The 288,358-nt window shown below is 51.1% G+C and overlaps 1 protein-coding gene across 1 annotated transcript; it reads right to left on the reverse strand.

Moving 5' to 3' along the window:
* Positions 1-6,983: 6,983 nt before the first annotated feature.
* Positions 6,984-218,145, reverse strand: LOC138294057 (protein FAM118A-like). Its single transcript, XM_069233304.1, has 5 exons — positions 217,873-218,145; positions 215,551-215,772; positions 166,156-166,287; positions 24,190-24,475; positions 6,984-7,294 (listed from the first exon to the last, which is right to left on the reverse strand). Exons 1-5 carry the CDS (start codon positions 218,143-218,145, stop codon positions 6,984-6,986), a joined length of 1,224 nt encoding a protein of 407 aa, XP_069089405.1.
* Positions 218,146-288,358: the final 70,213 nt, after the last annotated feature.

A 288,358-nucleotide genomic window follows, 5' to 3' on the forward strand; every position in this document is an offset into this window, starting at 1 on the left:
ACTGACCCTTTGGGAGCCTTGTTGTTCCCTCTGACGGGAGCGCTGCATTGCTGTTGGCACTGACCCTTTGGGAGCCTTGTTGTTTGCTCTGACGGGAGCGCTGCGTTGCTGTGGGCACTGGCCCTTTCGGAGCCTTGTCGTTTGCTCTGACGGGAGCCCTGCGTTGCTGTCGGCACTGGCCCTTTGGGATCCTTGTTGTTTGCTCTGGCGGGAGCGCTGCGTTGCTGTGGGCAGTGGCCCTTTGGGATCCTTGTCGTTCGCTCTGACGGGAGCCCTGCGTTGCTGTGGCCACTGGCCCTTTGGGAGCCTTGTTGTTGCCTCTGATGGGAGCGCTGCATTGCTGTGGGCACTGGCCCTTTTGGACCCTTGTCATTCGCTCTGATGGGAGCGCTGCATTGCTGTCGGCACTGGCCCTTTGGGAGCCTTGTTTGCTCTGACGGTAGCGCTGCTTTGCTGTGGGCACTGGCCCTTTGGGAGCCTTGTTTGCTCTGACGGTAGCGCTGCTTTGCTGTGGGCACTGGCCCTTTGGGAGCCTTGTTGTTCGCTCTGATGGGAGCGCTGCGTTGCTATGGGCACTGACCCTTTGGGAGCCTTGTTTGCTCTGACGGGAGCGCTGCGTTGCTATGGGCACTGACCCTTTGGGAGCCTTGTTTGCTCTGAGTGGGAGCGCTGCGTTGCTGTGGGCACTGGCCCTTTGGGAGACTTGTCGTTTGCTCTGACGGGAGCACTGGTGTGGGCACTGACCTTTGGGAGACTTGTCGTTTGCTGTGACTGGGGCACTGCTGCGTTTTTATTTCTGTCCCTCAGACCTCGGGAGAGCGGGCTCACGATGGCAAAGAGCTTTTCTGTCCGCTAAAACGGGGCTGATAAGTGGGCAACAAGGTTGCCAGCTGAAGAGGAATTTTACTGGGGCATTGCTTTAAGCAGACAGTTGATGTAAGTATGATAGCAAGGCAAGCTGTGTTTTTTTTGCTTTTAATGAGCACTTTGCAAATTCTCTTCCTTTTATATTAACATTGGTTAAGATGACGTTTTCGCACCACAATGTGTTTCTCGTACTTGATGTTTAACACCAATTTGTGACCCGAAGAAACTTGCGGAGACTATTAAATACCATCCAAATGAGGCTTTGTGTGTTGGTGCAGCCTGCTGCCAAATGATGGATACACAAGTTAATGGAAAAGTGCTTATTTGTGTTTGAAAAGAATGCTATGGAGATAACTGCTGGAAGATGAGCGGGTTGAATCCATCAGCCCTTTAATACTTAATGTACAGAATCGAGAACGCTGTAAGATGCACTTCCCAGAATTGCAGCCCCTCGGACTCTCGCAGACTTTGTATGTATTTGTTCCTTCTTGTTCATGTAAACTTGTGCAAACAAAGTAGCTGCGTGAAGTGTTTGGCTTTTTTTTTTAGAAGTGTAGACTACGAAGGTTGTATTGATTCCACCTCTTGTCACTTTTGTCCAACGCCAGACACTCCCTGGCCTGTCACCTTTTTGTTTCAGGTTCTTTTTGCTTCTTTCCAGCTTTAGATCTTTTCTTTCTTGCACGAAGTCTGATGAGGTAAATAAGTGCTGCTCCCCCAATGTGAATGACCGTGGGAGCCACCTGTCACACCTCAAATTGAGCACTGCTTCTTCCTCGTTTCAGATGAGATTGTTCATGCCTGAGTAGTGCTTTATTTGTTCTCCATTTGTGACAGACTCAGTTTTTGGTGGTTCTCGTACAGCGTGGAGTCTTTCTCTTCTCCAGCAGCTCCCTAGTCTAATGTTACAGCATCGAAGGCAAGGTGTGAGCACTGCTGGTCACTCCTGTCCACCTCTTCAACATCCACTCTTCAGCTTAGGTCAGACCTTGTGGCTGCGCTGTTTCTTTCCCAGACACTCACTGTCCGGAGAGAAATGAACGCATCCAAGCTTTCTGGTCATCCACTTTGGACCTGTCCTTGTCCCCTCAACCACACCACCCACTCCCATCTAGCTCCTCCATCATCCCATTGTAAGGACCGCTGTCCACAGACACAACAAACGCACGCAGAGAAGACCATCCCACTCCGCTCTTGTCTGCTGTGGACTCCAACATCAACATCGCCTGGGTCACAAAGCGAAGGCTGCGCCTCCTAACACCTCTGATTGCTGTACGTAGTAATGAAATATGGAGGACGGCGCTGGTTTGCGTAAAACAATTTACAGCCGGCTAACGCCATTCCTACGCACCAGACAGGTGCCTTATTTAAGGATTGACGTTAGCCGGTGCTGCGGGCTGGTCAGAGTAAAAAAAAAATGCCTCTACCCAGGCAGCGCCGGCGTAGGGGAAAATGGGTGTTGTGCGTCAAAAAATGGTGCAAGTCAGGTTAGAGTAAAAAAATCATGGCTCTAACCCGACTTGCGCCATTTTTGGATGCACAACGCCCATTGAAATGACTCCTGTCTTAGCAAAGACAGGAGTCATGCCCCCTTGCCCAATGGCCCTTGGGCATGGCTATTGGGCACAGTGGCATGTAGGGGAGCCCAAGTTAGGACTCCCTATGCTGCTTTAAAAAAATAAAAAAATTATACTTACCTCTACATACCTGTACTTACCTGGGATGGGTCCCCCCATCCGTGGGTGTCCTCCAGGGGTGGCCGAGGGTGGCAGGGGGTGTCCCTGGGGGCAGGGAAGGGCACCTCTGGACTGCTCCCATGGTCACAGACCATGGAAGTGAGCCCACAGGCCCCTTAACGCCTGCCCTCACCCAGGCGTTTTTTGAGGCCTGCCCCCTCTTGTGCGTCAAAATGACGCAGGAATATAAATAAGGCGCACAGGCCTTAAAGTCAATTTTTGGACGGGAACGCTTACCTTGCATGTCATTAACGCAAGGCGGATTCCCGCATCCAGAAAATGGCGCACACGGAGGAATTTTGATGTTCGCGAGGTTGGGTGTCATAGTATAAATATGGTGTTAGGTTTGCGCTGAATTTGCAAATTCAGTGCAAACAGAGTATAAATATGCCCCTTAGTACCTTTGTTTGGTGTTGCATAAAGAGTGGGCCAAATAATGTTCACAAACAAGCCATGGAAATGTTCTTAAGATGTTAACTCGCAAATTTCTCCCTCTAACTGTGAGACTCCTTCCCCATGTCACGATTGATAATTCAGTATTTGTGTTGCTCTCAGTTAAACAAGATAAAAGTAAAAGTAGATATTATTTTACAGCCAAGGTCTAAGGAGATAAAGGCAGACTTTATTTTTCACTCTATGTAAAGAATAACCAAAAGCAAGGAGAATGCATTGTAACAGCTTGATCTTGGTTTTTCGGTCTAGCACGCAAGTTCTTTGACCTGTTGTAGGTCTTGTGGGCTTTTAACCACGACCATCTCGCGGCCATCACTTTCACTCGTTCCTGGGCTTGCCTTTCAAAAATCCTTTGTTTTCGTTGGTAAATGCTTTACGTTTGACCCTCCTTGCAGCAGTTTTGTTACCGCCTTGCAGACTGACCCTGTTACATGGATATTTGCACGATTGCAGATACGTTTAACTGCGAGCAAACTTCTTTTTCTTTTTGTGTCTCTCCTTCACGTTCATGCTCATGGCGGCCATGGCACTTTAAATCGGTTCACTTATGTCGACTGTTTTACTTTTCATTTTCAGTTTGTAGCAAGAAAAGTCCAGTTAGGAATTTACAACGCAAATTGCTCTAACTCGAGCAAATGCAAGACCCATTGCATTGCAAATGCTTGTTTTTTGATGCAGCAGTGGCGTTAGCAGTATACTACAATGCTCTATATTTCTAACCTGATGCATTGGGCCCAAATTTACTACATTTCACGGTGTCATTCTGCGACTTCACTGCGTCAAAATTTTACCGCCTGCTCAGAGCAGGGATCAACTTGATGCAGGGCTTTTCCCTATGGAAGGCTCCTCACATTGCTGAAGTTGTGTCAGTTTAACTATGCCACTCCAACAATGCATGAGTTTACTGCCACCAGATGCGGCAGACAGATTTCTGCCGCATCTGTGAAACTGTGCGCCAGGGAGCTCTGTAAAGTAAATACAGCGCATCCAAGGCTTTATTAGAGAACGTCCAGGAAGCACAAGAACTCTGAGGCATCGATGCCGACGCCTCAGATTTTTGTAAATGAGGCCCTCAATTTCCTATTTGACTTGGATGACCAGTTGCACAACAGCTTCTATTTCTTAAACAAGCAACGTGATATACAGCATCCAAATTAACTGTCCGTGAGCAGTGGAATCTGTCCATTAACATGCAAAATGAACTGGGTCAACCAAACAAGTTGCACTGATCTTTTGCATCACACTGCAGTTGCCCAACCTGAATAATGCAAAATTAAGCAGGTCATCAAAATCACTAAATACAAATCGACCTACAGTGCTAAGACCTGCTCTCGCCACAGTAAGGCCACAGGACATCTCTTCTTCACTGGATTCCGCCAACATCAATGATGTCCTTTTTCTGCCTCACAACATCGAGAGCTGATGTCTTTCCTTTGTTTAGTTCAGATAGAGAGCGTAGGTTCTTCCTCTGCTCCAGCAACATCGATAGCTCATGCCCTTCCTCTGCTCCAGTAACATTGAGAATGGAGGTTCTTCCTCTGCCCCAGCAACATCGAGAGCTGTCGTTCTTCCTCTGCTCCGTTCACATTGAGAGCTGATGATCTTCCTCTGTTCCATTCATATCAAGAGATAATGCCCTTCCTTTGTGCCGTTCAAATCGAGAGCGAGTATTCTTCATCTGCTCCAGCAACATTGAGAGCTCATGTCCTTCCTCTGCTCCGTTCAGATAGCGAGCAAACATTTTTCCTTTGCTCCAGTGATATGGAGAACTCATGTCCTTCCTCTGCTCCAGCAACATTAAGAACTGAGGTTCTTTCCCAGCCCCAGCAACACCGAAAGCTGACGTTCTTCCTCTGCTCCGTTCACATTGAGAGCTGACGTTCTTCTTCTGCTCCGTTCATATTGAGAAGTGATGATCTTCCTTTGCTCCATTCACATCGAGAGCTGATGTCCTTCCTCTGCTCCATTCACACTGAGGGCTGACGTTCTTCCTCTGCTTCGTTCACATTAAAAGATGATGATCTTCCTTTGCTCTGTTCACATTGAGAGCTGATGTCCTTCCTCTGCTCCATTCACATTGAGAGTATATGATCTTCCTCTGCTCCGTTCACATCGAGATCTGATGTCCTTCCTCTGCTCTGTTCACATCGAGAGCTGATGTCCTTCCTCTGCTACGTTCACATTGAGAGTTGATGATCTTCCTTTACTCCATTCACATCGAGAGCTGATGTCCTTCCTCTGCTCCATTCACACTGAGAGCTGATGTCCTTCCTCTGCTCCATTCACATTGAGAGGTGACGTTCTTCTTCTGCTCCGTTCACATTGAGAGATGATGATCTTCCTTTGCTCCATTCACATCGAGAGCTGATGTCCTTCCTCTGCTCTGTTCACATTTAGAGATTGCGTTCTTCTTTTGCTCCGTTCACATTGAGAGCTGACGTTCTTCCTCTGGTCCGTTCACATTGAGAGCTGGCGTTCTTCCTCTGCTCCGTTCACATTGAGAGGTGATGATCTTCCTTTGCTCCGTTCTCATCGAGAGCTGATGTCCTTCCTCTGCTCCATTCACACTGACAGCTGACGTTCTTCCTCTGCTCCGTTCACATTGAGAGATGATGATCTTCCTTTGCTCTGTTCACATCAAGAGCTCATGTCCTTCCTGTGCTCTGTTCACATTGGGAGTTTATGATCTTCCTCTGCTCTATTCACATCGAGAGCTGATGTCCTTCCTCTGCTCCGTTCACATCGAGAGCTGATGTCCTTCCTCTGCTACGTTCACATTGAGAGTTGATGATCTTCCTTTACTCCATTCACATTGAGAGCTGATGTCCTTCCTCTGCTCCGTTCACATTGAGAGCTGACGTTCTTCTTCTGCTCCGTTCACATCGAGAGATGATGATCTTCCTTTGCTCCATTTACATCGAGAGCTGATGTCCTTCCTCTGCTCTGTTCACGTTGAGAGCTGACGTTCTTCTTTTGTTCCGTTCACATTGAGAGCCGACGTTCTTCCTCTGGTCCATTCACATTGAGAGCTGACGTTCTTCCTCTGCTCCGTTCACATTGAGAGGTGATGATCTTCCTTTGCTCCATTCACATCGAGAGCTGATGTCCTTCCTCTACTCCGTTCACATTGAGAGATGATGATCTTCCTTTGCTCCGGTCACATCAAGAGCTGATGTCCTTCCTCTGCTCCGTTCACATTGAGAGTTTATGATCTTCCTCTGCTCTGTTCACATCGAGATCTGACGTTCTTCTTCTGCTCCGTTCACATCGAGAGATGATGATCTTCCTTTGCTCCATTCACATCGAGAGCTGATGTCCTTCCTCTGCTCTGTTCACATTGAGAGCTGACGTTCTTCTTTTGCTCTGTTCACATTGAGAGCTGACGTTCTTCCTCTGGTCTGTTCACATTGAGAGCTGACGTTCTTCCTCTGGTCCGTTGACATTGAAAGCTGACGTTCTTCCTCTGCTCTGTTCACATTGAGAGATGATGATCTTCCTCTGCTCCATTCATATCAAGAGATAATGCCCTTCCTTTGCGCCGTTCCAATCGAGAGCGAGCATTCTTCCTCTGCTCCAGCAACATTGAGAGCTCATGTCCTTCCTCTGCTCCGTTCAGATAGCGAGCAAACATTTTTCCTTTGCTCCAGTGACATGGAGAACTCATGTCCTTCCTCTGCTCCAGCAACATTAAGAACTGAGGTTCTTCCTCTGCCCCAGCAACACCGAAAGCTGACGTTCTTCCTCTGCTCCGTTCACATCGAGAGCTGACGTTCTTCTTCTGCTCCGTTCACATTGAGAGCTGACGTTCTTCTTTTGCTCTGTTCACATTAAGAATTGACGTTCTTCCTCTGGTCTGTTTACATTGAGAGCTGACGTTCTTCCTCTGGTCCGTTGACATTGAAAGCTGACGTTCTTCCTCTGCTCCGTTCACATTGAGAGGTGATGATCTTCCTCTGCTCCATTCATATCAAGAGATAATGCCCTTCCTTTGCGCCGTTCCAATCGAGAGCGAGCATTCTTCCTCTGCTCCAGCAACATTGAGATCTCATGTCCTTCCTCTGCTCCGTTCAGATAGCGAGCAAAAAATGTTCCTTTGCTCCAGTGACATGGAGAACTCATGTCCTTCCTCTGCTCCAGCAACATTAAGAAGTGAGGTTCTTCCTCTGCCCCAGCAACACCGAAAGCTGACGTTCTTCCTTTGCTCCATTCACATCGAGAGCTGATGTCCTTCCTCTGCTCTGTTCACATTGAGAGCTGACGTTCTTCTTTTGCTCTGTTCACATTAAGAATTGACGTTCTTCCTCTGGTCTGTTTACATTGAGAGCTGACGTTCTTCCTCTGGTCCGTTGACATTGAAAGCTGACGTTCTTCCTCTGCTCCGTTCACATTGAGAGGTGATGATCTTCCTCTGCTCCATTCATATCAAGAGATAATGCCCTTCCTTTGCGCCGTTCCAATCGAGAGCGAGCATTCTTCCTCTGCTCCAGCAACATTGAGATCTCATGTCCTTCCTCTGCTCCGTTCAGATAGCGAGCAAAAAAATTTCCTTTGCTCCAGTGACATGGAGAACTCATGTCCTTCCTCTGCTCCAGCAACATTAAGAAGTGAGGTTCTTCCTCTGCCCAGCAACACCGAAAGCTGACGTTCTTCCTCTGCTCCGTTCACATTAAGAGATGATGATCTTCCTTTGCTCTGTTCACATCGAGAGCTGATGTCCTTCCTCTGCTCCGTTCACATCGAGAGCTGATGTCCTTCCTCTGCTCTGTTCACATCGAGAGCTGATGTCCTTCCTCTGATACGTTCACATTGAGAGTTGATGATCTTCCTTTACTACATTCACATCGAAAGCTGATGTCCTTCCTCTGCTCCATTCACACTTAGAGCTGATGTCCTTCCTCTGCTCCGTTCACATTGAGAGTTTATGATCTTCCTCTGCTCTGTTCACATCGAGAGCTGACGTTCTTCTTCTGCTCCGTTCACATTGAGAGATGATGATCTTCCTTTGCTCCATTCACATTGAGAGCTGATGTCCTTCCTCTGCTCTGTTCACATTGAGAGCTGACGTTCTTCTTTTGCTCTGTTCACATTGAGAGCTGACGTTCTTCCTCTGCTCCGTTCACATTGAGAGCTGACGTTCTTCCTCTGCTCGGTTCACATTGAGAGGTGATGATCTTCCTCTGCTCCATTCATATCAAGAGATAATGCCCTTCCTTTGCGCCGTTCAAATTGAGAGCGAGCATTCTTCCTCTGCTCCAGCAACATTGAGAGCTCATGTCCTTCCTCTGCTCCGTTCAGATAGCGAGCAAACATTTTTCCTTTGCTCCAGTGACATGGAGAACTCATGTCCTTCCTCTGCTCCAGCAACATTAAGAACTGAGGTTCTTCCTCTGCCCCAGCAACACCGAAAGCTGACGTTCTTCCTCTGCTCCGTTCACATTGAGAGCTGACGTTCTTCCTCTGGTCCGTTCACATTGAGAGCTGGCGTTCTTCCTCTGCTCCGTTCACATTGAGAGGGGATGATCTTCCTTTGCTGCATTCTCATCGAGAGCTGATGTCCTTCCTCTGCTCCATTCACACTGGGAGTTAATGATCTTCCTCTGCTCTATTCACATGAAGAGCTGCTGTCCTTGCTCTGCTCCGTTCACATCGAGAGCTGATGTCCTTCCTGTGCTACGTTCACATTGAGAGTTGATGATCTTCCTTTACTCCATTCACATCGAGAGCTGATGTCCTTCCTCTGCTCCGTTCACATTGAGAGCTGACGTTCTTCTTCTGCTCCGTTCACATCGAGAGATGATGATCTTCCTTTGCTCCATTCACATCGAGAGCTGATGTCCTTCCTCTGCTCTGTTCACGTTGAGAGCTGACGTTATTCTTTTGCTCCGTTCACATTGAGAGCTGACGTTCTTCCTCTGGTCTGTTCACATTGAGAGCTGACATTCTTCCTCTGCTCCGTTCACATTGAGAGGTGATGATCTTCCTTTGCTCCATTCACATCGAGAGCTGATGTCCTTCCTCTGCTCCGTTCACATTGAGAGATGATGATCTTCCTTTGCTCCGTTCACATCGAGAGCTGATGTCCTTCCTCTGCTCCGTTCACATTGAGAGTTTATGATCTTCCTCTGCTCTGTTCACATCGAGAGCTGATGTCCTTCCTCTGCTCCGTTCACATCGAGAGCTGATGTCCTTCCTCTGCTCCGTTCACATTGAGAGTTGATGATCTTCCTTTACTCCATTAACATCGAGAGCTGATGTCCTTCCTCTGCTCCATTCACATTGAGAGCTGATATCCTTCCTCTGCTCCATTCACGTTGAGAGCTGATCTTCTTCTTCTGCTCCGTTCACATCGAGAGATGATGATCTTCCTTTGCTCCATTCACATCGAGAGCTGATGTCTTTCCTCTGCTCTGTTCACATTGAGAGCTGACGTTCTTCCTCTGCTCTGTTCACATTGAGAGCTGACGTTCTTTCTCTGCTCCGTCCACATTGAGAGCTAACGTTCTTCCTCCGGCCCGTTCACATTGAGAGCTGATGTTCTTCCTCTGGTCCGTTCACATTGAGAGCTGACGTTCTTCCTCTGCTCCGTTCACATTGAGAACTGACGTTTTTCCTCTGTTCCGTTCACATTGAGAGCTGACGTTCCTCCTCCGCTCCGTTCACACTGAGAGTTGATGATCTTCCTTTGCCCCGTTCACATCAGGAGCTGTGTTATCCAATCCAGCAGCTGCTGTTGTCTGTGCGGTTGATTTCGCAAGCCATCTCAGGAATCAGCCAGTCACCTAGACATAAACAATGTTCTGTGGTGTGAACCTCTGATTTCTGTAGAAAACCTGCGTCTACATCATCATCAGAACGAAACAAATGTGACTGGATTGCGCTGCAAGAAAGTAACTGTCTGTAGCTTTGTTTGTAGTTAAAGAAAGAGTTTTTTAATGGGGTACTTTACACCTTTTTGCCTTCTTCATATTGTTCTTTTTTGCATCAAGCCACAATAGACTGTAAATGAAACCATTCGTCTAGCTAACTCTTTATTCAACATTGAGCTTTATGAATAAAAAGCTCTAGTAGGCCTATTTTCATGTGCATCTATTACAGGTACAATGAGGTGGGGTTCTTTCACAAACCCCATCCCTTGAAAGTTTTGGAAGGAGGTGAGGTTGGCTTTAGCATTGCTTTTGCTAGAAGTGTGCCAACGCTCTCTAAGCAATGTCTGGATACCAAGAGAGGAAACATGCATTATCTTCCCTCTTTTGAAAAACCTAAATGTAGATCAAGCTGTACTTCCCTTTTGGGGTCAAGACCTTAGAGAAGTGTGACACTTTGCTGCTTTCAGACTTTCTGGAACATCCTATCCCCAAGCAGGTACAATCTGGCTGCTGCCCAGCCCACAGTACTGAATTGGCCTTGGTAGCAGTTTTAGATGACTTGAGGCTGTCAGCGGAAGGGCAGATCCGGTAGCTTTCCTTGGATCTGTTTGCAGCATTTGATTGGTGTTGCTTGAGCAGCTCTTCAATGGATTAGATACTATTTGAAGGACAAACACCAGGCTACCTCCTTTCACTTCCATGGTGCAAGGGAGCCAGGCATGTTTTATTAGGTGTAGGAAGGGACAACTTCCTGCACGTAAACATTCATTAATGGCCATTTCCTCCTTCCCTTCAATGTGTCCTGCAGAATGCAGCACACATATAAAGAGGCAAAAAGAGAAAGAAACTTATTTTTTCTCATTGCATCACTTTTACGCCACTGGGGTGGCATAGGAATCTGACGCATTCCCAGCCTTGTAAATCTGGGAATCCACGGGTTTCATGAGTGTTGCATGGGAGCACCCACAGCAACACCCATGGAACGCCCTTTTCACAGAGTTATGTAGGATCGCGAGCCATATTTACAAGGCCACGAAAAGGCACGCAAGGGGGCTTTACGTGGCCTTGTAGATATGTGCGGCCACATTGCGATGTGGAAACCTACCTTGCGTCAATGAGATGCAAGGTAGGTGTTCCCGTCCAGAAAACAAGGATATGGCCTTAGCACCATGTTTATCCCCCATGCTAAAATCTAGCACGGGTAGATAGAGGCCTTAGATAATGGCGCAAAGCTTGCTTAGAGCCATTATTTAACACCTGGGTATGGGCAGGTGTTAGGGGACCTTTGGGCCTTTTTCCATGGTCAGAGACAATGTAAAGAGCCCACAGATGCTCTTCCCTGGCCCCAGGGACACCCCCACCCACACCAGAGGGACACCACAGGATGGGGGACCCATCCCAGGTATGTCCCAGTAAGTATTTTTTTTCCCACTAGGAGGCCCTGACTTTGGGCGCCCTGCATGGCGCTGGCCCCAATGGGCATGGCCATTGGGGTGGTGGGCATGGCTCCTGTCCTTTCTAAGACAGGAGCCATGTCCATGGGGGTTGTGTGCCAGGAAATGGCGTTACACTGCTTGGAGGCATTTTTTGCCTCTAAAAAGTGAAGCACCATAATTCAGCGCTGTAGGAGGCTGGCCTGGCTTATAGTGGGTACCTTGTGGTACTTACACCCTGTGTCAGGTCCAGTTATCCCTTATTAGTAGAATAGAGGTGCTTCTAGCAGCTTAGGCTGATAGAAGGTAGCTATGGAAAAGCTTAGGCTGAACTAGGAGACATGCAAAGCTCCTACTATACCACTTATATCGTGTAGCACAATATCACAAGAAAACACAATACTCAGAGTTACTAAAAATAAAGGTACTTTATTTTTATGACAATATGCCACAAGTGTCTCAGTGAGTACCCTCAGTAAGAAGGTAAGTAATATACAGAAGTTATATGTACACAAACCCAAAACAGGTAAGTAATAGTAAGAAAAGTAATGCAAACAGTGTAGAATCACAATAGGATGCAATAGGTGAACATAGGTCTAGGGGCAACACAAACCATATACTCCAAAAGTGGATTGCGAATCACGAATGGACCCCAGACCTATGGGAGCTTGTAGAGGGTCGCTGGGACTGTAAGAAAACAGTCAGGGTGTCCAAGTTACCCCACCCCAAGACCCTGAAAAGTAGGAGTAAAGTACACCTACTACCCCAAAAGGACACAATAGTCATGATAGGGGGATTCTGCAAGAACCACAAACACCAGCAAAGCACTGAAGACGGATTCCTGGACCTGAGGACCTGCAAGGCAAGGGGACCAATTCCAAGAGTCGCGATAGTGTCCAGGGGGGGCAGGAGCCCAGGAAACCCCGGATGAAGGTGCAAGGAAGCTGCCTCTGGATGGAAGAAGCTTAGGATTCTGCAACAACAAAGAGAGCTAAGAACTTCTCCTTTGGATGGAAGATGTTCCACGGTGTGCTGAAGGTTGCAGAAGTATTCCCATGCAGAAATACCGCAACCAAGCCTTGCTAGCTGCAAGGGTTGTGGTAAAGGTTTTTGGGTGCTGCTGGGGACCAGGAAGGACCAGGATGTCACCCCTTGGAGGAGGAGACAGAGGGGGCGCTCAGCAACTCAGAGAGCCCCCACAAAAGCAGGCAGCACCAGCAGAAGTACCGGAGCAGGTACTTAGAAGATTTGTGAACCGGAGCTGGCTCAGAGTCACAAAGGAGGGTCTCACGACGTCGGAGTCCAACTCAGAGGGTTGAGCACTGCAGGATGGAGTGCTGGGGGCCAGGCTACGCTGTGCACGAAGGAATCCTTGGAGGAGTGCACAGAAGCCGGAGCAGCTGCAAATCACGCAGTTCACAGGTTTGCAGTCTGGCGTGGGGAGGCAAGGACTTACCTCCACCAAACTTGGACTGAAGGATCACTGGACTGTGGGAGTCACTTGGATAGAGTTCCTGTGTTCCAGGGACCATGCTCTTCAGGATGAGAGGGGACCCAGAGGACTGGTGATGCAGTCTTTTGGTGCCTGCATTAGCAGGGGGAAGATTCCGTTGACCCACGGGAGATTTCTTCTTGGCTTCCAGTTCAGGGTGAAGGCAGATGACCCCCAGAGCATGCACCACCAGGAAACAGTCGAGAAAGCCGGTAGGATTAGGTGCTACAATGTTGCTGGTAGTCGTCTTGCTACTTTGTTGTGGTTTTGCAGGCGTCCTGGAGCAGTCAGAGGTCAATCCTTGGCAGAAGTCAAAGAGGGAAGTGCAGAGGAACTCTGGTGAGCTCTTGCATTCGTTATCCGAAGAATACCCCAGAGGAGAGACCCTGAAAAGACAGAAAAGGAGGTTTGGCTACCAAGAAAGGAGGATTGGCTACCAAGAAAGGTAAGAGCCTATCAGAGGGGGCCTCTGACGTCACCTACTGGCACTGGCCACTCAGAGCAGTCCAGTGTGCCCCCAACACCTCTGTTTTTAAGATGGCAGAGGTCTGGGACACACTGGAGGAGCTCTGGGCACCTCCCCTGGGGGGTACTGGTCACGGGAGTGGTCACTCCCCTTTCCTTTGTCCAGTTTCGCGGCAGAGCAGGGCTAAACTGGCTTATGCAGGGATGGGCACCATCTGTGCACATCAAAGCATTTCCAGAGGCTAGGGGAGGCTACTCCTCCCCAGCCCTTCACACCTATTTCCAAAGGGAGAGGGTGTAACACCCTCTCTCAGAGGAAATCCTTTGTTCTGCCTTCCTGGGCCGGGACTGCCCAGACCCCAGGAGGGCAGAATCCTGTCTGAGGGGTTGGCAGCAGCAACAGCTGCAGTGGAAACTCCGGAAAGGCAGTTTGGCAGTACCCGGGTTCTGTGCTAGAGACCCGAGGGATCATGGAATTGTCCCCCAAATACGAGAATGGTATTGGGGTGACAATTCCATGATCCTAGACATGTTACATGGCCATGTTCGGAGTTACCATTGTGACGCTATACATAGGTAGTGACCTATGTATAGTGCACGCGTGTAATGGTGTCCCCGCACTTACAAATTCCGGGGAAATTGCCCTGAACGATGTGGGGGCACCTTGGCTAGTGCCAGGGTGCCCACACACTAAGTAACTTAGCACCCAACCTTCATCAGGTAAAGGTTAGACATATAGGTGACTTATACGTTACTTAAGTGCAGTGGTAAATGGCTGTGAAATAACGTGGACGTTATTTCACTCAGGCTGCAGTGGCAGGCCTGTGTAAGAATTGTCTGAGCTCCCTATGGGTGGCAAAAGAAATGCTGCAGCCCATAGGGATCTCCTGGAATCCCAATACCCTGGGTACCTGAGTACCATATACAATTTAGTCACTAGCCTGCAGTGACAAATTTAGAAAGCAGAGAGAGCATAACCACTGAGGTTCTGGTTAGCAGGGCCTCAGTGATACAGTTAGGCATCACACAGGGAACACATACAGCGCACATACTATGAGCACTGGGGCCCTACTTAACAACATACATACAGTGAAAAATGGGGGTAACATGCCAGGCAAGATGGTATTTTCCTACAGGCGCACAAGCTCCGGTTTCCCCTACGCCTCCCCCACAAGGACGCTAACAGGGCATTAGCGCCGGCTATTGCCATTCACTAAATATAGCCGGCACTAACGCAGTTTTGCGTGAAAAAGTATAAATATAGGCCTGAGTATGCTACACTGGCTTCCAGTGACTAAAAGGATTTTTAAAAATCTTTTTGTATAGTTCATGTGCTATTTGTTACTCTGGTCCTTATATTTGGTGAAAACATTTAAGATGTGCATTCCAAATAGAACCATTCACCCTATGGACGTGTTTCTCACAGTTTCCAAATTTCTCCATGCTTGCCAAGGAGGAAGGACTAGTTTGGCGGTAGCGGGAAGGCTGTGGAACAGCCTGCCTGTCACCCTGTGAAAGACAACTTTTCACTTGCATTTCAGAAAGGCTTTACATGTGTGTTTTACGTAGGTTTAGATTGATGTAGTAGTTGTTGTCTCTCTCAGCACCAGGACATCTTTTTGGTATTTGTGCGCTTATAAACTCATAACATAACATGACATATGAGTGGGGTAATGCTTGGTTGGGTCAGTGCTGTAATACAGAGCAATATGGTACCACATAAAGGGACTTATTTAGATGTTGGTGGTAATGGTCCTGATGTCAACTTTTCGACTCGAAACTCATCCGCCACCTTGATGGTCCGCACTCTGTATTTAGATGTTGGCTGTCCCATAAATGCAAGCACCTCCCGAGACCTTCCAACTCCGCCAAGAAATGTCACCTGCATCGACGGTGCCATTGGATATACTGGCTGACAGCGGGACCCCAGCTACACTTACCACCAAGCAGATTTGGATGTGCCTTACTGCTAAAGAAAAAGTGGCGGTCTAACCTCCACCTTTGAGTTGGCAGATCGGGGGAGAGGAGGGGTGAAAACTGACCTTTTTTCCACCTTCGTCCCCTATCTCGGACTGGACACTACTGGACAAGACCTGCCATCACTTCTGCCACTGACCCACGGAGTACACACGATCCCCCCGTCGACAGACTCAAAGCTAGGTACACCCCTTTGCCAGGGTATGTTGAGTGGGCACTGCACAGGAGGTGGGGACGACTGCAGGGATATACATGTCACAGTCATTTTTTTAAGTTACTGTCACATGCATATGTGGTGTATGCAATGGTGTCACACATGGTTGGGGACACACTGGCACAACATGCATATTGCACACATACACAACTGTCATTGTGGTGTCAGTATTCATTGCAAAAGTCATGCTGGGACCACAACGACAGTTCACTCACACTGGACAATGGTGCACATGTGTGTGCATTGCAAGGGGACCTGTACGGGTGGCTTTGTGCTATCTGTTGTGTATGTGAGTGTGTAGGTGTATGAGTGTGGATTGGCTGATTGAGGTGGAGGGAGCTAGAGTGGGTGGTGTGGTTGTGTATGTATGTGTGCCGCTTGCACGTGAGGCCGATGTAGTTGTGTATGTTATCTTGCCGTGTGGCACTGTCAGGTGCGTGTTGCCCACAGTTCCTTTAACACCCTCCAGGTCTGAGATACTGCCAGGGCCACTGGAATTACGCAGCAATGGGAGACCAGATTATGCGGCAGGGATTATTTAATTATGCAGCAAGGAAATGGAAATTATACAGCATAATGAGGTACCTCTTCTGATAGTATCAGTTCATTATTGTGTCACTTTTACACATATTAACACAACACTGTCTCTACACAGGTTTCACCTTAGTGGTACTAGTTTAACACCCAAACACAGCAACATGCACCTGAAAGGTGAACAGTCTAACTTTTCAAAGTGCCTTCCCCTGAACAACAATGCGTGTTGCTGCATTTTTATAAGTATATAAGATCCGTTTCAGCAGAAATAATTATTTTTGTTAAAGGGCCTGATGTCGGTCTTGACAGAGGGAATACTCCATCGCAAACCTGACGCCGTCCGCCTTATTACGATCTCTATAGGATATCATGGGATCGAAATACAGCGGACGGAATACCCGCCACATTTGTCATGGAGTATTCCCCTCCTCCAAGATCTAAATCAGGCCCAAAATCTGCAAATTATGCCGCATAAGACGGGTTACCTGGCACATGCAGCAAAGCAATACTAATGCGAAAACTACTGCAGCACGCATAACTCCAGTGGCCACGGATACCGAGGCCAGGGTTTTTCAGGTTAGTTACTGCAACCAAATCCAAACTACAGGTCACACTAGTCCTGCATTCATTTCCTGCTGTGCTACCCACTGAGGCTTAAACTGCTCTACGGTCAGGTGGACACCTTGCAATATGGACCCGGCAAGACTCTAATGCGCGTTTTAGGTTTTTTATGGTGAATTGCTTTGAAAGAGTATTTCTATCAATACTGAAACACATGGGTGGGTAAATAACAAACAGGGATCCTAAAACAAAGACCTGTTCACAAAGCCATGTTGGAGTACGCAAGGAGTACTCCTGTAGCACTCGCTTGCATACTCCAGGTGAACTGGCCCACTGCCTCTAAAATAGGAATAACAGTGGAATATTCGGGGAATATTCATATACAATTAGTACAAATAGAAAGGCCTGGGCCCTTTTTGCACTTTTAATTTGGATGTTTAATTACAGTTCGCTTTTAGGTGTTATTAATTATTTCAAATATTGTGAGGCCATAAGCATTGCATTTAATGCCCAAGTAATATTTTGCATGTCTTTTGTGCAATTTATAGATTATACTCAGTGTTTTTCAGTTTTAAATTCTAACCTTAACATCGGTTTAACTGTGTTTTTAAGTGGATTTGCAAGGTTCTTTTTATACATACTTTGATGTGTTATAACCAACACTAACCAGAATTTTACTTTAACCTTTGTCTTTTTCAGTTACTTTTTAAAAAATATATGCCATATCCAAGAGTTCCCCACGTCAGCCCCTTTCAGAGATCCAGCCTGAACTCTGCGTTACCTTTATCTGGGCACAGAGGGGAGGGGGGTCACCAACAGGGATCGACCCAGGCGCTGCTCCTAAAGTTCTGCTGATGGCCACCCCCTGCTACACACACTCTGACATGTGCTGTGGGGGGCTGAGTGGAGGGCCTGGACTGGGGCCAGGCCTTGCTCCCACCAGTGGTGTAGCCAGTGTTTGCGCCCCAGTGGCTGCAGTAATCAGGGCTCAGTGGGCCCCTCAGGCTTCTTGGCCCTGATGCCGTTGCCCCCTCTCCCACCCAGCAGCATGAAGACCACACGTGGCCATTTGAAAAGTGCAGAAGTAGGTCCCTAAATTTTATTTTCCTTCAATTTGTTGCAGCATTCCTGGGATTAGCGCAGTCACAGGGACAGTCTGTGCATCCAGCAAGGATTTGTGACTCCCACGATACAAATGAACATATTTTCATTTTTATTTTCTAATCAGGGAGAGCCCCTTCGGCGCCACCCCCACATGGGTTTAGGGTCACCTAGTCTTCCGCTGTGTCCCATTTTTCTCTTGATTATTCCCATTTGATGCACTGCTTTGGGTAGTGGAGGCCAAAACAGAATTTTTTGTGACGGCCAGCCAATCAGAACATTGTAGAGTTGTGAATCCAAAGCTGAATTTGCACATCCGCAATCCGTAAACCCTCCCTCATCCAGCGGTGAACCTTCATGTTTTTAAATCAATTCACAAATCGTCCGCGGAGGATCTGCAAACTAACAGTACAGGTATCTCTAAAATGTACCCTTTTTATACCCAACCCGAGAATCCTTCTGATTGTTAATTTCTCAAAAACTACTGAATGGATTTGTACCAAAGGAACAAAAAAGCACAAGTTTAGTAAAGTTCTACCTTCAAGCCAAATTTATTGCAATTCTTTTAGCAGTTTTTTTCCTGTATTGAGGAGTATTTGGGAATTGAAATGGGAAAAGGCAATTTTAGGGCAACCCACCCACCCCCCATTTTTTCTTGACACCTGCTTGACGACCGCATGAAACTTGCCCTGAAAGGCCCACAGTGGATGTACATAATACTGCAAAGTTTTGTGCAGATTTGTGGAACAGCACCACAATTAACTTTCTTTTGGAAACTCTGACCTAGCTATAACTACACTGGTGCTATCACCTGTACTTTTTACACAGTGGCAGTGGCCTCCGTGTAGTTATCATTAGGTCGGAGTTTCCATAGGATGATTGTTTGTGGTCCACTAATAATGTTGGTGCTGTATGACAAATCTTCACAAAACTATTAAAAAAAAGTTAGAAAAGTTAATCCACCTGGGCTCCTTCCTGAAAGGTTTCAGTGCAATCATTCAAGCAAGGGCCTGATAAAAAAAGGGGGGTGGGGGTCCCAAAACACCTTTACCGCATGCAGTTTTCTTAGGGAAAATTAGACAACGATAGAAAAAGAAAGGCTGAAAAGAATTACACCAAATTGAGAAGAAAGCTCGACCTTTATCCAGAAAGAGTTCATTTTGTGATTTGGTGTAAATCTGTTCAGACGTTTTAGAGAAAGTAAAATGAAACAATGTATAGATATCTGTTTCTGCGGGACTCCAGCGAGAGTATCGTAGGTCCGCGGGGGAAATAAAGTCGTCAGATTGACTAAGACATGAGACTCTGGGTAGATTGATTGATGTGATTGGCGGCCAGAATATGAAAGAAATATGTTGTGGCTGCCATTACAGGGCACTTGGACTTGGCCCCCGTGTCTTGCATCTGAATGTTAAATATTATGGTAGGGGTAGGGTATGGTATCCTGACCCCCTTTTAGTAATGGGAGGAGGGCTGCAAGAGGGACAATAAAAATTTAAATTAAATTCAACAGTTGGTCTCTCAGAACTCTTGTGAGAGTCCACGGGGTCCGCACTGGCTCCCAGGAGAGTCCTAAGATACTGAGTTAAAAAAAGGCACAGTAATGTGGCAAAATGTCTAAGCACACACTAAGCCCTGTACAGAAGTCATCATGGAGAGCCTACCCCTTTAAAACATCCAGGCTCCATTAGGTATTCAAGTCCCTACTATGCGCACGCCCTTCACCCTGCACCAGGCTATTTGCAGTTGGGCTATCTCCTCAGTGCAATCAATGAGGTGTGAGTTCACAAGCCCCACAACACACAGCCTACATTGTGTAGGCAAGCCTTCAAGCAGAGCCCACTCCCTTCAGACTCCCATGCCCCCTTAGGTAGCAAAGACCCTATTTTGCCGACTCTCACTAAGGTGGCACAGTGCCTACTGTGCACATCCAAAGCCCTCTACAGACAGCCCACTTGTTTTAGACACTCATGCCCCATTCACCATCCCAGCCCCTTCTATGCACACTTTTTGCACTGCGGGTAGGCAAGCTCCAGGCACAATCAATGAAATGTAAGTACCCAAGTCCCTACAAAAGACCGTCCACGCCTTGTAGAGAAGTCTTCAAGGAGACCCCATATGGTTCAGACACCAACTCCTCGTTCGGTGGCAAAGACCCTATTTTGCTCACCCTCGCTAAGCTGGCACAAGGCCTACCACACAAACACTAAGGGCCTGATTTAAGAAAAGTGGCTCTGCATCCAATGCAGTGCTACTTTTCTTGCACCCCTTAGCGCCCCCCCCCCAACGCCACCATGTGTGCGCCGTATTTAACATACGGTGCAGCATGGCTGTAGTTAGGGAACTAGTGTCAAAAAATGTTATGCTAGTTTGGCGCTTTGCAGGATTTGCAAATATTTTGATGCTAATCCTGCAAAACACATTGATGTCCATTGAAAACAATGGTGTGCCTACTTTCAATGCCTGCTGCTTAGATTTCATTGCCCCTATTTTTGACCCCCCTAATGGGGGAATGCCCCCCTTGCATACATTATGCCTGGCACACAGTGTCACAAACATATATATACTTGCAATCTAGCACCACATACTCACATTCATACACTCTCACACACACACTCAGACACATACACACACAAACACACACATGTAGAGACACAGTCACTTACACACATATATATACTACCACACACACACACAGACATATACACTCACATAGATATGCACACATACGGTGTTTCACTCTATTACTATATACACAAACATAGACAGATACATGACAAACAACATGACATTTTTCTATTTTTGAACCAGATGAGGTAGTTCTTGAAAGAACCTTTTTTTTTTATTTGAGATGAAATTAAACTGGAAAAAAGGGCATCACAACTTGGAGGTTATAACCCCAAAAATTACTTTGTGGGACATTTGTGTTCCCTTGCAAGTCTGTTGCATGCAGAAGTTGCATGATCTCCAACCACAACTACTGTTCTGCATGTCCTGTATAAGAAAACCTTTCAGGTGTATTCCGGAATGATCTCCTGGTCCTGGTCCACAATAGCTGCTAGCGCAGCATCTCCAGGAGCCACAGTTAGTGCTGTTGATGTCAACGGCTGTCCCTCATCTTGCTTCCTCTGTGTGTGACCCAAGTGTTGAGGGTTAATGGCTCGCATGTGATTCCACATGCCTGTGGTAACAGTAGCATGCAAATATTTTCCCGCCACTGTGCTGGAGAACGTTTTCTGGCTGATACTGCATAGCACTATCTTCTCTACCACTTTGTTCTCTCCTGATGGAACAGTAAAGCATTTCCACATAGGGGATTCTGTTTTCGGACAGTGAGCCTCCTCTTACTCCTCCTCTGCCACTTGGACAACTTTTTCTAACCCGATGCCAGTATCAACTTTTTTTCGGAATGACAAAAAAAATTGTCAAAAAAGAGGCATATTCAGCACACCAGCTGCAACAGCTCAGTGCTTCACCAAAGTGATTTTGAAAGGGTGGGCTCTACCTGTAAATGAAGGAAGGCAATGATTGTATCCAATTAAAAGTGCTCTATGGATGTGTCATCGGTCTGGTGGTACTCTCACAATGGTCCTGCTGGACATCAAAACGTGTAAAGAAGCCAAATTCTACACAGTAACACTCAAGGGATCTTCATGAACTGTTCAAGATAGAAAGCCTCAAGGCTCAATCTATAACAGTATGATGCTTGAAGGCTAGGCATAAGCTGTAAATCCCACTCGGAGTTCTTGCAGTGGCTTACCATTGGCTGAGGGACTCTCACAAGCATTTAGCGGTAGTACAGCGGTAACTTAAATAGACCCCCAAAAAAAGAAAAATTATTATCTAAATTACATTTTAAAACAACTAAATGACAAAATCTATGTAAAGAACAAAGAGAAACATAATAATATTGTTACTTTTTTAAAAAAGTACAACAAACAAGAAAATACAACACAGAACAAAGGATAAAGTTTGTTTTTATAGTTAGGTACAGTAATACCATCTAACTTAATGTTAAAAATATTTAAATTCACCGAAAAAAACAAAGGTTAAAGTGACATTATTGTTAGGTATAGGAAACACGTATTTTATTTTTTATTTTTTTGAAATTCACTGAAAAAACAAAGATTAAAGGAATGTTATAATTAGGTGAAGAATTCAGTCATAACCTGACAATTTAAATTTAAAAAATTTAAATTCGCCCATTGTAGTTCTGCAAACTAACTATAACAGGCACCCCCGCAAACCACTGCTGATGACCTCATGCATTACATCCTGATCACGATCTTTACTCAGAAAGAGTGCTTTTTGTCACTTGGTGTAAGTTTGTTCATTAGTTTTTGAGAAATTAAGGTTCAAAATGTGTGTACATTTCAGGTCGTGGAGTTACCACGGAGTCAACAGATCAAAGGATTAGCTGTAACTGGCAGCGTCAACATCAACAAAGATGTTGCAGCAGCCATTTTAGGGCTCAAGGACTCCGCCCCCTGTCCTGAAAAAAAAACCAACAGACGGGGGCAGGGAACGCTACCTACGGTCATGAAAACAAATGGTGGGGCCTGCTCTGTTTTAATTATAAATCTCTCCCACAGGTGTTATTGCATTTTTTATTACGTTTAAAAAGGGGAGAGGTGGGTTTGTGCCGCCTGCCAAGCCATTTTATGTATGGCCCAGGGCACCCCATTCACAGGGCCCTTCCTTATTTATGTTTGGGGAGGGGGGCAGGGGGTGATGCCTCTTTCCCCAAACCATCTCATGGCCTTGGGGGCTCTATCCCCTGAGGCCGGCAGCATAAGTGTCCCGGGACACTGTTGTTCCCTGGGTGCGAGAGTATGGGAAGGATGTATTTCAATTCTCTGCCTGCACAGGAGTAGGGAGCAAACTAGTGGAGCCGGCTGTCACTGGACTCACGAAGGGTGCTCGCAAGGGAGCCAGTGAGGCCACAGGGACTATGGGCTTTCCCTTGTGGTACCCAACGTTTCAGAAAAGTTGTGGGTGCCAGAAGTGGGGCTGGGTCACCCACTTAAAAAGAAAGTGTGTGACCAGCTCCACACTGCCCATACAATACGGACAACATGCAGGGACCTGTTGGGGGACCTGGAGCTCCCCGTGACCCGCAACAACAAAGTAAGCTGTGGGTGTCCTGGGAGGCACCAGGATACCAAAAAACTTAAAAAACAAAAAAAAGCAGGAAAGAATAATAAATGAGCGGCAGGAGCAGTGCATTTATTACTCACTGTTTTTGGCAGTGAGCGCCGCATAATGCCCTTCATGGGCTAATAAACATATATTATGGTTCATTGTGATGCCAAATCTGGACTGGGGCACCACCAGAATGTTATTTAAGTGTTGTGGGGGCTGCAGGGAGTACAACCCCCCCAGAAGAATATTTCAAATATTAAACCTATGTTTGCTGGGGTCTACATAACATGACCCAAGGAAAAGTTATTGATATTTTAAAACATTCCCAGAGCTGGAGCTTTTGCTCTGTAGCTTGCAAATGTAGTGAACAGACTGCTAAGAGACCAGAATACAACTTTTAGGGAAGATAACAGTTATCGATGAACAGAACACAGCCCATAGTAAAGATACATTTTCTATGCCCTTCCTAATCTTCGATAGCCTGGAAACACTCACCCACTAATGTCTGTACCACAACTGAATCAGGGTTCATAAACACTTGGAGGTGTGCTTAAGAGTGTTCTACTCAATTTATGCAATGGTGTTTCGGAGCACTGTGAATGCAGCACACATAGAAAGTCTCCTTGTTACACCTCTCCTGGGAAGGAGTACCTTTTTGTCTCATTCCCAGGTTTAAAGTTCTTGTAAATCTGGGAATGCATCAAAATCCATGAATGTTGTGTGGGAACACCCACATAACACCCATGAAATGCGTCCATGGTGCAGAGTAATTCAATGCAGCGATTTGCTCTGTGCTACATTACTCAAGATTTATGAAGCCACACAGGGCCACGCAAGGTGGCCTTGTGTGGCTTCATACATCACACTAAAGGTTTGGGTTACACATTGCATGGTGCAAGAGCAGCACAAACCAGGTCATAAACATTGCCCCAACTGTTTTGCTGTCAGTATTACCCTTTGTGCATATTTGCATTGAATGTTTGGTTGTTCCACTTATCACTGGAGAGGTCTCTGCCCCCTTGATGATTTTTCACCCACATTCCCTGCTACCCTGGAGCAGGATAGATGTTGTGGGGCTTCTTCCACAACCCTAGCATGAAGAAAGTGAGGAATTAAACTCTTCTGGTCCAGCCAGGAAGATAGATGAGTGGGATATGCACTTGGTAATGTGGGCATTCCCACAGTCTTTTAGACTTTTCTGCTTCCAAAGATGATGAAATGAGCTTTTCTGAGTGAGGGTGACAGTAAAACTATTAACTTCATTGCTTTCAAACTACATGCCTGGTTTGCTGTGTCCTATAAACATACTATACCTAAAACATACCAAGACACAAGTGCAGTAAGTTACCTGGTGTCTCTTCCTTGCAAATCAATGTAGACACATCTTGGAGATATTGTGGGAATTGAGCAAAGTCATCACCATATGTTATTAATTTTATTCCAAGCCAGAGCAGGTCTCTTTGTCGCCTATAAAACGTGTCATCATCTTTCTTGGCCACCAGCATGTAATGGTCGAAGTCGCACTTATTTTCATCAGAATAGCAGAAGAGGGTCTTGAATAAATGCCGACGAAGCGTCTCTCCACAGCCAAGAAACAGGAAGCTTTTCTTGCAGTACAGGTCCTGGAGAGTTTGCTGTTGAAATAAGACACATGCCTCAGAGGGATAAGCAGGGCATAAGACGTGTAAGTGGTTTACATCATTCACCAGCTTCTTAGCAGAGACATGCCCTGCAGACATCAGAATGCACATTCAAGCATCACATCAGCTGGCTGCCGGTTATAGAAGAATATCACAAGAAGCGGTGATGCAACTCAAACAACCTGTGGAAGCCCATCTTTGAGAACCTTTGGATATATTTTAACAGTTTTATTTATTGTTCTTTTGTTCTACACATGAACATTAAATTGAACGAATACCTTATATTTGGTTACTTACAATAAAGGAATGAGTCTACAAGGCAGGCACAGGTTTACATCAGGGTCATCCTCAGCAGTAGTGAATATAAAACAGTGTCCATGTGAGTAAGACTACTAGTTAAGTTAGACGTTTGGTCTAACTTTACCTTTGTGAATACCGAAAAGTAGTAAAGATAGATTTTTGGTTTAAGTTAGACTTTTGGTCTAAATTTACTTTTGTGAAGCAGGCCCATAGTGTGGAGCCCAGAAGTTCGTACCAGTTCAACAGCCAAAGTCTGTTGGCCTCCTCCCATATGGTCACGTTTCATCTAGGCTTTGAGTGCCTGCCATGTTGTGTCACATTTGTGAGACTTATCGTGTATGATAGCTGAAAGCTTCTCATTTGCTCCACCAAAAGCGTATTGGAAGAGTGATTGGTTGTTTCCACACCTGTGTGAGTATCATTCCAGCTGCCACCAGCAGATGTGATAGGAGTTGTGGTGAGTGGAAATATGCTATTGTCCCCTGGAGCACAGACGAGGACTACACCTAGCTCTAGTGATGTGTTTAATGTGCGAGAGTATTTCTTTTCAGTGTAGCTGAATATGCGGGCATGTCCACCACATGTAGAAGAATGTGCCACTTGCCACCACGTTTTTCCATCACAGTGCCGAGCTTCCATTCATTGTGTGTAGACATGTATGGATAGATACCACTGGGCTAACAGTTTATAGAGGCTTTCTTTATATTGAACACTTGAGGATTTCGTGCCCTCTGCCATATTTTTCCCCAGGTGGTTTCCGGAATCCTAGATCTGTCTCCCAGGCCTGGACATATTTGTGCTTAGGTTTAGTGTGTAGGTCTGAGAGTTTTCTGCAGGCATGTAATGCCTTTCAAAGTTGATTGTTTGCGCATAGGGATTCTAGGGGGGTTATGTCACAGCCTGCCAGTCTGTCGACCTGTGGTGACTAAGCCCAGTCTAGGATCTGGGATAGTCCGTAATTGTCTGAGTTGTCTAGTCCCCAATCTGTCTTGAGTTTGTGTCTGGTAAGGAGTGTCCCATCCTCAGATAGAGCTCTTGGCAATGGAGGATTGCGATCCCACCAGGGTTTGAGTCTGCCATCGTTAAGGCAGAGGGGTGGGAATCTGGGTTGTGTATTATGGGGGTAATTGGCGATAGGTGTGTGTTGTTGCCAGTATTCCAGTAATATAACTGGGTACGAACAAGTGGGGGAAGCATAGCCGCACTTGATGTGGGAGTCATGGAAGTAATAGGAGCATTATCAGTGAAAAGGCCTGTTCCATATGTATCCATCCCTTGTGGGCGTCCATGATATTCCATTCTACGGCTGTGCGTATCGGTGCAGTCTGGATGTAGGTTTTATTGTTTGGAAAGCCTAGTCCTCCCCTGGGGAAGGCTTTAGGAGAGAGGCCCTGGGAGCTCTCGAGGCATGATCTATTAGTGATGGTTGGAGATGCACCGGTAGTACCTGAACTGTATAAAGGAGTCAGGGGAACAAGTTCATCCTCACGCTATTAGTTTGGCCCATTCACGTAATCTTAAATCTTTCCCATCGGTAGAGGTCCTGACAGATGGTATGTAGCTGTGGGGGATATTGACACTGTACAGATGGATCGATTTTTGTGGAATATGGATGCCTAAGTATTTGATGTGGCCTGTGAACATTTTATGTGTCAGGAACTCCTCATCCTTTCTGACGTTACCCGCCACCCCCATGTCACTAGAGTTTGTGAAGTTTTACTTAAATGCAGATACCCTGGCAAACACCGCTTGTTAAGGGCGGGAAAGGATGGTCAAGAAACACAGGGTGTCATTCGCGTAAAGGCTCGTTTTGAATTCCCTGTTTGCGATAGTCAACCCTCAGATGTTGGGGTTGGTTTTAGTGCATTGTACTAGGTGTTCCATAGATAATACAAACACAAGCGGGACAAAGGACACCCTTGACGTGTCCCCACAGTAAGGGAGAGTTTTGAGGATAGCTGACTGTTTACCTTGAGCTGTATTGCTGTTTTTTTGTAGTTTGGCAGTAGCCAGTTCTTCATCTTTGGACCGAGTTGGACCCTTTCCAAAAGTTTAGAAATGAAGCTCTAGTTGACCCTGGCCAAGGCCTTCTCCGTGTCTAGCAAGAGAAGGACAATCACATGGCGGAATCATTCTGTCGCTATGATCAGGGAGACTGCCAGTCTGCTATTGCCTTTGGCGTGTCAGTGTTGAATGAAGCCGCATTGTTGCTGGGGATCAAGTTTGACCTAATAGTGTGGATTTGTTGCACTAGTACTAATTGTCAAAAGTTTGACGTCTGTATTTAGGAGGGTGATAGGTCCGTAGGAGGGGCAGGCCAGTGGATCTTTATCAGATTTTAAGAGTAATGTTAGTTGAGATTCTAGCAGAGTCTTCCTGGATTTAAGATGTGATTAAAGACCTCGACTAGGGGAGCAGCTAGATGGAGGTGTAGGCTTTGTAAAATGTGGATGGGGCGTGGTCTGGCACCAGGATGTTCTAGTCAGGTGGGCGCTTTATAGCTGCTTGGATTTCAGCAGGGGTAATATCAGTTTCAAGGGTGAGGCCTTCTTCCTCTGACACCTTACAGACATATTGCCAGACATGCACTTCTTGCATCTCTAAGGAGAGACCTGGCTCTGTGAACAAATCCTTGTAAAAAGTCTCAACAATGCCCATGATGTTCCTTGTGACCATGCGTGTTGTGCTGGAATCGGCGCAGACTGTCTGTATGAAGTTTCTGGTGCGTTTTTGTAACAGTTTGTATGCCAACAGCCTATCAGCCTTGTCTCCCTTCTCATAATAGGTTTGTTGAATATACACAGACTCTTGCATCACTAGTTCTAATTCCCCCTTACTTTCTGAGTGCTCTGTAAGTTCACTGGATTGAGTCTGACTTGTGGGCTTCTAAGCATTGTAGTTTCATGCCTAGTTCTCATTTATTTTGCTTTCCGATGTGCTCTAATTGTGCTGTGTGAGATATCAGTTCTCCTCGAACTATGTGTTTCTCCACAACCCAGACTGTGCTTCAGCTAACCTCCTCAGCACCGTCTTCCTACAAGTAGTGTGTGATCACTTCCTTGATTCAACTATCCAGTGAAGGAAGCTGGCCTGGTGTGTGGTCGGCACCTACGGTACTTACACCTGGTCCAGGTATCCCCTATTAGTGTAGTCAGTGTCTAGAAGCCAGACTCTCTAGAGGTAGCTGTGGCCAAGGCTTAACTAGGAGACGTGCAAAGCTCATGCAATGCCACTGTAGTCACACAGCACTCACACACATAAAAGAAAACACTCAGAGTTACAAAAATAAAGGTACTTTGGTTTAGTTACACCATACCAAAAAGTACTAGAAAGGCAACCCTCCAGTAGGAGGTAACACACTATGGCCCTCATTCTGACCTTGGCGGGCGGCGGAGGCCGCCCGCCAAAGTCCCGCCGTCAGGTTACCGTTCCGCGGTCGAAAGACCGCGGCGGTAATTCTGACTTTCCCGCTGGGCTGGCGGGCGGTCGCCTTCAGACCGCCAGCCAGCCCAGCGGGAAAGAGGCTTCCACGAGGAAGCCGGCTCGGAATCGAGCCGGCGGAGTGGAAGCTGTGCGACGGGTGCAGTTGCACCCGTCGCGTATTTCACTGTCTGCGCAGCAGACAGTGAAATACTTGTAGGGGCCCTCTTACGGGGGCCCCTGCAATGCCCATGCCAGTGGCATGGGCACTGCAGGGGCCCCCAGGGGCCCCGCGACCCCCCCCTACCGCCATCCGGATCTCGGCGGTCCGACCGCCGGGATCTGGATGGCGGTAGGGGGGGTCGGAATCCCCGCGGCGGTGCAGCAAGCTGCGCCGCCGCGGAGGATTCAATGGGGCCGCGGTACACTGGCGGGACCCCGCCAGTGGTGCCGGTCCGACCGCGGCTTTACCGCCGCGGTCGGAATCCCCATTGGAGCACCGCCGGCCTGTCGGCGGTGCTCCCGCGGTCCTCCGCCCTGGCGGTCAAAGACCGCCAGGGTCAGAATGACCACCTATATATATACACAAGTTACAGAAATAGGCATATAAAGTGATAGAAAACACCCACCTAGGTAAAGGGAATGTGTAGAGAGGAGCTGAGGGCAGTAGGAAACCCCAAAGGTAAGCACCACAGTACCCCCTTGCGACCAGAAGGACAGAAGTAAATTACTAGATTTTCCCCAAACCACCCAAAAGGAAGGAAATGAAGAAAATGCAACACCCAGGCAAGACTGCAAGAAACCAGTGGTGGATTCCTGAAGAGGAAGACCTGTGAAAGAAGGGGACCTATTCCAGAAGTCACAGAAGAGACTCGGGGGGGCAGGAGCCACTACCCACCCAGCTGTGGATGCAGGAGTTGTTCAACGGTAGGGTGAAGACGGTCAAGAATGCAGCCCTAGAGCAGGTGAAGATTTCCTGGAGGATGCAGTCGACGTCCCACACCGAATGGATGATTGCAGTCAGTCAGTGGTGTGGAAAAGCCACCGACAAGCCTTGGCAAAGGCAGAAGTTGCGGTGAAGCAAAAGTGGAGCTGCCGAGGACCAGCAAGGTCCAGGAGGACTCAACCTATGGGGGGGGGGGAGCAGAGATTCCAAAGAAGAAGCAGACCCCGCTAGGAGACCCACTGGACGAGGAACCAGGAGTCACAGAAGAGCCCACGCAGCACTACTGGAGAAGGGTCCCACGCCACAGGAGAAGCATGCAGAGGGCTGTGCATTGCAGGAAGGAGTGCTTGGGGCTGTAGCTACAAGAAGCCTGAAGTTCCTTTGGAGGAGATGCAAACAAGCCTTGGCAGCTGCAAGAGACGTGGTGCATGGGGGTACTGTCCTGTGTGGGAAGGCAAGAGCTTACCTCCACCAAAGTTGGACAGCTGGCAGAGAGGACCAAGAGTACTACTCCAGACCACACCGTGATGCAGGATCCACGCAGCTCAGGATGAGAGGAGATCCATGCAACCGGTCGTGCTGTTGGTGCCTGCGGATGCAGGGGAGAGACTCCTTCACTCCGAGGGAGATTCCTTCTTCCTTCTCATGCAGACTGAAGACTTGCCACACTCAGAGGATACACTCCAGTGAAATGTTGCAGAAGCTGGAAGGAGCCGTGGAAACAATGTTGTAAGCTGAGTCTTCATCGTGGATGCAGATTGTCGGTTCCTGGAGGGTTCAGTCGCAGTTCCAGTGGCTAGAAGTTGAAGTAGAGGTTGGAGAGGAGTCCTGCTGGAATCTTGCAAGCCGAATCTGAGGACCCACCCAAGAGGGAGACCCTAAATAGCACTGGAGGGGGGATTGGTCACCTAGCTATGTGACCACCTATCAGGAGGGGGCTCTGATGTCACCTGCCTGACCTAGCCAGCCACTCAGATACTCCCAGATGCCTCTGCCCACCTTGGATTCAAGATGGCAGAATGCAGGGACCCTCTGGAGGAGCTCTGGGCATCACCTCTGGGGTGGTGATGGACAGGGAAGTGGTCACTCTGCTTTCCACAGTCCAGTTTTGCACCAGAGCAAGGACTGGAGGTCCCTGAACCAGTGTAGACTGTTTATTGCACGGAGGGAACCAAATGTGCCCTTCAAAGCATACTAGTGGCTAGGGGAAGCTACTCCTCCCAAGCCATGTATCATCTATTTCCAAAGGAAGAGGGTATTAACCCCCCATCCCTAAGGACATCTTTTGTTCTGCCTTTCTGGGCATGAGCTCTTCAAGCAGAAGGAGGGCAGAAACCTGTCTGAGGGGGGCAGCATTTTGGGCTGCCCAGAAAACCCCAGAAGACTGGAAGGAGCAATGCTGGGGGCCCTCTAAGAAGCCCCCAGAGTGCAGGGAATCATACTTTCAATACTGGCAACAGTATTGGGGTATGATTCTGACATGTTTGATACCAAACATGCCTAGGTTCGGAGTTACTATTATGTAGCTATACATAGGTAGAGACCTTTGTCCAGTACACACATAAAATGGAGTCCCCGCACTCTTGAAGTCCATGACAATGGAACTGGAGTTTGTTGGGGCATTAGCAGAGGTGCCCTTACTCACAGGTACTTGCACTCAGCTCTCTGGGATTTGGGGTTACTTACAATGACTTGGTGCAGCGACCTGTGGTGAAAAAGGGTACACGCACCCTTTTATGCAGGCTGCAATGGCAGTCCTGCAGAACACTTTGCATGGGCTCCCCATGAGTGGCATAATACATGCTGCAGCCCATGGGGATCCCCTTGCACCCCAAAGCCCTGAGTGCCTGGGTACCATATACTAGGGACTTCCAAGGGGCAACAGAATGTCAAATGTGGAGGGAAAAAGGTTAAAGTAACCATGTTTGAAGGGAGAGAGCATATTCACTGGGGTCCTAGTTAGCAGGTTCCCAGTGAACACAGTCAAACACACTTACAACAGGCAGAAAATGGGGATTACCATACCAAGAAATCGGGTACTTTCCTACACCAGGGTTGAGGATTAGGGTGGTCTTCATTTCATGCACACTACTGCGTTGTCTGACAGAAATTTAGGGTCACTATCTGTGGTATTAATTGATGGTAATAGTGCTCTGTTCTGGGAATAAGGAAGAAGTCTATTCTTGTGCATGATCAGTGAATGTGTGAGTAAAAAGTGTAATATTTTTCTTCCTGATGTTGGTAGCACCAGATTTCAAGCAGGTCAACATCTAATAGGCTCTGAAGGAGAAAGGGTGGGGATTTGTGTCAGCTACATCATAGTGGTGACTGATCTTCAGTTCTATCTAATATAGATGTGAAGTCTTCCCCTAAGAACACATGTCCCTTGGAAATGTGTCTATTTTAGACATAAAGGGGGTCATTCTGACCTTGGCGGTCTTTTCGCAAGACCGCTGAGTTACCGCCGCGGTGAAGACTGTCGACCGCGGCGGTATGCCGCTGTGCGCATTCCGACCGCTGGGAGCGTTCCGCCGGAAAACCGCCAGCAGCCACACTGGCGGTCGGCGGGAAAGTGGAGACTGGTCAACCTCCACCGCCACACCAGCAGAACACCGCCCACAGAATTACGACCCACATTTCTGTGTGGCGGTCTTCTGTTGGCGGTCTTCTGTTGGCGGTCACCTCCCCATGGCTCCTGTCGCCTCCCGGAGGACCAACGCACAAGGTAAGTTGATCGTCCGTGAGGGGAGGGGGTGGGGGGGTGTTGTGTGATGTGTGCGTGCATGGGGGTGTGCGTGTGAGTGTGTAGAGGGGGTGTGTGAGTGCGTGCATGCGGGCGGGGAGTGCTGCTGTGCCTATGGGCAATGTATGTAGTTCGGCGGGTGCGCATGTCGGCATGTATGTGTGCGGGTATGTGTCCCCGTTGTGTATGTGTGTGTGTGTAGGGGGTGTGTATATGTGCATGTTGGGGGTGTGTGCATGTCGGGGTGCGTGTATGTGCATGTCGGGGTGGGGGTGGGGAGGGGGTTCGTACCACCTATGGGGGGTGGCAGGGGGGTGGAGGGTGTGGGGGGAGGACTCGGGGGGCAGTGGGGGAGACCCCTATCAGTGCCAGGGAAGGAATTCCCTGGCCCTGATAGTGCCTACCGCCATGGTTCGCATGGCGGTTCCCGACCGCCAGAAACCGCGGCGGTAAGCAGGGTCATGATACCGTTGGCGGTCTTGGGTCGACCGCCGGACCGGAGTGCGCAGACTCCAGCCCGTCAGTCATGACCGCCGTGGCTGTCGGAGTGGGGAAGTGGCGGTCGATCGCGGCGGTGACCGCCGCGGTCAGAATGCCATTTTTTTGACCGCCGGTCTGTTCGCGGTCCGACCGCCGCCTCTCCGCCGACCGCCAAGGTCAGAATGAGGGCCAAAGTCTTTCCCATCATTTGATGCCTAGATGACAAGGAGGGAGACAATTCTTGCCCTTAGCTTTCTCTGTAGCCCTATGTAGCAAACGGATTTCGCTGGCTGTTGGATATTAATTCAAATTGTAGGCCTCATTGTAGGAAAGTACCATCTTGCCTGGCATGTTACCCCCATTTTTCACTGTATATATGTTGTTTTAGTTGTATGTGTCACTGGGACCCTGGTAACCCAGGGCCCCAGTGCTCATAAGTGTGCCTGAATGTGTTACCTGTGTAGTGACTAACTGTCTCACTGAGGCTCTGCTAATCAGAACCTCAGTGGTTATGCTCTCTCATTTCTTTCCAAATTGTCACTAACAGGCTAGTGACCAATTTTACCAATTTACACTGGCTTACTGGAACACCCTTATAATTCCCTAGTATATGGTACTGAGGTACCCAGGGTATTGGGGTTCCAGGAGATCCCTATGGGCTGCAGCATTTCTTTTGCAACCCATAGGGTGCTCTGACAATTCTTACACAGGCCTGCCACTGCAGCCTGAGTGAAATAACGTCCATGTTATTTCACAGCCATTTTACACTGCACTTAAGTAACTTATAAGTCACCTATATGTCTAACCTTTACCTGGTAAAGGTTAGGTGCAAAGTTACTTAGTGTGAGGGCACCCTGGCACTAGCCAAGGTGCCCCCACATTGTTCAGGGCCAATTCCCCGGACTTTGTGGGTGCGGGGACACCATTACACGCGTGCACTACATATAGGTCACTACCTATATGTAGCTTCACAATGGTAACTCCGAATATGGCCATGTAACATGTCTATGATCATGGAATTGCCCCCTCTATACCATCCTGGCATAGTTGGCACAATCCCATGATCCCAGTGGTCTGTAGCACAGACCCTGGTACTGCCAAACTGCCCTTCCTGGGGTTTCACTGCAGCTGCTGCTGCTGCCAACCCCTCAGACAGGCAGCTGCCCTCCTGGGGTCCAGCCAGGCCTGGCCCAGGATGGCAGAACAAAGGACTTCCTCTGAGAGAGGGTGTTACACCCTCTCCCTTTGGAAAATGGTGTGAAGGCAGGGGAGGAGTAGCCTCCCCCAGCCTCTGGAAATGCTTTCTTGGGCACAGATGTGCCCAATTCTGCATAAACCAGTCTACACCGGTTCAGGGGACCCCTTAGCCCTGCTCTGGCGCGAAACTGGACAAAGGAAAGGGGAGTGACCACTCCCCTGACCTGCACCTCCCCTGGGAGGTGTCCAGAGCTCCTCCAGTGTGCTCCAGACCTCTGCCATCTTGGAAACAGAGGTGCTGCTGGCACACTGGACTGCTCTGAGTGGCCAGTGCCACCAGGTGACGTCAGAGACTCCTTGTGATAGGCTCCTTCAGGTGTTGCTAGCCTATCCTCTCTCCTAAGTAGCCAAACCCTCTTTCCTGGCTATTTAGGGTCTCTGTCTCTGGGGAAACTTTATATAACGAATGCAAGAGCTCATCCGAGTTCCTCTGCATCTCTCTCTTCATCTTCTGCCAAGGAATCGACTGCTGACCGCGCTGGAAGCCTGCAAAACTGCAACATAGTAGCAAAGACGACTACTGCAACTCTGTAACGCTGATCCTGCCGCCTTCTCGACTGTTTTCCTGGTGGTGCATGCTGTGGGGGTAGTCTGCCTCCTCTCTGCACTAGAAGCTCCGAAGAAATCTCCAGTGGGTCGACGGAATCTTCCCCCTGCAACCGCAGGCACCAAAAAGCTGCATTACCGGTCCCTTGGGTCTCCTCTCAGCACGACGAGCGAGGTCCCTCGAATCCAGCAACTCTGTCCAAGTGGCCCCCACAGTCCAGTGACTCTTCAGTCCAAGTTTGGTGGAGGTAAGTCCTTGCCTCACCTCGCTAGACTGCATTGCTGGGACCCGCGACTTTTGCAGCTACTCCGGCCTCCGTGCACTTCCGGCGGAAATCCTTTGTGCACAGTCCAGCCTGGGTCCACGGCACTCTAACCTGCATTGCACGACCTCCTAAGTTGTTCTCCGGCGACGTGGGACTTCTTTGTGCGACTTCGGGTGAGCACCGTTTCACGCATCCTCGTAGTGCCTGTTTCTGGCACTTCTCCGGGTGCTACCTGCTGCTAAGAGGGTTCCTTGTCTTGCTCGACGTCCCCTCTACCTCCTGGTCCAATTTGCGACCTTCTGGTCCCTCCTGGGCCACAGCAGCATCCAAAAACGCTAATCACACGATTTGCAGCTAGCAAGGTTTGTTGGCGTTCTTTCGGCGGGAAAACACTTCTGCACGACTCTACAAGGCAAGTGGAATCCGTCCTCCAAAGGAAAAGTCTCTAGCCCTTTGCGTTCCTACAGAAACCGCAGCTTCTTCTGTCCAGTAGAAGCTTCTTTGCACCCGCAGCTGGCATTTCCTGGGCATCTGCCCATCTCCGACTTGCTTGTGACTTTTGGACTTGGTCCCCTTGTTTCACAGGTACCCCAAATTGGAAATCCACAGTTGTTGCATTGTTGGTTTGTGTCTTTCCTGCATTATTCCTCTAACACGACTTCTTTGTCCTTAGGGGAACTTTAGTGCACTTTGCACTCACTTTTCTGGGTCTTGGGGAGGGTTATTTTTCTAACTCTCACTATTTTCTAATAGTCCCAGCGACCCTCTACAAGGTCACATAGGTTTGGGGTCCATTCGTGGTTCGCATTCCACTTTTGGAGTATATGGTTTGTGTTGCCCCTATCCCTATGTTTCCCCATTGCATCCTATTGTAACTATACATTGTTTGCACTGTTTTCTAAGACTATACTGCATATTTTTGCTATTGTGTATATATATCTTATGTATATTTCCTATCCTTTCACTGAGGGTACACTCTAAGATACTTTGGCATATTGTCATAAAAATAAAGTACCTTTATTTTTAGTATAACTGTGTATTGTGTTTTCTTATGATATTGTGCATATGACACTAAGTGGTACTGTAGTAGCTTCACACGTCTCCTAATTCAACCTAAGCTGCTCTGCTAAGCTACCATTATCTATCAGCCTATGCTGCTAGACACCCTATACACTAATAAGGGATAACTGGGCCTGGTGCAAGGTGCAAGTAACCCTTGGTACTCACTACAAGCCAGTCCAGCCTCCTACACTCATCTACAGAAGATTGTCACCCATCATCATCAACACAAGCTTTATTCGATCAGTAGATCATCAAAGCAATATACAATAAATAAATAACATCATAAAAATATAAAAATACAGTCCCAATTTCAAACCATATTAACAATAGGAAAAAGCGGCACCCCCACTGCACCGTCCAAAAGGATCTCATCCAATAATTTTTAAAATACATTGCTGATATTAAAAGTTACGTATACGCCAGACTGCCAGTAAATACTTGCTAACAGCATATATTAGGACCTTAGAACAGTGACTTTTTAAAATCCTCTGGGCTAGAGCACATTCCCTTGTTCCCATTTCCCGGCAAATACTACAGATCCACTAGGGCCTAGGAGATGAACATGCGGGACAAAAAAACATAAAATGTTCAACTGTTTCAGGAGTTGTACCACACGCTGGACATATATCAGTTGTTGCTTTTACACCCCATCTAGACATCAAGGTCTTCAACGGCAGGGTCCCAAAGCGGAATCTAGCATATAAGCTTTTGCCTAAAATATTGGGTATAATATCTAGATATAGTTCGAACTGTGGGTACCATTTGAGGTCAATAAAAAGGTTGGTTAGGCAACCATGGGATCTACGGCTAATGGAATAGTTCCATACGTGAGACCAATATACACGCTTCAACACTTTGGTGTGGGCTTTCTCAAGATTATGGGGATTCTCTCAAAAGTCTACCAGACCCAGGTTGTTAAACCAACTAGATACGTACTTGACCCAGGGGATAGAGGCTGAATTAGGACACTTTAGCAGATCTAGAAGTGAGGTCTTATAAACATCCAGTTCAGGGACAGTCCATAGCCTTACCCAAAATAAAAGAGGTCTTAAAATAATTAGGTCGGCTATCCGTTTCAAGCCCAGATCTAAAAACAGTGGGATCAATGGAGTGCTATGGGGGCAAGCACATAGAGCCCTCGCAAAGCTGTTCTCTCCAATGGTTATCCTGTTACAGTCAGAAAAGCCCCATACCTCCGCGCCGTAGACAGCGGCTCCCTGCGTCCTAGCAACATAGATCTTGATTGCTGGGAGACAGTTTTTGTCGTCGTACCCCTATAAAACCGCAGGATGGATGCTGCATTATGCTGCAAAAGACCAGCACTTTTGTTAACCTGTTCTGCCCAGTGCAAGTTATCAGTAAGCCTTACACCCAACTAATCAATGGAGCTGACCTTGTCCAAGGGATCACCATCTAAGCTAATGGTGCATTTCTTCCGCAATCCAGAGCGAAGTGCCATCAGTTTTGTTTTCTTGTGGTTCAACTCCAAGCCATAATCCAGGAAAAATAGATTGAATCTGTCTATGAGAATTTGTAAGCCCATAGGGGATTTGGATATAAGAAGAGAATCATCTGCAAAAAGGAGGATTGGAATTTTCTGAGCGCTCAGGGTAGGGGCATCATTCTGGCATGCCATCAACATCTGTACCACCTTATTAATAAAAATCGAGAATAAAAATGGTGCCAGCACACAACCCTGACGAACGCCCCTATTTATGGGGATTTTATCTGTCAGTTCGCCTTGGTTGCCCCATCTCACTTGCGCATATGTATCTTCATGCAGTCGCTTCAGGAGTTGAATTATGTTAGCAGGTCTCCCTATTCTATATAGCACTTCCCATAGCTTCTCTCTTGGAACCAGGTCAAAGGGTGATCTCAGATCGACGAAAGCAACATATAGAGGTTGTTTTGCAAAAGCTGTATATTTCCAATACAGCACGGCCAGCCTAAAGACCTGATCCACTGTACTAATTCTAGATCAAAACCCTGCCTGGAGGAGAGAGAGAATCTGATGTTCCGTGGCCCAGCTCATTAATCTGCCTAGGAGTTGTTTTGCATACATTTTTTGCAGATTGTCTATAAAACTAATCGGCCTACAATTTGCTGGGAGATTTGCATTGCCCTTTTTGTAAATCGGGATAATTTCAGCACCCTTCCATGTCATGGGGATCTTCCCCCCTTCAGAAAATTTATTGGAAGGTGTATTGATGTACCAGGTCCATATTGCTGGCTCGGATCTATAGAGATCCCCTGGAATTGTGTCTGGTACTGGTGCTTTCCCAGGTTTTAACAAACGGACCGCCTCAGCAGTTTCTTCTATAGAGAAACAGATGTGGCCCTCGGGATCCTGTGGACCCCCTCCTATAGAGGCGAGAGCATAGTCCGCGTCTGGGAAAGGGGGAGGGTCTAGAGCCTCATCATGATTGACTAGGGCCACAGGGATGTCACTTTTATCATAGAGGCTTGTAAAGTGCACCACCCATCTTTCGGGTTGTATGTGGTTCTTTAGGCTAGTCCTACCCCCTTTCTCTCTCTTGGACAGCAATTCCCAGAACAACTTGTTATTGTTGGATTCTGTAGCATCCAACAGCTCCTGCCAGATTGAGTCTTCCCAAGATCTTTTAGCTCGTACTGTGGACTCCTTATATGTGCGTCTGGCTTGTTGTATGTCCCCGGGAATCCCTTTCATAATAGCTTTTTTAACCCTGTCTTAGCCCTGCAACATGGTTCGTCAAACCATGAATTGTTTGCCGAAGTCCCTCTTTGCTGTCGTGCCCCAACCTTCCTGTAAAAAATACTTTGCAGTTTGACAACCATGTTTTCATGTATGCGGAGAAATGGAATGTCCTTAAAATCATGGTCTTGGTAGAAGGCCAGGTTATCTATAAAAGATAAATAGATCTCACGTAACAGGTAAGGGTTCGATATCACCTTCGGCCACCTGACCTTCATGGATAGATTGTTCATAGTAGGAGTGGGAACCATAGTAAGTGGATTATTCAAGGTTCTACCAAAGACATCCCCAGAGATGGAGAGTATCAAGGGAAATGATCGCTCTCACATCTGAAATCCACCTTCATATCTCTCAACAGGGCCACAGTCTTACATCAACTAAGAAATAATCAATTACGCATGTAGTTATGCCTCGTTTAAATGTAGGTGCAGTGTCCAGATCAGAGGGCATACGACCATTGCAGGCCCTAAGGCCATGCTTCAAGCAAAGGGAAGCCAGCTGGGCCGCTGCACGGGAACGCGGACAAAAACGATCGCAGTTCAGCTGTGCAATCCCCCATATTTGATCCTCCTCCTCTGTTAGGCCACTAAGTAGCATAGATGGTTCAAAGGTGCAATTTACATCCCCAGCTATTATCAAATAAGATGTTGATTGTAAAGAATCTAAAAAGTCGAGAAGCTGGGTTACCCATCTTTTTTGTTGCATGTGTAGCATGAAATTAGGACAGGAACCAGTAACAATCCAGCCATTGTACATCTTTGCTCAGCAAGTGGGTCTCTTGTAATAAGGCGATGTCAACCTCTTTTGTGTGGAGCCCTTGTAATAATGCCTGTTGCTTTCTTGGGGAATTGAGGGCTTGTGTATTTAGAGTGATTATAGTTAACTGGGGAATCTATAAATTATGTGATTTTCAGGCTTTGATTTCCGAGTTGGGATTGAACCATGATTATGCTGGGGGTGTGGGGATGGTGGATAAGACCCAATGTGTCCCGTCAGGGTTGGTAAATCTGTATAGGGTCCCGATCATAGCTTCTCTGTGTCTTGAGATGAGCAGCAGATAAAACAACACATAACAATAACAGTGAACACACTTATGCCCAAACAGAAGCATAAAACAATTTACAATAATAACTACTACTATGGTGATGACCATTGTCCATATGGTGTTGTGTGGGGTTAGCTCAGAGAGTGAGCGTGGCACCCCATCAGTAATTTTAAAGATAGTCTGTAGCCCTCAGAGCTGATGAGTTGGGCTGTTGAATACCGGCTTGAACTGTTGGTGGAAGGGCCGCCTTGCAGAGTCCATCTGTCGTGGACAGAGTGCTCTATAAAAGTCCTTTTATCATCCTCAGATGTTGCCAGACACCCCTCTCTATCCTCCTGATGTTTCAGGGGTCTGTGTTCTTTGCAAGCTGTGCACGGGGCTGCAGGAGCAGGTTACTGGTCGTGCATACAGAGAGAGCACGATGCAAGCGCTGAGCTCTGGTCTGCAGGAGCAGCTTACTGGCGGTGCATGCAGAGAGAGTGATGCAAGTGCTGTCCACCGGGCTACAGGAGCAGGTTACTGGAGGTGCATGCAGAGAGAGAGATGCAAGTGCTGTGCACCGGGCTGCAGGAGCGGGTTACTGGTGGTGCATGCAGAGAGAGCGATGCAAGTGCTGTGCACCGGGCTGCAGGAGCTGGATACTGGTGGTGCATACAGAGAGAGCGATGCAAGTGCTGTGCACTGGGCTGCAGCAGCAGGGTACTGGCAGTGCATACAGAGAGAGTGATGTAAGTGCTGTGCACTGGCCAGCGGGAGCAGGTTACTGGCAGTGCATACAGAGAGAGTGATGCAAGTGCTGTGCACCGGGCTGCAGGAGCAGGTTACTGGCGGTACATGCAGAGAGACTGATGCAAGTGCTGTACACCGGCCTACAGGAGCAGGTTACTGGCGGTGCATGCAGAAAGGGTGATGCAAGTGCTGTGCACCGGGCTGCAGGATCAGGTTACTAGTGGTGCATGCAGAGAGAGTGATGCAAGCGCTGAGCTCTGGTCTGCAGGAGCAGGGTACTGGCAGTGCATACAGAGAGAGTGATGCAAGTGCTGTGCATGGGGCTGCAGGAGCAGGTTACTGGCAGTGCATACAGAGAGAGCACGATGCAAGCGCTGAGCTCTGGTCTGCAGGAGCAGCTTACTGGCGGTGCATGCAGAGAGAGTGATGCAAGTGCTGTCCACCAGGCTGCAGGAGCAGGGTAATGGCAGTGCATACAGAGAGAGTGATGTAAGTGCTGTGCACTGGCCAGCGGGAGCAGGTTACTGGCAGTGCATACAGAGAGAGTGATGCAAGTGCTGTGCACCGGGCTGAAGGAGCAGGTTACTGGCGTACATGCAGAGAGAGTGATGCAAGTGCTGTGCACTGGGCTGCAGGAGCGGGTTACTGACGGTGCATGCAGAGAGTGATGCAAGTGCTGTGCACTGCCCAGCGGGAGCAGGTTACTGGCGGTGCATGCAGAAAGGGTGATGCAAGTGCTGTGCACCGGGCTGCAGGAGCAGAATACTAGCGGTGCATGCAGAGAGAGTGATGCAAGTGCTGTGCACTGGCCAGCGGGAGCAGGTTACTGGTGGTGCATGACGAGAGAGAGGGATGCAATTGCTGTGCACCGGGTTGCAGGAACAGGTTACTGGCGGTACATACAGAGAGAGCGTGATGCAAGCTCTGGGCGCCGGCCTGCAGGAGCAGGGTACTGATTGTGCAGGCATAGAGAGAGTGATGCAAGTGCTGTGCATGGGGCTGCAGGAGCAGGGTACTGGCGGTGTATACAGAGAGAGTGATGCAAGTGCTGTGCACGGGGCTGCAGGAGCAGGTTACTGGCAGTGGATGCAGAGAGAGTGATGCAAGTGCTGTCCACCTGGCTGCAGGAGCAGGTTACTGGTGGTGCATGCAGAGAGAGTGATGCAAGTGCCTGTGCACCGATCTGCAGGAGTAGGTTACTGGCGGTGCGTGCAGAAAGAGTGATGCAAGTGCTGCCTACGGGCAGCAGGAGCAGGTTACTGGCAGTGCATGCAGAGAGAGTGATGCAAGTGCTGTGCACTGGCCTGCAGGAGTAGGTTACTGGCGGTGCATGCAGAGAGAGTGCTGGAAGTGTTGTGCACCAGGCTGCAGAAGCGGTTACTGACGGTGCATGCAGACAGAGTGATGCAAACACTGTGCATTGGCCTGCAGAAGCAGGTTACTGGGGGTGCTTGCAGAGAGAGTGATGCAAGTGCTGTGCACCGGGCTGAAGGAGCAGGTTACTGGCATACATGCAGAGAGAGTGATACAAGTGCTGTGCACCGGGCTGCAGGTGCGGGTTGCTGGCGCTGCATGCAGAGAGAGTGATGCAAATGGTGTGCACTGGCCAGCGGGAGCGGTTTACTGGCGGTGCATGTAGAGAGAGTGATGCAAGTGCTGTGCACCGGGCTGCAGGGGCAGGTTAGTGACGGTGCATGCGAAGAGAGTGATGGAAGTGCTGTGCACCGGGCTGCATGAGCGGGTTACTGGCAGTGCATGCAGAGAGAGTGATGCAAGTGCTCTGCACTGGCCAGCGGGAGCAGGTTACTGGTGGTGCATGCAGAAAGAGTGATGCAAGTGCTGTGTACCGGGCTGCAGGAGCAGATTACTGGTGGTGCATGCAGAGAGAGTTATGCAAGTGCTGCGCACTGGCCAGTGGGAGCAGCTTACTGGCGGTGCATGCAGAGAGAGTGATGCAAGTGCTGTCCACCGGGCTACAGGAGTAGGTTACTGGCGGTGCATGCAGAGAGAGCGATGCAAGTGCTTTGCACCAGGCTGCAGGTGCGGGTTACTGGTGGTGCATGCAGAGAGAGCGATGCAACTGCTGTGCACTGGGCTGCAGGAGCAGGTTACTGGTGGTGCATGCAGAAACAGTGATGCAAGTGCTGTGCACCGGGCTGCAGGAGCAGATTACTGGCGGTGCATGCAGAGAGAGTGATGCAAGTGATGTGCACCGGTCTGCAGGAGTAGGTTACTGGTGGTGCATGCAGAGAGAGTGATGTAAGTGCTGCGCACTGGCCAGCGATAGCAGGTTACTGGCAGTGCATACAGAAAGGGTGATGCAAGTGCTGTGCACTGCCCAGCGGGAGCAGGTTACTGGCGGTGCATGCAGAGAGAGTGATGCAATTGCTGTGCACCGGGCTGCAGGAGCAGGTTACTGGCGGTGCATACAGAGAGAGCGTGATGCAAGCTCTGGGCGCTGGCCTGCAGGAGCAGGGTACTGATTGTGCAGGCATAGAGAGAGTGATGCAAGTGCTGTGCACGGGGCTGCAAGAGCAGGGTACTCGCGGTGTATACGGAGAGACTGATGCAAGTGCTGTGCACGGGGCTGCAGGAGCAGCTTACTGGCGGTGCATGCAGAGACAGTGATGTAAGTGCTGTGCACTGGGCTGCAGGAGCAGGTTACAGGTGGTGCATGCAGAGAGAGGGATGCAAGTGCCTATGCACCGGTCTGCAGGAGTAGGTTACTGGCGGTGCGTGTAGAAAGAGTGATGATAGTGCTGTCTACGGGGCAGCAGGAGCAGGTTACTGGCAGTGCATGCAGAGAGAGTGATGCAAGTGCTGTGCACTGGCCTGCAGGAGTAGGTTACTGGCAGTGCATGCAGAGAGAGTGCTGGAAGTGTTGTGCACCGGGCTACAGAAGCGGTTACTGGCGGTGCATGCAGACAGAGTGATGCAAACACTGTGCATTGGCCTGCAGAAGCAGGTTACTGGGGGTGCATTCAGAGAGAGTGATGTAAGCGCTGTGCACTGGCCTGCAGAAGCAGGTTACTGGGGGTACTTGCAGAAAGCGTGATACAAGTGCTGTGCACTGGCCAGCGGGAGCGGTTTACTGGCGGTGCATGTAGAGAGAGTGATGCAAGTGCTGTGCACCGGGCTGCAGGAGCAGGTTAGTGACGGTGCATGCAGAGAGAGTGATGCAAGTGATGTGCACCGGGTTGCAGGAGCGGGTTTCTGGTGGTGCATGCAGAGAGAGTGATGCAAGTGCTGCGCACTGGCCAGCGGGAGCAGGTTACTGGTGGTGCATGCAGAGAGAGTAATGCAATTGCTGTGCACCGGGCTGCAGGAGCAGGTTACTGGTGGTGCATACAGAGAAAGCGTGATGCAAGCTCTGGGCGCTGGCCTGCAGGAGCAGGGCACTGGCAGTACAGGCAGAGAGAGAGTGATGCAAGTGCTGTGCACACAGCTGCAGGAGCAGGTTACTGTTGGTGCAAACAGAGAGAGTGATGCAAGTGCTGTGCACTGGCATGCAGGAGCAGGGTACTGCCAGTGCATACAAAGAGAGTGATGCAATTGCTGTGCATGGGGCTGCATCAGCAGGTTACTGGCGGTGCATGCAGAGAGAGTGATGCAAGTACAGTGCACGGGGCTGCAGGAGCAGTTTACTGGCGGTGCATGCCGAGAGAGTGATACAACTGCTGTCTACCGGGCTGCAGGAGCAGGTTACTGGTGGTGGATGCAGAGATCGTGATGCAAGTGCTGTGCACCGGTCTGCAGGAGCTGGTTACTGGCGGTGCATGCAGAGAGAGTGATGCAAGTGCTATCCACGGGGCTGCAGGAGCAGGTTACTGGCGGTGCATGCAGAAAGAGTGACGCAAGTGCTGTGCACTGGCCTGCAGGAGTAGGTTACTGGCGGTGCATGAAGAGAGAGTGATGCAAGTGTTGTGCACCGGGCTGCAGAAGCAGTTGCTGGCGGTGCATGCAGAGAGAGTGATGCAAACACTGTTCACCGGGCTGCATGAGCTGGTTACTGGTGGTGCATTCAGAGAGAGTGATGTAAGCGCTGTGCACTGGCCTGCAGATGCAGGTTACTGGCGGTGCATCCAGAGAGAGTGATGCAAGTGCTTGTAGAGAGAGTGATGCAAGTGCTGTGCACAGGGCTGCAGGAGCAGGTTACTGGCTGTGCATGCAGAGAGCGTGATGCTAGTGCTGTGCACCGGGCTACAAGAGCAGGTTACTGGGGGTGCAAACAGAGAGGGTGATGCAAGTGCTGTGCACTGGCCTGCAGGAGCAGGGTACTGCCAGTGCATACAAAGAGAATGATGCAAGTGCTGTGCATGGGGCTGCATCAGCAGGTTACTGGCAGTGCATGCAGAAAAAGTGATGCAAGTGCAGTGAACGGGGCTGCCCGAGCAGTTTACTGGTGGTTCATGCAGAGAGAGTGATGCAACTGCTGTCCACCAGGCTGCAGGAGCAGGTTACTGACGGTGCATGCAGAGAGAGTGATGCAAGTGCTGTCCACGGGGCTGAAGGAGCAGGTTACTGGCGGTGCATGCAGAGAGAGTGATGCAAGTGCTGTGCACTGGCCTGTAGGAGTAGGTTACTGGCGGTGCATGAAGAGAGAGTGATGCAAGTGTTCTGCACTGGGGTGTAGAAGCAGTTACTGGCGGTGCATGCAGAGAGAGTGATGCAAACACTGTGCACCTGGCTGCAGGAGCAGGTTACTGGTGGTGCATTCAGAGAGAGTGATGGAAGCGCTGTGCACTGGCCTGCAGGAGTAGGTAAACTGGTGGTGCATGCAGAGAGAGTGATGCAAGCGCTGTGCACTGGCCTGCAGGAGCAGGGTACTGGCGGTGCATGCAGAGAGAGTGATGTAAGCGCTGAGCTCTGGTCTGCAGGAGCAGGTTACTGGCAGTGCAGGCAGAGAGAGAATGATGCAAGTGCTGTGCACAGGCCTACAGGAGCAGGTTAATGGTGGTGCAAACAGAGAGAGTGATGCAAAAGCTGTGCACTGGCCTGCAGTAGCAGGGTACTGCCAGTGCATGCAGAGAGAGTGATGAAAGTGCTGTGCACTGGGCTGCAGGAGCAGCTTACTGGTGGTGCATGAAGAGAGAGTGATGCAAGCGCTGTGCACTGCCTTCAGGAGCAGGTTACTGGCGGTGCATAGAGAGAGAGTGATGCAAGTGCTGTGCACTGGCCTGCAGGAGCTGGGTACTGGCAGTGCATGCAGAGAGAGTAATGCAAGTGCTGTGCACGGGGCTGCAGCAGCAGGTTAGTGACGGTGCATGCAGAGAGAGTGATGCAAGTGATGTGCACCGGGCTGCAGGAGTAGGTTACTGATGGTGCATGAAGAGAAAGTGATGCAAGTGTTGTGCACCGGGCTGCAGAAGCAGTTACTGGCGGTGCATGCAGAGAGAGTGACGCAAGTGCTGTGCACTGGCCTGCAGGAGTAGGTTACTGGCGGTGCATGAAGAGAGAGTGATGCAAGTGTTGTGCACCGGGCTGCAGAAGCAGTTGCTGGCTGTGCATGCAGAGAGAGTGATGCAAACACTGTTCACCGGGCTGCATGAGCTGGTTACTGGTAGTGCATTCAGAGAGAGTGATGTAAGCGCTGTGCACTGGCCTGCAGAAGCAGGTTACTGGCGGTGCATCCAGAGAGAGTGATGCAAGTGCTTGCAGAGAGAGTGATGCAAGTGCTGTGCACAGGGCTGCAGGAGCAGGTTACTGGCTGTGCATGCAGAGAGCGTGATGCAAGTGCTGTGCACCGGGCTACAAGAGCAGGTTACTGGTGGTGCACACAGAGAGGGTGATGCAAGTGCTGTGCACTGGCCTGCAGGAGCAGGGTGCTGCCAGTGCATACAAAGAGAATGATGCAAGTGCTGTGCATGGGGCTACATCAGCAGGTTACTGGCAGTGCATGCAGAAAAAGTGATGCAAGTGCAGTGAACGGGGCTGCACGAGCAGTTTACTGGTGGTTCATGTAGAGAGAGTGATGCAACTGCTGTCCACCGGGCTGCAGGAGCAGGTTACTGGTGGTGGATGCAGAGAGAGTGATGCAAGTGCTGTGCACCGGTCTGCAGGAGCTGGTTACTGACGGTGCATGCAGAGAGAGTGATGCAAGTGCTGTCCACGGGGCTGAAGGAGCAGGTTACTGGCGGTGCATGCAGAGAGAGTGATGCAAGTGCTGTGCACTGGCCTGTAGGAGTAGGTTACTGGCGGTGCATGAAGAGAGAGTGATGCAAGTGTTCTGCACTGGGGTGTAGAAGCAGTTACTGGCGGTGCATGCAGAGAGAGTGATGCAAACACTGTGCACCTGGCTGCAGGAGCAGGTTACTGGCGGTGCATGAAGAGAGAGTGATGCAAGTGTTGTGCACCGGGCTGCAGAAGGAGTTGCTGGCGGTGCATACAGAGAGAGTGATGCAAGTGCTGTCCACGGGGCTGAAGGAGCAGGTTACTGGCGGTGCATTCAGAGAGAGTGATGGAAGCGCTGTGCACTGGCCTGCAGGAGTAGGTAAACTGGTGGTGCATGCAGAGAGAGTGATGCAAGCGCTGTGCACTGGCCTGCAGGAGCAGGGTACTGGCGGTGCATGCAGAGAGAGTGATGCAAGTGCTGTGCACTGCCCAGCGGGAGCAGGTTACTGGTGGTGCATGCAGAGAGAGTGATGCAATTGCTGTGCACCGGTCTGCAGGAGCAGGTTACTGGCGGTGCATAGAGAGAGAGCGTGATGCAAGCTCTGGGCGCTGGCCTGCAGGAGAAGGGTACTGATTGTGCAGGCATAGAGAGAGTGATGCAAGTGCTGTGCACGGGGCTGCAAGAGCAGGGTACTGGCGGTGTATACGGAGAGAGTGATGCAAGTGCTGTGCATGGGGCTGCATCAGCAGGTTACTGGCAGTGCATGCAGAAAAAGTGATGCAAGTGCAGTGAACGAGGCTGCAGGAGCAGTTTACTGGTGGTTCATGCAGAGAGAGTGATGCAGCTGCTGTCCACCGGGCTGCAGGAGCAGGTTACTGGTGGTGGATGCAGAGAGAGTGATGTAAGTGCTGTGCACCGGTCTGCAGGAGCTGGTTACTGACGGTGCATGCAGAGAGAGTGATGCAAGTGCTGTCCACGGGGCTGAAGGAGCAGGTTACTGGCGGTGCATGCAGAGAGAGTGATGCAAATGCTGTGCACTGGCCTACAGGAGCAGGTTACTGGTGGTGCATGAAGAGAGAGGGATGCAAGTGTTCTGCACTGGGGTGTAGAAGCAGTTACTGGCAGTGCATTCAGAGAGAGTGATGGAAGCTCTGTGCACCGGCCTGCAGGAGTAGGTAACTGGTGGTGCATGCAGAGAGAGTGATGCAAGCGCTGTGCACTGGCCTGCAGGAGCATGGTACTGGCGGTGCATGCAGAGAGAGTGATGCAAGCGCTGAGCTCTGGTCTGCAGGAGCAGGTTATTGGCAGTGCAGGCAGAGAGAGAATGATGCAAGTGCTGTGCAGAGGCCTACAGGAGCAGGTTACTGGTGGTGCAAACAGAGAGAGTGATGCAAAAGCTGTGCACTGGCCTGCAGGAGCAGGGTACTGCCAGTGCATGCAGAGAGAGTGATGCAGGTGCTGTGCACCGGGCTGCAGGAGCAGCTTACTGGCGGTGCATGCAGAGAGAGTGATGCAAGCGCTGTGCACTGCCTTCAGGAGCAGGTTACTGGCGATGCATAGAGAGAGAGTGATGCAAGCACTGTGCACTGGCCTGCAGGAGCTGGGTACTGGCAGTGCATGCAGAGAGAGTAATGCAAGTGCTGTGCACGGGGCTGCAGCAGCAGGTTAGTGACGGTGCATGCAGAGAGAGTGATGCAAGTAATGTGCACCGGGCTGCAGTAGCAGGTTACTGGTGATGCATGCCGAGAGAGTGATGCAAATGCTGTGCACTGGCCTGCAGGAGCAGATTAGTGACGGTGCATGCAGAGAGAGTGATGCAAGCGCTGTGCACTGGCCTGCAGGAGCTGGGTACTGGCAGTGCATGCAGGGAGAGTAATGTAAGCGCTGAGCTCTGGTGTGCAGGAGCAGGGTACTGGCAGTGCATACAGAGAGAGTGATGCAAGTGCTGGGCACTGGGCTGCAGGAGCGGGTTACTGGTGGTGCATGCAGAGAGTGTGATGCAAGCGCTGTGCACTGCCTCAGAAGCAGGTTACTGGCGGTGCATGCAGAGAGAGAGTGATACAAGTGCTGTGCACCGGGCTGCAGGAGCAGGTTACTGGTGGTGCATACAGAGAGAGTGATGCAAGTGCTGTGTACGAGGCTGCAGGAGCATGTTACTGGTGGTGCATACAGAGAGAGCGTGATGCAAGCGCTGAGCTCTGGTCTGCAGGAGCAGGGTACTGGCAGTGCATACAGAGAGAGTGATGCAAGTGCTGTGCACTGGGCTGCAGGAGCGGGTTACTGGTGGTGCATGCAGAGAGGGTGATGCAAGTGCTTTGCACGGGGCTGCAGGAGCAGGTTACTGGCGGTGCATGCAGAGAGAGTAATGCAAGTGCTGTGCACCGGGCTGCAGAAGCAGGTTACAGGTGGTGCATGCAGAGAGAGTGATGCAAGTGCTGTGCACGGGGCTGCAGGAGCAGGGTACTGCCAGTGCATACAGAGAGAGTGATGTAAGTGCTGTGCACTGGCCAGCGGGAGCAGGTTACTGGCAGTGCATACAGAGAGAGTGATGCAAGTGCTGTGCACCGGGCTGCAGAAGCAGGTTACTAGCGGTACATGCAGACAGAGTGATGCAAGTGCTGTGCACAGGCCTAAAGGAGCAGGTTACTGGTGGTGCAAACAGAGAGAGTGATGCAAAAGCTGTGCACTGGCCTGCAGGAGCAGGGTACTGCCTGTGCATGCAGACAGAGTGATGCAAGTGCTGTGCAACGGGCTGCAGGAGCAGCTTACTGGCGGTGCATGCAGAGAGAGTGATGCAAGCGCTGTTCACTGCCTTCAGGAGCAGGTTACTGGCGGTGCATAGAGAGAGAGTGATGCAAGCACTGTGCACTGCCTTCAGAAGCAGGTTACTGGCGGTGCATGCAGAGAGAGAGTGATACAAGTGCTGTGCACCGGGCTGCAGGAGCAGGTTACTGGCGGTGCATACAGAGAGAGTGATGCAAGTGCTGTGTACGAGGCTGCAGGAGCATGTTACTGGTGGTGCATACAGAGAGAGTGTGATGCAAGCGCTGAGCTCTGGTCTGCAGGAGCAGGGTACTGGCAGTGCATACAGAGAGAGTGATACAAGTGCTGTGCACTGGGCTGCAAGAGCGGGTTACTGGTGGTGCATGCAGAGAGGGTGATGCAAGTGCTGTGCATGGGGCTGCAGGAGCAGGTTACTGGCGGTGCATGCAGAGAGAGTAATGCAAGTGCTGTGCACCGGGCTGCAGAAGCAGGTTACAGGTGGTGCATGCAGAGAGAGTGATGCAAGTGCTGTGCACGGGGCTGAAGGAGCAGGTTACAGGTGGTGCATGCAGAGAGAGTGATGTAAGTGCTGTGCACCGGCCTGCAGGAGCAGGTTACTGGCGGTGCATGCAGAGAGAGTGATGCAAGTGATGTGCACCGGGGTGCAGGAGCAGGTTACTGGCGGCATACAGAGAGAGTGATGCAAGTGCTGTGCACAAGGCTGCAGGAGCATGTTACTGGTGGTGCATACAGAGAGAGTGTGATGCAAGCGCTGAGCTCTGGTCTGCAAGAGCAGGGTACTGGCAGTGCATACAGAGAGAGTGATGCAAGTGCTGTGCACTGGGCTGCAGGAGCGGGTTACTGGTGGTGCAGCAGAGAGAGTGATGCAAGTGCTGTGCACGGGGCTGCAGGAGCAGGTTACTGGCGGTGCATCCAGAGAGAGTAATGCAAGTGCTGTGCACCGGGCTGCAGGAGCAGGTTACAGGTGGTGCATGCAGAGAGAGTGATGCAAGTGCTGTGCACAGGCCTAAAGGAGCAGGTTACTGGTGGTGCAAACAGAGAGAGTGATGCAAAAGCTGTGCACTGGCCTGCAGGAGCAGGGTACTGCCTGTGCATGCAGACAGAGTGATGCAAGTGCTGTGCACCGGGCTGCAGGAGCAGCTTACTGACGGTGCATGCAGAGAGAGTGATGCAAGCGCTATTCACTGCCTTCAGGAGCAGGTTACTGGCGGTGCATAGAGAAAGAGTGATGCAAGCACTGTGCACTGCCTTCAGAAGCAGGTTACTGGCGGTGCATGCAGAGAGAGAGTGATACAAGTGCTGTGCACCGGGCTGCAGGAGCAGGTTACTGGCGGTGCATACAGAGAGAGTGATGCAAGTGCTGTGTACGAGGCTGCAGGAGCATGTTACTGGTGGTGCATACAGAGAGAGTGTGATGCAAGCGCTGAGCTCTGGTCTGCAGGAGCAGGGTACTGGCAGTGCATACAGAGAGAGTGATACAAGTGCTGTGCACTGGGCTGCAAGAGCGGGTTACTGGTGGTGCATGCAGAGAGGGTGATGCAAGTGCTGTGCATGGGGCTGAAGGAGCAGGTTACTGGCAGTGCATGCAGAGAGAGTAATGCAAGTGCTGTGCACCGGGCTGCAGAAGCAGGTTACAGGTGGTGCATGCAGAGAGAGTGATGCAAGTGCTGTGCACGGGGCTGAAGGAGCAGGTTACAGGTGGTGCATGCAGAGAGAGTGATGTAAGTGCTGTGCACCGGCCTGCAGGAGCAGGTTACTGGTGGTGCATGCAGAGAGAGTGATGCAAGTGATGTGCACCGGGGTGCAGGAGCAGGTTACTGGCGGTGCATACAGAGAGAGTGATGCAAATGCTGTGCACGAGGCTGCAGGAGCATGTTACTGGTGGTGCATACAGAGAGAGTGTGATGCAAGCGCTGAGCTCTGGTCTGCAAGAGCAGGGTACTGGCAGTGCATACAGAGAGAGTGATGCAAGTGCTGTGCACTGGGCTGCAGGAGCGGGTTACTGGTGGTGCATGCAGAGAGAGTGATGCAAGTGCTGTGCACGGGGCTGCAGGAGCAGGTTACTGGCGGTGCATCCAGAGAGAGTAATGCAAGTGCTGTGCACCGGGCTGCAGGAGCAGGTTACAGGTGGTACATGCAGAGAGAGTGATGCAAGTGCTGTGCACGGGGCTGAAGGAGCAGGTTACAGGTGGTGCATGCAGAGAGAGTGATGCAAGTGCTGTGCACCGGCCTGCAGGAGCAGGTTACTGGCGGTACATGCAGAGAGAGTGATGCAAGCTCTGAGCTTTCGTCTGCAAGAGCAGGGTACTGGCAGTGCAGGCAGAGAGAGTGATGCAAGTGCTGTGCACCGGGCTGCAGGAGCAGGTTACTGGCAGTGCATGCAGCGTGAATGATGCAAGTGCTGTATACTGCCCAGCGGGAGCAGGTTAATGGCGTGCATGCAGAAAGGGTGATGCAAGTGCTGTGCACCGGGCTGCAGGAGCTGATTACTGGTGGTGCATGCAGAGAGAGTGATGCAAGTGATGCGCACTGGCCAGCGGGAGCAGGTTACTGGTGGTGCATGCAGAGAGAATAATGTAATTGCTGTGCACCGGGCTGCAGGAGCAGGGTACTAGCAGTGCATGTAGAGAGAGTGTTGCAAGTGCTGTGAACGGGGCTGCAGTAGCAGGTTACTGGTAGTGCATACAGAGAGAGCACGATGCAAGCGCTGAGCTCTGGTCTGCAGGAGCAGCTTACTGGCGGTGCATGCAGAGAGAGTGATGCAAGTGCTGTCCACCGGGCTACAGGAGCAGGTTACTGGCGGTGCATGCAGAGCGAGCGATGCAAGTGCTGTGCACCGGGCTGCAGGTGCGGGTTACTCTTGGTGCATGCAGAGAGAGCGATGCAACTGCTGTGCACCGGGCTGCAGGAGCAGGTTACTGGTGGTGCATGCAGAAACAGTGATGCAAGTGCTGTGCTCCGGGCTGCAGGATCAGATTACTGGCGGTGCATGCAGAGAGAGTGATGCAAGTGCCTGTGCACCGGTCTGTAGGAGTAGATTACTGGTGGTGCATGCAGAGAGAGTGATGCAAGTGCCTGTGCACTGGTCTGCAGGAGTAGGTTACTGGTGGTGCATGCAGAAACATTGATGCAAGTGATGTGCACCGGGCTGCAGGAGCGGATTGCTGGCGGTGCATGCAGAGAGAGTGATGCAAGTGCTGTGCACGGGGCTGCAGGAGCAGGTTACTGGCGGTGCATCCAGAGAGAGTAATGCAAGTGCTGTGCACCGGGCTGCAGGAGCAGGTTACAGGTGGTACATGCAGAGAGAGTGATGCAAGTGCTGTGCACGGGGCTGAAGGAGCAGGTTACAGGTGGTGCATGCAGAGAGAGTGATGCAAGTGCTGTGCACCGGCCTGCAGGAGCAGGTTACTGGCGGTACATGCAGAGAGAGTGATGCAAGCTCTGAGCTTTCGTCTGCAAGAGCAGGGTACTGGCAGTGCAGGCAGAGAGAGTGATGCAAGTGCTGTGCACCGGGCTGCAGGAGCAGGTTACTGGCAGTGCATGCAGCGTGAATGATGCAAGTGCTGTATACTGCCCAGCGGGAGCAGGTTAATGGCGTGCATGCAGAAAGGGTGATGCAAGTGCTGTGCACCGGGCTGCAGGAGCTGATTACTGGTGGTGCATGCAGAGAGAGTGATGCAAGTGATGCGCACTGGCCAGCGGGAGCAGGTTACTGGTGGTGCATGCAGAGAGAATAATGTAATTGCTGTGCACCGGGCTGCAGGAGCAGGGTACTAGCAGTGCATGTAGAGAGAGTGTTGCAAGTGCTGTGAACGGGGCTGCAGTAGCAGGTTACTGGTAGTGCATACAGAGAGAGCACGATGCAAGCGCTGAGCTCTGGTCTGCAGGAGCAGCTTACTGGCGGTGCATGCAGAGAGAGTGATGCAAGTGCTGTCCACCGGGCTACAGGAGCAGGTTACTGGCGGTGCATGCAGAGCGAGCGATGCAAGTGCTGTGCACCGGGCTGCAGGTGCGGGTTACTCTTGGTGCATGCAGAGAGAGCGATGCAACTGCTGTGCACCGGGCTGCAGGAGCAGGTTACTGGTGGTGCATGCAGAAACAGTGATGCAAGTGCTGTGCTCCGGGCTGCAGGATCAGATTACTGGCGGTGCATGCAGAGAGAGTGATGCAAGTGCCTGTGCACCGGTCTGTAGGAGTAGATTACTGGTGGTGCATGCAGAGAGAGTGATGCAAGTGCCTGTGCACTGGTCTGCAGGAGTAGGTTACTGGTGGTGCATGCAGAAACATTGATGCAAGTGATGTGCACCGGGCTGCAGGAGCGGATTGCTGGCGGTGCATGCAGAGAGAGTGATGCAAGTGCTGTGCACTGCCCAGCGGGAGCAGGTTACTGGCGGTGCATGCAGAAAGGGTGATGCAAGTGCTGTGCACCAGGCTGCAGGAGCAGAATACTGGTGGTGCATGCAGAGAGAGTGATGCAATTGCTGTGCACCGAACTGCAGGAGCAGGTTACTGGCGGTGCATACAGAGAGAGCGTGAGGCAAGCTCTGGGCGCTGGCCTGCAGGAGCAGGATACTGATTGTGCAGGCATAGAGAGAGTGATGCAAGTACTGTGCACAGGGCTGCAAGAGCAGGGTACTGGCGGTGTATACGGAGAGAGTGATGCTAGTGCTGTGCACGGGGCTGCTGGAGTAGGTTACTGGCGGTGCATGCAGAGACAGTGATGTAAGTGCTGTGCACCGGGCTGCAGGAGCAGGTTACAGGTGGTGCATGCAGAGAGAGTGATGCAAGTGCTGTGCACAGGGCTGCAGGAGCCGGTTACTGGCAGTACATGCAGAGAGAGTGATGCAAGTGCTGTCCACCTGGCTGCAGGAGCAGGTGACTGGTGGTGCATGCAGAGAGAGTGATGCAAGTGCCTGTGCACCGGTCTGCAGGAGTAGGTTACTGGCGGTGCGTGCAGAAAGAGTGATGCAAGTGCTGTGCACGGGGCTGCAGGAGCAGGTTACTGTTGGTGCAAACAGAGAGAGTGATGCAAGTGCTGTGCACTGGCATGCAGGAGCAGGGTACTGCCAGTGCATACAAAGAGAGTGATGCAAGTGCTGTGCATGGGGCTGCATCAGCAGGTTACTGGCGGTGGATGCGGAGATCGTGATGCAAGTACTGTGCACCGGTCTGCAGGAGCTGGTTACTGGCGGTGCATGCAGAGAGAGTGATGCAAGTGCTATCCACAGGGCTGCAGGAGCAGGTTACTGGCGGTGCATGCAGAGAGAGTGACGCAAGTGCTATGCACTGGCCTGCAGGAGTAGGTTACTGGCGGTGCATGAAGAGAGAGTGATGCAAGTGTTGTGCACCGGGCTGCAGAAGCAGTTGCTGGCGGTGCATGCAGAGAGAGTGATGCAAACACTGTTCACGGGGCTGCATGAGCTGGTTACTGGTGGTGCATTCAGAGAGAGTGATGTAAGCGCTGTGCACTGGCCTGCAGGAGCAGGTTACTGGCGGTGCATGCAGAGAGAGTGATGCAAGTGCTGTGCACAGGGCTGCAGGAGCAGGTTACTGGCTGTGCATGCAGAGAGCGTGATGCAAGTGCTGTGCACCGGGCTACAAGAGCAGGTTACTGGGGGTGCAAACACAGAGAGTGATGCAAGTGCTGTGCAGTGGCCTGCAGGAGCAGGGTAATGCCAGTGCATACAAAGAGAATGATGCAAGTGCTGTGCATGGGGCTGCATCAGCAGGTTACTGGCAGTGCAAGCAGAAAAAGTGATGCAAGTGCAGTGAACGGGGCTGCAGCAGCAGTTTACTGGTGGTTCATGCAGAAAGAGTGATTTAACTGCTGTCTACTGGGCTGCAGGAGCAGGTTACTGACGGTGCATGCAGAGAGAGTGATGCAAGTGCTGTCCACGGGGCTGAAGGAGCAGGTTACTGGCGGTGCATGCAGAGAGAGTGATGCAAGTGCTGTGCACTGGCCTGTAGGAGTAGGTTACTGGCGGTGCATGAAGAGAGAGTGATGCAAGTGTTCTGCACTGGGGTGTAGAAGCAGTTACTGGCGGTGCATGCAGAGAGAGTGATGCAAACACTGTGCACCGGGCTGCAGGAGCAGGTTACTGGTGGTGCATTCAGAGAGAGTGATGGAAGCGCTGTGCACCGGCCTGCAGAAGTAGGTAACTGGTGGTGCATGCAGAGAGAGTAATGCAAGCGCTGTGCACTGGCCTGCAGGAGCAGGGTACTGGCGGTGCATGCAGAGAGAGTGATGCAAGCGCTGAGCTCTGGTCTGCAGGAGCAGGTTACTGGCAGTGCAGGCAGAGAGAGAATGATGCAAGTGCTGTGCACAGGCCTACAGGAGCAGGTTACTGGTGGTGCAAACAGAGAGAGTGATGTAAAAGCTGTGCACTGGCCTGCAAGAGCAGGGTACTGCCAGTGCATGCAGAGAGAGTGATGCAAGTGCTGTGCACCGGGTTGCAGGAGCAGCTTACTGGCGGTGCATGCAGAGAGAGTGATGCAAGCGCTGTGCACTGCCTTCAGGAGCAGGTTACTGGCGGTGCATAGAGAGAGAGTGATGCACGCGCTGTGCACTGGCCTGCAGGAGCTGAGTACTGGCAGTGCATGCAGAGAGAGTAATGCAAGTGCTGTGCACGGGGCTGCAGCAGCAGGTTAGTGACGGTGCATGCATAGAGAGTGATGCAAGTGATGTGCACCGGGCTTCAGGAGCGGGTTACTGGCGGTGCATGCCGAGAGAGTGATGCAAATGCTGTGCACTGGTCTGCAGGAGCAGGTTAGTGACGGTGCATGCAGAGAGAGTGATGCAAGCTCTGTGCACTGGCCTGCAGGAGCTGGGTACTGGCACCGCATGCAGGGAGAGTAATGCAAGCGCTGAGCTCTGGTCTGCAGGAGCAGGGTACTGGCAGTGCATACAGAGAGAGTGATGCAAGTGCTGTGCACTGGGCTGCAGGAGCGGGTTACTGGTGGTGCATGCAGAGAGAGTGATGCAAGCGCTGTGCACTGCCTTCAGAAGCAGGTCACTGGCGGTGCATGCAGAGAGAGAGTGATACAAGTGCTGTGCACCGGGCTGCCGGAGCAGGTTACTGGCGGTGCATACAGAGAGAGTGATGCAAGTGCTGTGCACGAGGCTGCAGGAGCATGTTACTGGCGGTGCATACAGAGAGAGCGTGATGCAATCGCTGAGTTCTGGTCTGTAGGAGCAGGGTACTGGCAGTGCATACAGAGAGAGTGATGCAAGTGCTGTGCACTGGGCTGCAGGAGCGGGTTACTGGTGGTGCATGCAGAGAGGGTGATGCAAGTGCTGTGCACGGGGCTGCAGGAGCAGGTTACTGGCGGTGCATGCAGAGAGAGTAATGCAAGTGCTGTGCACCGGGCTGCAGAAGCAGGTTACAGGTGGTGCATGCAGAGAGAGTGATGCAAGTGCTGTGCACGGGGCTGCAGGAGCAGAGTACTGTCAGTGCATACAGAGAGAGTGATGTAAGTGCTGTGCACTGGCCAGCGGGAGCAGGTTACTGGCAGTGCATACAGAGAGAGTGATGCAAGTGCTGTGCACCGGGCTGCAGAAGCAGGTTACTGGCGGTACATGCAGAGAGAGTGATGCAAGTGCTGTGCACAGGCCTACAGGAGCAGGTTACTGGTGGTGCAAACAGAGAGAGTGATGCAAAAGCTGTGCACTGGCCTGCAGGAGCAGGGTACTGCCAGTACATGTAGACAGAGTGATGCAAGTGCTGTGCACCGGGCTGCAGGACCAGCTTACTGGCGGTGCATGCAGAGAGAGTGATGCAAGCGCTGTTCACTGCCTTCAGGAGCAGGTTACTGGCGGTGCATAGAGAGAGAGTGATGCAAGCGCTGTGCACTGCCTTCAGAAGCAGGTTACTGGCGGTGCATGCAGAGAGAGAGTGATGCAAGCGCTAAGCTCTGGTCTGCAGGAGCAGGGTACTGGCAGTGCATACAGAGAGAGTGATGCAAGTGCTGTGCACTGGGCTGCAGGAGTGGGTTACTGGTGGTGCATGCAGAGAGGGAGATGCAAGTGCTGTGCACGGGGCTGCAGGAGCAGGTTACTGGCGGTGCATGCAGAGAGAGTAATGCAAGTGCTGTGCACCGGGCTGCAGAAGCAGGTTACAGGTGGTGCATTCAGAGAGAGTGATGCAAGTGCTGTGCACCGGCCTGCAGGAGCAGGTTACTGGCGGTGCATGCAGAGAGAGTGATGCATGTGATTTGCACCGGGCAGCAGGAGCAGGTTACTGGCGGTGCATACATAGAGAGTGTGATGCAAGCGCTGAGCTCTGGTCTGCAGGAGCAGGGTACTGGCAGTGCATACAGAGAGAGTGATGCAAGTGCTGTGCACTGGGCTGCAGGAGCGGGTTACTGGTGGTGCATGCAGAGAGAGTGATGCAAGTGCTGTGCACAGGGCTGCAGGAGAAGGTTACTGGCGGTGCATCCAGAGAGAGTAATGGAAGTGCTGTGCACCGGGCTACAGGAGCAGGTTACAGGTGGTGCATGCAGAGAGAGTGATGCAAGTGCTGTGCACGGGGCTGAAGGAGCAGGTTACAGGTGGTGCATGCAGAGAGAGTGATGCAAGTGCTGTGCACCGGGCTGCAGGAGCGGGTTACAGGTGGTGCATGCAGAGAGAGTGATGCAAGTGCTGTGCACGGGGCTGAAGGAGTAGGTTACAGGTGGTGCATGCAGAGAGAGTGATGCAAGTGCTGTGCACCGGCCTGCAGGAGCAGGTTACTGGCGGTACATGCAGAGAGAGTGATGCAAGCGCTGAGCTTTGGTCTGCAAGAGCAGGGTACTGGCAGTGCAGGCAGAGAGAGAGTGATGCAAGTGCTGTGCACCGGGCTGCAGGAGCAGGTTACTGGCGGTGCATGCAGCGAGAATGATGCAAGTGCTGTGCACTGCCCAGCGGGAGCAGGTTACTGGCGTGCATGCAGAAAGGGTGATGCAAGTGCTGTGCACCGGGCTGCAGGAGCAGAATACTGGCGGTGCATGCAGAGAGAGTGATGCAAGTGCTGTGCACCGGGCTGCAGGAGCAGGTTAGTGACAGAGCATACAGAGAGAGTGATGCAAGTGATTTGCACCGGGCTGCAGGAGCAAGTTACTGGTGGTTCATTCGGAGAGAGTGATGTAAGCACTGTGCACTGGTCTGCAGAAGCAGGTTACTGGGGGTGCATGCAGATAGAGTGATGCAAGTGCTGTGCACGGGGCTGCAGGAGCAGGTTACTGGCGGTGCATCCAGAGAGAGTAATGCAAGTGATGTGCACTGCCCAGCGGGAGCAGGGTACTGGCAGTGCATACAGAGAGAGTGATGCAAGTGCTGTGCACTGGGCTGCAGGAGCGGGTTACTGGTGGTGCATGCAGAGAGGGTGATGCAAGTGCTGTGTACGTGGCTGCAGGAGCAAGTTACTGGTGGTGCATGCAGAGAGAGTAATGCAAGTGCTGTGCACCGGGCTGCAGAAGCAGGTTACAGGTGGTGCATGCAGAGAGAGTGATGCAAGTGCTGTGCACGGGGCTGCAGGAGCAGGGTACTGCCAGTGCATACAGAGAGAGTGATGTAAGTGCTGTGCATTGGCTAGCGGGAGCAGGTTACTGGCAGTGCATACAGAGAGAGTGATGCAAGTGCTGTGCACCGGGCTGCAGAAGCAGGTTATTGGCGGTACATGCAGAGAGAGTGATGCAAGTGCTGTGCACAGGCCTACAGGAGCAGGTTACTGGTGGTGCAAACAGAGAGAGTGATGCAAAAGCTGTGCCCTGGCCTGCAGGAACAGGGTACTGCCAGTGCATGCAGACAGAGTGATGCAAGTGCTGTGCACCGGGCTGCAGGAGCAGCTTACTGGCGGTGCATGCAGAGAGAGTGATGCAAGCGCTGTTCACTGCCTTCAGGAGCAAGTTACTGGCGGTGCATAGAGAGAGAGTGATGCAAGCGCTGTGCACTGCCTTCAGAAGCAGGTTACTGGCGGTGCATGCAGAGAGAGAGTGATACAAGTGCTGTGCACCGGGCTGCAGGAGCAGGTAACTGGCGGTGCATACAGAGAGAGTGGTGCAAGTGCTGTGTACGAGGCTGCAGGAGCATGTTATTGGTGGTGCATACAGAGAGAGTGTGATGCAAGCGCTAAGCTCTGGTCTGCAGGAGCAGGGTACTGGCAGTGCATACAGAGAGAGTGATGCAAGTGCTGTGCACTGGGCTGCAGGAGCGGGTTACTGGTGGTGCATGCAGAGAGGGTGATGCAAGTGCTGTGCACGGGGCTGCAGGAGCAGGTTACTGGCGGTGCATGCAGAGAGAGTAATGCAAGTGCTGTGCACCGGGCTGCAGAAGCAGGTTACAGGTGGTGCATGCAGAGAGAGTGATGCAAGTGCTGTGCACGGGGCTGAAGGAGCAGGTTACAGGTGGTGCATGCAGAGAGAGTGATGCAAGTGCTGTGCACTGGCCTGCAGGAGCAGGTTACTGGCGGTGCATGCAGAGAGAGTGATGCAAGTGATGTGCACCGGGCTGCAGGAGCAGGTTACTGGAGGTGCATACAGAGAGAGTGATGCAAGTGCTGCGCACGAGGCTGCAGGAGCATGTTACTGGTGGTGCATACAGAGAGAGTGTGATGCAAGCGCTAAGCTCTGGTCTGCAGGAGCAGGGTACTGGCAGTGCATACAGAGAGAGTGATGCAAGTGCTGTGCACTGGGCTGCAGGAGCGGGTTACTGGTGGTGCATGCAGAGAGGGTGATGCAAGTGCTGTGCACGGGGCTGCAGGAGCAGGTTACTGGCGGTGCATGCAGAGAGAGTAATGCAAGTGCTGTGCACCGGGCTGCAGAAGCAGGTTACAGGTGGTGCATGCAGAGAGAGTGATGCAAGTGCTGTGCACGGGGCTGAAGGAGCAGGTTACAGAAGGTGCATGCAGAGAGAGTGATGCAAGCGCTGTTCACTGCCTTCAGGAGCATGTTACTGGCGGTGCATAGAGAGAGAGTGATGCAAGCGCTGTGCACTGCCTTCAGAAGCAGGTTACTGGCGGTGCATGCAGAGAGAGAGTGATACAAGTGCTGTGCACCGGGCTGCAGGAGCAGGTTACTGGCGGTGCATACAGAGAGAGTGATGCAAGTGCTGTGTACGAGGCTGCAGGAGCATGTTATTGATGTTGCATTCAGAGAGAGTGATGCAAGTGCTGTGCACCGGCCTGCAGGAGCAGGGTACTGCCAGTGCATACAGAGAGAGTGATGTAAGTGCTGTGCACTGGCCAGCGGGAGCAGGTTACTGGCAGTGCATACAGAGAGAGTGATGCAAGTGCTGTGCACTGGGCTGCAGAAGCAGGTTACTGGCGGTACATGCAGAGAGAGTGATGCAAGTGCTGTGCACAGGCCTACAGGAGCAGGTTACTGGTGGTGCAAACAGAGAGAGTGATGCAAAAGCTGTGCACTGGCCTGCAGGAGCAGGGTACTGCCAGTGCATCTAGACAGAGTGATGCAAGTGCTGTGCACCGGGCTGCAGGAGCAGCTTACTGGCGGTGCATGCAGAGAGAGTGATGCAAGCGCTGTTCACTGCCTTCAGGAGCAGGTTACTGGCGGTGCATAGAGAGAGAGTGATGCAAGCGCTGTGCACTGCCTTCAGAAGCAGGTTACTGGCGGTGCATGCAGAGAGAGAGTGATACAAGTGCTGTGCACCGGGCTGCAGGAGCAGGTTACTGGCGGTGCATACAGAGAGCGTGATGCAAGTGCTGTGTACGAGGCTGCAGGAGCATGTTATTGGTGGTGCATACAGAGAGAGTGTGATGCAAGCGCTAAGCTCTGGTCTGCAGGAGCAGGGTACTGGCAGTGCATACAGAGAGAGTGATGCAAGTGCTGCGCACGAGGCTGCAGGAGCATGTTACTGGTGGTGCATACAGAGAGAGTGTGATGCAAGCGCTAAGCTCTGGTCTGCAGGAGCAGGGTACTGGCAGTGCATACAGAGAGAGTGATGCAAGTGCTGTGCACTGGGCTGCAGGAGCGGGTTACTGCTGGTGCATGCAGAGAGGGTGATGCAAGTGCTGTGCACGGGGCTGCAGGAGCAGGTTACTGGCGGTGCATGCAGAGAGAGTAATGCAAGTGCTGTGCACCGGGCTGCAGAAGCAGGTTACAGGTGGTGCATGCAGAGAGAGTGATGCAAGTGCTGTTCACGGGGCTGAAGGAGCAGGTTACAGAAGGTGCATGCAGAGAGAGTGATGCAAGCGCTGTTCACTGCCTTCAGGAGCAGGTTACTGGCGGTGCATAGAGAGAGAGTGATGCAAGCGCTGTGCACTGCCTTCAGAAGCAGGTTACTGGCGGTGCATGCAGAGAGAGAGTGATACAAGTGCTGTGCACCGGGCTGCAGGAGCGGGTTACTGGTGGTGCATGCAGAGAGGGTGATGCAAGTGCTGTGCACTGGGCTGCAGGAGCAGGTTACTGGCGGTGCATGCAGAGAGAGTAATGCAAGTGCTGTGCACCGGGCTGCAGAAGCAGGTTACAGGTGGTGCATGCAGAGAGAGTGATGCAAAAGCTGTGCCCTGGCCTGCAGGAACAGGGTACTGCCAGTGCATGCAGACAGAGTGATGCAAGTGCTGTGCACCGGGCTGCAGGAGCAGCTTACTGGCGGTGCATGCAGAGAGAGTGATGCAAGCGCTGTTCACTGCCTTCAGGAGCAAGTTACTGGCGGTGCATAGAGAGAGAGTGATGCAAGCGCTGTGCACTGCCTTCAGAAGCAGGTTACTGGCGGTGCATGCAGAGAGAGAGTGATACAAGTGCTGTGCACCGGGCTGCAGGAGCAGGTAACTGGCGGTGCATACAGAGAGAGTGGTGCAAGTGCTGTGTACGAGGCTGCAGGAGCATGTTATTGGTGGTGCATACAGAGAGAGTGTGATGCAAGCGCTAAGCTCTGGTCTGCAGGAGCAGGGTACTGGCAGTGCATACAGAGAGAGTGATGCAAGTGCTGTGCACTGGGCTGCAGGAGCGGGTTACTGGTGGTGCATGCAGAGAGGGTGATGCAAGTGCTGTGCACGGGGCTGCAGGAGCAGGTTACTGGCGGTGCATGCAGAGAGAGTAATGCAAGTGCTGTGCACCGGGCTGCAGAAGCAGGTTACAGGTGGTGCATGCAGAGAGAGTGATGCAAGTGCTGTGCACGGGGCTGAAGGAGCAGGTTACAGGTGGTGCATGCAGAGAGAGTGATGCAAGTGCTGTGCACTGGCCTGCAGGAGCAGGTTACTGGCGGTGCATGCAGAGAGAGTGATGCAAGTGATGTGCACCGGGCTGCAGGAGCAGGTTACTGGAGGTGCATACAGAGAGAGTGATGCAAGTGCTGCGCACGAGGCTGCAGGAGCATGTTACTGGTGGTGCATACAGAGAGAGTGTGATGCAAGCGCTAAGCTCTGGTCTGCAGGAGCAGGGTACTGGCAGTGCATACAGAGAGAGTGATGCAAGTGCTGTGCACTGGGCTGCAGGAGCGGGTTACTGGTGGTGCATGCAGAGAGGGTGATGCAAGTGCTGTGCACGGGGCTGCAGGAGCAGGTTACTGGCGGTGCATGCAGAGAGAGTAATGCAAGTGCTGTGCACCGGGCTGCAGAAGCAGGTTACAGGTGGTGCATGCAGAGAGAGTGATGCAAGTGCTGTGCACGGGGCTGAAGGAGCAGGTTACAGAAGGTGCATGCAGAGAGAGTGATGCAAGCGCTGTTCACTGCCTTCAGGAGCATGTTACTGGCGGTGCATAGAGAGAGAGTGATGCAAGCGCTGTGCACTGCCTTCAGAAGCAGGTTACTGGCGGTGCATGCAGAGAGAGAGTGATACAAGTGCTGTGCACCGGGCTGCAGGAGCAGGTTACTGGCGGTGCATACAGAGAGAGTGATGCAAGTGCTGTGTACGAGGCTGCAGGAGCATGTTATTGATGTTGCATTCAGAGAGAGTGATGCAAGTGCTGTGCACCGGCCTGCAGGAGCAGGGTACTGCCAGTGCATACAGAGAGAGTGATGTAAGTGCTGTGCACTGGCCAGCGGGAGCAGGTTACTGGCAGTGCATACAGAGAGAGTGATGCAAGTGCTGTGCACTGGGCTGCAGAAGCAGGTTACTGGCGGTACATGCAGAGAGAGTGATGCAAGTGCTGTGCACAGGCCTACAGGAGCAGGTTACTGGTGGTGCAAACAGAGAGAGTGATGCAAAAGCTGTGCACTGGCCTGCAGGAGCAGGGTACTGCCAGTGCATCTAGACAGAGTGATGCAAGTGCTGTGCACCGGGCTGCAGGAGCAGCTTACTGGCGGTGCATGCAGAGAGAGTGATGCAAGCGCTGTTCACTGCCTTCAGGAGCAGGTTACTGGCGGTGCATAGAGAGAGAGTGATGCAAGCGCTGTGCACTGCCTTCAGAAGCAGGTTACTGGCGGTGCATGCAGAGAGAGAGTGATACAAGTGCTGTGCACCGGGCTGCAGGAGCAGGTTACTGGCGGTGCATACAGAGAGCGTGATGCAAGTGCTGTGTACGAGGCTGCAGGAGCATGTTATTGGTGGTGCATACAGAGAGAGTGTGATGCAAGCGCTAAGCTCTGGTCTGCAGGAGCAGGGTACTGGCAGTGCATACAGAGAGAGTGATGCAAGTGCTGCGCACGAGGCTGCAGGAGCATGTTACTGGTGGTGCATACAGAGAGAGTGTGATGCAAGCGCTAAGCTCTGGTCTGCAGGAGCAGGGTACTGGCAGTGCATACAGAGAGAGTGATGCAAGTGCTGTGCACTGGGCTGCAGGAGCGGGTTACTGCTGGTGCATGCAGAGAGGGTGATGCAAGTGCTGTGCACGGGGCTGCAGGAGCAGGTTACTGGCAGTGCATGCAGAGAGAGTAATGCAAGTGCTGTGCACCGGGCTGCAGAAGCAGGTTACAGGTGGTGCATGCAGAGAGAGTGATGCAAGTGCTGTGCACGGGGCTGAAGGAGCAGGTTACAGAAGGTGCATGCAGAGAGACTGATGCAAGCGCTGTTCACTGCCTTCAGGAGCAGGTTACTGGCGGTGCATAGAGAGAGAGTGATGCAAGCGCTGTGCACTGCCTTCAGAAGCAGGTTACTGGCGGTGCATGCAGAGAGAGAGTGATACAAGTGCTGTGCACCGGGCTGCAGGAGCGGGTTACTGGTGGTGCATGCAGAGAGGGTGATGCAAGTGCTGTGCACTGGGCTGCAGGAGCAGGTTACTGGCGGTGCATGCAGAGAGAGTAATGCAAGTGCTGTGCACCGGGCTGCAGAAGCAGGTTACAGGTGGTGCATGCAGAGAGAGTGATGCAAGTGCTGTGCACGGGGCTGAAGGAGCAGGTTACAGGTGGTGCATGCAGAGAGAGTGATGCAAGTGCTGTGCACTGGCCTGCAGGAGCAGGTTATTGGCGGTGCATGCAGAGAGAGTGATGCAAGTGATGTGCACCGGGCTGCAGGAGCAGGTTACTGGCGGTGCATACAGAGAGAGTGATGCAAGTGCTGCGCACGAGGCTGCAGGAGCATGTTACTGGTGGTGCATACAGAGAGAGTGTGATGCAAGCGCTAAGCTCTGGTCTGCAGGAGCAGGGTACTGGCAGTGCATACAGAGAGAGTGATGCAAGTGCTGTGCACTGGGCTGCAGGAGCGGGTTACTGCTGGTGCATGCAGAGAGGGTGATGCAAGTGCTGTGCACGGGGCTGCAGGAGCAGGTTACTGGCGGTGCATGCAGAGAGAGTAATGCAAGTGCTGTGCACCGGGCTGCAGAAGCAGGTTACAGGTGGTGCATGCAGAGAGAGTGATGCAAGTGCTGTGCACGGGGCTGAAGGAGCAGGTTACAGAAGGTGCATGCAGAGAGAGTGATGCAAGCGCTGTTCACTGCCTTCAGGAGCAGGTTACTGGCGGTGCATAGAGAGAGAGTGATGCAAGCACTGTGCACTGCCTTCAGAAGCAGGTTACTGGCGGTGCATGCAGAGAGAGAGTGATACAAGTGCTGTGCACCGGGCTGCAGGAGCAGGTTACTGGCGGTGCATACAGAGAGAGTGATGCAAGTGCTGTGTACGAGGCTGCAGGAGCATGTTACTGGTGGTGCATACAGAGAGAGTGTGATGCAAGCGCTGAGCTCTGGTCTGCAGGAGCAGGGTACTGGCAGTGCATACAGAGAGAGTGATACAAGTGCTGTGCACTGGGCTGCAAGAGCGGGTTACTGGTGGTGCATGCAGAGAGGGTGATGCAAGTGCTGTGCATGGGGCTGCAGGAGCAGGTTACTGGCGGTGCATGCAGAGAGAGTAATGCAAGTGCTGTGCACCGGGCTGCAGAAGCAGGTTACAGGTGGTGCATGCAGAGAGAGTGATGCAAGTGCTGTGCACGGGGCTGAAGGAGCAGGTTACAGGTGGTGCATGCAGAGAGAGTGATGTAAGTGCTGTGCACCGGCCTGCAGGAGCAGGTTACTGGCGGTGCATGCAGAGAGAGTGATGCAAGTGATGTGCACCGGGGTGCAGGAGCAGGTTACTGGCGGCATACAGAGAGAGTGATGCAAGTGCTGTGCACGAGGCTGCAGGAGCATGTTACTGGTGGTGCATACAGAGAGAGTGTGATGCAAGCGCTGAGCTCTGGTCTGCAAGAGCAGGGTACTGGCAGTGCATACAGAGAGAGTGATGCAAGTGCGGTGCACTAGGCTGCAGGAGCGGGTTACTGGTGGTGCAGCAGAGAGAGTGATGCAAGTGCTGTGCACGGGGCTGCAGGAGCAGGTTACTGGCGGTGCATCCAGAGAGAGTAATGCAAGTGCTGTGCACCGGGCTGCAGGAGCAGGTTACAGGTGGTGCATGCAGAGAGAGTGATGCAAGTGCTGTGCACAGGCCTAAAGGAGCAGGTTACTGGTGGTGCAAACAGAGAGAGTGATGCAAAAGCTGTGCACTGGCCTGCAGGAGCAGGGTACTGCCTGTGCATGCAGACAGAGTGATGCAAGTGCTGTGCACCGGGCTGCAGGAGCAGCTTACTGACGGTGCATGCAGAGAGAGTGATGCAAGCGCTGTTCACTGCATTCAGGAGCAGGTTACTGGCGGTGCATAGAGAAAGAGTGATGCAAGCACTGTGCACTGCCTTCAGAAGCAGGTTACTGGCGGTGCATGCAGAGAGAGAGTGATACAAGTGCTGTGCACCGGGCTGCAGGAGCAGGTTACTGGCGGTGCATACAGAGAGAGTGATGCAAGTGCTGTGTACGAGGCTGCAGGAGCATGTTACTGGTGGTGCATACAGAGAGAGTGTGATGCAAGCGCTGAGCTCTGGTCTGCAGGAGCAGGGTACTGGCAGTGCATACAGAGAGAGTGATACAAGTGCTGTGCACTGGGCTGCAAGAGCGGGTTACTGGTGGTGCATGCAGAGAGGGTGATGCAAGTGCTGTGCATGGGGCTGAAGGAGCAGGTTACTGGCGGTGCATGCAGAGAGAGTAATGCAAGTGCTGTGCACCGGGCTGCAGAAGCAGGTTACAGGTGGTGCATGCAGAGAGAGTGATGCAAGTGCTGTGCACGGGGCTGAAGGAGCAGGTTACAGGTGGTGCATGCAGAGAGAGTGATGTAAGTGCTGTGCACCGGCCTGGAGGAGCAGGTTACTGGCGGTGCATGCAGAGAGAGTGATGCAAGTGATGTGCACCGGGGTGCAGGAGCAGGTTACTGGCGGTGCATACTGAGGAAATTCGATTTTTAATACGATCGTATCGACCCGCCATTTTGTGGCCCGCCGCCATTTTATGTTGCCTTCACTCAGGCAGCACAGCGAACGAAGTCCATTCTGCCTTTTCTGCTTATTCTGCAACATGGTGTTCAAAACAGTCTTCTGCCTCTATCTTTACAAGGCTGGTATTAAGGTCTGACCGAGTACACTAATCCCTGTCTGGTTTTCTAATCCTTGTTTCAACTATCTGTAGGCTCACACTATTCTCCGCCGATCTTATCTTATCGTCTGGCCTTCGCTATCCTTTGCTAGTATTCTCTCATTTCACAACTGTCTTCCAAACGCACACAAACTTATCGCACCACATGCAACTTCGTTGTGGATCGGTTAATGAATTAGTTCAAGGGAGGGGTGACAAACACAGCTGGAGGGGAGGCAACCTTAAGTCACTTGATACTTTGTTCTGTCTTGTTTTCCGACAGTTCTATTGACTCTGTTCTATCTTTACATCATTCTTACTGGCTCCTTTCTATGTGTTCTGGGAGTGTATGTAGTTAATAAATGTTTTTATACGGTATATAAGATTGTGCGCCACAAAGTAAAGTGGCAGTCTCCTGAGAACATACCTTGTGTACTTCTTGGACAACTGTACTAGCTGCAGCTAATAAAATCTGATCTTTTACGCCTGACAGAGTGTCCCGTGTCTCTGTTAGTTGAGGCAGGTGAATCCAAGGAGATTTCAGGCGTACCCTGCGCCGCCAGGCCCATAAGGTTCTGGTTCTTCAACTGGCGCCCAACGTGGGGCGGCTTCAGCGGTACCGGTTCTGCCTGAAGGTCGTGAGGAACCCCGCAGGAAAATTCTGGAGGAATCGCGAGCCACGTCAAGCGACCCCTGTATGTCGAAGTGGTCCGAAGGTCTTTTTCAGCGCGGTTACTCCTTCCTGACGGCTACTGACGACTGCTGCCCTGACTGCCGTCCTGCCTTGGCCCTTTCTTTGATGATGTATGGTAAAGCGAGACGATAGACGGGCCTCTGTTGGTGTAAGAAGACATCCTTAGTTAAGTATTTGGTGGGTCGCGCCCACAAATTTTGGTCTTTGTTTTGTCCTTAGGTTCTTAGATTTGGCCATTGCAGTGGCCAAAGCCGAGGGGTAAGTGCATTTGTGCTGTGTAAACTGAAAGTTTTACCCCCTTGATGTTTGTGAACAGCCAGTAAAAATCGTGAGATGTCTGGTCTGACTAAGTTTGGAAAACTTTGTTGCTTTGGTTGTAATAGGGACTCCCAGCTTGAGGACTCCTGTCCGATTCCTTCGGTTGGAACTCCCACATATGAGCTCTATTCTAAACATGGTGTTGGTCCTATTGCCTTTAATAAGACATGGACCCGATATACAAAGAAAGATGGTGTTTTAAAATGGCCAGAAAATGGTAGTTTCGAAACTGATGTGCTAGATAATTTAGAAGCAACGTTATTTAAAAGAAAAGCCCGGCCGGCAATGTTTGACTCTTTTCGCCTTTGGCGTAAGGAAGCCAAACAGAGAGAAATTAAACAAGCGAAACGAGATAGGAAAACACAGGGAATGACGATTATACAGGCTGCTCAGCAATTCAAAGATGATGAAATAGATAATGCAATGGAAATTTCAGACAGACAGCATCGAATGGCAATAGATAAATGCTATCCGACGTTGCCTATCTCTTCCCTTGATAAAAGAAAAGATTTTGAGGAAGATTCCTTAATGTCCCACTTATTGAAATTGCCTCCGCCCTATGTACAAGGTGCTAATGCACCCCCGATGTTACAGCCTGTTCAGCCGCCAGTTGTGCTTCCGCCTGCTCCAGCTTTTCCACATTTGCCTCCTCAAGTATTGCCTATGCCAGCTTTGCCTTTAACTCCTTTGCCTTCTGCTCCTTTGGCAATTCCTAATGCTCCTTTAGTTAATTCACCTAATACCTTGTCCCCTATCCTTATGTTAAATTCTCCATCTACGCGTAAGCGATTTACCGATACTGTCTCTGGTCTCTTATCACCTTTCTTTGAAGCTTTAAATGTGTCTCCAGCTTTTTCTCGAAGACAGTCTCGTAGTCAATTCCCAGACTCCGAAGAGCGAGAAAAATTGGACTCACTTGCTTGTAGATGGATCAAGAAGGGTCCCCAATATAGTACGTCTGATATTATGTCCACCTTTCTGCAATGGAATGCACCTACGCAGAGATATGTTTTTAAAGTTATGTGCGATACTCTCGCTAAAGAATGGGAGGATATGAATTTGGGTTCGGTCCCACAGGATTTGTTAGATGTTCAGGCTGACTTTGACAAAGGACTTATTGTGGGTCCTAAGGTTGAAAACGCTGTCAGAACACTCATTTCTTTCAGATCCCTATTGTTCTCACAGACTTTTCCTGATTCTGATCCTTCAGTTAGGACAGCACTGAAAAACTATCCCATGAGAGAGGTTTCTCCAATATGGAAGGAAGAAGTTGCAGCAGCAGGTGCTAATCCAGCTATTCCTGCGCATTTTCAGCGCATATGGATACATGTCCCCTGGAAAAGGTCTGAAGTTTTAGCACTTAAACAGTCACTACCAGATTCACGCAAAAATCCTGCTGGTTACTATAAAGAGTTGTCGCAAACAGTTGATGCATGTACTATGAATCTAGCAGATATTGACATGTTGATGGGAAATGTAGTTCCACAGACAATATGGGCTAAAATTCGTAGAGAGGATCACGCTCAAGAATTAGGCGGCGATTGGAACGCTATTATTGCCGCAGATAGAGGTCAAGTAGGTGGTGCAAAGCCCGACGCTTTGATCTCAGAACTCCCTGGTAGGATTATTACATTAATGAAAACAATGATGCCTGCTTTGAGAGTTAATTGGGATAAGCTAGCAGCATGTAAACAAAAGAAAGATGAAAGTGTTTCCGATTTCTTTACCCGATTTGAGGAGACATTCATTGATCACAGTGGTCAAGATATGGCTACAGAAGGGGGACAGCGATTATTTGTGGATAAGTTCGTATATAACTTGCTTCCTGAACTATCACACAAGCTAAAAGACTCCGAGAGTTCATGGGCAGTTTCTTCTTCCGCCCAGATATTGGCTACTGCACAATATTATGAAAATAGAGACAAAGAAGAAAGGGAAAAACAAGAGAAAAAGACGAAAGAATTAAAAACTAAAGTTCTCTTGCAACAGGCTTATCCTCCTCGTTATGTTCAGCCTCAGTTTCAACAGCCTCCGCAGTTTCAGAGGTTGTATCAAAAGCCTGAACCATTCATTCCAAGACCTTTGCTAGGTCCCAATCAATGTGCTTATTGTAGGGAGGAAGGTCATTTTAAGAACAGTTGTCCGGCATTGTTGCAGCGTAATGGAACAACATCTGCTTCACGAGGTCGTGGTGGTTCTCAGTCAGCAAATAGAGGTAGAGGTCGAGGTGTGTTAACCCAAGGGCAGCGTTCTTTTGTTCCTCCAAATTCCGGAAATTACTTTGACCAGCAAAATGTTAGGTCTACACAGTATTACAGTGAGGATCAGTATATTGAAGGAGGGAATGAAAGTCTTCATTTTGAATAGGACAGCCATGGACAAAGTAAGGGGGTTACGTCAATTCCAGTGGATCAGAATGGACCTTATGTTAATGTCACTACAATGGGTGTTTCAGAACCATTTCTTTTAGATACTGGTGCCATGAGAAGCTCTATCATTCATTCTAAACTCCCTGGCGCACCTTTGTCTGGCTTAACGAATGTATCTGTAGGATTTTCTGGCGCCCCTGTTCGCAATCCAGTTTCTTGCCCTTTGCCTGTTTCAATAGGCCCTTATGATTTAGAAGCTCCGCTTCTTCTGACGAATGGTTGTGGTGAAAATCTGTTGGGTTTAGATCTATTAAAAAGAATGCATGCTACGATATATTGTTCACCTTCTGGTGTATACCTCACTCTAGGACAGAAAATGACTAGTCCAATGTACTTATCAAAAGATCAATTCCCACCTGAATTGCTTTCTCTTCCCGAAACGCTTTGGGCTACGGGTCCGAATGACGTTGGTTGTCTTGAGATCCCACCTTATGTTGTTACTCTCAAGCCCAATGCTGAAATGCCACGTATTCCGCAATACAGAATCTCTACTGAAGGTGAGAAAGCACTTCTGGAAATTGTCCATGATTTGATTCAGAAGGGTGTGGTTGAGGAAACGAGAGGAAATACATGTAACAGTCCTGTTCTTCCGGTTCTTAAACGCACTGATCCTTCTCAGCCTCCTGTTTATCGTTTTGTAATTGATCTTCGGGAGGTAAACAAGATTGTCGTACCGCAGTTTCCTGTAGTCCCAGATATCACTGCTCTGTTGACGATGATACCTTCTACAGCGACTTGGTTTTCAGTTATTGATCTAAAGAATGCTTTCTTTAGTATTCCCATCGCCGAAGAGAGTAGAGATATTTTTGGTTTTTCCCTCGGAGGCCGAAGCTTCCGGTTTAAACGCGCACCTCAAGGTTATTGTGAAAGTCCCTCTGTTTACAGTCAAGCTCTAAAATGTCATCTTGATGCCTTTTCCTTACCGTCCGGTGCCGCTCTCATTCAGTACATGGATGACTTATTAGTTGCAGCTGATTTAGAGGAGATTTGCAAAAACGTGACCGTTGCACTGTTGCGTCATTTGTTTGATCTGAATCACAAGGTTTCTCCTTCTAAATTACAATATGTCTGTCGCGAGGTGACTTATTTGGGTCATCTCTTGTCAAAGGAAGGACGACGATTGACCCCCGAACGAATTCAGGGAATTGCACAAATGTCAGTGCCATCCACACAAAGAGAGGTACGTGCCTTTTTGGGCATTACTTCTTATTGTAGACAGTGGATTCCGAGTTTCTCTTTATTGGCTAAACCGCTGTTGGCGCTAACTTTAAAAGATACGCCTCAGCCTCTTCCGTGGACTGACGAGTGTCAGAAGAGTTTTACTGATTTGCGTATTGCTTTGTGTTCTGCTCCTGTATTGGGTACTCCTGATTACAGTAAGCCCTTTACGCTCTATGTCCACGAAAGAGAGGGTTGTGCATTGTCAGTCTTAACGCAGCGTTTTGGAGATCAACAGCGACCATGCGCATATTTCTCAGCTACGTTAGATCCAGTAGCTAAAGCATTGCCTAGTTGTCTTAAGGCGACAGCGGCAGCAGCAATTTCTATTCGACAGTCTGCTGGAGTAGTGCTAGACAATACTCTCATTGTTATGGTGCCACATGCAGTGGATATTTTACTAAATAGGACAAAAACGCAGCATCTTACGAGTGCTCGGTTGTCCGGATATGAGCTGACGCTTTTGGCTAGTCACATACACATCAAACGATGTAATACCCTGAATCCAGCTACTTTGTTGCCTCTTCCAGAAGAGAGAGATGTCTCTGAACAGCATGATTGTTTTCTCCGTACTGAAGAAGAGACTAAGGGTAGAATTGACCTAAAAGACACGCCATTAGTGAATCCAGATGGAACACTATGGGTAGATGGTTCTTGTTTCAAGCTCCCGAATGGAGATACAGTTTCAGCCTACGCTATTACCACTTTGCATACGATTGTGGAGACAGCACGCATTAGACATAATTCAGCTCAGGCAGCTGAATTGATAGCCTTAACTAGAGCGTGTGTGTTATCCAAAGGAAAAAGAGTAAACGTGTACACTGATAGCCAATACGCTTTTGGTGTAGCGTTTAACTTTGGGCGTTTATGGAAGGAAAGAGGATTCTTTACTTCCCATGGTACTAAGATACAACATGGTCAATTAGTGACTGAACTTCTTGAGTCACTTACAATGCCTACTCAGATAGCGATCGTGAAGTGTAGTGCACACAAAAAGATTGTGGACGATGTTGGTCGAGGAAATGCATTTGCAGATGAGGTAGCGAAAAAGACAGCCAGAGACAACACAAGTCGAATGTATGTTGTAGGTCCCGCAAACTGCGTAAGAGAAAAGGGAATGTGTGAAGATACAGTAGAGAGTGTGAAATCAATTCAAGGAGAGGCTACGGAGAATGAGTTGAGAAAGTGGAAGGAAAGTACAGGAATGTTAGATGAGATGGGATGTTGGGTTGAATTATCATAACATCAACGTTGGCTGTTACCAGATGCTTATGTACTACCTGTAGTTACTATGGCACATGGTCCAGCTCACCTAAGTGCAAAAGGAATATGTAAACTTCTGGCTCCAGTGTGGCAAAATGAGGGGATCCCAAAGTGTGCAAATAATGTAGTAAAACATTGTATTGTTTGCTTGATGTACAATCCGGGAAAGGGAACCCCAACTCCAGCAGGTCATTTTGCTCCTCCAACATATCCATTTGAGGTGTTGCAGATCGATTATATTCACATGGAACGATGCAACAATCTCAAATATGTTCTGGTGGTAGTATGTGCTTTTTCTAGATGGGTAGAAGCCTACCCTCTGAAGGACAATACTGCTTTATCAACTGCCAAAATACTTTTGAAAGAATTCTTCCCTAGGTTTGGTTTGCCGCGCATTGTCTGGAGTGACAATGGGAGTGAATTTGTGGGTCAAGTCATGCAAAAAGTTTGTGCAGGTCTTGGCATAAAACAGAAGTTCCACGCGGCGAATCACCCACAGTCGGCTGGTTTAGTAGAATGCTACAATGGAACCTTGAAGCTTAAAATTGCTAAGGTGCAAGCTAGCACAGGACTTAATTGGCCTGATGCTTTACCATTGGCTCTTCTGTCCACCAGAACAGCAGTACACTCTCGTTTGGGGCTTAGCCCTTACGAAGTGATATTTGGTCGCCCAGCTAATGTATGGGGAGTTCCTCGCCCTAAGAAATACTCAGACTTGCCATACCCGATGTTGATTGACTACTTGCATGACCTTACAACTAAATTGCGTGTTCTTCATCAACAGGTTCAGAGTGCTCTACCAGAGGCTTCCACAGACCCAGGTCATTCCATCCGACCAGGTGACTGGGTCTGCACGAAAAATTTCCAGCGACAGAGAAATTTGGAGCCCAGATGGAGAGAGCCACGCCTGGTTCTTTTGACCACAAGAACAGCAGTTAAAGTCGAAGGAAAGAAAAACTGGGTGCATGCCTTGCACTGCAAGAAAGTGCCTTTGCCCTTGCCTTTCGATCAGTGGGTCCGTAGAGGCATCAGTGACTCTGAAAGTGAGAAAGTTCCGCAATTTGTACCATTCAGTGATGCGCGTCTAATTGGAACACTTTCTGAGAAAGAGGACGACGACATCCTTCAAGAAGCAATACCATCGCATCGACGCTTGAACACGACAAATCCAGGAACATTGTTTCAAAACCAGACTGCCTCTGGACAAGAACGCTATAATTTGAGACCAAGACCAAAGAACTTGTAACTTTCTCTCCTATGTAGTACTCTATCCCGGTTGCAGGGTCACGGTAGGAGTCTTAGTTACGACCTGAGTAAGTGGCAATAGGCCTGCAGGACCTCACAGTGTCATAGGACGGTAGATAATCGTGACTACAGTGATTGAGGAAGATTGCCGTGAGCATCCACTTAGAAAGATGGAGGCTACATTAGATAAAAGAGAAAGTAAAAATGTAAAGAATAATTGTAAAGAAATATGTAGTCGTTGTAGTATTGCTCTATGCGTCATTATATTGTTGTGTATTCTTTTGGCATCTGTAAACTGGATCATTATTACTCTGCAGCAAAAAGTTGTCTCTTCTCCTACCTCTACATCTTCTTCTACTATCTCTCCGCACCTATTCCACACTCTTCCCCAGCATGAACTCATCAGAAGAACTGAATACTTTAACAATTCCTTCGTCCAGTTGTTACATCAACATCAGTTAGTGATCAATACAACTGACTGTTGGGTGTGTGGACTCATACCACATACGGTAGAAAAAGGAATGCCATATTTAGTTCTTCCATTCTCCTATGAAGGTTCCGCTTGGGCTTATTTTGTCATTTTCAATAATGCATATCAAAGTAAAATTAAACAACCTGTCAGTTCACATAGTGTTGGTTCAGATTTCAGTCATAGTTTATTGATAAAGGGAATGGTAGCTATGGCTAAAATCATGGAAAAAAGTGAAGCTTCCATAGATGAAAGAAAAGCATATACCAATTGGAACATAACTAATTACATTTCCAGCCTCAATGATAAGATTGAGCAAGGAAAATCTCCTCCGATACGGGTCATACCCCAACAAGGAAATTTCTGTCTGCAAATAAATGGTAGAACTCCAAACACCGGACAAAGAGAAAGTTTATGTTCCCATACATATGTTTATTCAGCCCTGAATTCACCGCCGTTAGTACCATCTCAAGGTACATACTTCGTTTGCCACGATAGGGCTTATACATGGTTGCCAGCTGATTTCTCTGGTACTTGTTATATAGCCTTTCTTCTTCCCCCTACATACACCGCTCCTGCGAACCATCATAAAAATAGATATGGCAGAGGGATTGTGGATTCGAAAGACACAGCAGGACAAGAGGGAGGAGATTTCCTCAAAGGATTTCTTCCCTTCTGGGGTCCAATGGCCAACAGCAGAAATATAAGGCAATTGGTTCGTGTCGTAGAAACCACCATAGACATCACTGTAGGAGCTTTAAGTAACATTACAGCTGAACTACAGGCTGATCGTCTTATGACCTTGCAGAACCGTGTTGCCTTAGACTTTGTTCTTGCGGATCGTGGCGGAGTATGCAAATTGATCGGATCAAGTTGCTGTATTTTCATACCTAATGACGCTCCGACAGTATACCAAGCTATCTCTAAGTTACACATAAGCTCCGAGTCGATTCATCAGGACGAAGGAGATTGGTCCTTTTCAGAGTGGTTTTGGGGATTACTGTCCAAATGGGGTTGGAAGGTATTGACATTCTTTGGAGTAATTTTAGCTTTTATATTCTCTTGTTGTCTTTGTATGCACTGCGGTCCTGCCGTCTGCAACCTATGTGCTACTGCATGTATTCCCAAACCCAAGTCACAAAGAGCAGAGAATATCAAAATGATGGTACAGCAACAGCTTGATGACCTCATGGCCATAGACATCGACTCAGATTAACATGAGTTTGTGTATCTTGCCTGAGTTCTGGCAAAAGGAGGGTCTGAGGAAATTCGATTTTTAATACGATCGTATCGACCCGCCATTTTGTGGCCCGCCGCCATTTTATGTTGCCTTCACTCAGGCAGCACAGCGAACGAAGTCCATTCTGCCTTTTCTGCTTATTCTGCAACATGGTGTTCAAAACAGTCTTCTGCCTCTATCTTTACAAGGCTGGTATTAAGGTCTGACCGAGTACACTAATCCCTGTCTGGTTTTCTAATCCTTGTTTCAACTATCTGTAGGCTCACACTATTCTCCGCCGATCTTATCTTATCGTCTGGCCTTCGCTATCCTTTGCTAGTATTCTCTCATTTCACAACTGTCTTCCAAACGCACACAAACTTATCGCACCACATGCAACTTCGTTGTGGATCGGTTAATGAATTAGTTCAAGGGAGGGGTGACAAACACAGCTGGAGGGGAGGCAACCTTAAGTCACTTGATACTTTGTTCTGTCTTGTTTTCCGACAGTTCTATTGACTCTGTTCTATCTTTACATCATTCTTACTGGCTCCTTTCTATGTGTTCTGGGAGTGTATGTAGTTAATAAATGTTTTTATACGGTATATAAGATTGTGCGCCACAAAGTAAAGTGGCAGTCTCCTGAGAACATACCTTGTGTACTTCTTGGACAACTGTACTAGCTGCAGCTAATAAAATCTGATCTTTTACGCCTGACAGAGTGTCCCGTGTCTCTGTTAGTTGAGGCAGGTGAATCCAAGGAGATTTCAGGCGTACCCTGCGCCGCCAGGCCCATAAGGTTCTGGTTCTTCAATACAGAGAGAGTGATGCAAATGCTGTGCACGAGGCTGCAGGAGCATGTTACTGGTGGTGCATACAGAGAGAGGGTGATGCAAGCGCTGAGCTCTGGTCTGCAAGAGCAGGGTACTGGCAGTGCATACAGAGAGAGTGATGCAAGTGCTGTGCACTGGGCTGCAGGAGCGGGTTACTGGTGGTGCATGCAGAGAGAGTGATGCAAGTGCTGTGCACGGGGCTGCAGGAGCAGGTTACTGGCGGTGCATCCAGAGAGAGTAATGCAAGTGCTGTGCACCGGGCTGCAGGAGCAGGTTACAGGTGGTGCATGCAGAGAGAGTGATGCAAGTGCTGTGCACGGGGCTGAAGGAGCAGGTTACAGGTGGTGCATGCAGAGAGAGTGATGCAAGTGCTGTGCACCGGCCTGCAGGAGCAGGTTACTGGCGGTACATGCAGAGAGAGTGATGCAAGCTCTGAGCTTTCGTCTGCAAGAGCAGGGTACTGGCAGTGCAGGCAGAGAGAGTGATGCAAGTGCTGTGCACCGGGCTGCAGGAGCAGGTTACTGGCAGTGCATGCAGCGTGAATGATGCAAGTGCTGTATACTGCCCAGCGGGAGCAGGTTAATGGCGTGCATGCAGAAAGGGTGATGCAAGTGCTGTGCACCGGGCTGCAGGAGCAGATTACTGGTGGTGCATGCAGAGAGAGTGATGCAAGTGATGCGCACTGGCCAGCGGGAGCAGGTTACTGGTGGTGCATGCAGAGAGAATAATGTAATTGCTGTGCACCGGGCTGCAGGAGCAGGGTACTAGCAGTGCATGTAGAGAGAGTGTTGCAAGTGCTGTGAACGGGGCTGCAGTAGCAGGTTACTGGTAGTGCATACAGAGAGAGCACGATGCAAGCGCTGAGCTCTGGTCTGCAGGAGCAGCTTACTGGCGGTGCATGCAGAGAGAGTGATGCAAGTGCTGTCCACCGGGCTACAGGAGCAGGTTATTGGCGGTGCATGCAGAGCGAGCGATGCAAGTGCTGTGCACCGGGCTGCAGGTGCGGGTTACTCTTGGTGCATGCAGAGAGAGCGATGCAACTGCTGTGCACCGGGCTGCAGGAGCAGGTTACTGGAGGTGCATGCAGAAACAGTGATGCAAGTGCTGTGCTCCGGGCTGCAGGATCAGATTACTGGCGGTGCATGCAGAGAGAGTGATGCAAGTGCCTGTGCACCGGTCTGTAGGAGTAGATTACTGGTGGTGCATGCAGAGAGAGTGATGCAAGTGCCTGTGCACTGGTCTGCAGGAGTAGGTTACTGGTGGTGCATGCAGAAACATTGATGCAAGTGATGTGCACCGGGCTGCAGGAGCGGGTTGCTGGCGGTGCATGCAGAGAGAGTGATGCAAGTGCTGTGCACTGCCCAGCGGGAGCAGGTTACTGGCGGTGCATGCAGAAAGGGTGATGCAAGTGCTGTGCACCAGGCTGCAGGAGCAGAATACTGGTGGTGCATGCAGAGAGAGTGATGCAATTGCTGTGCACCGAACTGCAGGAGCAGGTTACTGGCGGTGCATACAGAGAGAGCGTGAGGCAAGCTCTGGGCGCTGGCCTGCAGGAGCAGGATACTGATTGTGCAGGCATAGAGAGAGTGATGCAAGTACTGTGCACAGGGCTGCAAGAGCAGGGTACTGGCGGTGTATACGGAGAGAGTGATGCTAGTGCTGTGAACGGGGCTGCTGGAGTAGGTTACTGGCGGTGCATGCAGAGACAGTGATGTAAGTGCTGTGCACCGGGCTGCAGGAGCAGGTTACAGGTGGTGCATGCAGAGAGAGTGATGCAAGTGCTGTGCACAGGGCTGCAGGAGCCGGTTACTGGCAGTACATGCAGAGAGAGTGATGCAAGTGCTGTCCACCTGGCTGCAAGAGCAGGTTACTGGTGGTGCATGCAGAGAGAGTGATGCAAGTGCCTGTGCACCGGTCTGCAGGAGTAGGTTACTGGCGGTGCGTGCAGAAAGAGTGATGCAATTGCTGTGCACCGGGCTGCAGGAGCAGGTGACTGGTGGTGCATACAGAGAGAGCGTGATGCAAGCTCTGGGCGCTGGCCTGCAGGAGCAGGGTACTGGCAGTACAGGCAGAGAGAGAGTGATGCAAGTGCTGTGCACGGGGCTGCAGGAGCAGGTTACTGTTGGTGCAAACAGAGAGAGTGATGCAAGTGCTGTGCACTGGCATGCAGGAGCAGGGTACTGCCAGTGCATACAAAGAGAGTGATGCAAGTGCTGTGCATGGGGCTGCATCAGCAGGTTACTGGCGGTGGATGCGGAGATCGTGATGCAAGTACTGTGCACCGGTCTGCAGGAGCTGGTTACTGGCGGTGCATGCAGAGAGAGTGATGCAAGTGCTATCCACGGGGCTGCAGGAGCAGGTTACTGGCGGTGCATGCAGAGAGAGTGACGCAAGTGCTATGCACTGGCCTGCAGGAGTAGGTTACTGGCGGTGCATGAAGAGAGAGTGATGCAAGTGTTGTGCACCGGGCTGCAGAAGCAGTTGCTGGCGGTGCATGCAGAGAGAGTGATGCAAACACTGTTCACGGGGCTGCATGAGCTGGTTACTGGTGGTGCATTCAGAGAGAGTGATGTAAGCGCTGTGCACTGGCCTGCAGGAGCAGGTTACTGGCGGTGCATGCAGAGAGAGTGATGCAAGTGCTGTGCACAGGGCTGCAGGAGCAGGTTACTGGCTGTGCATGCAGAGAGCGTGATGCAAGTGCTGTGCACCGGGCTACAAGAGCAGGTTACTGGGGGTGCAAACACAGAGAGTGATGCAAGTGCTGTGCAGTGGCCTGCAGGAGCAGGGTAATGCCAGTGCATACAAAGAGAATGATGCAAGTGCTGTGCATGGGGCTGCATCAGCAGGTTACTGGCAGTGCAAGCAGAAAAAGTGATGCAAGTGCAGTGAACGGGGCTGCAGCAGCAGTTTACTGGTTGTTCATGCAGAAAGAGTGATTCAACTGCTGTCTACCGGGCTGCAGGAGCAGGTTACTGGTGGTGGATGCAGAGAGAGTGATGTAAGTGCTGTGCACCGGTCTGCAGGAGCTGGTTACTGACGGTGCATGCAGAGAGAGTGATGCAAGTGCTGTCCACGGGGCTGAAGGAGCAGGTTACTGGCGGTGCATGCAGAGAGAGTGATGCAAGTGCTGTGCACTGGCCTGTAGGAGTAGGTTACTGGCGGTGCATGAAGAGAGAGTGATGCAAGTGTTCTGCACTGGGGTGTAGAAGCAGTTACTGGCGGTGCATGCAGAGAGAGTGATGCAAACACTGTGCACCGGGCTGCAGGAGCAGGTTACTGGTGGTGCATTCAGAGAGAGTGATGGAAGCGCTGTGCACCGGCCTGCAGAAGTAGGTAACTGGTGGTGCATGCAGAGAGAGTAATGCAAGCGCTGTGCACTGGCCTGCAGGAGCAGGGTACTGGCGGTGCATGCAGAGAGAGTGATGCAAGCGCTGAGCTCTGGTCTGCAGGAGCAGGTTACTGGCAGTGCAGGCAGAGAGAGAATGATGCAAGTGCTGTGCACAGGCCTACAGGAGCAGGTTACTGGTGGTGCAAACAGAGAGAGTGATGTAAAAGCTGTGCACTGGCCTGCAAGAGCAGGGTACTGCCAGTGCATGCAGAGAGAGTGATGCAAGTGCTGTGCACCGGGTTGCAGGAGCAGCTTACTGGCGGTGCATGCAGAGAGAGTGATGCAAGCGCTGTGCACTGCCTTCAGGAGCAGGTTACTGGCGGTGCATAGAGAGAGAGTGATGCACGCGCTGTGCACTGGCCTGCAGGAGCTGAGTACTGGCAGTGCATGCAGAGAGAGTAATGCAAGTGCTGTGCACGGGGCTGCAGCAGCAGGTTAGTGATGGTGCATGCATAGAGAGTGATGCAAGTGATGTGCACCGGGCTTCAGGAGCGGGTTACTGGCGGTGCATGCCGAGAGAGTGATGCAAATGCTGTGCACTGGTCTGCAGGAGCAGGTTAGTGACGGTGCATGCAGAGAGAGTGATGCAAGCTCTGTGCACTGGCCTGCAGGAGCTGGGTACTGGCACCGCATGCAGGGAGAGTAATGCAAGCGCTGAGCTCTGGTCTGCAGGAGCAGGGTACTGGCAGTGCATACAGAGAGAGTGATGCAAGTGCTGTGCACTGGGCTGCAGGAGCGGGTTACTGGTGGTGCATGCAGAGAGAGTGATGCAAGCGCTGTGCACTGCCTTCAGAAGCAGGTCACTGGCGGTGCATGCAGAGAGAGAGTGATACAAGTGCTGTGCACCGGGCTGCCGGAGCAGGTTACTGGCGGTGCATACAGAGAGAGTGATGCAGGTGCTGTGCACGAGGCTGCAGGAGCATGTTACTGGCGGTGCATACAGAGAGAGCGTGATGCAATCGCTGAGTTCTGGTCTGTAGGAGCAGGGTACTGGCAGTGCATACAGAGAGAGTGATGCAAGTGCTGTGCACTGGGCTGCAGGAGCGGGTTACTGGTGGTGCATGCAGAGAGGGTGATGCAAGTGCTGTGCACGGGGCTGCAGGAGCAGGTTACTGGCGGTGCATGCAGAGAGAGTAATGCAAGTGCTGTGCACCGGGCTGCAGAAGCAGGTTACAGGTGGTGCATGCAGAGAGAGTGATGCAAGTGCTGTGCACGGGGCTGCAGGAGCAGAGTACTGCCAGTGCATACAGAGAGAGTGATGTAAGTGCTGTGCACTGGCCAGCGGGAGCAGGTTACTGGCAGTGCATACAGAGAGAGTGATGCAAGTGCTGTGCACCGGGCTGCAGAAGCAGGTTACTGGCGGTACATGCAGAGAGAGTGATGCAAGTGCTGTGCACAGGCCTACAGGAGCAGGTTACTGGTGGTGCAAACAGAGAGAGTGATGCAAAAGCTGTGCACTGTCCTGCAGGAGCAGGGTACTGCCAGTGCATTTAGACAGAGTGATGCAAGTGCTATGCACCGGGCTGCAGGAGCAGCTTACTGGCGGTGCATGCAGAGAGAGTGATGCAAGTGTTGTGTACGAGGCTGCAGGAGCATGTTATTGATGGTGCATTCAGAGAGAGTGATGCAAGTGCTGTGCACCGGCCTGCAGGAGCAGGGTACTGCCAGTGCATACAGAGAGAGTGATGTAAGTGCTGTGCACTGGCCAGCGGGAGCAGGTTACTGGCAGTGCATACAGAGAGAGTGATGCAAGTGCTGTGCACCGGGCTGCAGAAGCAGGTTACTGGCGGTACATGCAGAGAGAGTGATGCAAGTGCTGTGCACAGGCCTACAGGAGCAGGTTACTGGTGGTGCAAACAGAGAGAGTGATGCAAAAGCTGTGCACTGGCCTGTAGGAGCAGGGTACTGCCAGTGCATGTAGACAAAGTGATGCAAGTGCTGTGCACCGGGCTGCAGGAGCAGCTTACTGGCGGTGCATGCAGAGAGAGTGATGCAAGCGCTGTTCACTGCCTTCAGGAGCAGGTTACTGGCGGTGCATAGAGGGAGAGTGATGCAAGCGCTGTGCACTGCCTTCAGAAGCAGGTTACTGGCGGTGCATGCAGAGAGAGAGTGATACAAGTGCTGTGCACCGGGCTGCAGGAGCAGGTTACTGGCGGTGCATACAGAGAGAGTGATGCAAGTGCTGTGTACGAGGCTGCAGGAGCATGTTTTTGATGGTGCATTCAGAGAGAGTGATGCAAGTGCTGTGCACCGGCCTGCAGGAGCAGGGTACTGCCAGTGCATACAGAGAGAGTGATGTAAGTGCTGTGCACTGGCCAGTGGGAGCAGGTTACTGGCAGTGCATACAGAGAGAGAGTGATACAAGTGCTGTGCACCGGGCTGCCGGAGCAGGTTACTGGCGGTGCATACAGAGAGAGTGATGCAAGTGCTGTGCACGAGGCTGCAGGAGCATGTTACTGGTGGTGCATACAGAGAGAGCGTGATGCAATCGCTGAGTTCTGGTCTGTAGGATCAGGGTACTGGCAGTGCATACAGAGAGAGTGATGCAAGTGCTGTGCACTGGGCTGCAGGAGCGGGTTACTGGTGGTGCATGCAGAGAGGGTGATGCAAGTGCTGTGCACGGGGCTGCAGGAGCAGGTTACTGGCGGTGCATGCAGAGAGAGTAATGCAAGTGCTGTGCACCGGGCTGCAGAAGCAGGTTACAGGTGGTGCATGCAGAGAGAGTGATGCAAGTGCTGTGCACGGGGCTGCAGGAGCAGAGTACTGCCAGTGCATACAGAGAGAGTGATGTAAGTGCTGTGCACTGGCCAGCGGGAGCAGGTTACTGGCAGTGCATACAGAGAGAGTGATGCAAGTGCTGTGCACCGGGCTGCAGAAGCAGGTTACTGGCGGTACATGCAGAGAGAGTGATGCAAGTGCTGTGCACAGGCCTACAGGAGCAGGTTACTGGTGGTGCAAACAGAGAGAGTGATGCAAAAGCTGTGCACTGGCCTGCAGGAGCAGGGTACTGCCAGTGCATGTAGACAGAGTGATGCAAGTGCTGTGCACCGGGCTGCAGGAGCAGCTTACTGGCGGTGCATGCAGAGAGAGTGATGCAAGCGCTGTTCACTGCCTTCAGGAGCAGGTTACTGGCGGTGCATAGAGAGAGAGTGATGCAAGCGCTGTGCACTGCCTTCAGAAGCAGGTTACTGGCGGTGCATGCAGAGAGAGAGTGATGCAAGCGCTAAGCTCTGGTCTGCAGGAGCAGGGTACTGGCAGTGCATACAGAGAGAGTGATGCAAGTGCTGTGCACTGGGCTGCAGGGGTGGGTTACTGGTGGTGCATGCAGAGAGGGAGATGCAAGTGCTGTGCACGGGGCTGCAGGAGCAGGTTACTGGCGGTGCATGCAGAGAGAGTAATGCAAGTGCTGTGCACCGGGCTGCAGAAGCAGGTTACAGGTGGTGCATTCAGAGAGAGTGATGCAAGTGCTGTGCACCGGCCTGCAGGAGCAGGTTACTGGCGGTGCATGCAGAGAGAGTGATGCATGTGATTTGCACCGGGCTGCAGGAGCAGGTTACTGGCGGTGCATACATAGAGAGTGTGATGCAAGCGCTGAGCTCTGGTCTGCAGGAGCAGGGTACTGGCAGTGCATACAGAGAGAGTGATGCAAGTGCTGTGCACTGGGCTGCAGGAGCGGGTTACTGGTGGTGCATGCAGAGAGAGTGATGCAAGTGCTGTGCACAGGGCTGCAGGAGAAGGTTACTGGCGGTGCATCCAGAGAGAGTAATGGAAGTGCTGTGCACCGGGCTACAGGAGCAGGTTACAGGTGGTGCATGCAGAGAGAGTGATGCAAGTGCTGTGCACGGGGCTGAAGGAGCAGGTTACAGGTGGTGCATGCAGAGAGAGTGATGCAAGTGCTGTGCACCGGGCTGCAGGAGCGGGTTACAGGTGGTGCATGCAGAGAGAGTGATGCAAGTGCTGTGCACGGGGCTGAAGGAGCAGGTTACAGGTGGTGCATGCAGAGAGAGTGATGCAAGTGCTGTGCACCGGCCTGCAGGAGCAGGTTACTGGCGGTACATGCAGAGAGAGTGATGCAAGCGCTGAGCTTTGGTCTGCAAGAGCAGGGTACTGGCAGTGCAGGCAGAGAGAGAGTGATGCAAGTGCTGTGCACCGGGCTGCAGGAGCAGGTTACTGGCGGTGCATGCAGCGAGAATGATGCAAGTGCTGTGCACTGCCCAGCGGGAGCAGGTTACTGGCGTGCATGCAGAAAGGGTGATGCAAGTGCTGTGCACCGGGCTGCAGGAGCAGAATACTGGCGGTGCATGCAGAGAGAGTGATGCAAGTGCTGTGCACCGGGCTGCAGGAGCAGGTTAGTGACAGAGCATACAGAGAGAGTGATGCAAGTGATTTGCACCGGGCTGCAGGAGCAAGTTACTGGTGGTTCATTCGGAGAGAGTGATGTAAGCACTGTGCACTGGTCTGCAGAAGCAGGTTACTGGGGGTGCATGCAGATAGAGTGATGCAAGTGCTGTGCACGGGGCTGCAGGAGCAGGTTACTGGCGGTGCATCCAGAGAGAGTAATGCAAGTGATGTGCACTGCCCAACGGGAGCAGGGTACTGGCAGTGCATACAGAGAGAGTGATGCAAGTGCTGTGCACTGGGCTGCAGGAGCGGGTTACTGGTGGTGCATGCAGAGAGGGTGATGCAAGTGCTGTGTACGTGGCTGCAGGAGCAAGTTACTGGTGGTGCATGCAGAGAGAGTAATGCAAGTGCTGTGCACCGGGCTGCAGAAGCAGGTTACAGGTGGTGCATGCAGAGAGAGTGATGCAAGTGCTGTGCACGGGGCTGCAGGAGCAGGGTACTGCCAGTGCATACAGAGAGAGTGATGTAAGTGCTGTGCACTGGCTAGCGGGAGCAGGTTACTGGCAGTGCATACAGAGAGAGTGATGCAAGTGCTGTGCACCGGGCTGCAGAAGCAGGTTATTGGCGGTACATGCAGAGAGAGTGATGCAAGTGCTGTGCACAGGCCTACAGGAGCAGGTTACTGGTGGTGCAAACAGAGAGAGTGATGCAAAAGCTGTGCCCTGGCCTGCAGGAACAGGGTACTGCCAGTGCATGCAGACAGAGTGATGCAAGTGCTGTGCACCGGGCTGCAGGAGCAGCTTACTGGCGGTGCATGCAGAGAGAGTGATGCAAGCGCTGTTCACTGCCTTCAGGAGCAAGTTACTGGCGGTGCATAGAGAGAGAGTGATGCAAGCGCTGTGCACTGCCTTCAGAAGCAGGTTACTGGTGGTGCATGCAGAGAGAGAGTGATACAAGTGCTGTGCACCGGGCTGCAGGAGCAGGTAACTGCGGTGCATACAGAGAGAGTGGTGCAAGTGCTGTGTACGAGGCTGCAGGAGCATGTTATTGGTGGTGCATACAGAGAGAGTGTGATGCAAGCGCTAAGCTCTGGTCTGCAGGAGCAGGGTACTGGCAGTGCATACAGAGAGAGTGATGCAAGTGCTGTGCACTGGGCTGCAGGAGCGGGTTACTGGTGGTGCATGCAGAGAGGGTGATGCAAGTGCTGTGCACGGGGCTGCAGGAGTAGGTTACTGGCGGTGCATGCAGAGAGAGTAATGCAAGTGCTGTGCACCGGGCTGCAGAAGCAGGTTACAGGTGGTGCATGCAGAGAGAATGATGCAAGTGCTGTGCATGGGGCTGCATCAGCAGGTTACTGGCAGTGCAAGCAGAAAAAGTGATGCAAGTGCAGTGAACGGGGCTGCAGCAGCAGTTTACTGGTGGTTCATGCAGAAAGAGTGATTCAACTGCTGTCTACCGGGCTGCAGGAGCAGGTTACTGGTGGTGGATGCAGAGAGAGTGATGTAAGTGCTGTGCACCGGTCTGCAGGAGCTGGTTACTGACGGTGCATGCAGAGAGAGTGATGCAAGTGCTGTCCACGGGGCTGAAGGAGCAGGTTACTGGCGGTGCATGCAGAGAGAGTGATGCAAGTGCTGTGCACTGGCCTGTAGGAGTAGGTTACTGGCGGTGCATGAAGAGAGAGTGATGCAAGTGTTCTGCACTGGGGTGTAGAAGCAGTTACTGGCGGTGCATGCAGAGAGAGTGATGCAAACACTGTGCACCGGGCTGCAGGAGCAGGTTACTGGTGGTGCATTCAGAGAGAGTGATGGAAGCGCTGTGCACCGGCCTGCAGAAGTAGGTAACTGGTGGTGCATGCAGAGAGAGTAATGCAAGCGCTGTGCACTGGCCTGCAGGAGCAGGGTACTGGCGGTGCATGCAGAGAGAGTGATGCAAGCGCTGAGCTCTGGTCTGCAGGAGCAGGTTACTGGCAGTGCAGGCAGAGAGAGAATGATGCAAGTGCTGTGCACAGGCCTACAGGAGCAGGTTACTGGTGGTGCAAACAGAGAGAGTGATGTAAAAGCTGTGCACTGGCCTGCAAGAGCAGGGTACTGCCAGTGCATGCAGAGAGAGTGATGCAAGTGCTGTGCACCGGGTTGCAGGAGCAGCTTACTGGCGGTGCATGCAGAGAGAGTGATGCAAGCGCTGTGCACTGCCTTCAGGAGCAGGTTACTGGCGGTGCATAGAGAGAGAGTGATGCACGCGCTGTGCACTGGCCTGCAGGAGCTGAGTACTGGCAGTGCATGCAGAGAGAGTAATGCAAGTGCTGTGCACGGGGCTGCAGCAGCAGGTTAGTGACGGTGCATGCATAGAGAGTGATGCAAGTGATGTGCACCGGGCTTCAGGAGCGGGTTACTGGCGGTGCATGCCGAGAGAGTGATGCAAATGCTGTGCACTGGTCTGCAGGAGCAGGTTAGTGACGGTGCATGCAGAGAGAGTGATGCAAGCTCTGTGCACTGGCCTGCAGGAGCTGGGTACTGGCACCGCATGCAGGGAGAGTAATGCAAGCGCTGAGCTCTGGTCTGCAGGAGCAGGGTACTGGCAGTGCATACAGAGAGAGTGATGCAAGTGCTGTGCACTGGGCTGCAGGAGCGGGTTACTGGTGGTGCATGCAGAGAGAGTGATGCAAGCGCTGTGCACTGCCTTCAGAAGCAGGTCACTGGCGGTGCATGCAGAGAGAGAGTGATACAAGTGCTGTGCACCGGGCTGCCGGAGCAGGTTACTGGCGGTGCATACAGAGAGAGTGATGCAAGTGCTGTGCACGAGGCTGCAGGAGCATGTTACTGGCGGTGCATACAGAGAGAGCGTGATGCAATCGCTGAGTTCTGGTCTGTAGGAGCAGGGTACTGGCAGTGCATACAGAGAGAGTGATGCAAGTGCTGTGCACTGGGCTGCAGGAGCGGGTTACTGGTGGTGCATGCAGAGAGGGTGATGCAAGTGCTGTGCACGGGGCTGCAGGAGCAGGTTACTGGCGGTGCATGCAGAGAGAGTAATGCAAGTGCTGTGCACCGGGCTGCAGAAGCAGGTTACAGGTGGTGCATGCAGAGAGAGTGATGCAAGTGCTGTGCACGGGGCTGCAGGAGCAGAGTACTGCCAGTGCATACAGAGAGAGTGATGTAAGTGCTGTGCACTGGCCAGCAGGAGCAGGTTACTGGCAGTGCATACAGAGAGAGTGATGCAAGTGCTGTGCACCGGGCTGCAGAAGCAGGTTACTGGCGGTACATGCAGAGAGAGTGATGCAAGTGCTGTGCACAGGCCTACAGGAGCAGGTTACTGGTGGTGCAACCAGAGAGAGTGATGCAAAAGCTGTGCACTGTCCTGCAGGAGCAGGGTACTGCCAGTGCATTTAGACAGAGTGATGCAAGTGCTGTGCACCGGGCTGCAGGAGCAGCTTACTGGCGGTGCATGCAGAGAGAGTGATGCAAGTGTTGTGTACGAGGCTGCAGGAGCATGTTATTGATGGTGCATTCAGAGAGAGTGATGCAATTGCTGTGCACCGGCCTGCAGGAGCAGGGTACTGCCAGTGCATACAGAGAGAGTGATGTAAGTGCTGTGCACTGGCCAGCGGGAGCAGGTTACTGGCAGTGCATACAGAGAGAGTGATGCAAGTGCTGTGCACCGGGCTGCAGAAGCAGGTTACTGGCGGTACATGCAGAGAGAGTGATGCAAGTGCTGTGCACAGGCCTACAGGAGCAGGTTACTGGTGGTGCAAACAGAGAGAGTGATGCAAAAGCTGTGCACTGGCCTGTAGGAGCAGGGTACTGCCAGTGCATGTAGACAAAGTGATGCAAGTGCTGTGCACCGGGCTGCAGGAGCAGCTTACTGGCGGTGCATGCAGAGAGAGTGATGCAAGCGCTGTTCACTGCCTTCAGGAGCAGGTTACTGGCGGTGCATAGAGAGAGAGTGATGCAAGCGCTGTGCACTGCCTTCAGAAGCAGGTTACTGGCGGTGCATGCAGAGAGAGAGTGATACAAGTGCTGTGCACCGGGCTGCAGGAGCAGGTTACTGGCGGTGCATACAGAGAGAGTGATGCAAGTGCTGTGTACGAGGCTGCAGGAGCATGTTTTTGATGGTGCATTCAGAGAGAGTGATGCAAGTGCTGTGCACCGGCCTGCAGGAGCAGGGTACTGCCAGTGCATACAGAGAGAGAGTGATACAAGTGCTGTGCACCGGGCTGCCGGAGCAGGTTACTGGCGGTGCATACAGAGAGAGTGATGCAAGTGCTGTGCACGAGGCTGCAGGAGCATGTTACTGGTGGTGCATACAGAGAGAGCGTGATGCAATCGCTGAGTTCTGGTCTGTAGGAGCAGGGTACTGGCAGTGCATACAGAGAGAGTGATGCAAGTGCTGTGCACTGGGCTGCAGGAGCGGGTTACTGGTGGTGCATGCAGAGAGGGTGATGCAAGTGCTGTGCACGGGGCTGCAGGAGCAGGTTACTGGCGGTGCATGCAGAGAGAGTAATGCAAGTGCTGTGCACCGGGCTGCAGAAGCAGGTTACAGGTGGTGCATGCAGAGAGAGTGATGCAAGTGCTGTGCACGGGGCTGCAGGAGCAGAGTACTGACAGTGCATACAGAGAGAGTGATGTAAGTGCTGTGCACTGGCCAGCGGGAGCAGGTTACTGGCAGTGCATACAGAGAGAGTGATGCAACTGCTGTGCACCGGGCTGCAGAAGCAGGTTACTGGCGGTACATGCAGAGAGAGTGATGCAAGTGCTGTGCACAGGCCTACAGGAGCAGGTTACTGGTGGTGCAAACAGAGAGAGTGATGCAAAAGCTGTGCACTGGCCTGCAGGAGCAGGGTACTGCCAGTGCATGTAGACAGAGTGATGCAAGTGCTGTGCACCGGGCTGCAGGAGCAGCTTACTGGCGGTGCATGCAGAGAGAGTGATGCAAGCGCTGTTCACTGCCTTCAGGAGCAGGTTACTGGCGGTGCATAGAGAGAGAGTGATGCAAGCGCTGTGCACTGCCTTCAGAAGCAGGTTACTGGCGGTGCATGCAGAGAGAGAGTGATGCAAGCGCTAAGCTCTGGTCTGCAGGAGCAGGGTACTGGCAGTGCATACAGAGAGAGTGATGCAAGTGCTGTGCACTGGGCTGCAGGAGTGGGTTACTGGTGGTGCATGCAGAGAGGGAGATGCAAGTGCTGTGCACGGGGCTGCAGGAGCAGGTTACTGGCGGTGCATGCAGAGAGAGTAATGCAAGTGCTGTGCACCGGGCTGCAGAAGCAGGTTACAGGTGGTGCATTCAGAGAGAGTGATGCAAGTGCTGTGCACCGGCCTGCAGGAGCAGGTTACTGGCGGTGCATGCAGAGAGAGTGATGCATGTGATTTGCACCGGGCTGCAGGAGCAGGTTACTGGCGGTGCATACATAGAGAGTGTGATGCAAGCGCTGAGCTCTGGTCTGCAGGAGCAGGGTACTGGCAGTGCATACAGAGAGAGTGATGCAAGTGCTGTGCACTGGGCTGCAGGAGCGGGTTACTGGTGGTGCATGCAGAGAGAGTGATGCAAGTGCTGTGCACAGGGCTGCAGGAGAAGGCTACTGGCGGTGCATCCAGAGAGAGTAATGGAAGTGCTGTGCACCGGGCTACAGGAGCAGGTTACAGGTGGTGCATGCAGAGAGAGTGATGCAAGTGCTGTGCACGGGGCTGAAGGAGCAGGTTACAGGTGGTGCATGCAGAGAGAGTGATGCAAGTGCTGTGCACCGGGCTGCAGGAGCGGGTTACAGGTGGTGCATGCAGAGAGAGTGATGCAAGTGCTGTGCACGGGGCTGAAGGAGCAGGTTACAGGTGGTGCATGCAGAGAGAGTGATGCAAGTGCTGTGCACCGGCCTGCAGGAGCAGGTTACTGGCGGTACATGCAGAGAGAGTGATGCAAGCGCTGAGCTTTGGTCTGCAAGAGCAGGGTACTGGCAGTGCAGGCAGAGAGAGAGTGATGCAAGTGCTGTGCACCGGGCTGCAGGAGCAGGTTACTGGCGGTGCATGCAGCGAGAATGATGCAAGTGCTGTGCACTGCCCAGCGGGAGCAGGTTACTGGCGTGCATGCAGAAAGGGTGATGCAAGTGCTGTGCACCGGGCTGCAGGAGCAGAATACTGGCGGTGCATGCAGAGAGAGTGATGCAAGTGCTGTGCACCGGGCTGCAGGAGCAGGTTAGTGACAGAGCATACAGAGAGAGTGATGCAAGTGATTTGCACCGGGCTGCAGGAGCAAGTTACTGGTGGTTCATTCGGAGAGAGTGATGTAAGCACTGTGCACTGGTCTGCAGAAGCAGGTTACTGGGGGTGCATGCAGATAGAGTGATGCAAGTGCTGTGCACGGGGCTGCAGGAGCAGGTTACTGGCGGTGCATCCAGAGAGAGTAATGCAAGTGATGTGCACTGCCCAACGGGAGCAGGGTACTGGCAGTGCATACAGAGAGAGTGATGCAAGTGCTGTGCACTGGGCTGCAGGAGCAAGTTACTGGTGGTGCATGCAGAGAGGGTGATGCAAGTGCTGTGTACGTGGCTGCAGGAGCAAGTTACTGGTGGTGCATGCAGAGAGAGTAATGCAAGTGCTGTGCACCGGGCTGCAGAAGCAGGTTACAGGTGGTGCATGCAGAGAGAGTGATGCAAGTGCTGTGCACGGGGCTGCAGGAGCAGGGTACTGCCAGTGCATACAGAGAGAGTGATGTAAGTGCTGTGCACTGGCTAGCGGGAGCAGGTTACTGGCAGTGCATACAGAGAGAGTGATGCAAGTGCTGTGCACCGGGCTGCAGAAGCAGGTTATTGGCGGTACATGCAGAGAGAGTGATGCAAGTGCTGTGCACAGGCCTACAGGAGCAGGTTACTGGTGGTGCAAACAGAGAGAGTGATGCAAAAGCTGTGCCCTGGCCTGCAGGAACAGGGTACTGCCAGTGCATGCAGACAGAGTGATGCAAGTGCTGTGCATCGGGCTGCAGGAGCAGCTTACTGGCGGTGCATGCAGAGAGAGTGATGCAAGCGCTGTTCACTGCCTTCAGGAGCAAGTTACTGGCGGTGCATAGAGAGAGAGTGATGCAAGCGCTGTGCACTGCCTTCAGAAGCAGGTTACTGGTGGTGCATGCAGAGAGAGAGTGATACAAGTGCTGTGCACCGGGCTGCAGGAGCAGGTAACTGGCGGTGCATACAGAGAGAGTGGTGCAAGTGCTGTGTACGAGGCTGCAGGAGCATGTTATTGGTGGTGCATACAGAGAGAGTGTGATGCAAGCGCTAAGCTCTGGTCTGCAGGAGCAGGGTACTGGCAGTGCATACAGAGAGAGTGATGCGAGTGCTGTGCACTGGGCTGCAGGAGCGGGTTACTGGTGGTGCATGCAGAGAGGGTGATGCAAGTGCTGTGCACGGGGCTGCAGGAGCAGGTTACTGGCGGTGCATGCAGAGAGAGTAATGCAAGTGCTGTGCACCGGGCTGCAGAAGCAGGTTACAGGTGGTGCATGCAGAGAGAGTGATGCAAGTGCTGTGCACGGGGCTGAAGGAGCAGGTTACAGGTGGTGCATGCAGAGAGAGTGATGCAAGTGCTGTGCACTGGCCTGCAGGAGCAGGTTACTGGCGGTGCATGCAGAGAGAGTGATGCAAGTGATGTGCACCGGGCTGCAGGAGCAGGTAACTGGCGGTGCATACAGAGAGAGTGGTGCAAGTGCTGTGTACGAGGCTGCAGGAGCATGTTATTGGTGGTGCATACAGAGAGAGTGTGATGCAAGCGCTAAGCTCTGGTCTGCAGGAGCAGGGTACTGGCAGTGCATACAGAGAGAGTGATGCAAGTGCTGTGCACTGGGCTGCAGGAGCGGGTTACTGGTGGTGCATGCAGAGAGGGTGATGCAAGTGCTGTGCACGGGGCTGCAGGAGCAGGTTACTGGCGGTGCATGCAGAGAGAGTAATGCAAGTGCTGTGCACCGGGCTGCAGAAGCAGGTTACAGGTGGTGCATGCAGAGAGAGTGATGCAAGTGCTGTGCACGGGGCTGAAGGAGCAGGTTACAGAAGGTGCATGCAGAGAGAGTGATGCAAGCGCTGTTCACTGCCTTCAGGAGCAGGTTACTGGCCGTGCATAGAGAGAGAGTGATGCAAGCGCTGTGCACTGCCTTCAGAAGCAGGTTACTGGCGGTGCATGCAGAGAGAGAGTGATACAAGTGCTGTGCACCGGGATGCAGGAGCTGGTTACTGGCGGTGCATACAGAGAGAGTGATGCAAGTGCTGTGTACGAGGCTGCAGGAGTATGTTATTGATGTTGCATTCAGAGAGAGTGATGCAAGTGCTGTGCACCGGCCTGCAGGAGCAGGGTACTGCCAGTGCATACAGAGAGAGAGATGTAAGTGCTGTGCACTGGCCAGCGGGAGCAGGTTACTGGCAGTGCATACAGAGAGAGTGATGCAAGTGCTGTGCCCTGGGCTGCAGAAGCAGGTTACTGGCGGTACATGCAGAGAGAGTGATGCAAGTGCTGTGCACAGGCCTACAGGAGCAGGTTACTGGTGGTGCAAACAGAGAGAGTGATGTAAAAGCTGTGCACTGGCCTGCAGGAGCAGGGTACTGCCAGTGCATCTAGACAGAGTGATGCAAGTGCTGAGCACCGGGCTGCAGGAGCAGCTTACTGGCGGTGCATGCAGAGAGAGTGATGCAAGCGCTGTTCACTGCCTTCAGGAGCAGGTTACTGGCGGTGCATAGAGAGAGAGTGATGCAAGCGCTGTGCACTGCCTTCAGAAGCAGGTTACTGGCGGTGCATGCAGAGAGAGAGTGATACAAGTGCTGTGCACCGGGCTGCAGGAGCAGGTTACTGGCGGTGCATACAGAGAGAGTGATGCAAGTGCTGTGTACGAGGCTGCAGGAGCATGTTATTGGTGGTGCATACAGAGAGAGTGTGATGCAAGCGCTAAGCTCTGGTCTGCAGGAGCAGGGTACTGGCAGTGCATACAGAGAGAGTTATGCAAGTGCTGCGCACGAGGCTGCAGGAGCATGTTACTGGTGGTGCATACAGAGAGAGTGTGATGCAAGCGCTAAGCTCTGGTCTGCAGGAGCAGGGTACTGGCAGTGCATACAGAGAGAGTGATGCAAGTGCTGTGCACTGGGCTGCAGGAGCGGGTTACTGGTGGTGCATGCAGAGAGGGTGATGCAAGTGCTGTGCACGGGGCTGCAGGAGCAGGTTACTGGCGGTGCATGCAGAGAGAGTAATGCAAGTGCTGTGCACCGGGCTGCAGAAGCAGGTTACAGGTGGTGCATGCAGAGAGAGTGATGCAAGTGCTGTGCACGGGGCTGAAGGAGCAGGTTACAGAAGGTGCATGCAGAGAGAGTGATGCAAGCGCTGTTCACTGCCTTCAGGAGCAGGTTACTGGCGGTGCATAGAGAGAGAGTGATGCAAGCGCTGTGCACTGCCTTCAGAAGCAGGTTACTGGCGGTGCATGCAGAGAGAGAGTGATACAAGTGCTGTGCACCGGGCTGCAGGAGCGGGTTACTGGTGGTGCATGCAGAGAGGGTGATGCAAGTGCTGTGCACGGGGCTGCAGGAGCAGGTTACTGGCGGTGCATGCAGAGAGAGTAATGCAAGTGCTGTGCACCGGGCTGCAGAAGCAGGTTACAGGTGGTGCATGCAGAGAGAGTGATGCAAGTGCTGTGCACGGGGCTGAAGGAGAAGGTACAGGTGGTGCATGCAGAGAGAGTGATGCAAGTGCTGTGCACTGGCCTGCAGGAGCAGGTTACTGGCGGTGCATGCAGAGAGAGTGATGCAAGTGATGTGCACCGGGCTGCAGGAGCAGGTTACTGGCGGTGCATACAGAGAGAGTGATGCAAGTGCTGTGTACGAGGCTGCAGGAGCATGTTATTGATGTTGCATTCAGAGAGAGTGATGCAAGTGCTGTGCACCGGCCTGCAGGAGCAGGGTACTGCCAGTGCATACAGAGAGAGTGATGTAAGTGCTGTGCACTGGCCAGTGGGAGCAGGTTACTGGCAGTGCATACAGAGAGAGTGATGCAAGCGCTGTGCACCGGGCTGCAGAAGCAGGTTACTGGTGGTACATGCAGAGAGAGTGATGCAAGTGCTGTGCACAGGCCTACAGGAGCAGGTTACTGGTGGTGCAAACAGAGAGAGTGATGCAAAAGCTGTGCACTGGCCTGCAGGAGCAGGGTACTGCCAGTGCATCTAGACAGAGTGATGCAAGTGCTGTGCACCGGGCTGCAGGAGCAGCTTACTGGCGGTGCATGCAGAGAGAGTGATGCAAGCGCTGTTCACTGCCTTCAGGAGCAGGTTACTGGCGGTGCATAGAGAGAGAGTGATGCAAGCGCTGTGCACTGCCTTCAGAAGCAGGTTACTGGCGGTGCATGCAGAGAGAGAGTGATACAAGTGCTGTGCACCGGGCTGCAGGAGCAGGTTACTGGCGGTGCATACAGAGAGAGTGATGCAAGTGCTGTGTACGAGGCTGCAGGAGCATGTTATTGGTGGTGCATACAGAGAGAGTGTGATGCAAGCGCTAAGCTCTGGTCTGCAGGAGCAGGGTACTGGCAGTGCATACAGAGAGAGTGATGCAAGTGCTGTGCACTGGGCTGCAGGTGGTTACTGGTGGTGCATGCAGAGAGGGAGATGCAAGTGCTGTGCACGGGGCTGCAGGAGCAGGTTACTGGCGGTGCATGCAGAGAGAGTAATGCAAGTGCTGTGCACCGGGCTGCAGAAGCAGGTTACAGGTGGTGCATTCAGAGAGAGTGATGCAAGTGCTGTGCACCGGCCTGCAGGAGCAGGTTACTGGCGGTGCATGCAGAGAGAGTGATGCATGTGATTTGCACCGGGCTGCAGGAGCAGGTTACTGGCGGTGCATACATAGAGAGTGTGATGCAAGCGCTGAGCTCTGGTCTGCAGGAGCAGGGTACTGGCAGTGCATACAGAGAGAGTGATGCAAGTGCTGTGCACTGGGCTGCAGGAGCGGGTTACTGGTGGTGCATGCAGAGAGAGTGATGCAAGTGCTGTGCACAGGGCTGCAGGAGAAGGTTACTGGCGGTGCATGCAGAGAGAGTGATGCAAGTGCTGTGCACCGGGCTGCAGGAGCGGGTTACTGGCGGTGCATGCAGAGAGAGTGATGCAATCACTGTGCACTGGCCTGCAGGAGCCGGTTACTGGTGGTGCATGTAGAGAGAGTGATGCAAGCGCTGTGCACTGGCCTGCAGGAGCTGGGTACTGGCAGTGCATGCAGAGAGAGTAATTCAAGTGCTGTGCACTGGGCTGCAGCAGCAGGTTAGTGACGGTGCATGCAGAGAGAGTGATGCAAGTGATGTGCACCGGGCTGCAGGAGATGGTTACTGGCGGTGCATGCCGAAAGAGTGATGCAAATGCTGTGCACTGGCCTACAGGAGCAGGTTAGTGATGGTGCATGCAGAGAGAGTGATGCAAGCGCTGTGCACTGGCCTGCAGGACCTGGGTACTGGCAGTGCATGCAGGGAGAGTAATGCAAGCGCTGAGCTCTGGTCTGCAGGAGCAGGGTACTGGCAGTGCATACAGAGAGAGTGATGCAAGTGCTGTGCACTGGGCTGCAGTAGCGGGTTACTGGTGGTGCATGCAGAGAGAGTGATGCAAGCGCTGTGCACTGCCTTCAGAAGCAGGTTACTGGCGGTGCATGCAGAGAGAGAGTGATACAAGTGATGTGCACCGGGCTGCAGGAGCAGGTTACTGGCGGTGCATACATAGAGAGTGTGATGCAAGCGCTGAGCTCTGGTCTGCAGGAGCAGGGTACTGGCAGTGCATACAGAGAGAGTGATGCAAGTGCTGTGCACTGGGCTGCAGGAGCGGGTTACTGGTGGTGCATGCAGAGAGAGTGATGCAAGTGCTGTGCACAGGGCTGCAGGAGAAGGTTACTGGCGGTGCATCCAGAGAGAGTAATGGAAGTGCTGTGCACCGGGCTACAGGAGCAGGTTACAGGTGGTGCATGCAGAGAGAGTGATGCAAGTGCTGTGCACGGGGCTGAAGGAGCAGGTTACAGGTGGTGCATGCAGAGAGAGTGATGCAAGTGCTGTGCACCGGACTGCAGGAGCGGGTTACAGGTGGTGCATGCAGAGAGAGTGATGCAAGTGCTGTGCACGGGGCTGAAGGAGCAGGTTACAGGTGGTGCATGCAGAGAGAGTGATGCAAGTGCTATGCACCGGCCTGCAGGAGCAGGTTACTGGCGGTACATGCAGAGAGAGTGATGCAAGCGCTGAGCTTTGGTCTGCAAGAGCAGGGTACTGGCAGTGCAGGCAGAGAGAGAGTGATGCAAGTGCTGTGCACCGGGCTGCAGGAGCAGGTTACTGGCGGTGCATGCAGCGAGAATGATGCAAGTGCTGTGCACTGCCCAGCGGGAGCAGGTTACTGGCGTGCATGCAGAAAGGGTGATGCAACTGCTGTGCACCGGGCTGCAGGAGCAGAATACTGGTGGTGCATGCAGAGAGAGTGATGCAAGTGCTGTGCACCGGGCTGCAGGAGCAGGTTAGTGACAGAGCATACAGAGAGAGTGATGCAAGTGATTTGCACCGGGCTGCAGGAGCAAGTTACTGGTGGTTCATTCGGAGAGAGTGATGTAAGCACTGTGCACTGGTCTGCAGAAGCAGGTTACTGGGGGTGCATGCAGATAGAGTGATGCAAGTGCTGTGCACGGGGCTGCAGGAGCAGGTTACTGGCGGTGCATCCAGAGAGAGTAATGCAAGTGATGTGCACCGGGCTGCAGGAGCAGGTTACAGGTGGTGCATGCAGAGAGAGTGATGCAAGTGCTGTGCACGGGGCTAAAGGAGCAGGTTACAGGCGGTGCATGCAGAGAGAGTGATGCAAGTGCTGTGCACCGGGCTGCAGGAGCAGGTTACTGGCGGTACATGCAGAGAGAGTAATGCAAGGGCTGAGCTTTGGTCTGCAAGAGCAGGGTACTGGCAGTGCAGGCAGAGAGAGAGTGATGCAAGTGCTGTGCACCGGGCTGCAGGTGCATGCAGCGAGAATGATGCAAGTGCTGTGCACTGCCCAGCGGGAGCAGGGTACTGGCAGTGCATACAGAGAGAGTGATGCAAGTGCTGTGCACTGGGCTGCAGGAGCGGGTTACTGGTGGTGCATGCAGAGAGGGTGATGCAAGTGCTGTGTACGTGGCTGCAGGAGCAGGTTACTGGCGGTGCATGCAGAGAGAGTAATGCAAGTGCTATGCACCGGGCTGCAGAAGCAGGTTACAGGTGGTGCATGCAGAGAGAGTGATGCAAGTGCTGTGCACGGGGCTGCAGGAGCAGGGTACTGCCAGTGCATACAGAGAGAGTGATGTAAGTGCTGTGCACTGGCTAGCGGGAGCAGGTTACTGGCAGTGCATACAGAGAGAGTGATGCAAGTGCTGTGCACCGGGCTGCAGAAGCAGGTTATTGGTGGTACATGCAGAGAGAGTGATGCAAGTGCTGTGCACAGGCCTACAGGAGCAGGTTACTGGTGGTGCAAACAGAGAGAGTGATGCAAAAGCTGTGCCCTGGCCTGCAGGAACAGGGTACTGCCAGTGCATGCAGACAGAGTGATGCAAGTGCTGTGCACCGGGCTGCAGGAGCAGCTTACTGGCGGTGCATGCAGAGAGAGTGATGCAAGCGCTGTTCACTGCCTTCAGGAGCAGGTTACTGGCGGTGCATAGAGAGAGAGTGATGCAAGCGCTGTGCACTGCCTTTAGAAGCAGGTTACTGGCGGTGCATGCAGAGAGAGAGTGATACAAGTGCTGTGCACTGGGCTGCAGGAGCAGGTTACTGGCGGTGCATACAGAGAGAGTGATGCAAGTGCTGTGTACGAGGCTGCAGGAGCATGTTATTGGTGGTGCATACAGAGAGAGTGTGATGCAAGCGCTAAGCTCTGGTCTGCAGGAGCAGGGTACTGGCAGTGCATACAGAGAGAGTTATGCAAGTGCTGCGCACGAGGCTGCAGGAGCATGTTACTGGTGGTGCATACAGAGAGAGTGTGATGCAAGCGCTAAGCTCTGGTCTGCAGGAGCAGGGTACTGGCAGTGCATACAGAGAGAGTGATGCAAGTGCTGTGCACTGGGCTGCAGGAGCGGGTTACTGGTGGTGCATGCAGAGAGGGTGATGCAAGTGCTGTGCACGGGGCTGCAGGAGCAGGTTACTGGCGGTGCATGCAGAGAGAGTAATGCAAGTGCTGTGCACCGGGCTGCAGAAGCAGGTTACAGGTGGTGCATGCAGAGAGAGTGATGCAAGTGCTGTGCACGGGGCTGAAGGAGCAGGTTACAGAAGGTGCATGCAGAGAGAGTGATGCAAGCGCTGTTCACTGCCTTCAGGAGCAGGTTACTGGCGGTGCATAGAGAGAGAGTGATGCAAGCGCTGTGCACTGCCTTCAGAAGCAGGTTACTGGCGGTGCATGCAGAGAGAGAGTGATACAAGTGCTGTGCACCGGGCTGCAGGAGCGGGTTACTGGTGGTGCATGCAGAGAGGGTGATGCAAGTGCTGTGCACGGGGCTGCAGGAGCAGGTTACTGGCGGTGCATGCAGAGAGAGTAATGCAAGTGCTGTGCACCGGGCTGCAGAAGCAGGTTACAGGTGGTGCATGCAGAGAGAGTGATGCAAGTGCTGTGCACGGGGCTGAAGGAGAAGGTACAGGTGGTGCATGCAGAGAGAGTGATGCAAGTGCTGTGCACTGGCCTGCAGGAGCAGGTTACTGGCGGTGCATGCAGAGAGAGTGATGCAAGTGATGTGCACCGGGCTGCAGGAGCAGGTTACTGGCGGTGCATACAGAGAGAGTGATGCAAGTGCTGTGTACGAGGCTGCAGGAGCATGTTATTGATGTTGCATTCAGAGAGAGTGATGCAAGTGCTGTGCACCGGCCTGCAGGAGCAGGGTACTGCCAGTGCATACAGAGAGAGTGATGTAAGTGCTGTGCACTGGCCAGCGGGAGCAGGTTACTGGCAGTGCATACAGAGAGAGTGATGCAAGCGCTGTGCACCGGGCTGCAGAAGCAGGTTACTGGTGGTACATGCAGAGAGAGTGATGCAAGTGCTGTGCACAGGCCTACAGGAGCAGGTTACTGGTGGTGCAAACAGAGAGAGTGATGCAAAAGCTGTGCACTGGCCTGCAGGAGCAGGGTACTGCCAGTGCATCTAGACAGAGTGATGCAAGTGCTGTGCACCGGGCTGCAGGAGCAGCTTACTGGCGGTGCATGCAGAGAGAGTGATGCAAGCGCTGTTCACTGCCTTCAGGAGCAGGTTACTGGCGGTGCATAGAGAGAGAGTGATGCAAGCGCTGTGCACTGCCTTCAGAAGCAGGTTACTGGCGGTGCATGCAGAGAGAGAGTGATACAAGTGATGTGCACCGGGCTGCAGGAGCAGGTTACTGGCGGTGCATACATAGAGAGTGTGATGCAAGCGCTGAGCTCTGGTCTGCAGGAGCAGGGTACTGGCAGTGCATACAGAGAGAGTGATGCAAGTGCTGTGCACTGGGCTGCAGGAGCGGGTTACTGGTGGTGCATGCAGAGAGAGTGATGCAAGTGCTGTGCACAGGGCTGCAGGAGAAGGTTACTGGCGGTGCATCCAGAGAGAGTAATGGAAGTGCTGTGCACCGGGCTACAGGAGCAGGTTACAGGTGGTGCATGCAGAGAGAGTGATGCAAGTGCTGTGCACGGGGCTGAAGGAGCAGGTTACAGGTGGTGCATGCAGAGAGAGTGATGCAAGTGCTATGCACCGGCCTGCAGGAGCAGGTTACTGGCGGTACATGCAGAGAGAGTGATGCAAGCGCTGAGCTTTGGTCTGCAAGAGCAGGGTACTGGCAGTGCAGGCAGAGAGAGAGTGATGCAAGTGCTGTGCACCGGGCTGCAGGAGCAGGTTACTGGCGGTGCATGCAGCGAGAATGATGCAAGTGCTGTGCACTGCCCAGCGGGAGCAGGTTACTGGCGTGCATGCAGAAAGGGTGATGCAACTGCTGTGCACCGGGCTGCAGGAGCAGAATACTGGTGGTGCATGCAGAGAGAGTGATGCAAGTGCTGTGCACCGGGCTGCAGGAGCAGGTTAGTGACAGAGCATACAGAGAGAGTGATGCAAGTGATTTGCACCGGGCTGCAGGAGCAAGTTACTGGTGGTTCATTCGGAGAGAGTGATGTAAGCACTGTGCACTGGTCTGCAGAAGCAGGTTACTGGGGGTGCATGCAGATAGAGTGATGCAAGTGCTGTGCACGGGGCTGCAGGAGCAGGTTACTGGCGGTGCATCCAGAGAGAGTAATGCAAGTGATGTGCACCGGGCTGCAGCAGCAGGTTACAGGTGGTGCATGCAGAGAGAGTGATGCAAGTGCTGTGCACGGGGCTAAAGGAGCAGGTTACAGGCGGTGCATGCAGAGAGAGTGATGCAAGTGCTGTGCACCGGGCTGCAGGAGCAGGTTACTGGCGGTACATGCAGAGAGAGTAATGCAAGGGCTGAGCTTTGGTCTGCAAGAGCAGGGTACTGGCAGTAGCAGGCAGAGAGAGAGTGATGCAAGTGCTGTGCACCGGGCTGCAGGTGCATGCAGCGAGAATGATGCAAGTGCTGTGCACTGCCCAGCGGGAGCAGGGTACTGGCAGTGCATACAGAGAGAGTGATGCAAGTGCTGTGCACTGGGCTGCAGGAGCGGGTTACTGGTGGTGCATGCAGAGAGGGTGATGCAAGTGCTGTGTACGTGGCTGCAGGAGCAGGTTACTGGCGGTGCATGCAGAGAGAGTAATGCAAGTGCTATGCACCGGGCTGCAGAAGCAGGTTACAGGTGGTGCATGCAGAGAGAGTGATGCAAGTGCTGTGCACCGGGCTGCAGGAGCAGGGTACTGCCAGTGCATACAGAGAGAGTGATGTAAGTGCTGTGCACTGGCTAGCGGGAGCAGGTTACTGGCAGTGCATACAGAGAGAGTGATGCAAGTGCTGTGCACCGGGCTGCAGAAGCAGGTTATTGGTGGTACATGCAGAGAGAGTGATGCAAGTGCTGTGCACAGGCCTACAGGAGCAGGTTACTGGTGGTGCAAACAGAGAGAGTGATGCAAAAGCTGTGCCCTGGCCTGCAGGAACAGGGTACTGCCAGTGCATGCAGACAGAGTGATGCAAGTGCTGTGCACCGGGCTGCAGGAGCAGCTTACTGGCGGTGCATGCAGAGAGAGTGATGCAAGCGCTGTTCACTGCCTTCAGGAGCAGGTTACTGGCGGTGCATAGAGAGAGAGTGATGCAAGCGCTGTGCACTGCCTTTAGAAGCAGGTTACTGGCGGTGCATGCAGAGAGAGAGTGATACAAGTGCTGTGCACTGGGCTGCAGGAGCAGGTTACTGGCGGTGCATACAGAGAGAGTGGTGCAAGTGCTGTGTACGAGGCTGCAGGAGCATGTTATTGGTGGTGCGCACAGAGAGAGTGTGATGCAAGCGCTAAGCTCTGGTCTGCAGGAGCAGCGTACTGGCAGTGCATACAGAGAGAGTGATGCAAATGCTGTGCACTGGGCTGCAGGAGCGGGTTACTGGTGGTGCATGAAGAGAGGGTGATGCAAGTGCTGTGCACGGGGCTGCATGAGCAGGTTACTGGCGGTGCATGCAGAGAGAGTAATGCAAGTGCTGTGCACAGGGCTGCAGAAGCAGGTTACAGGTGGTGCATGCAGAGAGAGTGATGCAAGTGCTGTGCACGGGGCTGAAGGAGCAGGTTACAGGTGGTGCATACAGAGAGAGTGATGCAAGTGCTGTGCACCGGCCTGCAGGAGCAGGTTACTGGCGGTGCATGCAGAGAGAGTGATGCAAGTGATGTGCACCGGGCTGCAGGAGCAGGTTACTGGCGGTGCATACAGAGAGAGTGATGCAAGTGCTGCGCACGAGGCTGCAGGAGCATGTTACTGGTGGTGCATACAGAGAGAGTGTGATGCAAGCGCTAAGCTCTGGTCTGCAGGAGCAGGGTACTGGCAGTGCATACAGAGAGAGTGATGCAAGTGCTGTGCACTGGGCTGCAGGAGCGGGTTACTGGTGGTGCATGCAGAGAGGGTGATGCAAGTGCTGTGCACGGGGCTGCAGGAGCAGGTTACTGGCGGTGCATGCAGAGAGAGTAATGCAAGTGCTGTGCACCGGGCTGCAGAAGCAGGTTACAGGTGGTGCATGCAGAGAGAGTGATGCAAGTGCTGTGCACGGGGCTGAAGGAGCAGGTTACAGAAGGTGCATGCAGAGAGAGTGATGCAAGCGCTGTTCACTGCCTTCAGGAGCAGGTTACTGGCGGTGCATAGAGAGAGAGAGTGATGCAAGCGCTGTGCACTGCCTTCAGAAGCAGGTTACTGGCGGTGCATGCAGAGAGAGAGTGATACAAGTGCTGTGCACCGGGCTGCAGGAGCAGGTTACTGGCGGTGCATACAGAGAGAGTGATGCAAGTGCTGTGTACGAGGCTGCAGGAGCATGTTATTGATGTTGCATTCAGAGAGAGTGATGCAAGTGCTGTGCACCGGCCTGCAGGAGCAGGGTACTGGCAGTGCATACAGAGAGAGTGATGTAAGTGCTGTGCACTGGCCAGCGGGAGCAGGTTACTGGCAGTGCATACAGAGAGAGTGATGCAAGCGCTGTGCACCGGGCTGCAGAAGCAGGTTACTGGCGGTACATGCAGAGAGAGTGATGCAAGTGCTGTGCACAGGCCTACAGGAGCAGGTTACTGGTGGTGCAAACAGAGAGAGTGATGCAAAAGCTGTGCACTGGCCTGCAGGAGCAGGGTACTGCCAGTGCATCTAGACAGAGTGATGCAAGTGCTGTGCACCGGGCTGCAGGAGCAGCTTACTGGCGGTGCATGCAGAGAGAGTGATGCAAGCGCTGTTCACTGCCTTCAGGAGCAGGTTACTGGCGGTGCATAGAGAGAGAGTGATGCAAGCGCTGTGCACTGCCTTCAGAAGCAGGTTACTGGCGGTGCATGCAGAGAGAGAGTGATACAAGTGCTGTGCACCGGGCTGCAGGAGCAGGTTACTGGCGGTGCATACAGAGAGAGTGATGCAAGTGCTGTGTACGAGGCAGCAGGAGCATGTTATTGGTGGTGCATACAGAGAGAGTGTGATGCAAGCGCTAAGCTCTGGTCTGCAGGAGCAGGGTACTGGCAGTGCATACAGAGAGAGTGATGCAAGTGCTGTGCACTGGGCTGCAGGAGCGGGTTACTGGTGGTGCATGCAGAGAGGGAGATGCAAGTGCTGTGCACGGGGCTGCAGGAGCAGGTTACTGGCGGTGCATGCAGAGAGAGTAATGCAAGTGCTGTGCACCGGGCTGCAGAAGCAGGTTACAGGTGGTGCATTCAGAGAGAGTGATGCAAGTGCTGTGCACCGTCCTGCAGGAGCAGGTTACTGGCGGTGCATGCAGAGAGAGTGATGCATGTGATGTGCACCGGGCTGCAGGAGCAGGTTACTGGCGGTGCATACAGAGAGAGTGTGATGCAAGCGCTGAGCTCTGGTCTGCAGGAGCAGGGTACTGGCAGTGCATACAGAGAGAGTGATGCAAGTGCTGTGCACTGGGCTGCAGGAGCGGGTTACTGGTGGTGCATGCAGAGAGAGTGATGCAAGTGCTGTGCACAGGGCTGCAGGAGAAGGTTACTGGCGGTGCATCCAGAGAGAGTAATGGAAGTGCTGTGCACCGGGCTACAGGAGCAGGTTACAGGTGGTGCATGCAGAGAGAGTGATGCAAGTGCTGTGCACGGGGCTGAAGGAGCAGGTTACAGGTGGTGCATGCAGAGAGAGTGATGCAAGTGCTGTGCACCGGGCTGCAGGAGCGGGTTACAGGTGGTGCATGCAGAGAGTGATGCAAGTGCTGTGCACGGGGCTGAAGGAGCAGGTTACAGGTGGTGCATGCAGAGAGAGTGATGCAAGTGCTATGCACCGGCCTGCAGGAGCAGGTTACTGGCGGTACATGCAGAGAGAGTGATGCAAGCGCTGAGCTTTGGTCTGCAAGAGCAGGGTACTGGCAGTGCAGGCAGAGAGAGAGTGATGCAAGTGCTGTGCACCGGGCTGCAGGAGCAGGTTACTGGCGGTGCATGCAGCGAGAATGATGCAAGTGCTGTGCACTGCCCAGCGGGAGCAGGTTACTGGCGTGCATGCAGAAAGGGTGATGCAAGTGCTGTGCACCGGGCTACAGGAGCAGGTTACAGGTGGTGCATGCAGAGAGAGTGATGCAAGTGCTGTGCACGGGGCTGAAGGAGCAGGTTACAGGTGGTGCATGCAGAGAGAGTGATGCAAGTGCTGTGCACCGGGCTGCAGGAGCGGGTTACAGGTGGTGCATGCCGAGAGTGATGCAAGTGCTGTGCACGGGGCTGAAGGAGCAGGTTACAGGTGGTGCATGCAGAGAGAGTGATGCAAGTGCTATGCACCGGCCTGCAGGAGCAGGTTACTGGTGGTGCAAACAGAGAGAGTGATGCAAAAGCTGTGCCCTGGCCTGCAGGAACAGGGTACTGCCAGTGCATGCAGACAGAGTGATGCAAGTGCTGTGCACCGGGCTGCAGGAGCAGCTTACTGGCGGTGCATGCAGAGAGAGTGATGCAAGCGCTGTTCACTGCCTTCAGGAGCAGGTTACTGGCGGTGCATAGAGAGAGAGTGATGCAAGCGCTGTGCACTGCCTTCAGAAGCAGGTTACTGGCGGTGCATGCAGAGAGAGAGTGATACAAGTGCTGTGCACCGGGCTGCAGGAGCAGGTTACTGGCGGTGCATACAGAGAGAGTGGTGCAAGTGCTGTGTACGAGGCTGCAGGAGCATGTTATTGGTGGTGCGCACAGAGAGAGTGTGATGCAAGAGCTAAGCTCTGGTCTGCAGGAGCAGGGTACTGGCAGTGCATACAGAGAGAGTGATGCAAGTGCTGTGCACTGGGCTGCAGGAGCGGGTTACTGGTGGTGCATGCAGAGAGGGTGATGCAAGTGCTGTGCACGGGGCTGCAGGAGCAGGTTACTGGCGGTGCATGCAGAGAGAGTAATGCAAGTGCTGTGCACCGGGCTGCAGAAGCAGGTTACAGGTGGTGCATGCAGAGAGAGTGATGCAAGTGCTGTGCACGGGGCTGAAGGAGCAGGTTACAGGTTGTGCATGCAGAGAGAGTGATGCAAGTGCTGTGCACCGGCCTGCAGGAGCAGATTACTGGCGGTGCATGCAGAGAGAGTGATGCAAGTGATGTGCACCGGGCTGCAGGAGCAGGTTACTGGCGGTGCATACAGAGAGAGTGATGCAAGTGCTGCGCACGAGGCTGCAGGAGCATGTTACTGGTGCTGCATACAGAGAGAGTGTGATGCAAGCGCTAAGCTCTGGTCTGCAGGAGCAGGGTAGTGGCAGTGCATACAGAGAGAGTGATGCAAGTGCTGTGCACTGGGCTGCAGGAGCGGGTTACTGGTGATGCATGCAGAGAGGGTGATGCAAGTGCTGTGCACGGGGCTGCAGGAGCAGGTTACTGGCGGTGCATGCAGAGAGAGTATTGCAAGTGCTGTGCACCGGGCTGCAGAAGCAGGTTACAGGTGGTGCATGCAGAGAGAGTGATGCATGTGCTGTGCACGGGGCTGAAGGAGCAGGTTACAGGTGGTGCATGCAGAGAGAGTGATGCAAGTGCTGTGCACCGGCCTGCAGGAGCAGGTTACTGGCGGTGCATGCAGAGAGAGTGATGCAAGTGATGTGCACCGGGCTGCAGGAGCAGGTTACTGGCGGTGCATACAGAGAGAGTGATGCAAGTGCTACGCACGAGGCTGCAGGAGCATGTTACTCGTGGTGCATACAGAGAGAGTGGGATGCAAGCGCTAAGCTCTGGTCTGCAGGAGCAGGGTACTGGCAGTGCATACAGAGAGAGTGATGCAAGTGCTGTGCACTGGGCTGCAGGAGCGGGTTACTGGTGGTGCATGCAGAGAGGGTGATGCAAGTGCTGTGCACGGGGCTGCAGGAGCAGGTTACTGGCGGTGCATGCAGAGAGAGTAATGCAAGTGCTGTGCACCGGGCTGCAGAAGCAGGTTACAGGTGGTGCATGCAGAGAGAGTGATGCAAGTGCTGTGCACGGGGCTGAAGGAGCAGGTTACAGGTGGTGCATGCAGAGAGAGTGATGCAAGTGCTGTGCACCGGCCTGCAGGAGCAGGTTACTGGCAGTGCATGCAGAGAGAGTGATGCAAGTGATGTGCACCGGGCTGCAGGAGCAGGTTACTGGCGGTGCATACAGAGAGAGTGATGCAAGTGCTGTGCACGAGGCTGCAGGAGCATGTTACTGGTGGTGCATACAGACAGAGTGTGATGCAAGCGCTGAGCTCTGGTCTGCAGGAGCAGGGTACTGGCAGTGCATACAGAGAGAGTGATACAAATTCTGTGCACTGGGCTGCAGGAGCGGGTTACTGGTGGTGCATGCAGAGAGAGTGATGCAAGTGCTGTGCACGGGGCTGCAGGAGCAGGTTACTGGCGGTGCATCCAGAGAGAGTAATGGAAGTGCTGTGCACCGGGCTACAGGAGCAGGTTACAGGTGGTGCATGCAGAGAGAGTGATGCAAGTGCTGTGCACGGGGCTGAAGGTGCAGGTTACAGGTGGTGCATGCAGAGAGAGTGATGCAAGTGCTGTGCACCGGCCTGCAGGAGCAGGTTACTGGTGGTACATGCAGAGAGAGTGATGCAAGCGCTGAGCTTTGGTCGGCAAGAGCAGGGTACTGGCAGTGCAGGCAGAGAGAGAGTGATGCAAGTGCTGTGCACCGGGCTGCAGGAGCAGGTTACTGGCGGTGCATGCAGCAAGAATGATGCAAGTGCTGAGCACTGCCCAGCGGGAGCAGGTTACTGGCGTGCATGCAGAGCGGGTGATGCAAGTGCTGTGCACTGGGCTGCAGGAGCAGAATACTGGCGGTGCATGCAGAGAGAGTGATGCAAGTGCTGTGCACCGGGCTGCAGGAGCAGGTTAGTGACTGTGCATACAGAGAGAGTGGTGCAAGTGATTTGCACCAGGCTGCAGGAGCAAGTTACTGGTGGTGCATTCGGAGAGAGTGATGTAAGTACTGTGCATTGGCCTGCAGAAGCAGGTTACTGGGGATGCTTGCAGAGAGGGTGATACAAGATGCTGTGCACCGGGCTGCAGGTGCGGGTTGCTGGTGGTGCATGCAGAGAGAGTGATGCAAATGCTGTGCACTGGCCAGCGGGAGCGGTTTACTGGCGGTGCATGCAGAGAGAGTGATGCAAGTGCTGTGCACCGGGCTGCAGGAGCAGTTTACTGGCGGTGCATGCAGAGAGAGTGATGCAAGTGCTGTGCACCGGGCTGCAGGAGCGGGTTACTGGCGGTGCATGCAGAGAGAGTGATGCAATCACTGTGCACTGGCCTGCAGGAGCCGGTTACTGGTGGTGCATGTAGAGAGAGTGATGCAAGCGCTGTGCACTGGCCTGCAGGAGCTGGGTACTGGCAGTGCATGCAGAGAGAGTAATTCAAGTGCTGTGCACTGGGCTGCAGCAGCAGGTTAGTGACGGTGCATGCAGAGAGAGTGATGCAAGTGATGTGCACCGGGCTGCAGGAGATGGTTACTGGCGGTGCATGCCGAAAGAGTGATGCAAATGCTGTGCACTGGCCTACAGGAGCAGGTTAGTGATGGTGCATGCAGAGAGAGTGATGCAAGCGCTGTGCACTGGCCTGCAGGACCTGGGTACTGGCAGTGCATGCAGGGAGAGTAATGCAAGCGCTGAGCTCTGGTCTGCAGGAGCAGGGTACTGGCAGTGCATACAGAGAGAGTGATGCAAGTGCTGTGCACTGGGCTGCAGTAGCGGGTTACTGGTGGTGCATGCAGAGAGAGTGATGCAAGCGCTGTGCACTGCCTTCAGAAGCAGGTTACTGGCGGTGCATGCAGAGAGAGAGTGATACAAGTGCTGTGCACCGGGCAGCAGGACCAGGTTACTGGCGGTGCATACAGAGAGAGTGATGCAAGTGCTGTGTACAAGGCTGCAGGAGCATGTTACTGGTGGTGCATACAGAGAGAGCGTGATTCAAGCGCTGAGCTCTGCTCTGCAGGAGCAGGGTACTGGCAGTGCATACAGAGAGAGTGATGCAAGTGCTGTGCACTGGGCTGCAGGAGCGGGTTACTGGTGGTGTATGTAGAGATGGTGATGCAAGTGCTGTGCATGGGGCTGCAGGAGCAGGTTACTGGCGGTGCATGCAGAGAGAGTAATGCAAGTGCTGTGCACCGGGCTGCAGAAGCAGGTTACAGCTGGTGCATGCAGAGAGAGTGATGCAAGTGCTGTGCACGGGGCTGCAGGAGCAGGGTACTGCCAGTGCATACAGAGAGAGTGATTCAAGTGCTGTGCACCGGGCTGCAGAAGCAGGTTACTGGCGGTACATGCAGAGAGAGTGTTGCAAGTGCTGTTAACAGGCCTACAGGAGCAGGTTACTGGTGGTGCAAACAGAGAGAGTGATGCAAAAGCTGTGCACAGGCCTGCAGGAGCAGGGTACTGCCAGTGCATGCAGACAGAGTGATGCAAGTGCTGTGCACCGGGCTGCAGGAGCTCAGGCAGGTCGCTCCCCTCACCGCCACACAGCCTCCAGTGTGACCGCTCTCGCTCCTGTGCCCTGTGCTCCTGTGCCCTGACTGCCTTTTCCCGCCTCCAGTGACCTAGCGCCAGCGTCCTCTTCGTTGTGCCCGAGTGCCTGTGTCCGCTCTTTCTTCTGTACCCCGAGTGCCTGTGCCCCTGGTATTGTTCCACTGTACTTTTTACCTTTTTGCCCTTACTGTGTTCTTTTCTCTTCCAGCCTCGTCGCGTCATCCCATCGCCGCCCGTTTGTTTCCCGCCGCTACACTCCGGTAGCTCCGCCTCCTTGCTCACCATTGGCCGCCCCGCTCCCACCTCCCAGCTGCTCCTCCCTCCCTCTTCCCCTCATATGGAGGCCGCGCAGCGATAGAGAAGCGACCTCTGACCCTGGTTCTCAGGCAGGTCGCTCCCCTCACCGCCACACAGCCTCCAGTGTGACTGCTCTCGCTCCTGTGCCCTGTGCTCCTGTGCCCTGACTGCCTTTTCCCGCCTCCAGTGACCTAGCGCCAGCGTCCTCTTCGTTGTGCCCGAGTGCCTGTGTCCGCTCTTTCTTCTGTACCCCGAGTGCCTGTGCCCCTGGTATTGTTCCACTGTACTTTTTACCTTTTTGCCCTTACTGTGTTTTTTTCTCTTCCAGCCTCGTCGCGTCACCCCATCGCCGCCCGTTTGTTTCCCGCCGCTACACTCCGGTAGCCCCGCCCCCTTGCTCCCCATTGGCCGCCCGCTCCCACCTCCCAGCTGCTCCTCCCTCCCTCTTCCCCTCATATGGAGGCCGCGCAGCGATAGAGCGACCTCTGACCCTGGTTCTCAGGCAGGTCACTCCCCTCACCGCCACACAGCCTCCAGTGTGACCGCTCTCGCTCCTGTGCCCTGTGCTCCTGTGCCCTGACTGCCTTTTCCCGCCTCCAGTGACCTAGCGCCAGCGTCCTCTTCATTGTGCCCGAGTGCCTGTGTCCGCTCTTTCTTCTGTACCCCGAGTGCCTGTGCTCCTGGTATTGTTCCACTGTACTTTTTACCTTTTTGCCCTTACTGTGTTCTTTTCTCTTCCAGCCTCGTCGCGTCACCCCATCGCCGCCCGTTTGTTTCCCGCCGCTACACTCCGGTAGCTCCGCCCCCTTGCTCCCCATTGGCCACCCCGCTCCCACCTCCCAGCTGCTCCTCCCTCCCTCTTCCCCTCACATGGAGGCCGCGTAGCGGGCGTGCGCAGCGGGCGCGCCGCTAGCGCGCCGAAGGCGTGCCAAAGGCAAGCCCATCTGCACCCGTCCGCACCTGGACCGCGCCCAGCGCCAGACCCCCTGGCCCCCGCCGCTGCGAGCCTACCCGCCGGACCTACGAAGCCGCCACCCTCATCGCACTCAACACCGGCCAGATCCCCGGGTGCTGCCGTGCCGCCCCAAGACGCACCCACGGACCCTTCACCTGCCAATCCTGCAAGTTCTCCTGCATCCAGACCCGCACCGCGCCCGCCAAACCAAGCACCAACAGCAACCACCTGAAGTGCATCCTGCTCAACACCCGCTCCATCCACAGACACGCCGTGGAACTCTGGAACCTGCTCGACACCACATCTCCAGACGTCGCCTTCCTCACAGAAACCTGGATGAACGCCTCCTCAGCGCCCGACATCGCCATCGCCATCCCGGACGGATACAAGATCACCCGGAGGGACCGCATCAACCAGACAGGAGGAGGCATCGCCATTGTCCACAAGAACACCATCCGCATCACGACTAACTCCGACGACACCCTCACAGCTGCCGAACATCTCCACTTCCAGATTCACACTGACCCCAAGACCACACTCAGAGGCACCCTCATCTATAGACCCCCAGGACCCCGCACACAATTCAGCGAAGACATTGCAGACTTCATCAGCCCTCACGCCCTCCCCTCCGCTGACTACATACTCCTAGGGGACCTCAACTTCCACCTGGAGAACAACAACGACAACAACACCACCACCCTGCTGGACAACCTCGCCAACCTCGGACTCAAGCAACTGGTGAACACCCCCACCCACTACGCCGGACACACGCTTGACCCAGTCTTCTCCTCCAGCAAGTACATCTCCTTCAGCCACACCACCGGACTCCACTGGACAGACCACAGCTGCGTCCACTTCAGCTTCAGAAAAACCACGACTCACCACCACCCACAACAGGCTCCCCGCAGGAGCTGGAACAAGATCACCACCGACCAGCTCTCCACATCACTGAGCCAGAACCCTCCCGCCAGCTCAGCGGACCCCAACCAAGCAGCCAACAACCTTACACAGTGGATCACCAACTGCGCTGTCAACCTCGCACCTCTGAAAACCCATCCCATCAGGCCCAACAGCAAGAAAGCCTCCTGGTTCAACAACGACCTCAAGAACTCCAAGAAGAACTGCCGCACCCTCGAGAAAGCCTGGCGAAAAAACCCGACTACAGACAACATGACCGCCCTCAAGTACGCGTCCCGTAAACACCACCAGCTGATCCACACCACCAAGAAGACAGCATTCAAAGAACGACTAGACAACAACGCACACAACAGCAAGGAACTCTTCAGCATCGTCAAAGAGCTCTCCAACCCCAGCGCCGGAAACAACGACATCACCCCCTCACAAGACCTCTGCGACTCACTCGCCTCGTTCTTTCACCGCAAGATCGCCGACATACACAACAGCTTCGGCGCACAGACCACGCACCCAACCACCAAACCGACGCCCCCCAACACCACCCTCCGCGCCTGGACCCCGGTCAGCACCGAAGACACCATCCATACGATGAACACCATCCATTCCGGATCACCAACCGACCCATGCCCCCACCACGTCTTCAACAAGGCCGACTCCGTCATCGCACCCCATCTCCGGGACATCATCAATTGCTCCTTCAACACCGCCACCTACCCGGAGAGCTGGAAGCATGCCGAACTCAGCGCCCTCCTGAAGAAACCATCAGCAGACCCCACCGACCTCAAGAACTACCGCCCCATCTCGCTCCTCCCCTTTCCTGCCAAAGTCATCGAGAAGACCATCAACAGACAGCTGGCCGCCTTCCTCGAGACTAATGGATCCCTCGACCACTCACAGTCCGGCTTCCGAGCCAACCACAGCACCGAGACCGCCCTCATCGCAGCCACTGATGACATCCGAGCCCTGCTCGACAACGGGGAAACAGCGGCCCTCATCCTCCTGGACCTCTCCGCAGCGTTCGACACGGTCTGCCACCGCACCCTAGTGCAGCGCCTCAGCAACATCGGAATTCAAGAGAAGGCACTAGAGTGGATCATCTCGTTCCTCACCGGAAGAACCCAGAGAGTCCACCTCCCCCCGTTCAGATCCGAGGCCACCGAAGTCATCTGCGGCGTACCACAAGGATCATCACTCAGCCCCACCCTCTTCAACGTCTACATGAGCCCCCTCGCAGCCATCGCACGCCATCACAACCTCAACATCATCTCCTACGCCGACGACACCCAGCTGATCCTCTCCCTCACCAACGACCCAGCCACCGCCAGAACCAACCTGCACGAAGGGATGAAAGACGTAGCCGAGTGGATGATGAACAGCCGCCTGAAACTGAACTCAGACAAGACGGAAGTCCTCATCCTTGGATCATCACCCTCTGCCTGGGACGACTCCTGGTGGCCCCCTGCCCTGGGCAGCGCACCCAAACCAACGGACCACGCACGCAACCTGGGCTTCATCTTGGACTCCTCCCTCTCGATGACCAGACAAGTCAACGCCGTCTCATCATCATGCTTCAACATCCTACGCATGCTCCGAAAGATCTTCCAATGGATCCCCACCGAAACCAGGAAGACGGTCACCCAGGCACTCGTCACCAGCCGACTGGACTACGGTAACACCCTCTACACCGGAACCACGGTCAAACTACAGAAAATACTCCAACGCATCCAGAACGCCTCCGCACGCCTCATCCTTGACATCCCCCGACACAGCCACATCTCCGGACACCTGAGAGACTTGCACTGGCTCACCGTCAGCAAGAGAATCACGTTTCGCCTCCTCACCCACGCACACAAGGCCCTCCACGACCTGGGCCCCAGGTACCTCAACAACCGCCTGACCTTCTACACTCCCACCCGCCAGCTACGATCGACCAGCCACGCCCTCGCCGCCGTGCCAGGCATTAGAAAAGCCACCATGGGAGGAAGATCCTTCTCCTACCTGGCAGCCAAGACTTGGAACTCCCTCCCCATCCACCTCCGTCTGACCCAAGACCACCTCTCCTTCAGGAAGCAACTCAAGACCTGGCTGTTTGAGCAGTAGCGGTCCCACCTCCCCCCAGCGCCTTGAGACCCTCCGGGTGAGTAGCGCACTATACACATTTTTTGATTGATTGATTGATTGCTTACTGGCGGTGCATGCAGAGAGAGTGATGCAAGCGCTGTGCACTGCCTTCAGGAGCAGGTTACTGGCGTTGCATAGAGAGAGAGTGATGCAAGCGCTGTGCACTGCCTTCTGAAGCAGGTTACTGGCGGTGCATGCAGAGAGAGAGTGATACAAGTGCTGTGCACCGGGCTGCAGGAGCAGGTTACTGGCGGTGCATACAGAGAGAGTGATGCAAGTGCTGTGTACGAGGCTGCAGGAGCATTTTACTGGTGGTGCATACAGAGAGAGCGTGATGCAAGCGCTGAGCTCTGGTCTGCAAAAGCAGGGTACTGGCAGTGCATACAGAGAGAGTGATGCAAGTGCTGTGCACTGGGCTGCAGGAGCGGGTTACTGGTGGTACATGCAGAGAAGGTGATGCAAGTGCTGTGCACGGGGCTGCAGGAGCAGGTTACTGGCGGTGCATGCAGAGAGAGTAATGCAAGTGCTGTGCACCGGCCTGCAGGAGCAGGTTACTGGCAGTGCATGCAAAGAGAGTGATGCAAGTGATGTGCACCGGGCTGCAGGAGCAGGTTACTGGCGGTGCATACAGAGAGAGTGATGCAAGTGCTGTGCACGAGGCTGCAGGAGCATGTTACTGATGGTGCATACAGAGAGAGTGTGATGCAAGCGCTGAGCTCTGGTCTGCAGGAGCAGGGTACTGGCAGTGCATACAGAAAGAGTGATGCAAGTGCTGTGCACTGGGCTGCAGGAGCAGGTTACTGGTGGTGCATGCAGAGAGAGTGATGCAATTGCTGTGCACGGGGCTGCAGGAGCAGGTTACTGGCGGTGCATCCAGAGAGAGTAATGCAAGTGCTGTGCACCGGGCTGCAGGAGCAGGTTACAGGTGGTACATGCAGAGAGAGTGATGCAAGTGCTTTGCACAGGGCTGAAGGAGCAGGTTACAGGTGGTGCATGCAGAGAGAGTGAAGCAAGTGCTGTGCACCGGCCTGCAGGAGCAGGTTACTGGCGGTACATGCAGAGAGAGTGATGCAAGCACTGAGCTTTGGTCTGCAAGAGCAGGGTACTGGCGGTGCAGGCAGGCAGAGAGTGATGCAAGTGCTGTGCACCGGGCTGCAGGAGCGGGTTACTGGCGGTGCATGCAGTGAGAATGATTCAAGTGCTGTGCACTGCCCAGCGGGAGCAGGTTACTGGCATGCATGCAGAAAGGGTGATGCAAGTGCTGTGCACGGGGCTGCAGGAGCAGGTTACTGGCGGAGCATGCAGAGAGAGTACTGCAAGTGCTGTGCACCGGGCTGCAGAAGCAGGTTACAGGTGGTGCATGCAGAGAGAGTGATGCAAGTGCTGTGCACGGGGCTGCAGGAGCAGGGTACTGCCAGTGCATACAGAGAGAGTGATGTAAGTGATGTGCACTGGCCAACGGGAGCAGGTTACTGGCAGTGCATACAGAGAGAGTGATGCAAGTGCTGTGCACCGGGCTGCAGAAGCAGGTTACTGGCGGTACATGCAGAGAGAGTGATGCAAGTGCTGTGCACAGGCCTAAAGGAGCAGGTTACTGGTGGTGCAAACAGAGAGAGTGATGCAAAAGCTGTGCACTGGCCTGCAGGAGCAGGGTACTGCCTGTGCATGCAGACAGAGTGATGCAAGTGCTGTGCACCGGGCTGCAGGAGCAGCTTACTGGCGGTGCATGCAGAGAGAGTGATGCAAGCGCTGTTCACTGCCTTCAGGAGCAGGTTACTGGCGTTGCATAGAGAGAGAGTGATGCAAGCACTGTGCACTGCCTTCAGAAGCAGGTTACTGGCGGTGCATGCAGAGAGAGAGTGATACAAGTGCTGTGCACCGGGCTGCAGGAGCAGGTTACTGGCGGTGCATACAGAGAGAGTGATGCAAGTGCTGTGTACGAGGCAGCAGGAGCATGTTACTGGTGGTGCATACAGAGAGAGTGTGATGCAAGCGCTGAGCTCTGGTCTGCAGGAGCAGGGTACTGGCAGCGCATACAGAGAGAGTGATACAAGTGCTGTGCAATGGGCTGCAAGAGCGGGTTACTGGTGGTGCATGCAGAGAGGGTGATGCAAGTGCTGTGCACGGGGCTGCAGGAGCAGGTTACTGGCGGTGCATGCAGAGAGAGTAATGCAAGTGCTGTGCACCGGGCTGCAGAAGCAGGTTACAGGTGGTGCATGCAGAGAGAGTGATGCAAGTGCTGTGCACGGGGCTGAAGGAGCAGGTTACAGGTGGTGCATGCAGAGAGAGTGATGTAAGTGCTGTGCACCGGCCTGCAGGAGCAGGTTACTGGCGGTGCATGCAGAGAGAGTGATGCAAGTGATGTGCACCGGGGTGCAGGAGCAGGTTACTGGCGGTGCATACAGAGAGAGTGATGCAAGTGCTGTGCACGAGGCTGCAGGAGCATGTTACTGGTGGTGCATACAGAGAGAGTGTGATGCAAGCGCTGAGCTCTGGTCTGCAAGAGCAGGGTACTGGGAGTGCATACAGAGAGAGTGATGCAAGTGCTGTGCACTGGGCTGCAGGAGCGGGTTACTGGTGGTGCATGCAGAGAGAGTGATGCAAGTGCTGTGCACGGGGCTGCAGGAGCAGGTTACTGGCAGAGCATCCAGAGAGAGTAATGCAAGTGCTGTGCACCGGGCTGCAGGAGCAGGTTACAGGTGGTGCATGCAGAGAGAGTGATGCAAGTGCTGTGCACGGGGCTGAAGGAGCAGGTTACAGGTGGTGCATGCAGAGAGAGTGATGCAAGTGCTGTGCACCGGCCTGCAGGAGCAGGTTACTGGCGGTACATGCAGAGAGAGTGATGCAAGCGCTGAGCTTTCGTCTGCAAGAGCAGGGTACTGGCAGTGCAGGCAGAGAGAGTGATGCAAGTGCTGTGCACCAGGCTGCAGGAGCAGGTTACTGGCAGTGCATGCAGCGAGAATGATGCAAGTGCTGTACACTGCCCAGCGGGAGCAGGTTAATGGCGTGCATGCAGAAAGGGTGATGCAAGTGCTGTGCACCGGGCTGCAGGAGCAGATTACTGGTGGTGCATGCAGAGAGAGTGATGCAAGTGCTGCGCACTGGCCAGCGGGAGCAGGTTACTGGTGGTGCATGCAGAGAGAGTAATGTAATTGCTGTGCACCGGGCTGCAGGAGCAGGGTACTAGCAGTGCATGTAGAGAGAGTGTTGCAAGTGCTGTGAACGGGGCTGCAGTAGCAGGTTACTGGTGGTGCATGCAGAGAGAGCGATGCAAGTGCTGAGCACCGGGCTGCAGGTGCGGGTTACTGGTGGTGCATGCAGAGAGAGTGATGCAAGTGCTGTGCACCGGGCTGCAGGAGCAGATTACTGGTGGTGCATACAGAGAGAGCACGATGCAAGCGCTGAGCTCTGGTCTGCAGGAGCAGCTTACTGGCGGTGCATGCAGAGAGAGTGATGCAAGTGCTGTCCACCGGGCTACAGGAGCAGGTTACTGGTGGTGCATGCAGAGAGAGCGATGCAAGTGCTGAGCACCGGGCTGCAGGTGCGGGTTACTGGTGGTGCATGCAGAGAGAGCGATGCAACTGCTGTGCACCGGGCTGCAGGAGCAGGTTACTGGTGGTGCATGCAGAAACAGTGATGCAAGTGCTGTGCACCGGGCTGCAGGATCAGATTACTGGCGGTGCATGCAGAGAGAGTGATGCAAGTGCCTGTGCACCGGTCTGTAGGAGTAGATTACTGGCGGTGCATGCAGAGAGAGTGATGCAAGTGCCTGTGCACTGGTCTGCAGGAGTAGGTTACTTGTGGTGCATGCAGAAACATTGATGCAAGTGATGTGCACAGGGCTGCAGGAGCAGGGTACTAGCGGTGCATACAGAGAGAGTGATGTAAGTGCTGCGCACTGGCCAGCGATAGCAGGTTACTGGCAGTGCATACAGAGAGAGTGATGCAAGTACTACGCACCGGGCTGCAGGAGCAGATTACTGGCGGTACATGCAGAGAGAGTGATGCAACTGCTGTGCACCGGGCTGCAGGAGCGGGTTGCTGGCGGTGCATGCAGAGAGAGTGATGCAAGTGCTGTGCACTGCCCAGCGGGAGCAGGTTACTGGTGGTGCATGCAGAAAGGGTGATGCAAGTGCTGTGCACCAGGCTGCAGGAGCAGAATACTGGTGGTGCATGCAGAGAGAGTGATGCAATTGCTGTGCACCGGACTGCAGGAGCAGGTTACTGGCGGTGCATACAGAGAGAGCGTGATGCAAGCTCTGGGCGCTGGCCTGCAGGAGCAGGGTACTGATTGTGCAGGCATAGAGAGAGTGATGCAAGTACTGTGCACAGGGCTGCAAGAGCAGGTTACTGGCGGTGCATGCAGAGACAGTGATGTAAGTGCTGTGCACCGGGCTGCAGGAGCAGGTTACAGGTGGTGCATGCAGAGAGAGTGATGCAAGTGCTGTGCACAGGGCTGCAGGAGCCGGTTACTGGCAGTGCATGCAGAGACAGTGATGAAAGTGCTGTCCACCTGGCTGCAGGAGCAGGTTACTGGTGGTGCATGCAGAGAGAGTGATGCAAGTGCCTGTGCACCGGTCTGCAGGAGTAGGTTACTGGCGGTGCATGAAGAGAGAGTGATGCAAGTGTTGTGCACCGGGCTGCAGAAGCAGTTACTGGCGGTGCATGCAGAGAGAGTGATGCAATCACTGTGCACTGGGCTGCAGGAGCAAGTTACTGCTGGTGCATTCAGAGAGAGTGATGTAAGCGCTGTGCACTGGCCTGCAGAAGCAGGTTACTGGCGGTGCATCCAGAGAGAGTGATGCAAGTGCTGTGCACCGGGCTGCAGGAGCAGGTTAGTGACGGTGCATGCAGAGAGAGTGATGCAAGTGATGTGCACCGGGCTGCAGAAGCGGGTTTCTGGCGGTGCATGCAGAGAGAGTGATGCAAGTGCTGCGCACTGGCCGGCGGGAGCAGGTTACTGGTGGTGCATGCAGAGAGAGTAATGCAATTGCTGTGCACGGGGCTGCAGGAGCAGGTTACTGGTGGTGCATACAGAGAGAGCGTGATGCAAGCTCTGGGCGCTGGCCTGCAGGAGCAGGGTACTGGCAGTAGAGGCAGAGAGAGAGTGATGCAAGTGCTGTGCACGGGGCTGCAGGAGCAGGTTACTGTTGGTGCAAACAGAGAGAGTGATGCAAGTGCTGTGCACTGGCATGCAGGAGCAGGGTACTGCCAGTGCATACAAAGAGAGTGATGCAAGTGCTGTGCATGGGGCTGCATCAGCAGGTTACTGGCGGTGCATGCAGAGAGAGTGATGCAACTGCTGTCTACCGGGCTGCAGGAGCAGGTTACTGGTGGTGGATCGTGATGCAAGTGCTGTGCACCGGTCTGCAGGAGCAGGTTACTGGCGGTGCATGCAGAGAGAGTGATGCAAGTGCTATCCACGGGGCTGCAGGAGCAGGTTACTGGCGGTGCATGCAGAGAGAGTGACGCAAGTGCTGTGCACTTGCCTGCAGGAGTAGGTTACTGGCGGTGCATGAAGAGAGAGTGATGCAAGTGTTGTGCACCGGGCTGCAGAAGCAGTTGCTGGCGGTGCATGCAGAGAGAGTGATGCAAACACTGTTCACGGGGCTGCATGAGCTGGTTACTGGTGGTGCATTCAGAGAGAGTGATGTAAGCGCTGTGCACTGGCCTGCAGGAGTAGGTTACTGGCGGTGCATGCAGAGAGAGTGATGCAAGTGCTGTGCACAGGGCTGCAGGAGCAGGTTACTGGCTGTGCATGCAGAGAGCGTGATGCAAGTGCTGTGCACCGGGCTACAAGAGCAGGTTACTGGGGGTGCAAACACAGAGAGTGATGCAAGTGCTGTGCACTGGCCTGCAGGAGCAGGGTAATGCCAGTGCATACAAAGAGAATGATGCAAGTGCTGTGCACTGGGCTGCAGGAGCGGGTTACTGGTGGTGCATGCAGAGAGGGTGATGCAAGTGCTGTGCACGGGGCTGCAGGAGCAGGTTACTGGTGGTGGATGCAGAGAGAGTGATGTAAGTGCTGTGCACCGGTCTGCAGGAGCTGGTTACTGACGGTGCATGCAGAGCGAGTGATGCAAGTGCTGTCCACGGGGCTGAAGGAGCAGGTTACTGGCGGTGCATGCAGAGAGAGTGATGCAAGTGCTGTGCACTGGCCTGTAGGAGTAGGTTACTGGCGGTGCATGAAGAGAGAGTGATGCAAGTGTTCTGCACTGGGGTGTAGAAGCAGTTACTGGCGGTGCATGCAGAGAGAGTGATGCAAACACTGTGCACCGGGCTGCAGGAGCAGGTTACTGGTGGTGCATTCAGAGAGAGTGATGGAAGCGGTGTGCACCGGCCTGCAGGAGTAGGTAACTGGTGGTGCATGCAGAGAGAGTAATGCAAGCGCTGTGCACTGGCCTGCAGGAGCAGGGTACTGGCGGTGCATGCAGAGAGAGTGATGCAAGCGCTGAGCTCTGGTCTGCAGGAGCAGGTTACTGGCAGTGCAGGCAGAGAGAGAATGATGCAAGTGCTGTGCACAGGCCTACAGGAGCAGGTTACTGGTGGTGCAAACAGAGAGAGTGATGCAAAAGCTGTGCACTGGCCTGCAGGAGCAGGGTACTGCCAGTGCATGCAGAGAGAGTGATGCAAGTGCTGTGCACCGGGTTGCAGGAGCAGCTTACTGGCGGTGCATGCAGAGAGAGTGATGCAAGCGCTGTGCACTGCCTTCAGGAGCAGGTTACTGGCGGTGCATAGAGAGAGAGTGATGCAAGCGCTGTGCACTGGCCTGCAGGAGTTGAGTACTGGCAGTGCATGCCGAGAGAGTAATGCAAGTGCTGTGCACGGGGCTGCAGCAGCAGGTTAGTGACGGTGCATGCATAGAGAGTGATGCAAGTGATGTGCACCGGGCTTCAGGAGCGGGTTACTGGCGGTGCATGCCGAGAGAGTGATGCAAATGCTGTGCACTGGCCTGCAGGAGCAGGTTAGTGACGGTGCATGCAGAGAGAGTGATGCAAGCTCTGTGCACTGGCCTGCAGGAGCTGGGTACTGGCACTGCATGGAGGGAGAGTAATGCAAGCGCTGAGCTCTGGTCTGCAGGAGCAGGGTACTGGCAGTGCATACAGAGAGAGTGATGCAAGTGCTGTGCACTGGGCTGCAGGAGCGGGTTACTGGTGGTGCATGCAGAGAGAGTGATGCAAGCGCTGTGCACTGCCTTCAGAAGCAGGTCACTGGCGGTGCATGCATAGAGAGAGTGATACAAGTGCTGTGCACCGGGCTGCAGGAGCAGGTTACTGGCGGTGCATACAGAGAGAGTGATGCAAGTGCTGTGCACGAGGCTGCAGGAGCATGTTACTGGTGGTGCATACAGAGAGAGCGTAATGCAATCGCTGAGCTCTGGTCTGCAGGAGCAGGGTACTGGCAGTGCATACAGAGAGAGTGATGCAAGTGCTGTGCACTGGGCTGCCGGAGCGGGTTACTGGTGGTGCATGCAGAGAGGGTGATGCAAGTGCTGTGCACGGGGCTGCAGGAGCAGGTTACTGGCGGTGCATGCAGAGAGAGTAATGCAAGTGCTCTGCACCGGGCTGCAGAAGCAGGTTACAGGTGGTGCATGCAGAGAGAGTGATGCAAGTGCTGTGCACGGGGCTGCAGGAGCAGGGTACGGCCAGTGCATACAGAGAGAGTGATGTAAGTGCTGTGCACTGGCCAGCGGGAGCAGGTTACTGGCAGTGCATACAGAGAGAGTGATGCAAGTGCTGTGCACCGGGCTGCAGAAGCAGGTTACTGGCGGTACATGCAGAGAGAGTGATGCAAGTGCTGTGCACAGGCCTACAGGAGCAGGTTACTGGTGGTGCAAACAGAGAGAGTGATGCAAAAGCTGTGCACTGGCCTGCAGGAGCAGGGTACTGCCAGTGCATGTAGACAGAGTGATGCAAGTGCTGTGCACCGGGCTGCAGGAGCAGCTTACTGGCGGTGCATGCAGAGAGAGTAATGCAAGCACTGTTCACTGCCTTCAGGAGCAGTTTACTGGCGGTGCATAGAGAGAGAGTGATGCAAGCGCTGTGCACTGCCTTCAGAAGCAGGTTACTGGCGGTGCATGCAGAGAGAGAGTGATACAAGTGCTGTGCACCGGGCTGCAGGAGCAGGTTACTGGCGGTGCATACAGAGAGAGTGATGCAAGTGCTGTGTACGAGGCTGCAGGAGCATGTTATTGGTGGTGCATACAGAGAGAGTAATGCAAGTGCTGTGCACCGGGCTGCAGAAGCAGGTTACAGGTGGTGCATTCAGAGAGAGTGATGCAAGTGCTGTGCACCGTGCTGCAGGAGCAGCTTACTGGCGATGCATGCAGAGAGAGTGATGCAAGCGCTGTTCACTGCCTTCAGGAGCAGGTTACTGGCGGTGCATAGAGAGAGAGTGATGCAAGCGCTGTGCACTGCCTTCAGAAGCAGGTTACTGGCGGTGCATGCAGAGAGAGAGTGATACAAGTGCTGTGCACCAGGCTGCAGGAGCAGGTTACTGGCAGTGCATACAGAGAGAGTGATGCAAGTGCTGTGTACGAGGCTGCAGGAGCATGTTATTGGTGGTGCATACAGAGAGAGTGTGATGCAAGCGCTAAGCTCTGGTCTGCAAGAGCAGGGTACTGGCAGTGCATACAGAGAGAGTGATGCAAGTGCTGTGCACTGGGCTGCAGGATCGGGTTACTGGTGGTGCATGCAGAGAGGGTGATGCAAGTGCTGTGCACGGGGCTGCAGGATCGGGTTACTGGTGGTGCATGCAGAGAGAGTAATGCAAGTGCTGTGCACCGGGCTGCAAAAGCAGGTTACAGGTGGTGCATTCAGAGAGAGTGATGCAAGTGCTGTGCACCGGCCTGCAGGAGCAGGGTACTGCCAGTGCATACAGAGAGAGTGATGTAAGTGCTGTGCACTGGCCAGCGGGAGCAGGTTACTGGCGGTGCATGCAGAGAGAGTGATGCAAGTGCTATCCACGGGGCTGCAGGAGCAGGTTACTGGCGGTGCATGCAGAGAGAGTGACGCAAATGCTGTGCACTGGCCTGCAGGAGTAGGTTACTGGCGGTGCATGAAGAGAGAGTGATGCAAGTGTTGTGCACCGGGCTGCAGAAGCAGTTGCTGGCGGTGCATGCAGAGAGAGTGATGCAAACACTGTTCACGGGGCTGCATGAGCTGGTTACTGGTGGTGCATTCAGAGAGAGTGATGTAAGCGCTGTGCACTGGCCTGCAGGAGTAGGTTACTGGCGGTGCATGCAGAGAGAGTGATGCAAGTGCTGTGCAAAGGGCTGCAGGAGCAGGTTACTGGCTGTGCATGCAGAGAGCGTGATGCAAGTGCTGTGCACCGGGCTACAAGAGCAGGTTACTGGGGGTGCAAACACAGAGAGTGATGCAAGTGCTGTGCACTGGCCTGCAGGAGCAGGGTAATGCCAGTGCATACAAAGAGAATGATGCAAGTGCTGTGCACCGGGCTGCAGGAGCGGGTTACTGGTGGTGCATGCAGAGAGGGTGATGCAAGTGCTGTGCACGGGGCTGCAGGAGCAGGTTACTGGTGGTGGATGCAGAGAGAGTGATGTAAGTGCTGTGCACCGGTCTGCAGGAGCTGGTTACTGACGGTGCATGCAGAGCGAGTGATGCAAGTGCTGTCCACGGGGCTGAAGGAGCAGGTTACTGGCGGTGCATGCAGAGAGAGTGATGCAAGTGCTGTGCACTGGCCTGTAGGAGTAGGTTACTGGCGGTGCATGAAGAGAGAGTGATGCAAGTGTTCTGCACTGGGGTGTAGAAGCAGTTACTGGCGGTGCATGCAGAGAGAGTGATGCAAACACTGTGCACCGGGCTGCAGGAGCAGGTTACTGGTGGTGCATTCAGAGAGAGTGATGGAAGCGGTGTGCACCGGCCTGCAGGAGTAGGTAACTGGTGGTGCATGCAGAGAGAGTAATGCAAGCGCTGTGCACTGGCGTGCAGGAGCAGGGTACTGGCGGTGCATGCAGAGAGAGTGATGCAAGCGCTGAGCTCTGGTCTGCAGGAGCAGGTTACTGGCAGTGCAGGCAGAGAGAGAATGATGCAAGTGCTGTGCACAGGCCTACAGGAGCAGGTTACTGGTGGTGCAAACAGAGAGAGTGATGCAAAAGCTGTGCACTGGCCTGCAGGAGCAGGGTACTGCCAGTGCATGCAGAGAGAGTGATGCAAGTGCTGTGCACCGGGTTGCAGGAGCAGCTTACTGGCGGTGCATGCAGAGAGAGTGATGCAAGCGCTGTGCACTGCCTTCAGGAGCAGGTTACTGGTGGTGCATAGAGAGAGAGTGATGCAAGCGCTGTGCACTGGCCTGCAGAAGCTGAGTACTGGCAGTGCATGCCGAGAGAGTAATGCAAGTGCTGTGCACGGGGCTGCAGCAGCAGGTTAGTGACGGTGCATGCATAGAGAGTGATGCAAGTGATGTGCACCGGGCTTCAGGAGCGGGTTACTGGCGGTGCATGCCGAGAGAGTGATGCAAATGCTGTGCACTGGCCTGCAGGAGCAGGTTAGTGACGGTGCATGCAGAGAGAGTGATGCAAGCTCTGTGCACTGGCCTGCAGGAGCTGGGTACTGCCACTGCATGGAGGGAGAGTAATGCAAGCGCTGAGCTCTGGTCTGCAGGAGCAGGGTACTGGCAGTGCATACAGAGAGAGTGATGCAAGTGCTGTGCACTGGGCTGCAGGAGCGGGTTACTGGTGGTGCATGCAGAGAGAGTGATGCAAGCGCTGTGCACTGCCTTCAGAAGCAGGTCACTGGCGGTGCATACAGAGAGAGTGATGCAAGTGCTGTGCACGAGGCTGCAGGAGCATGTTACTGGTGGTGCATACAGAGAGAGCGTAATGCAATCGCTGAGCTCTGGTCTGCAGGAGCAGGGTACTGGTACTGATTGTGCAGGCATAGAGAGAGTGATGCAAGTACTGTGCACAGGGCTGCAAGAGCAGGTTACAGGCGGTGCAAGCAGAGACAGTGATGTAAGTGCTGTGCACCGGGCTGCAGGAGCAGGTTACAGGTGGTGGATGCAGAGAGAGTGATGCAAGTGCTGTGCACAGGGCTGCAGGAGCCGGTTACTGGCAGTGCATGCAGAGACAGTGATGAAAGTGCTGTCCACCTGGCTGCAGGAGCAGGTTACTGGTGGTGCATGCAGAGAGAGTGATGCAAGTGCCTGTGCACCGGTCTGCAGGAGTAGGTTACTGGCGGTGCGTGCAGAAAGAGTGATGCAAGTGCTGTCTACGGGGCAGCAGGAGCAGGTTACTGGCAGCGCATGCAGCGAGAGTGATGCAAGTGCTGTGCACTGGCCTGCAGGAGTAGGTTACTGGCGGTGCATGCAGAGAGAGTGCTGGAAGTGTTGTGCACCGGGCTACAGAAGCGGTTACTGGCGGTGCATGCAGAGAGAGTGATGCAATCACTGTGCACTGGGCTGCAGGAGCAAGTTACTGGTGGTGCATTCAGAGAGAGTGATGTAAGCGCTGTGCACTGGCCTGCAGAAGCAGGTTACTGGGGGTGCATGTAGAGAGAGTGATGCAAGTGCTGTGCACCGGGCTGCAGGAGCAGGTTAGTGACGGTGCATGCAGAGAGAGTGATGCAAGTAATGTGCACCGGGCTGCAGAAGCGGGTTTCTGGCGGTGCATGCAGAGAGAGTGATGCAAGTGCTGCGCACTGGCCGGCGGGAGCAGGTTACTGGTGGTGCATGCAGAGAGAGTAATGCAATTGCTGTGCACGGGGCTGCAGGAGCAGGTTACTGGTGGTGCATACAGAGAGAGCGTGATGCAAGCTCTGGGCGCTGGCCTGCAGGAGCAGGGTACTGGCAGTACAGGCAGAGAGAGAGTGATGCAAGTGCTGTGCACGGGGCTGCAGGAGCAGGTTACTGTTGGTGCAAACAGAGAGAGTGATGCAAGTGCTGTGCACTGGCATGCAGGAGCAGGGTACTGCCAGTGCATACAAAGAGAGTGATGCAAGTGCTGTGCATGGGGCTGCATCAGCAGGTTACTGGCGGTGCATGCAGAGAGAGTGATGCAACTGCTGTCTACCAGGCTGCAGGAGCAGGTTACTGGTGGTGGATCGTGATGCAAGTGCTGTGCACCGGTCTGCAGGAGCAGGTTACTGGCGGTGCATGCAGAGAGAGTGATGCAAGTGCTATCCACGGGGCTGCAGGAGCAGGTTACTGGCGGTGCATGCAGAGAGAGTGACGCAAGTGCTGTGCACTTGCCTGCAGGAGTAGGTTACTGGCGGTGCATGAAGAGAGAGTGATGCAAGTGTTGTGCACCGGGCTGCAGAAGCAGTTGCTGGCGGTGCATGCAGAGAGAGTGATGCAAACACTGTTCACGGGGCTGCATGAGCTGGTTACTGGTGGTGCATTCAGAGAGAGTGATGTAAGCGCTGTGCACTGGCCTGCAGGAGTAGGTTACTGGCGGTGCATGCAGAGAGAGTGATGCAAGTGCTGTGCACAGGGCTGCAGGAGCAGGTTACTGGCTGTGCATGCAGAGAGCGTGATGCAAATGCTGTGCACCGGGCTACAAGAGCAGGTTACTGGGGGTGCAAACACAGAGAGTGATGCAAGTGCTGTGCACTGGCCTGCAGGAGCAGGGTAATGCCAGTGCATACAAAGAGAATGATGCAAGTGCTGTGCACTGGGCTGCAGGAGCGGGTTACTGGTGGTGCATGCAGAGAGGGTGATGCAAGTGCTGTGCACGGGGCTGCAGGAGCAGGTTACTGGTGGTGGATGCAGAGAGAGTGATGTAAGTGCTGTGCACCGGTCTGCAGGAGCTGGTTACTGACGGTGCATGCAGAGCGAGTGATGCAAGTGCTGTCCACGGGGCTGAAGGAGCAGGTTACTGGCGGTGCATGCAGAGAGAGTGATGCAAGTGCTGTGCACTGGCCTGTAGGAATAGGTTACTGGCGGTGCATGAAGAGAGAGTGATGCAAGTGTTCTGCACTGGGGTGTAGAAGCAGTTACTGGCGGTGCATGCAGAGAGAGTGATGCAAACACTGTGCACCGGGCTGCAGGAGCAGGTTACTGGTGGTGCATTCAGAGAGAGTGATGGAAGCGGTGTGCACCGGCCTGCAGGAGTAGGTAACTGGTGGTGCATGCAGAGAGAGTAATGCAAGCGCTGTGCACTGGCCTGCAGGAGCAGGGTACTGGCGGTGCATGCAGAGAGAGTGATGCAAGCGCTGAGCTCTGGTCTGCAGGAGCAGGTTACTGGCAGTGCAGGCAGAGAGAGAATGATGCAAGTGCTGTGCACAGGCCTACAGGAGCAGGTTACTGGTGGTGCAAACAGAGAGAGTGATGCAAAAGCTGTGCACTGGCCTGCAGGAGCAGGGTACTGCCAGTGCATGCAGAGAGAGTGATGCAAGTGCTGTGCACCGGGTTGCAGGAGCAGCTTACTGGCGGTGCATGCAGAGAGAGTGATGCAAGCGCTGTGCACTGCCTTCAGGAGCAGGTTACTGGCGGTGCATAGAGAGAGAGTGATGCAAGCGCTGTGCACTGGCCTGCAGGAGCTGAGTACTGGCAGTGCATGCCGAGAGAGTAATGCAAGTGCTGTGCACGGGGCTGCAGCAGCAGGTTAGTGACGGTGCATGCATAGAGAGTGATGCAAGTGATGTGCACCGGGCTTCAGGAGCGGGTTACTGGCGGTGCATGCCGAGAGAGTGATGCAAATGCTGTGCACTGGCCTGCAGGAGCAGGTTAGTGACGGTGCATGCAGTGAGAGTGATGCAAGCTCTGTGCACTGGCCTGCAGGAGCTGGGTACTGGCACTGCATGGAGGGAGAGTAATGCAAGCGCTGAGCTCTGGTCTGCAGGAGCAGGGTACTGGCAGTGCATACAGAGAGAGTGATGCAAGTGCTGTGCACTGGGCTGCAGGAGCGGGTTACTGGTGGTGCATGCAGAGAGAGTGATGCAAGCGCTGTGCACTGCCTTCAGAAGCAGGTCACTGGCGGTGCATGCATAGAGAGAGTGATACAAGTGCTGTGCACCGGGCTGCAGGAGCAGGTTACTGGCGGTGCATACAGAGAGAGTGATGCAAGTGCTGTGCACGAGGCTGCAGGAGCATGTTACTGGTGGTGCATACAGAGAGAGCGTAATGCAATCGCTGAGCTCTGGTCTGTAGGAGCAGGGTACTGGCAGTGCATACAGAGAGAGTGATGCAAGTGCTGTGCACTGGGCTGCAGGAGCGGGTTACTGGTGGTGCATGCAGAGAGGGTGATGCAAGTGCTGTGCACGGGGCTGCAGGAGCAGGTTACTGGCGGTGCATGCAGAGAGAGTAATGCAAGTGCTCTGCACCGGGCTGCAGAAGCAGGTTACATGTGGTGCATGCAGAGAGAGTGATGCAAGTGCTGTGCACGGGGCTGCAGGAGCAGGGTACGGCCAGTGCATACAGAGAGAGTGATGTAAGTGCTGTGCACTGGCCAGCGGGAGCAGGTTACTGGCAGTGCATACAGAGAGAGTGATGCAAGTGCTGTGCACCGGGCTGCAGAAGCAGGTTACTGGCTGTACATGCAGAGAGAGTGATGCAAGTGCTGTGCACAGGCCTACAGGAGCAGGTTACTGGTGGTGCAAACAGAGAGAGTGATGCAAAAGCTGTGCACTGGCCTGCAGGAGCAGGGTACTGCCAGTGCATGTAGACAGAGTGATGCAAGTGCTGTGCACCGGGCTGCAGGAGCAGCTTACTGGCGGTGCATGCAGAGAGAGTAATGCAAGCACTGTTCACTGCCTTCAGGAGCAGTTTACTGGCGGTGCATAGAGAGAGAGTGATGCAAGCGCTGTGCACTGCCTTCAGAAGCAGGTTACTGGCGGTGGATGCAGAGAGAGAGTGATACAAGTGCTGTGCACCGGGCTGCAGGAGCAGGTTACTGGCGGTGCATACAGAGAGAGTGATGCAAGTGCTGTGTACGAGGCTGCAGGAGCATGTTATTGGTGGTGCATACAGAGAGAGTAATGCAAGTGCTGTGCACCGGGCTGCAGAAGCAGGTTACAGGTGGTGCATTCAGAGAGAGTGATGCAAGTGCTGTGCACCGTGCTGCAGGAGCAGCTTACTGGCGGTGCATGCAGAGAGAGTGATGCAAGCGCTGTTCACTGCCTTCAGGAGCAGGTTACTGGCGGTGCATAGAGAGAGAGTGATGCAAGCGCTGTGCACTGCCTTCAGAAGCAGGTTACTGGCGGTGCATGCAGAGAGAGAGTGATACAAGTGCTGTGCACCAGGCTGCAGGAGCAGGTTACTGGCAGTGCATACAGAGAGAGTGATGCAAGTGCTGTGTACGAGGCTGCAGGAGCATGTTATTGGTGGTGCATACAGAGAGAGTGTGATGCAAGCGCTAAGCTCTGGTCTGCAGGAGCAGGGTACTGGCAGTGCATACAGAGAGAGTGATGCAAGTGCTGTGCACTGGGCTGCAGGATCGGGTTACTGGTGGTGCATGCAGAGAGGGTGATGCAAGTGCTGTGCACGGGGCTGCAGGAGCAGGTTACTGGCGGTGCATGCAGAGAGAGTAATGCAAGTGCTGTGCACCGGGCTGCAAAAGCAGGTTACAGGTGGTGCATTCAGAGAGAGTGATGCAAGTGCTGTGCACCGGCCTGCAGGAGCAGGGTACTGCCAGTGCATACAGAGAGAGTGATGTAAGTGCTGTGCACTGGCCAGCGGGAGCAGGTTACTGGCGGTGCATGCAGAGAGAGTGATGCAAGTGCTATCCACGGGGCTGCAGGAGCAGGTTACTGGCGGTGCATGAAGAGAGAGTGATGCAAGTGTTGTGCACCGGGCTGCAGAAGCAGTTGCTGGCGGTGCATGCAGAGAGAGTGATGCAAACACTGTTCACGGGGCTGCATGAGCTGGTTACTGGTGGTGCATTCAGAGAGAGTGATGTAAGCGCTGTGCACTGGCCTGCAGGAGTAGGTTACTGGCGGTGCATGCAGAGAGAGTGATGCAAGTGCTGTGCAAAGGGCTGCAGGAGCAGGTTACTGGCTGTGCATGCAGAGAGCGTGATGCAAGTGCTGTGCACCGGGCTACAAGAGCAGGTTACTGGGGGTCCAAACACAGAGAGTGATGCAAGTGCTGTGCACTGGCCTGCAGGAGCAGGGTAATGCCAGTGCATACAAAGAGAATGATGCAAGTGCTGTGCACTGGGCTGCAGGAGCGGGTTACTGGTGGTGCATGCAGAGAGGGTGATGCAAGTGCTGTGCACGGGGCTGCAGGAGCAGGTTACTGGTGGTGGATGCAGAGAGACTGATGTAAGTGCTGTGCACCGGTCTGCAGGAGCTGGTTACTGACGGTGCATGCAGAGCGAGTGATGCAAGTGCTGTCCACGGGGCTGAAGGAGCAGGTTACTGGCGGTGCATGCAGAGAGAGTGATGCAAGTGCTGTGCACTGGCCTGTAGGAGTAGGTTACTGGCGGTGCATGAAGAGAGAGTGATGCAAGTGTTCTGCACTGGGGTGTAGAAGCAGTTACTGGCGGTGCATGCAGAGAGAGTGATGCAAACACTGTGCACCGGGCTGCAGGAGCAGGTTACTGGTGGTGCATTCAGAGAGAGTGATGGAAGCGGTGTGCACCGGCCTGCAGGAGTAGGTAACTGGTGGTGCATGCAGAGAGAGTAATGCAAGCGCTGTGCACTGGCCTGCAGGAGCAGGGTACTGGCGGTGCATGCAGAGAGAGTGATGCAAGCGCTGAGCTCTGGTCTGCAGGAGCAGGTTACTGGCAGTGCAGGCAGAGAGAGAATGATGCAAGTGCTGTGCACAGGCCTACAGGAGCAGGTTACTGGTGGTGCAAACAGAGAGAGTGATGCAAAAGCTGTGCACTGGCCTGCAGGAGCAGGGTACTGCCAGTGCATGCAGAGAGAGTGATGCAAGTGCTGTGCACCGGGTTGCAGGAGCAGCTTACTGGCGGTGCATGCAGAGAGAGTGATGCAAGCGCTGTGCACTGCCTTCAGGAGCAGGTTACTGGCGGTGCATAGAGAGAGAGTGATGCAAGCGCTGTGCACTGGCCTGCAGGAGCTGAGTACTGGCAGTGCATGCCGAGAGAGTAATGCAAGTGCTGTGCACGGGGCTGCAGCAGCAGGTTAGTGACGGTGCATGCATAGAGAGTGATGCAAGTGATGTGCACCGGGCTTCAGGAGCGGGTTACTCGCGGTGCATGCCGAGAGAGTGATGCAAATGCTGTGCACTGGCCTGCAGGAGCAGGTTAGTGACGGTGCATGCAGAGAGAGTGATGCAAGCTCTGTGCACTGGCCTGCAGGAGCTGGGTACTGGCACTGCATGGAGGGAGAGTAATGCAAGCGCTGAGCTCTGGTCTGCAGGAGCAGGGTACTGGCAGTGCATACAGAGAGAGTGATGCAAGTGCTGTGCACTGGGCTGCAGGAGCGGGTTACTGGTGGTGCATGCAGAGAGAGTGATGCAAGCGCTGTGCACTGCCTTCAGAAGCAGGTCACTGGCGGTGCATGCATAGAGAGAGTGATACAAGTGCTGTGCACCGGGCTGCAGGAGCAGGTTACTGGCGGTGCATACAGAGAGAGTGATGCAAGTGCTGTGCACGAGGCTGCAGGAGCATGTTACTGGTGGTGCATACAGAGAGAGCATAATGCAATCGCTGAGCTCTGGTCTGCAGGAGCAGGGTACTGGCAGTGCATACAGAGAGAGTGATGCAAGTGCTGTGCACTGGGCTGCAGGAGCGGGTTACTGGTGGTGCATGCAGAGAGGGTGATGCAAGTGCTGTGCACGGGGCTGCAGGAGCAGGTTACTGGCGGTGCATGCAGAGAGAGTAATGCAAGTGCTCTGCACCGGGCTACAGAAGCAGGTTACAGGTGGTGCATGCAGAGAGAGTGATGCAAGTGCTGTGCACCGGGCTGCAGGAGCAGGTTACTGGCGGTGCATACAGAGAGAGTGATGCAAGTGCTGTGCACGAGGCTGCAGGAGCATGTTACTGGTGGTGCATACAGAGAGAGCATAATGCAATCGCTGAGCTCTGGTCTGCAGGAGCAGGGTACTGGCAGTGCATACAGAGAGAGTGATGTAAGTGCTGTGCACTGGCCAGCGGGAGCAGGTTACTGGCGGTGCATACAGAGAGAGTGATGCAAGTGCTGTGCACCGGGCTGCAGAAGCAGGTTACTGGCGGTACATGCAGAGAGAGTGATGCAAGTGCTGTGCACAGGCCTACAGGAGCAGGTTACTGGTGGTGCAAACAGAGAGAGTGATGCAAAAGCTGTGCACTGGCCTGCAGGAGCAGGGTACTGCCAGTGCATGTAGACAGAGTGATGCAAGTGCTGTGCACCGGGCTGCAGGAGCAGCTTACTGGCGGTGCATGCAGAGAGAGTAATGCAAGCACTGTTCACTGCCTTCAGGAGCAGTTTACTGGCGGTGCATAGAGAGAGAGTGATGCAAGCGCTGTGCACTGCCTTCAGAAGCAGGTTACTGGCGGTGCATGCAGAGAGAGAGTGATACAAGTGCTGTGCACCGGGCTGCAGGAGCAGGTTACTGGCGGTGCATACAGAGAGAGTGATGCAAGTGCTGTGTACGAGGCTGCAGGAGCATGTTATTGGTGGTGCATACAGAGAGAGTAATGCAAGTGCTGTGCACCGGGCTGCAGAAGCAGGTTACAGGTGGTGCATTCAGAGAGAGTGATGCAAGTGCTGTGCACCGTGCTGCAGGAGCAGCTTACTGGCGGTGCATGCAGAGAGAGTGATGCAAGCGCTGTTCACTGCCTTCAGGAGCAGGTTACTGGCGGTGCATAGAGAGAGAGTGATGCAAGCGCTGTGCACTGCCTTCAGAAGCAGGTTACTGGCGGTGCATGCAGAGAGAGAGTGATACAAGTGCTGTGCACCAGGCTGCAGGAGCAGGTTACTGGCAGTGCATACAGAGAGAGTGATGCAAGTGCTGTGTACGAGGCTGCAGGAGCATGTTATTGGTGGTGCATACAGAGAGAGTGTGATGCAAGCGCTAAGCTCTGGTCTGCAGGAGCAGGGTACTGGCAGTGCATACAGAGAGAGTGATGCAAGTGCTGTGCACTGGGCTGCAGGATCGGGTTACTGGTGGTTCATGCAGAGAGGGTGATGCAAGTGCTGTGCACGGGGCTGCAGGAGCAGGTTACTGGCGGTGCATGCAGAGAGAGTAATGCAAGTGCTGTGCACCGGGCTGCAAAAGCAGGTTACAGGTGGTGCATTCAGAGAGAGTGATGCAAGTGCTGTGCACCGGCCTGCAGGAGCAGGGTACTGCCAGTGCATACAGAGAGAGTGATGTAAGTGCTGTGCACTGGCCAGCGGGAGCAGGTTACTGGCGGTGCATGCAGAGAGAGTGATGCAAGTGCTATCCACGGGGCTGCAGGAGCAGGTTACTGGCGGTGCATGAAGAGAGAGTGATGCAAGTGTTGTGCACCGGGCTGCAGAAGCAGTTGCTGGCGGTGCATGCAGAGAGAGTGATGCAAACACTGTTCACGGGGCTGCATGAGCTGGTTACTGGTGGTGCATTCAGAGAGAGTGATGTAAGCGCTGTGCACTGGCCTGCAGGAGTAGGTTACTGGCGGTGCATGCAGAGAGAGTGATGCAAGTGCTGTGCAAAGGGCTGCAGGAGCAGGTTACTGGCTGTGCATGCAGAGAGAGTGATGCAAGTGCTATCCACGGGGCTGCAGGAGCAGGTTACTGGCGGTGCATGAAGAGAGAGTGATGCAAGTGTTGTGCACCGGGCTGCAGAAGCAGTTGCTGGCGGTGCATGCAGAGAGAGTGATGCAAACACTGTTCACGGGGCTGCATGAGCTGGTTACTGGTGGTGCATTCAGAGAGAGTGATGTAAGCGCTGTGCACTGGCCTGCAGGAGTAGGTTACTGGCGGTGCATGCAGAGAGAGTGATGCAAGTGCTGTGCAAAGGGCTGCAGGAGCAGGTTACTGGCTGTGCATGCAGAGAGCGTGATGCAAGTGCTGTGCACCGGGCTACAAGAGCAGGTTACTGGGGGTCCAAACACAGAGAGTCATGCAAGTGCTGTGCACTGGCCTGCAGGAGCAGGGTAATGCCAGTGCATACAAAGAGAATGATGCAAGTGCTGTGCACTGGGCTGCAGGAGCGGGTTACTGGTGGTGCATGCAGAGAGGGTGATGCAAGTGCTGTGCACGGGGCTGCAGGAGCAGGTTACTGGTGGTGGATGCAGAGAGACTGATGTAAGTGCTGTGCACCGGTCTGCAGGAGCTGGTTACTGACGGTGCATGCAGAGCGAGTGATGCAAGTGCTGTCCACGGGGCTGAAGGAGCAGGTTACTGGCGGTGCATGCAGAGAGAGTGATGCAAGTGCTGTGCACTGGCCTGTAGGAGTAGGTTACTGGCGGTGCATGAAGAGAGAGTGATGCAAGTGTTCTGCACTGGGGTGTAGAAGCAGTTACTGGCGGTGCATGCAGAGAGAGTGATGCAAACACTGTGCACCGGGCTGCAGGAGCAGGTTACTGGTGGTGCATTCAGAGAGAGTGATGGAAGCGGTGTGCACCGGCCTGCAGGAGTAGGTAACTGGTGGTGCATGCAGAGAGAGTAATGCAAGCGCTGTGCACTGGCCTGCAGGAGCAGGGTACTGGCGGTGCATGCAGAGAGAGTGATGCAAGCGCTGAGCTCTGGTCTGCAGGAGCAGGTTACTGGCAGTGCAGGCAGAGAGAGAATGATGCAAGTGCTGTGCACAGGCCTACAGGAGCAGGTTACTGGTGGTGCAAACAGAGAGAGTGATGCAAAAGCTGTGCACTGGCCTGCAGGAGCAGGGTACTGCCAGTGCATGCAGAGAGAGTGATGCAAGTGCTGTGCACCGGGTTGCAGGAGCAGCTTACTGGCGGTGCATGCAGAGAGAGTGATGCAAGCGCTGTGCACTGCCTTCAGGAGCAGGTTACTGGCGGTGCATAGAGAGAGAGTGATGCAAGCGCTGTGCACTGGCCTGCAGGAGCTGAGTACTGGCAGTGCATGCCGAGAGAGTAATGCAAGTGCTGTGCACGGGGCTGCAGCAGCAGGTTAGTGACGGTGCATGCATAGAGAGTGATGCAAGTGATGTGCACCGGGCTTCAGGAGCGGGTTACTGGCGGTGCATGCCGAGAGAGTGATGCAAATGCTGTGCACTGGCCTGCAGGAGCAGGTTAGTGACGGTGCATGCAGAGAGAGTGATGCAAGCTCTGTGCACTGGCCTGCAGGAGCTGGGTACTGGCACTGCATGGAGGGAGAGTAATGCAAGCGCTGAGCTCTGGTCTGCAGGAGCAGGGTACTGGCAGTGCATACAGAGAGAGTGATGCAAGTGCTGTGCACTGGGCTGCAGGAGCGGGTTACTGGTGGTGCATGCAGAGAGAGTGATGCAAGCGCTGTGCACTGCCTTCAGAAGCAGGTCACTGGCGGTGCATGCATAGAGAGAGTGATACAAGTGCTGTGCACCGGGCTGCAGGAGCAGGTTACTGGCGGTGCATACAGAGAGAGTGATGCAAGTGCTGTGCACGAGGCTGCAGGAGCATGTTACTGGTGGTGCATACAGAGAGAGCATAATGCAATCGCTGAGCTCTGGTCTGCAGGAGCAGGGTACTGGCAGTGCATACAGAGAGAGTGATGCAAGTGCTGTGCACTGGGCTGCAGGAGCGGGTTACTGGTGGTGCATGCAGAGAGGGTGATGCAAGTGCTGTGCACGGGGCTGCAGGAGCAGGTTACTGGCGGTGCATGCAGAGAGAGTAATGCAAGTGCTCTGCACCGGGCTACAGAAGCAGGTTACAGGTGGTGCATGCAGAGAGAGTGATGCAAGTGCTGTGCACGGGGCTGCAGGAGCAGGGTACTGCCAGTGCATACAGAGAGAGTGATGTAAGTGCTGTGCACTGGCCAGCGGGAGCAGGTTACTGGCGGTGCATACAGAGAGAGTGATGCAAGTGCTGTGCACCGGGCTGCAGAAGCAGGTTACTGGCGGTACATGCAGAGAGAGTGATGCAAGTGCTGTGCACAGGCCTACAGGAGCAGGTTACTGGTGGTGCAAACAGAGAGAGTGATGCAAAAGCTGTGCACTGGCCTGCAGGAGCAGGGTACTGCCAGTGCATGTAGACAGAGTGATGCAAGTGCTGTGCACCGGGCTGCAGGAGCAGCTTACTGGCGGTGCATGCAGAGAGGGTAATGCAAGCACTGTTCACTGCCTTCAGGAGCAGTTTACTGGCGGTGCATAGAGAGAGAGTGATGCAAGCGCTGTGCACTGCCTTCAGAAGCAGGTTACTGGCGGTGCATGCAGAGAGAGAGTGATACAAGTGCTGTGCACCGGGCTGCAGGAGCAGGTTACTGGCGGTGCATACAGAGAGAGTGATGCAAGTGCTGTGTACGAGGCTGCAGGAGCATGTTATTGGTGGTGCATACAGAGAGAGTAATGCAAGTGCTGTGCACCGGGCTGCAGAAGCAGGTTACAGGTGGTGCATTCAGAGAGAGTGATGCAAGTGCTGTGCACCGTGCTGCAGGAGCAGCTTACTGGCGGTGCATGCAGAGAGAGTGATGCAAGCGCTGTTCACTGCCTTCAGGAGCAGGTTACTGGCGCTGCATAGAGAGAGAGTGATGCAAGCGCTGTGCACTGCCTTCAGAAGCAGGTTACTGGCGGTGCATGCAGAGAGAGAGTGATACAAGTGCTGTGCACCGGGCTGCAGGAGCAGGTTACTGGCAGTGCATACAGAGAGAGTGATGCAAGTGCTGTGTACGAGGCTGCAGGAGCATGTTATTGGTGGTGCATACAGAGAGAGTGTGATGCAAGCGCTAAGCTCTGGTCTGCAGGAGCAGGGTACTGGCAGTGCATACAGAGAGAGTGATGCAAGTGCTGTGCACTGGGCTGCAGGAGCGGGTTACTGGTGGTGCATGCAGAGAGGGTGATGCAAGTGATGTGCACGGGGCTGCAGGAGCAGGTTACTGGCGGTGCATGCAGAGAGAGTAATGCAAGTGCTGTGCACCGGGCTGCAGAAGCAGGTTACAGGTGGTGCATTCAGAGAGAGTGATGCAAGTGCTGTGCACCGGCCTGCAGGAGCAGGGTACTGCCAGTGCATACAGAGAGAGTGATGTAAGTGCTGTGCTCTGGCCAGCGGGAGCAGGTTACTGGCAGTGCATACAGAGAGAGTGATGCAAGTGCTGTGCACTGGCCAGCGGGAGCAGGTTACTGGCGGTGCATACATAGAGAGTGTGATGCAAGCGCTGAGCTCTGGTCTGCAGGAGCAGGGTACTGGCAGTGCATACAGAGAGAGTGATGCAAGTGCTGTGCACTGGGCTGCAGGAGCGGGTTACTGGTGGTGCATGCAGAGAGAGTGATGCAAGTGCTGTGCACAGGGCTGCAGGAGCAGGTTACTGGCGGTGCATCCAGAGAGAGTAATGGAAGTGCTGTGCACCGGGCTACAGGAGCAGGTTACAGGTGGTGCATGCAGATAGAGTGATGCAAGTGCTGTGCACGGGGCTGAAGGAGCAGGTTACAGGTGGTGCATGCAGAGAGAGTGATGCAAGTGCTGTGCACCGGACTGCGGGAGCAGGTTACTGGCGGTACATGCAGAGAGAGTGATGCAAGCGCTGAGCTTTGGTCTGCAAGAGCAGGGTACTGGCAGTGCAGGCAGAGAGAGAGTGATGCAAGTGCTGTGCACCGGGCTGCAGGAGCAGGTTACTGGCGGTGCATGCAGCGAGAATGATGCAAGTGCTGTGCACTGCCCAGCGGGAGCAGGGTACTGGCAGTGCATACAGAGAGAGTGATGCAAGTGCTGTGCACTGGGCTGCAGGAGCGGGTTACTGGTGGTGCATGCAGAGAGGGTGATGCAAGTGCTGTGCACGGGGCTGCAGGAGCAGGTTACTGGCGGTGCATGCAGAGAGAGTAATGCAAGTGCTGTGCACCGGGCTGCAGAAGCAGGTTACAGGTGGTGCATGCAGAGAGAGTGATGCAAGTGCTGTGCACGGGGCTGCAGGAGCAGGTTACTGGCGGTGCATGCAGAGAGAGAGATGCAAGTACTGTGCACAGGCCTACAGGAGCAGGTTACTGGTGGTGCAAACAGAGAGAGTGATGCAAAAGCTGTGCACTGCCTTCAGAAGCAGGTCACTGGCGGTGCATGCATAGAGAGAGTGATACAAGTGCTGTGCACCGGGCTGCAGGAGCAGGTTACTGGCGGTGCATACAGAGAGAGTGATGCAAGTGCTGTGCACGAGGCTGCAGGAGCATGTTACTGGTGGTGCATACAGAGAGAGCGTAATGCAATCGCTGAGCTCTGGTCTGTAGGAGCAGGGTACTGGCAGTGCATACAGAGAGAGTGATGCAAGTGCTGTGCACCGGGCTGCAGGAGCAGCTTACTGGCGGTGCATGCAGAGAGAGTGATGCAAGTGCTGTGCACCGGGCTGCAGGAGCAGCTTACTGGCGGTGCATGCAGACAGAGTGATGCAAGTGCTGTGCACCGGGCTGCAGGAGCAGCTTACTGGCGGTGCATGCAGAGAGAGTGATGCAAGTGCTGTTCACTGCCTTCAGGAGCAGGTTACTGGCGGTGCAGAGAGAGAGAGTGATGCAAGCGCTGTGCACTGCCTTCAGAAGCAGGTTAATGGCGGTGCATGCAGAGAGAGAGTGATACAAGTGCTGTGCACCGGGCTGCAGGAGCAGGTTACTGGCGGTGCATACAGAGAGAGTGGTGCAAGTGCTGTGTACGAGGCTGCAGGAGCATGTTATTGGTGGTGCATACAGAGAGAGTGTGATGCAAGCGCTAAGCTCTGGTCTGCAGGAGCAGGGTACTGGCAGTGCATACAGAGAAAGTGATGCAAGTGCTGTGCACTGGGCTGCAGGAGCTTGTTACTGGTGGCGCATGCAGAGAGGGTGATGCAAGTGCTGTGCACGGGGCTGCAGGAGCAGGTTACTGGCGGTGCATGCAGAGAGAGTAATGCAAGTGCTGTGCACCGGGATGCAGAAGCAGGTTACAGGTGGTGCATGCAGAGAGAGTGATGCAAGTGCTGTGCACGGGGCTGAAAGAGCAGGTTACAGGTGGTGCATGCAGAGAGAGTGATGCAAGTGCTGTGCACCGGGCTGCAGGAGCAGGTTACTGGCGTGCATGCAGAGCGGGTGATGCAAGTGCTGTGCACCGGGCTGCAGGAGCAGATTACTGGCAGTGCATACAGAGAGAGTGATGCAATTGCTGTGCACCGGGCTGCAGAAGCAGGTTATTGGCGGTACATGCAGAGAGAGTGATGCAAGTACTGTGCACAGGCCTACAGGAGCAGGTTACTGGTGGTGCAAACAGAGAGAGTGATGCAAAAGCTGTGCACTGGCCTGCAGGAGCAGGGTACTGCCAGTGCATGCAGACAGAGTGATGCAAGTGCTGTGCACCGGGCTGCAGGAGCAGCTTACTGGCGGTGCATGCAGAGAGAGTGATGCAAGTGCTGTTCACTGCCTTCAGGAGCAGGTTACTGGCGGTGCATAGAGAGAGAGTGATGCAAGCGCTGTGCACTGCCTTCAGAAGCAGGTTACTGTCGGTGCATGCAGAGAGAGAGTGATACAAGTGCTGTGCACCGGGCTGCAGGAGCAGGTTACTGGCAGTGCATACAGAGAGAGTGATGCAAGTGCTGTGTACGAGGCTGCAGGAGCATGTTATTGGTGGTGCATACAGAGAGAGTGTGATGCAAGCGCTAAGCTCTGGTCTGCAGGAGCAGGGTACTGGCAGTGCATACAGAGAGAGTGATGCAAGTGCTGTGCACTGGGCTGCAGGAGCTTGTTACTGGTGGTGCATGCAGAGAGGGTGATGCAAGTGCTGTGCACGGGGCTGCAGGAGCAGGTTACTGGCGGTGCATGCAGAGAGAGTAATGCAAGTGCTGTGCACCGGGATGCAGAAGCAGGTTACAGGTTGTGCATGCAGAGAGAGTGATGCAAGTGCTGTGCACGGGGCTGAAGGAGCAGGTTACAGGTGGTGCATGCAGAGAGAGTGATGCAAGTGCTGTGCACCGGGCTGCAGGAGCAGGTTACTGGCGTGCATCCAGAGCGGGTGATGCAAGTGCTGTGCACCGGGCTGCAGGAGCAGAATACTGGCGGTGCATGCAGAGAGAGTGATGCAAGTGCTGTGCACCGGGCTGCAGGAGCAGGTTAGTGACTGTGCATACAGAGAGAGTGGTGCAAGTGATTTGCACCGGGCTGCAGGAGCAAGTTACTGGTGGTGCATTCGGAGAGAGTGATGTAAGTACTGTGCATTGGCCTGCAGAAGCAGGTTACTGGGGATGCTTGCAGAGAGGGTGATACAAGTGCTGTGCACCAGGCTGCAGGTGCGGGTTGCTGGTGGTGCATGCAGAGAGAGTGATGCAAATGCTGTGCACTGGCCAGCGGGAGCGGTTTACTGGCGGTGCATGCAGAGAGAGTGATGCAAGTGCTGTGCACCGGGATGCAGGAGCAGTTTACTGGCGGTGCATGCAGAGAGAGTGATGCAAGTGCTGTGCACTGGGCTACAGGAGCGGGTTACTGGCGGTGCATGCAGAGAGAGTGATGCAATCACTGCGCACTGGCCTGCAGGAGCCGGTTACTGGTGGTGCATGTAGAGAGAGTGATGCAAGCGCTGTGCACTGGCCTGCAGGAGCTGGGTACTGGCAGTGCATGCAGAGAGAGTAATGCAAGTGCTGTGCACGGGGCTGCAGCAGCAGGTTAGTGACATGCATACTGAGAGAGTGATGCAAGTGATATGCACCGGGCTGCAGAAGCGGTTACTGGCAGTGCATGCAGAGAGAGTGATGCAAATGCTGTGCACCGGGCTGCAGGAGCAGGTTACTGGTGGTGCATTCAGAGAGAGTGGTTACTGGCGGTGCATGCAGCGAGAATGATGCAAGTGCTGTGCACTGCCCAGCGGGAGCGGTTTACTGGCGGTGCATGTAGAGAGAGTGATGCAAGTGCTGTGCACCGGACTGCAGGAGCAGGTTAGTGACATGCATACTGAGAGAGTGATGCAAGTGATATGCACCGAGCTGCAGAAGCGGTTACTGGCAGTGCATGCAGAGAGAGTGATGCAAATGCTGTGCACCGGGCTGCAGGAGCAGGTTACTGGTGGTGCATTCAGAGAGAGTGATGTAAGTGCTGTGCACTGGCCTGCAGAAGCAGGTTACTGGGGATACTTGCAGAGAGGGTGATACAAGTGCTGTGCACCGGGCTGCAGGTGCGGGTTGCTGGCGGTGCATGCAGAGAGAGTGATGCAAATGCTGTGCACTGGCCAGCGGGAGCGGTTTACTGGCGGTGCATGCAGAGAGAGTGATGCAAGTGCTGTGCACCGGGCTGAAGGAGCGGGTTACTGGTGGTGCATGCAGAGAGAGTGATGCAAGCGCTGTGCACTGGCCCGCAGGAGCCGGTTACTGGCGGTGCATGCAGAGAGAGTGATGCAAGCGCTGTGCACTGGCCTGCAGGAGCTGGGTACTGGCAGTGCATGCAGAGAGAGTAATGCAAGTGCTGTACATGGGGCTGCAGCAGCAGGTTAGTGACGGTGCATGCAGAGAGAGTGATGCAAGTGATGTGCACCGGGCTGCAGGAGCGGGTTACTGGCGGTGCATGCCGAGAGAGTGCTGCAAATGCTGTGCACTGGCCTGCAGGAGCAGGTTAGTGACCGTGCATGCAGAGAGAGTGATGCAAGCGCTGTGCACTGGCCTGCAGGAGGTGGGTACTGGCAGTGCATGCAGGGAGAGTAATGCAAGCGCTGAGCTCTGGTCTGCTGGAGCAGGGTACTGGCAGTGCATACAGAGAGAGTGATGCAAGTGCTGTGCACTGGGCTGCAGGAGCGGGTTACTGGTGGTGCATGCAGAGAGAGTGATGCAAGCGCTGTGCACTGCCTTCAGAAGCAGGTTACTGGCGGTGCATGCAGAGAGAGAGTGATACAAGTGCTGTGCACCTGGCTGCAGGAGAAGGTTACTGGCGGTGTATACAGAGAGAGCGATGCAAATGCTGTGAACTGGCCAGCGGGAGCGGTTTACTGGCGGTGCATGCAGAGAGAGTGATGCAAGTGCTGTGCACCGGGCTGCAGGAGCAGGTTAGTGACATGCATACTGAGAGAGTGATGCAAGTGATATGCACCGGGCTGCAGAAGCGGTTACTGGCAGTGCATGCAGAGAGAGTGATGCAAATGCTGTGCACCGGGCTGCAGGAGCAGGTTACTGGTGGTTCATTCAGAGAGAGTGATGTAAGCGCTGTGCACTGGCCTGCAGAAGCAGGTTACTGGGGATACTTGCAGAGAGGGTGATACAAGTGCTGTGCACCGGGCTGCAGGTGCGGGTTGCTGGCTGTGCATGCAGAGAGAGTGATGCAAATGCTGTGCACTGGCCAGCGGGAGCGGTTTACTGGCGGTGCATGCAGAGAGAGTGATGCAAGTGCTGTGCACTGGGCTGAAGGAGCGGGTTACTGGTGGTGCATGCAGAGAGAGTGATGCAAGCGCTGTGCACTGGCCTGCAGGAGCCGGTTACTGGCAGTGCATGCAGTGAGAGTGATGCAAGCGCTGTGCACTGGCCTGCAGGAGCCGGTTACTGGCGGTGCATGCAGTGAGAGTGATGCAAGCGCTGTGCACTGGCCTGCAGGAGCGGGGTACTGGCAGTGCATGCAGAGAGAGTAATGCAAGTGCTGTACACGGGGCTGCAGCAGCAGGTTAGTGACGGTGCATGCAGAGAGAGTGATGCAAGTGATGTGCACCGGGCTGCAGGAGCGGGTTACTGGCGGTGCATGCCGAGAGAGTGCTGCAAATGCTGTGCACTGGCCTGCAGGAGCATGTTACTGGCGGTGCATACAGAGAGAGCGCAATGCAAGTGCTGTGCACCGGCCTGCAGGAGCAGGTTACTGGCTGTGCATACAGAGAGTGATACAAGTGCTGTGCACTGGCCTGCAGGAGCAGGTTACTGGGGATACTTGCAGAGAGGGTGATACAAGTGCTGTGCACCGGGCTGCAGGTGCGGGTTGCTGGCTGTGCATGCAGAGAGAGTGATGCAAGTGCTGTGCACTGGGCTGAAGGAGCGGGTTACTGGTGGTGCATGCAGAGAGAGTGATGCAAGCGCTGTGCACTGGCCTGTAGGAGCCGGTTACTGGCAGTGCATGCAGTGAGAGTGATGCAAGCGCTGTGCACTGGCCTGCAGGAGCCGGTTACTGGCGGTGCATGCAGTGAGAGTGATGCAAGCGCTGTGCACTGGCCTGCAGGAGCGGGGTACTGGCAGTGCATGCAGAGAGAGTAATGCAAGTGCTGTACACGGGGCTGCAGCAGCAGGTTAGTGACGGTGCATGCATAGAGAGTGATGCAAGTGATGTGCACCGGGCTTCAGGAGCGGGTTACTGGCGGTGCATGCCGAGAGAGTGATGCAAATGCTGTGCACTGGCCTGCAGGAGCAGGTTAGTGACCGTGCATGCAGAGAGAGTGATGCAAGCGCTGTGCACTGGCCTGCAGGAGGTGGGTACTGGCAGTGCATGCAGGTAGAGTAATGCAAGCGCTGAGCTCTGGTCTGCTGGAGCAGGGTACTGGCAGTGCATACAGAGAGAGTGATGCAAGTGCTGTGCACTGGGCTGCAGGAGCGGGTTACTGGTGGTGCATGCAGAGAGAGTGATGCAAGCGCTGTGCACTGCCTTCAGAAGCAGGTTACTGGCGGTGCATGCAGAGAGAGAGTGATACAAGTGCTGTGCACCGGGCTGCAGGAGCAGGTTACTGGCGGTGCATACAGAGAGAGTGATGCAAGTGCTGTGCACTGGGCTGCAGGAGCGGGTTACTGGTGGTGCATGCAGAGAGAGTGATGCAAGCGCTGTGCACTGTCTTCAGAAGCAGGTTACTGGCGGTGCATGCAGAGAGAGAGTGATACAAGTGCTGTGCACCGGGCTGCAGGAGCCGGTTACTGGCGGTGCATGCAGAGAGAGTGATGCAAGTGCTGTGCACGGGGCTGCAGGAGCAGGTTACTGGCGGTGCATGCAGAGAGTGTGATGCAAGCGTTGAGCTTTGGTCTGCAAGAGCAGGGTACTGGCAGTGCTTGCAGAGAGGGTGATACAAGTGCTGTGCACCGGGCTGCAGGTGCCGGTTGCTGGCGGTGCATGCAGAGAGAGTGATGCAAATGCTGTGCACTGGCCAGCGGGAGCGGTTTACTGGCGGTGCATGTAGAGAGAGTGTTGCAAGTGCTGTGCACCGGGCTGCAGGAGCAGGTTAGTGACGGTGCATACAGAAAGAGTGATGCAAGTGATGTGCACCGGCCTGCAGTAGCATGTCACTGACGGTGAATAGAGAGAGAGCGGGATTCAAACGCTGAGATCTGGTCTGCAGGAGCAGGGTACTGCCAGTGCATACAGAAAGAGTGATGCAAGTGCTGTGCATCGGGCTGCAGAAGCAGGTTACTGGCGGTACATGCAGAGAGAGTGATGTAAGCGCTGTGCACTGGCCTGCAGAAGCAGGTTACTGCGGATGCATGCAGAGAGAGTGATGCAAGTGCTGTGCACTGGCCAGCGGGAGTAGGTTACAGGCGGTGCATGCAGAGAGAGTGATGCAAGTGCTGTACACTGGGCTGCAGAAGCGGGTTACTGGTGGTGCATGCAGAGAGAGTGATGCAAGCGATGTGCACTGGCCTGTAGAAGCAGGGCACTGTCGGCGGATGCAGAGAGAGTGATGCAAGCGCTGAGGTCTGGTCTGCAGGAGCAGGGTACTGGCAGTGCATACAGAGAGAGTGATGCAAGCGCTGTGCACTGGGCTGCAGGAGCAGGTTACTGTTGGTGCTTGCAGAGAGAGTGATGCAAGCGCTGTGCACTGGCCTGTAGAAGCAGGGTACTGTCGGCGGATGTACAGAGCGTGATGCAAGCGCTGAGCTCTGGTCTGCAGGAGCAGGGCACTGGCAGTGCATACAGAGAGAGTGATGCAAGTGCTGTGCACTGGGCTGCAGGAGCGGGTTACTGGTTGTGCATGCAGAGAGAGTGATGCAAGTGCTGTGCACTGGCCAGCGGGAGCAGATTACTGTCGGTGCAAGCAGAGAGAGTGATGCAAGTGCTGTGCACTGGCCAGCAGGAGTAGGTTACAGGCGGTTCATGCAGAGAGAGTGATGCAAGTGCTGTCCACCGGGCTGCAGAAGCGGGTTACTGGTGGTGCATGCAGAGAAAGTGATGGAAGTGCTGTGCACGGGGCTGCAGGAGCAGGTTAGTGACGGTGCATGCAGAGAAAGTGATGGAAGTGCTGTGCACCGGGCTGCAGGAGCGGGTTACTGGCAGTGCATGCAGAGAGAGTGATGCAAGCGCTGTGCACTGGCCTGCAGGAGCAGGTTACTGGCAGTGCATGCAGAGAGAGTGATGCAAGTGCTGTGCACTGGGCTGCAGGAGCGGGTTACTGGTGGTGCATGCAGAGAGAGTGATGCAAGTGCTGTGCACTGGCCAGTGGTAGCAGATTACTGGCAGGGCAAGCAGAGAGAGTGATGCAAGTGCTGTGCACTGGCCAGCGGAATAGGTTACAGGCGGTGCATGCAGAGAGAGTGATGCAAGTGCTGTCCACCGGGCTGCAGGAGCGGGTTACTGGCGGTGCATGCCGAGAGAATGATGCAAATGCCGTGCACTGGCCTGCAGGAGCAGGTTAGTGACGGTGCATGCAGAGAAAGTGATGGAAGTGCTGTGCACCGGGCTGCAGGAGCGGGTTACTGGCAGTGCATGCAGAGAGAGTGATGCAAGCACTGTGCACTGGCCTGCAGGAGCAGGTTACTGGCAGTGCATGCAGAGAGAGTGATGCAAGCACTGTGCACAGGCCTGCAGGAGCAGGGTACTGGCGGTGGATGCAGAGAGAGTAATGCAAGTGCTGTGCACGGGTCTGAAGGAGCAGAGGACTGGCGGTGCATGCAGAGAGAGTGATGCAAGTGCTCTGCACCAGGCTGCAGGAGCAGGTTATTGATGGTGCATGCAGAGAGAGTGATGCAAGTGATGTGCACCGGGCTGCAGGAGCGGGGTACTGGCGGTGCATGCCGAGAGAGTGATGCAAATGCTGTGCACTGGCCTGCAGGAGCAGGTTAGTGACGGTGCATGCAGAGAGAGTGATGCAAGTGCTGTGCACCGCTCTGCAGGAGCGGGTTACTGGTGGTGCATGCAGAGAGAGTGATGCAAGCGCTGTGCACTGGCCTGTAGAAGAAGGGTACTGTCGGCGGATGCAGAGAGAGTGATGCAAGCGCTGAGCTCTGGTCTGCAGGAGCAGGGTACTGGCAGTGCATACAGAGAGAGTGATGCAAGTGCTGTGCACGGGGCTGCAGGAGCAGGTTACTGGCAGTGCATGCAGAGAGTGTGATGCAAGCGCTGAGCTTTAGTCTGCAAGAGCAGGGTACTGGCAGTGCATGCAGAGAGAGTCATGCAAGTGCTGTGCACTGGGATGCAGGAGCGGGTTACTGGTGGTGCATGCAGAGAGAGTGATGCAAATGCTGTGCACTGGCCTGCAGGAGCAGGTTAGTGACGGTGCATGCAGAGAGAGTGATGCAAGTGCTGTGCACCGCTCTGCAGGAGCGGGTTACTGGCGGTGCATGCAGAGAGAGTGATGCAAGTGCTGTGCACGGGGCTGCAGGAGCAGGTTCTGGTGGTGCATAAAGAGAGAGGAATGCAAGTGCTGTGCACTGGCAAGTGGGAGCGGGTTACTGGTGGTGCATGCAGAGAGAGTGACGCAAGTGCTGTGCACTGGCCTGCATGATCGGGTTACTGGCGGTGCATTCAGAGAGAGCGATGAAAGTGCTGTGCACCGGGCTGCAGGAGCAGCTTACTGGCAGTGCATGCAGAGAGAGTGATGCAAGTGCTGTGCACCGGGCTGTAGGAGCAGTTTACTGGCGGTGCATGCAGAGAGAGTGATGCAAGTGCTGTGCACCGGGCTGCAGTAGCCAGATACTGGTGGTGCATGCAGAGAGAGTGATGCAAGCGCTGTGCACTGGCCTGCAGGAGCCGGTTACTGGCGGTGCATGCTGAGAGAGTGATGCAAGTGCTGTGCAGTGGCCTGCAGGAGCTGGGTACTGGCAGTGCATGCAGAGAGAGTAATGCAAGTGCTGTGCACGGGGCTGCAGGAGCAGGTTAGTGACAGTGCATGCAGAGAGAGTGATGCAAGTGCTGTGCACTGGCCAGTGGTAGCAGATTACTGGCAGGGCAAGCAGAGAGAGTGATGCAAGTGCTGTGCACTGGCCAGCGGAATAGGTTACAGGCGGTGCATGCAGAGAGAGTGATGCAAGTGCTGTCCACCGGGCTGCAGGAGCGGGTTACTGGCGGTGCATGCCGAGAGAATGATGCAAATGCCGTGCACTGGCCTGCAGGAGCAGGTTAGTGACGGTGCATGCAGAGAAAGTGATGGAAGTGCTGTGCGCCGGGCTGCAGGAGCAGGGTACTGGCAGTGCATACAGAGAGAGTGATGCAAGTGCTGTGCACTGGCCTGTAGAAGCAGGGTCATGTCGGCGGATGCAGAGAGAGTGATGCAAGCGCTGAGCTCTGGTCTGCAGGAGCAGGGTACCTGCAGTGCATACAGAGAGAGTGATGCAAGTGCTGTGCACTGGCCAGCGGGAGCAGATTACTGGCGGTGCAAGCAGAGAGAGTGATGCAAGTGCTATGCACTGGGCTGCAGGAGCAGGTTACTGTTGGTGCATGCAGAGAGAGTGATGCAAGTGCTGTCCACCAGGCTGCAGAAGCGGGTTACTGGTGGTGCATGCAGAAAGAGTGATGCAAGCGCTGTGCACTGGCCTGTAGAAGCAGGGTACTGTCTGCGGATGCAGAGAGAGTGATGCAAGCGCTGAGTTCTGGTCTGCAGGAGCAGGGTACTGGCAGTGCATATAGAGAGAGTGATGCAAGTGCTGTGCACTGGGCTGCAGGAGCAGGTTACTGTTGGTGCATGCAGAGAGAGTGATGCAAGCGCTGTGCACTGGCCTGTGGAAGCAGGGTACTGTCGGCGGATGCAGAGAGAGTGATGCAAGCGCTGAGCTCTGGTCTGCAGGAGCAGGGTACTGGCAGTGCATACAAAGAGAGTGATGCAAGTTCTGTGCACTGGGCTGCAGGAGCGGGTTACTGGTGGTGCATGCAGAGAGAGTGATGCAAGTGCTGTACACTGGCCAGCGGGAGCAGATTACTGGCGGTGCAAGCAGAGAGAGTGATGCAAGTGCTGTGCACTGGCCAGCGGGAGTAGGTTACAGGCGGTGCATGCAGAGAGAGTGATGCAAGTGCTGTCCACCGGGCTGCAGAAGCGGGTTACTGGTGGTGCATGCAGAGAGAGTGATGCAAGTGCTGTACACTGGCCAGCGGGAGCAGATTACTGGCGGTGCAAGCAGAGAGAGTGATGCAAGTGCTGTGCACTGGCCAGCGGGAGTAGGTTACAGGCGGTGCATGCAGAGAGAGTGATGGAAGTGCTGTGCACCCGGCTGCAGGAGCGGGTTACTGGCAGTGCATGCAGAGAGAGTGTTGCAAGCGCTGTGCACTGGCCTGCAGGAGCAGGTTACTGGCAGTGCATGCAGAGAGAGTGATGCAAGTGCTGTGCACTGGGCTGCAGGACCGGGTTACTGGTGGTGCATGCAGAGAGAGTGATGCAAGTGCTGTGCACTGGCCAGCGGAATAGGTTACAGGCGGTGCATGCAGAGAGAGTGATGCAAGTGCTGTCCACCGGGCTGCAGGAGTGGGTTACTGGCGGTGCATGCCGAAAGAATGATGAAAATGCCGTGCACTGGCCTGCAGGAGCAGGTTAGTGACAGTGCATGCAGAGAAAGTGATGGAAGTGCTGTGCACCGGGCTGCAGGAGCGGGTTACTGGCAGTGCATGCAGAGAGAGTGATGCAAGCACTGTGCACTGGCCTGCAAGAGCAGGTTACTGGCAGTGCATGCAGAGAGAGTGATGCAAGCGCTGTGCACAAGCCTGCAGGAGCAGGGTACTGGCGGTGCATGCAGAGAGAGTAATGCAAGTGCTGTGCACGGGGCTGAAGGAGCAGGGTACTGGCGGTGCATGCAGAGAGAGTGATGGAAGTGCTGTGCACCGGGCTGGAGGAGCGGGTTACTGGCAGTGCATGCAGAGAGAGTGATGCAAGCACTGTGCACTGGCCTGCAAGAGCAGGTTACTGGCAGTGCATGCAGAGAGAGTGATGCAAGCGCTGTGCACAGGCATGCAGGAGCAGGGTACCGACGGTGCATGCAGAGAGAGTGATGCAAGTGCTCTGCACCAGGCTGCAGGAGCAGGTTATTGATGGTGCATGCAGAGAGAATGATGTAAGTGATGTGCACTGGCCTACAGGAGCGGGGTACTGGCCGTGCATGCTGAGAGAGTGATGCAAATGGTGTGCACTGGCCTGCAACAGCAGGTTAGTGACGGTGCGTGCACAGAGAGTGATGCAAGTGCTGTGCACCGCTCTGCAGGAGCAGATTACTGGCGGTGCAAGCAGAGAGAGTGATGCAAGTGCTGTGCACTGGCCAGCGGGAGTAGGTTACAGGCGGTGCACGCAGAGAGAGTGATGCAAGCGATGTGCACTGGCCTGTAGAAGCAGGGTACTGTCGGCGGATGCAGAGAGAGTGATGCAAGCGCTGAGCTCTGGTCTGCAGGAGCAGGGTACTGGCAGTGCATACAGAGAGAGTGATGCAAGCGATGTGCACTGGCCTGTAGAAGCAGGGTACTGTCGGCGGATGCAGAGAGAGTGATGCAAGCGCCCGAGCTCTGGTCTGCAGGAGCAGGGTACTGGCAGTGCATACAGAGAGAGTGATGCAAGTGCTGTGCACTGGGCTGCAGCAGCAGGTTACTGGTGGTGCATGCAGAGAGAGTGATGCAAGTGCTGTGCACTGGCCAGCGGGAGCAGATTACTGTCGGTGCAAGCAGAGAGAGTGATGCAAGTGCTGTGCACTGGCCAGCAGGAGTAGGTTACAGGCGGTTCATGCAGAGAGAGTGTTGCAAGTGCTGTCCACCGGGCTGCAGAAGCGGGTTACTGGTGGTGCATGCAGAGAAAGTGATGCAAGTGCTGTGCACGGGGCTGCAGGAGCAGGTTAGTGACAGTGCATGCAGAGAAAGTGATGGAAGTGCTGTGCACCGGGCTGCAGGAGCGGGTTACTGGCAGTGCATGCAGAGAGAGTGATGCAAGCGCTGTGGACTGGCCTGCAGGAGCAGGTTACTGGCAGTGCATGCAGAGAGAGTGATGCAAGTGCTGTGCACTGGGCTGCAGGAGCGGGTTACTGGTGGTGCATGAAGAGAGAGTGATGCAAGTGCTGTGCACTGGCCAGCGGAATAGGTTACAGGCGGTGCATGCAGAGAGAGTGATGCAAGTGCTGTCCACCGGGCTGCAGGAGCGGGTTACTGGCGGTGCATGCCGAGAGAATGATGCAAATGCCGTGCACTGGCCTGCAGGAGCAGGTTAGTGACGGTGCATGCAGAGAAAGTGATGGAAGTGCTGTGCACAGGCCTGCAGGAGCAGGGTACTGGCGGTGCATGCAGAGAGAGTAATGCAAGTGCTGTGCACGGGGCTGAAGGAGCAGGGGACTGGCGGTGCATGCAGAGAGAGTGATGCAAGTGCTCTGCACCAGGCTGCAGGAGCAGGTTATTGATGGTGCATGCAGAGAGAGTGATGCAAGTGCTGTGCACCGCTCTGCAGGAGCGGGTTACTGGCGGTGCATGCCGAGAGAGTGATGCAAATTCTGTGCACTGGCCTGCAGGAGCAGGGTACTGTCGGCGGACGCAGAGAGTGTGATGCAAGCGCTGAGCTCTGGTCTGCAGGAGCAGGGTACTGGCAGTGCATACAGAGAGAGTGATGCAAGTGCTGTGCACTGGGCTGCAGGAGCGGGTTACTGGCGGTGCATGAAGAGAGAGTGATGCAAGTGCTGTGCACGGGGCTGCAGGAGCAGGTTCTGGTGGTGCATAAAGAGAGAGTGATGCAAGTGCTGTGCACTGGCAAGTGGGAGCGGGTTACTGGCGGTGCATGCAGAGAGAGTGACGCAAGTGCTGTGCACCGGCCTGCATGATCGGGTTACTGGCGGTGCATTGAGAGAGAGCGATGAAAGTGCTGTGCACGGGGCTGCAGGAGCAGGTTACTGGCGGTGCATGCAGAGAGAGTAATGCAAGGTCTGTGCACCGGGCTGCAGGAGCAGGTTACAGGTGGTGCAAGCAGAGAGAGTGATGCAAGTGCTGTGCACTGGGCTGAATGAGCAGGTTACAGGCTGTGCATGCAGAGAGAGTGATGCAAGTACTGTGCACTGGCCTGCAGGAGCAGGTTACTGGCGATGCATGTAGAGAGAGTGATGCAAGTGTTGTGCACCGGGCTGCAGAAGCGGTTACTGGCGGTGCATGCTGAGAAAATAATGCAAATGCTGTGCACCGGTTTGCAGGAGCAGGTTACTGTTGGTGCATACAGAGAGAGTGATGCAACTGCTGTGCACTGGGCTGCAGGAGTAGGTTAGTGGTGGTGCATTCAGAGAGAGTGATGTAAGCGTTGTGCACTGGCCTGCAGGAGCAGGTTACTGGCGGTGCATGCAGAGAGAGTGATGCAAGTGCTGTGCACAGGGCTGCAGGAGCAGGTTACTGGCTGTGCATGCAGAGAGAGTGACGCAAGCGCTGTGCACTGGCCTGCAGGAGCAGGTTACTGGCAGAGCATAGAGAGAGTATGATGCAAGTGTTGTGCACCGGGCTGCAGGTGCTGGTTACTGGTGGTGCATACAGAGAGCGTCATGCAAATGCTGTGCACCGGGCTGCAGGAGCAGGTTACAGGTGGTGCATGGAGAGAGCGTGATGCAAGTGCTGTGCACCAGGCTGCAGGTGCAGCTTAGTGACGGTGTATGCAGAGAGTGATGCAAGTGCTGTGCACCGGGCTGCAGGAGCGGGTTACTGGTGGTGCATGCAGAGAGAGTGATGCAAGTGCTGTCCACTGGGCTGCAGGAGCGGGTTATTGGCGGTGCATACAGAGAGCATGATGCAAGCAGTATGCACCGGACTGCATGTGCGGGTTAGTGACGGTGTATGCAGAGAGAGTGATGCAAGTGCTGTGCACCGGGCTGCAGGAGCGGGTTACTGGTGGTGCATGCAGAGAGAGTGATGCAAATGCTGTGCTCTGGCCTGCAGGAGCAGTTTACTGGCAGTGCATACAGAGAGAGTGACGCAAGTGCTGTGCAGCGGCCTGCAGGAGCAGGTTACTGGCGGTGCATACAGAGAGAGTGATGCAAGTGCTGTGCACCGGGCTGCAGGAGCAGGTTACTGGCGGTGCATACAGAGAGAGTGATGCAAGTGCTGTGCACGGGCTGCAGGAGCAGGTTACTGGCGGTGCATGCAGAGAGAGTAATGCAAGTGCTGTGCTCCGGGCTGCAGGAGCGGGTTACTGGCGGTGCATGCAGAGAGAGTGATGCAAGTGCTGTGCACCGGGCTGCAGGAGCAGGTTACTGGCGGTGCATACAGAGAGAGTAATGCAAGTGCTGTGCACCGGCCTGCAGGAGCAGGTTACTGGCGGTGCATACAGAGAGAGTGATGCAAGTGCTGTGCACCGGGCTGCAGGAGCGGGTTACTGGTGGTGCATGCAGAGAGAGTGATGCAAGTGCCATGCTCTGGCCTGCAGGAGCAGGTTACTGGCAGTGCTGGCAGACAGAGAGTGACGCAAGTGCTGTGCACCGGCCTGCAGGAGCAGGTTACTGGCGGTGCATACAGAGAGAGTGATTCAAGTGCTGTGCACTGGCAAGTGGGAGCGGGTTACTGGCGGTGCATGCAGAGAGAGTGACGCAAGTGCTGTGCACTGGCCTTCAGGAGCAGGTTACTGGCGGTGCATGCAGAGAGAGTGATGCAAGCGCTGTGGTCTGGCCTGGAGGAGCAGTTTACTGGCGGTGCATACAGAGAGAGCGATGCAAGTGCTGTGCACCGGGCTGCAGGAGCAGGTTACCGGCAGTGCATGCAGAGAGAGTGATGCAAGCACTGTGCACTGGCCTGCAGGAGCATGTTACTGGCGGTGCATACAGAGAGAGCGCAATGCAAGTGCTGTGCACCGGCCTGCAGGAGCAGGTTACTGGCTGTGCATACAGAGAGTGATACAAGTGCTGTGCACTGGCCTGCAGGAGCAGGTTACTGGCGGTGCATACAGAGAGAGCGATGCAAGTGCTGTGCACTGGGAAGTGGGAGTGGGTTACTGGTGGTGCATGCAGAGAGAGTGACGCAAGTGCTGTGCACCGGCGTGCAGGAGCAGGTTACTGGCAGTGCATGCAGAGAGAGTGATGCAAGCGCTGTGCACTGGCCTGCAGGAGCCAGTTACTGGCGGTGCATACAGAGAGAGCGATTCAAGTGCTGTGCACCGGCCTGCAGGAGCAGGTTACCGGCCGTGCATTCAGAGATAGCGATGCAAGCGCTGTGCACTGGCCTGCAGGAGCAGGTTACTGGCGGTGCATGCAGAGAGGGCGATGCAAGTGCTGTGCACTGGGCTGCAGGAGCAGGTTACCGGCAGTGCATACTCCCAGTTACAGAAGACTAGGGAATTAGGTTTTTACATGGAGGAATCTGGATTCTGGCCTTGAGACTGGTAGTCTCCCGCCTGAATGGGGAGGGTTGACATGTATCCTTAATGGTAAGAGGTGATGGGGTAATCAACACTGAGACCTATGCTGAGGTCCTGTGGAAGGACGAAGCTAGCAGAGGGGCCCTGGCGGCATTTCCAAAATAGTCCCTTGTTTTATAGAGCCCCGAGGTTCGCCTCAGCACCAGCAGTGCTGGGGCTAGCTCCTGTGCAAGGGTAGAGGCACCTCGCTGTCTCATGGTGTTGAACGGTGCCCTGTCTTTGCCATAGGGAGGTCTCTCCTGTCTCACTAGCGTGGTGCTCGGGCCGGCCCCTTCTGATGGTGATCGCTATGCGGAAGGTTGCAGTCCACTCCCATGGCCAAGCCCATGGGTGGTCCCAATCAGTGAAGCTACTTGATTTGGGGCCCTTCTCTGTACTCTGGGGAGCTGCAATGCCAATGAATTGTGAGGGGACGGATCCATATGGGGAACACCTCAGCAGGCCATGGGATGGCAGGTTGGGGATATGAACGTTTGCCTCAGGGGTACCTTATCCAAATATTAATGCTGATCTGCCCAGGGTAGCATGCCAGGGTCTCCTGGCGCTGTGGTCTGTCAGTAGGTCCGGGCCACGATTTGCCTCTCGTGCCACCTGAATGAATTGTTCAACCCAACCTTTCGATTCCGCTGTGTGCCTCTCTTAATCTTACGGACCAATCGGCTCAGGTCCTACCCCTGCTCGGCAGACTCACTTAGGGTTGCCGATAGTGTGATTATGGTCCCACTAGGAGGGGTCCACATCTCATTCCTCTATGGCTCTGTTGTCCAGTGCCAGCTGCCATTTTGAAAAGGGGTGGGATAAAGCACCTTCCAGCCGGCATTCTTGGCTCCAGTAACAAACTTGAGGGGGCCCCCCTGCAAAATAAATGGAGAAGTCTCTCAGGAGCTCTCAAGCCAGGTTACTATGCTGAGGAGGCCCCTTGCAGCCTGGGGGCCCCACCACACCACAGAGGCTGTAGGGGCCTTTGTTACACCGCCATCCATAGTCAATTTGTGATACAGCAACAGGTTGGGCTACAATTATTAGATGGTTAGAGCATTTTAATTATTTTGATTCACAATAGAGCACCTCTGCCAACCATAGCAGTGTGTTCAGAGAGAGTGTAACAGCAGTTGATGCAGGTATTTAATAAAATATCTACTTGTCCATGGACAGGTTGCTTCTTAAATCTACTTGTCCCTTTGGTGCCATGTAGTGTGGCGATAAATTATGGCAGCAATCTCATTATGTGAGAGCTCAGATAATAGTCTATCTGATTATGCCAGGGCTACTACCATAGCAGGGCTTGAATGTTTGCAATGTCAGAAGCAGTAAGCAATAGCTCCAGGGCTGGAATGCCTTTGAATCTGCAAACCTACTAACTTGCATGTTTTAAGTATTTTCACCTGCTCTTCCCTAATCTTTTCCCATAATGAGAAAGGTGGGAAATATGCTCCTGACAATGGCTGAAGTAGAAGATTTTTCAGATTTGGGGAAAAAAGGGGTTGGAGGCAAAATGAACTTGTAAACGTTCAACAGATTTTCACGAGTCAATCTACACACACATTTTTTCGTGCTAAAATACAGTTCACAAATATTTTCTAGGAGTAAGATTTCATGGTCTATTTCTGTAAGTACTTGTGAATTAATGAAAGCGACAAATTCAAAGACATTTATCATGGGTGCACTTTTGTGACTTTCTTTAACCCCTTCTGTGCCCTGGACGAGGTGGTCTCGCCCTCCGGTGCCAAGGGCGGGTGTGGGCTCCCAGGGGGAGCGCTAGCGCTCTCCCCGATTGCCGAGCCCCCCCCCTCCCCTGGGCAGAGATGGAAGGGGAATTGCTTCCCCTCCACCCCGCCCCCCTCCTGTGACCCCCCTGTGGCATCTGATGACATCAGCGCGCTTTTGCGTGCTGACCTCAGAGGCATTCCCCCCGGCACTTGAAGCTCAGCTTCCAGCGCCGATCTAAGGAGAAATGCAAGAGCATTTCTCCTTCAATCACATGGAGGGGGCGGAGAGGCATGAAAGGAGAGGAAAGGCCTTTCATGTCTCTGAGCATTTCTGCTGCAGCAGAAATGCCACTAGACAGCAGGGAATTTGTGTTGTTGTTGTTTCCAATAAGGGGAGCGGCCCCTTGGGCAAGGGCCGCTCCTCAGGGGCAAATTTATTTCTTGGCTATTTCAAGGGTCGCTCCGCGGAGGGGGGGCAAATTAGTATTAGGGGGCAGATCGGCCCTGCGATCTGCCCCCAAAGGGGGGGGGGGAACCACTAGACACCAGGGATTATTTATTTTTTTTGTACTTGCACATAAGGAGAGCGGCCCCTTGGGCAAGGGCCGCTCCCCAGGGGGGGAAATGATTTTTAGGCCATTTCTGCCCCCCCGGGGGCATCGTCCTATTTTTGTTAGGTCAATCTGCCCCCAAGGGGCAGAAACCTCTAGACATCATGGATTGGTCGGTGTGTATGTGTGTGTTTTGCTTGGGGGGGGGGCAGCCCCTTCGGCAAGGGTCGCTCCCCATGGGGGCACATTACTGTTGGCCATCTATTTTTAGAAGGCCCATCTGCCCCCAAGGGGGGCAGAAAGCCCACCAGAGACCAGGGAAGATTTTTTTTTCAAAATAAGAGGTTGGGGGTATGGCCATACCCCCACCCCAAATAAATGGGGCCAAAGTTGTTCTGCCCACCAGTGGGTAGATTGGCCAATTACCCCCGATCCACATCCCGGGGGGTCAGAAAGTCTACTAGATGCCAGGGAATAAAAACAATAAAAGAAAATAGTGGGGTGGTGGCTAACAACCAGTATGGGCCTGGTTATGTCCCCATCCGAACTGAAGGGGCTAACAGTCATTCAGCTCTCCCCCGCACACTAAAACATCTTATCCCATGGCAAGCAAGAGGACATTTGATTATTTTTGTTTTTTTGTTTTACATTTGGGCCATGAGAGCTTGGTAACTTTCAAAATTCTCCCACTTGGAATGGTGAGGGCTGCACTTTTTTTTTACTTTCGGAAAACTGCCATGTAGAAAAATCCACAAGACCTAGACACATCTGAAAACTAAACATCTAGTTGATTCCAGGGTGGTGTGCTTCACATGCACCCCGCACCCTTTCCTTACCCACAATGCCCTGCAAACCTGCAACTTGGCTGGAAAGCACACATTTTTCCCACATTTTTGTGATGGAACCTCCCGGAATCTGCAGGAATCCACAAAATTCCTACCACCCAGCATTGTCTCATCTATACTGATAACATTTCTGCTGCACTTGTCAGCCTAATTTTTTTTTTTTCAAACTACCCTTTTGAACGCACTTTGGGCCAGATGTAGCAAAATAACATTTTGCGACTTGCAAATAGCGAGTCATTGCGACTCGCTGTTTGCAAGTCGCAAAATGTTATGCAGAACGGTGTCTCAGACACCGTCTGCAAGTCGGTATGGGGTCGCAATGACCCACCACATGAATATTCATGAGGTGGGTCGCAAATTGCGGCCCCATACCGACTATGGGCACTCGCAAACATGGAGGCCTGCTGTAGTCAGCAGACCTCCGTGTTCGTGACTGCTTTAAATAAAGCAGTTTTTTTTTTTTTAAGTGTAGCCCGTTTTCCTTAAAGGAAAACGAGCTGCACTTAAAAAAAAAACCGAAACCTTTAGTTTCGGTATTTTTTCAGGGCAGGGAGTGGTCCCTTGGACCACTCCCTGCCCTGAAAAAATGTTTCTGGGTCCAGTCACAAACTGGAAGGGGTCCCATGGGGACCCCTTCCGATTTGCGAGTGGGTTACCATCCACTTGAAGTGGATGGTAACTGCAACACCATTTGCGACCGCATATGCGGTCGCAAATGGTGTTGCATACCACTAGGAATCGCAAATAGGAAGGGAACACCCCTTCCTATTTGCGATTCTGAAATGCATTTTGCGAGTCGGTCCGACTCGCAGAATGCATTTCTGCATAGGAAAATGTGATTTGCAACTCGCAAACGGCAGTTTTTGCCGTTTGCGAGTTGCAATTCCTTTCCTACATCTGGCCCTTTGTTTCCCCCTCAATTTCGACGTGTTTGTGGCTCTTCCCTGCCACAAACACTTGACCCACCCACACAGGTGAGGTACCATTTTTATCGGGAGACTTGGGGGAACGCTGGGTGGAAGGACATTTGTGGCTCCTCTCAGATTCCAGAACTTTCTGTCACCGAAATGTGAGGAAAAAGTGTTTTTCTAGCCACATTTTGATGTTTGCAAAGGATTCTGGGTAACAGAACCTGGTGAGAGCCCCACAAGTCAACCCGTCTTGGATTCCCCTAAGTCTCTAGTTTTCAAAAATGCACAGGTTTGGTAGGTTTCCCTAGGTGCCGGCTGAGCTAGAGGCCAAAATCCACAGGTAGGCACTTTGCAAAAAACACCTCTGTTTTCTTTGAGAAAATGTGATGTGTCCACTTTGTGTTTTGGAGCATTTCCTCTCGCGGGCGCTAGGCCTACCCACACAAGTGAGGTACCATTTTTATTGGGAGACTTGGGGGAACATAGAATACCAAAACAAGTGTTATTGCCCCTTGTCTTTCTCTACATTTTGTCCTTCCAAATATAAGAAAGTGTGTGAAAAAGACATCTATTTGAGAAATGCCCTGTAATTCACATGCTAGTATTGGCACCCCAGAATTCAGAGATGTGCAAATAACCACTGCTCCTCACCACCTTATCTTGTGCCCATTTTGGAAATACAAAGGTTTTCTTGATACCTATTTTTCACTCTTTATATTTCAGCAAATGAATTGCTGTATACGCGGTATAGAATGAAAACCCACTGGAAGGTGCAACTCATTCATTGGCTCTGGGTACCTAGGGTTCTTGATGAACCTACAAGCCCTAAATATCCCCGCAACCAGAAGAGTCCAGCAGACGTAACGGTATATTGCTTTAAAAATTCTGACATTGCAGGAAAAAGTTACAGAGTAAAACGTAGAGAAAAATGGCTGTTTTTTTTTACCTCAATTTCAATATTTTTTTATTTCAGTTGTTATTTTCTGTAGGAAACCCTTGTAGGATCTACACAAATTACCCATTGCTGAATTCAGAATTTTGTCTACTTTTCAGAACTGTTTAGGTTTCAGGGATCCAGCACTGGTTTCACACCCATTTCTGTCACTGACTGGAAGGAGGCTGATAGCACAAACAATCGTAAAAATGGGGTATCTCTCAGTAAAATGCCAAAATTGTCTTGAAAAATTGGGTTTTCTGATTCGACTCTGCCTGTTCCTGAAAGCTGGGAAGCTGGTGATTTTAGCACTGCAAACCCTTTGTTGATACGAATTTCAGGGACAAAAACACAAGCCTTCTTCTGCAGCCCTTTTTTCAATAAAAAAAAAACGAAATTTTCACTGTATCTTGGCTAATTTCTTGGTCTCCCTCAGGGGAACCCACAAAGTCTGGGTACCTCTAGAATCCCTAGGATGTTGGAAAAAAAGGACGCAAATTTGGCGTGGGTAGCTTATGTGGACAAAAAGTTATGAGGGCCTAAGCGCGCCCTGCCCCAAATAGCCAAAAAAAGGCCTGGCACCTGAGGGGGAAAAGGCCTGGCAGCGAAGGGGTTAAGAATTGGGTCCCTAATTAGGTCTGGCATTAACAAAGACATTTTGTTTTTATTAAACTTCTATTTCGCTCTCTATCGGCTAGCTTTACAGTGAGTGAGCACATTCTGCTCTTCCACAAAGAGCATATTGACACACACAGTAATTTTGTCCAGTGCCAGGAACTACTGTTGCAATCCGGGGCGTAACAAAACTAGAGGGGGCACCCCCCGGAAGGGGAGCTGTGGGGCCTTTGTTACGTCACTGGTGGCAATGTTTGCTTTTTAAAGACTAAAAACATTTTTTTTCCTTTTTGCCAGTATTTGTCACAATGGTGAGAGTCTGGCAGCTCCCACAACAATAAAGTTCTACAAAAGCCATGTCAAAACAAGACAGGCATCGACAAAACCGAAAACCCACCAAAAAAAGTTGTATTGATTGGCTTTGCCAGTGCTTGTTTATTTTCATGCTTCCCATAACCTTGTTGAAAATGGTTACAGTGATTTTCCATTAGGAAGGAATATTTTTGGGAAATACTAGCATGCATCAAAACATTTTACTAAATGATGCCTCAAAAAAATAGCACCTACATTTTCAGAGTAGCGAAACATTTTTTTCCCTATTGCACTTTTTTCTGAAATTTTATTTTGAAGGCAAAGAAGAATCATTCTTGCTTACAAACTTCTGCAAACATTTGCTTCTAATCAGAGAGCATTCTGGGAGCCTTATACTTGACCTCATATTGTTAAAGTTTTCAAACGTGCATACACTTTTCTTCCCTTTTTTTTTTAATGGAACCACTGTCAGTAGTGCAGTGTGACCTCAAAATGTTAATTTACAGTGCTCATCCTAATAATGAAGGCTTTTCATTATTGAACCATAAATATGCGTTCAAATAGCATTAACATTTGGAGACACATATTACCTAAACTGCAGTCAGTTCCCTTCTCTGTAAACTGGCAGTCAAAGGGTTTGTGCTGCAGGGGGTTGGGCCTACTTGTCCCAAGGACAAAATAACCATGCAAACTTGTTGCCCTTGACCCCAAACAATATGTCCCGGGCGGGCAATAGGAATTCCACATCCCTGTGATGGGATGAGTCATAAAACCAAAAATGTGAACTGTTGAGCAAATGAGAAGTTCAACTGAGTTCATTTCACCAAGGTTGAAGCTGGAGTAGGCTTGTAACGATGAGAGCACACATTTGATCTTTTCTAGGTTAGATTTAGGATCTTTGCAGACACAAACGTTTGAACATTTTGTAAGCAAGAATTTAGTGCAGGATGTCTTCAAATTTAGACATTTCTATGAGTATGTCAGTATAATTAGCAGAGTGATGAATTGAGAGCCACCTCAACAAGAATTCTCAGCATGGTGGTTAAGCTAAAAGGAGCCAGGGGCACTTCTAGCAGCTGCAACCCTGTGTTGAAGGGATCCCACTCAGATATCCCTTGGTTATAAATGAGCGGCAGATGCGAGGGGGGTGGGACTGTCCTGCTTCTTGGAGGGCCGGCCGCCCATGTCAGCCCCACTCCGGGATACCCGGCACCATGGTGGACAGATGACCTCTGATGGATCTGCACATATGGGACGCGTACAGCCAGAAGGCACCATGAAGACAGCGCAAGCACGGGTGCACATGCCTTCACCAACAAGGGCGACAAGAAGGAAGGGGCTGAGGAGAGGAGACGGAGACAGAGAAGGGGGACTTTGAGAACTAATGGGTTGTGAAGACCCCGGGGGAGGAAGTAGAAAGACTGAGGGGAGGAACAAGAGACAAGAACAAAGAAGAACCTAATGGAAGCAAAAAAGGAGAGTGAGTGGAAAGGAGGAATGTGGCTGTACAGGAGAGAACGAGGAACACGAGGCAAGTGGAAACATAATGAAGAGCTGATAGAAGGCAGAACGGAGGAAAGATGTTAGGAGGACTGGCCAGAGGGAAGAAGGAGGAGTTAATGGAAGAAAAACAGCGAGGAGATTATTGGGAGAAGAATAAGATAGACAGATAGTTAGAAGAGTGGATGAACAGACGTTAGACGAGCTGAAAGAAGGAGGCGATGGGAGGGAAGAAACAGTGAGAAAGGCTCTGAGAAGGGGAGGGCAGAAGAGAAGAATGACTGTGTTCACTGTGTGCTGGCACCAAGACACCCTTGGGTAATCATTAATTCACTGATGCCCTGAAATCATTCTTCTAACTCTTGCAACTCATGGGTGACTGTGGGGAGGGAGGTGGTGCTAGAACTCACTGGAATCACAGGTGGGAACCTCAGGGTCCCCTTGGAAAGAAGGAATTCGCGAGGAAGTCAGTCATTTGGTTCCTGATTTTTCTCAGTATTTATTGTTATGCTCCACCAGCTTCCAGCAGCAGAGCCCTTCAGTGAAACACAGAGAGTTCTGTGGCTACCATGGAGCTCACAATCTCAGTGCTAAACTAAGGATGTCTTCATAGCAGGATCGAAGTCTAGCTCTCCATGAATTTATCCTGGCACGCCCTGGGTCTGGTGTGGAAGTCTCAACAGTGCCCTGACGTTCTGCACTGACGGCTCTGGTAGCCCAGCTGATCACTTCCTGAACCCGCTATTCCTACGCATTACTCGTCCACTTATTGCCACTGGCCCACCATCGCTTCCACGGCCTGCAGCGTGAGTCCCACATTAACACAATGGGCTTGTCTCTAAACAGGAACAGCTGTGGTTAAAGCTCTTGAACGACAAAACTCTGGGGAACCCACTGACCCCATTACTGCGCTGCTTCTGCCCTGCTGGATGGAACGCCTGCGGTCACGACGGATCCAAACGCTGGCGTCATGTCCATGGACTCACACTTCAATAGGCTGACCATGAGGTCGACCGCATGAACACACGCATAGACCGCTACGCCACCAGGATGGATGTCGTGAAGCGCCAGATGCAGAAATAGAGGATGACAATGTTGACACCAGAAAGTGGCTGGAAAGAGTGGAGCACTTGCTGAAATCTGTTGCCACCAAAAATTAGGATTTGGAGGCGCACTCCCCTTGCAATAATATTCACATTGGAGGAGTGCTGGGGACCACCAACACTGGGTATGGACCCTTTAGTAGAAAAGGTTCTAGTGGAATTGTTTGGCAGGGAAGCATTCACTGGCACCTTCATTGTTGAGAGAGCCCACAGGACACTGGGCTCGCAGCCCATCCCAGGAGCACCACTTCAGAGACGAGAATCTGCTCTGCACTTGGTCCGCGAGATGGGGACGCTGCAATATCAAGGCATAGCTCTGTCTCTCTTTCCAGACTTCACGCAGAGAGTCTAGGAGGCGCAACGCAAATATAGCAAAGTTAAAGCGACTCTTCAGAAATACGGCCTCAGATACGGTATGCTTTGCCTAGCCTGGCTACACCTCAAAATGAATGGAAAGCACTATGGCCCTCATTATGTCATTGGTGGCTGCCTACCGCTGCAGTGACGGCCGCCAAAATACCATCACAGCGGCAACCATCCTTCCGGCACATTATGATCACTGCCGGACTTCCGCCACAAGAAGGGTGGAAATATGTCAGTGATCATACTGGCGGATGGTGGTAAGCTGATGCTGCTACCACCAGCACGTCACACCAGTTGCACTCCGCCAGCCGTGTCATGACCTGTGATACGGCCTGGCGGTGTTCTGCTGCTGGGCGCTGCTGGCGGTAGTAGGCCCCCTTCCTGTTCCCTGCCAGAAAACCACCTAGAACAAGGTAAGTTGGGCTTCTGACAGGGGAAGGGTTGGAGGGTGTTGTGTGGGTGTCTTGGTGTGTGCATGAATGTCTGAGTGCATGTGTGAATGCGTTTGTGTGGGTAGTGTTGTTTGCATGGGTGTATGCATGTGTGTGAATGCGTGCAAGAAAGGTAAAGTGAGTGTGCGTCTACATGTCTATATGTCCGTGTGAATGTGTGTGAGAATGTGTGCGAGCATGACTGGAAGTGTGCATTGTATGAAAGCATGTATGCTAGTGTGAGTGAGTGGGTGTATGCGTGTGCGTGTCTGCGGGTTTGTGCGTGTATGGGGGGGTGAGAGGATCGGAAGGGGAAGAGTTTGGATGGCGGGGGTGTGGAGGGCATCAGGTTGGTTTGGAGGGGGGTCGGGAAACCACCTCCCGGTGACAGGGAAGGAATTCCCTGTTAATGGTAGCCACCGAAAACCATGGTGGTAGGCAGGCTCATGATTTTGGGCGCCAGGCTGGAGATTCATATCTCCAGCCTGGCGGATGATACCGCCATGGCATTCTGAATGGTGAAATGCCATTTTCATAATGTGGTGGTATGTACGGCCAGACTGTTGGGGGTACTGCCACCACATTACTATTCACTGCCGGGTCATAATGACCCCCTATGTGTTTAACTTACCTGCGGATCCCGCCCAATTCTGCAAACAACAAAAGCTTAGACTGACCTCGCCCAGACAAATTTCCTCCGCTGGGTCCCCGGCCCCCTTGCCATCAGGGCCGCAGAGCGCTCCCCCTGCTTGAGCGTTCTTTATTGGGGGCCCTCTCTGCCTAGTGGTGCTGATCCTGCAATTGACTTGTAGACTGGGTGCATGAGGAAACTTTACGAACCTTGCAGACATAGGACTCCTCATTCAGCAGACATTGCAATATTGCAGACCCACTATACAACTTGACAATGTCCCCCTTGACCGTTGTCACACCTGAGGTGTACACCACCATGTTTGACTGTCTGATTTGTTGGGAATGTATTGTAACCTTGTCTTATATGGTCACTAGTGTTACCTTGTGTGATGTGGTCAGTAATGTAACCTTGTGTGATGTGGTCACTAATGTAATCCTGTGTGATGTGGTCACTAATGTAACCTTGTCTGATATGGTCACTAGTTGATGTGGTCACTAGTGTAACCTTGTGTGATGTGGTCACTAGTGTAACTTTGTGTGATGAGGTCACTAATGTAACCTTGTCTGATGTGGTCACTAATGTAACCTTGTGTGATGTGGTCACTAATGTAATCCTGTGTGATGTGGTCACTACTGTAACCTTGTCTGATGTGGTCACTAATGTAACCTTGTGTGATGTGGTCACTAATGTAATCCTGTGTGATGTGGTCACTAATGTAACTTTGTCTGATGTGGTCACTAATGTAACCTTGTGTGATGTGGTCACTAATGTAACCTTGTCTTATATGGTCACTAGTATAACCTTGTGTGATGTGGTCACTAATGTAATCCTGCGTAATGTGGTCACTAGTGTAACCTTGTGTGATTTGGTCACTAGTGTAACCTTGTCTGACGTGGTCACTAATGTAATCCTGCATGATGTGGTCACTAATGTAACCTTGTGTGATGTGGTCACTAATGTAACCTTGTGTGATGTGGTCACTAATGTAACCTTGTCTGATGTGATCACCAGTTGATGTGGTCACTAGTGTAACCTTGTCTGATGTGGTTACTAATGTAATCCTGTGTGATGTGGTCACTAATGTAACCTTGTCTGATGTGAGTAGTTGATGTGGTCACTAGTGTAACCTTGTGTGATGTGCTCAATAATGTAATCCTGTGTGATGTGGTCACTAATGTAACCTTGTGTGATGTGGTCACTAATGTAACCTTGTCTGATGTGGTCACTAGTTGATGTGGTCACTAGTGTAACCTTGTCTGATGTGGTCACTAGTGTAACCTTGTGTGATGTGGTCACTAGTGTAACCTTGTCTGATGTGGTCACTAGTGTAACCTTGTGTGATGAGGTCATTAATGTAACCTTGTCTGATGTGGTCACTAATGTAACCTTGTCTGATGTGGTCACTAGTGTAACCTTGTGTGATGTGGTCACTAGTGTAACATTGTGTGATGTGGTCACTAATGTAATCCTGTGTAATGTGGTCACTACTGTAACCTTGTGTGATGTGGTCACTAATGTAACCTTGTGTGATGTGGTCACTAATGTAATCCTGTGTGATGTGGTCACTAATGTAACCTTGTCTGATGTGGTCACTAATGTAACCTTGTGTGATGGGGTCACTAATGTAACCTTGTCTTATATGGTCACTAGTGTAACCTTGTGTGATGTGGTCACTAATGTAATCCTGTGTGATGTGGTCACTAGTGTAACCTTGTGTGATGTGGTCACTAGTGTAACGTTGTCTGATGTGGTCACTAATGTAATCCTGTGTGATGTGGTCACTAATGTAACCTTGTGTGATGTGGTCACTAATGTAATCGTGTGTGATGTGGTCACTAATGTAACCTTGTCTGATGTGGTCACTAATGTAATCCTGTGTGATGTGGTCACTAGTGTAACCTTGTCTGATGTGGTCATGATGTGGTCACTAATGTAACCTTGTCTGATGTGGTCACTAATGTAATCCTGTGTGATGTGGTCACTAATGTAACCTTGTCTGATGTGGTCACTAATGTAATCCTGTGTGATGTGGTCACTAATGTAACCTTGTCTGATGTGGTCACTAATGTAACCTTGTCTGATGTGGTCACTAATGTAATCCTGTGTGATGTGGTCACTAATGTAACCTTGTCTGATGTGGTCACTTGTTGAAATCGTCACTAGTGTACCCTTGTCTGATATGGTCACTAGTGTAACCTTGTCTGATGTGGTCACTAGTGTAACCTTGTGTGATGAGGTCATTAATGTAGCCTTCTCTGATGTGGTCACTAATGTAACCTTGTCTGATGTGGTCACTAGTGTAACCTTGTGTGATGTGGTCACTAATGTAACCTTGTGTGATGTGTTCACTAGTGTAACCTTGTCTGATGTGGTCACTAATGTAATCCTGTGTGATGTGGTCACTAATGTAACCTTGTGTGATATGGTCACTAGTGTAACCTTGTGTGATGTGGTCACTAATGTAATCTTGTGTGATGTGGTCACTACTGTAACCTTGTCTGATGTGGTCACTAATGAAATCCTGTGTGATGTGGTCACTAATGAAATCCTGTGTGATGTGGTCACTAATGTAACCTTGTGTGATATGGTCACTAATGTAACCTTGTCTGATGTGGTCAGTAGTGTAACCTTGTGTGATGTGGTCACTAATGTAACCTTGTGTGATGTGGTCACTAATGTAACCTTGTCTGATGTGGTCAGTAGTGTAACCTCGTCTGATGTGGTCACTAGTGTAACCATGTGTGATGTGGTCACTAGTGTATCCTTGTGTGATGTGGTCACAAGTGTAGCCATGTCTGATGTGGTCACTAGTGTAACCTTGTGTGATGAGGTCACTAATGTAATCCTGTGTGATGTGGTCACTAGTGTAACCTTGTGTGATGTGGTCACTAGTGTGATCCTGTGTGATGTGGTCACTAGTGTAACCTTGTGTGATGTGGTCACTAATGTAATCCTGTGTGATGTGGTCACTGTTACATCTCTAATAACATTCCTAGCTGGAGTGGATTTTCATTGGACACAAGTAGCTCTTATTACAGAAAAGCCTGCAGACACCTGGTTCAGCTGAGGTGAAAAAGGCTTGCAGGGTCTGTTTGTTGTACAGGAGTTTAGGAGAGACAGAGGGCCTCATTTACAATGGCGCAGCACAGCACTGCCCCAAATTTGTCAGCGCTGCGTCACTTCAGAAACAGAGCAATGTGCCATATTTGACACAATTCGGCACACCCCTGTGTTTTCTCTAGCACTGGTGCTACAATTAGCTGCCTAGCTGCAGAGCGGGCACCCTTGCACCATAGTGTCCCTTCCTGCACTTAACCCATCTACAATGGCGATTTGTTACTTCTACGTGTGCTGCAGAATGCAGCACACATTGGAGTACAAAATCGTTATAATTTAATGATTGTTTATGTGCAGGAAAGGACACCTTCCTGCACATAAACAATCAATAATGGTGTTTTGCTCTTTCTATGTGTGCTGCCGAATGCAACACACGTAGAAAAAGCAAAAACAAGGAGAAATAAAAGTATTTCTCCTCGTGGCGCTTCCCCTATGCCTCCTTTTGGGTGGCGGTAGTTTTTGGCGCTGCCTCAGATTTATGATTTCTCGTAAATCTGGGGCAGTGTCAAAACGCAGTGGATGCTGCAGTGGAACACCCACAGCGACGCCCATTGCACAGCTCTTTCACACAGAGTGATGCATGTAAAGGCTTAATGCCGCTTTGTAAAAATGGGGCAGGGCATTGCGCCCCTGGAGCGTCAGTAAAAGTGACACGTGGCACAATGCCCTTGTAGATGAGGGCCAGAGAGTGGAAGTAAATTTAATGGGGCTGATTTTTTAGGTTTCAACAAGAACAGGTGTCACTGCAGCAGAGAGCCTCATAGGAAAGCATTTCAAACAACGCCGCTGACCAGGAACATGAGGAGAGGGGACCCCTCCCTTCATCCTAAAGAATGAAAGCACTGAGAGGGTACATACCAGCAACTGACTGTTCTTGGTCACGGCTTCCTTGTACTCCGCGGGCTCATTCAGAATCCCTGAGGGGTCCCAGTACACACCATGAAGATGGAGCACTCCAAACCTGATGAGGCCTCTGGCCCAGGCAAGAACCTGCAAAACACGTCAGACGTCAACACTTCACATGATCACTGCCATCCGAGACAGGTCGCAAGTCAGCTAGTTTCATTAATTGCGCACATTGCTGAATGTTAGAAATGGGGTTTCTGGTTGGCGAGGGTATGAACCTAAGCCAGGCAGAACCCACCCATTCTAGTCAGGGCGGGGGAGTTACACACCCGAGATAACCCATGCTCACCCCCTTGGTACCTTGGATCAAGCAGTCAGGCCTATCCCAGAGGCAATGTGTAAAGTGTTTGCACAACACCCGTGATGCACTATCCCCACCACAAAGGAAACTCAACACCAAGTTATAGAAAAATCAACTGTACTGTACACATTATTAGACCAAACATAACATGTCAGTAATACCCTGCTACCCAAGCTGTTGTCAGAACGTTACACAATAGTTACTCTGCAGAAACCAGCAGTAGTCACACATAACACACAGGTCATTATTATTCTGCAACATAAGCAGTAGTCAGGAATCACATTACTAAAAAGATGCACTTGTCATAAAAATATCATAAGTGCCCATACCAGGAACATTAGAAAGCATATGGCAAGTCATAAAAACATATCAGCCTGTCATGCCCATAAAAGGAACATCGGCACACATATGTCACGTTATCAAAAGAAACAGGAAAACATATCAGGCCATAATGCCCATACCAGGAACATAAGAAAAGAATATGTCCATTCCCAAAGTACCTGTTCTTGTGGTATAGGCACCTCTAGTGCCATGAAACACAACAGGGGGCCCCAGGCGCTCCTTCTGCACAACGGGGGCCTTGTGGAGATGTTAGGGGGATGGGTGGCACGCACCTCCTCTGCTTTTTATATCAGGCCCCTCCTGGAGCCCCCGATCTCTAGGGCCCCCTCCCTGGACTACAACTGGCCTTCCAGAAGGGGGGGGGCAAAGCCACAACAACAATTTGGGCCACAAAGGGGGTCCTTGCGGTGCAGGGGTCCTCCGGCGAGGCTTTCCTTCCTGCCCTTGCCCAAATGAAGAGAAAAGCCTGCCTGGGCCGCAGCGTTGAGCAGGCACCAAAGTGGGTGTCTGCTTGTGCCCCGGGGGCGCTCCTAAGAGCGTACTTCGTCTCAGGGGCACCCTAGGAGCGTGCTCGTCCTGTCTTCACTCAAGGGTGCCCCGGGGGCACAGGATATGGTGCGCCTCTGTTGTGCTCGTGCTCAACAAAGGCCCGGGTCGTGGCGGTGATCTTCAATAGCAGGAGCACCTGCAGGGCATGAAATTAGGCAAAACAAAAGCGCCCTCGAGATGCTCCCCCAATGAAGCAACGGTGCCCAGATTCAGCACCTCAAAGTAAAAGGGGCGCTCTCACAGCGCTTTAAACAGAGCACTCTCCAGGCGCTAGGTCAGGAGAAAGGAAGGGCTCATTATGTGCTTCAGGAAGTTGGAGGGGGTCAGGGGCCACAGCACCCCACCCCTGGGGGACACAACAGATAGAGCACAGGGTGACAGGGCCCAGCAGCAGGCCAACACAAATGGATGCAGGCAGTTGGCAGTTCCTCCAAGTGACCAGGCAGGTCACAGGTCAGCACAGCAGCAGTCCAAAGCGGTTCCTGGTGAGTCCCTCCAGCAGCATTCTGTGTCCAGGTATAAGTCTGTTTCAGTTCCAAAGTGTCTCCTAATTGTGGAGAAAAATCCCCTGTACTTTTACTCAGTTTTGCAAGGGTTTCACAGGGGGACAGGAGATTCCAACCAGTTACAACTGGTTTCTGGGAGTGCCCCCTCTCTTCTCCAGCACAGGCTCCAAACATCAGTTGGGGGTAAACAATCCTTTTGTGTGAGGCCAGGGCACAGACTTTACAGATGGATGTGTGCCCCACCTCCCATTCTCTCAGCCCAGGAAGACCATTCAATATGCAGATGCACCTATGTGACACCTCCACCCCCCTGTGTACAGGCTGTCTGAAAGGTATGCACAAAGCCCCAGCTGTCACTCTGCCCCAGACGTGGATTGGAGTCAAGCTGCAAAACACCAGAGCCATAAGCACAGAGAAATGCTCACTTTCTAGAAGTGGCATTTCTGTAATAGTAATAAAAATCCATCTACACCAGTAAGCAGCATTTCTCACTACCATTACAACCATACCAAACAATACTACGCTACCCCTCATAAATCAGACAATACCGCCTAGACATAAGGCAGGGCATTTCCAATGCAATCCTATGAGAAGGCAGCACTCACAGCAGTGAGAAACCAAATAGGCTGTTTGTCACTACCAGGACAAGCCACGTAACCAGGCACATGTCATGCCTTCTACATACATGGCACCCTGCCCACAGGGCTAGCTAGGGCCTACCTTAGGGGTGACTTACATGTAGTAAAAGGGGAATTCTGGGCCTGGCAAATAAATTTAGATGGCAGGTCCCTGTGGTAGAAAACTGCGGTGGCAGGCCTGAGACAGGTTTGAAAGGCTAGTTCAGTGGTTGGCGCAAGCAGCGCTGCAGATCCACTAGTAGCATTTAATTCACAGGCCCTGGGTATAGAGTTACCACTGTACAAGGGACTTACAGGTAAATTAAATGTGCCAATTAGGTATAAGCCAATCATACCAACTTTAGAAGGGAGAGCACCTGCACTTCAGCACTGATCACCAGCGGTAAAGTGCTCAGAGTCCTAGAGCCAACAGCGAGAGATTGGAAAAAATAGGAGGAAGGAGGCAAAAGGTCAGGGGATGAACCTACCAAAAGGACCAGGTCCAACACAGAATGTATGTGTCAGTCCTCCAGCTGCAGTTTTATATAGCGCAAACTCCACCCGGGGGTCTTGGAGCGCTTTACTTGATCTCCAGTTACATTACACAAGGACACATTCATTTTTGTAGGCACAGGGAGACACAGAATGTTGAGCCGACACTAAGACTTGAACCTGAGGCCATATGTACGAAGGTGCGAATCACAATTAGGAAATGCAAAATGCCATTTTAGTATGTACGAAAGGCATTTGCAGTGGTGCAAAATGCAATTTGTCCCTAGTAGAAATTGCATTTTGGAAACCGCAAAATAGGAAATCCCAAATAGGGATTCCCTAACTGCTATTTGCAATGTATAAAGGTTTTCCTAATTGCAACAAGTTGCAAAATGGGCATTTAGGAAAAGCAATTACCATTGATTTGGATCTGGTGGTACCCAGGTCAGCTCTGTATGTCTTGGTGAGAAGAATTAGTATTTTGGTTTTTAGGCAGAGAAGCAGGTGGAGAGAGAAGAGGATATTTAGGGTGAGGGTCACCCTCTTTGAACAGATGGAGGAGGAGATTTATGAGACGCAGAGACTCAGTAGTGAGGTAATTCCGGAATTGCTGAGTTACAACCTCAGCTACAGACCCCAACAGTCAGAAGCAACGCAGTCCCACCACATGTGCAGGTACAGTGCGGTCTACACCTTGTGGCTTCAGGCAGTGGCCAGGGAGTCATACCAGTGGCAGGAGGAGTGGCACAAAGTGCATTTTCTAGGTTTGTCACATGTTCCTAGATATCATAATTAGCAAAGTAAACAAATAAGTTTACCAAATATGCCCCTATATTTGCAACAGACCAAAGTAATGTTTTACCGGGTAGCACAGTTTCCCCATGTAATTGGTTGTCAGCACATCAGCACATCAGCACGATGTGCGGGTATTGAGTGGTGCCTAATGCATCTTTATTGACCTTGTCTGCAGATTCCAGGGCGGCACCCATGACTCCTTCATGGTCCACCACAGTGGAATACAAAACCGACTGTCTTAGGTGAATTAGGCGATGGCTCATTACTTGGTGAGAGAATTACTGGCTCAATGCTTCCAGTGGCCAGAACTGTTTGTATAATGTGACCCATTGGCTTATCCTTCTCATGCGCTTTAAGGAGACAGTACACATGCCTTGTTTCTTTGGACACTGACACCATCCCTGTCTCCAAGAACCAGAGGTTAAAGCAGTACAACTGGACACATAAAACAACACGGTCCATCATCGAACGGACCTTCGCCATACTGAAGTACAGGTCATGCTGTCTCCACAAAACTGCTGGAGCACAACCTTACAGACCTGAGACCATCTAATTTGGATAGGCCGAGTAAGAGGTCGATTTTCATTGTCCCTCACTGCAAGAAAATCCCTAGTGGTAATGAGGCAGTGAAAACTGCGAAATTCTCGCCATGGGAGAGCCTTGGCCATCATTTCCAAATCTGGTGGCCGGAATAGTTTCAACCTGGCAGATGTTAAGTCCTCCTCCAGGCCAACAGAGTCTAGTCTATGCACCAGCAATTGCATCAGGCACTGGGACTAGCCATGCAGTGTGGCTTGGTCAAACGCAAGCTATACACCAACAAGCTACTGTAAGCATGCTCGGGATGGACCGAAACGCTAATGGGGCAGTGGAGTGGGTGATGCCGCAGTAGGTGACTTCCAACAAGCACTGCTTGGAATTGGGGCGAATGGCAACGGCTCCAATGTGGATCCTGCCATGATGCTGGTAGGACAGTGCATGCCCCAGGCTTTGCTCAGGTTCTCAACATTATAGGGACAGGGGGGAATATTTACAAGAAATGATGCATCGCTGCATTTCGGCAGCGTCAAACATACTTACGATGCACAGAAATCCACTAGGATGCCTTGCATGACCCATATTTACAATATGGGGTACAGTGGCATAAGGACCCAAGGTGTGTTAGAAATTCTGATGCATCTGTGGGAAAATGCCGCAACAGATTAGCCTCAAAAGTGGCACATCTTTGAAGCTGGCCTCAGAACTGAGGCAACTTGAGCGATGCTGCAAAATTTAGAGGTGCTGCATCAGTTTTGTTACGCTAGTAGCCTAATGTTTTAGGACCACTATAAAAGTCTGTAAAATGGTGGAAGATCACTGTCTAAACTTTTACATTGGTCCTGGATGGAAGAGGAAATATATGGAGTATGTCTATGTGTCACATTACAGTGGATGTAGTCTATGTATGTCGTTGTACAGACTTGATTATGTCCGAGGTAAAGAGTGACAGTGTAATATAAGTAAATGCAAGTATGTTTTGGAATGTGAAGTGGCAATATATGTGTTATCCACATTCTGTGTGTACTTACCTGTTGTTCTTTGCTATACGCAGGCCTGGACTTGGGGACCCCATCCTCCAAGAAGAGGTGAGTATTCTGGTCTGTCCCTTGCAAAATGTACACAAGGTCACACTGCCTTGCTGCATAGGATGACGAAATCATAGGTGCCATGGTTCCAGATTGGTCAAGGGGTCCCACAACATAATTCTCACATGTGTAGACTAGTAGAGGACATATTACAGAGTGTAAAGTGATGCCAGCTGGTCAGATTCCTGTAGCGAAGCCAATGCGTCATTTTTTTACCTGGATTAAGGAAGAGTAGAACGTTTGACACATTTTAGACTCTGTGCATTATTTGCCCATGATGCGTCACTTCCCTGAAAAGTTTTAAATATGGATGCATCAGTTCTGTGTGGGATTTTTGGAGGGATGCCTACCTTGCATATGATTAACTTAACCTGACGTAACCGGTTGTAGCACAGGTAAAACATGACGCACTGGAGTTAAAAGTGACATGTTGGCCCTCATTGTGACTTTGGTGGTCTTTTAGCAAGGCTGCCAAAGCCGTGGGTGCAAGGAGACCGCCAGTGCTGGAGGTCTTCTGCCCGCCATATCACGGGTACTGCCGGATTTCTGCCACTCTTTAGTCATGCTGGTGGGTGTAGGCACCCTGGCGGTTCCACCACCGGCCCGCCCTGCCAGTATGACTCCACCAGCCATATTATGGGCCATAACCCGGCCTGGCGGTGTCCTGCTGGTGGGGCACTGCCAACGATGGAAGCGTCCCTTCCCGTTCCCTGCAGGACGACCTTCTCCCGGAGCAGGTGTGGTGTTTGTCCAACAGAGAAGGGGGTGGGAGGGTGGGGTTTTTGTGTGTGCATGTGTGAGTGTGTGGTGTCTGCTTTTGTGCATGAATGTGTGTATGCGTGGTTGTATGAGTGTCTGAATGTTGAAGTGAGTGTATGTACGCATGTGTGATTGCGAGTGTGAGTGCTGTGGTGAATGTTGTTGTGAATGCCTGTGTGGATGTGTGCTTGAATGCGTGTATGAATGCTGTTGTGAATGCGTGTATGTAAGTGTAGGTGAATGGGTGTATGGATGCATGCTTGAATGCGTGTATGAATGTTGCTATAACAGTAGCCAAACTTGGACTATGGAGAAGACCTTCATCACACTACCTAATGTAAGCCGGTGCGCAGTACATTCCGTGCTCTTTCCAACTGAGTAGCAGTAGGGCTGTGTTTCACAAAGTGCTGTGCCACCTGGCCCCATGCACGCGGTGGGGACATGGGGCCAGATGTAGCAAAAAAGCAATTTGCGACTTGCAAATTGCGAGTCCCTGCGACTCGCAATTTGCAAGTCTCAAATTGCTATGCAGTACGGTGTCTCAGACACCGTCTGCAACTCGCAATGGGGTTGCAATGACCCACCTCATGAATATTCATGAGGTGGGTCGCAAATTGCGGCCCCATTGTGAGTATAGGCACTCGCTAACATGGAGGCCTGCTGTAGTCAGCAGACCTCCATGTTAGCGACCTGCTTTTAAATAAAGCAGTTTTTTTTTTTGAAGTGTAGCCCGTTTTCCTTAAAGGAAAACGAGCTGCACTTAAAAAAAAAACGAAACCTTTAGTTTCGGTTTTTTTTTCAGGGCAGGGAGTGGTCCCTTGGACCACTCCCTGCCCTGAAAAAATATTTTGGGGTCCAGTCACAAACTGGAAGGGGTCCCTTCCAATTTGCGATTGGGTTACCATCCACTTCAAGTGCATGGTAACTGCGACTCCATTTGCGACCGCGTACGCGGTCGCAAATGGTATTGCATCCCAAAGCGACTCGCAAATAGGAAGGGAACACCCCTTCCTATTTGCGAGTCGGAAATGCATATTGCGAGTCGGTAACGAATCGCAATATGCATTTCTGAATTGCAAACCCACGTTTGCGACTCGCAAACGGGTTGCTACATCTGGCCCTAAGTGCCACAGCATTTTGTGTAACACAGCCCTATGTGCAGGGGTAACATTTTGCCAGGAATTAAAATTCCTGCCCATTATCCTTGCACAGAAATCCGTCTCTTAGCATTATGTCCCACCAGAATGGGGAATAACATGTGGACCCAGAATTGTGTGCAAAGATCTGCTCTGATGTAGCACATGGTGGTAGGTTGAAGTAGGGGAAGGCAGTGAGAGTTGAAAGCAGAGCAGAGGCGGTTTGCTGGCACAAGGGAACATGCCGTGCTCCTCTGTGCCACGGGAGGGTGCCACGGGAGGGTGCCACTGGAGGGTGCCAGGGGTGACGGCATCACTGCATTTGCAACTCAAGCCCGAAGTAATGACTTTCCCTAAACAGCAATGTCCTCATTGCGGAGTTAAATCTGTGGAAACTGTTCTTAGAGGAATACGCTGCTCCTTGCGCCTCATTCTGTGACTGCCTTGTAAGGACTTCTACAGATTCTGTATTTGGAAATGGCAAAGCCAGACTTTCCTACTATAGCCCCTGGTCCCCCACTTCCAAGGTGGGCAGCTCTGACCACCACGCCACATCTTCTCTTCATCCTGGTACATGCAGTTCAACAGCTTATTTTACTTGTTCAAAGAGAGGTGGACATTTCTTGACACCAGTTTGTTGGGGTGTGCCATTCCTCAGAAGAGAGTCTAGGGGTGCACAACATGCTGCTTGTATGTAAATGGGGTGAAATACTGAGCCAAGCTCGGTGAGTCCACTGGCTCGGACACAAAGCTCCTTCCTGCAGGGAGGGGCGTCTTTAACACTCCACAAAGGTGGGTCTCTCACCCCCCTAAGGACTGCTCTCTTCTGATGAGCTGCACGTGCCAAGAAACACAGTCACAGATACTTCCAGCGCTGGTCATGTAAGTCCTGGACTTGTGAAAACTTTCAAAGTGAGAGTGAAGTTACTTTGCTCAACTGTGTGTAAGAGGGCACAGCGAGGACTGGTGCAACAACCACCCTTGTGAAAACTTTCAAAGTGTGAATAAAGTGACTTTGTTGAACTATATGTAAGCGGGCACAGTGAGGACTGGTGGAGCAACCGATCTTCTGAAAACGTTCAAAATGACAGTAAAGTGACTTTCTTTAGCTAGATATAAGAGCGGTTCAGTGAGGACTGGTGCAATAACCACCCTTGTGAAAACTTTCAAAGTGACAGTAAAGTGACTTTGTTGAACTATATGTAAGCGGGCACAGTGAGGACTGGTGGAGCAACCGATCTTCTGAAAACTTTTAAAATGACAGTAAAGTGACTTTGTTGAACTGTACGTAAGAGAGGGACAGTGAGGACTGGTGCAACAACAGCTCTTGTGAAAACTTTCAAATTGTGAGTAAAGTGACTGTTGAACAGCATGTAAGAGGGCACAGTGAGGACTGGTGTAACAACTGCCATTGTGAAAACTTACAAAGTGAGAGTAAAGTGTGTCTATTGAGCTGTATGTAAGAGGGGCACAGTGAGGACTGGTGCAACAAGAGCCCTTGTGTAAACATTCAGTGTGAATAAAGTGACTTCACTGAACTGCATTTAAGAGGACACAGTGAAGACTGGTGCAACAACCACCCTTGTGAAAACTTTCAAAGTGAGAGTGAAGTTACTTTGCTCAACTGTGTGTAAGAGAGGCACAGTGAGGACTGGTGCAACAAAAGTCCTTGTGAAAACTTTCAAAGTGAGAGTGAAGTTACTTTGCTCAACTGTATGTAAGAGGGCACAGTGAGGACTGGTGCAACAACCACCCTTGTGAAAACTTTCAAAGTGAGAGTGAAGTTACTTTGCTCAACTGTGTGTAAGAGAGGCACAGTGAGGACTGGTGCAACAACTGCCCTTGTGAAAACTTTCAAAGTGAGAGTAGAGTGGCTTTGTTGAACTGTATCTAAGAAGGCACAGTGACGACTAGTGTAAAAACCGCCCTTGTAAAAACATTCAAAGAGAGAGTAAAGTGAGTCTATTAAACTGCATGTAAGAGTGGCGGACTAGCCGCCCTTGTGAAAACATTCAAAAAGTGAGTAAAGTGATTGTTGAACTGCATCAAAGAGAGCACAGTGAGGACTGGTGCAACAACCACCCTTGTGAACGCTTTCAAAGTGAGAGTAAAGTGTCTTTGTTGAACTGTATGTAAGAGGGCACAGTGAGGACTGGTGCAACAAAAGTTCTTGTGAAAACTTTCAAAGTGAGAGTAAAGTGACTTTGTTTAACTGTATGTAAGAGGGCACAGTGAGGACTGGTGCAACAACCACCCTTGTGAAAACTTTCAAAGTGTGAGTAAAGTGACTTTGTTTAACTGTATGTAAGAGGGCACAATGAGGACTGGTGCAACAACCACCCTTGTGAAAACTTTCAAAGTGTGAGTAAAGTGACTTTGTTTAACTGTATGTAAGAGAGGCACAGTGAGGACTGGTGCAACAACCACCCTTGTGAACGCTTTCAAAGTGAGAGTGAAGTTACTTTGCTCAACTGTGTGTAAGAGAGGCACAGTGAGGACTGGTGCAACAACCGCCCTTGTGAAAACTTTCAAAGTGAGAGTGAAGTTACTTTGCTCAACTGTGTGTAAGAGAGGCACAGTGAGGACTGGTGCAACAACTGCCCTTGTGAAAACTTTCAAAGTGAGAGTAGAGTGGCTTTGTTGAACTGTATCTAAGAAGGCACAGTGACGACTAGTGTAAAAACCGCCCTTGTAAAAACATTCAAAGAGAGAGTAAAGTGAGTCTATTAAACTGCATGTAAGAGTGGCGGACTAGCCGCCCTTGTGAAAACATTCAAAAAGTGAGTAAAGTGATTGTTGAACTGCATCAAAGAGAGCACAGTGAGGACTGGTGCAACAACCACCCTTGTGAACGCTTTCAAAGTGAGAGTAAAGTGTCTTTGTTGAACTGTATGTAAGAGGGCACAGTGAGGACTGGTGCAACAAAAGTTCTTGTGAAAACTTTCAAAGTGAGAGTAAAGTGACTTTGTTTAACTGTATGTAAGAGGGCACAGTGAGGACTGGTGCAACAACCACCCTTGTGAAAACTTTCAAAGTGTGAGTAAAGTGACTTTGTTTAACTGTATGTAAGAGGGCACAATGAGGACTGGTGCAACAACCACCCTTGTGAAAACTTTCAAAGTGTGAGTAAAGTGACTTTGTTTAACTGTATGTAAGAGAGGCACAGTGAGGACTGGTGCAACAACCACCCTTGTGAACGCTTTCAAAGTGAGAGTGAAGTTACTTTGCTCAACTGTGTGTAAGAGAGGCACAGTGAGGACTGGTGCAACAACCGCCCTTGTGAAAACTTTCAAAGTGAGAGTGAAGTTACTTTGCTCAACTGTGTGTAAGAGAGGCACAGTGAGGACTGGTGCAACAAAAGTCCTTGTGAAAACTTTCAAAGTGAGAGTGAAGTTACTTTGCTCAACTGTGTGTAAGAGAGGCACAGTGAGGACTGGTGCAACAACCGCCCTTGTGAAAACTTTCAAAGTGAGAGTGAAGTTACTTTGCTCAACTGTGTGTAAGAGAGGCACAGTGAGGACTGGTGCAACAACCACCCTTGTGAAAACTTTCAAAGTGAGAGTAGAGTGGCTTTGTTGAACTGTATCTAAGAAGGCACAGTGACGACTAGTGTAAAAACCGCCCTTGTAAAAACATTCAAAGAGAGAGTAAAGTGAGTTTATTAAACTGCATGTAAGAGTGGCGGACTAGCCGCCCTTGTGAAAACATTCAAAAAGTGAGTAAAGTGATTGTTGAACTGCATCAAAGAGAGCACAGTGAGGACTGGTGCAACAACCACCCTTGTGAACGCTTTCAAAGTGAGAGTAAAGTGTCTTTGTTGAACTGTATGTAAGAGGGCACAGTGAGGACTGGTGCAACAAAAGTTCTTGTGAAAACTTTCAAAGTGAGAGTAAAGTGACTTTGTTTAACTGTATGTAAGAGGGCACAGTGAGGACTGGTGCAACAACCACCCTTGTGAAAACTTTCAAAGTGTGAGTAAAGTGACTTTGTTTAACTGTATGTAAGAGGGCACAATGAGGACTGGTGCAACAACCACCCTTGTGAACGCTTTCAAAGTGAGAGTGAAGTTACTTTGCTCAACTGTGTGTAAGAGAGGCACAGTGAGGACTGGTGCAACAAAAGTCCTTGTGAAAACTTTCAAAGTGAGAGTGAAGTTACTTTGCTCAACTGTGTGTAAGAGAGGCACAGTGAGGACTGGTGCAACAACCACCCTTGTGAAAACTTTCAAAGTGAGAGTAAAGTGGCTTTGTTGAACTGTATCTAAGAAGGCACAGTGACGACTAGTGTAAAAACCGCCCTTGTAAAAACATTCAAAGAGAGAGTAAAGTGAGTCTATTAAACTGCATGTAAGAGTGGCGGACTAGCCGCCCTTGTGAAAACATTCAAAAAGTGAGTAAAGTGACTTTGTTTAACTGTATGTAAGAGAGGCACAATGAGGACTGGTGCAACAACCGCCCTTGTGAAAACTTTCAAAGTGAGAGTGAAGTTACTTTGCTCAACTGTGTGTAAGAGAGGCACAGTGAGGACTGGTGCAACAACCACCCTTGTGAAAACTTTCAAAGTGAGAGTGAAGTTACTTTGCTCAACTGTGTGTAAGAGAGGCACAGTGAGGACTGGTGCAACAACTGCCCTTGTGAAAACTTTCAAAGTGCCAGTAAAGTGACTCTGTTGAACTGCATGAATGAGGAGGGCACTGTGATGACTGAACAACTGCTCTTGAGAAAACTTCGAGTCACTGGAAGAACATCAGCTTTTCTGCACACAAAAGTAATCTTTCTTTGTCAGTAACAAACAAAGACGCTCCCATAATAACCTATGGGCCTCCCTGTGCTTTGGTGGGCTAGCGCCATAATTTATGGCAATAATACAGCAAAGCGCAACAATGGCGTCATAAATTATGATGCTATTGTGCTAACGTGCAGCATGGAGCGCTGTATAGTAAATAGAGCGCTACCATGGTGATGTCCAGGGGCGCAGAGCGATGTTTGAAAAGCAGCGCTTATGCGTCACTTCTTTGTAATTATGCCCCAGAGTGTTTTAAGATGACACACAGAGCTCACAAAACTTGGCTAACTCTGGAAAGTTATCATAATGTGAATGATGACCACATAAACTGTAGGTCCAGGAAATTGAGTATACTTATTCTGCTATAGCCAGGATCAATCTTGAGACATCTATAGTGCCTGCCTCAAGACTGTGGAACTTCAGTGTGCTTTAACTGGACCTCCATTGGAAGTTAAGGGCATATTTATGAGAGGCTTGTGCTGCCATAGAGTCATTTTTGTTTACGCTCTGGTGACACAAGCCTCTCAGGCATATCTATGAGGCCACACTAAGCCACTTTGCGTGGGCCTTGCCTTATAAGGCGGCACAACTCACTTGTTGCCTTACTCTGCGCCAGAGAAGCGTTCCATGAGCATTGCAGTGGGTTCTCCCATGCAACACCCATGGAATTTGATGCATGTCCAGATTCACTTAATCACGTAAACCTGGAGCAGCGCCAAAACCTTACGCCTCCCCATTTTAATTTCTCCTCAGTTTTATCTCTTCCCATGTCTGCAGCACACATAGAAAGAGGAAAACGCCTCTTGGGATTGTTTTTTGTGCAGGAAGGTGATGCACCCTATGACTCAAGGATGTCTGCTTGGCGCTGGGCAGTCAATTATGCACCAGCGCAAGTGGAAAGGTCAGGAATGCACTGTATTTCATAAATATGGTGCATTCCTGCCCTTTCCTGCCCTTTCTCATTGGTGTAGGGCAGGGCAGCAAAAAGAGTTGTGGATCTACCCTACACCAAGTCCCCATAAATATGGGCCGTAATATTTAAATGAAAGTTAGAAATTCTACCACAACTATTCTTCTATTAAAAATTGCTTTATGAATAAAATCTCTAACAGCTTCACCCACACACTCACTGCAGCCAAACTTAAACTAAAACCTGTCCTTAACCCTAATCCTAATTGTCAACTAGAGCCTTACTGTAACCCCAAATCTCTAACCTTGTCCTATCTCTGGTAACTTTTTAAGACCCATACTCTTTATTTTTTATGTCATGTTTTTTCACTTATTTTATTAGACATCTAAAATGCAATTATCCATAATTACTTTTTCATAGTTTTTTGTAAGTAGTTGAATTCAGCACTCTTGGAAAGAGTTAAAAGCAAGGAGAAATAAAAACATTTCTCCTTGTTACGCCTGCTCTGGGGAGGCGTAAGGTTTTGGCGTTCCCCAGGTTTACGTGAGTACGTAAATCTGTGGCAGCATGAAAAGCCACGGGTTCTAGATGGGAAAACCCACCACAATGACCATGGAGTGCCTCCCGGCGCAGAGTAAGGCCACGCAACAACTTGTGCATGTTTATGAGGCCATGCAAAGGCGTGCGGGGGGCTTTGCGTCGCCTCATAGATATGATTGAGAGGTTTGCGCCGCCAGAATGTTTCAAAAAGTGATGCTCTGACAGCGCAAACCTCTCGTAAATATTCCTCTTTGTCCAGATTCATCCTTATTTGGCGCATCACAGTGCGGCAAGCCAGGCCAGGAATACATTGCAGTTACCATTATATCAAATCAAATCAAATCATTAACATTTATAAAGCGCGCTACTCACCCGTGCGGGTCTCAAGGCGCTAGGGGGAGGGGGGGGTTACTGCTGCTCGAAAAGCCAGGTTTTGAGGAGTCTCCGGAATGCGGAGTGGTCCTGGGTGGTCCTGAGGCTAGTGGGGAGGGAGTTCCAGGTCTTGGCCGCCAGGAAGGAGAAGGACCTCCCACCCGCCATGGAGCGGCGGATGCGAGGGTCGGCAGCGAGTGCAAGGCCAGAGGAGCGGAGGAGGCGGGTGGGGACGTAGAAGCTGAGGCGACGGTTGAGGTATTCCGGTCCCTTGTTGTGGAGGGCTTTGTGTGCGTGGGTGAGAAGACGGAAGGTGATCCTTTTGCTGACTGGGAGCCAATGCAGGTGTCTCAGGTGTGCGGAGATGTGGCTGTTGCGGGGTACGTCGAGGATGAGGCGGGCCGAGGCGTTTTGAATACGTTGCAGGCGTTTTGGGAGTTTGGCGGTGGTCACAGCATAGAGGGTGTTGCCGTAGTCCAGGCAGCTCATGACGAGGGCGTGGGTCACGGTTTTTCTAGCGTCGGCGGGGATCCAGCAGAAGATCTTGCGGAGCATGCGGAGGGTGAGGAAGCAGGCGGAGGACACGGCGTTGACTTGCTTGGTCATGGTGAGAAGAGGGTCCAAGATGAAGCCAAGGTTGCGGGCGTGGTCTGCGGGGGTCGGTGCAGTGCCGAGGGCCGTGGGCCACCAGGAGTCGTCCCAAGCGGATGGGGTGTTGCCGAGGATGAGGACTTCCGTTTTGTCAGAGTTCAGCTTTAGGCGGCTGAGCCTCATCCAATCAGCGACGTCCTTCATGCCCTCTTGTAGGTTGGTCTTGGCGCTGGCGGGGTCCTTGGTGAGGGAGAGTATAAGTTGGGTGTCGTCGGCGTAGGAGGTGATGATGATGTCGTGCTTGCATACGATGTCGGCGAGGGGGCTCATGTAGACATTGAAGAGTGTCGGGCTGAGCGATGAGCCTTGAGGTACGCCGCATATGATCTCGGTGGGGTCTGAGCGAAACGGTGGGAGGTAAACTCTTTGAGATCGGTTTGAGAGGAAGGAGGCGATCCAGTCCAGGGCCTGGCCTTGGATCCCGGTGGGGCGGAGGCGGGTAATTAGGGTGCGGTGACAGACGGTGTCGAAGGCAGCCGAGAGGTCGAGGAGGATGAGGGCGACTGTCTCACCGTTGTCCATCAGTGTTCTGATAGGCTTTCCTGTCATTTCATATGGCTGGCGCACTTTTGACTGCCTAGCGCCAATGTAACCACACTTGCGCTATGGTGCAACGGTGTCTGCATTGCAGGCAGGATTGTTTTTGTGCAGGAAGGTTCCCCTGAAGGGCATTTCCTCTTTCTATGTGTGCTGCAGAATGGAGCGCACATAAAAAGAGGAAAAAACAAAGAGAAGTAAAGATATTTGTCCTTGTTGCGCCTCCCCTAAGGAGAAGTAGCATTTTGAGGTATTCCTAGGTCAACCACTAATGGTAAATCTGGAAATGTGCCAAAATCCATGGATGGATGCGTGAGAACAACCACACGCCACCCATCGAAAGCCTCCCAGACACGCAGTAATGCAAGGCAGCGGTCTACGCTGCCCTGCGCTGCTCTAGGTGTATGAAGCCTCGGGCCATGCAAGGTGGGTTGAGAAATCCCACTTAGATTTGCTTCGCCCGTCTGCTCCCTTGCATGGTGGAAAGGCGAAGCAAAACCTTGATAAATATGGGCCAGGGTTCCCAAAGAGACAGGGTGCACTGGGTTCCACCTGAGTGTACAGGTTTAAATCCCATTCCAGGGAGGGAATGAGTAGGGAGCACCCCCAAAATTGGGGGGTGTATAGGAAGAACAATGTTTTCCACTGTGTAGTGGCATTTCCACATACCCAACTGTGCTCTATGTACAACTGCACATGAGGAAATGCCACAATTGTAAAATCACAAACACATTCCAGTAGTACGCTGACACCAGCAAGTGCTGCAGGTTTCATTGTTGACTTGAAACCCTTTGTAAACTCCCAAAAATGAAATGAGTAAATATACCCATAGGAGTGGTAATGAACCTTCACATGTAGATTTACACATAGTTATTATAACTGAAAAAGCGTCCTAAGGTTTCAACAGGATGTGTTGCAAAGAGACTTATTTACCTTATATCGATTTATTCCAGTTGCAAAAGTCTGGGGTCCTAATACGGGCCTCACGTGGCGCAATTTACTGATAGCAGCGTGTTCCATCAGAATTTTTTCCAGAAACGCTTCTTCCATCATGAAGGGCACGCTTTTGGGAAATTAAAGTCCAAAGGATGTCTGGAGGCACGGTGGACTATGGTGGACAAGTCATCAATTTTCTTTTGTTTTTCAAATACAAACCACCAAAGTGGGTGTTTGTCTTTCAGAAGGAACACATGATTGTCCTCAATGTGGAGCAAGATTTCTCCCAGCACACCGGGAAACTCTTCAATTTTACTTGCTCAACACTGCATGGCATGCCAACCCAAGGCAGGCAAGAACACATCGGGCATGGCGTTGGAAGGTCTGCCCTAAATATACTGTGCTTTCCAACGTGGTTCTGCCAGGTCCACCACCAGTAATTTCCTTTTAGGCTGCACCAACTGTGTGGACATAATCCAACTGAAGTGATATTCTTTCTGCCTCCAACTGTCCCAACTGACTAACATATGAGGGTGTAAGGAAATGGGATGAATTATATGGTGTGGTTCTGTGACCAGTAGTTTTCGGTTGTCAAACCTTGCGATCAACCCAGGGTGGTTGTGGCTCTGAGCAGCAAGGCTTACACAAAGAGACAATAGCACCAAAACAACTGAAGAAGATATAACTGACACACTCAGGAAATCAAAAAAACAGTTTATAAACATACAGTATATTTTTCTGTATTTGTAGAAACCAAAATGAAAAGGATTCACTGAGGGGTTCTGGAGGTACATCAATTACAAGGTACAAGAAACTAGCACTGTTTTACTTAACCATGAACAAATATTGGCAAATTCAACACATTTGCACTTAGAAACTTTTTCAAGAAAGATGTTAGGGTAAGTATCAATGTGTTTACTTCAAGTTTTTTTAGGTGACTAACTCCAGCAGGGAGGCATCAGGGGGGACTAGCAAGGCCCTCAAAATTCAGTCACCTTCCCAAAAGAAGCAGTCCCCAGTCAGTTCCAGTCACTTTTATCTCTGTGCAATAGACTCTATGGCAGTGGTCCTGATGCAAGTGATACAGGATGCTGAAGATGCTCAAGAATGCTGTGCAGGTGATGCAGTTGATGGGGGTCTTCCTGTGGCTACTTCTCAGTCCACAACTTGGTCAGGTGGTTCTGACCACAGGGGTCGACATACCTCAAAGTCATCTTGAGCCTGGCAGAAGTCCCGTCCCTACTGGGCTACCAGTCGCCAGGTATTGGGGGTCACAGTCAAATCCTTCCTTGGGCTTAACTACCCTTCTAGGAGATCAAGCTGCACTCCAACGACTCTCCTGGGTCCAGCAGACTTAGGAGCATATTTATACTCTGTTTGCGCCAAATGTGCATCAAAAATTTGACGCACATTCAGTGCAAACCGTGCCCCATATTTAAAGTATGACGCCCAACCCTGCGGATGTCAAAAAACCCTGTGTGCGTCATTTTTTGGATGCGGGAAACCACCTTGCGTTAACGACATGCAAGGTAGGCGTTCCCGTCCAAAAAATGACTTTAACGCCTGGGTGCCTTATTTATACTCCTGCATCATTTTGACGCACAGGAGGGTGCTGGCCTTAAAAAACGGCGCACAGCCTGATTTGCGCCGTTTTTTAACGCCTGGGTGAGGGCCGCCGTTAAGGGACCTGTGGGCTCACTTCCATGGTCTCAGACCATGGAAGCAGTCCAGAGGTGCCCTTCCCTGCCCCCAGGCACACCCCCTGCCACCCTCGTCCACCCCAGGAGGACACCCATGGATGTGGGGACCTATCCGAGGTAAGTACAGGTAAGTTGAGGTAAGTATTATTTTTTTATTTTTTAAAGTGCCATGGGGGGCCTAATTTGGCCCCCCCTACATGCCACTGTGCCCAATGGCCATGCCCAGGGGACAGAAGTTCCCTGGGCATGGCCATTGGGCAAGGGGGCATGACTTCTGTCTTTGCTAAGACAGAAGTCATTTCAATGGGGGTTGTGCAACAAAAAATGGCGCAAGTCCGGTTTGAGCCATGATTTTTTACTCAAACCTGACTTGCACCATTTTTTGACGCACAACCCCCATTTTCCCCTACGCCGGCGCTGCCTGGGTTGAGTCATTTTTTTTACTCTGACCAGCCTCAGCGCCGGCTAACGTCAATCCTTGAATAAGGTAACCGCATGGTGCGCAGGAATGTCGTTAGCCGGCGCAAATTTTTTTGGGCGCAAACCAGCGCCGGCGCTGGTTTGTGTAAAAAAGTATAAATATGGGCCATAGTTCCTGGTGCTGCATGGTGTTGAGGAGTGGTGATTTGAAGATCTGGGCTACTAACGTGCCCCATCAGGCTTCATAAGCTGTTGTGGCCCTGTGCTGCAAACAGGAGGTCAGCCAACTGACCCTTGGAGTCTCTTACTTTGACTGGGCTTGGAAAATGACTGCTCCATGAACAGGGCACAACAGGCACAGTCCCTTCTCCTTTGCTAGCCACCAGGCGCAGGAGGATCAGTCCACGGCAGTGCAGCCTCTCTTTGCCAGGTACTTGATGCAGCAGGGCAGTCCTTCTTCTGTCCTCTTCTCAGTTCCATCAAGATCTGAGTTCTGGGTGTCAAGGGTGAACATTTTATGCCCAGAAAATGCCCTCAGGGCAGGAAGCAGTCAGTAGCCAATTGGCTACCAGGTTACCCCCTCATGATAATTGCTTCTGTTGAAGTGTGGCATTCTCTACTCTTCCCACTTCCAACTTTCCAACCGACTCTCCAGGTCCCAACCTAGCACCTCAGCCACAACATCTCCGGGACCAGTGGTGCCTGTAGTCACCGGAATCTGGAGTGCACCGGCCACCAGGGCAGCCAGTGTGGCACGGAGCCACAGCACGGACAGTCCCCCACCTGTGAAGCATCAAAAGTTGGCCAGTGCCCGGCAGGAGAGAGGGGAAGACTCCAGCCACCAAAGCCGCTCCCAGGGGTCCAGGTGGGAGTGTGGAGTCAGCTGCGACACCTTCCAAGGTGGGGAAGGGCCACCAGAAAGTCAGCAGGTCTGGGAAGAGCAGCACGGCGAAGAAGACCGCCATCATCCCCGCTGCCCAGGAGGCCACCGCCATCATCCCCGCTGCCCAGGAGGCCACCGCCAGCACCTGCCCTGCTGCCCAAGAGGCCATCATCCCCGATGCCCAAGAGGCCACCGCCAGCACCTGCCCTGCTGCCCAAGAGGCCACCGCCACCAGCCCCGCTGGGCCAGACACGACCGCCAGCCCCGCTGGGCCAGAGAGGACCGCCAGCACCAGCCCCGCTGGGCCAGAGAGGACCGCCAGCACCAGCCCCGCTGGGCCAGACACGACCGCCAGCACCAGCCCTGCTGGGCCAGAGAGGACTGCCAGCACCATCCCCTCAGGCCCAGACAGGACCGCCAGCAGCAGCTCTGCTGGCCAGGATGCGACAGCCAGCACCAGCCCCGCTGGGCCATGAAGGACCGCCAGCAGCTGAGTCACTGCAAAGGGCCCAGCCGCAACAAGCACCGCTGAACAGGGCACCGCCGCCACAAGCACTGCTGAACAGGGCACCGCCACCACAAGCACCGCTGAACAGGGCACCGCCGCCACAAGCACTGCTGAACAGGGCACCGCCTCAACAAGCACCGCTGAACAGGGCACCGCTGCCACATGCGTAGCTGGTCCATGAGTGCCAAGGGCACTGACGCTACTGAGTCAGTCACGAGCAGGATGAAGCACTCTTGGCACCAAGCCCCCTCCAGAACCAGTGGAGATTTACATCCACTACCTCAGTCCTTGGCAGGATGAAGCACTCTGGGCACCAAGCCCCCTCCAGAACCAGTGGAGAAAGACATCCAGTACCTCAGTCCTTGGCAGGATGAAGCACTCTGGGCACCAATCCCCCTCCAGAACCAGTGGAGAGTTACATCCACTACCTCAGTCCTTGGCAGGATGAAGCACTCTGGGCACCAAGCCCCCTCCAGAACCAGTGGGGATAGACATCCACTACCTCAGTCCTTGGCAGGATGAAGCACTCTGGGCACCAAGCCCCCTCCAGAACCAGTGGAGATAGACATCCACTACCTCAGTCATTGGCAGGATGAAGCACTCTGGGCACCAAGCCCCCTCCAGAACCAGTGGAGAAAGACATCCACTACCTCAGTCCTTGGCAGGATGAAGCACTCTGGGAACCAAGCCCCCTCCAGAACCAGTGGAGAAAGACATCCACTTGAGAGACTATGGCTTTGCACTCCCCAGGAGAAAGCAGTGGGCAAACCACCCACTGTAGAGACTTGAGAGACTGTGGCTTTGCACTCCCCTGGATTGAACAGTGGGCAAACCCCCCCCTGTAGAGACTTGAGAGACTGTGGCTTTGCACTCCCCAGGATGGTACAGTGGGAATGTGGCCCTCTCGTGGGTTTGGCGTTGTGCAGTCAACCGGCTGAGGTGCCCCCCTTTCCCTCCCCCTGAGGTGCCTGTTTTATTGCTATCTGATGCCCCTGCAGTGTTCTCTCTGTCATGGTTGGGGATCTTGTGTGGGCCTCGCCCATACCGTGTGGGCCCAGTGTTCCACAGACTTCAATGGAGCACTACCTGGACTACTATTCTTGGTGTATATTTTGTTTATAGTGTACATATGTATATTTTTGCGTACTGGATTTTAATATATTACAATCGTTCAGCTCATTTCCTATTGTCTTTGCATTCTTTCAGGGGGGTTGCGGGGTGTAACTGTAATGTATCATGCTGTATTAGTGTGTGTGTTGTAGTGGGTGAGGGTGGGGGTGTTGCATGTTGCGTGTGGGTGTGTGTCTGTTTTTTCCCTCCCCCCTCCCCTGTGTTGTAGGTGCAGTACTCACGTGGTCTTCTCCGCCGGCGTTCGTGCTCCTGGTAGAGAAGCAAGAAGATAAGGGCTGGCAGGATCTGCAGCTCTGGTTCCATGGCATCCTGGTTCCTCATGGGGTGTGTAGAGGTGAGCGTTTTCCCTTCGAAGTCCTGTTTCCGTCGTGTTTTTGTCCGCGGTGAATCTGCCCCAGAAAAGGTGGCGGATTGGTAGGTTGTGATACTGTGGGCGGTACTTTGTCCTCCGCCTGTCTGTTGGCGGTGACCGTCAAGCTGTTTGTTTGTACCGCCGTGGCGGTTGGAGTGTTAAAGTGGCTGTCATTGTTGGCGGTTTCCACCACGGTCGTAATTCCAATTTTTTTACAGCCGGCCTGTTGGTGGTCTTACCGCCGCTTTAACACCATCCGCAGGGTTGTGATGACCACCAGAATGTGGTGCAAAGCTTCAATAACTGGCGCAATGTTTGTAAGTGTGGCGCTATGTGGGGGACTGTTTGTACCACCATGGCATAAAACAAATGACTCTACAGCGGTGCAGAGGACTTGTAAATGAGGCCCATAGTTCAGTGCTGGTGCTCTGCCACACATTGCACCTTCTGGATCTACACAGCGGCAGCACTCTAAGAACCGGTCTCTCTTACGGTGACAAGTACTCTTCTCAAAATGTTTCAGGAGCCTGCTTCCTTACACCTGGACCCAATTTACCTCTAAGCGTCCCCTCCAGACCTGCTTCCTGGCATGCGCCCACTTCTAACTGATGCGAAGAAACTACCAGGCAAGTGGGAAATCTGCTAAGTTTAGCTGGCTGTGCCAAATCTGTCCTTCTTTCAATGAGGCCCTGTGTCTTTTATGGTTCGCGGCATGTAGATGAATGTAGAGTGGGCATTTTGTTTTCTTAGCCCACTTGGAATTCATTTTTTATTCTTCTCAAATAAACTTCAGGAGCAGGTTCTTGCGCCTGAAAAACAAAAAAAAAGGATGGCCTGGTATGAGAATGTCTGCCAGGATAAAGTTATATATGTTAAAAATGAGGTACTTGTCATAGTCTTCTCCCAACATTCATTTCTCAGAGCAATAAAAAGTTCCGGGATGCTTCGGGTTTCGCCATGGATGCAATGGACAGTTGTGTGGAGCAGTCTCTATTTCTAGGACTGGCTCCCTGTATCAATTCCAATTGCTTGGAGTCAAATAGGTCTGGTGAAAGAAAGTTTTGCCATGAAGCTAGTGTGCCTGTGAAAAGTTCTGCATCCACATTCATAAACAAAACTGGCCTATTTGAGCCCCATCACTTGGGGTCCTTACCTGGCCTGGGGATCTCTTGTATAGTCGTTGCTTGCGTCAAGTCTATCATTTCCCGTGTTTCAACAGTGTGATTGAACAATTAGGTTAACATCAGCACTAGAGAGAACTTCATCGGGCATAATATTTAGATGCAAACCTATAACAATGTGCAACGGATCCAAAAAAAGAGCTCTTTTTGGGAATTGTTGTGCATTGTTATTGATTTGCATATCATTTTTGGAGATGAATTCTTCTGAACATAATGCCTGATGAAGTTCTCTGAAGGCTTCTGGTACATCTTTATCTGTTTTTAGGTCTCGCTCTCGTTCATTCCTGTCTCCTTTACTCTTTTGCTGGTGACTTTGGCCCTCAGTTTGGGCCAATGCCCTACCCACCTTGTTTACTGAGGTTTAGGATTTTGTTTTGTTCTACAAAAGGCGTACTCAGCTGCATCCAATCAAGTGCATGCGCCTCTTCACTCAACACTAATACTTTGGGCCACAGTTTTTTTAGTATTTGATGGTGGTGATAGAAATTAGACTGCCCTGTGACAGTGGTACACCAGTACTTGCTAACGGTGAAGGCAGCAGGGTGCCCGCCTGTGACAGTGGTACACGAGTACTTGCTGATGGCCAAGGCAGCAAGTTGCCCCCTGTGACAGTGGTACACGAGTACTTTCTGATCGCGAAGGCAGCAGGCTTCCCGTCTGTGACAGTGGTAAATAAGTACTTGCTGATTGTGAAGGCAGCAGTCTGCCCACCTGTGACAGTGGTACACGAGTACTTCTTTGAGCCAGTGTCGTACCCACATTGTTTCCTGAGGTTTAGGATTTTGTTTTGTGCTACAAAAGGCATACTCATCTGCATCCAATCAAGTGCATGCACCTCTACACTCACTACTAATAATTTGGGCCACAGTTTATTTACTATTTGATGGGGGTAATAAAAATTAGACTGCCCTGTGACAGTGGTACACGAGTACTTGCTGACGGCGTAGGCAGCAGGATGCCCACCTGTGACAGTGGTACACGAGTACTTCCTGACAGCGAACGCAGCTGGCTGCACCCCTGTAACAGTGGTACACGAGTAGTTGCTGATGGCGAAGGCAGCAGGCAGCCCAACTCTGACAGTGGTACAGGAGTACTGGCTGACGGCGAAGGCAGCAAGCTGCCCGCCTGTGACAGTGGTACACGAGTACTTACTGATGGCGAAGGCAGCAGGCTGCCCACCTGTGACAGTGGTACACGAGTACTAGCTGGCGGTGAAGGCAGCAGGCTGCCCAAAAGTGACAGTGGTAAACGAGTACTTGCTGATCTTGAAGGCCACAGGCTGCCTGTGACAGTGGTAAATGACTACTTGTTGATAGCGAAGGCAGCAGGATGCCCGCTTGCGAAAATTGGTAGATGAATACTTGCTGATGGCGAAGGCAGCAGGCTGCCCACCCGTGAAAGTGGTACATGAGTACTTGCTGATGGTGAAGGCAGCAGGCTGCCCACCTGTGACATTGGTAAACGAGTACTTGCTGACGGCGAAGGGAGCAGGCTGCCTACCTGTGACAGTAGTATACGAGTACTTGCTGACGGTGAAGGCAGCAGGCTGCCCACCTGTGACAGTGGTAAACCAGTACATGCTGACGGCGAAGGCAGCAGGCTGCCCACCTAAGACAGTAGTACATGAGTACTTGCTGATCGTTAAGGCAGCAGTCTGCCCGCCTGTGACAGTGGTAAATGACTACTTGCTGATAGCGAAAGCAACAGGATGCCCGCTTGTGACAGTGGTACAGGAATACTTGCTGACGGAGAAGGCAGCAGGCTGCCCGCCTACGACAGTGGTACACAAGTACTTGGTGGTACACGAGTACTTGCTGATGGCGAAGGCAGCAGGCTGCCCGCCTGTGACAGTAGTACACGAGTACTTGGTGGTATACGAGTACTTGCTGACGGCGAAGGCAGCAGTCTGCCCGACTGTGACAGTAGTACACGAGTACTTGCTGACGGCGAAGGCAGCAGACTGCCCACCTGTGACAGTAGTACACAAGTACTTGCTGATCGTGAAGGCAGCAGGCTGCCCACCTGTGACAGTGGTAAATGAGTACTTGCTGATGGTGAAGGCAGTAGGCTGCCCGCTTGTGACAGTGGTACACAAGTACTTGCTGATTATGACGGTAGCAGGCTGCCCGCCTGTGAAAGTGGTACACGAGTACTTGCTGACGGCATAGGCAGCAGGCTGCCCACCTGTGACAGTGTATACGAGTACCTGTTTAAGCCAGTGTCCTCCCCACCTTGTTTCCTGAGGTGTAGGATTTTGTTTTTTTCTACAAAAGGCATACTCATCTGCATCCAATCAAGTGCATGTGCCTCTGCACTCACTACTAATAATTTGGGCCACAGTTTATTTATTATTTGATGGTGGTGATAGAAATTAGACTGCCCTGTGACAGTGGTACACAAGTACTTGCTGACTGCGTAGGCAGCAGGCTGCCCACCTGTGACAGTGGTACTCAAGTACTTGCTGACGGCAACAGCAGCATGCTGCACACCTGTGACAGTGGTACATGAGTACTTGCTGACGGCGAAGGCAGCAAGCTGCCCACCTGTGACAGTGATACACGAGTACTTGCTGATGGCGAAGACAGCAGGCTGCCCATCTGTGACACTGGTAAACGAGTAGTTGCAGATGGCGAAGGTAGCAGCCTGTCCACCTTTGACAGTGGTAAATGAGTACTTGCTGACGATGAAGGCAGCAGGCTGCCCACCTGTGACAGTGGTAAACGAGTACTTTGTGATGGCCAAGGCAGCAGGATGCCCGCTTGCGACAGTGGTACACGAATACTTGCTGATGGCAAAGGCAGCAGGCTGCCCACCTGTGACAGTGGTAAACGAGTACTTGCTGACCGCAAAGGGAGCAGGCTGCCCAACTGTGACAGTAGTACACAAGTACTTGCTGATGGCGAAGGCAGCAGGCTGCCCGCCTGTGACAGTGGTACATGAGTATTTGCTGATGGTGAAGGCAGCAGGCTGACCATCTGTGACAGTGGTACATGAGTCCTTGCTGATGGCATCTGCCCATCTGTGACAGTGGTACACGAGTACTTGCCGACGGCGAAGGCAGTAGGCTGCCCATCTGTGACAGTAGTACACGAGTACTTGCTGACGGTGAAGGCAGCAGGCTGCCCACCTGTGACAGTGGAAAACGAGTACTTGCTGATGGCGAAGGCAGCAGGATGCCCACCTGTGACAGTAGTACACGAGTACTTGCTGACGGCGAAGGCAGCAGGCTGCCCACCTGTGACAGTGATACACAAGTACTTACTGACCGCAAAGACAGCAGGCTGCCCTCCTGTGATAGTAGTACAAGAGTACTTGCTGACGGCGAAGACAGCAGGCAGCCCACCTGTGACAGTGGCACGCGAGTACTTGCTGACAGCGACTGCCCACCTGTGTCAGTGGTACGCTAGTACTTGCTGACGGTCAAGGCAGCAGGCTGCCTACCTGTGACAGTGGTACACGAGTACTTGCTGCCAGCAAAGGCAGCAGGCTGCCTATCTGTGACAGTGGTCCATGAGAACTTGCTGATGGCGTCTGCCCATCTGTGACAGTGGTACACGAGCACTTGCTGACAGCGAAGGCAGCAGGCTGCCCACCTGTGACAGTAGTAAACGAGTACTTGCTGACGGTGAAGGCAGCAGGCTGCCTACCTGTGACAGTGGTACATGAGTTCTTGCTAATGGCGACTGCCCACCTGTGGCAATGGTACATGAGTACTTGCTGATGGGGAAGGCAGCAGGATGCCCGCCTGTGACAGTAGTACACGAGTACTTGCTGACGGCGAAGGCAGCAGGCTGCCCGCCTATGACAGTGGTACACAAATATTTGCTGAGGGTGAAGGCAGCAGCCTGCCCACCTGTGACAGTGGTACATAAGTACTTTCTAATAGTGAAGGCAGCAAGCCGCCCACCTGTGACAGTGGTACATGAGTACTTGCTGATCGCAACTGCCCATCTGTTACAGTGGTCAACTGGTACTTGCTGACGGCGAAGGAAGCATGCTGCCCATCTGTGACAGTAGTACACGAGTACTTGCTGATAGTGAAGGCAGCAAGCTGTCCACCTGTGACAGTGAAAAACTAGTACATCCTGATGGCGAAAGCAGCAGGATGGACACCTGTGACAGTAGTACACGGGTACTTGCTGACGGCATAGACAGCAGGCTACCCACCTGTGACAGTAGTACACGAGAACTTGGTGATCATGAAGGCAGCATGCTGCCCGCCTGTGACAGTGGTACATGAGTACTTGCTGATGGCGAAGGCAGAAGACTGCACACCTGTGAGAGTGATAAAGGAGTACTTGCTGATGGTGAAGGCAGCAGGCTGCCCACCTGTGACAGTGATACACAAGTACTTGCTGTCCGCAAAGTACTTGCTGTGATAGTGGTACAAGAGTACTTGCTGACGGTGAAGGCAGCAGGCAGCCCACCTGTGACAGTGGTCCGCGAGTACTTGCTGACCACGACTGCCCACCTGTGTCAGTGGTACGCGAGTACTTGCTGACGGCGAAGGCAGCAGGCTGCCCATCTGTGACAGTGGTACATGAGAACTTGCTGATGGCGACTGCCCATCTGTGACAGTGGTACACGAGTACTTGCTGACGGCGAAGGCAGCCGGCTGCCCACCTGTGACAGCAGTAGACGAGTACTTGCTGATGGCGAAGGCAGCAGACTGCCCACCTGTGATAGTGGTACATGAGTACTTGCTAATGGCGACTGCTCACCTGTGTCAGTGGTACACAAGTACTTGCTGATCGCGAAGGCAGAAGGCTGCCCAACTGTGACAGTGGTACATGAGTACTTGCTAATGGCGACTGCCCACCTGTGACAGTGGTACACGAGTACATGCGGATTGCAAAGCCAGCAGGCTGCCCATCTTTGACAGTAGTACACGAGTACTTGATGATCAAGAAGGCAGCAGGCTGCCTGCCTGTGACAATAGTACATGAGTACTTGCTGACGGAAAAGGCAGGAGGCTGCCCAACTGTGTCAGTGGTACACAACTACTTGCTGATGACGAAGGCAGCACTCTGCCCACCTGTGACAGTGGAACAAGAGTACTTGCTGACAGCAAAGTCAGCAGGCTGCTTATCTGTGACATTAGTATACAAGTACTTGCTGGTGGCGAAGGCAGAAGGCTGCCCACCTGTGACAGTGGTACAAGAGTTCTTGCTAATGCTAACTGCCCACCTGTGACAGTGGTACACGAGTACTTGCTGATGGCGAAGACAGCAGGCTGCCCATCTGTGACAGTGGTTAACAAGTAATACAAGAGTACTTGCTGATGGCACAGGCTGCCCACCTGTGACAGTGGTACACGACTACTTGCTAATGGTAACTGCCCACCTGTGACAGTGGTACACAAGTACTTGCTGATGGCGAAGACAGCAGGCTGCCCATCTGTGACAGTGGTTAACGAGTAGTTGCAGATGGCGAAGGCATCAGCCTGCCCACCTTTGACAATGGTAAACGAGTACTTGCTGATGGTGAAGGCAGCAGGCTGCCCACCTGTGACAGTGGTACACAACTACTTGCTGATCGTGAAGGCAGCAGGCTGCCCATCTGTGACAGTGGTACATGAGTACTTGCTGATCGCAACTGCCCATCTGTGACAGTGGTCAACGAGTACTTGCTGATGGCGAAGGAATCATGCTGCCCATCTGTGACAGTAGTACACGAGTACTTGCTGACGGTGAAGGCATCAAGCTGCCCACCTGTGACAGTGGAAAACGAGTACTTGCTGATGGCGAAGGCAGCAGGATGCCCACCTGTGACAGTAGTACACGAGTACTTGCTGACGGCGAAGACAGCAGGCTACCCACCTGTGACAGTAGTACACGATTACTTGGTGATCGTGAAGGCAGCAGGCTGCCCACCTGTGACAGTGGTACAAGAGTACTTGCTGATTGTGAAGGCAGCATGCTGCCCATCTCAGAGAGTAATACAAAAGTACTTGCTGATTGCACAGGCAGCAGGCTGCCCACCTGTGACAGTGGTACACGAGTACTTGCTAATGGTAACTGCCCACCTGTGACAGTGGTACACGAGTACTTGCTGATGGCGAAGACAGCAGGCTGCCTATCTGTGACAGTGGTAAACGAGTAGTTGCAGATGGCGAAGGCAGCAGCCTGCCCACCTTTGACAGTGGTAAACAAGTACTTGCTGATGATGAAGGCAGCAGGCTGCCCGCCTGTGACAGTGGTACACAAGTACTTCTGATCGTGAAGGCAGCAGGCTGCCCATCTGTGACAGTGGTACATGAGTACTTGCTGATCGCAACTGCCCATCTGTTACAGTGGTCAACGAATACTTGCTGACGGTGAAGGAAGCATGCTGCCCATCTGTGACGGTAGTACACGAGTACTTGCTGACAGTGAAGGCAGCAAGCTGTCCACCTGTGACAGTGAAAAACAAGTACTTGCTGATGGCGAAGGCAGCAGGATGGCCACCTGTGACAGTAGTACACGGGTACTTGCTGACGGCAAAGACAGCAGGCGACCCACCTGTGACAGTAGTACACGAGAACTTGGTGATCGTGAAGGCAGCAGGCTGTCCGCCTGTGACAGTGGTACATGAGTACTTGCTGATGGCGAAGGCAGAAGACTGCACACCTGTGATAGTGGTAAAGGAGTACTTGCTGATGGTGAAGGCAGCAGGCTTGCCCGCCTGTGACAGAAGTACACGAGTACTTGCTGATGGCAAAGGCAGCAGGCTGCCTGTCTGTGACAGCAGTACGCGAGTACTTGCTGACGGCGAAGGCAGCAAGCTGCCCTCCTGTGACAGTGATACACAAGTACTTGCTGACTGCAAAGTACTTGCTGTGATAGTGGTACAAGAGTACTTTCTGACGGTGAAGGCAGCAGGCAGCCCACCTGTGACAGTGGTACGTGAGTACTTGCTGACCGCGACTGCCCACCGGTGTCAGTGGTACGCGGGTACTTGCTGACGGCGAAGGCAGCAGACTGCCTACCTGTAACAGTGGTACACGAGTACTTGGTGACGGCAAAGGCAGCAGGCTGCCCATCTGTGACAGTGGTACATGAGAACATGCTGATGGCAACTGCCCATCTGTGACAGTGGTACACGAGTACTTGCTGACGGCGAAGGCAGCCGGCTGCCCACCTGTGACAGCATTACACTAGTACTTGCTGATGGCGAAGGCAGCAGACTGCCCACCTGTGATAGTGGTACATGAGTACTTGCTAATGGCGACTGCTCACCTGTGTCAGTGGTACACAAGTACTTGCTGATCGCGAAGGCAGAAGGCTGCCCAATTGTGACAGTGGTACATGAATACTTGCTGATGATGCAGGCTGCCCACCTTTGACAGTAGTACACGAGTACTTGCTGATGGCGAAGGCAGCAGGCGGCCCACCTGTGACAGTGGTACATGAGTACTTGCTGATCGTGAAGGCAGCAGGCTGCCCATCTGTGACAGTAGTACACGAGTACTTGCTGACGGCGAAGGCAGCAGGCTGCCCATCCGGTTACAGGAGTACACGAGTACTTGCTGATGGCAAAGGCAGCAGGATGCCCATCTTTGACAGTAGTACACAAGTACTTGCTGACGGCAAAGGCAGCAGGCTGCCCATCTGTAACAGTACTACATGAGTACTTGCTGACGACGTAGGCAGCAGGCTGCCCACCTGTGACATTGGTACACAAGTACTTGTTAATGGCGACTGCCTACCTGTGACAGAGGTACACGAGTACTTGCAGATGGCAAAGCCAGTAGGCTGCCCATCTTTGACAGTAGTACACAAGTACTTGCTGATCACGAAGGCAGCAGGACACCCAGCTGTGACAGTAGTACATGAGTACTTGCTGATCATGAAGGCCGCAGGACACCCATCTGTGACAGTAGTACGTGAGTACTTGCTGACGACGAAGGCAGCAGGCTCCCCACCTGTGACATTGGTACACAAGTACTTGTTAATGGCGACTGCCTACCTGTGACAGAGGTACACGAATACTTGCCGATGGCAAAGCCAGTAGGCTGCCCATCTTTGACAGTAGTACACAAGTACTTGCTGATCACAAAGGCAGCAGGACACCCATCTGTGACAGTAGTAGATGAGTAGTTGCTGTTCACGAAGGCAGCAGGCTGTCATTCGAGCACCAGATATGTATTTATTTAAATCTGTCCGCACAGGACATAGGTAATCTTCTAGTGCGGTCAAGGGAAGGGGAAATATAAAAATTCTTACAAAATGTCTTTACTTCAGACACCGCTAAGCTGCTACCACCTGGGCACCCAAAAAGATTGCATTTTGGAACGGTCTTACAAAATTATCATTATTTGTTTCATTTAAAAAGAAGTGTATTAGATATAAACAAAGTACAACATGCTAATGTATTCAAACTAATGATGAAAAATACAGTTAAGGGGGGGAGGTGAGGAGGTGAACATAGAATAGGGGTAATACAATAAGAGAAATATACAAGGTCCGATATAAAAGTCATGTGATAACATTATAAGACAAAAGCATTCAGGCAATTAAAAAAAAATACATGTAAATTGTCTATAGAAGGTGAAGGAAGGTCAAGGGGGTTCAACACTTCAGCAACACAAAAGGATGATGGACGGAGTGCTGAAACTTTTCAACCACTCACGCCCAGCCACGATCTAGGTTTAATCCATCGTTCTTTTGCTCACCATGCCACCCCAGTTTGGACCCAGCCATATGCAAATCAGTCTTGACCCTGTTCCCCATGGGAACAGTCCAGCTCAACTGCCAGGCCAGGTCCTGCCTGGGCCAGAAACAAGTATCCTGGGACCGGTTTCAGGGTATCACCCTTCATCAGCCAGGCTAACTTGAATCCAGTGGCGCAGCGAGCAAGGGACCCACGTCTGGGCATACCCTTCCCACTTTAAATTAAAAAAATATGTATATACTTACCTATGCTTACCTTACTTACTTGGGATGGGGTCACCCATCCTCCGGTGTCCCTCTGGTGGGGGTGGAGGTGTTCCTGGGGCTTGAGGAGGGCACCTGTGTACCCATTCCACACCTCTAAAAAATGGTGCAAACTCCAATATTTCGACATTAGAAGGGTCTAACGTCAAAATATGAATATGGAGTTATTTGTGCGCTGAATTCGCATTTTAAAAAATTACACAAATTTGGCGCAAATGGAGTAGAAATATGCCCCCGAGTGTCAGTTCTTTGTCTGTCAACAGAAGCCGCAGCTTTATGAGTTGTACAGAGGAGGGTGCCTAACTGGGATGGGGGTATTGAAGGCTGCAAGGCACAGGTTTGGAAATGCCTATAAGTATAGTATGGTTATCAGTAGTAGTAGTTTGCAAGGTGTGGAATTTGTAGTGACAGGAAGGTGGAAGCTGAGAAAGATCTTGGGCCTGTGTAAATGTAGGAAAGGAGTCATTAGATTAAAGTTGATTGATCCATTCTAAGCTAGTTTTCCTCCAAGCTTTCCAATATATGGGTTGATTATCATTAAAATAGTGAGGTATTTCAAAGTTGTTTTTAAAGCTGATATTTGTGGGATGAGGCATGCACAGTTCAGGATGCTCATTACTGACTTTAGTTGCTTGTTATTACAGCTTTGGTGGTTGTGCCATGACGTCTGTAAAATAGTTTCATCAACTGCATTGAAACCCTTCGGAGGCCTGGGCATGTAAACTTAGGGCCTGATTTACAGCTTGGCAAATGGGGTTACTCCTTCACAATGTGGCTGATACGCCAGTACCATATTACAATTCCCTGATAGCCCATGGAGATCGTAATATGACGGACAAGATATTCGTCACATTTGTGACGGAGTAACCCGTCCGCCAACCTCTAAATCAGGCCCTAAGTGTAGGCTCTGAGATCCTGGGCGCTGTATCTATTTGAGCAGTAGGATTACAGTAGGAGCCCGTAGGACTTATCTATCAATGCTTTCTGTGGCATGGGACTGTGAGATTTGCATACCTTTAGATTTTATCACCCTGCTCCCTTCAAGCAGATTCTCAGAATCATCTCAGGTATGGGCCGGGGAAAAAAAGCAGTGAAGTGAAGAAAGTGCTATATCTATTTTGATAAAAGATAAGCCAAGTGAAAATGCATCATGGTATTTATTTAACTTCCTTTAATGCAAACAGCTCAATCTAATTTTTAAGGGAAAAAGTGCTGAAATATGTGCTGTTCTGCCTGGCACGCTACAAAATTATTGGAAAATGTATCTGAAATTTGAACTGTAAAAATTGTCAATTGACCCTGCTTTGTCCAATGTTTTCTCGTTAGGGTCCCCCTGAATGCCCTAAAAAGGACTCAGGCTCACTTGCACTCTGCCCTTTGAGACAAGTATTACACGCCACCGTCATTGCTTTCAGGCATCTGGTAGAACCACCCAGTACAGTCGGCAATTATAACAATGGTGATAGCATCAGTAGACAAAGTAAGCAGCCCCAGCAGTGGTGAAAGTGATCAGCCCCAGCAGTGGTGGAAGTGATCAGCCTCAGCAGTGGTGGAAGTGACTGGCCCCAGCAGTAGTGGAAGTGACCGGCCCCAGCAGTGCAGTAAGTGAGCAGCCCCAACAATGGTGGAAGTGATCAGCCTCAGCAGTGGTGGAAGTGATCAGCCCCAGCAGTGGTGGAAGTGAGCATCCCCAGCAGTGGTGGAAGTGAGCAGCCCCAGCAGTGGTGGAAGTGAGCAGCCCCAACAATGGTGGAAGTGATCAGCCTCAGCAGTGGTGGAAGTGAGCAGCCACAGCAGTGGTGGAAGTGAGCATCCCCAGCAGTGGTGGAGGTGAGCAGCCCCAGCAGTGGTGAAAGTGAGCAGCCCCAGCAATGGTGGAAGTAAGCAGTCCCAGCAGTAATGGAAGTGACCAGCCCCAGCAATAGTGGAAGTGAGCAGCCCCAGCAGTGGTGGAAGTGAGCAGCCCCAGCAGTGGTGGAAGTGAGCAGCCCCAGCAGTGGTGGAAGTTAGCAGCCACAGCAGTGCAGTAAGTGAGCAGCCCCAGCAGTGGTGGAAGTGAGCAGTGCAGGCAGTGGTGAAAGTGAGCAGCCACAGCAATGGTGGAAGTGAGCAGGCCCAGCAGTTGTGGAAATGAACAGCCCAACAGTGGTGGAAGTCACCGGCCCCAGCAGTGACAGAAGTGAGCAGCTTCAGCATTGGTGGAAGTGACCGACACCAGCAGTGGTGAAGGTGAGCAGCCCCAGCAGTGGTGGAAGTGACCAACCCAGCAGTAATGGAAGTGACCAGCCCCAGCAGTGGTGGAAGTAAGCAGGCCCACCAGTTGTGGAAATTAACAGACCAACAGTGGTGGAAGTGACCGACCCCAGCAGTGGTGGAAGTGAGCAGCCCCAGCAGAGGTGGAAGTAAGCAGCCCCAGCTGTGGTGGAAGTGACCAACCCAACAGTGCAGTAAGTGAGCAGTCCCAGCAGTGACAGAAGTGAGCAGCCTCAGCAGTGGTGGAATGAAGCAGACACATAAGAAAAATGTCATAGCTCCGGCACTTACTTAAATGTGTATTGTGGGCAATGCAATTGTTAGACCAGGCATCTTTGGTGTGGTTTCCCCGTCTTTTTGCCTCTACTTCCTGTGTTTATGACTGTGTGCTGAACTTTGTTTTCACTGGTTTTGGTACTCTGGGTGCTTCACCACTGCTGACCAGTGCTAAAGTGCATGTGCACTCTGTGTAAACTGCATGTGTAATTGGCTTTTCCTTGATTGGCAGATTTGATTTACTAGTAGGTCCCTAGTACAGTGTACTAGAGGTGCCCAGGGTCTGTAAATCAACTGCTACTAGTGGACCTGCAACACTGATGTTGCCACCCACATGAGTAGCCCTGTTAACTTGTCTCAGAACTGCCACTGCAGTGTCTGTGCAGATTTGCACTGCCAGTTCGACCTGGCAAGTGTACTCACTTGCCAGGCCCAAACATTCTCTTTCACTACGTGTAAGGCATCCCTGAGGTAGGCCCTAGGTAGCCCAATTGGCAGAGTGCAGTCTATTTAAAAGGTAGGACATGTACTGGTGTGTTTTACAAGTCCTGAGAGTGAAATACTTGCAAATTCGTTTTTCACTATTGCAAGGCCTATCTCGCCCATAGGTTAACATGGGGACTGCCTTAAAATACCTTTTAAGTGCAGTTTTGCATTGGGAGCAGATATAGAAATGGAGTTTGGGGTCTCTGAACTCATTTAAAAATACATCTTTTGGTAGAGTTGGTCTTCATATTGTCTGTTTGAAAATGCCACTTTTAGAAAGTGGGCATTTTCTTGCTTAACCGTTCTGTGCCTCTGCCTGCCTGTGAAATCCCCGTCTGGGTCAGACTGACAGTTGGGCTATTTGTGAATTCCCTTTAGACAGTGACACCAAGGAAGCTGAGGAGTGCTCTGCATATCCTGATAAGCCTCCTGGGCTAGAGTGGGGAGGGAGGAGCTGACTCTTACACCTGAAAGGGCTGTGCCTGTCCTCACACAATGCAGTCTACAACCTCCTGGCATGTGTCTGGGGCCAGGCCTGGGCAAGGCAGGACCTTGTCAACAACAGAGACTTTCCTTTAAAGTTTGCCTACTTCAAAGGCAGAACTTGATATAAGTAGTGGACCCAAAACCCCAGAGATTTAGATCACTTCTGGATCAAGAGGAACCTCTGCCAAGGAGAAGAGCTGAAGAGCTGGAGAAGGAGTAATGCCCTTTTGCTTGTGAGTGTGCTTTGCTGGGTTGGCCTGCAGTCGCTGCCTCTACCTTAGAGAGGACAAACACTGGACTTTGTGGTGTTTTCTTGCTTGTGAAGTGTCTACAGGGGCTTGGACGGAGCTTGCCCCCAGTTTTGAAGTCTCAGGGCCATCAAAGACTTCCTCTGCCAGCACCTTGACTCTCTTGCTGAGACTCCTACCCTGCCAAGTGGTGCCCTATCCAGACCCTGGGCCCTTGAAAGGAGAAGCTGGTTGAACCAGGCTGAAATCCACACACGGGAGCCGAGTGGGAGAAAAATCGATGCAGTACCTGCCTTGCATCATGGCTTGAAAATCGACTCAACACCCGCTTGCGGCTGCTGAAATCAAAGCATCACCCACACAGCGCAGCTCTTCACTACCATGCACCAGGATTTTGTATGCATCATCAATGAGAGTCAAAACCACAGCGAACCAGCACAGACTCGAGGCTTCCCACCTGAAAATTGATGCATCGCTCTTCTGTGGGAGAGAGAAACGACGCATCGCCTACCTGACTGGAGAAGAATCAACGCATGGCCTCACTTGCGAGTCAGGAATCGACCCATCGCTTACTTTTCCAACGTACGCTCACCCATTAGGCTTTATTTAATACGCATACCAGGTACTATATGTAAAAACAATGCATCCATTGATTTCTATGGATTAAGACACTTTTTAACGTAAAAATGAATGTCTTTGCTTGTGTATATTCGATATTTGTCATTTTGGTCCTGTTTGGTTTAGGTAAATATTGGCTATTTTTCTAAACTGGTGTGGAGTCCTTTTGTAGTGTTTGTAGGAAAGTACCCTCTTTTTGGCATGGTTATCCCCACTTTTTGCTTGCTGCAGGTATGTTTTGACTGTGTTCACTGGGATTATGCTAACTTGGACCCCAGTGACTGTGCTCTCTCCCTCTAAATGTGGTTAGTTAAGACTTAGCACACCCCACAATTGGCATACTGGTGCCCCCACGTAAGTCCCTTGTATATGATACTTAGGTACCCAGAGCATTGGGGGCAAGAGGGGTTCCCCATGGGCTGCAGCATGTATTGTGCACCCATGGGAGCCCATGCAAAATGTGTCTGCAGCCCTGCCATTGAAGCCTGCGTAAAAAGGTGCATGCAACCTTTCACTACAGGTCACCCCTATTGCAGGCCATCCTAGTCCAGAGGGCAGAGTGTAGGTACCTGTGTGTGAGGGCATCACTGCATGAGCAGAGGTGCCCCTATAAACTCCAGCTTCATCTCCCTGGACTTCGTAAGTGCGGGTGCCATTTTACACATGTACTGGACATAGGTCACTACCTATGTCCAGCTACATAATGGTAACTCCAAGCCTGGGCATGTTTGGTATCAAACATGTCAGAATCATACCCCCATACTGTTGAAAGTATTGGTTGTATGATTTCATGCAGTCGGAGGGCTCCTTGGAGGACCCCCAGCCTTGCTCCTACCAGCCTTCTGGGGGTTTTCGGGAAGCCCCTGCTGCTACTACCTCTCAGACAGGTTTCTGCCCTCCTGCTGCTTGACCAGATCAAGCAGAGGAAGGCAGAACAAAGGATTTTTCTTTGGGAGAGTGTAGGAGGCTGGCCTGGCTTGTAGTGGGTACCAAGGGGTACTTACACCTTGCACCAGGTCCAGGTATCCCTTATTAGTGTAGAGGGGTGTCTAGCAGCTTAGGCTGATAGAAAAGGTAGCTTAGCAGAGCAGCTTAGGCTGAACTAGGAGACGAGTGAAGCTCCTACAGTACCCACTAGTGTCATATGCACAATATCATAAGAAAACACAATACACAGATATACTAAAAATAAAGGTACTTTATTTTTATGACAATATGCCAAAGTATCTCAGTGAGTACCCTCAGTATGAGGATAGCAAATATACACAAGATATATGTACGCAATACCAAAATATACAGTAATAGCAATAGAAAACAGTGCAAACAATGTATAGTCACAATAGAATGCAATGGGGGCACATAGGGATAGGGGCAACACAAGCCATATACTCCAAAAGTGGAATGCGAACCACGAATGGACCCCAAACCTATGTGACCTTGTAGAGGGTCGCTGGGACTGTAAGAAAACAGTGAGGGTTAGAAAAATAGCCCACCCCAAGACCCTGAAAAGTGGGTGCAAAGTGCACCTAAGTTCCCCAGAGAGCACAGAAGTCGTGATAGGGGAATTCTGCAAGAAAGGCCAACACCAGCAATGCAACAACGATGGATTTCCAGATGACAGTACCTGTGGAACAAGGGGACCAAGTCCAAGAGTCACGATCAAGTCGGGAGTGGGCAGATGTCCGGGAAATGCCAGCTGTGGGTGCAAAGAAGCTGCCACTGGATGGTAGAAGCTGTGGATTCTGCAAGAACGACAAGGGCTAGAAACTTCCCCTTTGGAGGATGGATGTGCCACGTCGAAAAGAAGCTTGCAGAGGTGTTTCCGTGCAGAAAGACCGCAAACAAGCCAGAGCAGCTGCAAATCACGCGGTACACAGCAATGCAGTCTAGCGTGGGGAGGCAAGGACTTACCTCCACCAAACTTGGACTGAGGAGTCACTGGACTGTGGGAGTCACTTGGACAGAGTTGCTGAGTTCCAGGGACCACGCTCGTCGTGCTGAGAGGGGACCCAGACGACCGGTGATGCAGTCTTTTGGTGCCTGCGGTTGCAGGGCGGAGATTCCGTCGACCCACTGGAGATTTCTTCGGAGCTTCTAGTGCAGAGAGGAGGCAGACTACCCCCACAGCATGCACCACCAGGAAAGCAGTCGAGAAGGCGGCTGGATCAGCGTTACAGAGTTGCAGTAGTCGTCTTTGCTACTTTGTTGCGGTTTTGCAGGCGTCTAGAGCAGTCAGCGGTTGATTCCTTGGCAGAAGGTGAAGAGAGAGATGCAGAGGAACTCTGATGAGCTCTTGCATTCGTTATCTAAAGAATTCCCCAAACAAGAGACCCTAAATAGCCAGAAAAGGAGGTTTGGCTACTTAGGAGAGAGGATAGGCTAGCAACACCTGGAGGAGCGTATCAGAAGGAGTCTCTGACGTCACCTGCTGGCCCTGGCCATTCAGAGCAGTCCAGTGTGCCAGCAGCACCTCTGTTTCCAAGATGGCAGAGGTCTGGAGCACACTGGAGGAGCTCTGGCCACCTCCCACGGGAGGTGCAGGTCAGGGGAGTGGTCACTCCCCTTTCATTTGTCCAGTTTCGCGCCAGAGCAGGGCTGGGGGATCCCTGAACCGGTGTAGACTGACTTATGCAGAGATGGGCACCATCTGTGCCCATCAAAGCATTTCCAGAGGCTGGGGGGAGGCTACTCCTCCCCAGCCCTGACACCTTTTTCCAAAGGGAGAGGGTGTAACACCCACTCTCTGAGGAAATTCTTTGTTCTGCCTTCCTGGGCCAAGCCTGGCTGGACCCCAGGTGGGCAGAAACCTGTCTGAGGAGTTGGCAGCAGCAACAGCTGCAGTGAAACCCCGGGAAAGGTAGTTTGACAGTGCCCCGGGTCTGTGCTAGAGACCAGTGGGATCATGGGATTGTCTCACCAATGCCAGGATGGCATTGGGGGGGCAATTCCATGATCTTAGTCATGTTACATTGCCATATTCGGAGTTACCATTGTGAAGCTACACATAGGTAGTGACCTATGTATAGTGCACGCGTGTAATGGTGTCCCCGCACTCACAAAGTCCGGGGAATTTGCCCTGAACAATGTGGGGGCACCTTGGCTAGTGCCAGGGTGCCCACACACTAAGTAACGTAGCACCCAACCTTTACCAGGTAAAGGTTAGACATATAGGTGACATATAGGTGACTTATAAGTTACTTAAGTGCAGTGGTAAATGGCTGTGAAATAACGTGGACGTTATTTCACTCAGGCTGCAGTGGCAGGCCTGTGTAAGAATTGTCAGAGCTCCCTATGGGTAGCACAAGAAATGCTGCAGCCCATAGGGATCTCCTGGAACCCCAATACCCTGGGTACCTCAGTACCATATACTAGGGAATTATAAGGGTGTTTCTAGTATGCCAATGTAAATTGGTGAAATTGGTCACTAGCCTGTTAGTGACAATTTGGAAAGAAATGAGAGAGCATAACCACTGAGGTTCTGGTTAGCAGAGCCTCAGTGAGACAGTTAGTCATAACACAGGTAACACATACAGGGCACACTTATGAGCCCTGGGGCCCTGGCTGGCAGGGTCCCAGTGACACATACAACTAAAACAACATATATACAGTGAAATATGGGGGTAACATGCCAGGCAAGATGGTACTTTCCTACACAACCCCCCCCCCAAACGAAGGACAATAAGACTAGCCATGACCTGATGAGTCTTCATTGTCTAAGTGGAAATATCTGGAGAGTCCATCTGCATTGGAGTGGGTACTCCCAGGTCTATGTTCCACTGTATAGTCCATTCCCTGTAGGGATATGGACCACCTCAATAATTTAGGGTTTTCACCTTTCATTTGTTTTAGCCAAAGTAGAGGTTTGTGGTCTGTCTGAACAATGAAGTGAGTGCCAAACAGGTATGGCCTCAACTTCTTCAGTGCCCAGACCACAGCAAAGGCCTCCCTCTCTATGGCAGACCAACGCTTTTCTCTAGGGGTCAACCTCCTGCTGATAAAAGCAACAGGTTGATCCTGGCTCTCAGAATTAAGTTGTGATAAGACTGCCCCTACCCCTAATTCAGATGCATCAGTTTGGACAATTAATTTTTTGGAGTAACATGGGCTTTTCAGGACAGGTGCAGAGCACATGGCCTGCTTCAGCTCCTCAAAAGCTTTCTGACAGCCAGCTGTCCACAATACCTTTTTAGGCATTTTCTTAGATGTGAGGTCATTAAGAGGGCCTGCTATGGAGCCATAGTTCTTTATGAACCTCCTGTAATACCCAGTGAGGCCTAAGAAGGCTCTCACCTGGGTCTGAGTTGTAGGGGGAACCCAATCTATAATAGTTTGGATTATCCCCTGAAGTGGTGCAATCTGTTCTCCACCTACCAGGTGTCCCAGATAAACCACTTTCCCCTGCCCTATCTGGCACTTTGAAGCCTTGATAGTGAGGCCTGCCTTTTGCAGGGCCTCCAAAACTTTCCACAGGTGGACCAGGTGATCATCCCAGGTGGAGCTAAAGACAGCTATATCATCTAGATATGCTGCACTAAAAGCCTCCAACCCTTGCAGGACTGTATTCACCAACCTCTGAAAAGTGGCAGGTGCATTTTTCAACCCAAAAGGCATTACTGTGATATGGTAGTGCCCTCCAATGGTTGAAAATGCAGTTTTAGCTTTTGCATCCTCTGATAACTTGATCTGCCAATACCCTGCAGTCAAATCAAAAGTGCTTAGATACTTGGCAGATGCCAGTGTATCTGTTAGCTCATCTGCCCTGGGTATAGGGTGAGCATCAGTTTTGGTTACCTGGTTGAGACCTCTATAATCTACACAAAACCGCATTTCCTTCTTTCCATCTTTGGAATGAGGTTTTGGTACAAGTACCACAGGAGAGGCCCATGGACTTTCAAAGTGCTCAACCACTCCCAGTTCAAGCATTTTCTGAACCTCTTGTTTTATGCAGTCTCTGACATGGTCAGGCTGCCTATAGATCTTACTATTGACAGGCAAGCTGTCTCCAGTATCTATAGTGTTCTCACACCAAGAAGTGGTGCCTGGCACAGTAGAAAAGAGTTCAGAAAACTGACCCAGGAGATTTATGCAGTGGTCTTTCTGCTCAGCAGTAAGACAATCTGCCAAAACTACACCTTCCACCAGAGCATCTTGTTCTGTGGAAGAGAAGAGATCAGGGAGAGGGTCACTCTCTTCTTCCTGCCCTTCATCTGTTGCCATGAGCAGGGTGAGATCAGCCCTGTCATAGTAGGGTTTCAGGCGATTGACATGGAGCACCCTAAGGGGGCTACTGGCAGTGCCTAAGTCAACTAAGTAGGTGACTTCACCCTTTTTCTCAACAATAATGTGGGGTGCACTCCATTTGTCTTGGAGTGCTCTTGGGTCCACAGGCTCCAAGACCCACACTTTCTGCCCTGGTTGGTACTGAACCAGAACAGCCTTCTGGTCATGCCATTGCTTTTGGAGCTCTTGGCTGGCCTGAAGGTTTTTACTGGCCTTTTTCATGTACTCAGCCATCCTAGATCTTAGGCCAAGTACGTAGTCCACTATGTCTTGCTTTGGAGCTTTTAAAGGTTGTTCCCAACCCTCCTTTACAAGTGTTAGAGGACCTCTCACAGGGTGTCCAAATAGGAGTTCAAAGGGGCTGAAGCCCACTCCTTTTTGGGGTACTTCCCTATAAGCAAAAAGGAGGCAAGGTAACAGGACATCCCATCTCCTGCGGAGTTTTTTAGGGAGTCCCATTATCATTCCTTTGAGAGTTTTATTAAACCTCTCAACCAGTCCATTTGTTTGTGGATGATAGGGTGTAGTGAACTTGTATGTCACACCACATTCCTTCCACATGGCCTTTAAGTAAGCAGACATGAAATTGCTTCCCCTGTCTGATACCACCTCTTTTGGGAAGCCCACCCTGGAAAAGATTCCCAGGAGGGCCTTTGCCACTGCAGGAGCTGTAGTGGTCCTTAGAGGAATAGCTTCAGGATATCTGGTGGCTTGGTCCACTACCACCAAGATAAACCTATTGCCTGAAGCAGTAGGAGGGTCAAGGGGGGCAACTATGTCAACCCCTACCCTTTCAAAGGGAACCCCAACCACAGGCAGTGGAATAAGGGGTGCCTTTGGAATGCCACCTGTTTTGCCACTGGCTTGACAGGTTTCACAGGACTTACAAAATTCCTTTGTGTCCTCTGACATTCTAGGCCAATGAAACAAGGGGACAAGCCTGTCCCAAGTTTTTATTTGCCCCAAATGTCCAGCTAAGGGAATGTCGTGGGCTAGAGTTAGGAGGAACCCTCTGAAATGCTGAGGAATCACCAATCTCCTGGCAGCTCCAGGTTTTAGATCCCTTGCTTCAGTATACAAGAGGTTGTCCTCCCAGTAAACTCTGTGAGAGTCACTGACATCCCCATTTGCTTGTTTGACAGCTTGCTGTCTTAGACCCTCTAGTGTGGGACAGGTATGCTGTGCCACACTCAGCTCCTCCCTGGCAGGCCCCCCTTTACCCAAAAGCTTAGCAGTGTCTGCTTCCAGCTCCCCTGGTGTAGGTTCTGCACAGGGTGGAAATTCTTCTTCCTCAGAAGTTGAATCCACTGTAGAGGGAGGGATAGTAGGTAGTGTTTTACCTTTACTAACCCTAGCTTTAGGGAGCACTTGGTCCATTTTTCCAGGATCCAAGTCACCCTGTCCTTTTTGCTTTTTGGCCTGAGCCCTGGTTAAAGCAAAAATATGCTCTGGAATGCCCAGCATTGCTGCATGAGCCTCCAACTCCACTTCTGCCCAAGCTGATGTCTCCAAATCGTTCCCTAGTAGACAGTCTACAGGTAAATCTGAGGCAACCACAACTTTCTTTGGACCAGTAACCCCCCCCCTCACCCCCAGTTGAGATTCACAACAGCCATGGGGTGGCTAAGAGTATTGTTATGAGCATCAGTCACTTTGTACTGGTGACCAAGTAGGTGTTGTTCAGGGTGGACCAGTTTCTCTATTACCATTGTAACACTGGCACCTGTGTCCCTGTAGGCCTGAACCTCAACACCATTTATTAGGGGTAGTTGCTTGTACTTATCGATATTAATGGGACAAGCAACCAAGGTGTCCAAATCAATGGCCCCCTCAGAGACTAACACAGCCTCTGTGGTCTCCCTAACAAGACCAACCCCAACTAAATTACCAAAAGTGAGCCCAGCTACTCCCTTGGATTGGCTATTAGTAGGTTTGCTCCCACCACCACTGCTATTACTAGGGGCACTAGGTGTAGCAGTAGGGGTTGTAGTAGTGGGAGGCTTGGTGCTTTTCTTTAGACAACTGGGATCTGTTGTCCAATGGCCTTTTATTTTACATAAATAGCACCATGGTTTCTTTTCTTTGTTTTGATTTGAAGAGGATTTGGGCCCACCACCACCACCAGAGTGTTTTTGTGGGCCTGATAAAGACTCATTTTTAGATTTGTCCCCACCCTTGTCAGAAGACTTACCATCCTTCTTCTTGCCATCCTTGTCACCCCCTGTATGAACTTTTCTGTTCACCCTTGTTCTGACCCATTTGTCTGCCTTCTTTCCCAATTCTTGGGGAGAGGTCAGATCAGAGTCCACTAGGTACTGGTGCAACAAATCAGACACACAATTATTAAGAATATGCTCTCTCAGGATTAAGTTATACAGGCTTTCATAGTCAGAAACATTACTGCCATGTAACCACCCCTCCAAGGCCTTCACTGAATGGTCAACAAAGTCTACCCAGTCTTGTGAAGACTCCTTTTTGGTTTCTCTGAACTTGATCCTGTACTGTTCAGTGGTTAAGCCATAACCATCTAGGAGTGCATTCTTAAGAACTGTAAAATTATTGGCATCACTTTCTTTAACAGTAAGGATCCTATCCCTACCCTTTCCACTGAAAGATAGCCATAGGATAGCAGCCCACCTCCTTTGAGGGACCTCCTGTACAACACAGGCCCTCTCAAGTGCAGCAAACCACTTGTTAATGTCATCCCCCTCCTTGTAAGGGGGAACTGTCTTGTACAGATTCCTAGAATCATGCTCTTTTACAGGATGACTATTTGGAATACTGCTGCTGCCACCATGGGGTCCAAACCCAAACCTCTGTCTTTCTATTTCTAAGTCAAATGCTTCCCTGTCTAGATCCAACTGTTGTTTTTTAAGCTTCAGCCTGGACTCTTCCACTCTCAATCTATTGAGTTCCCTTTCTAACATTCTGTCTTCAGGGATGGTGGGTTGGGCATGCCTTGACACAGAAGAATGGTGTGAATGAACAGAGGGAGACCTGTCCCTAACAGAGGGCACTCTAACATTCTGGCCTACAGAAGTAACACTCCTACTGTGATGGGAACTCACATGAGTACCAGCCATGCTAGGTGGCTTGCTAGGGGGCAGGCTGGGAAGGTTCCCTTCTAACTCTCTTACTAGGAGTGCCCCAGAGTCAGAGTGTGAACCATCAGCTAATTTCTCAACAGATATGCCAACTAAGGTCTTATCCTGTTCAATGAGCATATTAACTAACAGTTCTCTTGAGGGATTCTTCCCTACCCCTAAACCTCTTTCAACGCAGAGACTCCTTGCTCCTTTCCAGCTAAGGTGATCATATGCAAGTTTAGTCAGATCAACAGTTTGACCTGTACCAGACATTATAGAAAAGGTGTAAAGGACAGAAAAAGAAAGAAAAAGTTTTCAGAACTTTTTAAGGAACAGAAAAAATCTTTTTAAACTTTTAAAGAACTTTTTGAAAGTTTTAGAAGTACTTTTCAGCTCTTAGCAAAAGAGTAAGAGAAGAAAAGCAAAACTTTTTGGTTAGGTGTACATACACTGAACTTGTTTTGTATATTTTTCTCTTATGAAAAGTACAATATGACAAAGTGGTAAGTAGTTGCAAGTACTTATCCCACCGCTGCACAACCAATGTAGGAGGCTGGCCTGGCTTGTAGTGGGTACCAAGGGGTACTTACACCTTGCACCAGGTCCAGGTATCCCTTATTAGTGTAGAGGGGTGTCTAGCAGCTTAGGCTGATAGAAAAGGTAGATTAGCAGAGCAGCTTAGGCTGAACTAGGAGACGAGTGAAGCTCCTACAGTACCCACTAGTGTCATATGCACAATATCATAAGAAAACACAATACACAGATATACTAAAAATAAAGGTACTTTATTTTTATGACAATATGCCAAAGTATCTCAGTGAGTACCCTCAGTATGAGGATAGCAAATATACACAAGATATATGTACACAATACCAAAATATAGAGTAATAGCAATAGAAAACAGTGCAAACAATGTATAGTCACAATAGAATGCAATGGGGGCACATAGGGACAGGGGCAACACAAACCATATACTCTAGAAGTGGAATGCGAACCACGAATGGAACCCAACCTATGTGACCTTGTAGAGGGTTGCTGGGACTGTAAGAAAACAGTGAGGGTTAGAAAAATAGCCCACCCCAAGACCCTGAAAAGTGGCTGCAAAGTGCACCTAAGTTCCCCAGAGAGCACAGAAGTCGTGATAGGGGAATTCTGCAAGAAAGGCCAACACCAGCAATGCAACAACGATGGATTTCCAGATGACAGTACCTGTGGAACAAGGGGACCAAGTCCAAGAGTCACAATCAAGTCGGGAGTGGGCAGATGCCCAGGAAATGCCAGCTGTGGGTGCAAAGAAGCTGCCACCGGATGGTAGAAGCTGTGGATTCTGCAAGAACGACAAGGCCCAGAAACTTCCCCTTTGGAGGATGGATGTCCCACGTCGCAAAAAAGCTTGCAGAGGTGTTTTTGTGCAGAAAGACCGCAAACAAGCCTTGCTAGCTGCAAGGGTCGTGGTTAGGGTTTTTGGATGCTGCTGTGGCCCAGGAGGGACCAGGATGTCGCCAATTGCGTGAGGAGACAGAGGTGTCGCCCAGCAAGACAAGGAGCCCACTCAGAAGCAGGCAGCACCCGCAGAAGTGCCAGAACAGGCACTACGAAGAAGAGTGAACCGGAGCTCACCCGAAGTCACAAAAGAAGGTCCCACGACGCCAGAGAACAACTCAGGAGGTCGTGCACTGCAGGTTAGAGTGTTGGGGACCCAGGCTTGGCTGTGCACAAAGGAAATCCTGGAAGAGTGCACAGGAGCCAGAGCAGCTGCAAATCACGCAGTACCCAGCAATGCAGTCTAGCGTGGGGCGGCAAGGGCTTACCTCCACCAAACTTGGACTGAAGAGTCACTGGACTGTGGGAGTCACTTGGACAGAGTTGCTGAGTTCCAGGGACCACGCTCGTCGTGCTGAGAGGAGACCCAGAGGACCGGTGATGCAGTCTTTTGGTGCCTGCGGTTGCAGGGGGAAGATTCCGTTGACCCACAGGAGATTTCTTCGGAGCTTCTAGTGCAGAGAGGAGGCAGACTACCTCCACAGCATGCACCACCAGGAAAGCAGTCGAGAAGGCGGCTGGATCAGCGATACAAGGTTGCAGTAGTCGTCTTTGCTACTTTGTTGCGGTTTTGCAGGCGTCCAGAGCAGTCAGCGGTCGATTCCTTGGCAGAAGGTGAAGAGAGAGATGCAGAGGAACTCTGATGAGCTCTTGCATTCGTTATCTAAAGAATTCCCCAAAGCAGAGACCCTAAATAGCCAGAAAAGGAGGTTTGGCTACTTAGGAGAGAGGATAGGCTAGCAACACCTGGAGGAGCCTATCAGAAGGAGTCTCTGGCGTCACCTGCTGGCCCTGGCCATTCAGAGCAGTCCAGTGTGCCAGCAGCACCTCTGTTTCCAAGATGGCAGAGGTCTGAAGCACACTGGAGGAGCTCTGGGCACCTCCCACGGGAGGTGCAGGTCAGGGGAGTGGTCACTCCCCTTTCCTTTGTCCAGTTTTGCGCCAGAGCAGGGCTGGGGGAATCCCTGAACCGGTGTAGACTGGCTTATGCAGAGATGGGCACCATCTGTGCCCATCAAAGCATTACCAGAGGCTGGGGGAGGCTACTCCTCCCCAGCCCTGACACCTTTTTCCAAAGGGAGAGGGTGTAACACCCTCTCTCTGAGGAAGTTCTTTGTTCTGCCTTCCTGGGCCAAGCCTGGCTGGACCCCAGGAGGGCAGAAACCTGTCTGAGGGGTTGGCAGCAGCTGCAGTGAAACCCCGGGAAAGGTAGTTTGGCAGTACCCGGGTCTTTGCTAGAGACCTATGGGATCATGGGATTGTCTCACCAATGCCAGGATGGCATTGGGGGGGCAATTCCATGATCTTAGACATGTTACATGGCCATATTCGGAGTTACCATTGTGAAGCTATACATAGGTAGTGACCTATGTATAGTGCACGCGTGTAATGGTGTCCCCGCACTCACAAAGTCCGGGGAATTTGCCCTGAACAATGTGGGGGCACCTTGGCTAGTGCCAGGGTGCCCACACACTAAGTAACTTAGCACCCAACCTTTACCAGGTAAAGGTTAGACATATAGGTGACTTATAAGTTACTTAAGTGCAGTGGTAAATGGCTGTGAAATAACGTGGATGTTATTTCACTCAGGCTGCAGTGGCAGGCCTGTGTAAGAATTGTCAGAGCTCCCTTTGGGTGGCAAAATAAATGCTGCAGCCCATAGGGATCTCCTGTAACCCCAATACCCTGGGTACCTCAGTACCATATACTAGGGAATTATAAGGGTGTTTCTAGTATGCCAATGTAAATTGGTGAAATTGGTCACTAGCCTGTTAGTGACAATTTGGAAAGAAATGAGAGAGCATAACCACTGAGGTTCTGGTTAGCAGAGCCTCAGTGAGACAGTTAGTCATAACACAGGTAACACAAACAGGGCACACTTATGAGCACTGGGGCCCTGGCTGGCAGGGTCCCAGTGACACCTACAACTAAAACAACATATATACAGTGAAATATGGGGGTAACATGACAGGCAAGATGGTACTTTCCTACAGAGAGGGAGTCAACACCCTCTTCTTTTGGAAATAGGTGTTACATGGGGGTAGCCTCCCCAAGCCACCCGTATGCTTTGAAGGGCACATTTGGTGCCCTTCTTGCTACAACTGGTTTGCACCAGTCCAGGGACCCCGGTCTCTGCTTTTGTACAAAACTGGGCAATGGAAAGGGGAGTGGCCACTCCCCTGTCCACCACCGCCCCAGGGTGGTGCCCAAAGCACCTCCAGGTGGCCACTTGATTCTGCCATCTTGAATCCAAAGTGGGCAGAGGCCCCTGGGAGCATCTGAGTGGCCAGGTCAGGCAGGTGACATCACAGACTCTCCAGCTAGGTGGTCACCCTGCTCAACATGCAAGACTCCAGTAGGACTCCTCTGCATCGTTCACTTCATCTTCTGGCCACCCTGGAACTGGAACTGGACCGTACTGGAACCGACAGTCTGCAACTCCAGCGATGACTCCGCTTTACAACATTGTTTCTCTGGCTTCTTCCAGCAACTGCAACATTTCCCTGGCTGAGCATACTTTGAGGGTGACGAGTCTTCAGCCTGCACAATAAGCAATACGGAATCTTGCTTGGAGAGAATAAGTCACTCTCCTGAATCCACGGGCACCAACTGCAATGATGACTGGCTGCATGGATCCTCTCTCCTCTGGAACTGCTTGGATCTTGCATCACAGGTGGTGGTCTAGAGTGGTTCACTTGGTCCTCTCTACCAGCTGTCCAACTTGGGAGATGGTAAGCCTTTGCCTCTCCTTGCAGGATAGGGTCTCTGCGCACTGCGATTCTTGCAGCTACCAAGGCTTGCTTGCTTCTCCTCCAAGGGATCTTCAGCTTCCGTGTAGCCCCGGCCCCCAGCATGCTTCCCTGCAAAATACAGTCTTCTGCCTGCTGCTCTGGCGATGTGGGACTCCTCTCCAGGTGTGCTGAGTGGGCTTCACTGTGACTCCTGTCCCTGCTACCTGTGGGTTGCCTGTGGGGGCTGCCTCCTCTTCTTGTGACTCTCCCAGCTGCTGAGGATCACCCCAGACTCCCCTCCTTGGGTCGCGTCCCCTGGGCCCTGCTGGTCCTCTTTAGCCGTGCAAAACCTTCTTCTCTGACTCTTGCATTTGCCGAGGCTTGTTGGTGGTTTTCCAGCACCACTGACTGATTGCATCACAACCGGTGATGTGGGACATCACTTGCATCACTTCTGGAACTCCACTTCTGCTACTGTGCTGCACTGCTGACCTTCTTCGTCCACCATCAACCTGGTCCTGCATCCACAGAAGGGTGAGTGGTGGCTCCTGTCACAACTGGACACTCCAACTCAAACTGGACTTGGTCCCCTTCTTTTGCAGGTCCTCTTCTGTCAGGATCCACCTTTGGTTTCTTCCAGTCTTGCCTGGGTCTTGCACATTCCTTTTCCATAGCTCTCCTGTGGGTTTGGGGAAATACCAGGTGCTTACCTCTTCTATCCTGGTCACTTGGGGGGCACCCTGCTACTTACCTTTTGGGGTTCCTAGTTCCTTCAGCTCCCCTCTGCCGATTCCACTTCCTTGGATACTTGTGTTACCATAATAAAGTCCCTTAATTTTTGTAACACTGTGTGTTTTCTTTCATGTGTGTTAGTACTGTGTGACTATAGTGGTATTGCATGAGCTTTGCATGTCTCCTAGATAAGTCTTTGCTGCTCATCCACATCTATCTCTGGAGAGCCTGGCTTCTAGACACTGCCTACACTTCACAGAGAGGGGATGCCTGGACCTGGTATAAGGTGATAACACCATAGGTGCTCACCACACACCAGGCCTGCATCCTACAGTGTTTTCACTGTATTACTGTGTGTGTTGGTACAAATACTTTGCACATTGCCTTTGAGATACGCCTGACTGCTTGTGTCAAGCTACCAAGGGGGTGAGCAGGGGTTATACTAGTGTGTATCCCCATTGGATGAGGGTCCCTGCTTGGACAGAGTGCAAACTGACTGGCAACCAGAGACCCCATTTGTAACAGCGATACCTGTGAAATAATGCCATTTTCTGTCTTTTCACAGCGCTTCGGATAATCCCATATTGAGTTTGGTGCTATGTTTCATTTTACTTGAAACAAGATGAAAGTACAGGTAGAAAGCACAGTGACTGCTCGCGTGTTACCTTAGCGGGATCTTGCATGTCCAGCGATTGCATCGGCCTTCTCAGGTGACGCCCGAATGTCTCCAGGAATGTGTCGTAGTTGGTGGTTACAACCAGCGCGCCCTTCTCCATGACCTTCAGGATTGACTGGAGGACATCTGGACAGCAGACGTGATCTTCCAGGTCCTCGAAGATCTTTATTAAACAGTCTTGGAAGAAGGTGGGCTTCGGCTCACCAGACAACTAACGGAGACAAGAACCACAGCGTCAGATCAAGGGTTGAGAGACATCTCACCAGGTTACACTCGACAACATATTTGCAACATTCTGTGATCAAACGAGGTAGAATTTGTGAGGTTTCCAAACCATCAATTAGCATAATGATGATCCCACTTGAAATGACATCACAGGACCACACACCTGACAATAACATCACAGGAAATGATGTCACACCATCAGTCCTAGGGTGTGGCGTTTGGCTCCTATGATATCATGGAAAAGACAACATGTAAATGTGACTTCCGAGCACCTCGACCAGCTCTAAGCTCAGTGACGTTCTACATCATCACACATACCTGCGCTGTGCAGCGGGATTAGTAACACCGGGCGGCTCCCAGAGTTGTTGACACTTCTCTTCCTGCTCAGGGAGCTGAGTTCTGACTCATGACAGGTTCAAACTAAAGCTGGGTTGTGCCATCAAACCAGACATTACCCCAACCCCTAAACATCTCCAGCTGCCGGAGCTCAGGGAGGTTTGTTTGTTCTAAAGGGACCTCATGACAGCTCGTGCCCCTGAAATCCTCTCTGCTGCCCCATAAGCATCGTCGGCTGCAGCCCCATAACTGAGTGAATACTGCATCACCTGACTCCACAGAAGTAACTGGAGGGGGGTCTACATTTTATGGTCTCACAATGAGGCAACTAGAGGGAGCTCGATGGGTTTTCAATATTGCCCTCAAAGTTTAGTTTTAACTTTTATAAGAGACATTTCAGAGTACACTGTCTCTTCCCTGGGAGGAATGACGCTTCAGCTGAACTCTCTCTTCGACCTTTAAAAGTGTTCCTTCAGCAAATATTGATTATTCAGAGGAAGCTCAACCATACCCATTCTCCACCTCTTACCAGATACACCATCTCCAGAAAGTTAGCCTCCCCATCTCTGCTGAACCTCTGGTGCATTGCCTCTGCCCATCCATCAAAGCATCACGGCTACCAACAAGGACTATGTCCCACAACTGAGGGGGTTGAGCCAGTCACCCTCAGACCACAAGGCATTCTGCAAGCCCCCTGTATCACTTTCCATATTAGCAACAATCACACCGCAGATCTGAGATCTGAACCCCAGATTTGAGTGAGCTGCAGGATTGTACAGAAGTGCCTGTGTCACCTAAGAATACAAGGGGGGGGGCCGGCTAGACGCTATGATCCAGTCTAATGTCTTGGAATTGATGCAAGTTACTGCGTTCCGTTACTCTGCCGAGGGAGCCGTTCCATGGGTGGAGAGTGGGTGTTCCCCACGGAGTATGGTGAGTTCCCAGATTTACCAGATACTGGTACCCCTGGGAACGCATCAAAAAGCTACGCCTACCCAGATGAGGCACAACAAGGAGAAGTATTGCCTCGTTTTTTCCTCTTTCTACGTGTGTTGCATTCTGCAGCACATAGAAGAAAAACCCTCAGAGGATTGGTTTTGGGCAGGAACGTGCACTCAATCCTCTCTGCAATGCAGGCACCTTTGCAACATAGGCAGCCAAGATTATGCTAGTGCAAGCAGAGGACATGAACGTCCCACATAGTGTTAAATATAGCACATTCCTGTCCTTTCTCTTTCACGCAGCGCAGCACAAGGTGTCTTGCTGGGTTGCGTCAAATATTGACAAATCTGGCCCCAAGTAAACTAAACACCAGTGCTTAATTTGTAAATAAAATTGTGCTGGTGCCCAAAGCGCTCCTCTGAAGCACGCGTCTGCTGCAATTAAATATGCGAGCATGGACTACTGAGGCAGCGTAATCCTGAAGCCACATCGGGCCTCATTAATCCATTTACATCCACTCTGTGCCACTTCGGCTCACTGTTGCAGCTTTCTTATTTCTCCCTTTGTGGCGCTTTTTGTTTTTCGCTTCCTCCGTCTTTCCCATATGTGTCTTTTTCCCTCAGTAAATGCTTGAGGTGAAAAAATAAGTGCCGGCCCTCAAAAATAAGTGCTGGTGCTCCGCACCCAAACCACCGGCTCACATTAAGCACAGCTATGCACACATAAGAAATAGACCTGAAGTGAGTGAAGGTCCCACCTCATGTACTCACCACACCTGTATTTTCTAGCTACACAAGCAGCAACTCACCGGTGACATGTGTCGCCTGATTTGGTGAGCTACGGTGAGCAGGTCCTTCCTGGCACACACCTCCCTGCGGAACTCACAGATCTCTGAGGGGTGAAGCACCTGCAGCTCTTTGGCAGCATCAATGATGGCCAGGAGGCAGTGCCGCCAGGATTTTAGGGCGTCGATGCCAGGGGCGGCAGCAGCACTCACCCCCGTGCCAACCACCAAAACCATGTTCCTTGGCTGTTTGTATTTCAAGATATGGAATTTCTCCCTGCAACAAAATACACACATTGGATTTGAGGATACATAAAACTGCTAATCATAGATTTTACCATTACAATACTAACTGTAAAAGATCCTACCCCAGCTGAAGACTTGGGGCCACATTTATACTTTTTGACGTGCAACTGCGCCAACGCAGTTGTGCATCAAAAGTTTTACCGCCAGCTAATGTCATTCCAACGCGCCATGCGGGCGCCTTATTTGAGGAATTACGTTAGCCGACGCTGCAGACTGGTCTGAGTAAAAAAAAATGCCACACACCAGGCAGCGCCGTCGTAGGGGACAATGGGGGTTGTGCGTCAAAAAAAAGGTGCACGTCAGGTCTGAGGCAAAAATCAGGCCTCAAACCGGACTTGAGCCATTTTTTTGGACGCACAACCCCCATTGACATGACTCCTGTCTTAGCAAAGACAGAAGTCATGCCCCCTTGCCCAATGGCCATGTCCAGGGGTCTTCTGTCCCCTGGGCATAGTCAAAGGGCATAGTGGCATGTAGGGGGCCCAAATTAGACCCCCCCATGCCACTTTACAAAACGTTAAAAAATACTTACCTGAACTTACCTTTACTTACCTGGGATGGGTGCCCCCATCCATGGGTGTTGTCCAGGGGTGGGTGAGGGTGGCAGGGGGTGTCCCTGGGGGCAGGGGAGGGCACCTCTGGACTCCTTCCAAGCACACAGATCCCTTAACGCCTGCCCTGACCCAGGCGTTAAAAAACGGCGCACATCAGGCTGTGCGCCGTTTTTTAAGGCCCACCCGCTCCTGTGCGTCAAAATGACGCTGCGGTATAAATGAGGCGCACAGGCCTTAAAGTCATTTTTTGGAAGGGAACGCCTACCTTGCATATCATTAACGCAAGGCAGTTTCCCGCTTCCAAAAAATGACGCACACAGCGAGATTTTGACGTCCGCGGGCTGGGGCGTCAAAGTTTAAATATGGGGCAAGGTTTGCGCTGAATGTGCATCAAAAATTTTGACGCACATTCGGTGAAGACAGAGTATAAATATGCCCCTTGGTTCTTCAAAGTATTAAGTGCAGTAAATTAAAAACAAAGCGTTAACCTTTGATGACAGAGGTAAATCTTGGGGGGGAGATTGGAGCATGTGTGACAGGCATCAACATTTTATTTTTGCCAGTTTTACAAAACTCCAAAATCAGTGTCTGCATGCAGGAATCAGGAAGCGGGAGACTAGCCTTGAAATCTGTAGTCTCCTGCCCGAGGGAGGGTTGGCATGTGTACTTTAGTGAGGCATGAAAATGCGTATTTGCCCACGTGATAAAAAACATTGGAGCAAACGTCACAAACAAAATGGAGTATGAAGCCTACAATTGCTGTTACCTAGAGTTCAATTGTATAATAATGCAATGCATTTATTTTTGAAAAACGATGTTAACACCAGTACATCCTTCCCGGGGAGTAACTCAGGGGCTTCATTAACACTAGATTGCTGAGCGTACGCCTTGGAAACCCTGAAGCACATGGCACATGTAAGGGCAATAGGCCTTCCTACAATCTCTTTCAAACTATCAGTGGCTAAAGTGATAACACCCTTGTGCCTGGACCATCTCTTGGCCACCATCCATGATGGAGGCAGACTCATCACCTTTTATATATCCACTGGTGCCCTGGAAGGTAAAAGTACTAACACCATTACTGTGGTACTCTGTATCAACGAGCCTGATCCTGATGAAAGGAGTAATTCTGTAAAATGGCTTGCAGGTAGAAGGATGAGATAGGACGGAAGAGACCTAAGTTGTAATATAAGTCACAAGGAATTATCTTTAAGTGATGTAGATGGAACTGTTAGAACTTGGGGCCTCATTTACAAGAATCTGATGCAGCGCCATTGATGCGTCAGACTACTTGCGCCTGCAGCACATCCCCTAACGACACCAGGGATGTGCTGTCTTTACAATACAGAGCGCTATGGAACACATTTTCATAGATGCGTCAGAATTTCTGACGCATCTGTTGGTGCTAAGCTGACGTGTTGCTGGAGCTGTGTTAAACTGACAGACTTTGAAAGACTTAAAAGATTTTCTGGCAAACTGAAAAACTAATAATGATGGTGTTTGCTGTTTGCAAAGCCTAATACCTGCATCCGAAGCAGTTGGAATTCTTCTAGGGGTCTAGCACAAGAGTAAAGGTTGACTGTCGTCCGTTCGAACAGACAACTGAAACTAGATTGATGGCCTAGGCATTGTTGGGATTAACCTTGCTACCTTATTATGGCAGTAAAATCATTCTTCAAATCCCCCTGTAAGGCTGGAAACATGGTATCCCAACCTTAACCGCCATCTTGGATACCACACTTAGTGGATATGTTAGAGATGCTCATAAGGAGATGTTCATTTGGGCTCCCAAACCTCCCTTCTGCCATTCCTTCATTCTTGCTTTTTACCACCATCAGCCTACCTTCCAATTTGACCCTAGTGGACGATATTCACCTATATATGATGGATATGTTGTTTGTGTAGGCACTGTCAAGGTGGTAGTGCTATGAAATGTTGATTACACTACATTGCCATCATTCATTTTTTATTCAGTTATGGTTTATAAATTATAGTGGTCTTCCAAATATATATCCAAGTAGTGTTTGCAATGAACAAGGTGCATATATGTGCCCTGATGAAGGCTATGAAAATCTTCAGAGGAGCTGAAACAACTCCATTTGAATTTTTTAGAACATGTTTAATAACAGTGAAGGTTGGTTGGTAGAGTGTGAATATGAGTGTTTTAGACACATTTAATATTTTGCGGGTTAAGTGTAGGCAATCATGACTCTTCAAAGGTAGAAATCATTGTGGAATCATTTAATAACTGAACATTAGTAGACTGAATTACAAACGTTTATCATGCCCTATTAGTTGTGTATCTTGAAACAGATGCTATACTCTATTCCCATAATTTAGAAATATTTCAGCAGAGGAGTACATTTTTATAACAAGACTTATAATGTATACAAATCAAGCTACAACACATTGGATATCTATTTAAAGTGTCAGTAAGGGGAGTAAACTTGGGAACAGGATACAGATGTATTCGTGCAATGCAATGCAGACACACATCCCATGAACTAAAGTCCTTGTGTCTTTGACAAAGTGTGTTTCACCTACTCATAGGAGTAGAACAAAGGCAAATTGACAGAAGGGAAACTTTATTTTCAAGAAAAGCTCAAACTAGAATACTATGTCAGGGGAATAAATGACCAGATCAGAAGGGAGAAATGTGGAGACTGGACGCATTACTTGGGGTCTCTGAATACCTTAAAACGAACACAGACCGCTGCAGGTAAGGTGGACAATACTTTGGGCATGATTTAGATATTGGTGGAGGGGTTTCTCCATCACAACGGCGACAAATTTCCTGTCCCCTAAAATCTAAATCCTATTACAATCTAAATCAGGTCCTTAGCGTCCTAAATCACCATTCTGCTGTGAGAAAACTGCAAATATTGCAGCACTTACAGGATAAAAAATGGGTAGAAATACACGCGCAGCAGCAGAAGCTGCAAACATTGTTGATCATCTTTTGCTGCTAGCTTTGTTTTTCAATTGTTCTGCTCCAAAAAGAGGAGGGTGAGATGCAATTGTTAGCGGAATTAAGGACTACGCCTTGTGTACTTGCACAGGCTCATGGATCTTGGACACGGTACAAAAAGCTCTTAATGATGTAAGCTGAAATAAAGACATAGATTTCAAGCAGATCACATTTGGCCACCGTACACAAGTCTGTGTGGGTCTGATGGACGGTTGATAGATCATGAGAACAGACAAACCTCAATGGAGCCACCAGGCAGGACTCCTAGGAACTCAGGTGGGTGCTCTAGGATGGCGCCCGGTGCACACCAACCAATGGCACTCATTTCGAATAGTCTGGTTTGGGGATGTTAGGGCAAGTTATGTCGTTGTCCGGCCTCCAGTAAACCTCCTGTTGAATGTGCACAGAAGAGGAAATGTACAGAAAAAATAAATGGAGCTTTAAAGTCTCTTCCCCAAGGGTGCATGTGAAAGTATTGGATAAATGCTAGAGCGGTGACCAACCTTTGACAATTGTTGAACCAAATACTTTACAATATCTTATAATCCCAAAATGTTACATTTCACTTGGGTATGCAGATGAAATTACAATTGTCCAGACTCACATTTCAAATGTATATTGGTAACCCCGCTCATTGATATCTACAAGCCATTTTTGGATATGTGGATACCAACGCAGTAACAAACATAGGGGCATATTGATACTCTGTTTGCGCCGGATTTGCATAATTCTTTTTTACAGAAATCCGGCGCAAACTTAACTCCATATTCATATTTTGGCGCTAGAGATGTCTAGTGCCAAAATATTGTGGAAAACTACCTTGCGTCAATGAGATGCACGGTAGGTGTTCCCGGGAAAAAACTTACTCCAAGGCCCTAGCGCCTCATTTATCCTCCCATGCAAAAATCACACACGGGGGAGGAGGGGTCAAACAATGATGCAAAGCCTGCTTTGCACCATTTTTTAACGCTTGGGTCAGGGCAGGCGTTAGGGGACTCGTGGGCCTATTTCCATAGTAAAACACCATGGAATAAGCACACAGGTGTCCTGAGGGCAGGCGTTAGGGGACTCGTGGGCCTATTTCCATAGTAAAACACCATGGAATAAGCACACAGGTGTCCTCCCTAGGCCCCAGGGACATCCCCTCCCACACCAGAGGGACAGCAGAGGATGGGGGACCCCCATCCCAGGTAAGTATAGGTAAGTACAAGTAAGTATATTTTTCTTTTTTAAAGTGCCATTAGGGGCCCTGAAATGGGATCCCCTGCATGGCACTGGGTGCTATGGCTAGCACAGGGGACCCTGGTCCCCTTTGGTGCCATTGGGGTGGTGGGCATGACTCCTGTCTTTTCTAAGATAGGAGCCATGTAGTACGGATGGCTTTGCTTCAAAAAATAACTCTAGGCAGGTTAGAATCATAATTTTTTTTACTCTAACCTGCCTAACGTCATTTATTTGTGCAAAACCCCCTTCTTCCAAACCGCCAGCCCCACACGACTAACATCATGTTTTTTTATGCTAGCTTACCCTTTGCACCGGCTTGCACCATTCCATAAATATGGTGCCCGGCTGGTGCACAGAAATGGTGTAAGCTGGTGCTAAACTTTTTGCTGCAAAACTGCGTTAGTGCAGTTTTGCACCAAAAAGTATAAATCAGGGCCATTATGCCACAGTCTAGCAAAATTATTTAGTAGGCAAGGAAACAGTGCACCACATAACCCTTCCACTTATTGTGCTGCTGCATATTCATAGCAATATCATGGGCCACTTTATTAAAAAATACACCTCCACTGATCAGGTTAACATGGTGAAACATGGAAAGACTCTTGGGAACAATATGGCATTAAACAATAGAAATTTGTTAGGCCTCCTCTACTAAAACTTTACAAAATACACCGCTATAGAAATGTGAGGTAAGATAATGTTTGACGGCACCGAACTTCCAAAAAAGTAAACAAGATATTGCCAGATATGGAAAATTGTGCTGATGATCATTTAGATACAAGGTGTTAGCACCTTGGAAATAGTAGGCATGATCACACTGGAGAATAAATGATTGAGGGCCATGAAGAAAGCGCTGAGCCATCCCATTCCTAGTAGGCGAACCCTGAAACCATAAGCATAGATGCTGGTGGCTGCCAAAAGCTTCAGACTGATCATTTGGCAAGAAGATGAAACCTCAAACCTCATTAATTGATTTAAGAAATCCTAGGACATCTTTTGTATGATGAAGGGATTACTCATCTAATGAGAATGGAGCAATCATAATTGCAATGAGTGATTAAGAATGCTCAAATCATTTGACTAAAAGAGACTGTATGAATACATAAAATGAGTGTAGGATACTTGTCAAGATTAAATCAATGGATAACGAGTCAGAAGATTGTTCACATATTTGAGAAAGGTAACAAGTATATCAGCTTGGCAAAGGAAGGGAGCGGGATCTCTATGTTAATATGCTGTAATATCTCTCAATAAAATAAGTAACAATCTCAAAGCTAGAGAACAAGAAAGACCAAGGAGGAGGCAGGATGCCTTTACTGAATTCCCTTCATATGGTGGCCAGAATGGAAGCCGCCATTGATTCCACAGCTGTCTCCAGCTGAAACTCTTGATCCGTAAAGACTATCTTTAGTAGATTGCCTGGATCAGGATGTTGATAATTTTCCAGTTCTGTTCAATTGCCCTTCTTTGACAGGAGTAGATTCAACATAGTCTTCTGCTCAAAGAATGCTGGCTTTAGATATGAATATGTGAAAGATGGCACTGCTAGTTAGCCGGAGCAAAACCAAGACTAGGGCGACAGGCGTCACCTGTAGTAGGTCAGTCTCAGTCTCCCACACCGCAGGCGATTCTCCCGCTCAAAATCCAGTAGTCTTGTTAGACTAACGAGAGCCTACACGACACAGGTGCCTTACAGACAAAGAGCCAACCATCCGAAGTAGCACCAGAGCATTTGCTAAAATGCTCAGCTTTTGGCAAGTTTTACCAATACCAAACAATTTTCAGCATTGATCCTTCTGTCGTCTAGGAAAACCTAGTCAGGGTCTGATACACACCTTATTGGCACTATGCCCATTATGTCAAATGTGTCTCCAAGGAAAGGAGAAGTAGAGAAGCTCTCAGTGCTTGAGGAGGTTTGTTTCTTGTTCAGAATTACCATCATGGGGATCTACCACGTGTCGAATCTTCTTTGTATAATGTGCTTAGACTTATTGTCAAATTAACATACGGCTGGATAAAGGGAGGTAGTGGTAAAGCGAAGACTTGGGATCAATGAACCTAAAAAGCAGTGATGTGAAAGACCTCTCGCCCGCTCTTCAGGTTTGCTGTTGTGCATTTAGTCACTTGGTGGGTTACATATTGTTAAAGATATGGAGACATTAATTATTTGTATTACCCTTTTATGATGCCCCTTCAGCAGCAAGGAATAAACATACACAATTAAAGAATATAGACATTATGATGCTTCCAGTTCATAAGACCATCAAGATGTCTGGAATTCAATTGTTCTTCTTGCTTCAATCGGTAGAAATGCTCTAAGATGTCCACTTTTGTATCAGTTCTTAAACAGTTCAATTTCCATCACAATATTTTCTAGTGTGTCTTGTTGAGCTCTTCCTGGACTCTGTCAAATTCATACCATTTCCAAAGGATACTTGATCTTCAAGTTACATTTCTTTTTTCTATTGTTAATTGAATTTTGAATTTTGTTAAAAGCAGTTTTGTGATATTCCCAAATTCATGGGCGCATATAAGCTTTTAGTTATCTGTAGCTGCAAACTCTTTGCAGGCAACTGCCCATCGAGTATGTTTGGTCCCATGGACGCAGCTTTCCAGTCTTGCTAGGTCTCCCGAATGTGATTGGTCACCAAGCTGCAGGATGAGAAAGAAAGACTTCGAATGGATCATGTAATGGGATAAGTGTTGCACATAACTATATTCTGTCTAACCTACCGTACAATTCACTATAGTTGTATATATCACCGTAGTACCCTATGATTCAATATCATATCACAAAACTTTCATGGGGAGCTTACATCACTACTGGAAGAGTCAATATCATGGCACATCGTGCATGGGCAGTGTCATTCCTATTTGAGGTTTTACAGAAAAAGAACTCGGGTCATGATTGTCCAATTAAAAGCATTAGAACCTATGGAAAAGGACCATGGTAAGAGGTTTAGTACTGAAGCTAAATCATTCACAATTTTTGTTCATATTTCTGACCAGGAGTGGCACTGTGATCTGGTGTGGCTGCTCGTATCAAATAAACCAGAAGTAATAAAATGTAATAAGGAGTAGGACAGGTCAAGAACTCTTTGTTGAAAATGTTGGAGGATGGCTTATAGAATATAGATTTTTATTGATAGGAGGTTTGACATATCATATGATAACTACAGATATTGGTAAAAATTATAAAAGCAATATTGGCCTGGCTACATGGCCATATAGCAATGAGGTGTGTAGCACAAATTCTCTTATCAATGAGTCAAGGAGGTAGAACAATGCAACACATTAAACTTCGCCAGAAACATTAGAAGATTGTGATTTCCACCTCAACGGGAATAACATCTGTGAGCATAGGTTTTTTGATGGAATATGAAAAGTTAATGTCTTGTACGTCTCTCTGCCTGAGATTCTGGATCCCTTTTATTTTGGAACTTCCCATCTTTGCAGGTGCAATACTTCCTGAAGAGGGAGGCTTTAGGTTCTTTGCAGAATATAATAGAGGACTATAAACTGATGGTCTTGACACAACACGGAGGACAGCAAGCAACATGATTTTACAGTGGTGTTTTGTACATGCGCTGCTTCATGAAAGCTTTTCAGTTGCAGCGCCTTCGCACTATAGACGCTTGTGTGCCTCGGAGCTCATGAGTTAGACACAGGGCCTTCAGCAAATTCTCAGAGAGCACCACTCATTGTTCTTTCTTCTGACTATTCTCAAGCAATCGATTGATCAATTACACGTCTAAATGTACGAAAGTACTATCAAGTGCACCCCATGATTAAATTGTATGTGCACAAAACAAGTTCTCAAAAGTGAACCCCATGGAGAGCCCAGTAGAAGAATGATACACCTGAGAAGCCAACATCGAAAAGCATGTCAGTGCAGAAGAGGCCAACATAAAAAGTGTAATGTGCAGCGATAGAAACTCACAAGAACCCAAGGTGACTAGTCGTGAATCACACTCAGTCTAAGCTGATAGAATTTTACAATTTCAGCAGTTTCCACCAATCCTGTAGTTCTCCATACCACGAAGTAAAGTTCATATAGAACAAATGAAGGCTACAGCAATAAATAATAGGTTTCACACATTGTTCTGAGCAATCTTGCAATTACCTTCTGGAACCTGTAAAGGATCAACCTCTTTTCATTGTACCATCTGAGCCTGAGGAAGCGACCTAATGGTTATAAAAAGGTGAGAACCAGTGGCAGGCGGAATGTTTTTTTTCGCTAGCATAATAGGCAGAATTTGGTGACTCCATATTACTCTTGTAACTCAGAGTTCTGGAATGTTTCCACCAATCGCTACGTGGCAGAACATTTTCCCCATGAGGCCCCAGAAATGTAAGCTTGCGAGTGCGATTTTGTGTCCCCTAGCATGATTTTCTAATGCAGGCAATCCCAGGCGGTCGAAGTCAGAATATGCTTCATGCGTAGATTTGCTGGACTCAAGTAGGTTTTGTGCCCGAGCGAATGAAGAATCAAGTCAAATGGCTGCGCGCTTTTGTGCACCCCATGGTGCAGTTTGTGCGACTGGCACTAAATTGCAGTGCAGCCAGCACGATGTGCATATTTTCAGTTCGTTGACAGAAGCCAACAGAATCTCACTGAGTTTTTATGTAACTCCATGGAATTCCACTGAGTTCCACCCACCCCTAGTGAGAACCCTGACATGGGTAAGACAAATAAAGATATCGCCTCTTTGAGTTTCCATGTTCATTTTTGCATTTTGTTCTTAAAAATAAACCTGTACTTCATACTTGGCTAAAAAGGTACTCCACACTTACTGCATACAACTAAAAGTATTTTAGAAGACTGAAGATGCAGGCAGAATTTCACAGACAGTTTTTCAACGAATGTGGATAAATATCCCACAAAGAGTAATTCTAAAGATGGTCACCACTCAAAACTCAGCATACGTGTCCAGCCATATTGAGTTGTTTGTCTGCAACCTACTTCGTCTGAAATATCCAAAGATCAGTTTGGGGTGGGGGTCTCCAAATAAAATTCTGCAATATAATGGAGTCATGTACAAAGAGCTATCTGCAACCACCTTAACAGCATCCAGAAAGATAGCACCTCCCTGGTGGATACAAAGCAAGAAATACACACACAGAGCACAAGGAACACACAGACTTCTACAACCTTTAATCATCATCACAAAGTACCACTAGGGAACCAATGAACTATAAAAAAGAACAGAACTGCAATGAGGGTCTCTCAAACTACAAACATAACCAAGCTGAGGCCCCAATGATGCCTCAAAGAGTTCATCTGAAACCGATCTAGATCTTTTCACACACAACACAATGAGAGGCAATGCAGAGCAAGCAAAAGGGAAACTTCAAACTGGAGCACACTACCAGGATTTAAACAGAAACTCAACCAGTAGATAGGAAGTCAAAGAGACAAGGCAATATCTAGCATACAAGTAAGCTAAAGAGAGAATAGAAGCAGAACAAATCTTCATCCTTAAAGAGTGCCGTAGAATGAAATGAGTAATTAGCACTTTATACACACCACAAACACACATATAGACACGCCACGATCACAAGACACCCCATGATCTAGCACTCTGGCACTCTGACAAATAAGATGTCTTGGTGGAAAACATTTCCAAAAGCTTGGTCAAAAACATATATATGACACTGCACACTCTAGAAAGGCATTGCAGACCGTCGACCTCTCTATAATAGAAATACCTCCTGCTTTAAGAAGTCCATCCCCGATTATATTGATGATGTTCTGCTCGTTTGGACTACAAGTGAACATGATGTACACAGTTCAATGACAATTTTAAAAAGTTCCATTAATATATTCAAAATGTTCCACTCCTCAATACATATAAATTTTTAGATGACACGAAGAGTATTAAGAAGAAATGGATATAGGCCACAATATTCTGTTAAAATACATATAGCCTCAGCTATATACAGACTGACATGTTTCACCCAAAAAATGCATTCAACGCGACCATCTTTAGTAACAAAATATCTTCCACTCAGATATGCTGTGATAAAGTGGATTGGGACAAACAGACAAACATTTTTAAGTGGCACTTGATTGTGGCTCAAAATAAACTACTGGACACAAAAGAAGAAGAAAAGGGCTGTTCTCCTCTAGCGGTCAGTTACCATTATTAACTGAAAGTCCTAGACATGATTGCTATGGACGTCTGAGTGCGCATACATGACACTGGAAAAAGTTGTCTTTGCCAGTGGTTACTGCTTCATTCGAAAAAATGGATGTGAATCTGTTATTGAATACGCAGTTGCAATAACTTCTAGTCCTCTGTAGATTTGCAGTAAACATAATCATCTCCATAACTGCATTTCCATTGGAGGATGGTTGCAGAAAGGAATAGTCATGGCAGTAATAATTCTTCCTGCAGAGAATTCTCCTGCGTACAAAACTAACACAGTTCAGATTGGTTTTCAGAAGGTTATACCCAAGCACTCATGACTAAGACAGTCCTACACTTTCATTGCTTTGTTCCTTATTGGATCAATGCAGAGCCACATTGCATTAAACTTCTGACCACTTGAGGTGCACAACATTCTTCTAATGAAAGAGTTTAAAAATAACTAATACCTCCAGTTATGGATGTCTGGATTGGTTGAACCATATTAGTATTTCTGTGTTTTGACCTTGGTCAGTCTGTAGATGTAATGCTACTTGTATTTGACCACTGACTCCATCTTGACCACTGACTCCATTTTGTGCTTAGCTTTAGGTGGCGTCACATCGGTGGCGCAGGTATTTTTCCAAAAAGTTTGTTTTCTACACTGAACATGTTTTTGCTCTTCTCACCAGAGCAGGGAACATATTGTGGGGGATGTGGAGGTGATAATAGTGTACCAGGGTGAGAATGTTTTCAGCAGAGAAAGGTACAGCTCTGTCTCACGAATGCGCATCAGGGCAGGGCCCGTTCCTCTTTGTGTTTATGACGCAGACCAAGTACAGTCAGCGCTTGAATTTCATAACCTACTCGAAGGGAGGGGGAGATTGCCAGAATCTTCCTCTTGGGTTTGTTTAAGGTATATAAGGTGGGGGAACAGCTCAGGAAACACCCCATGCTGGGAAAACCCGCACCACATTAACGTCATATTGTTTATGCTAATGTGGCCCAACGAGGACACAATCCGTGCACCATATTTGCAAAGTGGCGCAATGCATGCATTGTTCCACTTTGTAACCCGTTGCGCCAGGCATAATGTATCCAAAAGGGGCGTTCCCCCATTAGGGGGGCCGGAAAAATGACACAAAGAAATCTACAAGATTTTTTGTGCGTCATTTGTTTGTGCACTTTTAACTCCTGCTCAGAGCAGGTGTTAAAAGGAAGCACACCAATGATTACAATGGGCCTCAATGGGCTTTGCCGGATTAGCGTCAACATTTTTTACACTAATCCTGCAAAGCTCCAGTCTAGCGTAAAAAGTTATGACGCTATTCCCCTAACTACCACCATGGTGCGCTGTATTTTCAATACGGCGCACACATGGTGGATTTGGGGCAGCGCTAAGAGGTGCAAGAAAAGTGGTGCAGCTTTTCTTAAATATGCCCCTAAGAATGCTGCATTCCTTGCACTGTTTCCTCTCAGTTTGAAGCAAAGCAGAACAATTTGGCGTAGTCGTTTGCAGGATATGAAGTGAAAGATTTAAAACTGAAAGGGGCACATTCATAAAAAGAGCCCTGATGCACCCAGTGGAGCGCCACTTTTCTTGCGCCCCTTAGTGCCCCCCTAATGTCACCATGTGTGCGCCATAATTTAAAATACGGTGCACCATGGCGGTAGTTAGGGGTACTAGCATCATAATTTTTTACGCTAGTCAGGCACTTCGCAGGATTAGCGTCACCATTTTTTACGCTAATCCTGCAAAGTACCCAGAGGCCCATTGAAACCAGCGCAAGTCTTCTTTTAACGCCTGCTTTGAGCAGGCGTTAAAAGTGCCGAAAAAATGGTGCAAGGAAATCTTACATTTCCATGCACCATTTTTTTGGGCCCCCTAATAGGGGAACACCCCTGCCCATACATTATGCCTGGTGCAGGCATAATGTGGAGCAAAGAGTTACAAAGTGGTGCAATGCATGCATTGCACCACTTTGTAAATATTGCGTGGCGTTTTTTGGCCTTCTAATGCCCCATTAGCTTTAAAAAATTACGCTAATGTGGCGTTAGAATGGGGCAAGGCCCTCTTAAATTTGGGCCAAAATGTTTGGCAAAAAGCCAAAGGCAGTTTCCCAGGTGCCATATGACATACCAGGTGAGAAAAAGCACCCTATGCTGTTCTTGCGAATGAATGGGCGTGTGGAGCCTGTGAAAACTGGAGTGGATGTCTTGTCAATGCTGAACCAACAAAAGTATTAATTTGCCTGCAAAAAGTGCCAGTTGAGAGGGGACATGATTTATCTATTTTAGGCAGGCGGGGCTGGATCCTGTTATCTGCTTATAGAAAAATGCATGTGAAATGTGCTCAGTTAGAACAAGAACATCAGCAATTGGAGAGACAGCTAGTTGAAGCCAAAAATAACGTAACTATGCTGTTCTGTCAGAATAAGTCACTACAAGATAAATTTGATACTTATCAGTCTGTCGCAGAGAAAGCAGCCATCCGTGTCACACAATATAAATACAAGAAGCAACGTGGAAAAGTGAATAAAAGGAAGGTTAATTTAGCCATTGCTAAAGCAGGGCTAGACTGGAATCCCGATGCTTGGGATGCCAATATTTGGGACACCACAGATTTTTCAGATTCCATTAAGGAGCTTTGTCAAAATAAGGCTGTTCAGAGCAAAGCAGATGAACAGAAAATAATTCAGGCGGAGCCCATACACAGATGAAAGTTGCAGAATAGACCCCAGTTCCCTGTGGGGTGGGGGGCACTGCTATAGACTCTTTAGAGGATTATACACAACAGGAAATTAATGATAAAATAGACAGATTTAGGTAGAGATCTTACATAGATGATGCAATTATTTGAGGTAATTAGTAGACCACCCTACTGCAGTTAGCACTCATGGGGTGTAACCATAATTTCCTACAGAGTCAGTCTGGCCCCAAGATGATAAGCCCTGGTATACATTAAGAGATGCAAAGCAGAGAATTAGGGAGGAGGGAATGAAAACTGCTATTTTTCTGGGATAATGCTCACCGTCTATTAGACGGAACGCTCTCTATATCAGTGCGAAACAAGATAGTTTGCTTTGCTCCTCCAATTTACAAACGTGATAATGATCCTATTAATCAATGAGACAGGTAATCCTTTAAAAGATGTGCTGGATGCAGTTTGTGAGTTAGAGAGCTTGGAGACTGGATGAAACTGGAGAGACCCTTGAGGTCTGAAGGTCGCACAGATAATAAGAGAGTATCTAGGAGAGATATGTTTATGGCATTGCTGAAGGATTCTGTCAACAAATAACAGATTGATGGGATGGATGCCAGGAGTCTGAGGGAGATGTACTGCAAGCAAGGGCTGGACCAAAGGGAGGGGAGTAGAAAAGTAAGTAAGCAGGAGAACAAACGAGTGAATGAGTGCAAGTCACAGATGCAGGAGGAAGGAAAAGACAGAGAGGAAAAATGTTTCTCCAAGGGGAAAGAAAGAGGAAGATTTGAATACTGATTGGTTGACTGAGGAAAACAGAATGGGAGAAGTCTCCTTGCAGATATGAGAGCATATATCTAGACTTGACTTGGGCAAAAGTTGACAGGTTTAAATCAGATTAGGAAACAAGCCAAGCTCCGGTACAGGGATGGGCTCATACAGATAACAGACCCCATGTTGATTTATACATTTACTGGATGAATAAAAATGTTCAATAAGTTTGGGCCTTGGTGGACACTAGAGCGGAGACCTCCTTAATTTATGGATGTAGGAAGCTGGCCTGGTGTGTGGTGAATACCTAAGGTATTATCACCTTATACCAGGTCCAGGTATCCCCTTATTAGTGAAGGTTAGGCAGTGTCTAGAAGCCAGACTCTCTAGGGGTATCTGTGGATTAGCAACCAAGACTTATTGAGACATGCAAAGCTCATGCACTACCACTGTAGTCACTCAGCACTTACACACATGAAAGAACCACACAGTGTTACAATAATAAAGGTACTTTATTTTAGTGACACAAATACTAAATTACTAGATAGTGTCAAAGCCCAGCTCACCTGAGTTCTTGTTCAGTTCTGATGGAGGTTGAAGACAATCCGACCCCACCCTGAAACTGCTTGTTCCAGCACACTAGTTTTTAAAACAGTGCACTAAGAACAGAAGCTCAAGGGAAGGGGGGAAGTGGATAAAATAAAAAATAAAAAGACAACACCGTTCTTGCGTTTCCACTGTTGAAGTGCTGCACAAATCTGCGGCCCTTTCTGACTTCTGTAGAAACTGGTGCCTAATGAAACATAAACAAAGAACAGATAAGTGCAACCTATTCCTAAATGGGTTCCTGACTATCCCTTTATTTATTAGAAATTCTCTTCTAAAAGTACCTCTTGGATCCTGGTCTCTAGTTTCCAGGTTTGGAATGTGTTACTGCTCTGGGATGTGTTTTCTATTACTGTAAAGCTTCTAAAACATTAAACAAATATCAGAATTACCAATATCAAACATTCATCATAATATAACTAAAGCCTAAATTCCCAATAGTAGACTCACTTTTCCCATATTTCCAGAATCTTTTATAAAACAAATACTGTACTTTTACATCAAAATACAGCATGTAATTTGTGCAAGTCCTTGATTTACTGTTTGCCTTGCTGTCAATGGTTTTCACTGTTCGATTCCCAAAAGTTCCATGAAAAAAAAACAATGTCCGCTTCACAAAGTTCTGCAAAATACTCCTGCAACAAAGAGCCTGAATCACAATGCTCGTGGAAGGCACTTCGCCTCAAACTGTCTATACACGAATCCAGAAATTGCCGTCAAAGCTTCCTCAGGTAATAAAAAGTTTTGCACTTACTTGTTGCTGGCAAGAGATACTGATCAGTCTAACCTTGTCTTCTTTCTCTTTTGCAGGTTACTCGTAGGAGAGAGGCTGAGGCAAGGAGGAACCGGAAACCGGAAGAAGGAAGAGCCAGCAGCTGCGCCCATTGAAGTCAAAGAAAGTCTGTAAAGAGCAGGAGTGCCAGCGCCGAGGGATCTGTTCTCAGGTAAGCTGGAGGTAGACGAGCACAAGCACTGGGTGAGGCTCGGGGGATGCCTTTTATAGACAGGGCTGGGTGTGGCTCAAAGAGCTGGGTGTGGTTTGAAGGGCTGGGTGTGGTCCTCACATGCTGCACATGTTCTTGGAAGGTGTGCAGAGCTGGGTGTGGTTTGAAGAGCTGGGTGTGGTCCTCACATGCTGCACATGGTCTTGAAAGGTGTGCAGAGTTTCAGTTATTATGCAAATGAGTTGGATTAACACATGGCCTAGGGAGGAGTGTTTTAAAGAAGCCTTGGTAAAAGCAAGGCCCAATGTGTAAACAAAACAGCACATTAAACAACATACACAGAAGCCTAGGGGGGGGGAAGGTGAAATAACAAGAAAGGCTTTTAATAGTAAGTTTAAAAGGGAGCTATTACAGAACCCACTAGTGCAGTGAGAGGGGACATGCTCTTTGCTGTGTAGAAACCCTAACAGATAGGCAATACTCCAATAGGAGCTAAGTAAACACATTACATATGTACACTAACTATCAGGAATAGGCATAGAAAGCAATAGAAAACAGTGAAAGCAATAAGCAATACTGAAGGCCTAGGGGGAGACCAAACCATATACAAAGAAATGAAATGCGAAGGTTGGGTCCCCACCCAAGGAAGTGGAGTCAGTAGAGAGAAGAGGGAGGCACTAGGAAAGTACTAGAGCGCCCCCAGCAACCAGGAGGCAAGAGGTAAGTTACCGGTTTTCCCCAAACCAATCCACAGGGCTTCAGAGAAGGATATCGCGAGTCCCAGACCAGACTGCATGAAACCAAAGGTGGATCCTAGAAGAGGAAGACCTGGAAAAGAAGGGGATCAAGTCCAGCTCCAGTTGGAGTGTCCGGTGGTGGCAGGAGCCATGACTCATCTGTCTGTGGAGTTGGTCGACAGTGAGATGAAGATGGTCAGCAATGCAGCACTGGAGCAGATGTAGAATTCCTGGGTGATGGAGTCGATGTCCCACGCCGGATGAAGGATTGCTGTTAGTCTGTGGTGTGGAAAAACCACCAACAAGCCTTGGCAAAGGCAAATGTCATAGTTGGAGGAAAAGTAAAACTGCTGGGGACCAGCAAGGTCCTAGGGGGACTCAACCCATGGGGGGAGTCCTGGGTGACCCTTATCAGTGCATAGAGTCCAAAGAGGAAGAAGCAGCCCCCTCAGAAAACCCACAGGCAAGGAGCCCAGGAGTTGTAGAGAGGCCCTTGCAACACACTTGAGGAGAGGTCCCACATCACAGGAGAACCATGCAGAGGGCTGTGCGCTGCAGGGAAAAGTGTTGGATGCTGGGGCTACACGGAGCCTGAAGATCCCTTGGAGGAGATGCCAACAAGCCTTGGTAGCTGAAAGAGACGCAGTGCACAAGGTACTGTCCTGTGTGGGAAGGCAAGGGCTTACCTTCACCAAAGTTGTATAGCTTGCAGAGGGGACCCAAAGGACCACTACAGACCACCACCCGTGATGCAGGATTCACACCACTCAGGATGAGAGGAGATCCACGCAGCCGGTCGTCATTGCAGTTGGTGCCTGCGGCTGCAGGAAAGTGACTCCTTCACTCCAAGGGACATTCCTTCTTGCTTCTTGTGCAGGCTGAAGAATTGCTGCCCTCAGAGGATGCACAGCCAGGGAAATGCTTCAGTTGCTGGAAGGAGCCAGATAAACAATGTTGCATAGCAGAGTTGTTGCTGTAGCTGCAGACTGCTGGTTCCTGTAGAGTCCAGATGCGGTTCCAGTGGCCAGAAGTCGAAGTAAACTTTGCAGAGGATTACTGCTGGAGTCTTGCAGATCGAATCTGAGACCCACCCAAGAGGGAGACCCTAAATAGCCCTAGAGGGAGGATTTGTCACTTAGCCAGGTGACCACCTATCAGAAGGGGGCTCTGACGTCACCTGCCTGACCTGGCCACTCAGAGGCCTCTGCCCACCTTGGATTCAAGGTGACCGAATCAAGGGGCCATCTGGAGGAGCTCTGGGCACCACGGGAAGTGGTCACTCCCCTTTTGATTTTCTCGTTTTGTGCCAAAGCAGGAACTGGAGGTCCCCGAACCAGTGCAAACTGATTTATGCAAGGAGGGCACCAAATGTACCCTTCAGGGCATACTAGTGGCTTGGGGAGGCTACCCCTCCCAAGCCATGTAACACCTATTTCCAAAGGGAGAGGGTGTTGCCTTTGTCTCCCAAAGGAAATCCTTTGTTCTTCCGTCCTGGGTTTGAGCTGTTCAAGCAGCAGGAGGGCAGAAACCTGTCTGTAGGATGGCAGCAGTGCAGGTTGTCTGGGAAAACCTTGCAAACTGGTAGGAGCAAAACTGGGGGTCCTTTAAGGAGCCCCCAAAGAGCATGGAATCATACAACCAATACTGGCAACAGTATTGGGGTATGATTCACACATGATACCAAACATGCCCAGGTTTGGAGTTACCATTATGTAGCTGGACACAGGTAGTGACCTATGTCCAGAACATGCATAAAATCGCGTCCTCACACTCACGAAGTCCAGGAAAATGGAGCTGGAGTTCATAGGGGTACCTCTGCTCATGCAGGGCGCCCTCACACACAGGTACCTACCCTCTTGGCTAGGAGGGCTACCATAGGGGTGACTTACAGTGACATGGTGCAGTGACCTGAAGTGAAAAGGGTGCGTGCACCTTTTCACGCTGGCTGCAATGGCCGGCCTGCAGACACATTTTACATGGGCTCCCTATGGGTGGCACTATACATGCTGCAGCCCATGGTGAACCACTGGCGCCCCAATGCCCTGGGTACCTGGGTACCATATACTAGGGACTTATAAGAGGGCACCAGTATGCCAAATGTGGGGTCCAAGCAACCACATTTAGAGGCACAGTCACTGGGGTCCTGGTTAGCAGGATACCAGTTAACACAGTCAAAACATACTGGCAAAAAGTGGGGGTAACCACGCCAGAAAGAGGGTACTTAACTACAATAGAAATCCTAAAAGGTTTACAGGTGAGCGCTACACGATCACAGGGTTGGGTGGAAAGCAAACCCCGCAGTGCAGACTAATGTCAAATTAAAATAGGGAGAACACCAAAAAGAGAATACACTGTTTTGATTGTGCCCCTCCTAGAGTATATACTGGGAATTGACATTCTGAAGGGGATGACTTTATACTTGGATGATGGCTGTTATCAATTTGGACCAAAGCGATACACTTCAGTGGCAGCCATGAGGGTAGGTCATCTAAAGATACCCCCAGTGAAGGTGCCCCCAGCAACCAAGGTGGTTTGTTTGAAACAATATACTGAATTCCTTGAGGACATGAGGAAATAAGTGAGACTATACAGGAGTTGATGGAGGCACGTGTGGTGGTGCCAGTCACCACTGAGTGGCACAATCCTTTGTGGCCTGTGCGCAGAGCGGATAGGCACTATAGAATGATGATTGATTATCGCAAATTGAACAAATATGCACCCCTGTTGACAGCTGCAATCCCTGACCCCATCACTTTGATTGAAAGGATACAAAAGCATAAAGGGACCTGGTATGCAACTATTGATTTTGCCAATGCTTTCTTTTCCATACCATTGGCCCCTGAGAGTCAGAAGCAATTCTCCTTTTTACACAGCGTTAAACAATTCAAGATGTTAAGGCTCCCTATGGGGTGTGTACACAGCCCCACCATCTGTCACCGGTTGGTGGCAGAACACCTGGACAGTATCTGTCATTCCAGGGGTGCAGTTGTCTCATGATATTGATGATGTGATGATTCAGAGAGAAACCCAAGAACAGGTGAAAACTCATTTGGACAGGGTTGTAGAAGTTTTGCAGAGTAAAGGGTGGATGATCAGTCCAGATAAGAAGCAAGGACTCTCTCAAAATGTGAAGTTTTTAGGAATTCAGTGGAATCAGGGACATAGGGAGGTGTTGCCACAGGCAAAACAAAGATACTGAAATTTGACAGTCCCTGTAATAAGCAGGATACTCAACGATTCATTGGATTGTTTGGTTTTTAGACTCAGCAGTTCCCTCACTTGAGTCAGATTTTGGTCCCTTTGTACAAAGTGAGAAGAAAGAAGCATGAGTTTACATGGGGAGAGCAGCAGCAGAGTGCATTTGAACTGGTAAAGGAGGCAATTCAACAGAGACGTTAGACTTATCACCAGTACAGGAAGGAGACATTGAGTTACATGTAACCGTTCAGGGGCATTATGCAAACTGGAGCATGTGTACCCTTGGGTTTCCGGACCAAAATCTACCAGATGCTGAAGAGCGATATACCTCCTTTAAGAAACAGTTACTAGCATGTTACTGAGCTCTAGTGGATACGGAGCAAATGACCCTAGGTCATAATGTAATTCTGAGACCTGAAATTCCAATAATGCAGTGGGTGTTGAGTTCACCTAAAACTCACCAGATAGGACATGCACAAGAAGTCAGTATTATCAGGTGGAAATGGTACATATAGGACAGGGCCAGAGAGGGACCAGCAGGGACAGCGGCCCTACAAGAACAGGTGGCACAGGCCCCCGTGCAGGATGTTGAGCGAGTGCAGGAGGGACCAGAGATAAATAAGTCACCCATTAGGTGGGGTGACTCTTTTGAATCCTTGTCCCCTGAGGATAAGAAGCATGTATGGTTCACTGATGGTTCAGCCAAGTATTTGGGAGCCACAAGACATTGGAAGGCAGTATCATATAACACAGTCATCAAGAAGCTGCTTTGCACTACAGGAGAGGCGAAGAGTAGTCAATACGCAAAGTTGTACGCTGTTTATCAAGCAGTAGAACAGGAACTTCCTGGGACATGTCACATTTATACCGATTCTTGGTCTACCACCAATGGGTTAGCCACCTGGCTTCCCACATGCACATTACTGGCAAATAAATTCCAAGGAGGTGTGGGGCTAAGAATTGTGCAGGAAATTTGGTAACTGCTAGGGCAAAGTACCATTACTGTGTATCATGTACCCACTGTCCCACTGATTCACTAGAATGATGGTTCAATTCCTTTGCAGACGACAAAGCCAAAATCTCAGAGGCAGAAGTGGCAATGCAGGATTCTGACTTGGTTGGTGATGGCTAAATGGGCGCACCAAAAATGTGGATATCTGGGAGGGAAGGCCACTAGCAGATGGGCAGACGTTAGAGGGATGCACATCCCTCTAGACTTGATAAACCCAGTGATAATGCAATGTCCTATTTGTCAACACACACAACAGAGATCTGTCCCGCAAACTCAGTCAGTTGGGGAGAGGGAAGTTGCCGGTGCAGATATGGCAGATTGATTACATTGGGCCACTACCGAATAGTCGCAGGTGTCAATACGCTTGCACGATGGTGGATACTTATTATGGATATTTGATCATGTTTCCATGTAAACGGGCTACCCAGTTTAACACCATAAAAACATTGGACTTGTTAATGTGGTATTACGGTCTCCCACTGCAGGTCCAAAGTGACAATGGGTCACATTTTAAAGAATATTGAGAAGATTTATCACATTCCATATTACCCACAATCTGCACAACTGATTGAGAGAATGAAAAGCTTATTAAAAGCACAATTACAAAAGTTGTCTGATGGAACTTTTAGAAATTGGAGAAAGCATTTAAATGAGGCCCTCCAATTTTTAAATAATAGACCTTTGACAAATGCAGAGACCTCTCTAATGTGAATGCTGGCCCCAGCGTTACAGCTACAACTCTATGTAGCAGCAAACACCATCATGTATTGGGAGATAAAAACAGGAGCCTTAGCTCCATACCGAGTCACACCAGAAACTCCAGATCTTGCTTTGTATGCTTTCAATATGTACAGATTGAAACCAAGAGACATGGCACTTCTAGAAATAGGTTTTGGAATACAGATTTCCCCGGAGCACTTCGGATTGATTGCTCCCAGATCTGGGTTGGCACTGAAAGGGAATCCGGTTTTGGGGGGAGTGATTGATGCAGACTACCAAGGAGAACTTAAAGTCATCCTATTAAACAGTGGAGGTGCTGATTTGATAAATACAACTTGGAGACGGAAGTGCTTAGATTGTGAAGGAATAGTTAAAAAGGGGATTGCCCCATCCCTTCTTACAGTGCGTGGGGAGGGAGGTTTTGGTTTAACTGACAAAAATCATGGTGCCAAGGTGTGGGTAGAGCCCCCAAATCATCCTCCTGAACCAGCAGAAGTTATAGCAAAGGGCAGGGACAATATCTCATTAGTCATGAAACCTGGTCAGGACAAGTGGGAACATGTACCAGCTGATAAATGTTATTTGTGAGAATTATCATGCTTGTCTCTTTTACAGATGATACTACAAGTTGTCTTTGGTTTGTGCTGATTGTGCCACCTGGTTGGTGTTCAAGTGTGTCTGTTTAGGGTCGGGAGGGACGGAAAGCCCCCAACTCAAAGTGATTGACCGACTGTGCCGATCAACACCTTTACTGCATCAAAATTAGAACATTTGGATCTATCTTGCACATATGGTACTCAATAGATTGGATTTCTGCATGACGAATATGAAAAGTACCATTGACGTTATCTCAATGTGTTTAGTTGCCATACGACTCCTGCCAGCTTTTTGGTGCAAATCTTTAATGCCACAAATAAAGATGGAGCCATTCAAGAAAGTGATGTGTTGACACACTTCACACCCTACGAGTACTGTAGGTTTTGCCAGGGGACAATGGACAACAAAAATGGAATAATCTCACACATGTGATCACTTACGAAATTACTGCCGGAGATGTCTGTTATAACCTAACCTGTGACACTCACACAATTGGAAAATGTTCTCAAATGCGCTTTGACGCAACAATGGAGTCCCCTCAAGAGAACCCGTGGGAACAACGACTGCTATGTCAACAAAGGAGTGATAAAATGTGAAAATATGTCACCAACAGCATGTCTTGTGAACATATTGTGACTGCAGCGAGTCACATCAAGCGTGTTAAACTACTGGTGGGATGTTTGTTCTCTTGCGAAAACACCACCTACACGTACATTCCTGCCAATATAACTGGAGGACTGTGTGCTTTTACGCGGTTGGGACTTATGATGTTTCCATTTCACTATGTATTACATAATCAACCCCACAAGGGAAGCAGTTCAATAAAGCGAAGACTGTGACTCTGAAATTCAGTTTTTATCTAAGTCAGAATATCTGAGCTTGAGTCTTTCTATAGTATATGTTCCAGAGTCAGCTGTATGAAATACTCAAGTTATTAATAAATTAGCATGTTTAATAGTCAAGAACATTAATCATACATCTATCACTTTAGCTTAGTTATGGCTAGATATACGAGGTACTAGAAAAGCTGCTTTGAAAAAAAGGGCAGCCATTGACTGTCAAAGCGCGATCACGGTTGCTCAGAATTAGAGAATATGTGCTGCTTTAACCTGTCAGACCATTCCACCTCCATCCAGTCCCATATTGAAGCTTTACATGAATTGGTTAAGGGAGTAAAACAAGTGTGGACAAAGGGTAGAGGGACTGGTTATTTAGCTGGTTGCCTGATTTTGGGCAGTTATGCACTATTTTAGGTAGAATACTCGCAGAGTGCCTATGAGGGCTAAGATATGTGGGAAATACGATCTGCCCCCTGAAAAAACAGATACTGGAACATATAAGGGCAGTACAAAATGGGGATATGAATTACGCCTTAACCGAGCATCTACAATGTCATGATGGAGCCGATTGGCTACACATGCGCTACTATGGCATAGCCTGGGTAAAGAAACATGAAAGAGGAGGTGACAGGACACTTAAACTAAGACGATTGGAGTAAAAACTGATTATTAGGCTCAAGACTAAGATACCGTATGGATTGAATGGAGATGAGGAAATGCACAGTCATCTATAGAAACTGTACGAGTAGGCACTGACACCAGCGTCATGACTAGAGGTAGGGTGTAACTGTGCAATATCCAAGCCCAGAGACACTTACATTAAGATCAGCATACAGAATGATGATGGTGATTCATATACTTGCTATGGGAGGTGTGACAGAATGAATTGGTATTTGGGTAGTAGGTACTATGTCATGTCAAAATAGGAAAGGTGCATGATTCCCTAAGGTGTACAATGTTTATAGGTCTCGGCAAAGGGATCTTGGACAGGTGATAAGATTGGGTCACTGTAGTTATTCCCACTGTAGATTAGAATAATGGACAGGTCTCCAGAGGGTTTAGGACCAGACTATACTGTAATGATGCCTCCAAGGGGGAGGTCTGGGATACTATGGCCCTCATTATGACATTGGTGGTAAATCCCACTTACCCCCACGCTGACTACCGCTTTCTTACCGCCGCGTCGGCGAATATCCGTCCACCATATTATGACATACACACACCAATCCATCAGTATTCAGCCACATACACAAATCCACCAGCCCAAAGGTCAGTGATAAACTGGCGGTATCATAACCCACACCATTACGCCAACAGAACTACGCCCACCACATTATGACACACGAATCACCAAGGCGGACATTCAACGGCGGTAAACCATTGGCGGTACATACCACTGCGCTCAAAATGGACACACACAAAACAACACCACATTGGACAATTCAAACAACACACACCTGACACCCATACACACACTACACCCACGCCACTATAAAACACACACCTACATTACCCACAACCCTTCACCATTTCAAACCATTGACAGCAGAGAGACACCAAGAACACAGACACAACCAGAGCCACACACTATACACACCTATACACCACTCACTCACCCCACATCACACACCCCAACACATTACCCAACACACCCTCACCTACACACCTCATACAACACCCATGGCAACACAAAGACACCCGTTTCACAGAGGAGGAGCTAAGGGTTATGGTGGAGGAAATTGTCAGGGTAGAGCCACAGCTATTTGGAGCACAGGTGCAGCAGATATCAATAGCTAGCAAGATAGAGCTATGACGGAGAATCGTGGACAGGGTCAATGCCGTAGGACAGTACACAAGAACAAGGGATGATATCAGGAAGAGGTGGCACGACCTTTTGGGGAAGGTATGTTCCATTGCAGCAAGACACCAGCTCGCAGTACAGAGGACTGGCGGCGGACCCCCACCTCCTCCCCCACAACAGCATGGGAGGAGCAAGTCTTGGCAATACTGCATCCTGAGGTCCTCGCGGGAGCAGGAGGAGGACTGGGCTCTGGTAAGTCAACTCTCTACTTCTCACACAAGTGAAAGCTGCCAGGGCACATACAATCAAAGAGGGCAAGCCACAGATGCACAACATGTCAGACACAGAAACCATAACACATCATTTACATCCCCACAGGTACCCCCGCCAATGTCAGCGGAGAGGAGGTGCCAGCAATATCCAGTCCCCCAACTGAGGAGGCCCACAGTGATGACAGCAACTCTGCTCATCAGGATCTGGATGACCTACCTGGCCCATCAGGGACCTCTGGACAGCTAGTTACCCAGGCCCAGTCACACACCACCACAGAGCCTCCCCATCAGGAAACACCCACACAGCACCCACCCCGCGTACCCACACCTCTGTCCCCAGGACACGTCAATCAGCAGTGTGTCCACCTCTACAGGGACCCCAGGCCAGACCTCATACCTAAAACAATCAGGGACCTGGAGTCAGTGGCAATGGGCACACGGTTCAGGGGACAGAGGCACAGGCCAACAGGGAAACTGGGAGGACTGCTGTGCATCAGGGGGAGGACAGGACCAAGGAACCGACACTCCAGGAGGCACTTGCTGAGATCCTGGGAGCCTATCAACATTTCCAGGACATGATGGGCCAGATCCTGGACAATGTGCAGGAGAACAGGCTGCTGCAGGAGGGACAGTACCAGGGGATAAGGGAGGACTTGCAGGCCACCAACAACACCCTGACCTCCATAGCAGGGGTGCTGGCAGACATGGCCAATATTATCAGGGAGGCAGTCACACAACAGCGGGCCCCTGCCACTAGCGAGACATCTGAACAGCCTTCCACCTCTGCCACCGCTAGTGGACACTAGGCCCCACCACAGGACTCACAGGCCACCAGCACCACTCCCCCCTGCAGAAGGAGAAACGCTCCGCAAACGTTCCCTGCGCCCCAGACAGAAGACAGAGACACTTGTCAAGACCCCCACAGGAAATGAGACTATCCTGATTGCCACCTTTGTGTCCCACTCAGTCACCCTGCCCATCACCCTGCCCACCTTGAACTGCCATTGCTCCACTTCCTAATTCTCCTTGGACAATGCACATGTGCTACAAACAGACTGGAACAATACCCTGGACCTTCCGTCATCATCACCCCAACCCATTGCACTTGTCCCTCTATATTTTAACACTTCAATACTCTTGCAAAAAAATAAAGTTTGGAGTATGTTATGTATATCAATTATGTATTCATGAAACAGGTACAAACATTGCAATTCAACTGTACAGAAAGTGAGCATAGAAAATGAGCTGTAGATGGGTGCAGTGACCACACCAGGAGTATATGTGAGGTCACCAACATCAGCAAAATGAATTGCCAGAGGGAACAGTAAATGGGCATTGAGGTGGGAAATATCAGCATGCCAGTGTCACAGAAATTCAAACAAATGTCATTGAAAGGTGAAGTAACACTGTCCTACCTGCATGTCATTGGAAGTATTGTCTGATCACTGATGTTCTGTTGTCCTCATCCTCATCCTCTGATTCCTCATCCTCACTGTCCACAGGGTCCACTGCTGGCACACGGGCATCTCCAGTCTCCTCCTCCTGCAGGAATGGGACATGGTCTGAGTGGCAGGTTATGCAACATGCAGCATGCCACCACTATCTGGCAGACCTTCTTGGGTGAGTAGCACAGGGTTTCACCTGTCAGATGGAGGCACCGGAATATGGCCTTCAGGAGGCCAAAGGTCCTTTCAATTATTCTTCTGGTTCGCCCATGAGCCTCAGTATAAATGTAATCTGCCCTTGTCCTGGAATTCCGCAGAGGGGTGAGCAGCCATGAGAGGTTTGGGTAACCAGAGTCACCTACAAATATTGAGAGACAACATTTAGCCACACACTATCCCATATGGCCACACCATACCCATACACCATCATCTACTGGGTGGGAACCAGGGCTCACCTATTAGCCACACCCTGTGCCTCTGTAGTTGGCCCATCACATTTGGGATGCTGCTATTCCTCAGGACAAAGGCATCATGCACCAACCCAGGATACTTCCGATTTCTGAACACCTGTTCATTCTGATGGGGGGGGGAACAAATGCAATATGTGTTCCATCAATCACCCCGATTATGTTGGGGATATATCCCATTGCATAGAACTTGGCCTTCACTGTGGCCAAATTTTCAACCTGGGGGAAAACAATGTAACTGCACATGTGTTTAATCAGGGCAGATAAAACTATTGATAGCACTATTGAGAACAATGGCTGTGACATTCCTGCTGCCAAGCCCACTGTCACTTGGAAAGAACCAGTTGCCAAGAAATGGAGCACTGATAGAACTTGCACAAGAGGGGGGATCCCAGTGGGGTGACGGATAGCAGATATTAGGTCAGGCTCCAATTAGGCACATAGCTCAGTCATTGTGGCCCTGTCAAGTCTATAGGTGAGTATTATGCGCCTGTCCTCCAGTGTTGCAAAGTCCACCAGGGGTCTTTACATGGGGGTAAGCCTCCATCTCCTATTCATCCACAGCGGTAGGAATCTATGGGGCAAAAGAGTGAGGAGCCGGTCACATACTGTACAATGGAGCTACAACAGAACTTTGCATGCTGTTAACTTGTAATGGGTCACTGTGATTTGTCCAGTATGTCCTAATTTCACCAGTGATGCAGAATTTGTTTAGGGCCTGCCTCCCCACCCCCTGAAATGGCATCCACCTGTCCTGTGTGGAGGGACAGGTGGAAGTGAGGTAATTCCACTGGCGCTGTGCGACGTTACGGGAGGCGGTCGGGAACCGCCGTGCAACTCCTCATTGATTAACATTGGGCCCCATGGGTTACAGTGGCCAGTGGTAATCTACGCTGGCAGTGATGATATGCACCGCCGCAGACGTGACCGCCATTTACTAACTGACCCCTCACTTGCTACCTGATCTTCCAGAGGAGAGGACCTACACTGCATGTGCTGCTGTGACCTGTGTCTGGAACCTACCATGGCCCGTGTGACTGGGGAAAGGGCCCCAGCCTTCACTTTGGAGGAGTTGGAGAGACTGGTGGATGGGGTCCTACCCCAGTACGGACTGCTGTATGGGCCTCCAGACCAACAGGTGAGTACACTGTGGGCACGATGCATGTGGCAAGAATGCATAGAGTGGTGTGTGTGAAGGCCTTGTGTAAGGGGGGTGGGTGGATCCCCTCTGGGAGGCGAATATGTAGTGTACTGAGCCATGTTTGTGCCAATGGTGATGGAAACGGGTATGGTGGGCCATAAGTGTAACAGGCAGGACTGTTTGTGTAATTCAATTTTCCTGTGTGTATGAGTATCGCCTCTGCGGTTCAGCGCCCATCAAAAGAAGGGTATATGGCGTGCCATTGTCAAGGAGGTGCGGACCCTGGGGATCTATGGCAGGCGGAGCACCCACTGTCACAAACAGTGGGAGGACCTGAGACGCTGGGCACAGAAGACGGCAGAGGCCCAGCTGGTGATGGACTTCCAACAAGGAAGGGGTGCCCGTCGAACCTTGACCCCCCGATGGACTGCATACTGGCGGTGGCCTATCCTGAGCTGGATGGACGCTTGAGGGCATCACAGCAGCCACAAGGGGGTGAGTACAGTGCCCATCATTACAACTTATGCATGGTAGGGTGGTTTCTGGGTGGGGGATAAGTGTCAGTGGGTGCCCCTAGGCCGGCCTAACATTGCAGCGTAGGTCCCATGGTGGCTAGGGTTCAGAAGGGAAAGCCTTGCTACCTAGCTTATAGGCATCCCAACTGGTCAAGTCTGCATGGGTCCCAGGTGTGCTGCATTTGATGCTGTGTGCCTCTCCCCATGCCTTGGCTGCTAACTATTTCTCTGCCAGTGCTATGGCATATTTAGTAGGTCTGTTCCCTGTGTGTGAGGGTGCTGTGAATACCAACAGTGGAGTTGGTGCAGCCATTGACCCAGTATCCTTTGACTCTTCCCCCCCCTTTTTGTTTTGTCATCCTGCCTTATGTGCATTAGCATCATCTGGCGGAGGACCAGAGGCACAGGCGACGGAGAGAGCTGCATCCCACAGGACCTAGGAGGCAGAGTCTGCCGATGCTGAGGGCACCAGTGGGACGGAGGGCGAGGGGAGCACCACGGCGGAGACTGGAGGGGACATTCTGACACAGACACCTCCTCTAATGGAAGCTCCCTGGTGGTGGCGGACACTCCTGTGACCACCCCATCTACAGGTAAAGCCGCCACCCCTCGTACCAGCACCACCCTCCCAGCAGCACCTCATCGAGTTGCCCGTGCCCGCTCACCCAGGAGGGTGGGCATCTCCTTTGCCCCAGGCACCTCAGGCCCTGCCCCATTTAGCCCTGCTGCCCTGAGTGAGGAGGCTATTGACCTCCTGAGATCCATCTCTGTTGGGAAGTCAACCATTGTGAATGCCATCCAGGGGCTGGCAGCCCAGATGCAACAGAGTAATGCATTCCTGGAGGGCATTCCTACTGGATTGGCGGCCCAACAGGGATCGATTCAGGCTCTGGCCTCCTCTCTGATGGCAGCCATTGTCCCTATTTCTACCCTCCCCCTCCAACTTCCACTGCCTAGTACCATTCTCATCAACCCCAACCCATCCCAAGCACACAGCTAAACGAGCATGCAAACAAGACAACACACGAGTGGTACAGGCAAACACAAGCACCACACTTCATCCCACAGGCACTCACACAAACAATATCCAGTTGCAGACACACCAACATCCACTATTTCCACTGTCTCCCCCTCCTCCTCCACCACCTCCCACCCGATTCCGTCCACACTCACACCTGCATGTACTACATCATCATCCACTACCAGCATCATCACCACACCAAGCAGAACACACACCTCACTGGCAGACACCTCCACAACAGCCATGTACACGTCCCCTGTGTCCTTTCCCACTGTATCTACCCCCCTCCTAAGGTACACAAACGCAAGCACTCGGACACCCAACAGCCGTCCACCTCACAACTGCATACAGCCCATGCACTTGCACCCAAAAGCAGCAGACAGACACCTCCAACAACCACTCCCTCTTCCGCCACTTCCATTCCTTCTCCATCTTCCCGCCAGAATGCCCGTAAAAAACTGTTCCTATCCACCATTGACCTGTTCCCTACCCACCCCCCCTTCCTGCACGTATGGGCAGGGTAGGAAGAACCCAGCCAAGCACCTCAGCCACACAGTCCATGGGCCCAGTCGTCACCACACCCACTCGTGGTAGAAAACGATCCAGGCCACATGTCCTGAGGGTGAAGGAGCCTGCACCAGGCAGCGTCAAGGGAAAGGAGCCTGCCCCAGCTGCCAGGAAGACAAAGGAGCCTGCCCCAGCAGGCAATAAGGGAAAGGAGCCTGCCCCACCTGCCAGGAAGACAAAGGAGCCTGCCCCAGCAGCCAGGATAACCAAGGAGCCTTGACCAGCTGGCAAACAGGGAAAGGAGCCTGCCCCAGCTGCCAGGAAGAGCAAGGAACCTGCACCAGCAGGCAGGAAGACCAAGGGGCCTGGGGCACGTACTGCGACGGAGCACCCACCACCAACCATGGTTGTGCAGCCGTCCGAGGTTGCAGGGGAAGGGCAGCCCCCCCCCCCCATCAGCAACACCGCCACTGAGCAGCCGTCTGAGGTTGCAGGGGATGGGCAGGAGCCTCCCCCTCAGCAGCAACACCACCACTGAGCAGCCGTCGGAGGTTGCGGGGGATGGGCAGGAGCCTCTTCCCCCCAGCAACAGCACCACCTCTGAGCTGCCGTCCGAGGTTGCAGGGGATGGGCAGGAGCCTCCCCGGACAGCAGAAGCACCACCACTGAGCAGCCGTCACTGCCGGCGGACTGTATGTAATCCTGGCTCAATGGGCTGCTGTGCAGCCTGTCCCCTGCAAATCCAGTGGGTATGATACCCATCTGAGAGATTGTGACCTTGCACTCCCCAGGATCACGAGCACAGGGCACATTGCCCCCTCCAGAACCAGTGGGTAAGACACCCACATGCCCATCACTCCCCAGGACCAAGAGCACAGGGCACAATGCACCCTCCAGAACCAGTGGGCAAGACACCCACTCGAGCGACTGTGGCCCATCACTCCCAGGACCAAAAGCACAGGGCACAATGCCCACTCCAGAACCAATGGGCAAGACACCCACTCTAGAGACTGTGGCCCATCACTCCCCAGGACCAAGAGCACAGGGCATATTGCTCCCTCCAGAAGAAGTGGGTAAGACACCCACATGTCCATCCCTCCCCAGGACCAAAAGCACAGGGCACAATGCCACCTACAGAACCAGTGGACAAGACACCCACTCGAGAGACTGTGGCCCATCACTCACCAGGACCAAGAGCACAGGGCATGTTTCCCCCTCCAGAACCAGTGTGTAGGAAAGTACCATCTTGCCTGGCATGTTACCCCAATTTTTACATGCATGTAAGTTTGTTTTTGCCTGTCTCACTCGGATCCTGCTAGCCAGGACCCCAGTGCTCATAGTTTGTGGCCTGAATGTGTGTACCTGTGTAGTGACTGTGTCACTGAGGCTCTGCTAACCAGAACCTCAGTGCTTATGCTCTCTCTGCCTTTAAAATTGTCACTATAGGCTAGTGACCATTTTCACCAATTCTAATTGGCACACTGGAACCCCCCTATAATTCCCTAGTATGTGGTACCTAGGTACCCCGGGTATTGGGGTTCCAGGAGATCACTATGGGCTGCAGCATTTCTTTTGCCACCCATAGGGAGCTCAGACAAATCTTACAAAGGACTGCCACTGCAGCCTGAGTGAAATAACACACGTTATTTCACAGCCATTTCACACTGCACTTAAGTAGCTTATAAATCACCTAAATGTCTAGTCTTCACTTGCTGAAGGTTAGGTGCAAAGTTACTAAGTGTGAGGGCACCCGTGCACTAACAAAGGTGCCCCCACTTAGTTCAGGGCAGTTTCCCCAGACTTTGTGAGTGCGGGGACACCATTACACGTGTGCACTACATATAGGTCAATACCTATATGTAGCTTCACAATGGTAACTCCGAATATGGCCCTGTAACAAGTCTAAGATCATGAAATTGTCCCCCCTTGCCAAATCTGGTATTGGGGTGCCAATCCCATGCATCCCCGGGGCTCCACTATGGACCCCGGGTACTGCCAAACCAGCTCTCTGGGGTTTCTCTGCAGCTACCGCTGCTGCCAACCCACAGACAGGGTTCTACCCTCCTGGGATCTGGGCAGCCCAGTCCCAGGAAGGCAGGACAAAGAATTTTCTCAGAGAGTGTGTTACACCCTCTCCCTTTAGAAATAGGTGTTAAGGGCTGGGGAGGAGTAGCCTCCCCCAGCCTCTGGAAATGCTTTGAAGGGAACAGATGGTGCCCTCCTTGCATAAGCCAGTCTACACAGGTTCAGGGAACACCCAGTCCCTGCTCTGGTGCGAAACTGGATAAAGGAAAGTGGAGTGACCACTCCCCTGTCCATCACCACCCCAGGAGTGGTGCCCAGAGCTTCCACAGTGTGTCCCAGACTTCTGCCATCTTGAATCCAGAGGTGTTAGTGCACTCTGGAGGACTCTGAGTGGCTAGTGCCAGCAGGTGACGTCAGAGACCCCTCCTGATTGGTGCTCACCTGAGTAGGTGGCCAATCCTCCTCTGAGGGCTATTTAGGGTCCCTCCAGTGGGCTTTTCCTCAGATAACGACTTGCAAGAATTCACCAGAGTTCCTGTGCACCTCTCTCTTCGACTTCTGCCAAGGATCAACCACTGACTGCACCAGGATGCCTGCAAAACTGCAACAAAGTAGCAAGAAGACTACCAGTGACATTGTAGTGCCTAATCCTGCTGGCTTTCTTGACTGTTTTCTGGTGGTGCATGCTTTGGGGGCTGCCTGCCTTCATCCTGCACTGGAAGCCACGAAGAAATCTCCTGTGGGTCGACGGAATCTTCCCCCTGCTTCAGCAGGCACCAAACTTCAGCATCACTGGTACTCTGGGACTCCTCTCATCCTGACGAGCGTGGCCCTTAGAACACAGGTGGCGGACCCAAGTGACCCAGACTGTCCGGTGGTCCAGTCTAAATTTGGAGGAGGTAAGTCCTTGCCTCCCCTCTCCAGACAGTAATCCTGTGCACCGCATGAACTGCGTCTGCTAGGGCTTCTGTGCACTTTTGCAAGTAATCCTTCGTGCACAGCCAAGCCCAGGTCCCCAGCACTCCATCCTGCATTGCTCAACTCCCTGAGTTGACCTCCGGCTTCATGTTCAAGGACTTCTGCGGGTGCTACCTTCTTGTGCGTGGGTTCTCTGTGTTGCTGAGGGCCCCCTCTGTCTCCTCTCCCAAGTGGCGACATCCTGGTCCTTCCTGGGCCTGGGTAGCACCCTTTTTCTTTAACCGTAACCTTTACAGCTAGCAAGACGTGTTTGCGGTCTTTTGCCAAAGAAAAAACTCTGCATGCTCCAGCACTCCGTGGAACATCTTCTGCACGAAGGAGAAGTTCCTAGTGCCTTTCATTGTTGCAGAATCTTCAGCTTCTTCCATACAGAGGCAGCCATTTTGCACCTTCATCCGGGGTTTAGTGGGCTGCTGCCCCCCGGACACTTTCACGACTCTTGGACTTGGTCCCCTTCCTTTGTAGATCCTCAGGTCCAGGAATCCTTCTTCAGTGCTTTGCAGTCTGTTGTGGCCTTTGCAAAATCCTCTATCATGACCTTAGTGTGTTTCTGGGGAAGTAGTACCACTTTATTCCTACTTTTCAGGGTCTTGGGGTGGGGTATCTTGGACACCCTTAGTGTTTTCTTACACTCCCAGCAACCCTCTACACACTACACTAGCCTAGGGGTCCATTTGTGGTTCGCATTCCACTTTCTTAGTAAATGGTTTGTGTTGCTCCTAGGCCTATTGCATCCTATTGTATTCTACGGTGTTTGCACTACTGTCTGACTGTTTTACTTACCTGATTTTGGTTTGTGTGTGTATTTTGTGTATTTTACTTACCTCCTAAGGGAGTATATCCTCTGAGATATTTTTGCCACATATCACTAAAATATAGTACCTTTATTTTTAGTAACCCTGAGTATTGTGTTTCTTATGATATAGTACCTATATGATATAAGTGGTATGGTAGGAGCTTTGCATGTCTCCTCGTTCAGCCTAAGCTGCTCTGCTATAGCTACCTCTATCAGCCTAAGCTGCTAGAACACTACTAATCTCCTAATAAGGGATAACATGACCTGGCACAAGGTGTAAGTACCATCAGGTACCCACTATAAGCCAGGACAGCCTCCTACAGAGTGGTGTTGTTCCATCTCCCGGCTGAGGTGCTCCCCGTCCCCTGTCCCCCTCTGGTGCCTGCCTATTTACAAACTGATCCCCTGCAGTGTTCTCTCCGTGTTGAAGCAGGTGACATGTGTGGCCTTGGACTTTGGCCTCTTGCCATGTGGACTACGCAAATAGTGGACTGGGCAGAGTCCCTTTTTCTGTACATATGTATATATCTATTATCTTGCCTAACTTATTTTTCACGCTGTGTTGATCTCATTACATTCACTTTTGCAACATCGTTTTGTCCTTGCATTATTCATCCGAGTTACAATCAATCAATCATTAACATTTATAAAGCGCGCTACTCACCCGTGCGGGTCTCAAGGCGCTAGGGGGAAAAAAGGGGGGGGTACTGCTGCTCGAAAAGCCAGGTTTTTAGGAGTCTCCGGAATGCGGAGTGGTCCTGGGTGGTCCTGAGGCTGGTAGGGAGGGAGTTCCAGGTCTTGGCTGCCAGGAAGGAGAAAGACCTCCCACCTGCCGTGGAGCGGCGGATGCGAGGGACGGCAGCGAGCGCGAGGCCAGAGGAACGGAGGAGGCGGGTGGGGACGTAGAAGCTGAGGCGTCGGTTGAGGTATTCCGGTCCCTTGTTCTGGAGGGTTTTGTGTGCGTGGGTGAGAAGTCGAAAGGTGATCCTTTTGCTGACTGGGAGCCAATGCAGGTGTCTCAGGTGTGCGGAGATGTGGCTGTTGCGGGGTACGTCGAGGATGAGGCGGGCCGAGGCGTTTTGAATGCGTTGCAGGCGATTTTGGAGTTTGGCGGTGGTCCCAGCGTAGAGGGTGTTGCCGTAGTCCAGGCGGCTCGTGACGAGGGCGTGGGTCACGGTTTTTCTAGTGTTGGCAGGGATCCAGCGGAAGATCTTGCGGAGCATGCAGAGAGTGAGGAAGCAGGCGGAGGACACGGCGTTGACCTGCTTGGTCATGGTGAGAAGAGGGTCCAAGATGAAGCCGAGGTTGCGGGCGTGGTCTGCGGGGGTCGCTGCGGTGCCGAGGGCCGTGGGCCACCAGGAGTCGTCCCAAGCGGATGGGGTGTTGCCGAGGATGAGGACTTCTGTTTTGTCAGAGTTCAGCTTTAGGCGGCTGATCCTCATCCAATCTGCGACGTCCTTCATACCCTCCTTGGTGAGGGAGAGTATAAGTTGGGTGTCGTCGGCGTAGGAGGTGCTGGTGATGTCGTGCTTGCGTACGATGTCAGCGAGGGGGCTCATGTAGACATTGAAGAGTGTCGGGCTGAGCGATGAGCCTTGAGGTACGCCGCAGATGATCTCGGTGGGGTCTGAGCGAAACGGTGGGAGATAAACATTTTGGAAACGGTTTGAGAGGAAGGAGGCGATCCAGTCCAGGGCCTGGCCTTGGATCCCGGTGGAGTGGAGGCGGGTAATTAGTGTGTGGTGGCAAACGGTGTCGAAGGCAGCCGAGAGGTCGAGGAGGATGAGGGCGACTGTTTCACCGTTGTCCATCGGGGTTCTGATGTCGTCTGTGACTGAGATGAGGGTGGTTTCCGTGCTGTGGTTGGTTCGGAATCCGGTTTGTGAAGGGTCGAGCAGGTTGTTGTTTTCCAGGAAGGTGGTCAGCTGTTTGTTGACGGTCTTCTCTATTACCTTGGCTGGGAAGGGCAGGAGAGAGATGGGGCGGAAGTTTTTCAGGTCGCTCGGGTCAGCCGTAGGTTTCTTTAGTAGGGCGTTGACTTCGGCGTGTTTCCAGCATTCGGGGAAGGTAGCAGAAGAAAAAGAAGAGTTGATGATGGCCTGGAGGTGCGGGGCGATGATGTCGTCGGCTTTATTAAAGATGAAGTGAGGGCAGAGGTCCGAAGGGGCGCTGGAGTGGATAGAGTTCATGATGGATTTGGTTTCTTCAGTGTTGATGTGGGTCCAGTCGTTGAGGGTGATGTCCGGGGGTGCGGGTTCGGTGATGCTTGGTTGGGTCTGGTGTCCGAAGCTGTCGTGGAGGTCGCTGATCTTGCGATGGAAGAAGGTGTCGAGGGAATCGCACAAATCCTGTGTGGGCGTGACGGCGTTGGCGTTGGGGTTGGTGAACTCCTTGACGATGCTAAAAAGTTCTCTACTGTTGTGGCTGTTTTTGTCCAGTCTGTCGGTGAAAAAGTTCCTTTTGGCAGCGTGGATCAGGTGGTGGTGTTCGCGGGTAGCGTTCTTGAGGGCGGCCATGTTGTCAGCGGTGTGGTCCTTGCGCCAGGCCTTCTCTAGGGCGCAACAAGTTTTCTTTAAATTCTTTGAGGGTGTCAGAGAACCAGAGAGGTTTTTTGGTGTTGGCCTGTTGATGCGTGCGTTTGAGGGGAGCAAGGTTGTCTGCGCAGTTGGAGATCCAGTTCGTGAGGCTGAGGGCTGCATCGTTGGGGTCGGTGGTGAGGGTGGGTTGGTTGGCGGCGAGTGCGGCGAAGAGTTGCTCCTCGGGGATCTTGTTCCACTGTTGATGAGGGGTGGGTTGAGTGCGACACAGCTGTGGTCGGTCCAGTGTAGAGCGGAGGTGTGGCTGAAGAAGATGTGTTTGCTGGCGGAGAAGATAGGGTCAAGCGTGTGTCCGGCGATGTGGGTGGCGGTGTTCACCAGTTGCTTGAGGCCGAGGTTGTCGAGGTTGTCGAGCAGGGCGGTGGTGTTGGGGTCGTTGTTCTGTTCCAGATGGAAGTTGAGGTCGCCTAGGAGGATGTAGTCCGGCGAGGGCGTGCGGGGAGATGAAGTCGGTGATGGCGTCTCTGAAAGGGGCGCGCGGTTCGGGGGGACGGTAGACGAGGATCCTCTGAGGGTGGTCCTGGGGTCGGTGCGAATCTGAAAATGCAGATGTTCAGCGGCGAGAGGGGTGTCTTCGGTGGAGGTGGTGACGCTGATGGAGTCTTTGAAGACGATGGCGATACCTCCTCCTACTTGGTTGGTGCGGTCTTTTCTGGAGATCTTGTAGCCTTCGGGGATGGCAGTGGCGATGTCTGGAGCTGATGAGGCGTTCATCCAGGTTTCCGTGATGAAGGCGACGTCCGGAGCTGTGGAGTCCAGGAGGTCCCAGAGTTCAATGGCGTGCTTGTGGACAGAGCGAGCGTTGACCAGGATGCACTTGAGGTGGTTGATGGCGCGTGGGCTGGTGGTCGTGGTAGTTGCGTGGTGGAAGATGCGTTTGCAGGAGTTACAGGCGAAGGGTCCATGGGTGCATTTGGGGTGGGCTTGGAAGCAGGTGTTGGAGCGCCCGGGGTTGAGGGCGTGGAGGGTGGTGGGGTCGTAGTGGGTCAGCGGGGTACGGGAGAGCTGGGGACCAGGGGTCGTGGCGCTGGGCGCGGGCCAGGCGCGGACGGGTGCAGACGGGCTTGCCTCTGGCGCGACGCCGGCGCGCCAGCGGCGCGGTCGCGCAGCAGCCGCCATAAGAGGGAGGGGTCAGCTGGGGGCGAATGGGAGCTGGGGGGCGGGGGCGTGCAGGAGGTCGCGGCGGGAAGCGCGAGGGAGGGGGGACAGGTAGAGTGAGAAGAGCTGGGGGAGGGGAGTTTAAGGGCGGAGGGGGGTGAGAGTTAGAGTTTTAGGAGAATAGGGAGATAGATAGGAGTAGGGTTGAGAAGATAGGGGAGGGGGGGTGGTAGAGGTGGGTGAGGGTGAGAGGTAGAGTGAGAGGATAGGAAGATAGGTAACAGAGGGGGTGTCGGGACGGGGGGAGAGATAGGGAAATAGATAGATGGAGAAACAGGTGGAGAGATAGAAAAATAGGAAGATAGGAGGAGGGGGTGAGTGAGGGAGTTGGATGGAGAGATAGGTAGAGGAGTGAGGGAGGCAGGTAGCGAAAGGGTAGATAGGGGTGATAGTGAGGGGGAGGCGAGTGAGGGAGGGGGGTGAGGCAGGAGCAGGAGGGCAGAGACAGGGGCGGGAAGAGACAGAAGTCGGAGAAAACCCGAAGAGCAGAAGAACAGAAGAGAAGAACACAGAAGAACAGAAGAACACCGAGGAACAGAAGAGAAGAACACAGAAGAACAGAAGAACACCGAAGAAACAGAAGAGAAGAACACAGAAGAACAGAAGAACACTGAGGAACAGAAGAGAAGAACACGGAAGAGCAGAAGAACACCGAAGAACAGAAGAGAAGAACACGGAAGAGCAGAAGAACAGAAGAGAACACAGAAGAACAGAAGAACACTGAGGAACAGAAGAGAATAACACAGAAGAACAGAAGAACACCGAAGAAACAGAGGAGAAGAACACAGAAGAACACCGAGGAACAGAAGAGAAGAACACGGAAGAGCAGAAGAACACCGAAGAACAGAAGAGAAGAACACGGAAGAGCAGAAGAACAAAAGAGAAGAACACAGAAGAACAGAAGAACACCGAGGAACAGAAGAACACAGAAGAACAGAAGAACACCGAAGAAACAGAGGAGAAGAACACAGAAGAACAGAAGAACACTGTGGAACAGAAGAAAAGAACACAGAAGAGCAGAAGAACACCGAAGAACAGAAGAGAAGAACACGGAAGAGCAGGAGAACAGAAGAGAAGAACACAGAAGAACAGAAAAACACCGAGGAACAGAAGAACAGAAGTACACCAAAGAACAGAAGAGAAGAACACGGAAGAGCAGAAGAACACAGAGGAAGATGCAGGGGACGAGGAAGCAGAAGAGCAGACGAACAGAAGATCACCAAAGAAGATAAAGAAGACGAAGAGCAGAAGGCAGAAGACCACAGAACAAGATGAGGAAGAAGAGAGGCGACAGGAGAGGCTGAGGAGCACACAGAAGAAGAGAGAAGACGGGGAAAAGAAGAGTACAGAAGAAGATTGCAGAGGAGGAGCGAGGAGGAAGAGACAGAGAGGAGGAAAAGAAGCAGGAGCAGGAGAGAGGGTGAGTAGCGCGGGGCAGGGCGAGGGGCTGGGAGGTGGGGGGTACTTACTGTGAGGTGGGTCTCAGGAACTCAGGAACCTGGAGGAGCTGCAGCGGCAGGGGGAGCGACCTACCCTTGGGTCAAATTACCCTTGGTTACAGGGTAAAATTGTTTTTGTAATGCAGCTGTATGTGTGTATGGTGTGGGGGGGGGGTTGTGCGTGTGTGTGTGTGTCACTCTTGTTTTCCTCCCTCCCTCCCTTGTGTGCTAGGTGGCTGTACTCACTGTCGTCATCTTCGCTGGTGTTGGTGTTCGTGTTGGAGCAGAACGTAGAAGATCATGGGGAAGACATGCAGCTCGGGCTCCATGGCGGCATCATTGTTCCCTGTGTCTCTAATGGTGAGTCCTTACCCTTCTGAGCTCAGTTTCCACCAGGCTTTTGATATCGTTGGGACCGCCCCGGAAAAGGTGGCGGTTTCCTGGGTCATAATATGGGGGGCGGAACATTGCCTTCCGCCTGGCTGTAGGCGGTTACCGCCATGGGGTCTGTTGTTTCCGCCCTGGCGGTCGCCGAGGTACATTGGCTGTCTTTCGGGGATCTTTCCGCCATGGTCATTATTTGGCGGTAATTACCGCCGGCCTGTTGGCGGTACCACTTTAACATTAGCCGCCAGGGTTGTAAGGAGGGCCAATACCCCTTACTACAATAGATCCTAGTAACATTCATTATAGAAAAAACAATATCATCAGTGGTCACATATAAACTACAGCGATCGTAGTCATTAAACTTCGATACTCAGATCAATCCACAGGGCTGTGACCCCGGGCTCAGGTACTGGTCTCATAGGGATCACCTAGGGCAGGAGAGAGTACATCCCCTCACTATATAACTATCCAAGAGAGGACAAGTATAGATGCAGTAAGCCCATTGAAGCAGGCATATTGGGAAAAAGGCAATAAGAGGGGCAGACGGGAAGCCAAGATAAAGTACACTGAGGCCAGTGGGAGGGATCCACCTACCCACCCTGGCACTAGAAGTAGCTCAACACATGGACTTCAATGTACCCATGGTGGATAGATCAAGTACAGGAGCTTGAAATAATAGCCCCATTCATGGGGAGAGATGGTGTAGATATCTATCTGGAATGCACAGCTTTGCACATGTAAAAACAATGTATAAATAGTAGAAACAGAGAAAGGGATCAGCAGTGTCTGTGAAAATGTATTAGACATTTTGTTGGTAGTTTGTTAGATGTGTTTTTAATTTGCACTGTGACAATGGTTGATTTGCACTACATCTCCCAGAATGCTGGATAATGGCAGAGGGTGGGAGCATATATATATATATATATAGGCAAAACAAAAGATGCACTTACTTACCATGATCAAGACTGCCAAGACTGCGATACTCGAAACGCGTTGGTGGTGATGTTGGGTGGTTTTCGAATACATTAAAGAATTATACGAAGTCTTTTGGAGTGCTGCGCTTGTTTTTTGGAGAAAAAAAATATACATATACATATATATATATAAATATATTCATTCAAATCAAAAGAAGGGCCAAGGCAATCAATGCCGCATCTTACCACACTGATGGATAAATATATTTTAAATTACCCCCATATAAATTGTGCACGAGTCTTGAAGACCAGCCCTTGTGGTCCTCATTACACCAGGACAGAGTCCTGGAAGTCCATTATTAACAACAGACTCAGCACTCATACGGGTTCATATCATAATGAATGATTCAACAAAGTCTAATTTCAGAGTTATGGACCAGATAATTCTCGCCTCGGTGCCTAATCTAACTAATGAGTCCCACTCTGCAACTCTGGGCAATAGCTTGCTTAATCTCCACAACGGCCCCAACAGCGCTTGGATGCCTGGCTTCACCCTCGGGGTGCCCAGGAGTGGGCACCTCACAGGGAAAAGCCAGGAGGGGTTCCATAGCGGTATGAGTACAGCACCTTGAGACCCTAACAGGTGAGTGGTGCGCTATACAAGTGCAAAGTTTACAGTTTACAGTTTACAGAGTCTCAAAACGTCCTTCTCAGTGGAGCAAATTCTTTATTCATAAGTGTTCATAACAACCATCTTCTATAATTTATGATATCCATAATAGTCGCAATTCGTAGTATTCATAGTAGCTACGCGTTTCATCCTCAAGGACTTCTTCAGGACTTCTGGATTGGGCTGTGAGAACGATGGGCAGCTGAGGACGCAGATAGGGTTGACCTCAGCTGCCCATCGCCCTTGAAGTCGGTTAGTTGACTCTGCCCCTGTATAAATATGACGACCAAACATCAACATATGCAACCCTGAGTCAACGCGCAAATTTTGCGTAATGGTCTGCACACACCTGCCCAATCCAGAAGCCCTGACTGCCAGAAGCATGATAGATCGTTTATGTTTTTTCACTCCTAAAGTGTGGAACGACCTCCCACCCCACGTCAGAGCCACCTCCTCTCTTCTTGAGAAATGATGAGCTGCACATGGGGGTTGGGAGTGATGTTACGTTTTCATTGAGAGGGTCTCATTGTGAATGGGAACCTGCCTAACCAGGGCTTCAGAGAGGTCATTTAGGGAGGAGTCTTTTATAGCTTTGAAAATGTGGATACATTTTGTTTCCAGGGTGATAAATGAGCACAGGGGAAGCTGACACATAAACTGCTACAGCAGTTCAGGTTTGCTGAGGACTGGAGCACAGATCAGTGACTTGGGGGAATGGCAATAAATGTAATTTCATACTCTCAGAAGTTGGAGTTGGCCAACAGCGGATGTATAGTATTCCAGGTTCATCCAGGGGTTAAAGGTTTTATGGTGAGGTTGTTAACCAGTGGATGGGGTGGTGGAGGGAGTCAGTTGCTGACACAGCAGGAATCAATGATTTCAATCTAAGTGAGTGATCTGCCAAACAGTACCAGATAGCTGTGCAGCAGTTCAAGATCTGTGCTTGGAGATGAGTAATGTGTGGTTGATGTGATGAATGTAAGTGGAGGAACTTGTGAGAATCGTGATGACGAGAAGGGTGAAAATGTAAGCGTCCTTTTATTGGATAATTCTGCGCACCATCTCGCTTCAGAAGAAGATGCTATGATATCCAAACCTACTGCACTAACCCTTTCACACGGGTATCACAACAGCAGTGAGGGAGCCTCATAAGCATCCATTTATAACCTGCTCTCTGCTCACCCTGGTGAGTATAAGAAGGATTCAGACACCGTTTGTGCTTCTATTCCTAAAACACAGGCTACGATTGTGGAGCAGCTCTTTGCTATCTGCACACATATCAATGAAATTCAGGTTAGTACAGACCAGCTGGGAAAACTATGCCCACCATCAGACATCAGATGGCAGAGCAACAAAAGCAAGGTCAGGATGTCCAGAAGTAGCTCAAAGGTATGGAAAGTAGGATAGGAAAGAACAATCTTTGGGTAATTGGTAGAGCTGAGAGTGCAAGGGGGGAAGGCCCTCACGGATTCATAGTTCAACTGCTTCAGAATGCCTTCCCAGAATTTCAAGAATGGGATATTGATTGCCAGGAACAGAGAGCCAATTGCTTCCACCTTAAAAACAAGGAGTAATCAAACAAGAGTTCATCTTAGGGCAATTCTTGGGCAGTACGTGCCTCTAGGGGAGAATTCTGGATCCCTTTAAGTATTTCGATGGTTTTTTTTTTTGAAGGGGAAATTTGGGGCATATTTCAGCCCAGCAATTCATGGAGGCTGTTCCTCTATTTCTAGTGGGTTAGTCCCAATCCATCATGGTGGACAGTTGAGTGCTAATAGGATATTACTTCCAGGTCATGTGCTTTTTCGTGTTCCTTCAAACAATACATACTTCTCCTCTGTTTAAGCAATTTTGCATGACAAATGTATCCAGGAGGTTTCTGGGGTGGATTCTACACCCCCTGTTCTCTGTTTTTGTCCTTTCTTTTTTCCTCTGATTCTAGTTCTGTTTGACTTTGCTCCTAATCGAATTACCGTAACTTCCATTTGCTGCTCGCGTTCTCCATCCTGACATTTCTCTTCCACCTAACTGGAGATTTTTTCCATCCTGTTCTTTTTCCTTCAATTTGACTGTGGTTTCTTTTTCATGACATGTTAGAGGGACTCTTGAATCTATTCTTTACCAGGGATAGTGACTACTGAAAAGGATCGCCCTTACCTTGGGGTAAAGACTTACTGGTAGAAGGAGTGCAGAAAACACAGAACTCTATTGAGAACACGTTTGTACAGGCTCAGCAGATGAAGTGAGGCAGATGATCATCAAATTTAGGGCATCTCATGAAGCCACACAACCAAACATCTTTGGGGCAAGAGTTCCACAGTTCCACAATCCCATGAGCCATAGGCATAAATAAGCCTGAGATGATACCTCATGCAAGCTAAAATCACAGTTGAAATTCTTAGTAAGACGTCTTCATTGCTTCTGTAATGTTTAATGGCAATGCACATTACTGAAATTATGATGGTGCAAACTACAAACACGCTGACGATTACTGAGTGGTGGGATAACCTGAGAATGCATTTAGAATGAATAGATGATTGTACAAATTTGAACATGCACTAAGGGCCCTGAGTGTTGGTGCTAATGTAGGTATGTTGTAATGATTATTGAGTGATCGTCCAATCCTAGACGTACTCCAGTGACCACTAAGTGGTGTGCAAGAGGTATGACCTGGATTATTAACATTTGATGGTGCAAACCTGAGAATGCAGTAAAGCTTAATGAATAATGGTGCATATTTAGCCAAGCACTGCAAGCTTTTGTGGCGATGCAAGGATGTTGGCCTAACTCTGACTCTGCACAAAGGAGTCCTGAGTGATTTTAACAATCTGAGAATGCATTTAGCACTAATGGGTAAATGTGCAACTTTGAACATGCAGGGCAATATTTATAGTTTTGGGCGCAAAACTGCACTAACACAGTTTTGTGTCTAAAACTATAGCGCTGGCTTGCGTCATTTTCAGGCGCATGCCAGGCATCATATTTATAGCATGGCGCAAGCCGGCGGTAAGTCCCGGCTAGCGTCCAGAAAAACAACGCTAGCCGGGTGGGGGTGGCGGTAGGGAAGGAGGGGTTTGTGCGTCAAAAAATGCTGCTAGCCTGGCTAGAGGCAAGGAAATGCCGCTAACCAGACTAGCGCCATTTCCTGGCACACAAACACCAAAAACTAAGACAGGAGTCATGTTTTTTGTGGTTGAGGTAGTCATGCCCACTACTACAATGGCCAGCACAGGGGACAAATGTCCCCGGGGATGGCAAATGCACCTTGTGCCATGCAGGGCGCCTCAAGTTAGGGCCCCCGATGGCAACAATTTTTTTTTTTAAAATACTTATCTGGGATGGGGTCCCACATCCTCCGGTGTCCCTCTGGTGGGGGTGGGGGTGTTCCTGGGTCTTGGGGAGGGCACCTGTGGACCCACTCAATGGTGTTTAACCATGGAATGGGTCCACAGGTCCCCTACCGCCTGATCTGACCCAGGTGGTAAATAATGGTGCAAAGCAAGCTTAGCACCATTATTTAGCCCCGCCCCCACCCTTAGCGCCGCCTCCCACCCATGTGTCATTTTAGCACGGGGGACAACTATAGGGGATAGCACCATCTTTTGGATGGGAAAGTCTACCTTGCATCTCATTGACGCAAGGTAGGTTCACGCATCCAAAAAATGGTGCAAACTCCAATATTTTGACCTTAGAAATGTCTAACGTCAAAATATAGACATGGAGTTGAGTTTACGCCGAATTTGCAGAAAAAAATTCCACAAATGTTGGCGCTAACAGAGTATCAATATGCCCTGTAGTGAGCTGCATCAAGCATATGTTACCATAAAGACATGCTCTAATCTAGTCATCTGTGTGGTCATGCTTCCATTTACTCATCCACCCATGTTTTGTTCATGGATTTCTATTCACCCATTCACCCATCTAGTCATGCACCCAATCAGCATCCTTCAATACACTCCATCATCCAACTGCGCACCACAGGAAATGCACATTTGCCTTCAGCAAAAGCTTGGAACCACATCTGAGTCTGAGCCGGCAGTGGGGGATGGGTGGGGACAGGACAACTGCTGCTCTTGGTGGCCCCATTGGTATATGCATCGATCTGATTTTATTTTAAGGTACTCTGCAGCTCGGGTAGACGAAGTCTGTGACCTATGGCACAATCCGTGGCTGTCTCCTTGTGAATGGCGAGGGATTTACCCCCAGGACTTGGTGCTGTTCCGTCTGGAGGTGAGAAGGAAGGCTGCTCGCAGTGGTGTAATAGAGAGTGAACCCCCACCCCCCGCAGACTAGTCAGAAGGGCCCCCAAGGCACCCACATATCACAGATATTCATAGCCTGACAATGAATGTAGGGTGGGTGCAACAGCCTGGAGTACCCCCCACCGCCAACAAGGTACACAACACCCCCCCACACCAACAAACTACACACCTGGACCCCAAACAACGACGAAGAAACCGAAAAAAAAATGAACTCCATCCACTCAGGCTCCCCCATGGACCCCTGCTCCCACCACATTTTCAACAAGGCCAGCCAAATCATCGCTCCCCAGCTCCGCGCCGTAATCAACAGCTCCTTTGACACCGCAACCTTCCCAGACATCTGGAAGCACGCCAAAGTCAACATGCTCATCAAAAAACCCAAAGCAAACCTGGAAGACCTCACAAACTACCGTCCCATCTTCCTTCTCCCCTTCCCCGCCAAGGTCTCCGAGAAGATAGTGAACGCCCAACTGTCTCACTTCTTAATGGAAACAACACACTCGATGCCTCCCAGTCTGGATTCCGCAAGAACCGCAGCACTCAAACCGCCCTCATAGCCTGCACAGACGACATCAGAACCAGAGTGGACAAGGGCGAGACCATCGCTCTCATCCTCCTGGACCTCTCCGCAGCGTTCAACACTTTATGCCACCAAACCCTCCGCGCACGCCTTTTTGGCACAGGAATCCGACACAAGGCCCTAGACTGGCTCACCTCCTTCCTCGCCAAAAGAACCCGAAGAGTTCGCCTCCCTCCCTTCCGGTCTCCAGCCACCAAGATCATCTGCGGAGTCCCCCAAGGATCCTCCCTCAGCCCCATCCTCTTCAACATGCACATGGCCCCCCTCGCCAACATCCTCCGCCCCCACGGAGTCACCATCATCTCTTACACAGACGACACCCAGCTCATCATCTCCCTCACCAGGAACCCTCCACCGCCAAGACAAACCAGCACGCCGGACTCCTCGACATCGCCAAATGGATGACAGCAAGCCACCTCAAACTTAACTCCAACAAAACAGAAATCATCATCTTCGGCCCCAACAAGACAGCATGGGATGACTCCTGGTGGCCCACTGCCCTCGGACCACCCCCAACACCCACCACCTACACACGCAACCTCGGCATCGTCTTAGACTCATCTCTCTCCAAGGTCCAGCAAATCAACACCATATCGTCCTCCTGCTTCAACACCCTTCGCATGCTACGGAAGACTTTCAAATGGATCCCCTTAGAAACAAGAAAAACGGTCACCCATGCCCTCATCAGCAGCAGACTGGACTACGGCAATGCCCTCTACGCTGGTACCACATCCAAGCTTCAGAAAAAACTCCAGCGAATCCAGAACGCAGTAGCACGTCTCATCTTCAACCTCCCCCGCCACAAACACATCTCCGCTGACATCAGATCCCTACACTGGCTGCCCATCAGCAAAAGGCTCATTTTCAAAGTCCTTATCCACGCTCACAAATCCCTCCTCGACACTGGACCAGCCTACCTTAATGAACGAGTAGACTTCCACACACCTACTCGACTTCTCCACTCTGCTGACCTCGCCCTCGCCACAGTCCCCCGCATACAACGCACCACCTCTGGTGGCAGATCCTTCTCCCACCTCGCCGCCAAGACTTGGAACTCCCTCCCCACCAACCTACGCAAGACCCAGGACCTCCTAACTTTCAGAAAGCACCTCAAGACATGGCATTTTCAGCAGTAAATGGCAACCCCCTCAGCGCCTTGAGACCCTAACGAGTGAGTAGTGCGCTTAATAAATGTTTTGATTGATTGAGAGCCTGGAGTACCCCTCCAACAAGATCATGGAGTAGCCCTCTCCAACAAGAGCCTGGGCTATCACCCTCCAACAAGAGCCTGGAGTACCCCCTCCAACAAGAGCCTGGGGTACCCCTCCAACAAGAGCATGGAGTACCCCCTCCAACAAGAGCCGGTGTACCTCCCAACAAGAGCATAGAGTAACCACTAACAAGAGCCTATAGAGTACCCCCTAACAAGAGCATGGGGTACCCCCCCCCAACAAGAGGCTGGGGTACCCCCTTCAACAAGAGCCTGGAGTACCCCTTCCAACAAGAGCCTGGTGTAGCTCCCCAACAAGAGCATAGAGTACCCCCCCAACAAGAGCCTGGGGTACCCCCCCAACAAGAGCATGGAGTACCCCCCAACAAGAGCCTGGAGTACCCCCCCAACAAGAGCCTAGAGTAACCCCCCCAACAAGAGCCTGGAATACTCCCCCAACAAGAGCCTAGAGTACCCCCCAGCAAAAGCCTGGGGTACCCCCCCAACAAGAGCCTGGGGTACCCTACTTCCCATCCCATCAGTCCTGTGAAGCGGACCCTGCCTTGCTCACCCTCCGCCCAGCACCCAGAGAGCTGCCTTGAGACAGTTAGACGCACTCACTCTGAAAGCGATGGTAGCGGCTGTAGCCCAGGTCTGGCCAGGATGTGGGTGGGAATTCAGGGGTCTCTTCGCTGCTTCAGTGAGGCACACGTGCATTGTTTCTTGAATGAATATCACTGGTGGGTATTTATTGTGAGTGATATATCAGCTGCCAGAAGACTTTCTACCCTACCTCACCCTCCAAGATTAGGCTTTGTCCGCACAAACGTCCTGCTCCCTGAAACTCACAGTATTAAGAGGAGGTACTTGGAACTCAGTGAGCCTACCCTGGAATCAGGTTCCTTTGTTACCAAAGACAGCAGTAATAATTGCCACTCATTATCACTAAGACTACCTAACTGCTCTCAAGTCGTACATGCCCAGTGCAGCTAGCCTGACACACAAATGCACCCAACCAGGGCAGTAGATTACACTGTCTGCTCCACAGTACTCGGAGACACCTCTGCAAACACAAGACTCACCAGAGCCACCAGCTCAAAAACCATACTGATGACAAACTGTTAGCTCAGAACTCCTAAAAATGACCAACAGTGCGTACTTAGTCACAGAAATCATACTGATGGTAAACTGGAGACACCAACAAAGCTTAATACAACCCAAAGTGTTCACCTGGCCACACAAGAAATGATACTGATGACAAACTGTGAACTCAGAACTCCTTAAAATGACCAACAGTGCGCACTTCGTCACAGAAATCATCCTGATAATAAACTGGAGACACCATCAAAGCTTAATACAACCAAAAGTGTTCACCTGGCCACACAAGAAATTATACTGATGACAAACTGGAGACCTGAGCACAGCTCAAAACAGTCACACGGAGAATAGATGGCGAGCAACCAGAGCTCATGCAGAAGCTTAGAATATAAATCACTGGCTAATCCTCAGGTTATGCAAAATCATGAAGAGGGGGCACAGAAAAATAGAAATTACGAGCTGGAGGAAAAGGTTTGTTTAAAGAGTAAGGGGATCTGAAAGGCTTCTCTATTGTGTCCAATGAGTGAGGGCTCTGTCAAGGACTGATGAGGTGATAATGTGGGGCAGCCAGAGAGGTTTATCCATGGACAATGAAAATGTAAAGAGACATTTTAAAACAAAAATAAACTACAATTGGGAGATCTAGAAGCATATTCCATTTCTTGAAGTTCTTGTGTCTTTCCCAGTCTCATAGCTAACATTCATGCTTACAATGCCGATAGAGCTCTTACCTCTGCGCCTCTCTGCAGGTGCACTCCATCGCAGAGCCCTGTTGGAAAACAGAAAGTACAAGTCACTTCTCTGCAGGAGTCCTCAGGCCCATGACCAGGGCACCTCTGGACAGAAGGCCTGTGTCACTAAGGAAAGAAGTATGATCTCAGGGTGTCCCACCAGTGACCGAACCCAGCCCTCAGTCAAGGGGCCCCTGAACAACCCACCGACTCGTAGAGCCCACTCCTATACCAGGGCTGTCCAGTGCAGTCCCGTGGGGGAGGCAGATCCACCCACTGTGCTAAGCAGTTCCATGAACATTCATTGTGTGTAAATGTACATTAGGAGTCGACAAAGGCAAGACCGTCGCACTCATCCTCCAAGACCTCTCCGCAGCCTTTGACACTGTCTGTCACCACACATTCCGCACACGCCTCCACAACATAGGAATTCGCCACGAAGCCTTAGACTGGCTCACCTCCTTCCTCATTGACCGGACCCAGAGAGTCCGCCTCCCACCCTTCCACTCCACCACCACCAAGACCATCTGCGGAGTCCCCCATGGGTCCTCTCTCAGCCCCACACTCTTCAACATCTACATGATCCCCCTAGCCAACATCCTCCGATCACACGGAATAACTATCCTCTCCTACGCAGAAGACACCCAACTCATCCTCTCCCTCACCCGCAACTCCACCACCGCCAAAACCAACCTACACGCAGCTCTCCTCGACACCGCCAACTGGATGACAACTAACCACCTCTAGCTTAACTCCAACAAAACCGAGATCATCAACTTTGGCCCCAACAAAACCATATGGGACGACTCCTGGTGGCCCACGGCCCTAGTACCCGCACCCACCCCCGCAAACCATGCATGCAACCTCAGCATCATCCTGGACCCCTCTCTCTCCATGACACAGCACATTAATGCTCTTACCTCCTCCTCACACTCCGCACTCTAAAAAAAACCTTCGGAAGACAGTCACCCATGCACTCATCGGCAGCAGACTAGACTATGGTAATGCCCTCTACGCTGGCCCCACACTCAAACTCACATGCAAACTCCAGAGAATCCAGAACACAGCCACGCGCCTCGTCCTTGGCCTCCCCCCCCCACGAACATATCTCACCACACCTCAAAACCCTTCACTGGCTCCCCATAAACAAGAGAACCACATTCAAGATCCTCATCCACGCACACAAATCCCTCCACAAAACCGTCCCTACATACCTCAACGAAAGAGTGAACTTTCACACTCCCACCAGCAACCTCCGATCAGTCAACCTCGCCCTAGCCACAGTCCCCCGCATCAAACGCACCACCACAGGAGGCAGGTCCTTCTCCTACCTCGCCCCCAAAACCTGGAACTCCCTCCCCACCAACCTCCGCAAAACCAAAGACCTCCTGCTCTTCAGAAAGAACCTCAAAACATGGCTGTTAGAACAGTGACCCTCCTGCCCCCCCCCCCCCCCAAGCGCCTTGAGACCCTCACGGGTGAGTAGCGCGCTTTATACATTTTTTTGATTAGATTTGATTTGATTAGGTGCTTCTCCAGGGCACCTGGCACGGTTCTGGCCTCCTGGCCTCCTTCGGCACCCAGTGCTGGAAGCACTGATGGAAGCAGGTTGTCAGACAGCCCTTGTTTCAGGAAGGAGCCCATGGACTGTTGTGACATGTGCCCCTGGGGAGAGAATTCCTTACCTAATCTGAGTCCAATCCCACAGCATCCGGGGCGGATGTGTCAACCTTTCACTGGGCACAGCGCATCCAGCCACTGTGGTGCCCTGCAGAAGGGAAAGGGCCGGAATGTGCCTTATCTCCCCCCTCCCCCCTCAGCTCTTTGAGACCCTCACAAGTGAGAAGTGCGCTTTGCAAATTCCTGATTGATTGAAACGGTGCACTCCCGTCCTTTCCCAGCGCTGGCGCCGTTCCCGCTGCCTAATGCCAACGCCGGCCCCCTCACCGTGGTGCAAGGGTGGTTGTGTTGTAGGCAGGGTTGTCTTTGTGCTGGAAGGGACACCGGGCTGCAGAGAAGCTTTTTATTTCCCTGTGTGCTGCAGAGTGCCCACGAGAGTGGGCCACGGCCTGTACCCAACCCCGCTGGTGCCTAACCCCCTCACGCTGCACACAAGCTATCCACAACTAGGGATTAGGCACAGGGCCTGGCACCCAAACCCCCTGTGCAGTGCATGACTGAATATAATGGCTGCAATTTTAGGTTAAGCTACTGACTTTATCAGAACTCCAAAATATAACAAGCATTTGCAATGCAATAGGTCTTGCATTTACTTGGGTTGTGCTATTGGCATTGTAAATGCATAACTGGACTTCTTTTTGCCACATTAATTGGTCAACCCTGCTGCATATTTTGGTCCCTTCTGCCACATAATTTCAGTGGCTCTGCATTCAACTAAAAGGCTAGTAGGCCTACTGGAATTTTTTTTTAAACAAGGCCCTTAAAACACAAACTACTCCCAGATGCGAAACATATTTACATGGCAGTTGGTACATTGCCTACGGGGTAATGAATAAATAATTGTACTCCAAGAATGCGTGGTTACTGGATCACTGTCCCTTTACTGCAGTCTGGGGAGTCGAACAAAACACCCATGATGTTTCACACACTTGAGGAGAGCCACCTCACATGGTATTAATGACCCTCAGTCAGTCTTGAACTGAAATATTAGTTATAAAATATTGACCACTGTTCAGCATAATCAACTGTAAGATGTCCTCGAGGTTAATGTTATAAATACACACACACCCAGCTCACGTTTCACAGACTCAGACGTGTGTAGTTCCTCTAGTCAGGTTTCTGCTTTGTATTCTCAGCTTGTATCACATTATAAAAATAAAACTACAAGTCCCAGAATGAATATGTGTGCTGCAAAGAATGTGTACTAAGCAGATCAGAGTGCATATAATGTACAAATGTCAAGATAACTCTGGCGATTATTGTTCTTTTTGGAGAGAGATGCAATTTTGGCTAGTGTGAGTTTGGAATTATTATAAGGTAGTGCACAGGGTTAATGTGCCTGCTGCAAAGAACGTGTACTAAGCAGATCAGAGTGCATACGATGTAAAAACGATACTGCCAATCGGGTTCGCACTCTTAGCGCTGTGAGTGTTATGGCAGCCAAAAGAACATACTTTTGTCTAGTGGAAGCTTGGAGTCATCACAAGGTAGCACACAGGGTTAATGTGCCTGCTACAAACTGTGTCACTGGGATCCTGTTAGTCAGGACCCCAGTGCTTATGGTTTGTGGCCTACTTGTCAGTATGTTTCACTGTTTTTGTCAGTATGCTTGACTGTGTCACTGGGATCCTGCTGACCAGGAGCCCAGTGCTCATGCTCTCTCTGGTTCCAAGTTTGCCCTTACATACTGGTAACCCAGGATTTCACTCCAAATTGGAACACTGGTCACTTCTTATAAGCCCCTACTGTATGGTTCCTAGGTACCCAGGGCATTGGGGTTCCAGGGGATCCCTATGGGCTGCAGCATTTCTTTTGCCACCCATAGGGAGCCCATGCAAAGGCTTCTACAGGACTGCCATTGAAGCCTGTGTGAAGTAGTGCACGCACCCTTTCACAGCCATTTTCACTGAACCAGGTCACTTACAAGTCACCTATATGTCAGGCCTTCGGACCCTGAAGGCTGGGTGCAAAGTAACTGTGTGTGAGGGCACACCTGCACTAGCAAAGATGCCCCCACATCATCCAGGCCCTTTTTTCTAGACTTAGTGAGTGCAGGGACGTCATTTTAAGAGTGCACTGGACATAGGTCTATACCTATGTCCAGCTTCACAATGGTAACTCCGAATATGGCCATGTAAGGTGTCAAACAACTGGGAATTCTACCCCAATACTGATTCTAGTATTGGTTGCACATTCCCATGCACTCTGGGGGCTCCACAGTGGACCCCCAGTACTGCCATTCCAGCCTTCTGAGGTTTTCCAGGCAGCCCCAGCTGCTGCCACCTCACAGACAGGCTTCTTCCCTCCTGGGGCTTGAGCAGCTCAACCCCAGGAAGGCAAAACAAAGCATTTCCTTTGGGAGAGGAGTGTTACACCCTCTTCCTTTGGAAATTGGTGTTTCAGGCATGGGAGGGGTAGCCTCCCAGAGCTTCTGGAAGTGCTTTGAAGGGCACAGATGGTGCCCTCCTTGTATAATCCGGTTTACACTGGTTCAAGGACCCCCAGTCCCTGCTCTGGCGTGAATTTGGACAAAGGAAAGGGGATTCTATGTCCGGAGGCTCCAACTATGCTTCTCTTTCTTTAGTTTAAAATTTACTGCAGCCAATCACATCAAGTAAAGTAAAAAACTACATTACCCATGTCCCCCAGCACATCTCATGTCACATGCTCCAATAGTATGCAAGCATTTCACATAAATATAGATGCATCCATTTTGTGTCCTTTTTCTTTGCTGCACCGCAGACAGATAAGTACTTTTTTTCCTTACTGAGGGCATTGTTATATTGTACTGGTATTATTGTTTTTTCTTCCCCTTATGATCGCGGGGGTTAAGTAAACTGATTGGCGCTTGGCCACAATGTTGTAATTGATACATGAAACTACGCTCGTGACGATAATTAGGGCGGCTAAGTTCCAACGGTCTGGCTTCTGTAGAGCAGGAGCGGGAAGCAGATTACCTGCGTCTTCCTGACGCTGACAGTCGTATTTCTAGGACAATTGGCAGCACCACGCAGCGCATGTGCCGAGTCACTGATGAGTGCTGAAATTTACTAAAGAAGCGCACATCAGCTTCTCTGCACATCGCTCAGCATTTACAGTTGCTGTGGTGACAAGTACTTCAAGTATTACTCCCCTCATGACCTGTCTAATGATTACAGGGTTGTGAAATCGACGAAGGCTTAGCTTAAAGTGTTTCCAGGCAGCTCCCTCCATGTTTTAATTGAGGCACTATATAACAGCCTGGCAGGGGTCCCACTCCCCCTTTTCTCTCTTGCACTATCAAAGATATTAACAGTAAGAGAATGGCACAATGGGAGCCTTACGAGGCGGAGATAGAATACTACCCAGAAGAAGTTGGGGACCAGTATGAACTGGGCTTGGGGGAGGCCCTGGATCGCAGTGCTAAGCAATCTGTAAATGAGGCACTGACTCAAGCTTTGGGCCCTTTTACAGGGAATTTACGTGATTTTGCACACCAAGAAGGCTGGCAACCTATGCTCCCTCCAATTGGCCACGATGCTATCCCTTCAAAAAAGGGAAAAGCAAAATATAAGGCCCACCCTAACATACATGCTGACGCATTTGCACAGTTGAGGCCCAAGCAAGACTCGGAGCATGATTATAGTTCCCCCTTCCAGGAAGGACCTCCTCCTCACATGGTGAGGATAGCGATGAACAGGACATCCCAGGCTCTAGCAAAAAGATAAGGGTACAGTCCAAAGTCCCTCGGATACTAACATTTGACCTGGTGGATATCATCCACCACAGATCATCCAATTGGACACCTCCTACTGAGGTGGCAGAGTATATTCAATCCCATCTCCAACAGAGCTTTGATAAAGACGTGCGTGCGCGCCTCCGCAATGAATGCCCTAGACCAGATTTGGCAGGCAAAGTGGCGGATACGCCAGAGGTGGACCCGACTATGGTCACCTTTATGAAAAAATACACCAAGGACCCCAAGAAGGGCCTTGACAGAGCATGGCGAAACTGCCAGGACAAGCTCCTGGACTTGGCTGGACCACTGACTAGAGCTAGCATTCCATGCCAAAGAGTCCAACTATCCAGTAGACTGAGAGGACCTAATTGGCTGGGCACAGAGAACCATTTGTCTGTTGGGCAACACACATCAACTTTGCCATTTCTACGGAATGTCGGAGGTCTATTCTGATGAGGATAGACCCTAAACTCAACAACTTAGCCACCTCGGAAGCCAGCCCAGTGGCTGAAGGCTTGCTTTTCGGAGGTCCCTTTGTTAAGGAACTCTCCAGATTCTGTTCCACTTATGCCATGATCAACAAGGCCCAAATGTCACTCAAAAAAGTGTTCCGGAGAGGCCTTTATGGCAGGGCCGGATGCCGTGGAGGGCGAACGTCCAAGGCTCTCAATATGGATATTCACCCCGGGGCAGAGGGGTTGGTAGAGAGAACATTCGGAGCCCACGTTCTACCCTACATGCACCAGAGGTGGTCGGTTCTGAAACCGCCGTGGCGGGCGACACGGACAACATCCCAGGACACTGGATATTCTGGTAAGCATCATTCTTTTTTCCAAGGTACTCTTAGGAGGAAGAGTGGGTTTGTTCCCAGACAAGCGGGACAGATCGCCAGGGACCCATGGGTGTTAGACACCATTTTGGGATTCAAACGAGTTTTATGACAACATGTCCAGTCGGCCCATCCAAAACAAATGTTTTTTTCCAAAACAGAGCAGTCTTTTATAGATTCAGAAATTCGAACACTATTGGACAAGGGGGCAATAACTGCAACAACTCCCCTTCCCAGGGTGTTCATAAGCCCCATATTTCTGGTCAGAAAGAAAGGAGGGGGTTTCCGACTGGTGTTAAATCTCAAGGAGTTCAACGTCTGGATTTTATACAGACATTTCAAAATGGAAGGCATTCATTTACTAAGAGATATTCTCCAGGAAGGGGACTGGATGAAGGACGCCTATCTGTCAGTACCCATTTTTCCACCTCACAGACTATTCCTTATGATCCCCAGGGTCCTGACTCAGCTCAGATGCAGAAATCAGAGATCTCATGACTCCCTTTTGGAGAGCTCAACCTTGGTTCCCAGTAGCCCTATCTCTAGTGAGTGCTCTTCTAGTTCAACTTCCCATCCTCCCGGATCTCTTGTTGGACCCAGAGGGATGCCCCCACCCGCTAGTCCTGTCAGATCAGCTCAGATTGATGGCCTGGATGATTTCAGGGAAAGATGGTATACTACGGGCATTTCGCAACAAGCTGCTGACTTCATCAGACAAGCTTGGTCTGATAGCACCCACAAGCCTTATTCCTCAGCTTGGAGGAGATGGTATGCTTGGTGCAACGGACGGGGTGTTGATCCCGTGGGGGCAGAATCTTGTATGGTAATAAATTTCCTTTCGGACTTGGTATCCTCTGGTTTAGCCTATAGAACAGTGAATAATTTCAGATCTGCAGCACATGTCCAGGTGGAGGGTAAACCAATTGGCGAGCATCCACTGATAAGCAAATTGATGAGAGGTATTCGTATGTCCAATCCTCCAAGGCCCAAATATGCATCCTTCTAGGATGTGAATGTGGTGCTCAAAGTTCTAGAATAATGGCCGTCAAACCTATCACGTAAACAAATTTCCGCTAAGCTGACCATCTTGCTATGCCTCATATCATGTAAAAGGGTGTCTGATGTTCAGGCCCTTGACCTCGCAGGCGGATTTTTTTCCCCAGAAGGGGTTTCATTCACTGTCACTCGACGGCCAAATCTAATTCCAGGTTGGTAAAATATCCAAGTTTCCCAGATAATTCTCAACTTTGTGTAGTTTAATGTCTAAAAGACTATGAAGCTGCTACTTGCGATCTGAGGCAGGAGTCTGGGGGACAGTAACTCATTGCATTGCAAAAACCATTTAGACCAGTGTCTTCAGCGACTTTAGCCAGGTGGGTAAGATGGCTGCTGGCTGAAGCCGGTATTGACATCTCTGTCTTTGGTGCTCATTCAGCCAGAGGAGCTGTATCTTCTAAGTCATTTGTTTTAGGCTCCCATATTGAGGACATTGTGAGAGCTGCAGATTGGTTGTCAGAATCTACATTTTGAAAGGTTTATTAGAATTCTATTGCAGATGTAGCGTCTTGGGTGGTGACGCAGCTTTAAACCAGCATAATCGGAGCCTCCAGTCCTGACATAGAACAAAACATTTCCTAGCTTTTGAGTCAAGAATTTTCAATTCTATCAAGGACAAGGAGGTGAGGATTATTCCACCCACTAATGATAAGAATTGTACTTATTATATTATTTGTATCAGGTTTTGTATAGGTTTCAATGGAGGGACCTGGGGGTTACTCTAGCGGTACAGGCAGGCACGGGGGGCTTCTCGGGACAGCCACCTCCTGGGCAAGGTAGAGGGTCACCTGGGGGTCACTCCTGCGTTGAAGTTCGGTTCCTTCAGGTCCTGGGGGCTGTGGGTGCAGTGTTGGTTCCAGGCGTCAGGTCCCTTGTTACAGGCAGTCGCGGTGAGGGGGATCCTCTGGATTCTCTCTGCAGGCGTCGCTGTGGGGGCTCAGAGGGGTCGACTCTGGTTACTCACGGACTCGCAGTTTCCGGGGGTCCTCCCTGAGGTGTTGGTTTTCTGCAGGTCGAGCCGGGGGCATCAGGTACAGAGTGTAGAGTCTCACGCTTCCGGCGGGAAACGTGAAGTCTTTGTAAGTTGCTTCTTTGTTGCAAAGAAGTAGCTGGTTTTGAACAGGGCTGTTGTTCACGCGAGTTTCTTGGTCCTGTAGTCCAGGGAAGTCCTCTGAGGCTTCAGAGGTTGCTGGTCCCTGTCGGATGCGTCGCTGGAGCAGGTTTTCGAAGTTGGAGACAGGCCGGTAGGGCTGGGGCCAAATCAGTTGTCGTCTTCCTCCTTCTCTGCAGCCTTGTAGGTCAGCAGTCCTTCTTCTTTCTTCAGGGTGCAGGAATCTGATTTCCTGGAATCTGGGGAGCCCCCAAATACTGAATTTAGGTGTGTGTTTAGGTCTGGAAGGGCAGTAGCCAAAGGCTACTGTCCTTGAGGGTGGCTACACCCTCTTTGTGCCTCTTCCCTGTGGGGAGGGGGGCACATCCCTAATCCTATTGGGGGAATCCTCCAAACTCAAGATGGAGGATTTCTCAAGGCAGGGGTTACCTCAGCTCAGGACACCTTAGGGGCTGTCCTGGCTGGAGGGTGACTCCTCCTTGTTTTTCTCATTATCTCCTCCAGCCTTGCCGCCAAAAATGGGGGCAGTGGCCGGAGGGGCGGGCATCTCCACTAGCTGGGATGCCCTGGGGCGCTGTAACAAAAGGGGTGAGAAGCACCTCCACCCAGTACAGGCTTTGTTCCTGGCCACAGAGTGACTAAGGCACTCTCCCCATGTGGCCAGCAACATGTCTGGTGTGTGGCAGGCTGGCAGGAACTGGTCAGCCTACACTAGAAGTCGGGTATGTATTCAGGGGGCATCTCTAAGATGCCCTCTGGGTGTATTTTACAATAAATTGCACACTGGCATCAGTGTGCATTTATTGTGCTGAGAAGTTTGATACCAAACTTCCCAGTTTTCAGTGTAGCCATTATGGAACTGTGGAGTTTGTGTTTGACAAACTCCCAGACCATATACACTTATGGCTACCCTGCACTTACAATGTCTAAGGTTTTGCTTAGACACTGTAGGGGCATAGTGCTCATGCACATATGCCCTCACCTGTGGTATAGTGCACCCTGCCTCAGGGCTGTAAGGTCTGCTAGAGGGGTGACTTACCTATGGCACAGGCAGTGTGAGGTTGGCATGGCACTCTGAGGGGAGTGCTATGTTGACTTAGTCATTTTCTCCACACCAGCACACACAAGCTGTGAGGCAGTGTGCATGTGCTGAGTGAGGGGTCCCTAGGGTGGCATAAGACATGCTGCAGCCCTTGGAGATCTTCCCTGGCATCAGGGCCCTTGGTACCAGGGGTACCAGTTACAAGGGACTTACCTGAGTGCCAGGGCTGGGCCAATTGTGGAGACAAAGGTACAGTTTTAGGGAAAGAACACTGGTGCTGGGGCCTGGTTAGCAGGGTCCCAGCACACTTTTAAATCTTAACTTAGCATCAGCAAAGGCAAAAAGTTAGGGGGTAACCATGCCAAGGAGGCATTTCCTCACATATATGTTGATGATTTCTTCCCTCCCTGTAATTATTGTAGTAAGCTGTAAGAAGGTTCTATAATTGGAGGCTGTTACAGTGAATTTTTTCTTGTATTTCAGGAAATTAACAAAATAGTGCTTGAACAGATTCAGCTCATCTGGGTCAGGATTTCCATTGGAGAATTGTTCTGAAGAGCTTGTTGCCTATTTCATAATCGAGACTCTGGTCTTGCAGTTGGTCATCGGCCTTGTTGATTGTGCGACATCCCGGTGGGATCGTTTGCAAGTAATGGAATTCATGTTTGGATCGATATAGACTTGGTGACTATTACCCTGTTTCTCATGAAATATGCAGTACTTATGGAATTCCTACAAAGAAAGAGGGCACAAAATGGAGGCATCTATATTTATGTGGAATGCTTGCATACTTTTGGAGCATGTGATATGAGTTGTGCTGGGGGACATAGGTAATGTCGTTTTTTACTTTATTTAATGTGATTGGTTACTGTAAATTCTGAAGTAAAGAAAGAGAAGCATAATCAGAGCCTCAGTGTCCTTAATAGAATTGAAAATTCTTGACGCAAAAGCTAGAATTTTTTTTTGTGACCACTCCCCTGTCTATCACCACCCCAGGGGTGGTGCCCAGAGCTCCTCTAGTGTGTTCCTGGGTTTTCCCATCTTGGATTTCAGGGTGGTGGGGCACTCTGGGAGCATCTGAGTGGCCAGTGCCAGCAGGTGACGTCAGAGACCCCTCCTGCTAGGTGCTTACCTGGTTAGGTGACCGATCCCCCTCTCAGGGCTATTTAGGGTCTCTCCTCTGGGTGGTTCCTCAGATTCGGACTGCAAGACTCCAGCAGGACTCCTCTGCATCCTTTACTTCATCTTCTACTAGTGGATCAGCCGCTGACTGTTCCAGGAACTCTACAACTTGCAACAAAGAAGCAAAGATTACTTCTGCAACATTGTAACTCCAGCTCCTGCCAGCAACTGCAACAGTTTCCAGGTCGTGCATCCTCAGAGGACTGCCTGTCTTCAGCCTGCACCAGAAGAACTGGAGGAATCTCCAGTGGAGTAACGGAGTCACTTCCCTGCTTCAGCGGGCACCTCTCTGCAGTGATGACTGGTGCTGTGGGTCCTCTCTCCAGACGACGAGCGAGGATCCAGCAAAACAGGTGGTGAACTAAAGTGACCGTGACAGTCCCAAGGTCCAGCTGTCCAACTTTGGGGGAGCTAAGAGCTTGCCTCCCCATGCAAGATAGTACCCCCGTGCACCGCATGGTTTGCTGTTGCCAATCTTGTGTGCGACCTTCCAAGAAACTCTTCATGCACAGCACAGCTTAGGCCCTCAGCACTCCATCCTGTGACGCACAGCTCCCTGAGTGGTTCTCTGGCGGCATGGGAACACCCTTTGTGTTGTGCTGTGTGGGCCTCCATTTGCACTTCCTTTGTCCATGAGATGTGGGACTCCTGTGCATGCTGCCTGGTCTTCTGAGGGCTCTCTAAGTTGCTGAGAGCCCCCCGCCTCCCCCTCCTCCTGGTCCCGGGCAGCGCCATTTTCTGCCAACTGCGAGTTTTGCGTGTGCCAAGGCTTATTGGCAGAATCCAGCGACGCAAAGCAGCCTGCAATCCTCCATCTGGTGTGGGACATCTCCTGCACCAACTAGGAATCCGCATCTGTCTTTGTCTTCTCAATGGTGGTTCTTCTTTTGCACCTTCATCTGGGTTAGCAGGGGCTCCTGTTTTCCCTGGACTCTTCAGTGTTTCTTGGACTTGGTCCCCTTCTTCCACAGGTCTTCAGGTTCAGGAATCCATTGTTGGTGTCTTGCAGTCTCTCCTGGTTTTTGCATAAACTTCTATCATGACTTCTTGTGTGTTTTAGGAAACTTGCTGTGTTTTACTCCTGTTTTCCTGGGCTCTGGGGTGGGGCTATTACTTACCTTTGGTGTTTTCTTACACTCCCAGCGCCCCTCTACACACTACACTTGCCTAGGTGGGAAACTGACTTTCACATTCCACTATTTTAGTATATGGTTTGTGTTCCCCCAGGCCCATTGCAACTTATTGTGATTTTCATTACTTGCACTGTTCTCTGGCTATTTACTTACCTGTTTTTGGTTACTAGTGTCTATATTGTGTATAAAACTTACCTCTGAAGGCAGTATAGACTCTTAGGTATTTTTGGCATTGTGTCACTAAAAATAAAGTACCTTTATTTTTATAACACTGAGTATTGTCTTTCATGTGTTTGAGTACTGTGTGACTACAGTGGTATTGCAATAGCTTTGCATGTCTCCTAGTTCAGCCATGGCTGCTCTGCCTACAGCTACCTCTAGACAGCCTGGCTTCGAGACACTAACTACATTTCACTAATAAGGGATAACTGGACCTGTTATTAGGTGTAAGTACCTGTGGTACCCACTGCAAACCAGGCCAGCCTCCTACATACCCAACACTTGCCAATTTACTGGAAGTGTTGAAACAAATTTAGAACAAACACAGGGCTGCTACAGCCCTAGATTTGGGGATGAAATTGATACATAACTTCGACGCAGTCTCCTCAATAATACTCAATAACATTAGAGGGGAAGCAATAGCATTGGCCATACGCCAGCTACTCTGGGAGATTCCACACTTGGATCAGGAGAAAGAACTACCACAAATTATTTCTGATACCTATACTAGTATAGAACAGGATAGTTTGGGAGCCAAGCCAAAAAAGCCTGAAATACAGAGTGCCACCCATTAGGAAGGTTTCAAACAAGACCAGGAGGGTTCTAAAAAGCGCTGGGATAAACAAAAGCAAATTAAAGACAGACGAAGTCAGAGAGCAGACTCTCCACACCTGGAGAACTCCAAAAGGAGATTTTGGCACTCATTACGACTTTGGCAGTCTTTTTCAAAGACCGCCAAAGCCGCGGATGCGAGAAGACCAGCAGTGCTGGCGGTCTTCTGCCTCATCATATTACAAGTACTGCAGGATTTCTGCCACATTCTGGCGGAAATTCTGCAGTAGTCGTGCTTGCGGTCAGAGGCGCATGGGCGGTTCCACTACCGGCCTGCCCTGCCAAAAGGACTCTACCAGCCGTATTACAACCTGCAATATGGCCTGGCAGTATCCTGATGGAGGGGCGCTGCCGGCAGTGGAAGCGCCTGTTCCCTGCCGGACGACCTCCTTGCCGGACAAGGTAAGTTGTGCGTACGACAGGGGAGGCGGTGGGTGTTTTGTGTGTGCGTATGTGAGTGGGTGATGTCTGCATGTGTGAATGTAAGTGTGTATGTGTGTATGCTTGTGTGTATGTGTGTTTGCATATGTGTGTATGCATGTGTATATGGGTGTGTGTATTTGTGTGGGTATGGGTGTGTGTATGCATGATTGAATGCATCTATGCATGTTGATGTGAGTGCGTATATGGATGCATGTGAGCGAGTGCGTGTATGGATGCATGTGAATGAATGCGTGTATGTCAGTGTTGGTGAATGAGTGTGTGCAGGGTGCGTGTGGGTGTCTGTGTGTGTGTGCGTGTATGTGTGGGGGGGCGCTGTACTAGGAGGAGGGTGTGGGGAGGGGGATGATGTACCAGAAGAGGGGGTGGGGGGGTTCTTTTATTCGGAGGGTGTGGGTGGGTATTGGGCTTGCTGGGGGGTTGGGGAAGTCTTCTGCCGGTGACAGGGAAGAAATTCCCTGTCACTGTAGCCTTTCCGCCAGGGATTTTGTAGCAGTGCTACTGCCGCGGAAACCCTGGTGGAAAGCTGACTCCTAATACCAACAGTGGTCTTCATTGGACCGCCTCGTCGGAAATGCTCATCTCCAGCCCCGCAGGTCCAGCTGCCCTGGCGGTATGAGCGGGAAAGTGGCGGGTTGGCAGAGGCCAACCCGCCACACTCATAATGTTGCGGTCTTCACCACCAGCCTGTTGGTGGTGGGACCACCACTGCAAGTCTGGCGGTCATAAGACCGCCAGACTCATAATGAGAGCCATAATCTCAGAAACAGAGAAAAAGCTCCTGGCCGATATACAGATTCACGTCCCTCTCGTTCCTTTCAGGATGCACTGGATAGATGTAGCGAAAAAGTGGGCTGGTCAGAGCACTGTCCTGACTACGTGAAACAGAAGAAAGACTCACTGCGGTCTTCAGACAAAAAAGAAGAAAAGTCTCCACAACAAAAGCCACAGTTTAAAAAGAAAAAGGTGGCAGCACTTTCAATTAAAAATGACAGTAAACTTGAGAACATTGCTGAAGAACAAGATGGGGGCAGTGACACTGTTATACAGCACAGCAGAGGTCACTATATGTCGCCAGAGTCTGAAAGATCATCTGGGTGCGACACAAATACCAAAAATACCATAGAGACTACACCCCCTTAGGAGGTAAGTAATATACAAATTATATACACTAGTATGCAGAAATAGGCATAAAAACAGTTTGAAAACAGTGCAATTGGTGAAAATCAAAATAGTTAGAAATCGGCCTGTGGGAGCATAAATCAAAGACTAAGAAAGTGGAATGCGAAAGTCGGCCCCCTACCTAGGCAAGTGTAGTGTATAGAGGGGAGCTGGGAGTACTAGGAAAGCACAAAGGTAAGTACCACAACCCCATCACAGCGACCAGGAAAACAGGAGTAAATCACAGTAAGTTTTCCAGATCACACACAGAGAAGTAAAGAAGAATATTGCAAATCCCAGAAGAGACTGCAAGATACCAGCAGTGGGTTCCTGGACAAGAAGACCTGTGGAAGAAGGGGACCAAGTCCAAGAAGCACAGAAGAGTCCAGAAGGAGAGGAGCCCCTACCAACTTGGATGGTCAGCACTGCACCCAAAAAGACGAAGTCAGGTTCCTGGAGGGTGCAAGTGATGTCCCACGCCGGATGGAGGATTGCAGTGGGATTTGCATTGTCGGAGTCCGCCAACAAGCCTTGGGCCTGTGGCCCACGCACATTGAGGACTGGGCAATGTCCCTTGATTTGTACATATGTATATACTTTTAGATTGGATGTACATATTTTTGATGTATTTAAATTATTACACTCACTTTCATCTATTAGTGTTGTCCTTGCATTATTCCTGAGGGGTACGGGGTAAATATGTTTTCTTACTGCATCCGATTGTGTGTATAGTGTTGGGGGAGGGAGTTTTGCATGTTGCGTGTGTGTGTCACTCTCTTTTTCCTTCCCCCTCCCCTGTGTGCTAGGCGGCTGTACTCACCGTAGTCGTCTTCACCGTCATTGGTGTTCGTGGTGGAGCAGGACATAGAAAAGCATTGGGAAGATCTGCAGTTCAGGCTCCACAGCAGCGTGGTTCTTTCTTGAGTCTCCAATGGTGAGTCGTTTTCATTCTGTGCAGTGTTTTCGCCAGACTTTTGATGTCATTGATACCGCCCTGGAAAAGGTGGCGGATTGGGCTGTCACAATTCAGTGGGCAGTACATTGGCTTCCTCCTGGCTGTAGGTGGCTACTGCTGTGGTGGCTGTTGATTCCTCCCTGGCGGTCGGTGTGGTGGCTGTCTGTCTGAGCTCTTTCCGCCATGGTCATAATTTGGCGGTATTTACCCCCAGCCTGTTGGCGGTATTAACGCCGCTTTATCACCAACCGCCAGGGTTGTAATGAGGGCCTAAGATTGCAGAATCATACTACCTCAAGGTACCACCCTCTAAAATTAGGAAGATTTTGCTAATAGACACTAAATTGATCTATTCAGATTCCTTTGTTTCCCGACTTGCAGTTGAAGGATACAGATATTGAAAGAACACTATCGATGTAAAGAGTGTATGGGGAACACAAGATTGGCAAATTCAGGTTAGGCAAGCTTCTTTTAGAGCATGTCTTATTCCTGATCAAATGATCTTTTTAAATGACACAATTCAACAAACATCCTGTCTGGGATTAGCAAGGATGAAGGAAATGAATGTGCCCAGTATCCCCACGCCAGCAAAATTCAACAATTGGTACTCCTTTCTAAACGCTACAGAGTAAGAATTAGACGCAAAGGTTCAGGCTAGTATCTATAATTCGTCACTTTCCAGTCCCGCTGGGTGGTTATCGTGGCCTATAGACACAAATGGGTGTCATGCGCTTTTTGTTAATTCCTCAGAGGGGAGCCAAGATTAGCAGGCCGGACCCTTGCTTTCTCTCGGGTCAACGCTCAGGTATAGTTACCACATACAGTGTGGGTAAACTGTGCCAACAATGGTTACAGACTTACACCATAGCAGCAATTAACAAACATCCTAATATGCTATCTGAAAACATAGACTTACAAGATTTCTTGTTAGGTCCCAGAAAGCCACACTCTAAAAGATTCATCTATGCCATATACAATGAGATCTGGAAGCTTTCTTAAATGAAAGGAGCTGCGCATTTAAGGCAGATAGATAAGGAAAATTTGGAAAAGGCTTTAACTGTTGTCGATAATGGCATGAAAACTCTGTCCAGCAGGATATATTCCCTTAATAACATAGGCCCTCATTATGACATTGGCGGTGACTGTTAAAGTGGCGGTAATACCGCCAACAGGTTGGTGGTAATTACCGACCACATTATGACCGTGGCGGGTATGCCAATGGCAACCCGCCACAACACCACTCATACTGCCACGGTGGTATAAATCACCGGGCCGGAGAACTTTATCTCTGACCCGGCGGCCCACAGAGTACAGCTGGTAGTATTCTAACCCGCCCTACCGTCATGTTTTCACGAAAACCATGGCGGTAAGGCTACTGGTGACAGTGAATTCCTTCCCTGTCACTGGTAGGCGGGTCCTCCCAGCATGCACTTGACCTCCCACCCCCTATAAATACCAGCCCGCCAACCCCCCTTAGAAATACTAGCGCCCCCACCCCCTCCAATTCAGACACTGATCCCCCCTTAGACACGCACACACCTGCAGACACGCACCCTCCACACAACTGCCCCCACAGCCATACACACATTCTCTCATACATACCAACACGCATGCATACATGCATCAGTGCAGACATCAGACATGCACTCATGCACGCATATTCACTGACATGCAGACATGCACTCACACATACATACACACACTCACAACATCCCCCAACCCCTTCCCGACTTACCTTGTCCGGCGAGGAGGTCGTCCTGCAGGGAACGGGAACGGGCGCTGCTACCGCCAGCAGCGCCCCTGCCATTAGAACACCGCCAGGCTGTAGTCCTAGTCAAAATACGGCTGGCATAGTTCTACTGGCGGGCGGTGATGTTGGTAGCAACGCCACCTCACCACTGTCCGCCACCATGAACACTGTTGGATTTCCACCCTTATTGTGGCGGAAGTCAGGCAGTGCTCATAACATGGCGGACAGATGGCAGCCACGGTGATGGTATTTTGGCGGCTGTCACCACGGCGGTAGGCAGTTTTTACCGCCAATGTCATAATGAGGGCCATAGTGTCATCTGTGAAAGATATCATTCAGAATGGCATATCCTTTTCACACCATGGACAAAGTCAACTGCGTTCCATCATGCAGTTAGGTTGGACACTACAGATTCTGAAAAATGGCTGCGTTCCATGGAAATACATTAACAGTAGTGACCTGCCTGCTGCTTTAAATTTATCCAGGGAACAACGTACAATAGCAAAAAGGGAATCAACTTATACCAGGCATGCTTAATATAGAAAAGTTAAAAAAGTTACCTTTCACGGTTGCAGAAGGTCTATCAACATTATGGCTCGTACATGGCAATATAAATCTGCCCATTTCCACCTTTCATTTTTCAAAATGCTTTAAACATCTTGCTGTGGGAAGATATGTGCCGCTAGGTGATAGGTATTTAAGAAGAGTGGGAGGTTGCCCTTTGAATATAAATGTCTTAATGGCGAAACAGAGGTCTTTATTAGCGGAAGCGAATGTGAGACTACTGTTAGTCATTCAATGATTTGCAGACAGGTGTCCCTTCATGGCCTTTGCTATGCGGGGGTCGGAAACTTGGCCTGTTTTCTGAAGGGTACTCCCATCCCTTTGAGTCGTCCAGCGTTTCATATACTTTCGAATGGAAGTTATGTGGTGCTGAGCGAACAGAGCTGTTGCTGTATGAGACCAGGAATTGCCTATGCAATTTCAGTTGCTAAGATTGAAACATGTTGCGCACATATTTTATTCCCCCCCCACACAAGAGATAAGAGTAGCAGAAATGTGGCCTCACATCGATACTACTAATGTAAATTATGACAAGCTGAGCAGACTAAAGGCGCTACTGTTCCAGAAACAAGTTGCGTTGACATCGGCTAGAGAGAAGTATGCTCTCCAGATAGCAGCCATTCCGACCAGTCTTATGGTGTGTGCAACCAGTCTTTCATTGCACCTGGTGCCTCTTCGAACATCATGGTCATGTCAAGGTCGACACTTTGGGCCTCATTTTGACCCTGGTGGCCTAAAGATCACCAGGGTCGCGGTGGCGGTCGGACTGCTGTCAATGTGGTGCTCGCACTGCCACATTATGACCGCTGCAGTAGCGCTGCAGTCGGACCACCAGCACCACCAGTTTTAGTCCACAGGATGGTCTGGCGGTGCTGGTGGTACTAAGCCAGGGCAGCGCTGGGGATTACGACACCCTCTCTGCCAGTGGTATCATGGCAGATAACCCCACCATAAAAAGGCAAGTTGAGACGGGTGCAGGGTGCCCCAGTCTCAAAGTTTGCAAAGTTTGCAGACAGTGAACTGTTGATTTTCGCAGTGTCCACTTTTAAAGTAGCTTATTGCCATTTTAACCTATACTGTGTGTACTACTGATTTAAGTCAAAGTTCCTTACTTACCTGTGTGGAGTACCTTGCATTTTATGTATTTACTTCAAATCTTGAATCTTGTGGTTGTAAAATAAATTAAGAAAATATATTTTTCTGTATAAAAACTATTGGCCTGGAGTTAAGTCTTTGAGTGTGTGTTCCTCATTTATTGCCTTTGTGTGTACAACAAATGCTTAACACTACCCTCTGATAAGCCTACTGCTCGACCACACTACTCAAAATAAAGCATTAGAATTATCTAACTTTGCCACTATCAACCTCTAAGGGGAACCCTTGGACTGTGTGCACACTATCTCTCACTTTGAGATAGGATATACAGTGCCAACTTCCTACAGTGCACTACCTCACTGCATAGCCACCCTGCCTGCCTGAGAGACACCCCTGTAGCTGTGTAGCTGGACTCTACCTCAGAGCACAATCACCCTGTCCACCCTAGAGACACCTCAGTGATGGTGCACCACCTCAGTGCACAGCCCCTCCGCCCCAAGAGACACCCCAGTGACAGTGCACTACCTCAGTGCATAGCCACCCTGCCCCCCCAGAGACACCCCAGCGACAGTGCACTGCCTCAGTGCACAGCCACCCTGCCCCCCAGAGACACCCCAGTGACAGTGCACTACCTCAGTGCACAGCCACCCTGCCCCCCAGAGACACCCCAGTGACAGTGCACTACCTCAGTGCACAGCCATCCTTCCCCCCAGAGACACCCCAGAGACAGTGCACTAGTTCAGTGGATAGCCCCCCTGCCCCCCAGCGACAACCCTGTAGCTGGTCTCTACCTGCATGCCTCCGGTGGATCTCAGGGGCAGAAAAGGGAGGCTCTCGACAATCTTCCATGCGGCAGCAGTCGCTTACAAAGGGGGTCATGGAGAGACATCGGCTAGATCAATGGATTCCAGTGACAAGTCCTGAGTCTGATCTCTGCGGCTCTTTGTCTATGGGAGGTTCTAAGTTGGGGTTCCTAAGTGGGTGGCGAAGGACACGTCACTTCCATGTACTCCCATTTCCTCCACAGCTGCTGCCTGGTGTTAACAGCAGCCCAGCCTAGGTAGGAAAACCAGCCCCACACCACAGCCCAGAGACCCACTCCTACCAGTGATGTCACACTGGGTGGACCCACAGTCTAGAGACCCACTCCTACCACTGATGTCACACTGGGTGGAGCCACTCCTACCACTGATGTCACACTGGGTGGACCCACTCCTACCAGTGATGTCACACTGGGTGTCTGGACACAGGCCAACTGTGACATCGTGATGGCAAAGGGCCAGTAACTTTCTAGAAGCCACCACATCCGGATCCGACCATGTGAGAATAGAGGGTTGCTCTAGCTTCCAGCTTCTGCGAAGAGTGTGTAATCTAAGCCAATGCTACACAACAGGGGGTCATTTGGACACCACAGGAATCCTTTTAAAAAAGTATTAGAATTATTCTAGTACCAGGGCACACACAATAATTACATTTCAACTTTACATAAACACGCCCCAACTTTCTGTGCCTGATTCTGAGAGTGAAATACTTGGGTTGTGAGTGTGTGTCCTGTGAACAGTTCATGTCTACTTTGACCTGACTGTAGTAGTGTGGCATGTTTGATGTGTCCTATTTGTAAGGAGAGGGGAGGATGTAGTGATGCGATGTGTCAGTGCATTAGTTGAGTAGGTATGATTGTAGGGTGTCCAGTATTGATACAGTGAGACTGTGAAGATGCATGTAATTTGGTGTTTAAATGCAGTGGGGATGTGAAGATGCATGGATCGGTGAGTGTGGATGCTGTGGAAATGTGATGATGCATGGAATGTTGAGTGTGGATGCTGTGGAAATGTAATGATGCATGGAATGTTGAGTGTGGATGCTGTGGAAATGTGATGATGCATGGAATGTTGAGTGTGGATGCTGTGGGAATGTGATGATGCATGGAATGCTGAGTGTGGATGATGTGAGGATGTGATGAGGCATGGAATGCTGAGTCTGGATGATGTGAGGATGTGATGTGTCAGTGTATTAGTTGAGTGGGCATGATTGTAAGGTGTTCAGTATTGATACAGTGAGAATGTGAAAATGCATGGAATGTGGTGTTTAAATGCAGTGGGGATGTGAAGATGCATGGATCGGTGAGTGTGTATGCTGTGGAAATGTGATGATGCATGGAATGTTGAGTGTGGATGCTGTGGAAATGTAATGATGCATGGAATGTTGAGTGTGGATGCTGTGGGAATGTGATGATGCATGAAATGCTGAGTGTGGATGATGTGAGGATGTGATGATGCATGGAATGCTGAGTTTGGATGATGTGAGGATGTCATGATGCATGGAATGCTGAGTGTGGATGATGTGAGGATGTGATGATGCATGGAATGCTGAGTGTGGATGATGTGAAGATGTGATGATGCATGGAATGCTGAGAGTGGATGATGTGAGAATGTGATGATGCATGAAATGTTGAGTGTGGATGCCGTGAGAATGTGAAGATGTATGCCATGTTGTGTTTAAATGCAGAGCTGTGTGAAGATGCATGGATTGGTGAGTGTGAATGCTGTGGGAATGTGAAGATGCATGGAATGCTGAGTGTGTATGCTGTGGAATGTGAAGATGCAGGGAATGTTGAGTGTTGATGCTGTGGGAATGTAAAGA

This window comes from Pleurodeles waltl, chromosome 4_2 (assembly GCF_031143425.1).
Source record: "Pleurodeles waltl isolate 20211129_DDA chromosome 4_2, aPleWal1.hap1.20221129, whole genome shotgun sequence".
NCBI lineage: Eukaryota > Metazoa > Chordata > Amphibia > Caudata > Salamandridae > Pleurodeles > Pleurodeles waltl.

What these genes read in the sequence shown, in the direction of transcription:
- LOC138294057 (XM_069233304.1), bottom strand. Translation starts at nt 218,145, where the DNA reads ATGTGTGTATTTTGTTGCAGGGAGAAATTCCATATCTTGAAATACAAA. An exon ending in TCAGGCGACACATGTCACCG is followed by an intron (nt 215,773 to 217,872) that starts GTGAGTTGCTGC and finishes TGTCTCCGTTAG; the next exon opens with TTGTCTGGTGAGCCGAAGCC. An exon ending in ACATGCAAGATCCCGCTAAG is followed by an intron (nt 166,288 to 215,550) that starts GTAACACGCGAG and finishes CGTGTTTTGCAG; the next exon opens with GTTCTTGCCTGGGCCAGAGG.